Below are 247,730 nucleotides of genomic sequence, written 5' to 3' on the forward strand. Positions count from 1 at the left end.
CGAGAAAATAATGTCAGAATCACCAGGATCCGTTGAAGCGTTCTAGAGTTATAACCTCATAAAGGGACAGTGGTCAGAATTGTAAAAATTGGCCTGGTCATTAACGTGCAAACCACCCTTGCGGGTGAAGGGGTTAAATGCTATGGCAGGAGACACAGGAGGAATACACCGCTGACACAGAGGCATAAAAAAGCTAAAATGCAGTTTTCCAAAATGTATGCGAGCAAGCCAAAATCATTCTGGGAAAATGTCTTGTGGACAGATGACACAAAAATAGAGCCTTTTAATAAAGGACATTATTCTGTTTACTGAAAAATGGAATGAGGCCTACGAGGGAAAGAACACAGTACCTACAGTCAAATATGGTGACGGTTCAAAAAAGTCTTGGGGTTGTTTTGTTGCCTCTGCCACTGGGTGCCCTGACTGAGGGCAAGGCTTCTTGAAATCTAAAGATTACTAATGGATTTTGGGTCACCATGTACTGCCCAGTGTCAGAAAGCTGGATTTGTGTCCTAGGTCATGGGTCTTCCAGCAGGACAATGACCCCAAAGATACTTCAAGAAGCACCAAGAAATGGATGGAAACAAAGTGCTGGAGAGTTCTGAAGTGGCAGCAATGTGTCCGGATCTAAATCCCATTGAACACCTGTAGAGCAATCTTGAAAATGCTGTTGAGAGAAGGCACTCTTCAAATATGAGAGACCTGGAGCAGTTTGCAAAAGAAGAGTGGTCCAAAATTCCAATTGAGTGGTGTAAGAAGCTTGTTGATTGCAGTTATTTATTCCAAAGGGTGTGCAACCAAATACTAAGTTGAGGGTGATAGTCATTTTATCCAGACCTTTTTTTGAGTTTTGTATGAAATTATGTCCAATTTGTTTTTTTTCTTGATTTTTGTGTTGTTCCAATACACAGAAAGGAAATAGAGGTGTATGCCATAACATGTGTAAAGGATACATTAATTCACTTATATTTTCTACTAGCTGAAGAGCCCGGCGTTGCCTGGGCATAGTAAATATCTGTGGTTAGTTGTAGCACCTCACTTCTCTTATTTTCCCATCACGCCTCTCATTTTCCCCCTCACATCTCTCATTTTCTCCCTTACACCTCTCATTTTCCCCCTCACTCCTCTCATTTTCCCCCTCACTCCTCTTATTTTCCCCCTCACTCCTTTCATTCCCCCCTCACTCCTCTCATTCCCCCCTAACACTTGTCATTTCGACCTCACATCTGTCATTTTCCGATCACTCCACTATTTTCCCTCACTCCTCTCATTTTGCACTCACACCTTTTAATTTTCACCTCACACCCCTCATTTTCACCTCACACCTCTCATTTTCCCCTCAGTATATACATATTTGTCATCTCCCTTATATATAGTATACACCTGTATGTCATCTCCTGTATATAGTATATACCTGTACAGTCATGGCCAAAAGTATTCACAACCCTGCAATTCTGTCAGATAATACTCAGTTTCCTCCTGAAAATGATTGCAAACACAAATTCTTTGGTATTATTATCTTCATTTAATTTGTCTTAAATGAAAAAAGAATTGTTCTAAAGCCAAATTGGATATAATTCCACACAAAACATAAAAAAGGGGGTGGACAAAAGTATTGGCACTGTTCGAAAAATCATGTGATGCTTCTCTAATTTGTGTAATTAACAGCACCTGTAACTTACCTCTGGCACCTAACAGGTGTTGGCAATAACTAAATCACACTTGCAGCCAGTTGACATGGATTAACCCCTTACTGACATTGGACGGGATAGTACGTCCGATGTCAGCTCCCTGTTATGACCCCAATGGCGAGGGTCTCAGAGATATCAGCAAGTCTGCGAAGTACAAAAATCCAGCTCATAGGGCAGTGGTAACTGGGTTGACCATATATCTACTCCTAACGCCAACACTAGAAGTAGCCGGGGAACATGCCTACGTTGGTCGCTAGATGTCTCGCGCCAGCCGGAGAGCTAACTACCCCTAGAAGAGGAAAACAAAGACCTCTCTTGCCTCCAGAGAAAAGACCCCAAAAGTAGGATAGAAGCCCCCCACAAATAATAACGGTGAGGTAAGAGGAAATGACAAACACAGAGATGAACTAGGTTTAGCAAAGAGAGGCCCACTTACTAATAGCAGAATGTAGAAAGATAACTTATATGGTCAACAAAAACCCTATCAAAAAATCCACACTGGAGATTCAAGAACCCCCGAACCGTCTAACGGCCCGGGGGGAGAACACCAGCCACCCTAGAGCTTCCAGCAAGGTCAGGATACAGATTATATACAAGCTGGACAAAAATGCAAACAAAAACAAATAGCAAAAAGCAAGAAAGCAGACTTAGCTTAATCAAACAGGAACCAGGATCAGAAGACAAGAGCACTACAGATTAGCTCTGATATCAACGTTGCCAGGCATTGAACTGAAGGTCCAGGGAGCTTATATAGCAACACCCCTGACCTAACGACCCAGGTGAGCATACAAGGGATGAATGACATACCCAGAGTCAAATCACTAGTAGCCACTAGAGGGAGCCAAAAGGTAAATTCACAACAGTACCCCCCCTGTTATGGTTCTCAATGGCAAGAGAACATAGCCCAGCAAACATAAGAACTAGCTCTTGGAAGGATGGAAACTAAACTGACCATGAACTAAACCTGCCGCACAACTAACAGTAGCCGGGTAGCGTAGCCTGCGTTTTATCCCTAGACGCCCAGCGCCGGCCGGAGGACTAACTAATCCTGGCAGAGGAAAATATAGTCCTGGCTCACCTCTAGAGAAATTTCCCCGAAAGGCAGACAGAGGCCCCCACAAATATTGGCAGTGATTTTAGATGAAATGACAAACGTAGTATGAAAATAGGTTTAGCAAAATTGAGGTCCGCTTACTAGATAGCAGGAAGACAGAAAGGGCACTTTCATGGTCAGCTGAAAACCCTATCAAAACACCATCCTGAAATTACTTTAAGACTCTAGTATTAACTCATAACATCAGAGTGGCAATTTCAGATCACAAGAGCTTTCCAGACACAGAAACGAAACTACAGCTGTGAACTGGAACAAAATGCAAAAACAAACAAGGACAAAAGTCCAACTTAGCTGGGAGTTGTCTAGCAGCAGGAACATGCACAGAAAGGCTTCTGATTACAATGTTGACCGGCATGGAAGTGACAGAGGAGCAAGGCTAAATAGCGACTCCCACATCCTGATGGAAACAGGTGAACAGAGAGGATGATGCACACCAGTTCAATTCCACCAGTGGCCACCGGGGGAGCCCAAAATCCAATTTCACAACAGTACCCCCCCCTCAAGGAGGGGGCACCGAACCCTCACCAGAACCACCAGGGCGATCAGGATGAGCCCTATGAAAGGCACGGACCAAATCGGAGGCATGAACATCAGAGGCAGTCACCCAAGAATTATCCTCCTGACCGTATCCCTTCCATTTGACCAGATACTGGAGTTTCCGTCTGGAAACACGGGAGTCCAAGATTTTTTCCACAACGTACTCCAACTCGCCCTCAACCAACACCGGAGCAGGAGGCTCAACGGAAGGCACAACCGGTACCTCATACCTGCGCAATAATGACCGATGAAAAACATTATGAATAGAAAAAGATGCAGGGAGGTCCAAACGGAAGGACACAGGGTTAAGAATCTCCAATATCTTGTACGGGCCGATGAACCGAGGCTTAAACTTGGGAGAAGAAACCCTCATAGGGACAAAACGAGAAGACAACCACACCAAGTCCCCAACACAAAGCCGAGGACCAACCCGACGCCGGCGGTTGGCAAAAAGCTGAGTCTTCTCCTGGGACAACTTCAAATTGTCCACTACCTGCCCCCAAATCTGATGCAACCTCTCCACCACAGCATCCACTCCAGGACAATCCGAAGATTCCACCTGACCAGAAGAAAATCGAGGATGAAACCCCGAATTACAGAAAAAGGGAGACACCAAGGTGGCAGAGCTGGCCCGATTATTGAGGGCAAACTCCGCTAAAGGCAAAAAAGCAACCCAATCATCCTGATCTGCAGACACAAAACACCTCAAATATGTCTCCAAGGTCTGATTCGTCCGCTCGGTCTGGCCATTAGTCTGAGGATGGAAAGCAGACGAGAAAGACAAATCTATGCCCATCCTAGCACAGAATGCTCGCCAAAATCTAGACACGAATTGGGTACCTCTGTCAGAAACGATATTCTCCGGAATACCATGCAAACGGACCACATTTTGAAAAAACAGAGGAACCAACTCGGAAGAAGAAGGCAACTTAGGCAGGGGAACCAAATGGACCATCTTAGAGAAACGATCACACACCACCCAGATGACAGACATCTTCTGAGAAACAGGAAGATCCGAAATAAAATCCATCGAGATGTGCGTCCAGGGCCTCTTCGGAATAGGCAAGGGCAACAACAATCCACTAGCCCGAGAACAACAAGGCTTGGCCCGAGCACAAACGTCACAAGACTGCACAAAGCCTCGCACATCTCGAGACAAGGAAGGCCACCAGAAGGACCTTGCCACCAAATCCCTGATACCAAAGATTCCAGGATGACCTGCCAACGCAGAAGAATGAACCTCAGAAATGACTTTACTGGTCCAATCATCAGGAACAAACAGTCTACCAGGTGGGCAACGATCAGGTCTATCCGCCTGAAACTCCTGCAAGGCCCGCCGCAGGTCTGGAGAAACGGCAGACAATATCACTCCATCCTTAAGGATACCTGTAGGTTCAGAATTACCAGGGGAGTCAGGCTCAAAACTCCTAGAAAGGGCATCCGCCTTAACATTCTTAGAACCCGGCAGGTAGGACACCACAAAATTAAACCGAGAGAAAAACAACGACGAGCGCGCCTGTCTAGGATTCAGGCGTCTGGCGGACTCAAGATAAATTAGATTTTTGTGGTCAGTCAATACCACCACCTGATGTCTAGCCCCCTCAAGCCAATGACGCCACTCCTCAAAAGCCCACTTCATGGCCAAAAGCTCCCGATTCCCAACATCATAATTCCGCTCGGCGGGCGAAAATTTACGCGAGAAAAAAGCACAAGGTCTCATCACGGAGCAATCGGAACTTCTCTGCGACAAAACCGCCCCAGCTCCGATTTCAGAAGCGTCGACCTCAACCTGAAAAGGAAGGGCAACATCAGGCTGACGCAACACAGGGGCGGAAGAAAAGCGGCGCTTAAGCTCCCGAAAGGCCTCCACAGCAGCAGGGGACCAATCAGCAACATCAGCACCCTTCTTAGTCAAATCAGTCAATGGTTTAACAACATCAGAAAAACCAGCAATAAATCGACGATAAAAGTTAGCAAAGCCCAAAAATTTCTGAAGACTCTTAAGAGAAGAGGGTTGCGTCCAATCACAAATAGCCTGAACCTTGACAGGATCCATCTCGATGGAAGAGGGGGAAAAAATATATCCCAAAAAGGAAATCTTTTGAACCCCAAAAACGCACTTAGAACCCTTCACACACAAGGAATTAGACCGCAAAACCTGAAAAACCCTCCTGACCTGCTGGACATGAGAGTCCCAGTCATCCGAAAAAATCAAAATATCATCCAGATACATAATCATAAATTTATCCAAATAATCACGGAAAATGTCATGCATAAAGGACTGAAAGACTGAAGGGGCATTTGAAAGACCAAAAGGCATCACCAAATACTCAAAGTGGCCCTCGGGCGTATTAAATGCGGTTTTCCACTCATCCCCCTGCTTAATTCGCACCAAATTATACGCCCCACGGAGATCAATCTTAGAGAACCACTTGGCCCCCTTTATGCGAGCAAACAAATCAGTCAGCAGTGGCAACGGATATTGATATTTAACCGTGATTTTATTCAAAAGCCGATAATCAATGCACGGCCTCAAAGAGCCATCTTTCTTAGCCACAAAGAAAAAACCGGCTCCTAAGGGAGATGACGAAGGACGAATATGTCCCTTTTCCAAGGACTCCTTTATATATTCTCGCATAGCAGCATGTTCAGGCACAGACAGATTAAATAAACGACCCTTAGGGTATTTACTACCCGGAATCAAATCTATGGCACAATCGCACTCCCGGTGCGGAGGTAATGAACCAAGCTTAGGTTCTTCAAAAACGTCACGATATTCAGTCAAGAATTCAGGAATCTCAGAGGGAATAGATGATGAAATGGAAACCACAGGTACGTCCCCATGCGTCCCCTTACATCCCCAGCTTAACACAGACATAGCTTTCCAGTCAAGGACTGGGTTATGAGATTGCAGCCATGGCAATCCAAGCACCAACACATCATGTAGGTTATACAGCACAAGAAAGCGAATAATCTCCTGGTGATCCGGATTAATCCGCATAGTTACTTGTGTCCAGTATTGTGGTTTATTGCTAGCCAATGGGGTGGAGTCAATCCCCTTCAGGGGTATAGGAGTTTCAAGAGGCTCTAAATCATACCCACAGCGTTTGGCAAAGGACCAATCCATAAGACTCAAAGCGGCGCCAGAGTCGACATAGGCATCCGCGGTAATAGATGATAAGGAACAAATCAGGGTCACAGATAGAATAAACTTAGACTGTAAAGTGCCAATTGAAACAGACTTATCAAGCTTCTTAGTACGCTTAGAGCATGCTGATATAACATGAGTTGAATCACCGCAATAGAAGCACAACCCATTTTTTCGTCTAAAATTCTGCCGTTCACTTCTGGACAGAATTCTATCACATTGCATATTCTCTGGCGTCTTCTCAGTAGACACCGCCAAATGGTGCACAGGTTTGCGCTCCCGCAGACGCCTATCGATCTGGATAGCCATTGTCATGGACTCATTCAGACCCGCAGGCACAGGGAACCCCACCATAACATCCTTAATGGCATCAGAGAGACCCTCTCTGAAATTCGCCGCCAGGGCGCACTCATTCCACTGAGTAAGCACAGCCCATTTACGGAATTTCTGGCAATATATTTCAGCTTCGTCTTGCCCCTGAGATAGGGACATCAAGGCCTTTTCCGCCTGAAGTTCTAACTGAGGTTCCTCATAAAGCAACCCCAAGGCCAGAATAAACGCATCCACATTGAGCAACGCAGGATCCCCTGGAGCCAATGCAAAAGCCCAATCCTGAGGGTCGCCCCGGAGCAAGGAAATCACAATCCTGACCTGCTGAGCAGGATCTCCAGCAGAGCGAGATTTCAGGGACAAAAACAACTTGCAATTATTTTTGAAATTTTGAAAGCAAGATCTATTCCCCGAGAAAAATTCAGGCAAAGGAATTCTAGGTTCAGATATAGGAACATGAACAACAAAATCTTGTAAATTTTGAACTTTCGTGGTGAGATTATTCAAACCTGCAGCTAAACTCTGAATATCCATTTTAAACAGGTGAACACAGAGCCATTCCAGGATTAGAAGGAGAGAGAGAGAGAAAGGCTGCAATATAGGCAGACTTGCAAGAGATTCAATTACAAGCACACTAGAACTGAAAAAAAAAAAAAATCTTCAGCAGACTTCTCTTTTCTCTCCTTTCTCTGTCAATTAATTTAACCCTTTTTGGCCGGTCAAACTGTTATGGTTCTCAATGGCAAGAGAACATAGCCCAGCAAACATAAGAACTAGCTCTTGGAAGGATGGAAACTAAACTGACCATGAACTAAACCTGCCGCACAACTAACAGTAGCCGGGTAGCGTAGCCTGCGTTTTATCCCTAGACGCCCAGCGCCGGTCGGAGGACTAACTAATCCTGGCAGAGGAAAATATAGTCCTGGCTCACCTCTAGAGAAATTTCCCCGAAAGGCAGACAGAGGCCCCCACAAATATTGGCGGTGATTTTAGATGAAATGACAAACGTAGTATGAAAATAGGTTTAGCAAAATTGAGGTCCGCTTACTAGATAGCAGGAAGACAGAAAGGGCACTTTCATGGTCAGCTGAAAACCCTATCAAAACACCATCCTGAAATTACTTTAAGACTCTAGTATTAACTCATAACATCAGAGTGGCAATTTCAGATCACAAGAGCTTTCCAGACACAGAAACGAAACTACAGCTGTGAACTGGAACAAAATGCAAAAACAAACAAGGACAAAAGTCCAACTTAGCTGGGAGTTGTCTAGCAGCAGGAACATGCACAGAAAGGCTTCTGATTACAATGTTGACCGGCATGGAAGTGACAGAGGAGCAAGGCTAAATAGCGACTCCCACATCCTGATGGAAACAGGTGAACAGAGAGGATGATGCACACCAGTTCAATTCCACCAGTGGCCACCGGGGGAGCCCAAAATCCAATTTCACAACACCCCCCCTTAGTGAGGGGTCACCGAACCCTCACCAAGACCACCAGGGCGATCAGGATGAGCGGCGTGAAAGGCACGAACTAAATCGGCCGCATGCACATCAGAGGCGACCACCCAGGAATTATCCTCCTGACCATAGCCCTTCCACTTGAGCAGGTACTGAAGCCTCCGCCTGGAGAGACGAGAATCTAAGATCTTCTCCACCACGTACTCCAACTCGCCCTCAACCAACACCGGAGCAGGAGGCTCAGCAGAAGGAACCACAGGCACAACGTACCGCCGCAACAAGGACCTATGAAATACGTTGTGAATGGCATACGACACCGGAAGATCCAGGCGAAAGGATACAGGATTAATGATTTCCAATATCTTGTAAGGACCAATGAAGCGAGGCTTAAATTTGGGAGAGGAGACCTTCATAGGAACAAATCGATAAGACAGCCATACCAAATCCCCAACGCGAAGTCGGGGACCCACACCGCGGCGGCGGTTGGCAAAACGCTGAGCCTTCTCCTGTGACAACTTCAAGTTGTCCACCACATGACTCCAGATCCGCTGCAACCTATCCACCACAGAATCCACCCCAGGACAGTCAGAAGGCTCCACATGCCCCGAGGAAAAACGAGGATGGAAACCAGAGTTGCAGAAAAATGGCGAAACCAAGGTGGCAGAACTAGCCCGATTATTAAGGGCAAATTCAGCCAACGGCAAGAAGGTCACCCAATCATCCTGATCAGAAGAGACAAAACACCTCAAATTCGCCTCCAGAGTCTGATTAGTTCGTTCCGTCTGTCCGTTAGTCTGTGGATGAAAAGCGGACGAAAACGACAAATCAATGCCCATCCTACCACAAAAGGATCGCCAGAACCTGGAAACAAACTGGGATCCTCTGTCCGACACAATATTCTCAGGAATGCCGTGCAAACGAACCACGTTCTGGAAGAACACAGGAACCAGATCAGAAGAGGAAGGCAGCTTAGGCAAAGGAACCAGATGGACCATCTTGGAGAAACGATCACATATCACCCAGATGACAGACATGCCCTGAGACACCGGAAGATCCGAAATGAAATCCATAGAGATGTGTGTCCAAGGTCTCTTCGGGACAGGCAAGGGCAAGAGCAACCCGCTGGCACGAGAACAGCAAGGCTTAGCTCGAGCACAAGTACCACAGGACTGCACAAATGACCGCACATCCCTTGACAAGGAAGGCCACCAAAAGGACCTGGCCACCAGATCCCTGGTGCCAAAAATTCCCGGGTGCCCTGCCAACACCGAGGAATGAACCTCGGAAATGACTCTGCTGGTCCATTTAGCAGGCACAAACAATCTGTCAGGTGGACAAGAGTCAGGCCTACCAGCCTGAAATCTCTGCAACACACGTCGCAGATCTGGAGAAATAGCTGACAAGATAACTCCTTCCTTAAGAATACCCACAGGTTCAGCGACTCCAGGAGCATCAGGCACAAAGCTCCTAGACAGAGCATCTGCCTTCACATTCTTAGAACCTGGTAAATACGAGACCACAAAGTCAAAACGGGAGAAAAACAATGACCAGCGGGCCTGTCTAGGATTCAGGCGTTTAGCAGACTCGAGGTACATCAGATTTTTGTGATCAGTCAAGACCACCACACGATGCTTAGCACCCTCGAGCCAATGACGCCACTCCTCAAATGCCCACTTCATGGCCAACAACTCCCGATTGCCCACATCATAATTTCGCTCTGCCGGCGAAAACTTCCTAGAGAAAAAGGCACAAGGTCTCATAGTAGAGCAACCAGGGCCTCTCTGCGACAAAACGGCCCCTGCCCCAATCTCCGAAGCATCCACCTCAACTTGAAAGGGAAGTGAGATGTCAGGCTGGCACAAAACAGGCGCCGAAGTAAACCGGCGTTTCAACTCCTGGAAAGCCTCCACGGCAGCAGGAGCCCAGTTAGCCACATCAGAGCCTTTCTTGGTCATATCCGTCAACGGTTTAACAACGCTAGAAAAATTAGCGATAAAACGACGGTAGAAGTTAGCAAAACCCAAGAACTTCTGAAGACTCTTAACTGACGAGGGTTGAGTCCAATCATGAATAGCTCGGACCTTGACTGGGTCCATCTCCACAGCAGAAGGGGAAAAAATGAACCCTAAAAAGGGAACCTTCTGTACACCAAAGAGACACTTTGAGCCTTTAACAAACAAAGAATTTTCACGCAAAATCTTGAAAACCATCCTGACCTGCTCCACATGCGAGTCCCAATCATCAGAAAAAAACAGAATATCATCCAGATAAACGATCAAAAATTTATCCAGATACTTCCGGAAAATGTCATGCATAAAGGACTGAAAAACTGAAGGTGCATTGGAGAGCCCAAATGGCATCACCAAGTACTCAAAATGACCTTCGGGCGTATTGAATGCGGTTTTCCATTCATCTCCTTGCTTAATGCGCACAAGGTTGTACGCACCACGAAGGTCTATCTTGGTGAACCACTTGGCACCTTTAATCCGGGCAAACAAGTCTGACAACAGCGGCAAAGGATACTGAAATTTGACAGTGATCTTATTTAAAAGCCGATAGTCAATACAAGGCCTCAAAGATCCGTCCTTTTTGGCCACAAAAAAGAATCCCGCACCAAGAGGGGAAGAAGAAGGACGGATATGCCCCTTCTCCAGAGACTCCTTGATATATGAACGCATTGCGGTATGTTCAGGTACCGACAGATTAAACAGTCTTCCCTTAGGAAACTTACTGCCTGGAATCAAATCTATTGCACAGTCACATTCCCGATGAGGAGGCAATGCACTTGACCTAGACTCGCTGAAGACATCCTGATATAACCAAATACGCCGGAACTTCCGAAGGCGTAGAAGTAGCAATAGACACGGGCAGGGAATCTCCATGAATTCCATGACAGCCCCAACTTGACACTGACATTGCCTTCCAGTCCAAGACTGGATTATGGGTCTGTAACCATGGCAAACCCAAAACAACCAAATCATGCATCTTATGCAGAACAAGAAAACGTATCACCTCCCGATGTTCAGGAGTCATGCACATGGTAACCTGTGTCCAAAACTGCGGTTTATTTTCTGCCAATGGCGTAGCATCAATACCCCTAAGAGGGATAGGATTTTCTAATGGCTCAAGAACAAAACCGCAGCGCTTGGCAAATGACAGATCCATAAGACTCAGGGCAGCACCTGAATCTACAAACGCCATGACAGGATACGATGACAGTGAGCAAATCAAAGTTACAGATAGAATAAACTTAGGTTGCAAATTACCAATGGCGACAGGACTAACAACCTTAGTAAGACGCTTAGAGCATGCTGAGATAACATGTGTAGAATCACCACAGTAGTAACACAAGCCATTCTGGCGTCTATGAATTTTCCGCTCATTTCTAGTCAGGATTCTATCACATTGCATTAAATCAGGTGCCTGTTCAGATAACACCATGAGGGAATTTGCGGTTTTGCGCTCCCGCAACCGCCGGTCAATTTGAATTGCCAGGGCCATGGAATCATTCAGACCTGTGGGAATGGGAAAACCCACCATCACATTCTTAATGGCTTCAGAAAGGCCATTTCTAAAATTTGCAGCCAATGCACACTCGTTCCACTGGGTCAGCACGGACCATTTCCGAAATTTTTGGCAATACACTTCAGCCTCGTCCTGACCCTGAGACATAGCCAGCAAGGCTTTTTCTGCCTGAATCTCAAGATTGGGTTCCTCATAAAGCAAACCGAGCGCCAGAAAAAACGCATCAATATCAGCCAATGCCGGATCTCCTGGCGCCAGCGAGAAAGCCCAATCCTGGGGGTCGCCCCGTAAAAAAGAAATAACAATTTTCACTTGCTGAGCGGAGTCTCCAGAGGAACAGGGTCTCAGGGACAAAAACAATTTACAATTATTCCTGAAATTTCTAAACTTAAATCGATCTCCGGAAAACAGTTCAGGAATCGGTATCTTAGGTTCTGACATAGGATTTCTGGTAACATAATCTTGTATGCCCTGCACACGAGCAGCAAGCTGGTCCACACTTGTAATCAAGGTCTGGACATTCATGTCTGCAGCAATCACAAGCCACTCAGAGGTAAAGGGGAAAAGAAAAAAAAAATGAGAGAGAGAAAAAAAAACCAAAAAAAAACCTCAGAACTTTCTTTCTTATAATCCCGCTTCTGCAATGCATTTAACATTTAATATCGGCCTGGCAAACTGTTATGACCCCAATGGCAAGGGTCTCAGAGATATCAGCAAGTCTGCGAAGTACAAAAATCCAGCTCATAGGGCAGTGGTAACTGGGTTGACCATATATCTACTCCTAACGCCAACACTAGAAGTAGCCGGGGAACATGCCTACGTTGGTCGCTAGATGTCTCGCGCCAGCCGGAGAGCTAACTACCCCTAGAAGAGGAAAACAAAGACCTCTCTTGCCTCCAGAGAAAAGACCCCAAAAGTAGGATAGAAGCCCCCCACAAATAATAACGGTGAGGTAAGAGGAAATGACAAACACAGAGATGAACTAGGTTTAGCAAAGAGAGGCCCACTTACTAATAGCAGAATGTAGAAAGATAACTTATATGGTCAACAAAAACCCTATCAAAAAATCCACACTGGAGATTCAAGAACCCCCGAACCGTCTAACGGCCCGGGGGGAGAACACCAGCCACCCTAGAGCTTCCAGCAAGGTCAGGATACAGATTATATACAAGCTGGACAAAAATGCAAACAAAAACAAATAGCAAAAAGCAAGAAAGCAGACTTAGCTTAATCAAACAGGAACCAGGATCAGAAGACAAGAGCACTACAGATTAGCTCTGATATCAACGTTGCCAGGCATTGAACTGAAGGTCCAGGGAGCTTATATAGCAACACCCCTGACCTAACGACCCAGGTGAGCATACAAGGGATGAATGACATACCCAGAGTCAAATCACTAGTAGCCACTAGAGGGAGCCAAAAGGTAAATTCACAACAGCTCCCCTGCTTTGATGCAGGGCTCCGCGGTGAGCCCGCATCAAAGCCGGGACATGTCAGCTGTTTTTAACGATTCACCCGCCGCTATTAACTAGTTAAATGCCGCTGTCAAACGCAGACAGCAGCATTTAACTACCGCATCCGGCCGGGCGGCCGGAAATGACATCATCGCCGACCCCCGTCACATGATCGGAGGTCGGCGATGCTTCTCCATTGTAACCATAGAGGTCCTTGAGACCTCTATGGTTACTGATCGCTGGTAGCTGTGAGCGCCACCCTGTGGTCGGCGCTCACAGCACACCTGCATTTCTGCTACATAGCAGCGAACATCAGATCGCTGCTATGTAGCAGAGGCGATCGTGCTGTGCCTGCTTCTAGCCTCCCATGGAGGCTATTGAAGCATGGCAAAAGTTTAAAAAAAAAGTTAAAAAAATGTGAAAAAAATAAAAAAAAATATAAAAGTTTAAATCACCCCCCTTTCGCCCCAATCAAAATAAATCAATAAAAAAAATCAAACCTACACATATTTGGTATCGCCGCATTCAGAATCGCCCGATCTATCAATAAAAAAAAGCATTAACCTGATCGCTAAACAGCGTAACGAGAAAAAAAATCAAAACGCCAGAATTACGTTTTTTTGGTCGCCGTGACATTGCATTAAAATGCAATAACGGGTGATCAAAAGAACGTATCTGCACCGAATTGGAATCATTAAAAACGCCAGCTCGGCACGCAAAAAATAAGCCCTCAACCGACCCCAGATCATGAAAAATGGAGACGTTACGGGTATCGGAAAATGGCGCAATTTTTTTTTTTTTTAGCAAAGTTTGGAATTTTTTTTCACCACTTAGGTAAAAAATAACCTAGTCATGTTAGGTGTCTATGAACTCATAATGACCTGGAGAATCATAATGGCAGGTCAGTTTTAGCATTTAGTGAACCTAGCAAAAAAGGCAAGCAAAAAACAAGTGTGGGATTGCACTTTTTTTGCAATTTCACCACACTTGGAATTTTTTTCCCGTTTTCTAGTACACGACATGGTAAAACCAATGATGTCGTTCAAAAGTACAACTCGGCCCGCAAAAAATAAGCCCTCACATGGCCAAATTGACGGAAAAATAAAAAAGTTATGGCTCTGGGAAGGAGGGGAGTGAAAAACGAACACGGAATAACGAAAAATCCCACGGTCATGAAGGGGTTAAAGTTTACTCAACCTCTGTCCTGTGTCCTTGTGTGTACCACATTGAGCATGGAGAAAAGAAAGAAGACCAAAGAACTGTCTGAGGACTTGAGAAACCAAATTGTGAGGAAGCATGAGCAATCTCAAGGCTACAAGTCCATCTCCAAAGACCTGAATGTTCCTGTGTCATCAAGAAGTTTAAAGCCCATCATGGCACTGTGGCTAACCTCCCAAGATGTGGACGGAAAAGAAAAATTGACAAGAGATTTCAACACAAGATTGTGCGGATATTGGATAAAGAACCTCGACTAACATCCAAACAAGTTCAAGCTGCCCTGCAGTCCGAGGGTACAACAGTGTCAACCCGTACTATCCGTCGGCGTCTGAATGAAAAGGGACTGCATGGTAGGAGACCCAGGAAGACCCCACTTCTTACCCCGAGATATAAAAAAGCCAGGGTGGAGTTTGCCAAAATTTACCTGAAAAAGCCTAAAACGTTTTGGAAGAAGGTTCTCTGGTCAGATGAGACAAAAGTAGAGCTTTTTGGGCAAAGGCATCAACATAGAGTTTACAGGAGAAAAAAAGAGGCATTCAAAGAAAAGAACACGGTCCCTACAGTTAAACATGGCGGAGGTTCCCTGATGTTTTGGGGTGGCTTTGCTGCCTCTGGCACTGGACTGCTTGACTGTGTGCATGGCATTATGAAGTCTGAAGACTACCAACAAATTTTGCAGCATAATGTAGGGCCCAGTGTGAGAAAGCTGGGTCTCGCTCAGAGGTCATGGGTCTTCCAGCAGGACAATGACCCAAAACACACTTCAAAAAGCACTAGAAAATGGTTTGAGAGAAAGCACTGGAGACTTCTAAGGTGGCCAGCAATGAGTCCAGACCTGAATCCCATAGAACACCTGTGGAGATCTAAAAATGGCAGTTTGGAGAAGGCACCCTTCAAATATCAGGGACCTGGAGCAGTTTGCCAAAGAAGAATGGTCTAAAATTCCAGCAGAGCATTGCAAGAAACTCATTGATGGTTACCGGAAGCGGTTGATCGCAGTTATTTTGGCTAAAGGTTGTGCAACCAAGTATTAGGCTGAGGGTGCCAATACTTTTGTCTGGCCCATTTTTGGAGTTTTGTGTGAAATGATCAATGTTTTGCTTTTTGCTTCATTCTCTTTTGTGTTTTTTCATTTAAGACAAATTAAATGATGATAATAATAACAAAGAATTTGTGTTTGCAATCATTTTCAGGAAGAAACTGAGTATTATCTGACAGAATTGCAGGGGTGTGAATACTTTTGGCCATGACTGTATGCCATCTCCCCTGTAAATAGTATATAAATGCTGTATGTCATCTCCTCCTGTATATTGTATATACCTATGTGTCATCTCCTCCTGTATATAGTATATACCTGTATGTCATCTCTTCTGTATATACTATATACCTGTATGTCATCTCCTCCTATATATAGCATATACCTGTATGTCATCTCCTGTATATAGTATAAACCTGTATGTCATCTCCCCTGTATATAGTATATACCTGCTGTATGTCATCTCCTCTATATACCTATGTCATCTCTTTTATATAGTATATACCTGTATGTCATCTCCTCCTGTATATAGTATATACGTGTGTCATCTCCTCCTGTATATAGTATATACCTGTGTGTCATCTGCTCCTGTATATAGTATATACCTGTGTCATCTCCTCCTGTATATAGTATATACGTGTGTCATCTCCCCTGTATATAGTATATACCTGTGTGTCATCTCCTCCTGTATATAGTTTATACCTGTGTCATCTCTCCTGTATATAGTATGTACCTGTATGTCATCTCCTCCTTTATATAGTATGTACCTGTATGTCATCTCCCCTGTATATAGTATATACCAGTGTGTCATCTCCTCCTGTATATAGTATATACCTGTGTGTCATCTCCCCTGTATATTATACGTGTGTGTCATCTCCTCCTGTATATAGTATATACCTGTATGTCATCTCCTCCTGTATATAGTATATACCTGTATGTCATCTCCTCCTGTATATAGTTTATACCTGTGTGTCATCTTCCCTGTATATAGTATATACCAGTGTGTCATCTCCTCCTGTATATGCAGTGCCCAAGAGTCCTAGTCATTGCAGTACTGTCGCTCCACCACTAAGGGGAGTGATGGTACATCTGATGGCACTAAAGGAGTTCACCTGACCAGGTATCACAGTCACACATTACACTTCACACTCCGGCCACCAGGGGGAGCAAAGGGTTCTATGTATTAGGCCACTCCTCACACTTTGGTAAAACTGGGGGTTGGATAGGAAGTTAGGGAGAAGCTGACTGGGTTTTGCCCAGGTAACATCTAGTGAGAGAAGAGCGTTGCTTGGGAAGATCCAGGGGGGTCCCTGTCAGGGGTGGGATCCTGACAGAGGCCTAGCGAAAGGACAGATCGTTACGGAGCCGCGCCTGCACTTCATTGCGGCGGTATCTTAAGAAAGGACACGAAGCGAAGTATATTGTGGAGAAGTGAGAAACGAGATCACAGCACAAAGGCGATAGAACCAGTAGGAGTCGTGCCCCGAGATCGGCAACATCCTACTGAGGCGCGTAGCCGGTGGCCGGAACGCCGAGGAAGTATTGGGCTCTACGCATTACTTCAAACCAACAGCAGGGCAGTGAATTTTAGGTTGGCTGCCTCACCTTAATCACCTAATGAAGACAATGGAGGCAATTGTGGGAGAGGGGCATCTCTAGGGTCCCTATAAAATAACTCCAGGCCTACCCCGTCATACGGGTGTGTCCTATCCATATCATCTGGGGGACGGAGAGAAAGAACAGAAACATACACGACAGTTGTGAGGACTATCCCGTGGTGCTCAGCAGGGAAGTACTACAACACCCAGGCGCTAGTAGGTAGGCGACAGATTTCCACCTGCAAAGAGAATTCTGGATGTGCCTTCAGACCGGCCGGTCTCACCAAGCCCTGTTAGCAGTGCTCTGGATTGCGGATGCCGAAGCCTTCAGTAAAGAGACTGCAACCCTGTGTCCTCGTTATTTACTGCGACCTACACCACCACCTACACCTTGTATTGGGCGCCCCTTAGCAGGACCACGGACCGGGTCGGGCCACCGTGACATCCTCAGAACCGAGAGACCCAGATCCGAGTACCCTGCTGTCCTGCGTTTGGGGGCCGCTCCAACTTGGCATCTCGAACAGGATCTACTTAAGCCTGAAGAAATAGGTCATGTGTGCCTTGGAACTGTGATTGAATTGTGCTTGAACCGTGATTTATTGCAAAGACTGTGTATTGCTATTTGCTGCCAAAAATTCCCACCAAAAGCGCCGCCATTACAGCGCCACGAGGAGCGCAGAAGAAGAGGGGCGTGCCATGGGAGGAGACCATCAAAGCGGCGCCAAAGGTGATGACCGCCCCCTCCGATTATTGCTGCAAGATGACGACCTGCCCCGAAGCAGAGGAGAACCGTCCCCTGATTTGCAACGGCGGGAACTAAGACAAGAAGGAGCCCCACCCTCGGAAGATGGCGGAACCATGTGTGTGTGCAGCTGTCGACTGCGAAACAGCGAGGGTGACCAGCGAGTACCTGAACGACGACGAAGTGATCCCGGACTATCCCCACCGACCGGAGGCGGATCTGAACCCGCCGCAGCTGGAGGATCCGGACCTCTTGGAGCCGCCGGCGGGGGAGCTGAGTCAACCTATCCCGAATACGGAGCCAGCAGATGTGAAGCAATGGAAGTCGGAGCTGTGCCGGAGGGACGCCTTGGAAGAACCGCGGTCCGAGCCCCTGCTGACTCCAGTGTCCTCGTCAGTGGAACAGATCGGCATCAGTGGAACCACATCAGACGCAGGTATGGAAAGCGCCCCTGCTCTCCTGACCGATCCCGCTCCAGCGACCACTCCCCGTCCCGACAGTGACCGATTCCTCTCCGCTGAGCTGGTAGTGGTAACCCCCGACACTATGGAGAAGCTGGTGCCTCCGTTACCGACAACTATGGGAGAACCGCTAGATGTGAGCTCGGAGGGGGTGATCTTCCAATGGGATACCCCGAGGATTGGGCCAGACGGGGCCAGGCAGGAGGGCCTCAGCATTGCTGTGCTCACTTGGGAACAATATAAACAATGCCTAATTCTACACTGGAAAAACCGAAAAGAGACAGAACAAAGTGACCCACCGAAAGCACAAAACTCAAAGACTGAACGTGGTAAGAAGAACTTGGTAAAACAGGGGACTGTACTAGCCTTTCACCCGAAACGGGGTTGGGGCTCTATACAAGAACCGGGACTGCCGACTGAAATCTTCACCAGCTACAATGTGAAGACCCCGTTCCGCAACAGATGTGACAATCCACTACTATGTAAAGGGGACCAGGTGACCTACACTCGCCATCGGAGTGCGCAAGGATGGTGCGCTCAGAACGTCCAATGATGCGAGCCTGCAGTGGCGCCATCTGCTGTCCCGACTACGACTAACTCTGACCTGACAAATTCTACCACTATCACCACTGTGTGCGTAATTGCTGCTACCGAACTTGCAACCAAAGCTGACATTCAAATCAAGGCACTGGGTGACCTGACCGCACCTGATAGACGAACCACTGATACTGACACCGCATCAGCCAAGAACAGGGAATCGGAGCTTCCCCGGTCAGGAAGTGTTCACTACCGGCTGGTGTCTTGCAACTTACTGTAAAGATAAACCTTGGAACAACGAAACTGTAAATAGTTAATTGTGTGTTTTCCTTGCTGCCTTAAACCCGACCGGGGTTGGTCCTTAAAGGGATCCCTTTGTTTACCCGGGATCCCTATTGCTTTATGTTTGTTTTTGCATCAGTGTTCTAAAAGACTGCCGAATCATGGACGGTGAATGATTCACAAACTGTTGCTGTAAATAGTTTGCACCTTCTTAAAAGGTGCCCCCTACTGGTTTTACAAAGAAAAGAGCTTTTTGAAGAGACTGTTCCTGGATACAGGGCAGAAGTTCTTGTTTACCACAGATTTGCAACTTGAGAGTTGCACTACCTCAAAGAGACTTGAGATGTCCCTCTTAAAGGGAATGTTCATTGTTGCAATTAGCCGAGATATAATGTTGCTTTAAGAAAGTTGGATAGTAATAATGTTTTACATAGTAGTATGTAGATAGAAAAATAGTGATAAGGAATTGAAATGTTGATAATGATATGTGAATAAAATTGAAGCTAAAGTGATTATCGGAACTAATAATAGAAAGCCAAGAAAAGATGCAGTAGGCCCGTGGGGGTAGACAAGAGAGTCCTGCATACGAGAAAGAGAGCTCAGGAAAATGTTGATTTGCACTTTTAGTCTTGTAGTATGCCTTTAGTGGGTACCTGCCTTACGCCCTTAAAGGAAAAGTTAAATTATTGTTCGAGAAAAGTTTGCACTTAATAGATAGTAGATAGTATGCCCGGCTGGCTAATGATAGTTATTTATAGTCAGTTATTTAATAAGTGTTATTTAAAATCTTAAGCACAATGTAAATATGTTTTTGTTTGTAACGTTCAAGTGTCCTTACCTCCCATAAAGGGAAGCACTGTTAAATTTACTTGTTTATTGCACTGCAAAATTTTGTATGTCTTTTGCTGACATGTATTGTTGTTCTTCTTTCCCAGTCCGGGAGTACTGGATTTAACCGGGGGGGGGGGGGGTGCAGCACCCCAGAGTCCTGGTTGTTGCAGTACTGTCGCTCCGCCACTAAGGGGAGTGATGGTACATCTGATGGCACTAAAGGAGTTCACCTGACCAGGTATCACAGTCACACATTACACTTCACACTCCGGCCACCAGGGGGAGCAAAGGGTTCTATGTATTAGGCCACTCCTCACACTTTGGTAAAACTGGGGGTTGGATAGGAAGTTAGGGAGAAGCTGACTGGGTTTTGCCCAGGTAACATCTAGTGAGAGAAGAGCGTTGCTTGGGAAGATCCAGGGGGGTCCCTGTCAGGGGTGGGATCCTGACAGAGGCCTAGCGAAAGGACAGATCGTTACGGAGCCGCGCCTGCACTTCATTGCGGTGGCATCTTAAGAAAGGACACGAAGTGAAGTATATTGTGTAGAAGTGAGAAACGAGATCACAGCATAAAGGCGATAGAACCAGTAGGAGTCGTGCACCGAGATCGGCAACATCCTACTGAGGCGCGTAGCCGGTGGCCGGAACGCTGAGGAAGTATTGGGCTCTACGCATTACTTCAAACCAATGGCAGGGCAGTTAATTTTAGGTTGGCTGCCTCACCTTAATCACCTAATGAAGACAACGGAGGCAATTGTGGGAGAGGGGCGTCTCTAGGGTCCCTATAAAATAACTCCAGGCCTACCCCGTCATACGGGTGCGTCCTATCCATATCATCTGGGGGACGGAGAGAAAGAACAGAAACATACACGACAGTTGTGAGGACTATCCCATGGTGCTCAGCAGGGAAGTACTACAACACCCAGGCGCTAGTAGGTAGGCGACAGATTTTCACCTGCAAAGGGAACTCTGGATGTGCCTTCGGACCGTCCGGTCTCAGCCAGCCCTGTTAGCAGTGCTCTGGATTGCGGATGCCGAAGCCTTCAGTAAAGAGGTAAAGAGACTGCAACCCTGTGTCCTCGTTATTTACTGCGACCTACACCACCACCTACACCTTTTATTGGGCGCCCCTTAGCAGGACCACGGACCGGGTCGGGCCACCGTGACATCCTCAGAACCGAGAGACCCGGATCCGAGTACCCCGCTGTCCTGCGTTTGGGGGCCACTCCATATATAGTATATACCAGTGTGTCATCTCCTCCTGTATATAGTATATACCTGTGTGTCATCTCCCCTGTATATAGTATACACTCACCGGCCACTTTATTAGGTACACCATGCTAGTAACGGGTTGGACCCCCTTTTGCCTTCAGAACTGCCTCAATTCTTCGTGGCATAGATTCAACAAGGTGCTGGAAGCATTCCTCAGAGATTTTGGTCCATATTGACATGATGGCATCACACAGTTGCCGCAGATTTGTCGGCTGCACATCCCAAAGATGCTCCATACAAGGCAGGATGGATCCATGCTTTCATGTTGTTTACGCCAAATTCTGACCCTACCATCCGAATGTCGCAGCAGAAATCGAGACTCATCAGACCAAGCAACGTTTTTCCAATCTTCTACTGTCCAATTTCGATGAGCTTGTACAAATTGTAGCCTCAGTTTCCTGTTCTTAGCTGAAAGGAGTGGTACCCGGTGTGGTCTTCTGCTGCTGTAGCCCATCTGCCTCAAAGTTCGACGCACTGTGCGTTCAGAGATGCTCTTAGGCCTACCTTGGTTGTAACGGGTGGCGATTTGAGTCACTGTTGCCTTTCTATCAGCTCGAACCAGTCTGCCCATTCTCCTCTGACCTCTGGCATCAACAAGGCATTTCCGCCCACAGAACTGCCGCTCACTGGATTTTTTTTCTTTTTCGGACCATTCTCTGTAAACCCTAGAGATGGTTGTGCGTGAAAATCCCAGTAGATCAGCAGTTTCTGAAATACTCAGACCAGCCCTTCTGGCACCAACAACCATGCCACGTTCAAAGGCACTCAAATCACCTTTCTTCCCCATACTGATGCTCGGTTTGAACTGCAGGAGATTGTCTTGACCATGTCTACATGCCTAAATGCACTGAGTTGCCGCCATGTGATTGGCTGATTAGAAATTAAGTGTTAACAAGAAGTTGGACAGGTGTACCTAATAAAGTGGCCGGTGAGTGTATATGTGTGTCATCGCCTCCTGTATATAGTATACACCTGTATGTCATCTCCTCCTGTATATAGTTTATACCTGTGTGTCATCTCCCCTGTATATAGTATATATGTGTGTGTCATCTCCTCCTGTATATAGTATATATCTATTTGTCATCTCCTCCTGTGTTATACCTCGTTCACACGTTATTTGCTCAGTATGTCCATGTCTTTTTGTGAACTGAGTGGTCCACAAAAAATCATGGCGACAAGTCTTTTTTTTATTTGAGTCACGGATCAAAATTACCCATACAATTCTATGGGCCTGTGAAAATCACAGACAGCACATGGATGGCATCACTGTGCAGTCCATGGTTAACAATGTAATGGATAGGAGAAGATTTATCATTTATGTATTTTTTCATACCTGAAAAATTACCAATGAAAAAAACAGATGGTAAAAACTGACACATTGATGAAACACTGATGAGAATCAGAAAAATATGATGTGTGAGTTCAGAGGAAGGTATCAGTGACTAGACAACTATTCTCTGGGTCAGTGCGATTACAATTATATTAGATTTTTTTTTTTACTGCTGTCACACACATTAAAGATGCTTTTTTTTTCTTTTCACACACGAAAAAAAGTTTTTCATCACTATATTTTGAGAGCTATAATTTTCCTATTTTTCTGCCAACAGAGTCATGTCAGTGCTTGAATTCCGCAGGTGCAGATTATGTTTTTTGGTACCAGTTTCGGGAACATAACATTTTTTGATCGCATTCTATTACGATTTTTGGAAAGACAGAATGAACTAAAACCAGCAGCTCTTTTTTTCCCCTTCTTTTTGTATCTGTTGTTCACCGTGTGGTAAAATTGATAAGGCAGCTTTATTCTTCATGTCAGTAAAGTTAGAAATACCACATTTATATAATGTTTTTATGTTTTGTTGCTTCTAGACAAATCAGACCCATTTTACTGAAAAAAATACTGTTTTTGCCTCTCTATATTCTGAGCTATATTTTTTTTTTTTACTTTCCCACTGATGGAGCTGTATGGCAGCTTGAGTTTCGAGAGACAAGATGACGTTTTCAGCAGAACCATTTTTCATTTCCATTTTTTTTTTTAGTGCGTTTTATTCCACTTTTTCCCAGCGGTATATCGAAAAGCCATAGATTTTTGTGGCATTCACTGTAGGGGTTAGCTAGTCAGGGTGGATAAAAATCAATGTTTTTTTTAAAAAATCAAAAAAATCGGATTTTTTTGATTTAAATCGGATTTTTTTGATTTAAATCGGATTTTTTTCAATAAACTGCTTTTTGAGGAAAATATTTTACCATCCAAAGGTTCTTCCATCATGAGATAAAGCTGAGTTGTTTAACTCAGTAGAATAAAGGCTGTATATGTGTAACATTCACAATGCCATGCTCTTCCAGAGGTTTCTGTAGGATGCTGACTATCCAACAAGTTTGGGCATGTCAACTGAATGGAAAAAGAAACTAAACCAAAAGTGAAACCAAGCTAGAAGTGTGGAATTAAAGGGGCAGTATGAACAAAATGTGGAGGCTATTAATAGTTTATACAATTAAGACATGCTGCTTTTAAACACCTACCTATTGCCATATAGTAAAACAAAAAAGATTTTTACTTACTTTGGGGTCCCCCCCTCACCCTGGCGTTAGATCGTTGCCCCTAGTTTCGTCCGTGTAACTATGGGCGCACATGCGCACTGCTCTCACTTCTCATTTTAATCGTGATTTATATTAAAAAAAACCTTTTGATTTAAATCAGTGATTTAAATCATGATTAAAATCATGATTTAAATCGATCCGATTTAAATAGAAAAAAATCTTTTGATTTAAATCGTGATTTAAATCATGATTTAAATCGGCGTGATTTAAATCAATCCACCCTGTAGCTAGTGTGACAATTTTATAGATTGGGTCGTTCTGTTTTTTCACAAAAATATGTTTATTTATTGGCGTAATACATTTTGTTCTTCATTTTGTGGTTTGTTTTTTTATAGTTTTTTTTCAATCTTAACTTTTTTTTTTTTATTACCAAGTCCCGCTATGGGACATTAACTTTTATTACTCTGATCACTTGTCTCATGCATTGCAATGCACCAGCACTGCAACGAGCGAGACCTGTGATATTACAAAGGCAGATCACCTGTTACATCCAGCCTATGGCTGAGTGTAACAGGCCACCGTTCCTGGCACATCAGGAAGTCATAGTTTGACCTTCGGGTGCCATGACAACCATCAACTCCCCATGATTTCATCATGGGGTTGGGAGAGGGTGCCCCCTCCCTCTCACAACCTTCCGAATGCCGTGATCGACATCGATCATGGCATGTGGAGGGTTAATCGGCCAGAGGTGGTGCGGCACTTGTCCTGGCAGTTACCGCAGGAGCTCAGCTGTCAGCTGAGCAGAGCTCCGACAGTGATCATGTAAAGACGTTCTGATATTTCAGCACCTCGCACACGATCATGCTGCGATCGGTCAGTCAGTCGCTGTAATGGTCCCCTGCATCTCTGCCAGTCAGTGACTGCTGTCAGCACGGAGCGTCTCCTTGATTTCACACAGTGACAGCTTAAAGTCATGACATGATGCGGGAACAGACATTGCTCACGATATGCTGTGTCAGCCATTCGTCATTAAAGGGTTAATATAGAGGAAAATTAATTTCAGCCTATTGGTTCGGCCCTCCACAACAGTCACGGTCTCTCTTGGGGCCCTTCGGGAAAATTAATTGCCCTCCCATGCCCTACATGTATCTCATGGTTAGAGGTTAAATGAATCAGCATGGAGCCTGAAAATGTCCATCAGATTAGGAGCTTTTGTATTTGGCAAATAATAGTTACATAGTTAATATGCATGATTGGCACAAAGTTAGAAAAGTCAAAAAACATGAGTAAGGTGCTACAGGTTAAAAAAAACAAACAAACAAAACAAAACATAAAATCCTCCATTCACATACCAATCTGCAGGCTGAGCAAATACCCATGTAGGATATGTATTTAAACAAAAAACAGATCAGAAGATAATATGACTGCCTCCAAGAGGTAATTCCAGCAGGGCACACTTAAAGGGGTTGTTTGGTGAAAAAAGTTCTCAACTGTCCACAGAATAGGTGACTTATTGATAAGTGGGTGCCTGACTGACCCCTGGAACCCGCACCAGTGGCAGGACAGGGCACATTTATCCCAGTTAGACCCGGGTCATATGAGCATATAGCACCCAATGCAAGAGCATCGTATACAATATACTAATGACACTCGGCTCAAACTCTGCTGTGAGCGGGAGCAGAGTGTCAGTGCGCTGTGCTTCGATCAGCTCTCATGTGAGAATCGGATCACAGATGTGGAGAAGCAGGAAAGACGAATATCTCCATCTTCTCCATTGCCTCTTTCAGTGTATATCGGACTACACTGTGATGACATCTGAGTGCAGTCTGATGTTTTGCATGCACCCATTGACAAGATACGCTGCCAATCGCAGCATGCAACTCTTTTCTCACGCAGAATCGGCTTTAAAAAATAAAATGACAGATCTTCTCTCCCTCAATGAATAACACTGGCCAGCGTGCAATGCGAGATTTTCTTAGAATGGAGTTGCTAATATGCATGGCCAACTGTTCCCTGTGGTGCACAGTGCTTGGCTTTTTCTGGCAGCCCAATGGAGAATGAATGGGACAGAAGCCATAGGCTACTTTCACACTAGCGTCGTGCACTGCACGTCGCTATCCGTCGAGAACGTATTTTCCGACCGCGCATGCGCGGCCGGAACTCCGCCCCCGCCACCCCGCACCTCACAATGGGGCAGCGGATGCGTTGTAAAACAACATCTGCTGCACCCGTTGTGCGGCACATACAACGCTAGCGTCGGTACGTCAGCGACGGGCCAAGTACGACGCTAGTGTGAAAGTAGCCTAACGGGGATAAAAGTGCCCTGTCTGCAATAATTATTCCATGTTTTGCCAATATGTGAAGGTCCCAGAAGTTAGATACCCACAAATCAGCAAGTTATCAGCTATTCTGTGGATAGGGAAAAACTTGTTTTCACCGGAGAATCCCTTTACATACAGATGACATAGAAAAAATGTACACTTGTTTTGTAATGTGCCACCCACTGGGTGATTAGTCTCAATCAATGCAATTCTGTTGTAATATAAATCATTAATTGTGTCTTCCCATGTTACAGAGTTGTACATTGATAGGATATGCTATTACTTTATCACCGATCTCTAGGACTCCCACCAAACCAGAGAATGTAGGGGCCACAGTACCGATGCAGCACTGTGCCATGTTACAAGAATGCCCCTGCCAAATGCTGTGTAAGGAGCATTGTAGCCCCATTCAAATAAATGAGGACGCACCGCAGTTCCCAGCAGAACCAAGTAACTCAGTGCACAGTGTGCAAGAAAAACCAGTGCTGTGGACACTTCTCTACCAGCATCATCAGGGGTCTCAGAAATTATCATATTTGCACCACATTTACTTAGACATTTTTTTGCTACTCATCTGATAAGGGGGGCATGGATTAGTCAGAAGACGGTGTAGTCATGGTCAAAGAGGCGTGGCTTAAAGTGTGACACAGTGCAGTAAACACTTACAGCAGCAGCACACAATACAGGATGTTACATTTTCCCAAAAGTTTGTTCCCTTAAATCACTCAATACTTAATGCTGGTGAATCCGCCTGGCTGCAGTCTGTACAGACGTTCTCCCAATGCTCTGCCATTTTGGTTTCCAGATTCACTTGAAGTGTTCTCGAACTACAGATCAGAGTAATAATAGTGAATATGGAGGAAGAACCAGGGTTGTGAGGTTTTTACAGGCTGCAGCCAGAACCATCACTGAAGAAGTCAATGCATGAAAGAGGAGATCATTCTTAAAAGGGATTAGAAAAGTTATTTTTTCCCATAAACAGCAGTACACTGATCCGACAGCTAGTACAATTGCGGCTTATGTCATTCACTAGGATGAGGTGCGACACCGGGAACAGTCCCCAGCCAGTCGTGTTATTCTACCAAGTTATGTATTTAAGGGTTTTATTAATGTTAGGAGGGCAGGGGCCTTATGGTTTGGTTTCCGCCACATGTTGGTCACATAAAGGGATATACTTCCTTTGATAAAAAATATATATAACATATCAAAAGTAATTAAAAAATAAAAAAATACAGAAAAATCAAAGACATATTGATATGAACTTACTGAGAATTACTTCTGAATATTTGCCGTTGTTCAGTAGAACACACATCACCTTGAGTAATCGCAGAGGTCTCTAAGGCCTCGTTCACACTATTAGTATTTGGTCAGTATTTTACCTCAGTATTTGTAAGCCAAAACTAGGAGAGGAACAATCTGGAAAAGTAGAATAGAAACCTATCACCACTTCTGTATTTTTCACCCACTCCTGGTTTTGGCTTACAAATACTGAGGTAAAATTCTGACCAAATACTGAATGTATGCATGAGGCCTTACTGTTTGCATATCTGCGTACATCAATTTGACAGGTTTTTATATCACACTTCATGCATGTTTGCTTCAGTGTAAAGTATAGGAGTACAATCGTGAGGTCATGTGTGCAATCTCTATGGATCTTAAAGGGTTATTTCCAATTTGCCAAGTTATCACTTAACTACAGAATGTGCTGAACCCTGTAACCACTGGGCCCCTAGCGATCCCGAGAACAGGACGCTGCCCAATTGGAGTGGTGGCTGTACATGCATGCCAACACTACAATTATGGTCTATGGGCCTAGACAGCCAAATACAGCACCCCTGTTGCAGAGATTAGGCATTTCAGAACTCCGTTCTCAGGATCAGTGGGGTCCCACTGATCAGACCCCCAGCATCACCTATGTTTCAATCATAAGCAGATTCAGACTTCGATTGGTCTTAAAGACACAGTGGTTGGCTGAGCACCATCTCCACCAACCATTGGCTTGGGATGTGTTTACTTCAACTGGATAGAGGGGGGGAAAAAAAAAAAAAAGCTGCAGCCAGACTGATTTCTCAGAAAAACCACAGATTAGGCATGTTCATTATCTATATGCCAAATCATGGTTTCACCTCCTACATCTGCCGTTAGGGCCCAGTTGATCTTCTGGTATCCACCAATGATCTAATATGTGTATGGGCAGATTTATACCAATTTAGCTTCTATGGGGAAACTCAGGTGAGAGCTGTTTTGTCCCTGCTGTGGTGATGTGGATAAACAGATGCCCCCCAATAGCCCACCCAGGACATCGGTCTCTGTCATATAAATACATCAGAACCACATGAACATTATTTCAGCAATTCCGGCAAATACAGCAGAAATAATTTACAATAAGGTGTCAGACAATCACTGACTGCAAGTTATTTGGCAGCTTTAAGGCAAATCCAGATATTAGACAAACATTTACCATAAATTAGTAACAGGATAAAATGACGTTTTCTGATCATTTACAATAAGCACAATCCATACAAGAGGTAAAATGTCGATAGAAAACATGTCCCTCCAGAAGGCTGAGCGCGGCTCTCCCAGTCACACACCGTGATGTTAGGAGGTCTTCCACACTCTGTTCAGAACTTTAACTACTTCTTCATAGATGACAAAGACGATGGCAACATCCAGGCACACTCTGCCCAAACGTGGCACGGTACCCTTGTAGAATCTACAGACGAGAAATATTGGGATTTAGTCCATATTAAAGCAAAAAATACAAATTGTGATAACCACCAAAGACTAGGGATTCATTTAGGCTGGGTTCACACAGCGTTCTGAGGCTCAGTCAGGGCTTATGTCAGAACCTCTGCAAAATGGGATTTGTGCATATGCCCCATCGGGGCCATTGACTAGAATGCCGCAAAAGGCGTCAGCGTGTGTGCACGGCCATCCATCATTTTCAGCTATATACACCTAGTGGGGGGCAGGCAGCAAGACACAGTCTACTACATCTGCAAACTGCATATGAAAGGCCTGAAAATAAATGAAGGAATGAAGATTGCAGAATGGAACTTGGGGCTATTTTATTAACTAAACGGTAAACAATCACATGGGGGAATAAAAATATTTTTTCATGTCAAAGGTGTCCATAAAAGCAAGCGATTATGTCAAATGCGTGCCTTAGATTCGACCTTCAGTGTCTCATCTTTCTGTGGTGTTGTTCTACACATGTAATAAATACCTACAATTACTTTGCAAATTATAACATTGTCTGAGTGCGGTTGTTTTTCTTTAAGTTATATTCCAAGGAACACAAACGCTATGTACTATAATGTGCTGAAAGTAAGTTGTAGGATTTCAATCTCTAGGGGGCAGTATACTACAAAAAAAAAAAAAAAAAGTAGTCGTATGCTTACATGTAATAGGAGGAGATAGTCAAACTTTTTAGACATTAAATGGAGTGTTCCTTTAACAAGTTGACTGACTAAAAAGGAGCCCCCACTTGCCATAATGGTAGGAGAGGCAACACATGGATCCAAAAATATGGTGGAAATTGTTAAGTTGGAAGCTAGGACTGGATAATAGACAAAGATGGAGAACACAGTTGTTTTAATGCAAGTTTTTGGTCATTTCTCATCTTCTAATAAAATAATTCTAGCAATTGTGCTTTGTTATACATCTGGTATAACACTTGTAACAATCATTGTTTAAATGTATTGCACCAGTAAAATTATGTTGGGGTACTGGGTAACTGGGACTAGTTATATTGCTTGTTCTGACTTACTACCACATTATGTTATACACTGGGAAGAAATTCTTATTATTGGTTACTTACGCCAAGGGACCCTCATTGCGAAGTATCTGGCTTGCACAGTCTAACGTGTTCTTATATTTGTGAGCCTCCAGTCCCTGGGAATCAGGACAAAGTGACCACATGACACATTATATAGGAACAGAATAGTCACAAAATAGATTATCAACATCATCAACAAATGGAATACGGCTTCGCTGAGATTAGTGAGTTTAGGTTTCCATAGGGGGTTCCTATTGTATTAAAAATACCTGACCACCGGAAAAAAAAAAAAAAAAAAAAAGAGAAAAGTTGGATTTTTTAGGATCCATTTGAAAAGTTGCCATGGCTAGATGATATAAGCATTCCCAATCGTAACAAACAAAGAGCATTTTAATTTCAAGTGTGCTCATCGTATACCGAAAAGTTCTGCAACCTTCTAATGCTTTGTGCAATAATTCTTCATGCCTTTTTTTGTCCGTTGTCACTGAATGGCAATTGCCATTGTATGATTGCAGCGGATGAGTGATTGGAGTCAAATTTAAGAAGGAGTATACGTTGAAGAATTAGCAACAGAAAACAAAAGACAAAACAGACTTCTGCCCAAATGTAGCAGCAGATCTGCACATGGAATAGTCCGCTCATCACAGGGAGAACAAGGGGCTTTTCTGAGCAGAATTCGTGCATATAAGGAGCTTCCTGTAGAATTCAATTTGTGCTGATTTTTCCTTTGCATATATGAAATACTCCATTCATTTGCACTTGGTACAGAATGTCAGCTGATTTGATGAAGAATGAGGCCGGGTGCCCACAATCCGGAAGTAGCAGCGTTTTGGACGAAGCGAATGTTCCCTGCATCCAAAGTGCTGCTGTCTACTGAACGCAGGTGATTCCGCTTATGTTCACTGAACCGTACGGAATCACCGCACCCAATACATTGTACGGGTGACATTTCTCTTGCGGAGACTTGTGTTTTGGGGGAATGAAAAAGCCAAAGATCGAAATGTTGTCCAACTGTCATTACCGCCTATCCCTTCAAGGATCCTGACGATTTATAAGATCAACACATGCCAGGAGAAGGGACCATGTTAAATAACCAAAGTGCTTGCAAACGGATTAATTGAAGTAGGATTAAATCTGCACTGATAATAAAGTAATTACCTGCATCCTGGTCTTGATAACATCTAGAGGTGTATTACCAAAGACACTGGCAGCCCCAGCAATGGCACCAAAGGTTCCTGTGATAATAGGATTAATTGGCCTTTGGGGATCATCACCTAAAACCAGAAGCAAAGTTATATGTAATAAATAGTCAAAGGATGGACAATCTTATAGAAAGAAAGCAAATACAGGTGCTTATCACTAAATTAGAAAATCAAAGAGGTAATTTATTTCAGTTCATATATTACTGTATATGGTGTCATTACAAACGGAGTGATCCATTTCAAGTGTTTATTTCTGTTAATGTTGACGATTATGGCTTAGGGAGAGTAAAGACTAGTCCGGCTCAGACCCTGGCTAGCTCTTCCCAGCGCTGCTAGAGGTGATTGACAGGTCTCCCAATCGGTATATGCAAAGGACCTGTCATTCATCTGCAGAAACGCTGACAAGAGCCTGCCAGGGGTGGAGACTTAGGGTATGTTTCCACGTGCAGGAAACGCTGCGTGTTTGACGCTGCGCAGAGCCACAGCGTCCAGATGTTACAGCATAGTGGAGGGGATTTTATGAAATCCCGTCTCCACTATGCGTGGTAACACGCACCCGGCGGCCCTGCGATTCCGGACATGCTGTGCATCTTTTAAGATCACAGCATGTCCGTGTACCTTGCGGCGACGCTGCGAGGTATATCACAGGGCCCTATGTGTGGGGTGTGATGATGCCGGATGTGTGAAATGAACACATCTGGCATCATCGTGTCACAGAAGGGGGTGGGGCTTAGAGCGGAGCGGGTTTGCCGCTCTGTCCAAACCGCCGGCCATCCTGAAGGTGGAAACATACCCTAAGAAGTCTGCTCTCCAGCTATGGTCCCCCACTTGATCGTCAAAGTATATTTGTTCCTAAAATGCTAAAGAGTCATGCTGCCTGCGCATTGGGCAGAATGACAGACAGATTCCCTCTAAAATACTAAAAGGAAATCAAACTCATCCTCCTCATTCCCTGCCGGTCCCATTATGGCTCATACCTGACTTCCTAAGGCTTTCTGGTCCCACCCTTGACACGCAGGAATTGGCTGAAAATACATTCTTAGCCAACCACTGGATGATGCTTTTTTTTTTTTTTATAAATAAAGAGTCTGAGGCATTTAAAGAAAAAAAAAATCCCTTTGTAGGTTGTCATACATATTCTATAGCTAGCTCACAGGAAGAAAAGCCTTACCAATACCAGGCAGATTACCACTGCACTAACAGGATGCAGCAGACCCCCATTATAAAGCAGGGGTCAGCACAAATGCAAACAGCCACTCACAAACTTACCAATTCATGGAGGGGGTGGCTGTGTAGTATTAAAGATGCACATAAATGAGGCTTACATAGGACGCCAGTCACACAGATACATGTGATGCACAGCGTCTGGCTTACAGCCCATTAGTGACGCCCATACTATTAGATCAGGCTGACGAGAGACAACTTCTCCCATCACTTATCGGTGACAGCAGACATAGCATGATGGGAGGAGTAGTCTCATCAGCCGACGCCTGCTGGCCTGCAGTAAGCTTTTCACCATGGGTCATGCTGACATCTGACAGCATGACCCCCGCAGCGCTCTGACAGTCGGTCTTGCAAGCGGTACCGTTACTACCAATCAGAATCGCCGCACCAGTATTTCTCGCGCTGTCACACAGATGACAGAGTGGGAAACAACATAGGAAGCTAGTAAAAACAGAAGCAAAAACTCAGCAAATCTGCAGCAAATTCGCAAACATTTTTATACCTGCATTTTTGCTGCGGATTTGGCTGACTCAATTGAAGTCAACGGGTGAAAAACACTGAAAATTTGCACAAAGAATTGACAACAGGATGCAAAGAAAACAAAAAAAAAAAATCCACACACTGAATACACTCAAGTTAAATTACTGATCATGTGCACAGCACTTCAGGATTCTCATTGAGATAGCTGGCATAAGGATTCCCTAGCAATTTTGGCCTATTTCAACACGGGTAACAAAAACACATTGTGTTGCAAAATGTAAGATTTTACATCCATTTTTAGCATGACGATCTGCCATCTGTTCCTCGGCCTTCAACCCTATAAGTCTTTATGCTGCAGAGAAAAGGCAACGCTGCCATCAGATCCATTTTCAGCACTCTCCCGCATCACTAATTGTCACCCAATATTTCCCGTTGGGTTTTCTGTTTTAGGCTGCTTTCACACTAGTGTCGTACGACACACGTCGCAATGTGTCGTTTTGGAAAAAACCCGCATTCTGCAAAATTGCTTGCAGGATGCGTTTTTTCTCCATAGACTTGCATTAGCGACGCATTGCGATGGATTGCCATACGTCGCAACCGTCGTGCGACGGATGCGTCGTGTTACGTCGGACCATCGGCACAAAAAAAGTTACATGTAACGTTTTTTGTGTGCGTCGTGTCCGCCATTTCCGACCGCGCATGCGCGGCCGGAACTCCGCCCCCTCCTCCCCGGACATCACAATGGGGCAGCGGATGCGTTGTAAAACTGCATCCGCTGCCCCCGTTGTGTTTTTTACTCACAGTTTGCGTCGGTACTTCGTCACGTACGACGCTAGTGTGAAAGTAGCCTTAGTCTAAGGGTATGTGCACAAGCAGCGGATAGGCAGCAGTTTTGACGCTGCGGATCTGCTGCTGTTTTCCATGAGTTTACAGTACCATGTAAACCTATGGAAAAACAAAATCCACAGTGCACATGCTGCAGAAAAAAAAACCGCGCGGAAACGCTGCTTTTTTTTTATTCTGCAGCATGTCAATTCTTTGTATGGATTCCACTGCGGTTTACACCTGCTCCATAATACGAATCCGCAGGTGTAAAACCACAGGTGGAATCCGCACAAAAACTGCGGTAAATCCACAGGTAATCCACAGTGCAGTTTACCTGCGGATTTACAAAAACAGGTGCGGAAAAATCCGCAGACATCCCACATATGTGTGCACATACCCTAAATCCTATAAACTATTTTATTTATGGCTGATATCAAGTTATGTGCTTTAATCTGTTTATGCATTTTATCAATACATTGTATATATTCGTGATGTCATCTATATTACACATTTAACTAATATACCACTCACCTAGGTACCAGTTACGTAGGGAGGTCATGACATAGAACCGGATTGCTTGGTTGGAGCCCTGCTTTAAAATAGTGGGGGTTAGTCCTTGATATGTCCCACGCAATCCTGTAAGGCAATAGAGATGGACATTATCTTTTATGATCAACACTCATTATCATAGAAATTCTCAGTGTACTTGTATTACAGATAAATATATGTTGTACAGTTACATTGTCCCTTTTATATTAAGGTATAAGGAATATTTGCACACTCTGTTTTCAGACATTTCCTCTTCTCTTTACGATATTCTAGCGCTTTCTAGTAACTTGCACCCACCTTGCTCTCTAATAATTTCACGAACTCCATGGACGAAGCCCCGAAACCGCGGTGCAGAGGAGGCCTGGTCATGGATGAACTTTACCTGTCATAGAAAGAAATGGTTGAATACTCGTGCTGGCAGTGAGATCATGCAATATTCATCCTAGCGCTCCAAGAAAACAAATATGAAAATCAGCTGAATATTTTTATAAACCGCCAATAAACTGCACAATTTTACCAATCACCCAGGAAGCATATTGTCAATGGCCTCCTCCCACAAAAAAAAAAAAAACACAAAAACCCTTCCCATAAAATTTAGGGTGATTATAGTAACTATGGTTGAATTCCCATCTGGAAGTATAGTAGGAAGAGCACAAACTAATAAAGACGACTCACAGATAAATGGGAAGAGTTACTATAGACCTGGCAAAACCACATACCTTAATAGTTTCCATCGGACATACGATCAGAACCGCCTCTGACACACCAGCCCCTAAACCACACAGAAAGCTGGCCTTTCCATCCAATTTCCCAGTCGAACTCCTTGCGAAGTTACTGAGGAACTCAAATGTGCCGAATCTGAGGGGAAAAAAAACAAAAACGCATCACGGAGAAATAACCAAATTATATCCTGGAGTCTTTTTTGCCAAGTCCCTATTATGGTGTTCAAAGTCTATTGAAACTTTTGAAAAAGGCCCAAGGTGTATGTGTACATTATTCCAGACTTTCACAGATTGAACACCTATCCATTATAGCCTACGGGGCTATTCGCAAGTCCATGGCTTTTTGTAGACTACGTGACCGCAAACAAAAAAAAAAAAAATTATGATGGCAAATCCATTTTTTGATTCGAGTTATGGATCTGTGTTTAAGAGAGTGGTGGCTGTAACCGTGCCCCCTGCAATGACAGCAGCCCGAATGCTGTTCCTGCCATCAGTCACTGCCAGGGGGCTCTATACTCTGGAGGGGTGACTGAATTTGCGCCAGCACCACCCCCATGACCAAAAACTCAAAAGTTGATGGGAAAAATTACCGTATATTCTCAAGTATAAGCCGACCAGAGTATAAGCCGACCCCCCTAATTTACCAACAAAAAAACTGGGAAAACTTATTGACTCGATTATAAGCCTAGGGTGGAAAATGCAGCAGCTACTGGTAAATGTCAAAAATAAAAATAGATACCAATAAAAGTAAAATTAATTGAGACATCAGTAGGTTAAGTGTTTTTGAATATCTATATTGAATCAGGAGCCCCATATAATGCTCCATGCAGTTCATTATGGCCCCATAAGATGCTCCATATAATGCTCCATACAGTTCTTTATAGCCCCATAGATGCCCCATATAATGCTCCATACAGTTCTTTATAGCCCCATAGATGCCCCATATAATGCTCCATGCCGTTCATTATGGCCCCATAGATGCCCCATATAACGCTCTATGCAATTCATTATGGTCCCATAGATGCCCCATATAATGCTCCATGCAGTTCATTATGGCCCCATAAGATGCTCCATATAATGCTCCATACAGTTCTTTATAGCCTCATAGATGCCCCATATAATGCTCCATACAGTTCTTTATAGCCCCATAGATGTCCCATATAATGCTCCATGCAGTTCATTATGGCCCCATAAGATGCTCCATATAATGCTCCATACAGTTCTTTATAGCCCCATAGATGCCCCATATAATGCTCCATACAGTTCTTTATGGCCCCATAGATGCCCCATATAATGCTCTATGCAATTCATTATGGTCCCATAGATGCCCCATATAATGCTCCATGCAGTTCATTATGGCCCCATAAGATGCTCCATATAATGCTCCATACAGTTCTTTATAGCCCCATAGATGCCCCATATAATGCTCCATGCAGTTCATTATGGCCCCATAGATGCTCCATATAATGCTCCATACAGTTCTTTATAGCCCCATAGATGCCCCATATAATGCTCCATACAGTTCTTTATAGCCCCATAGATGCCCCATATAATGCTCCATGCAGTTGTGGCCCCATAGATGCTCCATATAATGCTCCATACAGTTCTTTATAGCCCCATAGATGCCCCATATAATACTCCATACAGTTCTTTATGGCCCCATAGATGCCCCATATAATGCTCTATGCAATTCATTATGGTCCCATAGATGCCCCATATAATGCTCCATGCAGTTCTTTATGGCCCCATATATGCTCCATATAACATTGTGCCACATGTAATGCTGCTGCTGCTGCAATTAAAAAAAACAAAAAAAAAAAAAACGACAGCGTCCTGTCTCTCTGCACTGACTGTTCAAGCAGAGGGCGGCGCGCACACTACTACGTCATCGTGCCCTCTGACCTGAACAGTCACTGTACAGAACGTGGAAGACTGAGCGGCGCCGACGTTGGAACGAGGAAAGCGGCACCGGGGGCAGTTTCAGGACGTTATTAACCTGTAGAATAACCCCATATAATAAGAACAAGATAATTAGAGAATATAAAGAAAAGGCTGAGATTAAACTGGCACTTTTCATCCGTGTTCACCAATGAAATGTTACAGGGATCATTCAACAAGGCAAAAATCTAAATTCACAACCTGATATAACTAGTTTAACACAAAAAGTACCACCATATATACCTCGAGTATAAGCCGAGATATTCAGCACATTTTATTCCACTAACATGTTGGGTTTCTATGAGGAGGTGAGTGCAAATCTAGATATTGGTAATGTAGCTGATTTATCTGGACTTTGCAAAGGCAAATGATACCGTACCACATAACATCCTTATACTGAAGCTACAGAAGAAAGGACTGGGGGAAACCATATGCAGATGGGTAAGGAATTGGCTAAATGACAGGAAACAAGTTGTCATAAATGGTACTTTTTTAAATGGGATATAATCAGCAGTGGGGACCTCAGGGATCTGTGCTAGGACCGATGTTTTTAACTTCTTTATTAATAACCTTGTGGATGGGATTGAGAGTAAAGTGTCAGTCTTTGCTGACGACATCAAACTATGTAGGATATTAAAATGTGACCTTGACATTACAATATTGCAAAACGATCTGGATAAGATGACTGACAGGGCAATCACTTGGCAAATGAGGTTTAATGTGGATAAATGTAGAGTAATGCACCTAGGACGGAGTAATCCTATTGCTGCATATACATTAAATGGGAGTATACTCAGGACTACAGAACAGGAGAAGGACTTGGGTATTCTGATTACAAGCAAGCTAAGCAGCAGTACTCAATGTCAAGCAGCAGCTGCAAAAGCAAACAAGATTTTAGGATGTATAAAAAGATAAAATTCCATGATCCCAAAGTATTATTACCACTTTATAAATCACTGATGAGGCCACATCTAGAATATGGGATCCAGTTTTGGGTTCTACATTTTAAAAAGGATATTCAGAAGTTAGAATCAGTTCAAAGAAGGGCAACTAGATATTATAAGGGATGGAAGGCCTCATGTGATGAGAGGTTGGAAAAGTTCGGCTTGTTTAGTTTAGAAAAAAAAAGATGCTTAGAGGAGATCTCATTTACATGTATAAATAGATGTGTGGCAAGTACAAAACACTGGCACATGACATTCCTTCCAAAGACTGGACTAGGGGGGGGGGGGGCACTCCTCTACTCCTTCCCCTAAGGGTGGAAGAAAGGAGATTCTGATAGCTGAACAGGAAAGGGTTCTTTACAGTTAGAGCAGTCGGACTGTGGAATGTCAACCACAAGAGGTAGTAATGGCAGACACTATAGCAGCTTAAAAAAATAAATAAATAAAAAAAGGGCTGGACAATTTCCTTTGTAGAACATAACATTACTGGTTATAGTTAAATTAGAACCTATAGACAGTAGTTTTATGCAGCTCATTCCCTCCTCTTACCTCACTGCAGACTTCGGAATGGATCCATAAAGCAATGAGCTGAGGCCACGATATAACCCTCTGACTCCATGGTCCTGTACAGTGAGCGTGACGCAGTGACCTGTGGAGAGGGGGAACAGGTGACAGACGCGGTATATGGATTTCAGATCAGGCACTTGATATGGTTTTCTTGCATTTAAAAAGGAGATATTCATCAACCAGAAAATGACTGCTAGCGTCCCTTCGTGCCTCCTCCTCTCCTCAGCAAGGATTCAGACATGCTCACCTCCCCATCTGCACTCCTGTTTTGGGCATCCAACGCAGATCCCAGGTCCCTGTGCATGCCTCGCAGGTCTCTGGGCAATGCGCCTAGTGTGTGTGCAAGCTTCCTGTCTCAAAGAAAAAGCACGCGCACCCTTGAAAAGTCCCCAGCCAGTAGCTGGGAGGAGTCTGATATATAAGGCTCCCTTCCCTATAGGTAGGTAACTGTTCAACATCTAGGACTTTAGTTTAGCTTGTCTTGAAGCTTATAAGTCCGTTGTGAGGTCTTGTCAATTCTTGAAACCCTCAGTGGGCCTGTCTGGCCTAGGCCTGAACTCTAAACCTGTGCCTTGTATCTGATCTAGTTCTCTCTGAATCAGTCCCCATCTCTAAAGATCCAGTGTCAGAATCATTACCTACCGCTAAACCTGTTGTGTTTGAGCAAGTACCATTAACCAGTGTCCTTTGAGTTCCCTCTGTCCCAGAACCTTTCCCTGTTTTAGTCTAGACTGTACCTGTGTAATCTGAACCCTTGAAGCCGCTCCGGCGGTACCCGAGCCCAAAGCCGCACCTGCGGACCTGTATCACTGACTCAGCTCCCGTCCGACTCGCCATTTTGGCTCCGAGCCAGTGTGCCTCCCTTGCGATACCGGACACTGCCCTGGAAATGGCACTTGGTGACCAGCACTGGATCAAGTCTAACTCCACCATCAGAAGCTCTAGTGAAAAACTAGGTGGTCACTTACCCTGGAGGGATGTGGCTAAGTCCAGTCCAAGGCGCGAGCGTAACAGTAGTCCTTCTATAATATATTATATTTAGACCCAATGTGGCCAGCCACTTTATTATCTCCTACTCTGCACAGCTGCTAATTTGCCAAATCCATTTTGTTCATACTTTGCTCTGTTCCTGCAATTTTTACAATGACAAAAGCTTCTCCTAGACATGACAGGATGTCACCAATCATACAGCCGTGAGCCTCCCACACACAAAGATGCCCTTTTGGCCAAAATATCATGTAACTCCATGATCGCAACATTGAAACTCCAAACACCTCTGGATTGGGGACGACTAATTCCAGCTGCCTGATCCCAGTTTCTGTCAGGTTTACCTGTCGTCATTAGAACTCTCCCAAAAAGAAAGATGATCCCGCTGTTACGGAACCCCCCAGCACCCATAATATGCTGTGCAGTTATATGCATGTATAATAGGTTCCATGTGAGATGTATGTCCCTAATGCATTAGCCCACAGGCTGCGCCCCTGGGCAGAGGGGACAAGATATCTTCCTTCTGACCTCCCCCACCTTTGTAATTCCCACAGTAAATATCGGCAGGCTCCGGCTATTGTAATGTATGTCTGGCCTGCCGCTTTTCAATTGGCCTGCCCTCTGTATCTGTTGTGATATATATTCTGTGTCCTGTGAGTAAAGTGTTGTCACACTGGAAATACGTGGAGAAGCAGTGATCTTTTATATGCGCCCATGTAACCAAGCAATTCCAGCCAGCGTCCTTCATTCAGACTCCAGCCAAAGCAGAGTGGACCTCCTGAAACACGGGGTGATACTGAAAGAGGTACTCCAGCACTGTAGACCCCGTTACACCCTCTATTGGAGATAGATACCCTATAAGTCAGTACCCGACCTTTAATAGGTGTTGTAACAGGACATTAGCCAAACCGGAGACCCATCTACAGGCAGATGTTTGGGAGGGGGTAGGGGGGGTGGATTGCCCCTAATCAGTGTGTGGGGGAGGATCCATCACCACCATGTGCCCCAAATACTGAATTGATATCTAAAATGCATAGAAATTTATCCCGGTCTTAAGGATTTTATTTGAAGTGTTTTCTTCATCGGATTTCCTTTCTTAGCAGAACACCTGCCGCACTCCATCAAGAAGACAGGACGGTCACACAATCAGTTCTGCCAGTCAGAGACACACTGACAGCAAAGCTAGAGAGTTTTACTTGTTTGTGCAATGATGCATGGCCTGGCTGCCCTGGCAGATCCATCAGCGAAGCCGCCATACCAGGAGACAGCATCTCGAGTACACAAACCCATCAGCATATGGACTAGGTGACGCACTACTGTTCTACAGAGTTATATAACTAAAGCTTAAATAAAAGACCCCATGTAATGTCCTAATATTGTAATGCAAAATCTTTGTTAAAATTTGGCTCTCAAATATATTAAAGACCTATATGTATGTGTGAATACCCATATTAGCCATTATGTATGAGACCAGTGATATCCGAATTCTAACTTATAAGAAAAATAACATTTATATCACTCACACACACACACACACACACACACACACACACTAAATATGTACAGTCATAGCCAAAAGTGTTGGCACCCTTGAAATTGTTAAAGAAAATGAAATATTTATCCAATACAAATTATAGCAATTGGATATCATAGTCTTTATTGCACCATAAAAAGTTAAACAAATTCAGTCCATGGGAACGGCAGGTTTTCCGAGGGGTGCGGGGAGAAGAAAGTGGACGACGGCCGTTTCGCGCACTAAGCGCTTCAACAGGTTCAGATGCCTGGACCTTTATGGTGCAATAAAGACTACGATATCTATGCAAAAGGGTGAGTGCCGCATTTCTTCAACTTCCATTTAATTCATTCATTGTTTTATGCTGAGCACCTACTACCTGTTATTTTGCAAATCTGCACAAAGGTCTAACTTACTGATCCACCATATAAATAGCGCATATGACCCTGGTGCCGCTCTTTCATCTCTCTATGTTGGATATATGTTTGTGTATTGGAACACCACAACCCCCTCCCCAAAAGGGAAAAAAAAACAAAAAAAAAACAAAACACAGGTCTGGATAAAATTGTTGGCACCCTGAAATTAATATTTGGACATTTGGTTGCACACCCTCTGGAACAAATAACTGCAATCAATCGCTTCCTATAACAAACAACAAGTTTCTTACACCTCTCAACTGGAATCTTGGACCACTCTTCGGTAAAATGCGCTAGATCTCACTCATTTGAAGAGTGCCTTCTCCCAACATCAATTTTAAGATCTCTCCACAGGTGTTCAATGGGATTTAGATCCAGACTCATTGCTGCCACTTAAAAATTCTCCAGTGCTTTGTTTCCATCCATTTCTGGGTGCTTCTTGAAGTATGTTTGGGGTCATAGTCCTGCTGGAAGACCCATGATGCAAACCCAGCCTTTTGTACTGGGCACTATATTGCGATCACAGTCCTTTGGTACTCTTCAGGTTTTATGATGCCTTGCACACAGTCAAGGCACCCAGTGCCAGAGTCAGCAAAACAACCTCAAAACATCTTAGTACCTACAGTCAAATACGGTGGAGGTTCAGTGTTTTTTTTCTTTGTAGGTCTTAGACTTCGGTAAACAGTAGAATGATGTGCTTTACCAAAAAGCTCTACCTTGGTATCATCTGTATATGCTTTCCCAGAAGAATTTTGGCTTACTTGTGTACATTTTGGCAAACTGCAGTCTAGCTTTATATGTCTCTGTCAGCAGTGGGGTCCTCCTGGGTCCCCTGTCATAGCGCTCCATTTAATTAAAATGTTAACGGATAGTTCGCGCTGACACCGATTAATGGGGAGCCTGAAGAACCACTTGAATTTGTCTGCAACTTGATTGGGGCTGTTTATCCACCATCCGGACGATTCTATGTTGAAATTTTCCATCAATTTTTCTCTGCTGTCCATGTCAAGGGAGATAAGCTACAGTGCCATAGATTGTCAACTTCTTGATAACGTTGCGCACCATGGACAAAGGAACATCAAGATCTCTAGGGATGGACTTGTAACCTTGAGATTGTTGATATTTTTCAACAATTGTGGTTCTCAAGTCCTAAGATAGTTCTCTTTTCCTTTCTGTTCTGGATGCATAGTGTGGCACACACACAGACACACAATGCAAAGACTGAGTCAAGGTCTCACATGTTTAGCTGGTTTCAGATGTGATATTCATACTGCCCTCATCTGTTACTTGAAACATGCGAGTTTGCACGAGCATCACAAGCTTGAAACAAAGTGGTTTTTATCCCAAGTCATATTGCAAGGCTCGTTAAAAGGGTCAATAGTGACTTGCAGGACTGCTGCTTAACAGGTGGCGCTATGGAGTTCTAGTCCTCTTCCTCTCTGAAGAGGCAGTTTGCATTATTTTATACACACAAAAAATAAAAAAGTTACACATACAATAATATCAAATAATGAACAATTTGTAAAAAAAAAAAGTCATAAGGTATAGAACTATTGGTCATGCACATAAAGATATGCAAATCATATGGAGAAATAGTGCACAGAAATTCTCTCTATTATCTGTGAGGTGAAAATACATTACCTATTTTTAGGCTCCAAGTGATTTGCTTAAAAACACAACATTCTGTGCATGTACCTACCGTATTTTCCGGCGTATAAGACGACTTTTTAACCCCTGAAAATCTTCTCACAAGTCGGGGGTCGTCTTATACGCCGGGTACGGTCGGTGCAGAGCTCTGAAGTCGCAGTATATGGTGCAGGGAGCGGTCCCCGATGGTTCCCAGGGATCCATATTTGTGTATAAAAAGGACCTTTGTGACGTCGGAGAGCCGGGAGAACTCCGGGGGCTGTCGGAAGGTAAGTATATCCACATTTTTTATTTTTATTCTTTTTTTACAAGAATATGGATCCCAGGGCCTGAAGGAGAGTCTCCTCTCCTCCAGACCCCGAGAATCATCCGGGACCGCTCCCTGCACACGCCGTATAAGACAACACCCGGTGTATAAGATGACCCCCGATAAGTTGGGGGTTGTGTTATACGGCCAGTCGTCTTATATGCCGAAAAATATGGTACTTGCCAATATATAGTCTGTGCCCCACTTACTGGTTTTTGTCTACGTTCTTTAACTTTTAATACGGATTGTTTAAATATTATTGTATAGACTATGTATACATACACACTATTCAGTGTGTATACGCAATTTTAATTTTTCTTTCCCGTGTGTATATAATGCAAATTGCCTGTTCAGAGAGGAAGAGCACTAGAACTCCATAGTGCCACTCGTGTGTTAAACCCAACATGAAAGTGGAGCAGATCGTGAGATACGGGTGGAGTTGTGATAATGACCGTCTATTAGTGAGCTGTATATAACTCAACATTAAGACACATGTAAATCATTTAACCACATGGCATTAATTATCCAACATATCTACAAGTGCACAGAAAGCCCAGTGATTACATTGTAATCGTCTTATTAAATTCTTACCTACACCTCGGAACCGAGGAGGATTGGCCCGCTCATCCAGTTGAAGCTGGGTCTTGACATATTCTGTAGGGAATGTGATGCATATTTCAATTCCTCCCGCGATTCCACCTGACAGATACAAAAATCAGTGACATCCTCAATGACAATGTCATAACTAGATTGTGAAGACAACAAATATATACAATATATACAAATGACATAGCTGGCTGCACGCCGCCATCTCTTCCAACTCCCCCATACACGTGAACACTCGGCTCAGAGGCAGTAAAGCGTTTTTGTTTTTAATGGGGAGAGGAGAAAGCTGCTGCCAAACACGTCTGACAGCGGCTTATGCAGCGCCCCAGAGTCCTGGTCGTTGCAGTACTGTTGCTCTGCCGCTATGGGGGGCTATGGTACGTCTGATGGCACTGAAGGAGTTCATCTGACCAGGTATCACAGACACCAATACATTTCACAGCCTGGCCTCCAGGGGGAGCTAAGGGCACTATGCATTAGGCCACTCCTCAGTCTGGTAAAACTGGGGGTTGGATAGGAAGTTAGTTGAGAAAGCTGACTGGGTTGGAACCAGGCAACACCTTGTGGCAGAGGGTGTTGTAGGGGAAGATTCAGAGGGGTCCCTGTCAGGGGTGGGATCCTGACAGAGGCCTAGCGAAGAGAGAACGTTACGGGACCGCGCCTGCACGATATAGCGGCGGTACCCTAAGAAAGGACAAGAAGCGAGGTATATTGTGCTGAGTGAGAAACGAGATCAACGCAACAAGGAGAATACCAGTAGGAGTCGTGCTGTAAGACGAGGCAACATCCTACTGAGGCGCGTAGCCGGTGGCCGGAACGCCGAGGAAGTATCAGGCTCCAAGCAATACTTCAAACCTACGGCAGGACAGTCAGCTATAGGCGGGCTGTCTCACACCAATCACCTATGAAGACATGGGGGGCACACTAGGAGAAGGGCGACACTAGGGTCCAGGAAGAGCTCCGAGCCTACCCGTCATACGGGTGCGTCCTAGCCATATCATCTGGGGGACGAAGAAGAACATCAGAATCCAGTTGTGAGGGAACACGAGAAACAGACAACAGTTGTGGGGACTATCCCGTGAGCACAGCAGGGGAGGACCGCAACACACAAGCGCTAGAAGGTAGGCACAGATTTCCACCTGAAAAGGGAACTCTGGAGGTGCCATCGGACCGGCCGGACTTGCGCAGCCTGGTTAACCGTAATCCGGACTGAGGATCCTGAAGCCTTCAGTAAAGAGGTAAAGAGACTGCAACCTGGTGTCCTCGTTATTTACTGTGACCAGCACTGCACCGCACTACCACCACCATCCACACCTTTCATTGGGCGCCCCTCAGCAGGGTCACGGACCGGGTCTAGCCACCGTGACAACCCCAGAGCAGAGACCCAAAGGCCCGGTACCGGGTACCCCTCGGCCCTGCGGCAGTGGGGGCGCTGCACTTATATTCCCTGAAAATAAAGTACTGGACTTTGGGCAGTAGACATGTCAAAGTCCTCCTCCCCAATTCCATGACTTATGTCAGGAGAGAGAAGGATTGGCAAGTAGATATATCAATCCGCTCTTCCCTGACATCAGTCATGGAATTGGGGAGGCACCAATATCCGATGGTAAGTAGGTCCTGACCGTATAAAAGGGGTCAACATAGGAATATGGTATTATAATCATGACAAACCTTATAGTTCCTTAAAGCTTTATTAAAGTAATGAGCAGCTTTATCATATTTTATGCAATATCCACCTAATAAGCCATAAATGTTTAATCAGTGGTGTTTTAATTTCTAGGACTCCAACAGATGCTAAAAAAAATTGAGGACTAGCTTGAACCTGCTCTATCAAGTATTTATTTTGTGCTAGATACAAATTTTTAAAAACCGCATGAACAGGCAATGGGAGAGTGAGAGTGAGAGGGAGGGGGAGGGGGAGGGATTTTTTATTATATCTAAAAAGGCAACATGTTCTCTTAAATTTACAAAATTGTTTTATAGCCAGCATTGACTTACGCCAACATTTCCTTTCAGCCTTCATTACTGCAGTTGGTGTTTGTGGTAGAATTTCCTGGAGTAGCTGAATGATAACATCCCATAGAATATATGAATATCATTGCTGATTTGCAAACTCCTTCATGACAACGTAAATGGTATTGGAAAGTGCCCTTGAAAAGTGCTCACTTTAAAGAATAACCGTTATTTAAAGATATTGTATACATCAATAAAATGTGTGAAAATAAGAATCATAACTCAGAGGGTGAAGTATTGAACACATCACCAATTTTCTAAGTAAATATATTTGTAAAGGTGCTACTGGCATGTAATTCTCACCAGATGTCGATACCCCATCCAATCCACACAGACAAAGAAATCCAACTATAGAAGTCCATAAATTAAAGTTATGTGTAAAGAGAAATGATAGAAAAAAAAAAAGGTTATTTAACACGCTTACAGAAATGTATGTAATACTTCGTACAAAAGCCTTTACTGGTGATAACAGCTTCAAGATGCCTCTTGTATAGAGACACTGGTCACATGCATTGCATGCACTTTGGTCCATTCTTCCTCACACTTCAGATCCTGAAGGTTCCGTGGGCTGCTATGAACTGAGCTTTTAGTTACTTCCATAAAATTTTCTATTGTATTTAGGTCAAGTGAGTGGCTGGGCCATTCTAGCAGCTTTATTTTCCTTACTCCGGTGCCAATGGAGAGCTTCCTTAGCTGTGTGTTTGGGATGTCCTCCTTAATTTCATTTTCATCATCCTGATAGGTGACAGCAAATTATCAAGAATGTCTTGGCATATTTGTCCTCCCTTCAATTACATGATGTTTCCAAACTTCACTCTTGGTATGGTGGTTTGGGGTGATATGCAGTGCCTTTTGACCTCCAAATATTGTGTGTATTCTGACATCAAAGAGTTAAACTTTGGTCTCATCTGATCAGACTATATTATCATAAGGAGAAACGTTACCCCTTAGACCCCAGTCCAGAGCCTCTCACCTAGCCAAATTAGTTCTCATGCTTCACACTAATGAGGGCCAACAGGCCAAAACACCGTGTCTGCGAATTGAGATACTGATTTGGCTTTTATCCTAAGTCATACTGCACGACTCGTTAAAGGGTTGATTGTGACTTGTAAGATCGCTACTTCTAACAGGTGGCGCTATAGAGTTAAGTCCGCTTTTCCTCAGAAGAGGCAATTTGCATATATTATCCCAGTAATTCACAGGCTTGTCTAAATGTAGTTAAGCGTGCCATAAAACATGCTAGAACATGCTTTTTGTTCAGCAATAGGGTCTTGGTGGCGAGCGTGCACACAGTCCATGGAGGTAAGCCGGATTACTTACCGGTAATGCTCTTTTAATGAGTCCACGACAGCACCCCACATGAGAGAGAGGGATCCGCCCATAGGAACAGGAAACCTACAGAATAAAAGGAGGCGGTCTCCTCTCCTCCTCAGTTTAGTTTTCAGAGTATAAAGGGAACCACAAAGTTTTAGTATTAACTCATAATCAGCAATTACAAATGTCTTAAACTCTATACAACCATTATTTGTGAGCTTAAAAGAAGGAAATTGTGCAAAATTTGAAAGGGTAGTAAATGGGTGCTGTCGTGGACTCATTAAAAGAGCATTACTGGTAAGTAATCCAGCTTTTTACCCTTCGCCACGACAGCACCCCACATGAGAGATTTTCAGAGAGTCATTATCTGGGTGGGATTACTGTACTAAGAACAGCTCTACCAAAGGTCAGGTCAGAAGATGTAGATAGATCAAGTCTATAATGGTTGTAAAAAGTAGAAGGTGTTGACCAGGTTGCGGCCTTACATATTAAATGGATCGGTACATCGGCTTGTTCCGCCCAGGAGGAAGCCATGGCTCGTGTTGAATGTGCTTTTATACCCACTGGAGGAATCTCGCCTTTTGATGCATAGGCCAAGCAGATATCTTCTCTGATCCACCGAGATATGGCAGCTTTTGTGACCCCATGTCCTTTCTTGTGGCCCTGAAAGGAGACAAACAGAGCCCTACTCTGCCTCCATGTCTGAGACCTTTCTATATAGGTCAGGATGGCTCTTCTGACATCTAAGGTGTGGAACTTATGTTCTGGAGTTACAGGGGAATCAAAAAAGGAAGGGAGAAAAATTTCCTGTGATCTGTGGTAGGTGGATGCCACCTTAGGCAGGTATGAGGGGTCTGGTTTTAGGACTACCCGATCTTGAAATATTAGTAAGAAAGGTGGGTCTACTGATAGGGCCTGGATGTCGCTAACCCTTCTGGCTGAGGTTAGAGCTACCAATAGGGCTACTTTATATGTCAGGACATTTAGAGGTATGGAATCTAGTGGTTCAAATGGGGAGCCGGTTAAGGCCTCCAGTACTAGATTTAAATCCCACAGAGGTAGACGGGGAATATGGACCGGGTTACTACGTTCACAAGACTTAATAAATCTGGAGATCCACCTCTGCTATATTGTATCCATATAGGGCTCCTAATGCGGAGATCTGAACTCTTAGGGTGTTTACCGATAACTTTAATTCTTTCACTTGCGGGTGGAAAAAGGAGCCCTGGAACAGCAGCTCCTTGTTTGATGGAAGAATCCATGGGTCACAGACACATGATCTGGAGACAAGAGAACCATGGTCTCCTTGGCCAAACGGGTGCAATGAGGATTACTCTTGCTCGTTCCCTCCTGATTTTTCTGATCACTAGTGGAATCAGAGACATCGGAGGAAAGGCATATGCCAATTTGAACTTCCAAGGGTGGTGAAGAGAGTCCAACATGTCTGGATGATCCATGAAGTTCAGGGAAGCGAACCTTTTTACTTGTCTGTTGTCTCTTGTGGCAAACAGATCTATTTGTGGTATACCCCATGTTCTTGTTATCATTCTGAATATGGATCTGTTTAAGGTCCATTCCCCTTGGCGTAACATGTTTCGGCTGAGGTAGTCTGCTTTGATGTTTTCTACACCTCTGATGTGTAGGGCTGTTAGGGATGCGATATGAGTCTCTGCTAGCTGGAAGAGGTCTGCTGCTATGGTCATCAGACTTCCTGACCGTGTACCACCTTGACAGTTCACATATGCCACTGTGGTGGAATTGTCCAAGAAAACCCTTACATGTGCTCCTTGAATCTGTGGAAGAAAATGATTTAAGGCATATTCTACCACTCTTAATTCTTTCCAATTGGAAGAACATGTTAATTCTGCCTGATGCCAGATATCTTGGGCCAGATCATTCTCCATATGTGCACCCCACCCCATAGGGCTGGCATCGGTGGTAATCTTAGAAGGGTCTATTATCCATGGTACACCCTTTGAAAGGTGCTCCATATCTAGCCACCAGGATAGAGATTCTATGACATCCCTGGAAAGAGTTAGTTTACTTTCCAGATGTCCTTTTACCTGAACCGATAATACTTCATACTGTAATTGACGGGTATGAAATTGAGCCCACGGTACAGCTGGAATACATGAGGATAATGATCCCAGTAAGGACATAGCTTTCCTTAGTGTCATGTGGGGGTTTTCCATTGCCTCTGACACTTTTGATCGTATAGTCAATCTTTTTGACTGTGGAAGGAAGCATTTCTGACTTACGGAGTCTAGCTGGATTCCTAGAAATATTTGAAGCGTTTCTGGATTCAGCCTCAACTTTTTGAAGTTGATGATCCAACCCATCTCCTGTAGGAACGAGATCGTGTTAGATAATCGAATATTGCATTGAGGTATAGAATTTCCTACTACTAGAAAATCATCTAGGTAGGGTATTATTGAAGTGTCCCGTTGGCGTAGATGAGCCATCACTTCTAATATCACTTTTGTGAAGATGCGGGGAGCCATCGAAAGCCCAAAGGGCATTGCTATGTATTGAAACTGACGAACCTGTCCCGCTAGGATGACTGCTACCCTTAGGCACTGCTGGTGTTCAGCATGTATAGGGAGATGATAGTAGGCATCTTTTAGGTCTATCCCCGCCATGACACATCTAGGGAACAAAAGTTTGATGGTAGAACTAATGGATTCCATTTTAAAAGTATGATTACGCAAAAAAAGAATTTAAATTTTTTGAGATTTATGATGGTTCTGAATGAACCATCTGGTTTATTGATCAAAAATAAAGGGGAATAGAACCCCCTCCCTTCTTGATCCTGGGGAACCTATATCAAGACTCTTTTAGATAGAAGAGATAGGATCTCTGATTCCAGAGCCCTTTGTTGTTCCTGTCCTTTTGGTGATGTTACTACAAAAGAATCCCAAGGGATTCGATCAAACTCCAATTTTAAACCGTATTGAATAATGTCCAGAATCCATTGGCTAGATGTGGTTTCCATTTAGGAAAGAAAAATTATAATCTGCCGCCCACTTCATGGTCAGCGGTACTTGTTATGCTTCGTATTATAGGATCCGCTAAACAGAGCACCTTTTGGTTTTGGATCCTTTGTCTCCCAGCGCTCCCTTTGAGTCTCAAACGGTTTGTTTCTGGTAAAGGGGCGTCTTCTGAAGGCTCTCCTGTAAGATGGAAGAGATTGATTAGGGAAGTCTTTCTTTCTTTCTCTCTTCCGCTTTATTTAGGAGCTCATCCAATGTTTTCCCAAAAAGGAACTCACTCTGGCAAGGGATCGCACAAAGTTTTGCCTTTGCCAGTGCGTCCCCTTTCCAGTTTAACCAGAGTGCTCGCCGGACTGTGTTTACTAGGCCGGCTGATCTGGCTGCTGGGCGTAGCGAATCCACAGAGGCATCTGCCAGGAATGCTATCGCTTCTTTTATTAGAGGGATTTTCGGCAAGATTGACTCTCTCGAAGTTCTACCTCTAATTTGCTCCTCCAGCTGTTCCATCCACACTAGTAGTGACCTTGCGGTGCAGGTACTAGAAATAGCTGGCCTGAATGCCCCCGTGTTAGCTTCCCACGATCTTTTTAGTAAGGCTTCTGCCTTACGGTTTAACGGGTCTGTTAGGACCCCCGAATCTTCAACTGGTAAGACCGATTGTTTAGAAGTTGAAGCAACTGCGGCATCAACCTTTGACCAGGAATTTAGTTCCTCATCGCTGAAGGGATAGCGTCTCTTAGAGGATGATGGTAGGAAACCCCTTGTATTCTGCTTATCCCATTCTTTTTTAATTAGTTCTTTAATAGTGGGTATGACGGGGAAGGATCTACATTTTTTCTGTCCTAACCCCGCAAACATGATGTCTTGAGCTGATTTTTTTCCTTTCTCATCTGGGCACCCCATCGTGCTTCTGACAGATTTTACTAAGTTGTCTATACTGCTGTTAGGTAGACAAAGCCCCCCTTCATTCTCGGATGAACTCGGCTGGGATCCAGATTCGTCTGAGGATCTATGTACATCCTCTGATTCTGAACTTGCTGGAGATCGGGACCTGCTTGGTTGGCGGGTACTGGTGCTACTTGTCTGCGCCAAACCCTGCATTTCTTCCCGGATTATGGCTCTAACATCAGATGGAGTAATTATATTCTCCTGCCGTAAGGTTAGCATAATATATTCTGAGCACAACCTTTTAGCATACGAATCCGGAAGGGGCTGCGTACATAAGGCACATTCCTTGTGCTTGGACTTGTGTGTCCTTTTCTTAGTCTAGAGGAAGCGGATACAGGAGGAACATATATCAGCATATAGGAAGAGGCTTTTTTAAAAACTCACCCAGTGAAGCTGACCGGTACCGGTTCTGGAGGCGGATTTTTCAGCAAGTGATCCTTTAGTTTGGTGGTAGATCTCTTTTCTGGAGGTCGACCACCACTTTCAGTGCTGCTCCTAGCACTTCTCTCTTTGCTGGGAGAACGCTGCTCTGCTGCAGGCAAGTGCGCTTCGTCGGCCGGTGAAGCCATACTCACACACACCGGTCCGATGTCAGAGCCGCTTTTGAATCCGGTGCCGAATCTCCTGCCTCCCCGAACCTAACCCGGAAGTGCTCCGGCGACTTCCAGGTTAGACGCGCCACTCTCTCTCACCATGCTGCGGCTGTGGATATTAAGCCGGCCGCTGCAGGGCGCGCATCCTCATGGAGCCGGGCGGACCAGCGGAGACCGGACCCGGACCATGGATGGCTGGCCAGACGAGGGGGGAGGCTGCAAGCAGGGGCTCCCCCGCCGCTGCTTCTGGAACCGCAGCCCCTGCCGTTCCCTCAGAACCGACGCAGGCGGGTGCATGGCCCAGGAATCCTCTTGGACTGTAGGTACTTCGGATTCCTATAGGAACAGGAAACCTAAACTGAGGAGGAGAGGGGACCGCCTCCTTTTATTCTGTAGGTTTCCTGTTCCTATGGGCGGATCCCTCTCTCTCTCTCTCTCTCATGTGGGGTGCTGTCATGGCAAAGGGTAAAAGAGTGCATTACTTAGAATCAATTGTACCTGCTGATTCCAGGTCTTTTTGTATCTCTCCACAGGTGGTCCTGACTTGGACAACTCTTCTGATAATTCTTTTTACACCTCTAGCTGAAATATAGATACCACCTGACCGTGACCGGGTTATGGTGAAATGGTGTTCTTTTCACTTCCTTATTATGGCCCCAGCATTCCCCACTTGAACCTTCGGTAGTTTAGAAATTCTTCTGTAATCCATGCCATCAGTATGTTTTGCAACAATAAGGTTGTGAAGGTCTTGAGACACCTTACTGGTTTTACACGAGATGTTTCTTTTGTAGAACCTTGGAAATGAGACACCTTTTTATAGGCCATCAGTTGAACCAGCTGATATTTTTATTTTTTATTTATTTATTTTTTTAAGTGCCAGGATTGCTTTCTAACTACCAATAGATTTCAGCTGATGCAATGACTTCATGTTTTCAATACTTTTTCTACGTGCCATTTCTCAATTTCTCAGTATTACAAAACTTAATTTACAGTTTTGATTTCTTTGTGTGGATTGGACGGGTTATTACTGACATCTGGTGGGAATTTCATGTCAATAGCACCTTTAGAAATATATTTAGTTAGAAAATTGGTGACGTGTTCAATATTGATTTCACCCACTGTATAAGAGAAATCTACTTCTTTCTCCTCCGGGACTAATTATTAATTTTTAATTCCTGGGTAAAATCTGTATTCAGTGAAAAGATTGTCACATTACTGAGATAGGGTGCTATGGGTAGAAGCTGCCATCTCCTATGAAGAGGGGGAAAAGGAGGAGCTAAAGGAAGAGCTCCTCCCTTTTACATTAAATCTTACAAACACCAACTACTATCTCCTATCTCAATAAACCGAAAGATAGGGCAATTACTGTATGAGCTCAGCCATACGAAAACCACAGAAAACCCAAAAGAAGAATGGACACCAGAGCTAATAAAATATAAAAAAATATAAATTTTATTGAGATATTCTAAAATAATTAATAGTTACAAGACAATAATAATAACTAGATATTAATGACGCAAAAAGAAAGAGGGACGACGACCTAGTACCACATGTAGGAAACAAGAAGGTTACAGGATTGCAACTTGCTAAATACACCTTATAGATCTCATGTATAGATAGTCACAAAACAGTAAAATGGTATTCATTTCACCCATTGCACTATTGGCACTTTATATACTTTTGTTATATTTATTTGCATCAGTGGATATTGAAGGATCCGGTTGGCTATATTTTATCATCTAAGTATATGCATTTTCTACCATGTACTTATACACCCTTGATTAGTACTGTTTGTTACATTACTGAGATAGGAGATAGAAAACCCAAAAGAAGAATGGACAATCTGTCTTCACTGAATACAGATTTTTACCCAGGAATTGAAAATAAATGATCAGTCCAGGTATAGAAAAAAAAAAAGCAGATTTCTCTGATCTATTACAAAGTTGCTTATTTTCATGTGTACTATTGATTTATAAAATGAAAAGAACAGTTACATTCTAAGCAATATAAAGCTTATACAGGATCAATGTAATCCGTCATTAAAAAGGAAAACATTTAAAAATTATACATATATGCATGGCGCGGTCACCGGAGTGTCGCGAGGAGCGGGAAAGGCCTGTTTTGGATGCAGGGGCTGACGGCCGGTGAGTATATAACGATTTTTTTTTTTTATTATTATTATTATTTTTAACATTAGATCTTTTTACTATTGATGCCGCATAGGCAGCATCAATAGTAAAAAGTTGGTCACACAGGGTTAATAGCAGCGGTAACGGAGTGCATTACACCGCGGCATAACGCGGTCCGTTACCGCTGCCATTAACCCTGTGTGAGCGCTGACTGGAGGGGATTATGGAGCGGGCACTGACTGCGGGGAGGAAAGAACGGCCATTTTGCCTCCGGACTGTGCCCGTCGCTGATAAGTTGTGGCCGTTTTGCCGCGACCAATCAGCGACTTGGATTTCCGTGACAGACAGAGGCCACGACATATATATACACATATATACATATATATTATATATATACACACACACACACACACACACTTTAAAAAAAAAAAAAAATTTAAGTCCTTGGCCACATATACATGAGTGCTTCTGCTTGGCACTGGAGCGTCTGAAAGCCTTTCTGGCAATAAGGAAAGGAGCTTTCTATGAATAGAGGATAATACGTTCAATGACCCGTATCCAATCTCATAATGGCATATATAATGAACTAAATTTAATTTAATTCTTTATTGCATAAAAGGAGCAACTTAAAAGCGCAGTAATCAATTGTTTGTGACCCAGAAGCAAAGCCCAACTGCATGCCAGTCAATATTATCTAAGTGTCCTACCACTAATGAACAAAATCTTGTCCCGGACTAGAAAAATGAAAAGAGCAATCACTTGTCAGATCACAGACGGCAGAGAGAATCTGTAGATACGGCATCCGTTATTTATTTACAGCAAGAAGTAAAATAACCCTTGTCATGGCTGGATGCCAGGGATGGCGAATGAATTATGGATGAATCACGTAGAGTACTTGTTATCCGTGAAATATAACGACAACCGTCTGATGAAAAGCAGAAAAAAAAATCCATTTTAATTCACTTGACGTCAATAAAACTGTTCAGCTGGAAACGTGGAAGAAGTATGACTGATTGGCGTGTAACTTCCATCCTTCATTACCTGGCGTGTTATTAAACTTCAGCTATTGAGATACTTCTGACCAACTTCCCTTTATCCTTTTATTTAAAAGGAATGTCTACAGTTTTGATATCGCTGGACAGGAGATAGTTTGTAAGAGTCCAGTGGGCGTGTCCTCCATGTGAAGTGTCCAGGGCTCTCAGAGCTGCACCCAACTCTCGCCTCTACTGACATTTTGCAGTCCCCTGGTGGATACTAGAGCAGTCTCTCAGGAGCAGAGGGGATTAGTTCTGTGCCTAGTGTAGAGAGCTCAGGACATTAAGGATCTGCCCATCAGACACTTGCAACACACGATGGATTAAAGGGAACCTGTCACCTGAATTTGGCGGGACAGGTTTGCAGTCATATGGGCGGGGTTTTCAGGTGTTTGATTCACCCTTTCCTTGCCCGCTGGCTGCATGCTGGCCGCAATATTGGATTGAAGTTCATGCTGTGTCCTCCGTAGTACACGCCTGCGCAAGGCAATCTTGCCTTGCGCACGCGCATTATGCTTTGCCCAACTGCGGGCAAAGCCGAAAAGCATTAGTGTGCATGCGCTGCAGCACTATGTCCCGGAATACAGCGAAATACTTCCGGGACATAGTGCGCTGGCACATGCGCACTAATGCTTTTCGGCTTTGCCCGCAGTTGGGGAGGACACAGCATGAACTTCAATCCAATATTGTTACCGTAACTATTTCATGTTTAGATATACATTTTGGCCTCTGCTTGTGTCTCCTATAGGCATTTTCTGCTCCTGATTTCAGATATCACATCTTTACTGTTCTGATCTTAAGTAACATTATGACCTGCTACCCATGTATTTTTGCATCTTCACTTTGGACACCAATGTTTTAATAGTAAACTTCATTTGATATATTTTGGAAATACATGGTATGTAATAAAATTTGATTTATATTTTTACTTCTATATATTTGGTGTATTTAGTATATAATAATAGAACTTGGACCCTCAAATATTTATACAATCATATGGAGAAAGTCCAATGGAGGTATATAGTCTGTCCAACTACCATCTTTATTGGGATAATTAAAATATATATATTGTGAAGAAACCAGATTGTATCTTAATTACCCAGACAGCTACGTTTTTGCAGACCAATAAGTACTGGCTCTTCATCTGTATATTGGCTTGTGCATTTGAGTGTTTGTGTCTGGTGGGTCAGGATGCCCACTGATATACTATCTAACATACTGTGTCTGTAATGGTGACTGTACATTGAGTGTGTTGGGCTTTGTTTATTGATGTGTGCTTATATGCTAAGGGTATGTGCACACGTCAGGATTTCTTGCAGAAATTTCCTGAAGAAAACTGGAAATTTTCTGCAAGAAATCCGCTTTTTTTTTGCGTTTTTTTCCCGTTTTTTTGGCTTTTTTTAGCATTTTGCAAGCGTAATTAGCTTGCAGAATGCTAAAGTTTTCCAAGCGATCTGTAGCATCGCTTGAAAAACTGATTGACAGGTTGGTCACACTTGTCAACCATAGTGTTTGACAAGTGTGACCAACTTTTTACTATAGATGCAGCATCAATAGTAAAAGATAGAATGTTTAAAAAAAATAAAAAAATAAAAAAAATGGTTATACTCACCTGCAGACAGCTGATCTCCTCAGCGGCTTCCGTTCCTATAGATGGTGTGTGCAGGACCTTCGATGACGTCGCGGTCACGTGACCGCGACGTCATCTCAGGTCCTTCACACACACACACACCATCTATAGGAACGGAAGCGGCAGCGTGCACCGATGAGAGGCGGGAAGACTCCGGGGGCCATCAAAGTTGAGTATGACTATTTTTAATTTTAATTCTTTTTTTTTTTTTTTTTTTTACCAATTATATGGTGCCCAGTCCGTGGAGGAGAGTCTCCTCTCCTCCACCCTGGGTACCAACCGCACATGATCTGCGTACTTCCTGCATGGTGGGCATAGCCACATACGGAAAGTAAGCAGATCAATGCATTCCTAGGTGTGCGGAATCCCCGCAATTCCGCAAATTTAATGAAGATGTTGCTTTTTTTTCCGCGATGCGATTTTTTCGCGGAAAAAAATGCAACATTTGCACAAGAAATGCGGAATACACTGAAAATAATGGGAGGCATATGTAAGCTTTTTTCACGTTTTTATAGCGAAAAAAATGCGAAAAATACTGAACGTGTGCACATGGCCTAATAGTGCTACTTAATCCCATCATCATTGTTTGCCTTAAGGCCCCGTCTCACATAGCGAGATCGCTAGCGACATCGCTGCTGAGTCACAAGTTTTGTGACGCAACAGCGACCTCAGTAGCGATCTCGCTATGTGTGACACGTACCAGCGATCAGGCCCCTGCTGTGAGATCGCTGGTCGTGTCGGAATGGCCTGGACCTTTTTTTGGTCGTTGAGGTCCCGCTGACATCGCTGAATCGGTGTGTGTGACACCGATCCAGCGATGTCTTCACTGGTAACCAGGGTAAACATCGGGTTACTAAGCGCAGGGCCGCGCTTAGTAACCCGATGTTTACCCTGGTTACCAGCGTAAATGTAAAAAAAAAAAAAAAACGTACATACTCACATTCCGGTGTCCGTCAGGTCCCTTGCCGTCTGCTTCCTGCTCTGACTGTGAGCGCCGGCCGTAAAGTGAGAGCAGAGCGCAGCAGTGACGTTACCGCTGCGCTCTGCTCTCACTGTACGGCGGCACTGTCAGAGCAGGAAGCAGACGGCAAGGGACCTGACGGACATCAGATGGTGAGTATGTACGGTTTGTTTTTTTTTACATTTACGCTGGTAACCAGGGTAAACATCGGGTTACTAAGGCCCTGCGCTTAGTAACCCGATGTTTACCCTCAGGGGTGGATTAAGGGTAGCCAGGGCCCCGGGCTGTTCAGACACTGTGGCCCCCCCCCGGTCATGTGACGGGGGTCATGTGATACCCGAACCAGATTATTCCGGAAAAATGGCCCTACTCTACTGTAACCTATTAAATATTTGTTGAAATCTGCAATACAATTTAGGTATATTTTGACCAATAATATCACATACAAGGAACAAATACCACCGCACCAGGTCAAGACCACATATTACCACCACTTGGTGACCAAATAGCACATTCAAGGGACAAATACCACACCATTTCCAGACCACATATTACCACCACATAGTGACTGAATACTACAATACTGATTAGTAATTAAAAAAAAACCAAAAACACAATACTATCACAAGTGCCAGTATTCACAGGAGATCTGTACTTAGTATGCAGTGTCTGTGTACAGGTAATACAGTGATCACTGGTGACATTGTACACAGGACCTCTGTATATAGTATACAGTGTATAGTGTCAGTGTATAGGTAACACTGACTCACCAGTGACGTCTCTGGGTGAAGTCCTCCATCTTTCATCCAGCACAGACCGCCATCATTTCTTCCAGCCAGGACTAATTTCTGCAGGAAATAACATAGTTATCTAGAGCTCTGCTCGCAGAACACATTACTTAATTTTTCACAACTTCTACATTACACCACATGGAGAAAAAAAGGCGATATAGTGTCACTCTGCACAGTAACAGGACCGCCCCCCCTCCCATTTAAAACAGTATACTCAATAAATAAAATAAATACATCACTGCAGTAATAATATCCCTTAATTAGCCCCTATGGTAATAATTTTCCCCACCCTGGCCCCGTGTGTCTCATTCCTGGCTCCAGCCATATGTTCTCCCATCCTGCCCTCATGAGTATCCATTCTACACCATATGATCTCCCCATCCTGCCCCATCTGTCTCCATCGTATCCATCCTGCCCCATGATCCAATCCTGCCCCGTGTCTCCAATCATGCCGTGTGTCTACATTCTGCCCATGCCTCCAGCAATCTGCCCCCAGTGTCTCCAGCAATCTGCCCCCAGTGTCTCCAGCAATCTGCCCCCAGTGTCTCCAGCAATCTGCCCCCAGTGTCTCCAGCAATCTGCCCCCAGTGTCTCCAGCAATCTGCCCCCAGTGTCTCCAGCAATCTGCCCCCAGTGTCTCCAGCAATCTGCCCCCAGTGTCTCCAGCAATCTGCCCCCAGTGTCCAGCAATCTGCCCCAGTGTCTCCAGCATTACCCCCAGTGTCTCCAGCATTACCCCCAGTGTCTCCAGCATTGCCCCCAGTGTCTCCAGCATTGCCCCCAGTGTCTCCAGCATTGCCCCCAGTGTCCAGCAATCTGCCCCAGTGCCTCCAGCATTGCCCCCAGTGTCTTCAGCATTGCCGTTCGCAAAAAAAAAAAAAAAAAGAGTTCTCCTCACCTTACCAGCGCTCCAGCGGCGAGCAGCTCCCTCCAGCAGCGCACACTCGCCGGCGACTGACAATGACGTCAGACGCCGGCGACGTGTGCGCTGCGGCCGACTTCAGCTGCCAGCCTCCAATTGGCTGGCTGGCGGCTGTTGTTAACTACTGAGGTGCGGGCGAGCGCCCGCACCTCAATAGGAAAGCGCCGCAACGCCGGAAGGGGCCCGGTGAGCAGATGAGAAGAGGCCCGATGCCGGCCCCCCTCTCTCTGCCCACCGGGTCTGGGGGCACATAAATGCCGGCGGCGGCGGGCATTCGCAGTACTCGGGCGGTCAATCTGTGCGGTAGCCCAGGGCCCCCCCCACACCACTGGGCCCTGGGCTACCGCCCATATTGACCCTCTTATAATCCGCCCCTGTTTACCCTGGTTACCCGGGTGCTGCAGGGGGACTTTGGCATCGTTGAAGACAGTTTCAACGATGCCGAAGTCGTTCCCCTGATCGATGGTCGCTGGAGAGAGCTGTCTGTGTGACAGCTCCCCAGCGACCACACAGCGACTTACCAACGATCACGGCCAGGTGGTATCGCTGGTCGTGATCGTTGGTAAATCGCTATGTGAGACGGGGCCTTTATCTTGATGTTGGACTGGGAGACCCTGGGTGATTCTGGGAGTGGCTTACATGCCTTGGGCTTAGAAAGACTCAGATCACATCCTGGAGTCTGAAGTAAAGGTACCTTCACACGAAGCGACGCTGCAGCGATAGCGACAACGATGCCGATCGCTGCAGCGTCGCTGTTTGATCGCTGGGGAGCTGTCACACAGACCGCTTTCCAGCGACCAACGATGCCGAGGTCCCCGGGTAACCAGGGTAAACATCGGGTTGCTAAGCGCAGGGCCGCGCTTAGTAACCCGATGTTTACCCTGGTTACCAGCGTAAAAGTAAAAAAAACAAACAGTACATGCTCACCTGCGCGTCCCCCAGCGTCTGCTTCCTGACACTGACTGAGCTGAGCATGGATATGTTTGGAGAAAGCCAGGGTTGGGACCCGCGCTGGTCGCCTGGTTCCATGGAGATGGTCAGATAAGCCAGGTGGTGACTCTCGTGTCAACTGGCCTTGGACCTTGTATGGACTCTATGGACAGTTCTTGGTCATCTCCCTATGCTTGTCGTTACCCCTTCTCTGTGCGTTCATCCACAGATGGAGTAGCGACCCTGGGAGCTCTGACATCATGTCATACTGGAAATACATGGAGACGCAGTGATCTTTTATATGCGCCCATGTAACCAAACAATTCCAGTCATGGTGGGATTGTTCTGTTTGCCATTGTGTGTTGTGGTTCAATAAAGTATTGCCACACTGTTTTACCTTAACCCTGTGTTGTCTGTGTAGTGTATTGCCCACGGGGAGATAGAGCGGGCGTTCAGTGGTATGAGCCGTGGTCCATGCAGTCTTGCTAAAGACAGCCGGGTCAGCGGACGAGAGCACCCACTGACCCTGTTTCTCCGTAACATATATGTAACACCCCAGGTAACCAGTTGTTACAGTGGCATTGCTTTCCTTTCGGGGAGAGTAATGTCATGCTTGGAAGCGAGGAAGGATCCCTTTAACAGGTAATCCGTACATACAACACTGTTCTGACTCCAGGCCAGAAGGGGGAGCTCTGAAACCGGTTTCAGGGGAGCTTCCCTAGATATATAGACATACATATTCTGGTCTGGGGGAGGAGTTAGTTAGTCTGTCAGTGGAGTGAGAGGAAGCAGACACAGAGTCTGAGAAGAAAGCTGGGGCCGTGCAGCTACGTGAGGTGCTGCAGCTCCTGGGAATGGAAAGAGGAAAGCAGAGCAGTCTGTAGGAGACAAACGGAAGAGAAGCAAAAGGCGAAGTGAAGAGCTAGAGAAGCTGCGACTGCGCTTCCTCCACGCTGAAGCGCATGAAACCGGTGGCTGGAAGACCGAGGTTGTGGGGGTAACTTCATACTCCATGGCTGAAACCAGCGGAGAGCTGAATTTCAAGTCACCTGTCCACCAGTAACACCCGAAGGCACAATAACACATATAGCCTGGGTCATAATTAGAGATCCTGTAAAACGGCTCGCGTTACCTTCCATGCAGGTAGTGTCCTACCTACAGGGGGACAGAGAGAATGTGTGGACCTTGTGTAAGGCCTAAGGCAGCAAGGGACTACAAGACAGCACTAGAAGGAAGGCTTCTGATCCCACCTGGCTAACGGGATTCCTGAGTCCAGGCCGGCCGGGCCACACCAGCATCCGTGATCTGGACCCTGGACTGTGGCTGCCTTGAATCAGTAAAGAGACTGCAACCTTGTGTCCTCTTTCTTTCTACACCATCTACCATCTGTCCCTACTACACCGGGAGCCCTGGGGACCCAGCTTCACCTGTGGGAAGCCGTACCATCCCTTGCTGCCATAACATCACCCCAGTGACGCCTTTAAGCAGCGTCAGTCATCCCTGACCGAATACCGCAGGTGGCGTCACGAACAAACTTTATTCAAATACCCCTTTAAAGTCCTTTCCCTTTTACTTAGATGCCCAGGGCCACGGTCCGGGTCGCTGCCACCGTGACTTCCCCTTTAATGACCACCAGACCCAGTAACCCCTAGGTCCTGGTGGGCGCTCCATATAGATGTGGGTCCGACGCCAGAGAAACCCAGTGGTCATCTCTTACAGCTCCGGTCTGGGTACAGAATAGGAGCTGATCAGCAGTCCTCTGCACATAGTACACAGCTGTGCTGTCCAGCTCCATTCAATGTCTACATCTGGCTGCCAGCAAAGCCAAGACCAGCTGATCGGTGGAGGAGATCAGGTGCCTCAGATCCCCATATTGATATCGATGACCACTTAGTCAAAGGATAGATCATCAACATTAGATGCCCAGACAAAAAGGGCCTTCTCACCCGATTCATGCTGTCCAAGCAGGAAACCGACCCTTGGTGCACAATTGAATTTTTCTGTGAAAAGCGCCGGCATGTCAGAGAAAATACGCTTAAAATATCCGCCCCGGACAGCTCTCCGCAGCCCTACTGCTGATGATTGATAGATCTCTCCCTATGTACACAAGAGGCAGACACCCATCCATCACTGCTGGGAAGATTGTTCATGGATATTTTCTATGAAAAGCCAAACAGTGTTTCAGAGGAAATTAGACGTGAAATCAATCATGCCGTGGTTTGGGCAGCGTGAGGCAGGTGACAGGTTCCCTTTAATTGGTTCACAACAGCTTTCTGCTATATTGACAAAATTATTACTTTCTACCCTTCAGTTGCACCTTTTTTTTTTTCAATTAGCCTCTAAAAAAGTCTGTCCTTGATACTTGGATAAGTGGATCAGGAATAAACAAAACAAAACAAAAAAAAAAAAACAGGCCGGCCACCTGACCTAAGGCATTTGTCACTGCAAGACCTTCCACAAGCTCCAGAAACAAACAGACTTCATAAACCGGGCAGAGAAGTCAGGTGTCAAGTTCCTACTAATCCCCTCCATTTTGGATAAGGACCAACTAGAGAAAGGGTATGTCAGCGGAGAGCAGTGGGCAAGGTCCAAGTCCGAGACACTGGTCTGATCTGTAGGTGGAAAAAAAGGCAAAATGGCTTCTAGGACACTGACAAGATCCCCTTCCTCCAACTCAATATTGGTTGTGGTACTAGAAGCGACAAATATATTGTTTTTACATTTAGCATTTCTTTAAAAGCCCCATACACACTAAAGGGAAGTTGGCTAGACCCACCAATAGCAGTGGGATCCAATGACGTCTAATGTGTACAGGGGCCTACTGCATCCCCCCACCCAAATAATGATGGGGAAAGAAGGCTCCCACCTGCCGAGTTTCATTTGAAGACCCTTTAGTTCAGCTCTCCCATAGGCCTCGTTCACACATCAGCATTTGCATCACTGTTTGTAGAAGAAAATGAGGAGAGGAGCTTACAGGGAGAAGCTAGAGATTGTTCTGTGTTTGGAGGCACTCCTGGTCTTGGCAAACAAATACTGATGTGTGAATGAGGCCATAGAGAACACTGGATAATGAACATCCCTCTGTCTCGTTCCTACTAAAGTAGGAAATGTAAGAGGAAAAAAAAATCGTTTCTTATAAATTAAATCCCACACCAATACAGCACAGCCAATTCTTACTGGTCAAGTAGTCATGACCAACTCCCCGTATATCGGTCACCTGACTGATGACAGCCAATCACTGACCTCACTGGTCACGTACGTGTAAACATCACTGCAGTGGCCAGCGATTGGCTAGAGCAGTCAGGTGACTTTGGGACAGAACGTTATCACTGCAGTACAGATACAGTATATATATATATATATATATATATATATATACACTTTTTTTTTTATTGGGACAAAACTTCATTTAAAAGTTGTAGCGAACCGTTTTGCCTAGAGATGGGCATCCAGGGGCCATACATCCTAGTCCGAATTGCCCATGGCGACTAGCCTCAGAAATAAATGCTGTGGCAGCTCTTGGCAGGGCTGTGCTGCCAGGTGAATGTGTGACAGATCGGGCAGCAGGTAGATGTCGCATTACCACTAGTGAATATAACTACACACACCCAACGCCTTGGCGTTTACCTATGCATCATATTACAACAGCTGCAGAAAAAAAATAGTAATCTTCAGAAACATAGCATCAGTGCCAATTCTACAAGACACCATGTCACCCATCTACTGGCAGACTACTGAAACCCATCACTTTAGCCATTAAAAAAATATACACTAAATTCTAAGGATTTATAGCCCGGGTCACGTGAAAAGGCCATTTTTCTTCTCAAATCTGAGAAGGTTTGTGACATTTAATTTGAGAGCAGCATGATGTAGGGGCAGAGAGCCTAATTCCAAGGATGGGTCATTTGCTGGGCAGCTTACCGTAGTTTCAATACAGTCAAGTGTTTTATCAGCAGGAGATTATCACTGCCCGACTAAAGGTACCGTCACACTAAGCGACGCTGCAGCGATACAGACAACGATGCCGATCGCTGCAGCGTCGCTGTTTGGTCGCTGGAAAGCTGTCACACAGACCGCTCTCCAGCGACCAACGATGCCGAGGTCCCCGGGTAACCAGGGTAAACATCGGGTTGCTAAGCGCAGGGCCGCGCTTAGTAACCCGATGTTTACCCTGGTTACCAGTGCAAAATGTAAAATAACAAACAGTACATACTCACCTTCGCGTCCCTCGCCGTCCGCTTCCTGCACTGACTGAGCGCCGGCCCTAACAGCAGAGCGGTGACGTCACCGCTGTGCTCTGCTTTCACTTACGGCCGACGCTCAGTCAGTGCAGGAAGCGGACGGCGGGGGACGTGTGACAGACATCAGAGGGTGAGTATGTACTGTTTGTTTTTTTACATTTTACACTGGTAACCAGGGTAAACATCGGGTTACTAAGCGCGGCCCTGCGCTTAGTAACCCGATATTTACCCTGGTTACCATTGTAAAACATCGCTGGTATCGTTGCTTTTGCTGTCAAACACAACGATACACGGCGATCTGACGACCAAATAAAGTTCTGAACTTTAATCAACGACCAGCGATATCACAGCAGGATCCTGATCGCTGCTGCGTGTCAAACTAAACGATATCGCTATCCAGGACGCTGCAACGTCACGGATCGCTAGCGATATCATTTAGTGTGATGGTACCTTAAGTTGTGTGTGCAACAATGACCAGCTAATCTGTGAAGGCCTCGTTCACACATCCTGGAGATTCCTGTACTGGAAAAACCAGTACTGGCGAAATTCATGGTCCGTGTGACTGCAGCCGCTGACTACAACTGGGGGCGCATATGTCCGTATTTACGGTCTTTAAAAAAACAGACCGCATATGGAAACTAAAAAAAATGGACATGTGAAGGAGGCTAAAGGGTGTGTAGGATAGGTCATCGAGGTCTGATCGGTGGGGTTACGACACTGCTGACAGCCAGCGCCCCCCACCCATCAACTGCTCTTACTGTTGGCCGGAACTGCTCAGTTACAGAGCTGCACAGCCCCACCAACAGTATAGTGCCCACAGCCAGATACTGCACTGTCGCCGTCCTATCGACAAGTGGGTGGATGTGCAGCACCCGGCCGCAGCCACTATTCCATCGACAGAACTGTGTTGTGCAGCCCCATAACAGTATTTATGGCCGCCATCGCCACCGGGAACAGCCGAAATGCGGAGTGTCGCACCCCCACCGATCAGACATTTATGACCCACCCTAAGTATAGGCCATCAGTGTTAAAGTCCAGACAACCCCTTTAAGTATCCATTTACACTGGCTGACATTCATGAATGTCCATTACACACCTTCGTTGCCCGATTGGCCCCTCTACTCAGCAATAATCCAATGATCACATGTAAGGTGAAATTAAATTTTAAGCTTGCTTAAAAAATTATTGTTCTTGGCAGCACATCACTCCTTGTAACCAGAAGTGCTGCCGAGAACAATGATATTGTATGGGTACAGAGGGATCGGTTACTGACCGGCGATCGGTGGTCACTTCATGTAATGTAGCCCTAGACCCTGAGGGTTTACCGGGAGACATTGTCAGTGCTCGGCCACCGCCATCACTCCCATAGACAATGACTGGAGCAGTGCTCGTGTGTCCAGGTCGCTTTCCGGACCACCGCTAGCAGGACCACCAGTGACCAGACATTTATACGATGGAAACCGCACATAAATGTAGTAACTGGCATTATCAGTAACAATATACCACGGAGGAGGTAGAGCATCATTCACAGACGGGGCAGCGGAGCCCCCGGCCCATGATAGTGATATAAAGGGGGGATCCGTGTGATGAGCCGGGCTCCGAGCCTCCGCACAGGGCACAGATGGCGTCCGCTGCTCCCCCAATACAAAACACTGGAGCCCCAAATATCAATGGACCATTGCACTAATGACCAGTCTTTGTGGCACTGGCACCGGGCACACAGGAACGCAGACTGATTGGCATTAGGGGCACAAGTGAAAGGCCCCATACTTTCCCCTTACATGCTGGTTAGGATGGGATCTGCCAGTAAGCCCCAGTGCCTGGTACATGTGCACACACACAAATTGACCAATAGGTCACACTAACCAAAAAACGTGAAAAAGTGAAAAAAGAAAAAAGTGAACGAAAAATTCTAAAAACACTGCAGACATTGCTGCATAATTACACTAAATAGCATGTACCCCACAGTTACCTCAAAAAAGTTTTTGGAAAAAAAGAAAAAAATTTTTTTGGATAGTGCAGAGTTATGGGGTACAGCGGGGCACAGTTGGAGTGTGCTTAGTTAAATATTCAGAGGTCATGAGTAGTGAAGCCTCTAATAGATGTAACAGTAGGTCACTGTCTTAGTTAGTGGTTGATGACCTGAAAATCATAGACAGACCAATAAGACTAATGTACAGAGTGGATCCCTAGGCAAGATAGCACCCCTCCGAAAAGGTTAGCAGATATATGAGTACACTCAATGGATGTAAGTATTTTGTTGGGTGATATAGATATTACACCCTAAATTGTCCAAAAAATAAAACCCACTCCTGTAGCCATTGTTGCTAGACCTCTGAAGCCATTGTTGCTATATCCGAATTTATCCCCTGATGAGCCCCTAAACTGGGAAGGGGTGAAACGCGTAGGGATGGCGAGATGGGACTGAATATGTCACCTACTCAGATAAGTTTTTTTCTTTATGTTTCTTTGTCAAGACAGACCAAGTACAGTACTTGCTTATAGGATAGCAATGAGGGATTGGCCTCAGACATTTTGGGCTTGTAGATGCACTAATCTAATGTTATTGAGAGACAATTTATGTGACACCAATTTGTTTTGTGTTTTTTCCTTTTTTCTGATTTTGTTGAATATTTTGTTAATTTTTTCTTTGCTATAAGATGCGGAACTCGTATGGCATCTAGAGTGCAGACTAATGTGTCACTGACAGCAATAAAAGTGTATCAGATTATCCATTATAGAGAGGGTAATGAGAGATGGTTCTCAGTTGTTTCTGTACTCTGATGTGCATTAGCCCCTAAACCAAATGAGAAATACTATATGCGATATCCTAAGGGATTGGTCTCAGACATTTTGGGCTTGTAGATGCACTAATCTAACGTTATTGAGAGACACTTTATGTGATACCTATTTGTTTTGTGTTTCTTTCTTTTTTCTGACTTTGTTTAATATTTTGCTAAGTTTTTCTATGGTATAAGATGCGGAACTCGTATGGCATCTAGAGTGCAGACTAATGTGTCACTGACAGCAATAAAAGTGTATCAGACTATCTATTATAGAGAGAGTAATGAGAGATGGTTCTCAGCTGTTTCTGTATTCTGATGTGCATTAGCCCCTAAACCAAATGAGAAATACTATATGCGATATCCTATAAGGGATTGGCCTCAGATATTTTGGGTTTATAGATGCACTAATCCAACGCAACTGAGAGACACTTTGTGTGATACCAATTTGTTTTGTGTTTCTATGGTATAAGATGCGGAACTCGTATGGCATCTAGAGTGCAGACTAATGTGTTACTGACAGCAATAAAAGTGTATCAGACTATCTATTATAGAGAGGGTAATGAGAGATGGTTCTAAGCTGTTTCTGTACTCTGATGTGCATTAGCCCTTAAACTAAATGAGAAATACTATATGCGATATCCTATAAGGGATTGGCCTCAGATATTTTGGGCTTATAGATGCACTAATCTAACGCAATTGAGAGACACTATATGTGATACCAATTTGTGTTGTGTTTCTTTCTTTCTTTTGATTTTGTTTAATGTTTTGCTGATTTTTTCTATGTTATAAGATGCGGAACTCGTATGGCATCTAGAGTGCAGACAAATATGCTACTTATAGCAATATGAGCTTATCAGATCATCTAATATAGAGCGAGTAATGAGGGATGGTTCTCAGTCATCTCTGTATTCTGGTGTGCATTAGCCCTTAAACTAAATGAGAAATACTATATGTGATACCCTATAAGGCAGATAATTTTTTCATTTGGGTCTATTTTTTTTTTTTTTTGTTGAATATTTTGTTTTATTTTTTGGACAATTTAGGGTGTAATATCTATATCACCCAACAAAATACTTACATCCATTGAGTGTACTCATATATCTGCTAACCTTTTCGGAGGGGTGCTATCTTGCCTAGGGATCCACTCTGTACATTAGTCTTATTGGTCTGTCTATGATTTTCAGGTCATCAACCACTAACTAAGACAGTGACCTACTGTTACATCTATTAGAGGCTTCACTACTCATGACCTCTGAATATTTAACTAAGCACACTCCAACTGTGCCCCGCTGTACCCCATAACTCTGCACTATCCAAAAAAATTTTTTTCTTTTTTTCTCAAAAAACTTTTTTGAGGTAACTGTGGGGTACATGCTATTTAGTGTAATTATGCAGCAATGTCTGCAGTGTTTTTAGAATTTTTCGTTCACTTTTTTCTTTTTTCACTTTTTCACGTTTTTTGGTTAGTGTGACCTATTGGTCAATTTGTGTGTGTATGTCTGTGGGTACCTGGGTGTGGGTAGCAAGTAGGACCCTACTAGGGTGAGAAGGGACAGTCGACGGTGAGCGGGGGCGCCATATCGAATTCTAGGGTGCCAACCTCCGCTGGTAGGTAGGTTTAAGACACTTTAGGGCCACCTACAGGGACTGTGTCAGGCATATTTGCTAATTTCTCCCTATTTTTCTAGCTTACCCAACCCAGTTGGCTGATGTTGATTGCATACAATTGAGTTTTATTTATTGGAATTTTAGATAAGTTAATAGTAATAAAATATCGTTTTAAAGGATAGTACGTTTTTTCTGGTTATTCAATTTAATATATCCTTTCAATATTCTAGCTGGTTTTCTATACATGTGCACACCATGACATCACGGGGCTTCACTTTCTGCCAATCCAATTCAGCTTCTTGTCTGGATTCTGAGAAAGCTGCGGACACAGATGCCATCACATGATCCTACATGGGGGATGTGGGCAGAGCGCCTGTCAGGAGCCTGGGAAAGCTGGGGAGGGCAATGGAAGCCGTACAAGCAGATGAAGACGGCTGTGCGTGCACCTGGGCATCCTCACCACAGGGGGTACTCACCAGCCAGGATGGCTTTGCCAGGGTGTGTGATTTTCCCTCGCCCTCCTCCTGGAGCAGCGGCAGCCAGAGACCCGGGGACCACCCGCCTGCTGCCACTCACTGCCGTCCGCGATAGCTCGCAGGGCCCCTCGGTGACGGTGAACGGCTGCAGGATGGAAGACATGGCAGCTGGGAGGCAGCGGCGACGGAATAAAGGTAGCGCGAGCCCACAGGAGAGTAAAGACCCTGCGCGCGGCCACACCCCCTCATTAATATGCCAGACGGGTCTCCGCCTCAGAACTGTGATTCTTCCCAGTGCAGTCACGCCCACTAACAGGCGCTTATTAATATTAAGTAGGACACGCCTATTAGTCGCCACGCCCCCTTAGCTGCTCTCATACACGAGGCTCATTAATAAAACATGAGGTGGAACACGCCGATTGGTTCCTGGGTGAACTCTGTGTGTCGTATACGTAATAGATTGCAGTCTGCGAGTAAAGGGGCGTCCTCTGCTACCTGATTGGCTGGACGAGTACTATGGCGATTTTCTGATTGGCTGCTGTGAGATAAGGCGAGACGAGAAGTTGAAAGGGGCAGTGTGATTGCTCGCGGACCCTCCCGTGCCTGCTCACCTCCTAACCTGGGGATTGTGACTGGTGGTCGTCACCAGAGCTGATTGCTCACAGCGGGGGCCACTTGTGTGCTGTGCAGAGGAATCTGTGACCACCAGGCTATGGCACAGGCTCCGCTGGTCCTCAGCTTCCTTCATGCTTCTCACTTCACCTGATTCAAGCCCTTCGGATGTCCTCCGCTGTCAGATTCTTACAAGTTTTGATCAGCTGCTTCTTAAAGGGACAGCAGGGAATTAAAGGGATCTTTAGCATGCCCCTAAGTGCTGGTGCACACGACCATTTAACTCGGACGCGTGCTATCTGTGGTTTTCATGGATCACACTCCTACCCATGTTATTCTGTGGGGCAGTGTGGAAAAAAAATCGGTCTGCCATTGTCTATGGGTCAGTGGAAATCATCGCACGGCGCTCTGAGGTCACCTGTGCGTGCTCCGGTTTTCATGGACTGACTGAATGGAGAAGGTGGAGAAACTTGTTCTTTTTCTCTCCACATCCGAGACAAACTCATCCCACTCTGATCAGAATAATCGGCCCGTTTCATTTGTCTCAGTCGTGTGACCCCAGCCTTAGGGAATATGGACATTATAGATCCACGCGGGGTCCCCCATTAGGGCAGAGTGTACCAGCCCCTCCAATCTACTGGTCTGGATTCGTCCTTGTACCCATCTGTATGGCCAACATGTCACCCCCATCTCTCCTGTGGCAGTCACAGTGGGCCGGACTTGCCACGGCTTCCACATAGCATCTGTATTTCTATAATTAAAGGGCTTTTCCACTTGTAAAAGAAGTGGACACCAAATGTTACATCAAAAGCTCGAATAACCGCTGCGGCTGGTCACTGCCTGTACCCCCTACATCTGTAGACCCCTGGAGCTCAGTGATTGGCTCCAGCCAGGGGAGCAACAATAGGTGCAGGGGTTGCAATCGCACCGGGCCCTGGAGCCTAGGGGCCCAAAAGGTTCCTTTGTCCCATTCCTGTTGGATCTTTTGCATTGGGGCCCACAAGCTTCAAGTCCCACCAGTGTCTGCAGCGGTGCTGTAACCTGCCGATGTCACACAGAGCCCATCTGCGGGAGCTGGGGAGGGTGAGAACTACCTGTGTGGGTTTATGTTGCAGCTATTGTTTGGGGTTCACTATGGCACTCATATTAGTGGGTATAAGTAACTATGACAACAGAGGAACATCTAGACTCGCTGATTGCAATTAGCTGCATGAATTGTCTCCTCCTAGGCTGAGGCAGCTGTGTCTCTCCCATGTGCTTTAGGCCGGGGTCACACTTGCGAGTGCAATGCGAGAAACTCACATCAATACCCGGGACCGGAGCGTTCAGCTGCATAGAAATACATGTAGCCGCACACTCCGGTCCGAGTGCCGGCGGCCACTACAAATAGAGCGCATGAGGAGCTCAGTAAGGTGGGATCTTCAACCATTTATCATTATCAGACTGACAACAGAAAAGAACATTCATCTTTTTCACATATTTTCTATCATAGCAATCATTGACGTGATCCTCAGTTTTCGGCCGGGGTCACCCTGGTGTATGTTCTCTCCTGTGAAGGAATTAGATCAGTTATATACTCTGTCAGAGTGAGATCCGAGTGTCATCTTGCTGTGATCCGAATCTCTCGCATGTGTCAATCGCTGCACAGGTGTGAAGAAAACTGAAAACTTAATTTCTCCATTGTCTTGAGTCCACAGATGTCAGACTGCACTCGGACGTCATCTGAGTGCAGTCTGACATCTGTGGACTCAAGACAATGGGGAAATTAAGTTTCACACACACCTATAGACTTGTATGGGTGCGTGTCAGCCACATTCCAGAGCCACACGCAGCATGGTGCGATTTTTTTTCTAGTGCCGAATGTGCATGATAAAATAATCACAGATGTGCACTGTCCCATAGTATAACATTGTGCCGAGTGCTATCCAATAAAACATCAGCTAGCATTTGCCCGATGTATGAGTGAACCCCCAGGGTCACAGTGAACATTAACCCCTTCCCGACCTTCGACGCCTTGTAGGCATCATGAAAGTCGGTGCCAATCCGACCCATGACGCCTATGTGGCGTCATGGAATGATCGCGTCCCTGCAGATCGGGTGAAAGGGTTAACTCCAATTTCACCCGATCTGCAGGGACAGGGGGAGTGGTACTTTAGCCCAGGGGGGGTGGCTTTGCCCCCACGTGGCTACGATCGCTCTGATTGGCTGTTGAAAGTGCAACAGCCAATCAGAGCATTTTGCAATATTTCACCTATGAAAATGGTGAAATATTGCAATCCAGCCATGGCCGATGCTGCAATATCATCGGCCATGGCTAGAAATCCAGATCTGCCCCCCCCCCACCGCCACCGATCTCCTCCCCAGTCCTCCGTTCTGTCCCGTACTCCCCTCCGTCCGCCTGTCCACTCCCCCCGTGCTCCGATCCCCCCCCTGTGCTCCGATCCACCCCCCTGTGCTCAGATCCACCCCCCCTCCACCCCCTCATACTTACCGATCCTCGCGGAGTCCGTCCGTCTTCTCCCTGGGTGCCGCCATCTTCCAAAATGGCGGGCGCATGCGTAGTGCGCCCGCTGAATCTGCCGGCCGGCAGATTCGTTCCATGTATATTTTGATCACTGTGATAAAACCTATCACAGTGATCAAAATAAAAAAAATAGTAAATGAACCCCCCCTTTATCACCCCCATAGGTAGGGACAATAATAAAATAAAGAAAATATTTTTTTTTTCCACTAGGGTTAGAACTAGGGTTAGGGTTAGGGGTAGGGGTAGGGTTAGGGGTAGGGTTAGGGTTAGGGTTAGGAGTAGGGTTAGAACTAGGGTTAGCGTTAGAATTAGGCTATGTGCACACGGTGCGGATTTGGCTGCGGATCCGCAGCGGATTGGCCGCTGCGGATTCGTAGCAGTGTTCCATCAGGTTTACAGTAGCATGTAAACCTATGGAAAACCAAATCCGCTGTGCCCATGGTGCGGAAAATACCGCGCGGAAATGCTGCGTTGTATTTTCCGCAGCATGTCAATTCTTTGTGCGGATTTCGCAGCGTTTTACACCTGTTCCTCAATAGGAATCCGCAGGTGAAATCTGCATAAAAAACACTGGAAATCCGCAGTAAATCCGCAGGTAAAACGCAGTGCCTTTTACCTGCGGATTTTTCAAAAATGGTGTGGAAAAATCTCACACGAATCCGCAACGTGGGCACATAGCCTTAGGGTCGGAATTAGAGTTAGGATTGGAATTAAGGCTAGGGTTAGAAATAGGGTTAAGAATAGGCTTGTGGTTAGGGTTATGGTTAGGGGTGTGTTGGGGTTAAAGTTGTGGTTAGGGTTGGGGTTAGGGTTAGGGTTGGGATTAGGGTTAGGGTTGGGGTTAGGGTTGTGGTTAGGGGTGTGTTGGGGTTAGGGTTGTGATTAGGGTTATGGCTAGAGTTGGGATTAGGGTTAGGGGTGTGTTGGGGTTAGTGTTGGAGTTAGAATTGAGGGGTTTCCACTGTTTAGGCACATCAGGGGTCTCCAAACGCAACATGGCGCCACCATTGATTCCAGCCAATCTTGCGTTCAAAAAGTCAAATGGTGCTCCCTCCCTTCCGAGCCCCGACGTGCGCCCAAACAGTGGTTTACCCCCACATATGGGGTACCAGCATACTCAGGACAAACTGGACAACAACTATTAGGGTCCAATTTCTCCTGTTACTCTTGCGAAAATAAAAAATTGCTTGCTAAAACATAATTTTTGAGGAATGAAAAATTATTTTTTTATTTTCACAGCTCTGCGTTGTAAACTTCTATGAAGCACTTGTGGGTTCTAAGTGCTCACTCCACATCTAGATAAGTTCCTTGGGGGGTCTAGTTTCAAAAATGGGGTCAGTTGTGGGGTGTTTCCACTGTTTAGGCACATCAGGGGCTCTGCAAATGGAATGTGACGCCCGCAGACCACTCCATCAAAGCCTGCATTTCAAAACGTCACTACCTCCCTTCCGAGCCCCGACTTGTGCCCAAACAGTGGTTTACCCCCACATATGGGGTATCAGTGTACTCAGGACAAACTGGGCAACAACTATTGGGGTCCAATTTCTCCTGTTACCCTTGTGAAAATAAAAAATTGCTTGCTAAAACATAATTTTTGAGGAAAGAAAAATGATTTTTTATTTTCATGGCTCTGCGTTGTAAACTTCTGTGAAGCACTTGGGGGTTCAAAGTGCTCACCACATATCTAGATAAGTTCCTTGGGGGGTCCAGTTTCCAAAATGGGGTCACTTGTGGGGGGTTTCTACTGTTTATGTACATCAGGGGCTCTGCAAATGCAACGTGACACCCGCAGACCATTCCATCAAAATCTGCATTTCAAAACGTCACTGCTTCCCTTCCGAGCCCCAATGTGTGCCCAAACAGTGATTTAACCCCACATATGGGGTACCAGCGTACTCAGGACAAACTGGACAACAACTATTGAGGTCCAATTTCTCCTGTTACTCTTGCGAAAATAAAAAATTGCTTGCTAAAACATAATTTTTGAGGAATGAAAAATTATTTTTTATTTTCACAGCTCTGCGTTGTAAACTTCTATGAAGCACTTGGGGGTTCTAAGTGCTCACTACACATCTAGATAAGTTCCTTGGGGGGTCTAGTTTCTAAAATGGGGTCACTTGTGGGGGGTTTCTACTGTTTAGGCACATCAGGGGCTCTGCAAACGTAACATGATGCCCGCAGACCATTCCATCAAAGTCTGTATTCCAAAACGTCACTACTTCCCTTCCGAGCCCCGGCATGTGCCCAAACAGTGGTTTTCCCCCACATATGGGGTATCAGCATACTCAGGAGAAACTGGACAACAACTTTTGTGGTCCAATTTCTCCTGTTACCCTTGGGAAAATAAAAAATTGTGGGCTAAAAAATCATTTTTGAGAAAAGAAAAATTATTTTTTATTTTCATGGCTCTGCGGTATAAACTTCTGTGAAGCACTTGGGGGTTCAAAGTGCTCACCACACATCTAGATTAGTTCCATGGGAGGTCTAGTTTCCAAAATGGGGTCACTTGTGGGGGAGCTCCAATGTTTAGGCACACAGGGGCTCTCCAAACGCGACATGGTGTCCGCTAACGATTGGAGCTAATTTTCCATTCAAAAAGTCAAATGGCGCGCCTTCCCTTCTGAGCCTTGCCGTGCACCCAAACAGTGGTTTACCCCCACATATGAGGTATCTGCGTACTCAGGAGAAATTGCCCAACAAATTTTAGGATCCATTTTATCCTGTTGCCCATGTGAAAATGAAAAAATTGAGGCTAAAAGAAATTTTGTGTGGAAAAAAAGTACTTTTTCATTTTTACAGATCAATTTGTGAAGCACCTGAGGGTTTAAAGTGCTCACTATGCTTCTAGATAAGTTCCTTTGGGGGTCTAGTTTCCAAAATGGGCTCACTTGTGGGGGAGCTCCAATGTTTAGGCACACAGGGGCTTTCCAAACGTGACATGGTGTCCGCTAACGATGGAGATAATTTTTCATTCAAAAAGTCAAATGGCGCTCCTTCCCTTCCGAGCCTTACCATGTGCCCAAACAGTGGTTTACCCCAACATGTGAGGTATCGGTGTACTCAGGACAAATTGCCCAACAAATTTTAGTATCCATTTTATCCTGTTGCCCATGTGAAAATGAAAACATTGAGGCTAAAATAATTTTTTTGTGAAAAAAAAGTACTTTTTCATTTTTACGGATCAATTTGTGAAGCACCTGGGGGTTTAAAGTGCTCACTATGCTTCTAGATAAGTTCCTTGGGGGGGTCTAGTTTCCAAAATGGGGTCAGTTGTGGGGGAGCTCCAATGTTTAGGCACACGGGGGCTCTCCAAACGCGACATGGTGTCCGCTAAAGATTGGAGCCAAATTTTCATTTAAAAAGTCAAATGGCGCTCCTTCGCTTCCAAGCCCTGCCGTGCGCCCAAACAGTGGTTTACCCCCACATATGAGGTATCAGCATACTCAGGACAAATTGGACAACAACGTTCATGGTCCAGTTTCTCCTTTTACCCTTGGGAAAATAAAAAAAATGTTGCTAAAAGTTCATTTTTGTGACTAAAAAGTTAATTGTTCATTTTTTCCTTCCATGTTGCTTCTGCTGCTGTGAAACACCTGAAGGGTTAATAAACTTCTTGAATGTGGTTTTGATCACCTTGAGGGGTGCAGTTTTTAGAATGGTGTCACTTTTGGGTATTTTCAGCCATATAGAACCCTCAAACTGACTTCAAATGTGAGGTGGTCCCTAAAAAAAATGGTTTTGTAAATTTTGTTGTAAAAATGAGAAATCACTGGTCAAATTTTAACCCTTATAACTTCCTAGCAAAAAAAATTTTGTTTCCAAAATTGTGCTGATGTAAAGTAGACATGTGGGAAATATTATTTATTAACTATTTTGTGTCACGTAACTCTCTGGTTTAACAGAATAAAAATTAAAAATGTGAAAATTGCGAAATTTTCAAAATTTTCACCAAATTTCTGTTTTTTCACAAATAAACTCAGAAATTATCGACCTAAATTTACCACTATCATGAAGCCCAATATGTCACGAAAAAACAATCTCAGAACCGCTAGGATCCGTTGAAGCGTTCCTGAGTTATTACCTCATAAAGGGACACTGGTCAGAATTGCAAAAAACGGCCAGGTCGTTAAGGTCAAAACAGGCTGGGTCATGAAGGGGTTAAAGGGGTTGTCTCGTACTGTGCATTTCCACAGGCCAGTGACATCGTTCAAGCAGAACCCTTTAACGTGTATGAACCCATCCTAAAACGTGTAGATAGTGGCACAGCTCGGCTTGGTCCTTTTGGACTGGTTGTCCCTGAATCCGTAAGAGAAAACCTCTTCGTCCCTTGTATAAAATCGGAGGCACATGGAGGTAGAGGACAGGCTCGTAGGTTTCTCCAGCCATCGTACACCCATGTGCATGCTGCCTAAATGAGCGCCTTTCCTTTTCTGGCAGCTATGGGGGCACTATATACAGGTCCTTCTCAAAAAATTAGCATATAGTGTTAAATTTCATTATTTACCATAATGTAATGATTACAATTAAACTTTCATATATTATAGATTCATTATCCACCAACTGAAATTTGTCAGGTCTTTTATTGTTTTAATACTGATGATTTTGGCCTACAACTCCTGATAACTCAAAAAACCTGTCTCAATAAATTAGCATATCAAGAAAAGGTTCTCTAAATGACCTATTACCCTAATCTTCTGAATCAACTAATTAACTCTAAACACATGCAAAAGATACCTGAGGCTTTTAAAAACTCCCTGCCTGGTTCATTACTCAAAACCCCCATCATGGGTAAGACTAGCGACCTGACAGATGTCAAGAAGGCCATCATTGACACCCTCAAGCAAGAGGGTAAGGGTACCGTCACACATTGAAATTTCCATCGCTACGACGTTACGATTCGTGACGTTCTAGCGATATCGTTACGATATCGCTGTGTCTGACACGCTACTGCGATCAGACACCCTGCTGAGAATCGTACGTCGTAGCAGATCGTTTGGAACTTTCTTTCGTCGCTTGATCACCCGCTGACATCGCTGGATCGTTGTGTGTGACAGCGATCCAGCGATGTCTTCGCTTGTAACCAGGGTAAACATCGGGTAACTAAGTGCAGGGCCGCGCTTAGTAACCCGATGTTTACCCTGGTTACAAGCGTAAACGTAAAAAAACAAACCGTACATACTCACCCGTCGGTGTCCTTCAGGTCCCTTGCCGTCTGCTTCCTGCTCTGAGTGCCGGCCGGAAAGTGAGAGCAGAGCGCAGCGGTGCTGCGCTCTGCTCTCACTGTACGGCTGCACTCAGAGCAGGAAGCAGACTGCAAGGGACCTGAAGGACACCGACGGGTGAGTATGTACTGTTTGTTTTTTTACGTTTACGCTGGTAACCAGGGTAAACATCGGGTTACTAAGCGCGGCCCTGCGTTTAGTTACCCGATGTTTAACCTGGTTACCCGGTGACTTCGGCATCGCTCCAGCGCCGTGATTGCAACGTGTGACCGCAGTCTACGACGCTGGAGCGATGATTATACGACGCTGCGACGTCACGAATCGTGCCGTCGCAGCGATGAAAATTTCAATGTGTGACGGTACCCTAAGACCCAGAAAGAAATTTCTCAACAAATAGGCTGTTCCCAGAGTGCTGTATCAAGGCACCTCAATGGTAAGTCTGTTGGAAGGAAACAATGTGGCAGAAAACGCTGTACAACGAGAAGAGGTGACCGGACCCTGAGGAAGATTGTGGAGAAGGACCGATTCCAGACCTTGGGGAACCTGAGGAAGCAGTGGACTGAGTCTGGTGTGGAAACATCCAGAGCCACCGTGCACAGGCGTGTGCAGGAAATGGGCTACAGGTGCCGCATTCCCCAGGTAAAGCCACTTTTGAACCATAAACAGCGGCAGAAGCGCCTGACCTGGGCTACAGAGAAGCAGCACTGGACTGTTGCTAAGTGGTCCCAAGTACTTTTTTCTGATCAAAGCAAATTTTGCATGTCATTCGGAAATCAAGGTGCCAGAGTCTGGAGGAAGACTGGGGAGAAGGAAATGCCAAAATGCCTGAAGTCCAGTGTCAAGTACCCACAGTCAGTGGTGTGGGGTGCCATGTCAGCTGCTGGTGTTGGTCCACTGTGTTTCATCAAGGGCAGGGTCAATGCAGCTAGCTATCAGGAGATTTTGGAGCACTTCATGCTTCCTGGCACCTGCTCACAGTGCCAAAACCACTGGTAAATGGTTTACTGACCATGGTATTACTGTGCTCAATTGGCCTGCCAACTCTCCTGACCTGAACCCCATAGAGAATCTGTGGGATATTGTGAAGAGAAAGTTGAGAGACGCAAGACCCAACACTCTGGATGAGCTTAAGGCCGCTATTGAAGCATCCTGGGCCTCCATAACATCTCAGCAGTGTCACAGGCTGATTGCCTCCATGCCACACCGCATTGAAGCAGTCATTTCTGCCAAAGGATTCCCGACCAAGTATTGAGTGCATAACTGAACATTATTATTTGATGGTTTTTTTGTTTGTTATTAAAAAACACTTTTATTTGATTGGACGGGTGAAATATGCTAATTTATTGAGACAGGTTTTTTGGGTTATCAGGAGTTGTATGCCAAAATCATCAGTATTAAAACAATAAAAGACCTGACAAATTTCAGTTGGTGGATAATGAATCTATAATATATGAAAGTTTAATTGTAATCATTACATTATGGTAAATAATGAAATTTAACACTATATGCTAATTTTTTGAGAAGGACCTGTATTTGCCAACTCTCCCAAAAAGTCTGTAAGGCTTTTTAATAAAAAAAAAAAATGGTGGGGGGACACATCCCAGAAAAGAAGAGCCCTGGTGTCCAAACTTATAAAAAGGGGCCAAGAAATGGGGCTCAGAGGGGGCTGTAAAGGGGGCGTGGTTAGGTAAATTGTTGCCACTGCACCCTGGGACCCCCCAGAAGTTATACAGGTTGGACAGTGTGCATTTTTAGAGAGAGACCTTGGATATTCCCCAGTACGATGCACAATTTTTATTTTGTCACCCTATGTTCCTCTATCCGTAGGTGATGGGCATGCAGTGAACCCTTGGGGTCTCCTACAGTGCGGCCATGCCCCCTGGTGTATCTCCCACGGTGTGGTCATCCCCCGGGGGTCTCCCACAGTGCAGCCATACTGTGCTCTGCTCCCGGCTTTACATGACTATCTTCAGATCCTGCCATAACCACAGACAATGTCAGGCTCCGCTCATATAACACGCAAGGCAGACGGGCTCCATTCACTGACAGCAATCAGTGTGCACAGTGCATGATCACTACAGATGGGGAGGCCGCGCCCGTGTCGTCATGGAGACGCGTCCTTCCTGCTTCCATGGTAACCGCCTTGTGTTGCCGGCAGGAGATGAGCTGCTGAGATCGGCGCAGAGAATCCTCACTCCAGATCTCCGCACCAGGTATACTGCCAGCTGTTTTGGGTAGAAAAGGTTTTGCTGCTGCAGAACCTCTTGAGTAAAAGTATCTAGCTAGAAGTATGTAAAAAGAACTAGGAACACTGTGTTTCTCAGGCCTATGCGGGTATATAGGGGCCCAGGGTGAGGTAGGATTGCTGGGAGCGTCGGTTACAATTGGGTCCCTGCTCCTGATGGGCGATACAACACAGGGGCCACATAGCAGGACAATGGAGGCACTAGATACATGACATGGATGAAGGGGGGGGCAGTATGGTGCCAGCAGGGAGAAGATGAAGGGTTAAACCAGCAGAAGGGCAGTTCTGATTGGAGGAGATCTAGTGACTTATGGTGATCTGTTTGGGACAGCGGATGTGGTGAGCGTCCTCCCAACCAAACATTGTCACTTGTTTCTACCGTTATTGTAGATAGCAAGAGGTGACCCCAAATCTGTGCAAGGACTCCTGCAATGGGGGTACAGAGAGGCCTCGGGGTCCGGCTCAGCACAGTGTACCCCTGTACTTCTGTAACCGCTGCTGAACCTGAACGTGTTCTCAATACAGAGAGGGGAGAAGAGCGGCTGCCAGTCATCCAGTGGGGGTATCTGCGGGCAAATCCAACTGCGTAATCCTTCTCTCCCCTGACACTGTGGGAACAGTCGACAGACCCCCATACGCACTAGGCAGTTGCCCGTTGTTGCCAAAATCTGACCTTAATCTGATCCTTCCACAATTTTTAAAAACAATTTAAAGTGTTTTTCCATTTCAATAACATTAATGACCTATCGTTAGAAAAGGCAGTGAATATATCAGTGGGTGTCTGACGCCCTGCTCCCCCACCTATGACGCCGCATCTCCACCTATTACTCCCTGCTCCCCCACCTACGATGCCGCACCTCCACCTATTACTCCCTGCTCCCCCACCTACGACGCCGCACCTCCACCTATTACTCCCTGCTCCCCCACCTACGACGCCGCACCTCCACCTATTACTCCCTGCTCCCCCACCTACGACGCCGCACCTCCACCTATTACTCCCTGCTCCCCCACCTACGACGCCGCACCTCCACCTATTACTCCCTGCTCCCCCACCTACGACGCCGTACCTCCACCTATTACTCCCTGCTCCCCCACCTACGACGCCGTACCTCCACCTATTACTCCCTGCTCCCCCACCTACGACGCCGTACCTCCACCTATTACTCCCTGCTCCTCACCTACGACGCAGCACCTCCACCTATTACTCCATGCTCCCTCACCTATGACGCCCCCCACCTATGATGCCCTGCTCGTCCACCTATGACACCCTGCACCTCCACCTATTACTCCCTGCTCCCCCACCTATGACACCCCCACCTATGACACCTCCAGGGCCGGACTGGCCATCTGGCAATTCTGGCAAATGCCAGAAGGGCCTGTCTGGTTGTGGGCTGCCTTCACTGCTACATTGTTAACAGAATCAGTGTTCTCAAGACACCCACACTGTTAAGATTTGTGACGGAGCACAAAGTCGCTGACTCCGTCACTTACCCCAGCAGGCCACGGGTATCATTAGAAATATTGGTCTTGTAGTAAATCTTCCTTTCCTCCATCCAGGGTAATAATAGTGATATATCCCATCTGGTTCTTGTGGATGGGGACAACATGGGCCTGTCTGATCTCAAATGCCAGGGCTGAATTTCATCCCCAGTCCGTACCTGGAAACCCCGCACTCCCACCTATGACACCCTGCACCTTCACCTATGACACCCTGCTCCCCCACCTATTACTCCCTGCTCCCCCACCTCTGATGCCCTGCACCTCCACCTATTACTCCCTGCTCCCCCACCTATGACTCCCCGCACCCCCACCTATGACTCCCCTCACCCCCACCTATGACACCCTGCACCTTCTCCTATGACACCCTGCACCTCCACCTATGACGCCCTGCTCCCCCACCTATGACGCCCTTCTCGTCCACCTATGATGCCCTGCTCGTCCATCTATGACGCCCTGCTCCCCCACCTATGATGAATTGAATTCCACCCTCTCGATCCTTATGACCCCCCATCGGACACAGTTGAGTGGCTCCCATTTAGATTAGATAGTCGGCCAATCCAGCTGAAATGGGCAAGTTCTAACTTTTCTCTGATGTGTGTGGAGGTCTCATGGATAGGCCATGAATACCAGTCATATAGTAACAATCCCTTTAAGCTGGAGAATGTTGTGCAGATTAGGGTCTATTCACACCATATTTGTGATGTACCGTATACTGAAATACGCTATATATCTTTAAGGCTCCATTAGCAAAATGGAGAATAAGAGGGTGATTTTGGCTTTATGGGGGGCACCTGGGGCCGCAGTTTCTTCTATCTGGTCTTCATACCTGCCCTTGATCATCTTATCTCACTAAACAGAAATAGACAAGCAGCAGTGAATATGGTTTATCTTAGTTTGTTCTGATTTTCTATTTGTGGGCAGAACCTACTTATGTTTTGTGATATTCTCTTCATGTTCTCTATGTCTGTCCTACATTACCTTTATGCTGTTGCTACTATGTACTAAATATTACATTTGTTCCTGGTAATGTATTGGAAATCAAACCTTGTTAATTTGCTGTATCTCTAATATATCTGATCCTTTATATCTCCACAATAAACTTTATTTGGTTTAATAAAAGTTCTCTACCCTGATCTAGGGTCCTAATAGTCAGCCCCTCATTTTAAACCCAAATGAAATAGTATGGAAAGATTAATTTCAAAGTTCATCTATTCCTCCATCAACCAACCTGTTGGCAATGGACACTTTTTTCATCCGTGCCACATGCTTGTGTGATAACGTGCCCACCCTACGCAGTATGTATGTCCATCTCGTCCTTGTCTGCTAGCATTATATGTCATCGGTAGGAGGTGATATCTGCACGCCGTTGTACATGTATTTCAACCAAGCCAAGAGGGATTTGACTATGATTGACAGCCACTCTCCAACACTAATGGGTGGAATCAGAGAAACCTATGATCACGGCCATATAACCCAGCACCACGATCTGGACTGATCACAAACGGGGGCTAAAGCTGAAAGAAAAAAGGGGACAAAAAGAAAAGGAAAATACATTAGAGGCGGTCTTCATCAGCCTTGTTGGCTCCCATTTAGACTAGATAGTCGGCCAATCCAGCAACCACCACCACCAATCCAGTAATCATCAAAGAAGCACTAGAGCGGCGCCTTTGACAACTAAAGCTGGCCATACACATTAGATAGCTGTCGGTGGAACGTTCCTGTGTTCTATATGTTAGAAGAATCGTCTCCCTGGATCCACCCAGCAGATCCTTACATTCCCAGAAGTAAGCTGACAAGGGGCTGTCAGGTGTCCCCATACACATTAGGTGGTCGGCCGATGCCGGCAGCTTCAGACAACTTTTATCTAATGTGTATGGGGCCTGTAGATCATTGTGTAAACGAAAACAACAAAAGAAGAATGTATTTTCCCCATTAATTTTTGTGTATTCTTCCTTATGTAAAGCTCCCAAAATCCTGAGATAGTGCTAGACTAGACATGAAGCTCCAAAGTGTGGAAGATCTGTTCCTCTCCTTACCGCACAGGTAGGATGATAAATGCACTAGGTACTAGATTAGTAAAGTTACCCTCCCGCCGGTGTATACTGTGTGATACCATTGTCTCACCCTCTATTGTGAATGGTCTTTAATCATTAATAAGTCTGTGTGTTGTTAATAGATGAGGACAAGCCTAGCACCGCCATCGCCCCATCACCCACACTCTTTTCTTTACAGTCCCCTATACTTCAGCTGACGATGGCCCGGCTTGTCCAACTTCCACCAAAGTTTCTCCCTAAGGAATGGAACCTTGCCAACCAAACCCAGTATGCTAGTGCGGAGGTTCAGAGGTCGAGATCTGAAAGGCTGGTGGCCGAAAGTCAGAGACTGGTTGATGAGGTTGAAAAAACAACACAGAAAACGCAAAATGATGTCAACAAGAAACTAGGTAGGATTTGTGCAGCAGCTTCTCCTATGGTAAAATCCATCTCCACTGCGCAGTCTGCATTTACATGAAAATGTTGAGTAACTTCGTAAATACATTTTATTACTTAAAAGTGTTGTCCTTGGGATAGAAATGACTTTTCAAAGGGCTCAAACTGATACAAAAATTGAAGACATGGTGACCACAATCACCGATTCTATTCCAATACTTAGTTTTTGGGTTTTACCCTTAGGCCACATTCACACTAGCAGTATTTGGTCAGTATTTTACCTCAGTATATGTAAGCCAAAACCAGGAGTGGGTGAAAAATACAGAAGTAGTGACGGGTTTCTATTATACTTTTGCTCTGATTCTTCCACTCCTGGTTTTGGCCTACAAATACTGAGGTAAAATACTGACCAAATACTGACCATGTGAATGTGGTCTTAGAATTGCATTAGATGCGGAATGTCTGCAGGTAAATAAATGCACATGCGCTGCAGAAACGCACCAAAACAGATGGACATCGCATATGACTGTATAAATAAAGTTTTGTAAAAGCCAAATACCAGGAAGTATCAATAACCGAGCATGACAGCAAAAAGAGAAAGGAAAAAAGCAACATCAAAAACACAATAAATGCTTAAAAAATGTTATGGAAAAAAGCACATGTAACCTACAAAAATGCTACAAATAGTCTGCGACACTAAAAATTCACCAAATACTCTGTGTGAACGTAGCCTTATCACCAGTCTTTACATCCTGGTATCTTCTTTACACAAGGGCATTTGAACTGTTTTTCGGGGTGTCAGAGCTCATTTTGTCACAACGGTGAATAAATGTACGTGCGTGCTTGTGTATACATGTCACGGTTGTGTGAGTGTGTCACAGTGCCTAAATGTGTGTAAAAGGATATAGAGAGAGTCTTTGAGCTGGAGAGAGAGTGCATGTGCAGCGCCCCCACTGCCGCAGGGCTGAGGGGTACCCGGTACCGGGCCTCTGAGTCTCTGTTCTGGGGTTGTCACGGTGGCTAGGCCCGGTCCGTGACCCTGCTGAGGGGCGCCCAAATAATAGGGTGTGGATGATGGTGGTAGTGCGGTGTAGTGCCGGTCACAGTAAATAACGAGGACACCAGGTTGCAGTCTCTTTACCTCTTTACTGAAGGCTTCAGGGTCCTCAGTCCGGAATACGGTTAACCGGGCTGCGCAAGTCCGGCCGGTCCGATGGCACATCCAGAGCTCCCTTTGCAGGTGGAAATCTGTGCCTACCTTCTAGCGCTTGTGTGTTGTGGTCCTCCCCTGCTGTGCTTACGGGATAGTCCCCACAAATGTTGTGTCTGTTTCTCGTGTTCCCTCACAACTAGATTCTGATGTTCTTCTTTGTCCCCCAGATGATATGGCTAGGACGCACCCGTATGACGGGTAGGCTCGGAGCTCTTCCTGGACCCTAGTGTCGCCCTTCTCCTAGTGTGCCCCCCATGTCTTCATAGGTGATTGGTGTGAGACAGCCCGCCTATAGCTGACTGTCCTGCCGTAGGTTTGAAGTATTGCTTGGAGCCTGATACTTCCTCGGCGTTCCGGCCACCGGCTACGCGCCTCAGTAGGATGTTGCCTCGTCTTACAGCACGACTCCCACTGGTATTTTTCCTTGTTGCGTTGATCTCGTTTCTCACTCAGCACAATATACCTCGCTTCTTGTCCTTTCTTAGGGTACCGCCGCGGTCAGGTGCAGGCGCGGTCCCGTAACGTTCCCTCTGTTCGCTAGGCCTCTGTCAGGATCCCACCCCTGACAGGGACCCCTCTGAATCTTCCCCTACAACACCCTCTGCCACAAGGTGTTGCCTGGTTCCAACCCAGTCAGCTTTCTGAACTAACTTCCTGCCTAAGGCTACTTTCACACTAGCGTTAACTGCAAACCGTCTCAAAACGTCTTTTTTGCCGAAAAAACGGATGCGTCAAAAAAGTGAAAAACGGTGACAAACGTATGCCACGCATACAGCATTTCGACGGATCCGTTGCAAATCCGCTAAACGTTTCCGTCGAAAATACTGGATACGTTGCATACGTTGCATACGTTTTTACCATCCGTTGCATCCGTTTTTCCGACGGATCCGTTTTTAAAATGGGAGGCTCCCAAATTTGATTGGCTACTGGAAAATATGGAAAACTATATAGTTACTGTTTTTACAGCCCATCTTTGAGGGTTTTAGTTTTGTGGCAGTGATGGAAGGTGTTCTTGTGAGGATTGCGAGTTTGGTTACCGACGTTATCTTTGAGACGAATCGCCTGGATATCATAGTGCAGGAGAAGGAGGCGGCAGCGGAAAAACGGAGGATGCTTCTGCAGCAACGGAGACGGAGGCGACTCTGGATACATCCGATTAATGAACTACGGATGATGATAAAGGGATCCAAACCTTAACCCTACCCCTAACCTCACCCCTAACCGTTTAATGAACATTTTCTGACAGTCATAGTGCCACGTATTTCAGTGCCACGTATTTAAGTGCCACGTACTATAAATACTATAACTACGTGGTTATACGTGGCACTGAAATATCGTGGCACGTAAATACGTGGCACTTAAATGCGTGGCACTGAAATACATGGCACTGAAATATTGTGGCATTTAGGTGAAATACGTGGCACTTAAAATACGTGGCACTTAAAATACGTGACACTTATATACGTGGCACTTATATACGTGGCACTTATATACGTACATACGTATATAAACGTATTTCAGTGCCACGTATTTCAGGTTAGGGTTAGAGTTAGGGGTGGGGTTAGGGGTAGGGTTAGGGCACATGAAGACATACTTACAAAAGCACACAGCCGTACAAAAATACACACACACACACACACACACACACACACACACACACACACACACACACACACACACACACACACACACAAGCACATAAGCTTGGCTGGGGTCTTATATAGCCAGGTTTATATAGATTTGGGGGTGTCTGGCCAATTGGCAACAAAATCCAGCTTCTGAGCATGCTCAGTGTAAAAAAACGTATTGCAGCGCTGCATTGCGTCGTACGACGTGTCCCGACGCATCCGTCGCTCATAGGCTTCCATTGTAGCCAACGACGAATGCCGCAGGATGCGTCGCGACACGTTTTTTATGCGGAGACAAAAAACGTTACAATCAACGTTTTTTGCCGACGACGTGTCGCCAAATTTCGACGCATACGTCGAAAAACGGACACGACGTATGCCAATCCGTCGCAATACGTCGCCAATACAAGTCTATGGTGAAAAAATACGTTTTGAGACGTAATGCAGTTAACGCTAGTGTGAAAGTAGCCTAACCCCCAGTTTTACCAGATTGTGAGGAGTGGCCTAATACATAGAACCCTTAGCTCCCCCTGGAGGCCAGACTGTGAAGTGTATTGGTGTCTGTGATACCTGGTCAGAAGAACTCCTTCAGTGCCATCAGACGTACCATAGCCCCCCTTAGTGGCGGAGCATCAGTACTGCAACGACCAGGACTCTGGGGCGCTGCACATGTCTCTGTAACCGCGGAAAGCATACTACGACCTTCCCCTTGCAGGATGACAAGGAGTACAATTAGCTGAGGAGAATATGGCATGTCTGGGTGTCACCATGGCACTCCAAGCACAATCGGTGCACATCTGGTGCTACCAAAGGGACAAGCCTCTCTGGATCCCAGATGTTCGACCTGTTACATTTGGTGCAAAAATGGCTGCAGCCCGACACTGTTCTCCATCCAGCACCGGTGGTGGAACGATTTATCCACTCACTACCAAATTCTGTGCAAAGCTGGGTTACCTTAGGAGATTTCCAGAATGCAGATGAGCTTGTGAGCTACGTGGGGAGATACTTGGCCATGGAGAACTCCCTCTGCAATCAAAGGGAGCCTAAGGTCACATTTCTGAGAGATCCAAAAGAATCATAGAATGTTAGAGTTGGAAAGGATCTCAAGGGTCATCATGTCCAACCCCCTGATCAATGCAGGATTCACTAAATCATCTCAGACAGATGCCTGTGCAGCCTCTGTTTGAAGACTTCCATTATAGGAGAACTCACCAACTCTCGTAGCAACCTGTTCCACTTGTTGATCAACCTCACTGTGAAAAAGTTTTTTCTAATATCTAATCTGTATCTTCTTCCTTTCAGTTTAATTCCATTGCTTCTTGTGTTTCCATGTGCAAATGAGAAAGAGGATGATCCCTCTACACTGTGACATCCCTTCAGATATTTGTAGACAGCTATTAAGTCTCCTCTTAGTATTCTTTTTTGAATTTCTAAACATTCACAGATCCTTTAACCATTCATTGTAGGACATAATTTGCAGTCCACTTAGTATCCTTGTAGCTGTTCTCTAAACTTGCTCCAGTTCTTCAATGTCTTTTTATTTAAATGTGGTGCCCAGAACTGGACACAGTATTCCAAATGAGGTCTGACCAAGGAGGAGTAGAGGGGGATAATTACTTCACGTGATCTAGACTCTATGCTTCTCTTAATACATTTTAGAATTGTGTTTGCCATTTTTGCTGCTACATCACACTGTTGACTAATATGCAGTCTGTGATCTATTAGTATACCCAAATCTTTTTCACACGTGCTGTTGCTTAGTTCTATTCCTGTAGAATCTTCCATTTCTCCCTATTAAATACCATTCTGTTAGTTGCTGCCCATTGTTCAAGCTTATCTAGATCCTCCTGAATCCTTTCTCTGTCTTTTTTGGTGTTAAGGTACCTTCACACTAAACAACTTTCCAACAAGAACGACAAAGATCCGTGACGTTGCAGCGTCCTGGATAGCGATCTCGTTGTGTTTGACACGCAGCAGCGATCTGGATCCCGCTGTTATATCGCTGGTCGGAGCTAGAAGTCTGGAACTTTATTTGGTCGCTAGATCGGCGTGTATCGTCATGTTTGACAGCAAAAGCAACGATGTCAGCAATGTTTTTACATGGAGCGTGAACGATAAGTGCGTCGCCGTTACGTCACTGGATCGCTCCTGCATCGTTCTGGAGCTGCTGTGTTTGACGTCTCTACAGCGACCTAACAGCGACGCTCCAGCGATCTAGTTTAGGTCGGATCGTTGTCTATATCGCTGGAGCATCGCTTAGTGTAACGGTACCTTTAGCTGTCCCTCCTAGCTTTGCATAGTCTGCAAATTTGATTAGTTTAGCTTCAGTTCCCTTATCTAGATCATTTATCAAAATGTTAAGCAACACTGGGGCCAGGACAGAGCCTTGTGGTACCCCACTTGAAACATCTTCCAATTGCACGTGCAACCATTTATCACCACTCTTTGAGTACGATCACTGAGCCAGTTATGAATCCACCTAACTATCTAACCATAGCCTTGTCAATCCCATACTTGGTGATTTTTTCAATAAGGATAGTATTGAGATCAGCTATATAGTACACCGACCAGGGAAAGGAAGTCTTTCCCATATATTTTGGCAACCTGCTAAAATCCTTGAAGGATAGGGAGCCGCTAAAAACCCTTTGGTTGTTAGCCCACTTAGAAGCCATCTTTCCAAATATCAAAGTAGCTGGACATTTTTCACCTTTCTAAAGACAACATGAATGGAAATTGCTACCCAAAAATAGAGGCAGGTTCTTGGAGTTACTAGGTCACACTGGTGTCATCAAGCATGAACATCTCACTTGGGTCAATTTAAAGCTCTGTTGAATTCCTGAGGCCCACCTGGTGGCAGTCTCAGTGGAGACAACACAGAACTGGCCGTGCCCCCTCTCAAAGTCAGTTTTGATAAAGTGACCCTCTGCAGGTATGGTGGGTTGGTAGGTGGTTCCCAGCCTTTTGATTTGGGCAGAGGGGCAGGGTATTTAGCACAGCTAGGTAGGCTAGGGTTAAGTCCTAGTTTTGCAGGGTTTGATTAGTGAACCTGACTGGCCCTATATATAAACGGCTAGGTGTTCATCTGAGTCAGTCAGCAAAGGGAAGCTGACCAGATTGGATGTGTCTTAAAGTTGAAAAGAGAGACAGGCCAGAATCCCTCTTTGAGAAGAGTCTGCACAGGGTGTGTAAAGAGAACCACAAATATCAGTGGCTGCTATAGACAATAGCAGTTTTGTTTGACTGAACTGGGGCTAGCTCAGCCATGTATGAGTGCCCAGGGTCTGTTCTGTTTAGTTAACGCCTGGACAAACAAGGCTATGATTTTATGTTTATGAGTTTGCTTTGGTGCTGTGCAATCTATGGAAAGCAATAAAAACTGCGTGTGTTTGGACAAAAACTGTAATGCCTGTATGAACGCTGCCTTATGTCTACCATAGAGAGTGAATCCCTACAATAATATGTGTGTGTGCCATAGCGTGTAAATATGTATATGTGCGTGTACGTATTATAATTTATTTTGTGTGCATATGTCCAGTTAGACATGGCCTAAGCCCCATCTCTGTTTTAGCATGCTACGTCAGGTTTGGTGTGTGTGTTTCTCCACAGAGCAGAGGCTGGATGAGATCGAGTTTTGGAAGAAGGAGTTGGACAACAAGCTTGAAGACACAGTGAACGATATAGAACAGTTGCTGGCATATAAGACCCGTCTGGAAAAAGCCCTGGAGAGCTGCATGGAACCCCTGTCCATAGCACAGCAATGTTTATTAGAAAGGTAATTGTAGGGAACCTATCATTAGAATCATGCTGCCCAAACCATGAACAGCATGAATCAGAGTCTGGCTGTAGGATTACAGTAGGGTGTATTTTACTCTGAAGCGCTGGGGTATTTCAGAGAACACATACAGTAGTTTGAGCAGGAGAGACTTGACTAGTCCATTGACTTCCCCAGGCGGCGTATTTCCCACCCTGCTCCAGTTGATTGACAGGTCTCGGCCTATGTGCACATAAGGAAAGGCCTGTCAATCAATAAAGTGTGACGGGTAGATGCTGGCTGGGGGCAGCACTGGACTAGTCAGGTCTCTCCTTATCCGATTTTGTCCTACAAAAGAGGACGTAATTTAAAAGATAAATTAGTAAAATCGGACGTTGGCCCTACGGTGGTTAGTCTACAGAGGACTTTGGGCCCCCTGAAATCTGGGAATTTTCCTTGTTTAGGATGTGCGTGTTGTGGGAATATGATCAAGGGAGATTTTTTTCATCATCCCCGCACAGGCCAGAGATTTTCAATCAGGGGGAGATACACATGTACCTCACGTTTTGTCGTTTATCTTATTGTTTGTCCTTGTGGACTAACATATGTGGGGGAGACCACCATGGAAATAAAGGCACGCATCAGCAAGCATAAAAGTACCATTAGAACTAAAAAGGTGGATTTACCGATACCTAAACATTTCATTGAGAGTGGACACTCGGTCAGCCAATTGCGGTTTAGGGTGATAGATAGCGTGCCTCCTCTTCGTAGGGGTGGAGACAGAGTTAAATTATTAAAAAAGAAGGAACTGAGATGGATTTCAAGGTTGGGCTCTCGTCAGCCCGGAGGGTTAAATGTTGATTACAATCTTCTGATATGTGTATCTTGATCTATCTTTAGATGGTTCGTGCGGCGCACATTCGTAGGGACATGTTTTTAATTGGTGATTGGGTATGTTTACTGTTGTCCCCTGTTATGACTTATGGGTAGTGAGAATTGGTATATAATAAATTGGTTCATATTGGCTGATATGCCCTCTCTTTCCCCTTTCCTATTAGTTAAAGAGTATTCCCACTAGTGTTTTATAGCCATGGGTATGGCAGTATAACAATTGGAACTGGTTTTATCTATGGGAGACGATCCTAATATGTGGGATTGAGGGATCATTATTCATACATTTATTTGATCTTTTTATATGTAATATCTTGTATATACCATGCCATAAGCCCTTGTCATAGGATATGCGTATTTTGCGCATGAGAGTTATGTTGGTTTTATATATGGGCTCTGGTTTGCCTGGATTTAGGGGAGGATCTACTGGCCGGTGGGCGTGCCCTTCGGCTGTCCGTGGTGGCGCTATGTGATGCGCTGCTGGGGAGCTGGTGAGCATGCGCACTAGGTTTGTGATTCTCTCTCTGATGTCACAGAGGGCCGATCATGTGATCAATATGAGGGGCGTTTTAAAAGATGTAGATATGGAGCCTGGATTGGCTCTTTTACATGGGGTTAGTATCCATGTAGGTGGGCGTGTCCTTCGGCTGTCTGCAGCGGCGCTGCATGTTTTTTCATGTAGTGCGTAGCTGTGGAGCCGACGGACATGCGCAATAGGCTTGAGACCTCGCCTCTGATGCAATGGATGATTAGCCTGGGAGGCGGTTCGTTAGAAGCAGGTATGGAGCCTGGATTGGCTTCATTACAAGTTGTTGGCCATGCATCGATGTCCCTGATTGGATCACTGTTACAGGTACTGATTGGTGGATTTTGTGAGATGTGATACAAGCCCAGGTATAGGTAGCTCGTAGGTATAATGACCCCCCAGAATGTTCTGATAGGCCGAGATGTGACAGATAGCGTTGTTTGTTTACGTTTTAACTCTTTACATGTGCTTGCTACTATGATCGTGTGCAGCATTGTCTACAACGGGGGTTTCTAGGGACATTATGAAGAAGTTTTAAATGTATATGTTTCACTGTTTATATATTATTTATTGTTATTATGATCACCAGATATCTTGTATGTAAATTACATGGGCGGACCCAATAGATGGTGGTTACCCACTTCCTATTTAAGGCCGTCATGTTGATTGTCATGTATGCTTGATAAAGACCCTCTGAGGTTGAAACGTCGCACTTATGGCACAATAAAGTGTTTTCTGTCTTCACCTGGATTGGATGCTGTCCTTCACTTCGAATCTTAGGTCTCTCCTTATAGTCCCGTTCAGCTTTTCAAACTATGTTTTCTCTGAAACACAGCAGCGCTTCAGAGTAAAACATACTTGGCTGGAGCCAAGCTCTGATTCATGCTGCACATGGTTCGGGAAGCAGTCATTTTCTTTAAAGACATGTAATAAGTTATCTGCTGACCTACTGAGGTATAAGCTGCAACCACCAATTCTAAGAAAGAATGAGTTTAATGCTTAAAAGTTTTGGCCGCTACACTTTTTATTGATGGTCTATCCTCAGGATAGACCATCAGTATGTGATCGTCTGGAAGTTCTCAGAACACTGCAGCTCCATCAAAACGTGGATTTGCTGAATCTAGAGGGGGTGGGTATGTAGTACCCACATTGTGACAAGCCAGTTGAAAAAGAACCAATTTCGTCTTGCTTGTCACAGTCGCAGTACCCTCGAGGTCACAGTGCGGCTGCATTAATTTGTGTTACGATCAGGGCTGTGGAGTCGGTAAGCCAAACATCCGACTCCAAAGTTTCCATGACACCAACTCCGACTCCACCTTCGACTCCATGACTCTGACTTCACAGCCCTGAAAGGGCTGTGGAGTCGGTAAGCCAAACCTCTGACTCCGACTCCTCAATTTCCTTGACTCCACACCAAAATGGACTCCAACTCTGACTCCACAGCCCTGGTTACGATGCGTTATAGCAGTGGCACCGAGCATTGGTCATGCGACAGGTTTCGCGTCCATTAGTTGACGAGTAGTCCTAGCCTCAATGTGTGGTGGAGGTCTTCTTTTCTGGAATTTGGTCAGCACTCCAGTTTATGGACCAAGGACAGTGTCATTTTTTAATGTATCAGCTTGTCAGATCAGATGATCACTTTAAAGTGTAAATTTACAAGGCAACATAATCTAACAATCCATTTATTCTGCCCTACAATCATTCTGCTTTGATCGTCCTGCCAATGCATGTGTCTAACATACTGTTCACCATTTTAGAGAGAAAAGAGTTGGCATAGATCTGGTTCATGATGAAGTGGAACGAGAGCTTATCAAGGAAGTCGAAGTGATCCAGGGAGTGGTGGCTCTACTGCAGAGGACATTGGAGCAGATCACTGAGCAGATCAGGTAATTTAGGTCACCTTACACAGAGGTGATTACTTTTTAACTAGCCAAACACTAGAGACTTCGGGCCACTTTGTCAATTACTTATTATTCACTTTTGATCTGTGAAGGTTGTTGTTGTTTTTAATGCAGCCACAAAAGATAAATGGGTTGTTTTGTCACAGACATTTATTTATGATGGATGTGGGTGTTCCCCTGACGCCCCTTTTCTGGCTGGTGCTGCTACTTTGGCAGAAAGGGCAGTCACATATGGGCAACTTTCTACTCACATCCATAGAAATGAATGAAGAAAGCTGCAGATGCCAATCTCTCCAGTCACAGCAGGCTCTGCACCAGACTTAAGGGTGGTCTGCAAAGTCGTGGACCAGAGACAGACGTCCAGTGAAGGGGATGGAAAAAAACACCATTAAAATAGAAAATCACCACTTGACATCTGCTTTGGTCTGTGAGTTGAGCTAGGCAGCTACCTGTGCCCTATGTTTGGTTTCCACTTATCTGTCATTTTTCACCAAAGCCTTTCCAAAGCCCTCCTTACACATTAGATATTGGCCAAACGTGCCGATTCAGTGGCTTTGGCCAACAGTCTAATGTGTATGAGGACCCTGGACTAATGATTGTGAGAAGTTAAGGATTCAGTTTATCGGATATCGGACTGCCCATCCTTTTGTCCTCCTGGAGATAAGCCGCTGTTAGACATCTCTGGTGGTGGCTCGCTCATAGAGAACACAGGAGAGCTCGTCTGAGCTTAGGCCCCAGCTATTTAAAAGGATCATCACTGGACACATTCATTTCAAGACTGAAAAAACATCTGTTTAGTTTTATTCGTTTAATGCACTGACCTCGTGCATAGGACATTATACCAAACTGATTAATTTACTCTCCCAACTGCTCTTCAAGTCCCTTGTGAGAAGCAAAATATAAATGTTTGATGTTTGCTTTCATGTATATGGGAGAGTCGGCCAAGATGGCTCACCTATCAAGCGATTCCAGCCATCTAATGTGTAGGAACGTCTTAAAGGGCTCCATGATAGAGAGTTGTTGGCCAAGCGATGGTTTGGCCAATTGGACCAACAGTTATCTCTCCTTAATACACAGAACACTCACTCTGCCGCCAGACCATGGCGGCAGTTTATCTCGCCGAGAATTAAACTTGGGATTTTATTTTTTAATTTCTCATCTCCGTTGCATAGACATTAGCTTGTAAAGCTTAGATTATAATTTTCACTTAAGACCAAGGAGGTATTAACAGAAATTTGTCTCTGGGGGCAGTTACTTTTTTACCTGCATGACTTTGTCCAATCATAAACAGGAGGTGCCATGCAGAGAAAAATAAAACACCTCTCCCCCAGAGAGTGTCAGACCTGAATTTCAATGTGTGAGACATGTAACTACACACAACCCTGTTTTCCTCACTGAATTTACTGCCTGCACCTACTGTGATTACAAGCCGGAGAGGAGAGTAGAACAGCTGTGTGTCATTATGAATACACTCCGCAGCTCTCCTCTCACAGCACTGTCAGTGTGCTAGGAGGAGGAATAGAGCAGAGCTGACAGTGATGTGAGAGGAGAGCTGCAGAGGTGTTTGTAATGACACAGCTCTGCTCTACTCTACACCAGAGGTGTCAAACTGCATTCCTCGAGGGCCGCCAACAGGTCATGTTTTCAGAATTTCCTTGTATTGCACAGGTGATAATTTAATCACCTGCACAGAATGATTCCAGCACCTTGTGGAATGCTAAGGAAATCCTGAAAACATGACCTGTTGGCGGCCCTCGAGGAATGCAGTTTGACACCTCTGCTCTACACTGTAGATGCCAGCAGTGAGATCAGTGAGGAGATCAGGGTTGTGTGTCATTACATCTCATACAGAGAAACCCAAGTCCAATATTCCTAATATTTTCCCCCCTGCATGATGCTTCCAGCTTATGATCGGTTATAGTCATAGGGGAAAAAAGCACATACCTCTAGAGATGACTCTCTGCTAAGGGCCAATTGGTCTTAGCAAAAAGTTAAAATCTAAGCTTTACCAGCTAGTATCTCGGCAAACAGTGCGTTTTACTCAGCTCTGCAGCCACTATTCCATCAGATGGCTGGTTTCATATGCTCAGACTGGTTAAAGGTCCTCTTTCCGTCCTTCAAGCTGATATCATAAAATGGGTTGCATCAATAAAGGTAACCTTCACACTAAACAACTTTCCAACGAGAACGACAACGATCCGTGACGTTGCAGCGTCCTGGATAAGCGATCTCGTTGTGTTTGACACGCAGCAGCGATCTGGATCCCGCTGTGATATCGCTGGTCGGAGCTAGAAGTCCAGAACTTTATTTGGTCGTCAGATCGGCGTGTATCGTCGTGTTTGACAGCAAAAGCAACGATGCCAGCAATGTTAAACATGGAGCTAACGACCTGTGAGAATGATAAGTGAGTCACCGCTACGTCACAGGATCGCTCCTGCATCGTTCTGGAGCTGCTGTGTTTGACATCTCTACAGCGACCTAAACAGCGACGCTGCAGCGATCGGCTCGTTGTCTATATCGCTGCAGCGTCGCTGAGTGTGACGGTACCTGAACACTTTTTTCCCTTTGCGTATGGCCAGCAGGTGATCTCTGGCTCTGGGGCAGGTTCTTTATAACAATAGTTTATCTTCATGGGACAACCTTTGTTAGGTTGTGAGGAGCTATGATCAAAGCAGAGTATAGATATGGCAAACATAACACAGTGGGCTTAACATGATAACCCATGTAGATAAAATTCAGGACAATTACCCATTGTGACCAGGTAAATCTCTTTTCTGAGATTTGATTGTTTTCTATGCAAAAAGCAGACATAACAATTGTTTTCTGTATGCATGTCTGTAGCTATTACCATTATACAATTTTCTTAACCTTCACTTCTTTATGAATAATAGAACATTGACGACCCATTGAATTTCCAATGTTTCTAGGTTGAGTCGTTCAGCTAAATATTCGCTGGAGAAAGATCTAAAAGACAAGTTTGAAGCCTTGAAATTGGACAATCACTGCAGCACATTAACAAACAACACTCCGGACATCAGATATGTTCCCAGTGCAGTAACAGTTCAGGGAAAGTAAGCTATGTGATTGTACGTTTGGTAACATATAGCCACTTATAGCAGGACAGGACATCTAATGACCTGTTGCTACCTATATGGAAAAATTATTTGGATAAATTTGCTAACGTAAAGCTGCCTGTATGAGCGGTGAATAGTAACGTCTCAAGAGCTCCACCACTAATAAGAGAGGAGACGTTCCATGTGGGGATCTTATATCTGACGTCTGCATGTCCTAATGGGACTTGGCTGATCACCTCTATGCTGCAGCCAATCACAGGCTGCCACAGTCCGTGACTGATGTAACGGTGACTGCACTGCTTCCTGTCTCTGCACAGATCACGGAACGGCCTGCGCTGGATCCTGGTGGGCGCCAGTAGGGGAGTATTACTACATTTGTTGTTTTTTTTTTTTACATATTCAGTCCCCTGGGCAATTTTTTTTTACACTTCAGGCGATTGGGAACAAAGGATCAAACATGTTGAAATTCTAAATGCCGACTTTTTTCCCTATCATAGGCCAAAAATAAGATATAATAGATGGTGGGCCAGTCTATCAGCAGATTTGGCCTGCCATAGTCTATTCCCTAGCCAATTTTTCTTTCGCCGTTTTTTTTTCTTTCCCTTTTTCCAAAAGACATAATTTTTAAAATTTTCTAAGAGAACAGCCATATGAGGGATTATTTATTGCGAGACAAAAATTAATTAAAAAAAATCAAATGCATGGTTTTCTAGGATTTACTTTTGCAGCGTTCATTATGAAGTAAAAAACAACCTGGCAGTATGATCCTCCAGGTCAGTTATGATGATGGCAAATTTACAGTGATAAAAAAAATAAAAATGACAAATTTGCTAAGTGGTGAATTTAAAAAAAATTCTATAAAAAAAAATATTAGCCAGTGTCTGAGATCTGTAACTTTTATTTTCTGTGTCAATGGAGCTGTGATATGGCTTGCTTTTTGATATTTTTTATTCATACCATTTTGGGTCATTTATTTTCTTAAAGGGTTATGGTGACAGAAAAACCTCAATTCTGGTGTTTTGATTTTTTTAAATTTTATCTTCACAGTGTCTACTGGTACAGTTGGATTAATTTTATATTTTGAAAGACCAAATAAACTTTTGGTCTTTCAAAATATAAAATTAAGCATGGTGATGACAAATAGGCTTATTTTTGTGCTTTATTTTTAAACTGAAATAGGAGTGGGATCATTCCGTTTTGTATTTTCTTTTTTCTTTGGGGGGGGATACTTGAACCTGCGATCATTTGATCACTTGTTCTATATACTGCAACTCAAAATGAATGACCGTCTTCCCATAGGCTGGGCGACATCCCATTAACTCCCCACAAGTGTGCCATATAAAAGTCGCTGTCAGTGATTGACAGCATTTAAATTGCTAAACAGCAGCAGTCAAAGCTAGCTCCGGTCGCTGCTGTTAGGCAGATGCTTGTTGTGCAACACAGTTGACAGCTTGGGTACGGTGTAAGCTCAGCACCTGAGCCTGCTGTTCCTGTTAGACTATCAAACATGATTAAAATGCTGGAGGCCACGTTCTGAGTAACTCTTCCCACAGCCAGTCCTCTGCACCGTGTTCCTCCGCTTATTGTAGAGTAGGCAATGAAAATAGTTTTCTGCTAGAATTGGTATTTCTATTGACATGCTGCATTTTGCCGAGCATCACTGAGCAGAGCATCACTGAGCAGAGCATCACTGAGCAGAGCATCACTGAGCAGAGCATCACTGAGCAGAGCATCACTGAGCAGAGCATCACTGAGCAGAGCATCACTGTGCAGAGCATGTGTTATCAGTAGCTCTCAGCTGATTATATGGACCTGAAAAAAGTGACGCCACACTATGTAAGTAGATGTCATAACTCTTGGATCATTGTTTAACATCATGTAAATGTCGAATCTTATTTATTATTATAATGTATACACTGGATGTAATATATATTGGTGTGTCAATCCCTTCAGCCCCTTAACAATGAGCAACGTACATGTACGGCCTCGTCAGGAGCAGACAAATCAAGCGGGCTCAGGAGCTGAGCCTGCACCATACCTGGCAGTTCATGGCCGTCTTAAGCTGTTAAATGCCACTTTCTATCACTGTTCTAATCACCCATCAACCAATCAAACGTGATAACGGGGTGCCGATGTATTGCCATGACCGTCGGGAACCTGCTGAAGATCCCCTTGCTGTCAGGATGGTGCTCCTATGAACATCAGCTTGTAGATAGTGTTCATAGGAGACCATGATATGTGCTATATAGCAATACTTAAATAGAGAATTGCAGGTTCAAATTCCACAAGGGAACTAAAAAAAATACAGTAAAAAATGTTTACACAAATATTGAAATAAAAATTCTAATAATTCCGCTTTTCCCTCCATTAAAAATAAAGATCTTAATAAAAAACATATTTCACATCGCTGCATCCATAAGTCTGTTCTATCAAATTACTAAATTAATTAAACCAACTGCTAAAAACTAAATAAACAAGTACGCATGCGACTATGTGGATGGAAATATACAAGAAAAATTCATGCCAATTGGAAGTAGGGGACCAAAAAAAAGAAAACGCTAAAACATAAAATCGCCATGCCCCAGGGACTCCTATGAGACACCCCCCATAGCAAAGATTATAAAAATTACTTTTAAATAAAAACACATACGATTTAAAAAAAAAAAAATATCCAGAATACTTACAGAGGAAGCTAAAATTTAAAAAAAAAAGTAAAAAACTTAACTTTTTTGACCTGGTAACAGGACATATTTAAATGGGCCTTTCAGCATCAGCTTCTGCAAGGTTAAAATAAGCTCAGATCCAGTTAATTTGTAAGAAAAATCCATCTAGACTACATTCATGACAATATTGTCTTGCTCTTATTGTTAGCTCAGTTACACCTACAGAATGGGAGGATTTCAGCAATGCTAACATTGAAAATGCTGAAAAGCAGAGGAACAATGCTGTAGCACTGCGGGCTCTGATTGACAGCATCTTATCCGAAACAGCCTGCGATATGCGCAAGCAGTGTGATACCGTCAATTTTGCCTTGAGGAGACGTGTAGCGGAGACAAAGGATGCAAAAAACAAACTGGAAGTTCACCTGACTAAGGTAAGAATACAGGACAAAAGTAGTAGTACTGCTTATCATACAGCACATACTGTATGTGCCACCACTTGTATCATGATGGATCTGATGTCAGAGTTACATCCCTTACGAGTTCACCTGGGGAGGTTGATAGCAGCACAGACCAGAAGTGATGATGCAGCAGATAAGGACAATTCATGGATCAGTGAGGACCAGGACAGAAGGGTATGCAAGACTAAGGTGGACAATAGTGATGAGCGAGTGTACTTGTTGCTCGGGTTTTCCCGAGCACGCTCAGTGACCTGAGGCTCCGAGTATTTATGACTGCTTGGAGATTTAGTTTTCATCGCAGCAGCTGAATGATTTACAGCTACTAACCAGGCTGAGTACATGTGGGGGTTGCCTGGTTGCTAGGGAATCCCCACATTTAATCAAGCAGGCTAGTAGCTGTAAATCATTCAGCTGCCTTGATGAAGGAGGGGGAGCTCAGGACCCGGATTCAGGGGAGCTTCCCTGAGCTATACGTATCCTGACCTGGAGGAGTTAGGACGGTCTGATAGAGACACTGAAGGAGAAGAAAGTCTGGATCTGAGAGCAGACAGAGAGGCTGAGCAGCCACGAGGGAGCTGCAGCCTCTGGAAGGAGAGAACCAGAAGGGTTGTATGTGGTGGAGCTACAGAGGGAAGGAGCAAAGGAGAGAAAAAGGGCTCAGAGGGGAACTGCGTTCGGACACACTCAGAGCCAGAGCGCAGCAGCCAGGTACTGGGAGCCCAAGGCTTTTGTGGGACTCTAAGGGCACTGTCACACAGTGCAATTTTGATCGCTACGACGGCACGATTCGTGACGTTCTAGTGATATCGTTACGATCTCGCAGTGTCTGACACGCTACTGCGATCAGGGACCCTGCTGAGAATCGTACGTCGTAGCAGATCGTTTGAAACTTTCTTTCGTCGCTGGATCTCCCGCTGTCATCGCTGGATCGTTGTGTGTGACAGCGATCCAGCGATGCGTTCGCTGGTAACCAGGGTAAACATCGGGTAACTAAGCGCAGGGCCGCGCTTAGTAACCCGATGTTTACCGTGGTTACCAGCGTAAAAGTAAAAAAAAACAAACCGTACATGCTCACCATCTGATGTCCGTCAGGTCCCTTGCCGTCCGCTTCCCGCTCTGACTGTCTGCCGGCCGGAAAGTGAGAGCAGATCACAGCGGTGACGTAACCGCTGCGCTCTGCTCTCACTGTACGGCCGGATCTCAGTCAGAGCAGGAAGCAGACGGCAAGGGACCGGACGGACATCAGATGGTGAGCATGTACGGTTTTTTTTTTTTTACTTTTACGCTGGTAACCACGGTAAACATCGGGTTACTAAGCGCGGCCCTGCGCTTAGTAACCCGATGTTTACCCTGGTTACCCGGGGACTTCGGCATCGCTCCAGCGCCGTGATTGCACCGTGTGACCGCAGTCTACGACGCTGGAGCGATAATCATACGACGCTGCGACGTCACGAATCGTGCCGTCGTAGCGATCAAAATTGCACTGTGTGACAGTACCCTAAGACACAGAGCAAAACCGGAGGGCAAAGAACTGTATGTAATTGGCCCACACCACACCTGAGACGCAGCAGCACCTGAAGAGCCTGGGGCATGATAGAGTCCCTGTAAAACGGCTCAAGCTGCCAGTCATGCAGGTGCCTGTCCCAGGACAGGGGGAAAGAACAAGGATCTTGTTAGAAAGCTTCAGGCAGCAGGGGCCTCATATAACAGCGCAAGGAGGAAAGGCTCACGGACCTCAACTGGGAAGGAGATTCTCCCATTGCCTCCAAGCCGGCCGGACCACAGGACACCTGTACCTGGTACCCTGGATTGTGGACTATTACCACCAGTAAACCAGGTAAAGACTTTACAACTCTGTGTCCTCCACTTATTTGTCAGCATACACCATCCTTGCCACATACCTTGGAAGCCCTGGGGACCCCGCTTCACCTGTGAGAAGCGTTACCATCTTGCTGCAACAACAACACCCCAGAGGATCCCTTTAAGCAGCATCGGTCCCTATTGACTGAGAACCACAGGTGGCGTCACGAACAATAGACTTTATTCACAATTCCCCTTAAAAGACCTTTCCCCTTTAATTGGGTGCCCAGGGCCACAGACCGGGACGCAGCCACCGTGACATCCCCTTTAAGACCGGACCCGGCACCTAGTACCCCACGGCCCAGGCGGGCGACTCAAGTACACTCGCTCATCACTAGTGGACAAGTGTAGTTAGAAGCACTAGATGCTGCTGGAAGGAGATCGCACTCCGGAACAGTAAAGAAGTACATGCAGTCCTGTTCTTGCAATAGAGATATATAGTAGTTAATAGCAGAGATGTATATACAAACTGGAATTTGTATCAGGGATAGGGTAAATCGCAGGGTAGCAGAAGTGTTTATGCAATCGGGACCATAAAGCAGGGCTAGGGTTAACCACAGGATAGCAGTCATGTATTAGCAAACTAGTGACTTGTTTGCCGAAATTCAGTAGACACATAAATATCAGAAATGCATTGGTGAACTGGTAGCTTACTTGCAGAAATGTGGTACACACTTCAAAAACAGAACAGTATGTCAGCTGGTCTTGGTAGCAGAGACTAATGCCCCCCATACAATATAGGTGCCCACCAGCTGCCTCACCTGACTCTCCCATACATGGGTGTGCTCGCTTTGCCAAGCACTCCTAAGTCGTCTATGAGAGCGCTGCTGGAGACATTTCTGGTGCAGCTTATCTCTAGAGAAAAAATGAACGACAATGCAAAATGGGAGATGTCGTCTCCTTATATCCCCCCCCAATAATCATCCAGTGCCCCTGTACACATTAGACTGCCAACCGAACCAGTCGATATTGGTAGGTTTGGCCGACTTTAGTCTAATGCATATGGGGGCCTTAAAGTGTGAACAAGAATGAGAGCAGGCATGAGAAAGTTGGTAATCTAGACCCCCGATTGCAGAATGGTAGGTGTGAACAGCGCCTGCATACGTGGAATGGAGCATGGAAATGAATACCAGTAGTAGAATGGAGGTCAGGAGTGCAGAGGAAATAATTAGATACAAGTGGAAGAAGCTAAACTCCTGACAAGCACGTGGTACCGGAGAACTACGGTATGTTTTCTAAACACTCAGGCCGTGGACAGCCGCCTGAGCCGGCGTTAAAATACCCAAGGATGACATTAATGGTGCTATTCTGGATACCACAGTAACAAAGATTGCTTCCATGTTCTGCAGTGACGGGTGCATTATATCCATTCTTAATCCTTAAAATTCTTAATTCTCTTTAAAAAGGTAATGGATGAGATCAGTTCCCAGGAAAAGAATATAGAAAATCTTAAGAAAGCCATTGCAGATAAAGAAGGACCTATCAAAGTGGCTCAGACACGTCTAGAAACCAGAACGCTGAGACCTAGTGTGGAGCATTGCCGTGACCCTGTACAATACCGACTTATCGGTGAAGTCCGGGAGATTGCTACAAACGTTGAGAGGTGAGTGAAACGTGAGGTTCATCACATCTGTAAGTTTATCCTAAATATCGCATACGTTTATTATGTAATTTATATTAGTTCCATTAGATTTAAAGGGGTTGTACATTTCTAGAAATAGGAGGACAGATTTTTCCCAAACAGCGCCACATCCGTCCACAGGTTGTGTGTAGTATTGCAGTTAAACCCTAGTGGGGTTTGGCTGAAATATCAGACACAGCCTTTGGACAGATGTGGTGCTGCTTTCTGAAGACGGTAGCCATGATGTTTTGATACTTTACATCCCCACTGAGTAGAATGACTATGAATAATGTGTTTGGTACTTAAACATTTTTTTGTTTTTTTACCTATCAAACCTCCATTGGAGGCGCCCGCTTCCTTCCTGTATAGACAATGCTCTTTATGGCTGCTGAAAAGAATGAGTCTATTGAAAGTGTCTTAGATGATTTGATGAACATATAATTAAAAGGGCAGAGTGCAGAAATATTTAATAAAATGGAGATGTGAGGGCTTACGAGGGAGGGCATGTGGTAGTCCGCTCAGCTTGGAGGGATGTGCCTGGCCTGAGGAAGACATCGGTGTGATGTTGAAACGCGTGGGCCCTATTCTTTTGCTTACCGTAATTCTCATGAAAGTATTACCTGCCTATGTCACACTCGGCAGCACTTTTATCACTCCCTATTTTATATTTTATGTAATTTTTATACTATATATTAGAGGATCTCTTTGAAAAAGAGCTTGTAAGTGCTGTTCTCCTAGCCCACAAAACACCACAGCTGCTAGATTGCAGGGGTGACTGGTAACCTTGATAGTAAGCAGCAGTAAACAAAAACATTAAAAAGCCCTCCATTCTTAAAGGGAATCGGTCACCAGCTTTCTGACACCCCATCAGACAGCAGCATGATGTAGAGACCCTGAATCCAGCAATGTGTCACTTACTGGGTTTCTTTCTGTATTTTAATAAAATATAGTTTTTTCTGCTGCAGATCTACCAGTTCTCTAAATGCTGAAGTATGAATAACCCACCCACGCCATTGATTGGCATCTTTGCGTGTACACTGTGCATAGGCAGAAATCTGACAATCAGTGGTAGTGACGGGATTATACAGAGTTCGTGAATATAGTTTTCTTGGCACAGTATGGAAGTAGATTACTATGCCGAAGAAAGGCCTGGCAATGTGACATCCATGAAGGAGCCATACTACTGCGTGGAATCAGTGTTGGATATTGTCAATACAAACAACCTAGTGATAAGGTGGTATCCGACCATGATTGTGTCCTAATCAAGTATTTTTGGCATGCTTGAAAAAAAATGCTCGAGTCGCTGCAGCTACACGTCTCACTAAACTTCATCAGCACGCACAAGAGACAAATGTAGCATGACAAAAACGCAGCAAAAAAACACCAAAAAAGCAAGAAAAAAACCAAGCAAAACCTGTTTTTTTTTTTTTTTTGGGGGGGGGGGGGGGAGTTTTTTTTTTTACTGCCAAATGAGCAGGTTTTGCTGCAGAAAAAAACACAATAAAAATGCCACGTTTGAACATAGCCTTACTCATTCTGGATCTTTTGTTTTGCAGACTTCGAGAGGCTCTGAATCAGGCGGAAGCCGAGCTGAAAGGCCTGATCCGCAAGCAGCTGTCTCTAGAGGAGGAGATCCAAGTGAAGGAAAACACTCTGTACATCGATGAAGTGATCTGTATGCAGATGCGAGAAGCCATCTCTATTAACAACTTCTAGATTCCTGCGGGAAACCGTACACTGAGATGTCACTTCTCTGCCATTCTACTTAGACACGCTGAGTTCTCTATGGAAAATGGCAAAAGTGAAAAAAATAAAAATATAAAAGTGATAAATCCATGTCTGTGTTCCCCACATTACTGCATTCAGACCTGCATTCCTCCATTTCGTTCTGTAGTCGCCCGATCACACAGAAACAACAATGAAGATGGTGTAAACCTTTTACAGGGGTTCTGTTTTTTTTTGTTTTTATTTATAAAAATAGGACCTAAAAATGCATGAATAACATAACCATTCTAACCTCCATCGCTTGGCCACTGCTGCTCCTCAGTCCAACAGCGATGACATCACTTCATTCATAAGACCGCTGCAGTCAATCATTGCCCCCAGCAATGACAAACATGCAAAATGATGGCTCTCCATATTCAGGGGTGAAAAAATTAAGGAAAAAAGTTATATAATTAAAAGGATTTCTGTTAATTTTTTACTTTTTATTGCCCATACAATTCCAAGGGTGAAAACTACCAAACAGGTCACTCACCGGCTCTTGCACCAGTGTCGCTGCTCCGCCGCTGCACCTGGTGATTTACTACCAGCTGCAGTGACGTTAGAGCTACAGCGTAAGTTACCACTGCAGCCAATCAGTGGGCTCAATACCTTGTGCAGTCTACATTTATCACAGTCCATAAATGATAATATCTGTACAGCACTGCAGACTATGAGGGCGCTTTATGAGTAAAACGAAATAAGAGGAAGGGACCAGCTCAGATATTAAAATGAACCAATCAGCCAGCCCCCTTCAAGAAATACGCTCCTGTGTTGTGTACAGCCGAGAAGTGGAGCCGATATTGTCACGAGGCACGTTTACTAGGCAATGTGTGGAAAATTATTTTTTTTATATAATACTGATATAATCAATTACCTTTAATACAAAATGGCATGTACTATTTGAACCTTATTTTTTTCTGCAGCCGATTGGGGTTGCCATTTTTATTTGCTGATGTGCAGGTGTCTGAGCATGACACGTGCACACCACAGATACAGCAGCCTCTGGGCATGGACGCCTGAGGTCGGTGTCCATCGGCATCTCCTAGCTGGGAGAAGGGCACACCTCCAATTCTCAGCTGAGGGAGGAGTTGGGCGCCATTTTATTGTAGTCATAGAATCCTAGATGAGTTGGAAGGGACCTCCAGGGTCATTGTGTCCAACCCCTACTCAATGCAGGATTCACTAAATCATCCCAGACAGATGTCTGTCCAGCCTCTGCTTGAAGACTTCCATTGCAGGAGAACTCGCCACCTCTCGTGACTGCATGTTCCACTCATTGTCACTGTCTTTTTTCTAATATTTAATCTGCATCTTCTCCCTTTCAGTTTCATCCCATTGCTTCTACAGGTCCTTCTCAAAAAATTAGCATATAGTGTTAAATTTCATTATTTACCATAATGTAATGATTACAATTAAACTTTCATATATTATAGATTCATTATCCACCAACTGAAATTTGTCAGGTCTTTTATTGTTTTAATACTGATGATTTTGGCATACAACTCCTGATAACCCCAAAAACCTGTCTCAATAAATTAGCATATTTCACCCGTCCAATCAAATAAAAGTGTTTTTTAATAACAAACAAAAAAACCATCAAATAATAATGTTCAGTTATGCACTCAATACTTGGTCGGGAATCCTTTGGCAGAAATGACTGCTTCAATGCGGCGTGGCATGGAGGCAATCAGCCTGTGACACTGCTGAGATGTTATGGAGGCCCAGGATGCTTCAATAGCGGCCTTAAGCTCATCCAGAGTGTTGGGTCTTGCGTCTCTCAACTTTCTCTTCACAATATCCCACAGATTCTCTATGGGGTTCTGGTCAGGAGAGTTGGCAGGCCAATTGAGCACAGTAATACCATGGTCAGTAAACCATTTACCAGTGGTTTTGGCACTGTGAGCAGGTGCCAGGTCGTGCTGAAAAATGAAATCTTCATCTCCATAAAGCATTTCAGCCGATGGAAGCATGAAGTGCTCCAAAATCTCCTGATAGCTAGCTGCATTGACCCTGCCCTTGATGAAACACACTGACTGTGGGTACTTGACACTGGACTTCAGGCATTTTGGCATTTCCTTCTCCCCAGTCTTCCTCCAGACTCTGGCACCTTGATTTCCGAATGACATGCAAAATTTGCTTTCATCAGAAAAAAGTACTTGGGACCACTTAGCAACAGTCCAGTGCTGCTTCTCTGTAGCCCAGGTCAGGCGCTTCTGCCGCTGTTTATGGTTCAAAAGTGGCTTTACCTGGGGAATGCGGCACCTGTAGCCCATTTCCTGCACACGCCTGTGCACGGTGGCTCTGGATGTTTCCACACCAGACTCAGTCCACTGCTTCCTCAGGTTCCCCAAGGTCTGGAATCGGTCCTTCTCCACAATCTTCCTCAGGGTCCGGTCACCTCTTCTCGTTGTACAGCGTTTTCTGCCACATTGTTTCCTTCCAACAGACTTACCATTGAGGTGCCTTGATACAGCACTCTGGGAACAGCCTATTTGTTGAGAAATTTCTTTCTGGGTCTTACCCTCTTGCTTGAGGGTGTCAATGATGGCCTTCTTGACATCTGTCAGGTCACTAGTCTTACCCATGATGGGGGTTTTGAGTAATGAACCAGGCAGGGAGTTTTTAAAAGCCTCAGGTATCTTTTGCATGTGTTTAGAGTTAATTAGTTGATTCAGAAGATTAGGGTAATAGGTCGTTTAGAGAACCTTTTCTTGATATGCTAATTTATTGAGACAGGTTTTTTGGGTTATCAGGAGTTGTAGGCCAAAATCATCAGTATTAAAACAATAAAAGACCTGACAAATTTCAGTTGGTGGATAATGAATCTATAATATATGAAAGTTTAATTGTAATCATTACATTATGGTAAATAATGAAATTTAACACTATATGCTAATTTTTTGAGAAGGACCTGTAGTCTTTCTTTGTGCAAATGAGATTACGGATGATCCCTCCACACTGTGACAGCCCTTCAGATACTTGTAGACAGCTATTAAGTCTCCTGTTAGCCTTCTTTTTGCAAGATAAACATTCCCAGATCCTTTAACTGTTCCTCATAGGACATAATAATAATAATATTTATTTTTATATAGCGCTAACATATTCTGCAGCGCTTTACAGTTTGCAGACATTATCATCGCTGTCCCCATTGGGGCTCACAATCTAAATTCCCTATCAGTATGTCTTTGGAGTGTGGGAGGAAACCGGAGAACCCGGAGGAAACCCACGCAAACATGGGGAGAATATACAAACTCCTTGCAGATATTGTCCTTGTCGTTGTATCCTGAAAGATGAGAAAAAGAGGATATATTATACCATACCTCCCAACTTTCGAGGAAGGGAAAGAGGGACAAAGTCAGCGGAAAATTTTAGGCCACACCTCTGACCACACCCATTGCACAACTAGTCACGCCCCAACCACACCCATTTAGCACTTCTGATCACAATGTTTCGTAAACAATTATAAACAAAAAAAAAATGGCCACACAGTGCCCCATACTGTATAATGGCCACACATAATGCGCCATACTGTATAATGACCATATTATGCTCCACACTGTATAATGGCCACACATGATGCTCCATACTGTATAATGGCCCCAAATGATGCTGCGTACAGTGTACTGGCCCCACGTGATGCTTTGTACAGTATAATGGCCCCACACGATGCTGGGTACAGTATAATGGCCACACATAATGCTGGGTACAGTATAATGGCCCCTCACGATGCTCCATACAGTATAATGGCCCCACACAATTCTGGGTGCAGTATAATGGCCACACATGGTTACCCCACCCCCATCATTGCCTTCTCCATCACTACACACACACCTTTCACCTCGCAGCAGCCAGCAGCTTCCACTCCCACGGCGCTGAATGGTGTCATCCAGCTGCGCCGCTGACTGCTCACGTCGCTGCAGCTGTGATACGCCACTGATAAAGACCTCCTGTGTCTCCAGTGCCAGTCAGTGTCAGAGCGAGGAGCAATATCTGCTCCAATCCGACACAGCCATCGTCCGCTCCGTACACATGCGACTCCACGCCATACAACTCGTACACACACGGCTCTGCTCCGTACACCTCGTACACACACGGCTCCACTCCATACACACACGGCTCCGCTCCATACACCTTATACACACACGGCTCCGCTCCGTACACCTCGTACACACATGGCTCTGCTCCATACACCTCATACACACACGGCTCTGCTCCATACACCTCATACACACACGGCTCTGCTCCATACACCTCATACACACACGGCTCTGCTCCATACACCTCGCACACGCTGCTCCACTCCCGATACCTTGTACACACATGGCTCTGCTCCGCACACCTCATACAAACGTGGCTCTGCTCTGTACACCTCGTACACACGTGGCTCCGTTCCGTACACGTCTTACACACACGACTCTGCTCCATACACCTTTCAAACGCTGCTCCGCTCCGTACATCTCGTACACACACAGCTCCGCTCCGTATACCTTGCACACACGGCTCCGCTCCATACATCTCGTACACACACGGCACCACTCCGTACACCTCGTACACTCACGGCTCCGCTCCATAAACATGCTGCTCCGCTCAGTATACCTTGCACACACACGGCACCACTCTGTACACACACGGCTCCGCTCCATACACACACGGCTCCGCTCCATACACACACGGCTCCGCTCCATACACACACGGCTCCACTCCATACACACACGGCTCCACTCCATACACACACAGCTCTGCTCCATACACATTGCAGATGCTGCTCCGCTCCGTATACCTTGCACACACACGGCTCCGCTCCGTACACCTCATACACACAAGGCTCCACTCCATACACATTGCACACGCTGCTCCACTCCGTATACCTTGTACACACATGGCTCTGCTCCGCACACCTCGTACACACATGGCTCTGCTCCGCACACCCCGTACACACGTGGCTCCGCTCCGTACACGTCTTACACACACGACTCTGCTCCATACACGTTTCACACGCTGCTCCGCTCCATACACCTCGTACACACACGGCTATGCTACATCCACACTGTAAACACCTCCTGACACCACATACGCTTACCCTCCTTCAGCACCATGACAAGCAGAGTCCTGTACACAGAGGTCCTCCCGATCATGTGACCCCCCTGACTCCTCCCATCCTGTGACTTCATCACAGGTCCTGTGCGCACAGAGCAGCCAATATGCTGCTCTGCGGGTGCAGGGGCTCAGGGAGCTGACCGGGTGATATACACACCTCCCAACCAGTGCAGGACAACTAATGTCCCGCCCGGGATCGCGGGGCTAACGTTCAAAATCAAGACAGTCCCGCTGGATCCGGGATGGGAGGTATGATTATACTCACCCAGGGGCGGTCTGATCCGATGGGCGTCGCGGTCCGGCGCCTCCCATCGTCTTACAATGACGTCCTCTTCTTGTCTTCACGCTGCGGCTCTGGCGCAGGCGTACTTTGTCTGCCCTGTTGAGGGCAGAGCAAAGTACTGCAGTGCGCAGGTGCCAGGCCTCTCTGACCTTTCCCGGCGCCTGCGCACTGCAGTATTTTTCTCCGCCCTCACCAGGGCAGACAAAGTACGCCTGCGCCAGAGCCGCAGCGTGAAGCCCAGAAGAGGACGGGATCGCATGAAGATAGGAGGCCCCGGACCGGACCACAACACCCATCGGACCGCCCCAGGTGAGTATAGTCTAACCTCTTTTTCTCATCTTTTAGGATACATCGGGGGCTTATCTATAGCATTACAGAATGCTGTAGTTAAGCCTCTGATGCTGGTGGGCTTAGCTCATCTTCCATTTTGGGGGATGACAGGTTCCGTTTAAGCACGCTGACCTGAGCCTGCTTCTCCCGCCCACCGGCACCTGTGCCTGCTCAGACAGCACTGACGATACTACTCTGTAGGAAGTGGAACGCTATTTAAAAGTAGCACTTCAAGGCCACGTGATCCCAAACTTGTTCGCCATTGGCAGAGTCCACATTTTCTACGTCAGCCTCTTCTGCCGCCAAATACCATTAGAGGCGGAGTCGGAACTTTTTGTTATCCAATAGACAGCTGCAGGAAATGACGTATCTGTTTATAAGCTCCTCCCACAGGAAAATAAACTGTAACTGTCCTGCATTTCAAAGCAGCGGTGGGTGGGGGGAGTGTGTGTTGCTTGGCTACACGGGATGTGACGGACGGGCTCCTGCATGCGCGTGGTGCACGCTGGGTATTTAAGGCCTGGCGGGGCGCACGGCCGATCATGTGTCCGTCCGGAGGGCGGGTAGGAGGGGTCAGGGACCGGCTGAGGCGGGTGATTCGGGACGGTTTGAATCGCGAGTTGCAGCCGGTGGCCTTGCTCCTGCCCGCTGCCCTGCTCCTCCTGCTGTTCGTGTACTGCTGGCCCGGGCTCAGCGCCCTGCTGCTGCTGTGTGTGCTCGCCGGCTGGGCTTATAGCTGCGCGGGCGGCCGCTGGTGGAGACTTCCTGAGCCGGGACCACGTGCGGCCGCGGGGAGGCAGCGGCTTGTGCAGCACAGGAGAGCGGCGCTGCGGTGGACTCCTGCCTCGTTACTGCTGCTGATGGGCAGCTACCTGGGGAAGCCGGAGCCGCCAGTCCGGGCTGTGGGGCGCGGGGCCCGGGACCTGAGAGAGCGGCTCGCAAGACCCAACCCCGCGGTGCCGACCCCTGCCCGGCGCCTGTCGTTCAGGTGGGTGCTGGTGTCTGTGCTCCAGGGACGTCTCTACCGTGGGCCACTCGTGTGTGTGGCGGCTGCCTGCTGTGCAGCTACTAGAAGCCCCCACTGTGTGTGCCCTCTCCCTCTGGGGGTGGTCAGTAATGGGGGTCCGGAGCTCTGGGGTCATTCCGCTGTGGGGTTGGGGGTCCGGAGCTCTGGGGTCATTCCGCTGTGGGGTTGGGGGGCTTCGGAGCTCTGGGGTCATTCCGCTGTGGGGTTGGGGGTCCGGAGCTCTGGGGTCATTCCGCTGTGGGGTTGGGGGTCCGGAGCTCTGGGGTCATTCCGCTGTGGGGTTGGGGGTCCGGAGCTCTGGGGTCATTCCGCTGTGGGGTTGGGGGTCCGGAGCTCTGGGGTCATTCCGCTGTGGGGTTGGGGGTCCGGAGCTCTGGGGTCATTCCGCTGTGGGGTTGGGGGTCCGGAGCTCTGGGGTCATTCCGCTGTGGGGTTGGGGGTCCGGAGCTCTGGGGTCATTCCGCTGTGGGGTTGGGGGTCCGGAGCTCTGGGGTCATTCCGCTGTGGGGTTGGGGGTCCGGAGCTCTGGGGTCATTCCGCTGTGGGGTTGGGGGTCCGGAGCTCTGGGGTCATTCCGCTGTGGGGTTGGGGGTCCGGAGCTCTGGGGTCATTCCGCTGTGGGGTTGGGGGTCCGGAGCTCTGGGGTCATTCCGCTGTGGGGTTGGGGGTCCGGAGCTCTGGGGTCATTCCGCTGTGGGGTTGGGGGTCCGGAGCTCTGGGGTCATTCCGCTGTGGGGTTGGGGGTCCGGAGCTCTGGGGTCATTCCGCTGTGGGGTTGGGGGTCCGGAGCTCTGGGGTCATTCCGCTGTGGGGTTGGGGGTCCGGAGCTCTGGGGTCATTCCGCTGTGGGGTTGGGGGTCCGGAGCTCTGGGGTCATTCCGCTGTGGGGTTGGGGGTCCGGAGCTCTGGGGTCATTCCGCTGTGGGGTTGGGGGTCCGGAGCTCTGGGGTCATTCTGCTGTGGGGTTGGGGGTCCGGAGCTCTGGGGTCATTCCGCTGTGGGGTTGGGGGTCCGGAGCTCTGGGGTCATTCCGCTGTGGGGTTGGGGGTCCGGAGCTCTGGGGTCATTCCGCTGTGGGGTTGGGGGGCTTCGGAGCTCTGGGGTCATTCCTTCTATGATCAGACTCTATACTGATAGTGGGGTCTCAGGGATTAGATGTGTATCCCTTCTCTTATGGGTAAAGTGTCATCTTCAGGAGGATTTGCCCTACAATCTAGGTAAACACGGCCTTATCTCTGCGTTAGGGAAGGGGTCCGATGTAGGAAGTGACCTAATCTGTGAGCAGCCCCCCGCCTCACTACACATGTGCTGCCTCTGGAGATGCCAGGATGAATGTATCCAGAGGAGTGGGGTCCTTGTCTGCGCTACTTGAAGATCCTTTATCTGTATTTTTTTCCCTAGACCCCTCTTATTACCTTAAAACCGGTATATTTGGCTCCAATCTCCATGTTCAAGACCAGCGCTCCTGTCACCAGGCTGGTGTTGCCACAATCATTACTTTTGTATATGAGCCATCCATGGTAGAATGGAGACGTAGCTGCCTTAAGGTACCTTCACACGAAACGACATCGCTAGCGATCCGTGACGTTGCAGCGTCCTGGCTAGCGATATCGTTTCGTTTGACACGCAGCAGCGATCAGGATCCTGCTGTGATGTCGCTGAATAAAGTCCAGAACTTTATTTGGTCGTCCGATCGCTGGGTATCGTTGTGTTTGAAAGCAAAAGCAACGATACCAGCGATGTTTTACACTGGTAACCAGGGTAAACATCGGGTTACCAAGCGCAGGGCCGCGCTTAGTAACCCGATGTTTACCCTGGTTACCAGCGTAAAAGTAAAAAAAACAAACAGTACATGCTCACCTGCGCGTCCCCCAGCGTCTGCTTCCTGACACTGACTGAGCGCCGGCCCTAAAGTGAAAGCACAGCGGTGACGTCACCGCTGTGCTGTTAGGGCCGGAGCTCAGTCAGTGTCAGGAAGCAGACGCTGGGGGACGCGCAGGTGAGCATGTACTGTTTGTTTTTTTTACTTTTACGCTGGTAACCAGGGTAAACATCGGGTTACTAAGCGCGGCCCTGCGCTTAGCAACCCGATGTTTACCCTGGTTACCCGGGGACCTCGGCATCGTTGGTCGCTGGAGAGCGGTCTGTGTGACAGCTCTCCAGCGATCAAACAGCGACGCTGCAGCGATCGGCATCGATGTCGCTATCGCTGCAGCGTCGCTTCGTGTGAAGGTACCTTTACTTGTAGCGCCACTTGCGGTGCTCTTAGAGCTGCCGACCTGCCGTGTTGGATGCATTCTGATAATGGATTCATGCTGAGCAACACGCTGTTTGTCTCCATGTCAGGCAGGTGTGTTACTTGTAAAGCGCTGACTTTTTAGAGAAAAACCTGTATTAAAAGGGGGCTGTTTAATCGCTTCTGGGCCCCATAGAAAGCAATGTACTGTACACGGCTGATGTGACTTCGGCTTCAGAGTCCGTGGCTGCCGACTTTGTGCAGTTTGTAGTATTTTGTCAGCGCATTTCCGTTCTGATGGAATATTGATTAGATGCAACTGTGGTCACAGGACACAATCCCTGACCCAGCAGTAAGGTAGTTGGGACCGTGCTGCTGCAGGAGGTGACTATTCATTCTTTTTCTATGTAGCCATGACTTGGTTAAGCCGGGGTGGCCAAGTCCGTCTGAGTACCGATGTTCACCCCACAGCCATACAACGTGTCCTCTCCTCTGTAGAGAACGATTAATCTGACATCCACATGTACGCAAATGACAAGAGGTCTCCCACATCGATGAATGATCTGACAGGTTTATATTCTACTGCTGTCCGATCAATTCCTTATGTGTGTGTATATAATATGGATGTATATTAAAGCTTTTTTTTTTTTTTTTTCTTTCTCCATTTCTAGGGAGACTCCTATTGTAATTAACCGGACGTTCATGAGCCCACGCAGGCGTTACCCTACCCACCAGCCCCAGTTTAGTATGCCAGGATCTCTTCCTTCTGTGTATATAGATGGCTTTCCACGAAAACCTCTGCTGTCACCTAAACATTCTCAGATGCGCAGTCCTGGGACAGTGAAAATTGCCCGTCCTGATGCGAATATTGCTCGATCGCCAGTGTAAGTGATCTGCTGTTTTAGGAGTTTTTCAAAGGTTGGGGGTCGCTGAAGGTGTTATATGGAGTAAGGTGGGTTTAGGCCATTGCTACAGCAAGTTTGGACGACTTAGTTGCAGTGAAGCTGCTCTGCCTAAGCCTAGTGACTGACTCTTTTAATCATCTTTTCGTGATCTTGGCCTGAGTGAAGGCTTATTTTTATTTTTTTGCGCACTGAGCTGATGTTTTTTATAACATTTTGGTGTTGATACAAAGATGATCACCTATTTTTGCATTTTATTGCAATGTAAGGGTGGCTGGAAAAAAAACAACGTAATTCTGACGTTTTGAATTTTTTTTTCTTGCTACTGTTTAGTGATCGGGTTAATTCTTTTATATTGATCGGGTGATTCTGACTGCGGAGATTGCAAATATGTTTACTTTTTTTTTATTTTGAAGGGGGGGGTAATTTGAACATTTATACTTAATATTTCTAAACATTTTTTTTAACTTTTTGCATGCTGCAATAGTCTCCATGGGAGACTAGAAGCTGCAGTACTTCGATCGCCTCTGCTACACGGAGGTAATGATCTGATCGCCTGTGTGTAGCTCACTTGCTATGAGCGCCGACCACAGGGCAGCGCTCATAGCAATTCGCCAATAACAACCATAGAGGTCGTCTTCAGATCTCTCGTCATTCCGACCCATCGGCGATCTGTGATCATGATTACGATTATGCAGATACTAAACAATTATAGTTTTGTTAGAAGTGGTTAAAAGCGGAAATTTATAAAATAAAAAAATTGCTTGTCACCATCTTCAGAGACCCATAAGGGTATGTTTCCACGGTCAGGAAACCTTCAGGATTTGCTGCGGATAGGACGCTGCGTACATCTGCAGCGTCCAGTTCGCAGCGTCCAGATGTTACAGCATAGTGGAGGGGATTTTATAAAATCCTGTAATGCGTCTCTGCAAGATAAATAAGCCTATGAATACGATGCGGTGATTCTGCATGTGTTCAATTAACACATCCGTAATCACCACGTGTACAACAGGGGCAGCGCTTTGGGGGAGCTGGGTATCCGCTGCGTCCAAAGCGCAGGGATTCTGGACAGTGGAAACATACCCGAACGCTTTCAGTTTTCGGGACAGTGGGCTGCTTTAATGGCTTATTTCTTTTTGTGCCCTGAGTTGACGTTTTTATGGATACCATTTTGGGGTAGATACAATGTTTTCATCGCCTCTTAATGCATTTTTATTTCAATGTTACAACAGCTAAAAAAACCTTTTTTTTTTGCGCTATTTACTGATTGGATTCATTTTATACTTTGATAGACTGGATTCTTACAAACGCAGTGATAGTAAATGTTTTGTTCAATTTCAATGGGGCAAGAGGGGGTGATTTCAACTTGCTTTTGTTTCTAATCTTTTACTGTATATTCAACACCTGGCAAAAATTATGGAATCACCGGCCTTGGAGGATGTTCATTCAGTTGTTTAATTTTGTAGAAAAAAAGCAGATCACAGACATGGCACAAAACTAAAGTAATTTCAAATGGCAACTTTCTGGCTTTAAGAAACACTAAAAGAATCGAGAACAAAAAATGTAGTTAGTAATGGTTACTTTTTTAACCAAGCATAGGGAAAAATTATGGAATCACTCAATTTTGAGGAAAGTTATGGAAAACAAACACAAAAAAACCCCCACTCCAACACATCACTAGTATTTTGTTGCACCACCTCTGGCTTTTATAACAACTTGCAGTCTCTGAGGCATGGACTTAAAGGGCCACTGTCACCCCCCTCCAGCCGATATAAACTAAAAGAGCCACCTTGTGCAGCAGTAATGCTGCATTCTAACAAGGTGCCTCTTTTAGTTTTAGGTTCAAGCATACCCCAAATAAAACGTTTTTATACTTAGCCACAATTCCTGTCTCTAGCCAGGTAGGCGGGTCCTCACTCCCCAGCTTGGCCAGCTCCTCTGCCGTCACTCACATCTTCCTGCGCTTTCGGCGCTGCCCCCTCAGCGCTGTTATCGTTTCAAATCCGGCGCCTTTGCGGTGTACTGGTGTCCTGCGCAGACGCAGTAAGCTCTGGCTGTCTGATGTAATGGCTGATACCAGAGAACAAAATTCATCCACAGAACAACTGGATGGATCTGCTGCACAGCAAATAGCTGTAGGACCTGCGATGACGTCACTTCCATGTGATTAGGGCAAGAGCTTACTGCGTCTGCGCAGGACACCAGTACACAGCGCAGGCGCCGGATTTGAAACGATAACAGCGCTGAGGGGGCGGCGCCGAAAGCGCAGGAAGATGTGAGTGACGGCAGAGGAGCTGGCCAAACTGGGGAGTGAGGACCCGCCTACCTGGCTAGAGACAGGAATTGTGGCTAAGTATAAAAACGCTTTATTTGGGGTATGCTTGAACCTAAAACTAAAAGAGCCACCTTGTTAGAATGCAGCATTACTGCTGCACAAGGTGGCTCTTTTAGTTTATAACGGCTGGAGGGGGGTGACAGTGGCCCTTTAATGAGTGTCAAACAGTACTCTTCATCAATGTGGCTCAAACTTTCTCTGATTGCTGTTGCCAGATCAGCTTTGCAGGTTGGAGCCTTGTCATGGACCATTTTCTTCAACTTCCACCAAAGATTTTCAATTGGATTGAGATCAGGACTATTTGCAGGCCATGACATTGACCTTATGTGTCTTTTTTCAAGGAATGTTTTCAGTTTTTCCTCTATGGCGGGATGCATTATCATCTTGAAAAATGATTTCATCATCCCCAAACATCCTTTCAATTGATGGGATAAGAAAAGTGTCCAAAATATCAACATAAACTTGTGCATTTATTGAAGGTGTAATGACGGCCATCCCCCCCCCAGTGCCTTTTTACTTGTGCATTTATTGAAGATGTAATGACAGCCATCTCCCCAGTGCCTTTACCTGACATGCAGCCCCATATCATCAATGACTGGAAATTTGCATGTTCTCTTCAGGCAGTCCTCTATATAAATCTCATTGGAATGGCACCAAACAAAAGTTCCAGCATCATCACCTTGCCCAATGCAGATTCGCAATTCATCACTGAATATGACTCTCATCTAGTCATCCACGATTGCTTTTCCTCAGCCCATTGTAACCTTGTTTTTTTTCTGTTTAGGTGTTAATGATGGTTTTTGTTTACCTTTTCTGTATGTAAATCCCATTTCCTTTAGGCGATTTCTTACAGTTCGGTCACAGACGTTGACTCCAGTTTCCACCCATTCATTCCTCATTTGTTTCGTTGTGCATTTCCTGTTTTGGAGACATATTGCTTTATGTTTCGGGTCTTGACGCTTTGATGTCTTCCTTGGTCTACCAGTATGTTTGCCTTTTAACAACCTTCCCATGTTTGTATTTGGTCCAGATTTTAAGGCCCCGTCTCACATAGCGAGATCGCTGCTGAGTCACAAGTTTTGTGACTCAACAGCGACCTCCATAGCGATCTCGCTATGTGTGACACGTACCAGCGATCAGGCCCCTGCTGCGAGATCGCTGGTCGTGTCGGAATGGCCTGGACCTTTTTTTGGTCGTTGAGGTCCCGCTGACATCGCTGAATCGGTGTGTGTGACACCGAACCAGCGATGTCTTCACTGGTAACCAGGGTAAACATCGGGTTACTAAGCGCAGGGCCGCGCTTAGTAACCCGATGTTTACCCTGGTTACCAGCGTAAATGTAAAAAAAACCAAACAGTACATACTCGCCTTCTGATGTCCGTCAGGTCCCTTGCCGTCTGCTTCCTGCTCTCACTGACTGCCGCCGTACAGTGAGAAGTGAGAGCACAGCAGTGACGTCACCGCTGCGCTCTGCTCTCACTGTACGGCGGCTCAGTCAGAGCAGAAAGCAGACGGCAAGGGACCTGGACACCGAAAGGCGAGTATGTACTGTTTGTTTTTTTTGGTAACCAGGGTAAACATCGGGTTACTAAGCGCGGCCCTGCGCTTAGTAACCCGAAGTTTACCCTGGTTACCCGGGTGCTGCAGGGGGACTTCGGCATCGTTGAAGACAGTTTCAACGATGCCGAAGTCGTTCCCCTGATCGTTGGTCGCTGGAGAGAGCTGTCTGTGTGACAGCTCCCCAGCGACCACACAGCGACTTACCAACGATCACGGCCAGGTCGTATCGCTGGTCGTGATCGTTGGTAAATCGCTTAGTGAGACGGGGCCTTTAGACACAGCTGACTGAACAACCAACATCTTTTGCAGCATTGCGTGATGATTTACCCTCTTTTAACCCCTTAGTGACAGAGCCAATTTGGTACTTAATGACCGAGCCAATTTTTACAATTCTGACCAGTGTCACTTTATGAGGTTATAACTCTGGAACGCTTTATCGGATCCCGCTGATTCTGAGATTGTTTTTTCGTGACATGTTGTACTTCAAGTTAGTGGTAACATTTCTTCGATATTACTTGCGATTATTTATGAAAAAAATGGAAATATGGCGAAAATTTTTAAAATTTTGCAATTTTCAAACTTTGTATTTTTATGCCCTTAAATCAGAGAGATATGTCACAAAAAATAGTTAATAAATAACATTTCTCACATGTCTACTTTACATCAGCACAATTTTGGAAACAATTTTTTTTTTTTGTTAGGGAGTTATAAGGGTTAAAAGTTGACCAGCAATTTCTCATTTTTACAACACCATGTTTTTTTTAGGGACCACATCACCTTTGAAGTGATTTTGAGGGGTCTATATGATAGAAAATAACCAAGTGTGACACCATTCTAAAAACTGCACCCCTCAAGCTGCTCAAAACCACATTCAAGAAGTTTATTAACCCTTTACGTACTTCACAGGAACTAAAACAATGTGGAAGAAAAAAATTAACATTTTACTTTTTTTTGCAAACATTTTACTTCAGAACCATTTTTTTTAATTTTCACAAGTGTAAAAACAGAAATTTAACCACAAATTTTGTTGTGCAATTTTTCCTGAGTACGCCGATACCCCATATGTGGAGGTAAACCACTGTTTGGGCGCACCGCAGAGCTTGGAAGTGAAGGAGCACCGTTTGACTGTTTCAATGCAGAATTGGCTGGAATTGAGATCGGACGCCATGTCGCGTTTGGAGAGCCCCTAATGTGCCTAAACAGTGGAAACCCCCCACAAGTGACACCATTTTGGAAACTAGACCCCCCAAGGAACTTATCTAGATGTGTGGTGAGCACTTTGAACCCCCAAGTGCTTCACAGAAGTTTATAACGTAGAGCCGTGAAAATAAAAAATCGCATTTGTTTTCACAAAAATGATTTTTTCGCCCACAAATTCTTATTTTCACAAGGGTAACAGGAGAAATTAGACCACAAAAGTTGTTGTGCAATTTCTCCTGAGTACGTCGATACCCCATATGTGGAGGTAAACCACTGTTTGGGCGCACCGCAGAGCTTGGAAGTGAAGGAGCACCGTTTGACTTTTTCAATGCAGAATTGGCTGGAATTGAGATCGGATGCCATGTCGCGTTTGGAGAGTCCCTGATGTGCCTAAACAGTGGAAACCCCCCACAAGTGATACCATTTTGGAAACTAGACCCCCCAAGGAACTTATCTAGATGTGTGGTGAGCACTTTGAACCCCCAAGTGCTTCACAGAAGTTTATAACGTAGAGCCGTGAAAATAAAAAATCTCATTTTTTCTACAAAAATGATCTTTTTGCCCCCAAATTTTTATTTTCACAAGGGTAACAGGAGAAATTAGACCACAAAAGTTGTTGTGCAATTTCTCCTGAGTACGTCGATACCCCATATATGGGGGTAAACCACTGTTTGGGCGCACCGCAGAGCTTGGAAGAGAAGGAGTGTCGTTTTACTTTTTCAATGTAGAATTGGCTGGAATTGAGATCGGACGCCATGTCACGTTTGGAGAGCCGCTGATGTGCCTAAACAGTAGAGACCCCCCACATATGACACCATTTTGGAAACTAGACCCCTTAAGGAACTTATCTAGATGTGTGGTGAGCACTTTAAACCCCCAGGTGCTTCACAGAAGTTTATAACGTAGAGCCGTGAAAATAGAAAAATCGCATTTTTTCTACAAAAATGATCTTTTTGCCTCCAAATTTTTATTTTACCAAGGGTAACAGGAGAAAATGGACCCCAGAAGCTGTTGTACAATTTGTCTTGAGTACGCCGACACCCCATATGTGGGGGTAAACCACTGTTTGGGCGCATGGCTGAGCTCGGAAGCAAAGGAGCGCCATTTGACTTTTCAATGCAAAATTGACTGGAATTGAGATCGGACGCCATGTCGCGTTTGGAGAGCCCCTGATGTGCCTAAACAGCAGAAACCCCCCAAAAGTGACCCCATTTTGGAAACTAGACCCCCCATGGAACTTATCTAGATGTGTAGTGAGAACTTTGAATGCCCAAGTGCATCACAGAAGTTTATAATGCAGAGTCGTGAAAATAAAAATATATATTTTTTAACAATAAAGATTTTTTAGCCCCCAAGTTTTAATTTTCACAAGGGTAACAAGAGAAATTGGACCCCAAAAGTTGTTGTCCAATTTGTCCTGAGTATGCTGGTACCCCATATGTGGGGGTAAACCACTGTTTGGGCGCATGGCAGAGCTCGGAAGGGAAGGAGTGCCATTTTGGAATGCAGACTTTGATAGAATTGTCTGCGGGCGTTATGTTGCATTTGCAGACCCCTAATGTACCTAAACAGTAGAAACCCCCAACAAGTGACCCCATTTTGGAAAATAGACCCCCCAAGGAACTTATCTAGATATGTGGTGAGAACTTTGAATGCCCAAGTGCTTCACAGAAGTTTATAATGCAGAGTAGTGAAAATAAAAAATATTTTTTTTCCCACAAAAAAGATTTTTAGCCCCCAAGTTTTTATTTTCACAAGGGTAACAGGAGAAATTGGACCCCAAAAGTTGTTGTCCAATTTATCCCGAGTACGCTGATGCCCCATATGTGGGGGTAAACCACTGTTTGGGCGCACGGCAGAGCTCAGAAGGGAGGGAGTACCATTTGACTTTTTTAGCGCAAAATTGGCTGTCGTGTTTGGAGACCCCCTGATGTACCTAAACAGTGGAAACCCCCCAATTCTAACTCCAACCCTAACCCCAACACAGCCCTAACCCTAATCTCAACCCGATCCATAATCCTAATCACAACCCTAACGATAATCACAACCCTAACCCCAAAACAGCCCTAATCTCAACCCTAACCATAACCCTAATCAAAACCCTAAATCCAACACACCCCTAACCCTAATCCTAACCCTAATCCCAACCCTAATCCCAAACGTAACACTAATCCCAACCCTAATCCAAACCCTAACCCTAATCCCAACTCTAACCCTAACTTTAGCCCCAACCCTAACTTTAGCCCCAACCCTAACCATAACTTTAGCCCCCGTCGTCACAAAAAAAGTTCAATGTAACCTTTTTTTTGTACGTCGCGTCCGCCATTTCCGCGGATGCGTGGCCGTAACTCTGCCCCCTCCTCCCCAGGACATAGACTGGGCAGCGGATGCGTTGAAAAACTGCATCCGCTGCCCACGTTGTGCACAATTTTCACAATGTGCGTCGGTACATCGGGCCGACGCATTGCGACCGCCCCGTACCGACGCAAGTGTGAAAGAAGCCTTAGGCTACTTTCAGACATAGCGCATTTTTGAGCGCTATTTTGCGGGCGCTTTTCAAAAATGCGCAATGTCATTTTCGTCTGCCGGCAAAGTGAATGAGAAATTCACTTTGCCGTTCAGACACACCGCAAAAAAACGCGGCGCTTTTGTCTGCAAACACGCCGGCGTAAAAAGAATTGACATGTCAATTCTTTACGCAGCGGCGTGTCTGCGTATCCCCCTAGGGCCCCATATTACCTTCCACACACAGCGCCTTTGTCCTGGGTGTCGGTGTCTTTGTACGGAGGGGTTGACACCCAGGACCGGACGTGACGTCGGACAGGAAGAGGGAAGCCCCCTGCCCCCCAGTGAAGCAGCATGGAGTCCTTCTGTGTGTGTGCGTGCGTGTGCGTGTGTGTGCGTGTGTGTGCGTGTGTGTGCGTGTGTGTGCGTGTGTGTGCGTGTGTGTGCGTGTGTGTGTGTGCGTGTGTGTGTCCCCATGCGACGCTAGTGCCACCATTGTGCTAAGTCGCCGTATGGGACTACTACTCCCATCCGGTATTAGGATGGGAGAGTTGTCCCTGTGTCCGGCGACTTAGCACAATTGTAAAGTTACACAAAACACCTACACACAATACACATACATGACACACAGTACATACAACATATAACACAGAGTATATACTCACCAACAGCACACTTGTAGGCGAAGCCCTCGATCCTCCAGGAAAAAATCCAAAAATAATAAACCAAATTCATACTCCCTGTCCGCAGAATCCATAAAACGAGTGTCCCACGCCGATCGGCTGCTCTCCGGCGATACACTGCCAGGAGCGAAGCTCCTAGCAGTGTATCGCGTACTGTTCCGGAGTTCAATGACTCCGGCGTCTCGGTTAACAGCAGTACAGCTGCGTTGAACTTTCCCACGCAGCACTGCCGTTAAGCGAGAGTGCCGGGGTCAATGACCGCCGGTAAACTCGCTCGCGCATGCGCAGTGACACACCGACAGGAACTATGGCTCCTGTCAGTGTGTTGCTGCAGCCGTGGAGAGCAGACATATCTCTGGATGTGTCTGTTCTCCATGGAAAATCTTGATACGTGGCACTTAAATATGTGGCAATTAAATACGTGACACGTGGCACTTATACGTGATACGTGTCACTTAAATACGTGGCACTTTGATACGTGGCACGTGGCACTTTGATACATGGCACGTGGCACTTTGATACGTGGCACGTGGCACTTTGATACGTGGCACGTGGCACTTTGATACGTGGCACGTGGCACTTTGATACGTGGCACGTGGCACTTTGATACGTGGCACGTGGCACTTTGATACGTGGCACGTGGCACTTAGATACGTGGCACGTGGCACTTTGATACGTGGCACTTTGATACGTGGCACTGAAATATGTGGCACGTGGCACTTTGATACGTGGCACGTGTCACTTAAATACGTGGCACGTGGCACTGAAAGATGTGGCACGTGGCACTTTGATACGTGGCACGTGACACTTTGATACGTGGCACGTGGCACTGAAATATGTGGCACGTGGCACTTTGATACGTGGCACGTGGCACTTTGATACGTGGCACGTGGCACTTTGATACGTGGCACGTGGCACTTTGATACGTGGCACGTGGCACTTTGATACGTGGCACTGAAATATGTGGCACGTGGCACTTTGATACGTGGCACGTGTCACTTAAATACGTGGCACGTGGCACTGAAATATGTGGGACACGTCGCACAAAAAAGTTACATGTAGTTTTTTTTGTGTCGACGGTCCGCCGAAGCACGACGCATCCGTCGCACGACGGATGCGACATGTGGCAATCCGTCGCAATGCGTCGCTAATGCAAGCCAATGGAGAAAAAACGCATCCTGCAAGCACTTTTGCAGGATGCGTTTTTTCTCCAACGACGCATTGCGACGGAAGCCAAAAAACGCTAGTGTGAAAGTAGCCTAACCCTAGCCCTAACCCTAAATTTAGCCCCAACCCTAACCCTAACCCTAATTTTAGCCCCAACTTGTCTTCTCCTGCCGGCCGGCAGATGGCGGGCGCACTGCGCATGCGCCCGCCATGATGAAAAAGCCGGCTGGCAGGAGAAGACAGAAGAGGACCCAGGGACCCCGGGTGAGTATGTTAGGGTCCCCGAATCCCCCTATTTCTCTGTCCTCTGATGTGCGATCACATCAGAGGACAGAGAAATAACTGATCGCTTTTTTTTTTTTTTTTTTTTTTTTTGCGGTCGCTGGTAAACTGTTAATTACCGGCGATCGCAAAGCAGGGGTCGGTGCAAATCGACCCCGATCATGTTCTTTGGGGTCTCGGCTACCCCCGGCAGCCGAGACCCCAAAGAACATCCGGGCGGCGGGCGCACTGCGCGTGCGCCCGCCATTTTTTCCCGGAAAAAAGATGGCGGCGCCCATGGGGAGACACGAGGAGCACCGGGGGAGGTAGGTAAGTATTGGGGGGCTATTGGGGGCCATCGGGGACCACATTTCTCTGTCCTCCGATGTGCGATCACATCGGAGGACAGAGAAATTAAACGGCAAATCGCGTTTTTTTTTTTTTTTTGTTGCGACCGCCGGTAAACGGTTAATTACCGGCGATCGCAACTCGGGGGTCGGTAAAAACCCCCCGAATCATGTTCTCTGGGGTCTCGGCTACCCTCGGCAACCGAGACCCCAGAGAAAATCCGACTCTGGGGGGCGCTATTCACTTTTTCCACAGCGCCGTTAATTAACGGCGCTGTGGTTTAAGTACCCTTAGCGGCCGCCGTTAAAAGGCGTATCGGCGGTCGTTAAGGGGTTTGGCGGTCGTTAAGGGGGGAGTTTGATAATCCTCTCCTTTGTCCTTTGTTGTCCTTTTTTAGATGCAGATCTAATTTGACACAGGTGGTGTTTGTGTATGAAAATCTACAGGGTGATTCCATAATTTTCCCCCTATGCTTGGTTAAAGTAACCATTACTGACTACCACATTTTTTGTTCTTGATTTCTTTTAGTGTTTCTTAAAGCCAGAAAGTTGCCATTTGAAATTACTTTAATTTTGCGCCATGTCTGTGATCTGCTTTTTTTTTTTTTTCCCCCTACAATATTAAACAACTGAATGAACATCCTCCAAGGCCGGTGATTCCATGATTTTTGCCAGGGGCTGTAATAGTCCACTTAGTGGGTTTGAAGCTGTGATTGTGTGATCATTTGTGCTATACTTGATGATGAATCAACTCTGCTATGTATAGATAAAATCATAGTCTCCTATGAACGCCAGCTACGAGCTGTCTTTCACAGGGGCGTAGTCATGCCAAGCACAGATCTTCAGCAGAGTTCTGGTTGTCATGGCGACCCTTCAGTGTCCCTTGATCACGTCATGGACATGCTGATAAGTGCGTGGAATGATGCCCCTTCCTTCTGGTGCGTGTTAAATACAGCAGGATTTGACAGGTTAAAAGCTATGGACAAAGCTCTGCTTCACCCACGGCAGTTAGGCACCAGATGGCTGATTAAATCAACAATCATCTGGTGGGAAAGATGCAGGCTCAGTGTCAGTCTGCATCAAAGGCAGGGACACGTACATATACCGTACTTTGTCATGAAGGGTTTAAACTGTGAGTATTTTCTCAGTCTTTAGTTGCGTTGTGTTGCTTTGAATGTATGCCATCAGGAAACACAAGATCTCTGTACTGCATTCTTAGTGGAGGAATAAATACAAGATATAGGCTTCTATTCGATTCTATTCAGAACTAGTCTCTGCTGTCTGTTGTAACACTTCTTGGGTAGTAAAGATTTTTTTTTTTTTTTTTTCTTCCCTTCAAAGGTTGAACAGTCTGTTATCTACTAGCTTGACCTCCCCATCGGTTACATGTCCACCTCCGGACCCTTGTGCAAAGGAGACTGTGCTCAATGCCATCCGAGAGCGCAGAAAGAGAATAAACAAAGATGAAGAATACAATGGAAGTGGAGAGATGGAGAACAAAAGACGGTAAGAATTCAGAATGCTGACTATGGCAGGAGGCTTAGCCACTTCAACTTTGCATTGACCTTGTAAGCTAGGCAATGTGGGAGACTCCAGTAGAGATGTGCTAATAAAGGACTACAGCGTATTGGTTCTAGTGGTGAAAACTCTTCACTTTCTAAGTGGAGCTGTACTTATTAGCCCGGATCTTAGTTACTGTAGCTCTGCTGCACGTAATCTGTATCTGACAGTAACTTTTCTTCCCCCATTTTCCGCCAGGAGGCAGGTTAGCAGTGAAAATGGGGAGTCTTCAGCTGATTCTCCGGTGGTAAATGGTTCCTTGGCTTGTGTTTCCAAGTAAGTAATGTCCGTTTCATTAGCCCATGTTAGTGTTTATTTTCCCATTGACTGAGTAGCTGTTCAGTCTTACCTGGTTTTACATGGACCATTTTAAAAACTTAAACTGTACAACTCTGAACAAATTTGCCTTGTTGTGGGAGTTATTTCCTGAAGTACATATTGGGGAGGTCCTTGTTCTTTGAAGCATTTACTGCTCCAACTGCTTTATTGGTATTTATTTTTTGGCCCTGAATATACATGGTCATTTTTTTTCTAACTTTTGCCTGTACACACACTTGTTTCTTCAGGTCAGACACCCTTAAAAGGGCACTAAATACACTTGATGAGACAAGCAACAAACGCTCCCGTACCTCCTCAAATAGCTCACTGAGTAGCTGCGCAATGAATGGATTTACAATACCCTCTCATAATGCAATCACCAGCTCTTACAGTTCCAGCAGAGTACTCCTACAGGTATTGTATGGATGATAGAAATATTATATGGCTTTTTTTTTTTTTTTTTTTTTTTTATAGAAGGCCCATACCAGTGACGAATAATGTATTGATATGCAATTGTTTTACATCCTTAAGAAAAGAAAACGAAATTGCCAGAATACATCTGAAATTTCAAGCCCATCCTCATCTCGGAGCCAAACGCCAGACGTGTCATCTAAAAAGGCCAGGTAAGGGCTGTAATCTATGCTGAGGGCTTTAGTTGGAATGTGTTGTCAAAGGGGTGGGTGGGAGAGTATTTAAAATGTATATTAATGGTAAAAAATCATCCCCCTCTGGTCTCCAGGCGCCGCCGCCTCCTTCTCGTGACGGCGCTTCCGCTCTGCAATCAGTTCTCGGGCATGCGCCGTGTGCGCTAACTGGGAACTTGCATCAGGTGATGTAAGGATATCGCACCTGCATGTAGCGGAGGCCTCAGATCCTGACCCGCAGTGTTATGATGTATTCACACTGCGAGGCTGGGAATCTGGCGCTTGCGCAGTGGAGCGCGTCACCGTGCTCCATTGAGGATAGTGCCGGTGTCTCGCGAGACTTGTGAAGTCTTGCGAGACTTCGGCACTTCTATCGAGGAGCATGGTGACTCCGTTACACGCAGGCGCGATATCCTTACATCACCTGATGCAAGTTCCGGGCAAGGGCGCACAGCGCATGCCCAAGAACTGATTGCAGAGCGCAGGTGCCGTTGACTTCACGAGAAAGAGAGGAGGCAGCGCCTGGAGGCCAGAGGGGGATGATGAACGGCTGCGAGGCGGTTGAGTCAGGGGGAGAAAAAATACCTTCCTGACTCAATAGAGGTATGGTGGGAAATTTATAAAACCTTATTTCAGCGTTCCTAGGGATGGGGTGACAGGTTCCCTTTAAGTTGGCCCTGCTTACTGGTCCCTCAGAGAACTGAACGGCAGTGATAAATTGTGGCTGAAGGGATGAGATCATAGTTCAGCAGTCTGTAACGTACTTAAAGGGACACTGTCACCTGAATTTGGAGGGAACAATCTTTAGCCATAGGGGTGGGGTTTTCGGGTGTTTGATGCACCCTTTCCTTACCCGCCAGCTGCATGCAATATTGGATTGAAGTTCATTCTCTGTCCTCCGTAGTACATGCCTGCACAAGGCAATCTTGCCTTGTGCAGGCATGTACTACGGAGGACAGAGAATGAACTTCAATCCAATATTGCAGCCGGCGGGTTAGGAAAGGGTGCATCAAACACCCGAAAACCCCACCCCTATGGCTAAAGATTGTTCCCTCCAAATTCAGGTGACAGTGTCACTTTAAGGTTAGATGCACAAGTCTGTGGACAATTACTAAAAACTCGGCACTCAGACTTAACTTAATCAGATAAAGTGTTTTAATGGTGTCCACGGTAAGTAACAGCAGAAACGTTTCGGTCCTATAGTCGGACCTTCATCAGTCACATTTGATCGTGAACGGAAGCTAGTGGACCCGAAAGATTGGGTTTTCATTAAGGTCATATATACACTGTGTTCCAAATTATTATGCAAATTGGATTTAAGTGTCATAAAGATTTAATTGTTTTGTTTTTCAAATAAACTCGTGGATGGTATTGTGTCTCAGGGCTCAATGGATCACTGAAATCAATCTTAAACACATGTGATAATTGGTTTTCCAGGTAATTCTAATTAAAGGAAAACTACTTAAAAATGATGTTCCACATTATTAAGCAGGTCACAGTTTTCAAGTAACATGGGAAAGAAAAAGGATCTCTCTGCTGCTGAAAAGCATCAAATAGTGCAATGCCTTGGTGAAGGGATAAAAACATTAGAAATTTTCCAAAAACATAAGCGTGATCATAGTACTGTTAAGAGATTTGTGGCTGTATCTGAGCACAAATGTTTGTGCTGATAAAGGCATAATGAGGAAGATTTCTGCCAGGCAAGTTCATCGGATTAAGAGAGCAGCTGCTAAAAAGCCATTACAAAGCAGCAAACAGATATTTGAAGCTGCTGGTGCCTCTGGAGTCCCTCGAACCTCAAGGTGTAGGATCCTTCAAAGGCTTGCTGTGGTGCATAAACCTACTATTCGGCCACCCTTAAACAGTGTTCACAAGCAGAAATGGTTGTATTGGGCCCACACATACATGAAGACTAATTTCCAAACAGTTTGTTTACTGATAAGTGTTGAGCAACCCTCGATGGTCCAGATGGATGGAGTAGTGGATGGTTGGTGGATGGCAACTATGTCCCAACAAGGCTGCAACGTTAGCGAGGAGGTGGAGGAGTCATGTTTTAGGCCAGAATCATGGGAAACAGCTGGTAAGACCCTTTAAGGTTCCTGAAGGTGTGAAAATGACCTCTGCAAAGTTTTATAGAGTTTCTGACTGACCACTTTCTTCTATGGTCTAAAAAGCAGAAATGTGCCTTCAGGAGCAAAATCATCTTCATGCTGACAATGCCCCATCTCATGCTGCAAAGAATACCTCTGAGTCATTGGCTGCTATGGGCATAAAAGGAGATAAACTCATGGTGTGGCCACCATCTTTCCCTGACCTCAACCCTATAGCGAACCTTTAGAGGATCATCAAGCAAAAGATCTATGAGGGTGGGAGGCAGTTCACATCAAAACAGCAGCTCTGGGAGGCTATTCCAACTTCATGCAAAGAAATACAAGCAGAAACTCTCCAAAAACTCACAAGTTCAATGGATGCAAGAATTGTGAAGGTGACATCAAAGAAGGGTCCTATGTTAACATGTAACTTGGCCTGTTGGGATGTTTTGGCGTTAAATAGCTTTTTTGTTCAGTGAATGTGACCTCCTAATGCTGCAAATTCCACAAATGAGCATTTTCAGTTCTTTAAAACATATCAAATGTTTAGAAATTCTACTGTGCATAATAATTTGGAACAGTGCATTTTGAGTTTTTATTCATTTTGGAGATTATACTGTTATCATTGGGAGGTTTCTGCAATAAAATTCGATGTATAATCTAACGGGTGATGACTTTTATTAGACTGACTGTCATTTGCACCGACCATTTAGGAAAATCTGATAAAAATGTTATTTGCATAATAATTTGGAACATACTGTATATAGGTGGACACAGCCAGTGTCTCAGGGGGATGGCGGAATCCGGCGGTATTGCCTTCTGTGGAATAGAGCCTGCGTGTCCTGGTCAGTGGAGGACGCGGTATCCGCGCACGGACGCGATGCAGTCTGCATCACCAATGAGACGGACACACTACCTTTGAACTCTACCTGGAGCAGTTCTTTGGGACTCTCCTCCTATATCCTTATTTTCTCATTCACTCCTCTTACATAAGTGAGGCTTTGAGAAAGACCGTGCCTGGTCGAAACATTAACCTTGTCCGCAATCATCCGCTTTTTTTCTTTATAAATTATTTGGTGGTGCCTGTGCACATGAATAAAAGCAACTAAAATTTTCTACATAAACGCAAAGACTTGAGTGCGGCTGTTTTTCGTGTATATTTGATGCAGGCTCTGGCGGTGAGCCCGCATCAAAGCCGGGACATGTCGATGTTTTGTACAGCTGACATGTGCCCGCAATAGCGGCGAATGGAGCCGCTATTAACTAGTTAAATGCCGCTGTCAAACGCTGACAGCGGCATTTAACTAGCGCTTCCGGCCATCAGGCCCGAAATGAGCGCATCGCTGACCCCCGTCACGTGATCGGGGATCAGCGATGTGTCTGCATGACAACCAGAGGTCTATTGAAGACCTCTATGGTTGTTGATGCCGGATTGCTGTGAGCGCCACCCTGTGTACGGCGCTCATAGCAATGCAGTAATTCAGCTACATAGGAGCGATCTATGCATCGCTCCTATGTAGCAGAGCCGATCGAGTTGTACCGGCTTCTAGCCTCCCATGGAGGCTATTGAAGCATGGCAAGTGTATAAAAAAAAAAAAAACCCTTTCGGCCCATTCAAAATAAAACAGTAAAAAAAAAAAAATCTAACCTACACATCTGGTATCGCAGAGTTCAGAATCGCCCAATCAATATAAAAAAAAAAAAATTAACCTGATCGCTAAACTGTGTAGCAAGGAAAAAAATTAGAAACCCCAGAATTGTTTTTTTGGTCGCCGCAACATTGCATTAAAATGCAATAACGGGCGATGAAAAGAATGTATCTGTACAGCAATGGTATCATTAAAAACTTCAGCTCTGCGCGCAAAAAATAAGCCCTCACCTGACCCCAGATCAAGTGGGGGGGATTGCACTTTTATTTTTGCAATTTCACCGCACTTGGAATATTTTTCCCATTTTCTAGTACACAACATGCTAAAACCAATGATGTCATTCAAAAGTACAACTTGTCCCGCAAAAAATAAGCCCTCACATGGCCATATTGACGGGAAAATAAAAGTTGTGGCTCTGGGAAGGATGGGAGCAAAAAACGAAACGCAAAACCTAAAAAAGCTGGGGTCATGAAGGGATTAAAGAAAACTGCATAGGGTAGTTCATTGTCCTTAAGAGGTCCTATGTCTAAGGGTACCGTCTCACAGTGGCACTTTTGTCGCTACGACGGTACGATCCGTGATGTTCCAGCGATATCCATACGATATCGCTGTGTCTGACACGCAGCAGCGATCAGGGACCCTGCTGAGAATCGTACGTCGTAGCAGATCGTTTGGAACTTTCTTTCGTCGCTGGATCTCCCGCTGTCATCGTTGGATCGGTGTGTGTGACACCGATCCAACGATGCGTTCGCTTGTAACCAGGGTAAACATCGGGTTACTAAGCGCAGGGCCGCGCTTAGTAACCCGATGTTTACCCTGGTTACCGTCGTAAATGTAAAAAAACAAAAACAAACAGTACATACTCACATTCCGGTGTCCGTCAGGTCCCTTGCTGTCTGCTTCCCGCACTGACTGACTCCCGGCCGTAAAGTGAAAGCAGAGCACAGCGGTGACGTCACAGACGGCAAGGGACCTGACGGACACCAGAATGTGAGTATGTACTGTTTGTTTTTGTTTTAAATTTACGACGGTAACCAGGGTAAACATCGGGTTACTAAGCGCGGCCCTGCGCTTAGTAACCCGATGTTTACCCTGGTTACCCGGGGACCTTGGCATCGTTGGTCGCTGGAGAGCGGTTTGTGTGACAGCTCCCCAGCGATCACACAACGACTTACCAACGATCACGGCCAGGTCATATCGCTGGTCGTGATCGTTGGTAAATCGTTTTGTGAGACGATGCCCTTAGATGTGAACACATAACACGCATTTCCTAACTCGTCCACCTCTGTGAAGGTCTATGGGGCTTGGGGTGTGTTTTTTTTTCTTATGGTGCAAGTTAGAATCTTTCTATAAACTTTTACTGATGTCAAAGATCGGAGCTACATGTCTTCTCACTAGCTCAGTTCTGAAATATGTAGTAATTGTAATTCAATGTCACTGTTTCTTATAGGGACGACATGCATGAAACGGGTCTATCTACCCCAGTGAAATCAGGCAGTAGGGATCAGTCGGAGGATTGTAAGTTACTGCTACTGTCGAATTTTGTGAAATGTAATATGAAGTGTATGTTGGTCCTTGCGTTTGTTATGCTAGCCATTGCAAAAGTTTGCTGAACTGTATTTTGGTGGCATCAGACCAGTAGGCTTCATAGCTGACCAGAATGGGGTGCTGCTTTTTTTCCTCATTTACTCCTGAGATGTATAGATGCTGCAGTTGGAGGCTTTTCACTTTCCACTTTGAAGTAAAGCTGCAATCTCGGTCATGCGTACATGCTTATGGCACAGTTATAAGAAATGGTGTCCGCTTTAATAACTGACTTGGTTTTGCCTCCTGTTCTCAAATGTTTGTGTGCTTTCAAAAGCAATGCGAGGGGAAAATGTAGCAGCTGCCCATGGCAACTAATTACATTCTCCTCTTCTCCCTTAGGTAACACCACTTCGTCCTCCAAGTCTTCTGCCTTTAATTCATCTGAGAATGGAAGTGGGGGGCCTCGTAGGAAGAAGGTTTTGTTGGTGTGTTCAGGGCGTGGAGATCTTTACCCACTGGTAAATACACTTGTATCTGTTCTCACCCATTGACCCTTTTCCATCTTTATGAGATGTTCAAAAAGTGTTCTTCTCCCTGTAGCCCCCACCACCTATTGTTGGATACAATATAACATCAAAGGATCTGGATTATGAGAAGAAGGCTTTTTTACAGAGGCTTAACAAGGCACTGGAAGAACCTGCTGGTGAGCATTTAAGTTACTGGATGGCGAATTGGTAAAACCTTGTCCAAATACATACTGATTTTATTTATTTTTTTACAGATCTTATCCCTGTCACCTCTACTCCACCAGTGACCACTATGGTTACTGCATCACCTCTCTTTATTTTATCTAATACCACATCCGCTCTGACATCACAGACCTCTACAGCAGGCAGTAACCCCTTACTACAGAGCCTAGCAAAAATGCAAAGCAAGGAGGGTTCACAAGGTGAGGAAGCTGATAATGTCTGTGTGTGTGACAATATGGGGTCTAATCTCCACTTTATCCAAGCTCCCCTATCCACAGGATGTGGGGTATTGCCGCTCAGTGCCATTCACTTTAATAGAGCTGATATGGGAAAATGTCCATGGGCAGGGATTGAACCATTTTATTGGGGAGAGCAGGGAGCAACACTTGTGGCAACCCTCTCAGACCAAGCTTTTCAACATTGGTGGTTTATCCAGTGTATGGTCATGACGATGTGGAAGAGCCGTGGCCTGAAAGGACTCTCCTCAAATGTTTAATTGGCAAAGTCCCGTTTTCTAACATGGGACAGTCTTTGCATGGAAAGTGATAAAATGAATACTGTTAGAGGAAATAGCGCAAAAATAGGGTCTTATCCGAGATATAGTTGGTTGATACGATTGAATTGTACTCGCCAGATGTAGCTAAATTAAAGCTTTGAGGGAATTCGCTGCAGCAGACCCACAGGTCCAGTAGAAACCGGCCGTTGGATAGAACCGGTTTCCTGATGGAGTCTTAGAACTCTAAAACTCGTTGAATAAAACCACATTTATTAAATACAGTGGTGGTGGTTACACAAGTACAATGTGACATTGCTAACTAAAATGCTGCTTGTAAACCCTGGCAAAAGTGTATAACTGAGACCTGATGTGCTGTCATCTAAAATGCCTTTGTTTTGTCCTTCAGAGCCTGTACAAACTGTTGCTGCAGACTTTCCAAATCAGAAGGTGGTCTCGTTGGGTTTGTCTCCTAAAGATGTCTCCGGTGAGAATGTTTCCCTCAAGCTGGTGTCCCCACCACCTGCAGTGGCGCCCAGCATCTCGGCACCCCAGCCCAACGGTGCAGTCCAGAACAAAGCTGACTCAAATAGTAGTCTTCTCCAACTCCTTACTCAGCCAACATTGACTGACTCGCAGTCTAGCTTTAAGCCACTATTTCCCAGTAATGTGGGTGCTGCCCCCCCCATTGTTTCCTCCAGTGGGCCATCTGTGCCCTCTGTCACTTCGACAAATACTTTTAAACCAATATTTGGAGAGCAAAGTGTCCAGCAGAATCTACCTGCAAGTACATTTAAGCCAATATTTGGGGACTCGTCTCTTCAGCAACCTGCCGTCACATCTGCATCCCCTTTCACATTCCAAGTGAATTCCAATCCTACATCCACTGCGCCTCCATCTTTTCCTGGGTTTGGTGCTACAGTGACCAGTACAACTCCAAGCACGGACAGCGGTACCAAGCCGTCAATTTCTTTACCGGCGTCGAGCAGTGCCACCACTAGCTTTAGTGCAGCCTTTCCGGCGGCTATAACCTCTAGTAGCACAGCTACCTCTGCTCCCACAAATTCATTCTTAGGAAGCAGCACAAGTTTGGATTCCCAAACAAAGACAACATTTGTATTTGGGCAAGCGCCTACCTCACAAGCAACACCTGGCCTGAGTGTGTTTGGGAATACGCAAACGGCTCCAACGGCTCAACCCCCACAGTCATCCATTTTTGGCTCTACAACATCTGCATTTTCAGCTGCGCACAACTCCAATCCTCCACCCTATCCTGCTAGTTCTGGTGCATCCACTTATAACAGCTCAGGGAGTGGGATACAGGCAGATAAACCTGCCCCTAATTCACTCGCTAGCTTTGGAACATCTGGAGCTCCCTCTACATTTGGATCGGGTACTCTGCCCACTTTTGGGGGCAGCTCTCAGACAGCATTTGGTGCAAATTCCCAACCAGCATTTGGATCAAATGTAACTTTTGCATTTGGAACCGGATCTGCTCCTGCAACAACAAACCCAATGACTTTTGGCTCAATGAATAGCACACAAACAAACAGTACCCCCGCAACAGGCCAGTTTGGTGCTTCAAAGTCCTTCTCTTTCGGAGAAAAAACAAACACTTCAGTGTCCTTTGGGTCAACCACAAGCACTGTGCCTGCGCCAGCTATGACTTTTGGAAACTCTTCTGCAGCTCACAATAGCACACATGGGACCCCTGGACTAACAGAAAACAAGCTGTCTTTCGGTGAGTGTAAAATTGTCTTGTATTTGAGAGAAATATGATTTTCATAGTCTTTTTTTTTTTTTTTTTTTTTTCAATTTATTGAAAGCTGCTTATTGATACAATAAGGCATTAAGGGTAGCCCACACTTTGCCATAGTTAATATAGTTCGCTGCTTTAATCTCCTTATTATCAGAGGATCTGCCTTACGAGTTTATTATTTTTTTTTCCCTGTGAACAAGCCCTTTAAAGGGATTTTCATGTGTGTTCTTCAGGAGCGCACTGCTCTTTACACCTGGCTTTCTTGCTGTGGGACAGTGCACTCCCGAATATTGATGGGTAACTGAGCCGATGGCCTGAATTATGCCCACCAAGTGGCTTTGCCTCTACAGCCTCAGGGGTGCCCAATCTGGCTGGATGTAGTGAGCTGCAGGGATGGCTGTAAATTAACTTACAACAACCAATTTTACAAATGTATGATCACAAGGCAATCACTTTATAATAAGTTCCTCCTGATGTGGTGAGTCCACTCTACTTTACCTGGAAACAGCTTAACAAGGCAATTCTAGTACATGACCTTTGCTGGGTAGAGCGTACGTGCCGTCATCATGACATTAACAGAGGAAGGATGACGTGCATGCAAATGGAGTCTGTGTGCATCTTGTGTCCAAGGCTGCCATGTTCAGTATCTGTATTTTCATACATCAGTGAGAGTAGTTTGGGTTTATATTCCCCCCTTGACCTTCTGGCTCATGTGCACTTCAGGTTTCTCTACTGTAATCTTTAAAAGCTGTTATAAAATGGTTTGCTACAAGGCATGGAAAGTTTGTGTTAGGCTATGTGCACACGTTCAGGAAAGTGTGCATAATTTTACTGAGTAAAACTGGACTTTTTATGCAGGAAATACGCATGCGCTTTTTTTGTGTGGATTTTTCACGTGTGTTTTTTTTTTCCCCAGAGCTTCCCAATGCAGTAATGTAGCAGCAAAACTGCAAAATTAATGAACATGCTGTGTTTTTTTTCACAGGGGGGGGGGGGACTCAGCATGTGCACAAAAATTGCATAATGCATTAAAAATGATGGGATGCTTATGTATGTGTTTTTCCACGGAAAAAAAACGCGAAAAATCCTAAATGTGTGCACCTACCTTTAAAACACAGACTGGTTCCCACTTTAAAAATATCTATATTTGCCCTCGAGCAGCATAAATCAGCTGACTGGATCCCCTCTATTGACTGGGCAAGCCAAAATGTCAGACTGGCTTATGGGTTGAATGTCTGTCTTCTAATTATTCCATATGATCTCTTTACCTACAGGGACACCTGCTGCACCATTTGGACAGAATGCCTCCCCTGCACCCATTAATTTTGGGACTCCAACCTCATCGTTTGGCAGCCCTGCCCCCACCTCATTTGGTAAGAATGCATGTTTGATTGGCTATGATTTGGCATGAGCAAGATATGAGAAAAAAACAAATGTTCTATTGACGTAGTCATTTGAGAGCTTTCTTTTTTTGCAAGCCTAGTTGATGTTTTTGCCTGACACCAATGTACTAGAAATTCCAAGTGTAATCCATTATGGGAGGGTGAAGGACATGATGAGGGCCAGCACAAAATAATTCTGCTATTGATTTTGGGTGACTTCTTCATAGTGTATGGAAGAAATGACCTTGTATGATAATCCAGGTCCGTGTAGTTGCCCAAATTTGTATGGAGGTTTTTGTAGAAACTGTGGGAGGGTGACAGAGGGCAGTGGGTCTTTGTTTTTTTTTTTCTTTTTGGGAGGGGGTCCCTGATGTGAGACTTTACCTGCAATTGTCTGATTGCTTGTTCTATATAATGCAATACCACCGTGTAGAGCTAAAATGACTGTCTATTATGAAGACTTCATGGGTTTTACAGGAGTACCACCATGGCATTGTAAAAAAGAGAGAAAATTGCGATGAACCTGCCCAACGCCTGCACTTCACCCCTTAACGACCGCCAGTCCGCCTTTTAACAGCAGCCGTTATGGGGCATTACTCCTTGGTGCCACTTTTTAACGGCTCTGAGAAATAAGTCAATAGGGTCCCCCAGCATCAGAAAGTCTCCAGTGTTTAGGCCTCTGGGATGGCGGAGACCCTGGAGAATATGACCAGGGCTGGTTTTTCCAGTCTTGTCACGTGATCGCCGATATTCACCGAATAACTGCAATCGCGTTAGAAATGTTTTTAAAATCGGACATTTTTTTTTTCTTCTCCTGACATATCATGTCAAGAGAAAAATGATGTCCCCAGGACACCCATGGTGCCGCTGTACCAGTAATGCCATGCACCAGCACTCCTCCGCCTGTTCCTTGAGCAAAGTGTTGGGCGCAGTGCACACTCAGATTGCAGGGATTTTTTTGATTGGTCCCTGAATCACAATGATCAAAAGTCCAATATTTGTAATTCCCCCTACTCAGATTACATTTTTTTTTTTCTTTCTTTGCCTTTAAGCTAGGGTTTGGGGTTGTATGTTAAGTTTTAAGGTTAGGGTTTTTATTTAAAAAAAAAAAAATTACTATTACGGGTTTTTTTTTGTTTTTTGTTTTGTTAGACATTCATATAAAATAAAACAATGGCCCGCAGAGCAGGCGTACAAGCCTGTGTTGCTTCGGGAGTGAAACAGAATCTGCTTCTGAAGCAAAACCGTTTTCAGCCAGTAACGAGTCTTCTGAAGCCTCAGGCAGGGCCGTATTCTGCAGGCCCATCTTCATTGTCGTATCGTGACCGTGCATATTCCCCCTTTTTTTAGCAGCCCTTGGAATAAAATTTTATATCACAAAGTTTATCCTCTTTGAATTTTTCCAATTTTTTTGTTGTTCCAGTAGTCTTACAATTCCTTCATTTTAGTGAGAATTCCCAAGCCCTCCCCAAGAAATGACCTAAAAGGGGTGTTCCCATCTCCAAGATCATATCCCGACACGTAGTAGATGTAGTAATATTAGCAAATACCTCCAATGAGAAATGTAGTAATTTTTCTGATTTGCTATGTTTTTCCTTAAGTTCAGGCTTTGCACCATGGATACCTAAGGTCAGAACAGCTTGTTTAATAATCACTTTTTTCTATTTTCTCATTTGTGTATTAAGGTCAATCAAGTCATGGTTTCTCAATCGGAGTAACCTCTAAATCTTCAGGAACTCGGCAACGACTTATGGCCCGGCGCCAGCATACCCGGAAGAAGTAGAAATGTGGCACTGCATCCTCTCGCTCTTTTAAACTATAAATACTATATTTTCACACTCGGCATGTTTTTTTTTTTTTTTTAAATGAGAAGGCTGGACACTCTGAATTCTTACCCCAGGGGGCAGTCAACGCTTTCTCCCCAGGCGAGGCCTGTAGACTATTGCTAACCTCTCCTGATTCTTCTGATGGAGCTACTATAACATGCACACTGACACTGCCAAACCGTTCAACTGCTCTTGCACACGTTGGACCTTGCCACCTTGCTTTATGCGCGTTCTCATCTGGACAGTGTGGTCATCCTGTGGCTGGAAGCTCCCCCCCCCCCCCCTGTATAAAAGCATTCTGTAGATCTTCTTGTTCATCAGTTTTGGATTTCGTTTAAGATCAGTTTATTTGCAGTGCCTTTTTTTTTTTTCTTGCCAGCTTTTTCTCTACTTGATGATCTAGGTAACTTGTTGTTCTACCTATTGCTGAGTTTCTCGGCAAGGGAAGGCGTGCCAAAAGCCTGGATCCATTGTACCATGACATGCGCAATGTTCATACTGAATATTTAACACCTCTTGCAATCTTGAAACTGACCAAGTGATCTGCGATGGCGAACTTGCTTTCTGGTGAATTGTGCATATTGCCATGTGTATACAAGGGACTCGTGTGTTTTTTTTTTTTTGCTTTTTTAATTTAAAATTTGTCAGGATTTCTCCCGTCATGCCAGGACTTGCAGTAATCTGCCATTGTATAAATCATCATTGCTGTTCTCCATTTATTTGCTCTGACTCCTAAAGATTTAGGACGTTTGGACTGTCTGAGTAACACTCACTTTTCTTTTCACTTGTACAGTTGATTTAGGGGGTTGAAAAAAAACAACAGCTTTGTAATAGAGAAATGTGCTTTTTTTTATGATTCATTTTTAAACTCCCTTTACAGGTACAACCCGTCTACAATGACATATAGGTTGTTGTTGTTTCCGCACCTACTACTGTGATAGCTACAGTTCTCCATAGAACTTTATGAGAACTAGCGGTCATCTTTCCTTGCAGCAGTATGTCTGCCGTCTGCTTTTTAGTTCCTCCATAGAATTTTAAAATCTCAAACTGTTGTATCTGTTATGGGAGAGAGTCTGTCTGCACTTTTATCCATGATTTTATCCATGAGTGAAAGATCAGTCCTGTAGGAGAAATAAGCAAATTTGTCTTCAGATGCATTACTAAGTTGCTTAGGTTCAGGTGTAGGATTGATTTGTAAAAACTAAGACTGTTACTCTGTAAAGCAGTTCTCCACCCTCCGGGGCAGATTGTACGCTCCGGAACAAGCGGGCGCCATCCTTAACTTATGACGTGCTTTTGGAATTGTCAGTCACTTTATTTGTGTTGTGAAAAAAATGTTTTTGTAAGCTACCTCTAAGGGGAAGAGTGAAAGTGAAGCGCATGTTAGAATGAGACTGTGCACAGCAGATATGTAATTATTACTGTACTTTCCACAGCTCACTGTCCATTAATGTTCACCACCGTGTGTGGCGGACGGAGCCTGGATGGCTTGTAGCGATGTCTGGTCTCACAGTGGAGCTCGTGTCTGCACATCTTACTCTACCACTGAGTGCTAGTGCATTAAAAGGGCTCGTTGCTTCTATGGATGGAGGTGGAAAATGCACTGGCTTCTAATCTGAAATGCTATTTACCTGCATTCTTTACTGATGGCCCCTGAATGACAAGGAACATGTATATCGTCCCTGCAGCCACTAATTGCACCCTGCCAGTTTGACAGCCGTCTTGTCAGTGTCGGGGTGTGATTAGTCACGCTCACTGTATAGTTGGCAATGATTGTAATCACTCCCTGCACATCCCTCTGACTGAAAGCAAATGGCTGCAGGGAGGATAGGAGTTAATGTTCATCCTGTAGCTGTGTGCCCAGTAAGGCAGGATTTTAACGCTGTTTACCTGCGGATTAACCCAACATCTGCAAGTAGATAGTATTTCTAAAGCTGGAGTCACACTAAACGACTTACCAACGATCACGACCAGCGATACGACCTGGCCGTGATCATTGGTAAGTCGTTGTGTGGTCGCTGGGGAGCTGTCACACAGACGGCTCTCTCCAGCGACCAACGATCAGGGGAACGACTTCGGCATCGTTGAAACTGTCTTCAACGATGCCGAAGTCCCCCTGCAGCACCCGGGTAACCAGGGTAAACATCGGGTTACTAAGTGCAGGGCCGCGCTTAGTAACCCGATATTTACCCTGGTTACCATTGTAAAAGTAAAAAACAAAAAAACACTACATACTCACATTCTGATGTCTGTCACGTCCCCCGCCGGCGTCCACAGGGTTAAAACTGCTTTCGGCAAGAGCGCTGCTGCCGAGAGCTTCCCTGCACTGACTGTCTCAGCGCCGGCCGTAACAGCGGTGACCGCTGTGCTCTGCTTTACAGCCGGCGCTGACAGTCAGTGCAGGGAAGCTCTCGGCAGCAGCGCGTGCATTAGCGGCGCTCCTGCCGAAAGCAGTTTTAACCCTGTGGACGCCGGGGGACGTGACAGACATCAGAATGTGAGTATGTACTGTTTTTTTTTTTTTTTTTACTTTTACAAAGGTAACCAGGGTAAATATCGGGTTACTAAGTGCGGCCCTGCGCTTAGTAACCCGATGTTTACCCTGGTTACAAGAGAACACATCGCTGGATCGGCGTCACACACGCCGATCCAGCGATGACAGCGGGTGATCAGCGACCAAAAAATGGTCCTGATCATTCCCCAACCATCTCCCAGCAGGGGCCTGATCGTTGGTCGCTGTCACACATAACGAGGTCGTTAGCGGGATCGTTGCAACAATATCGTTATGTGTGACTCAGCCTTAACATGACACGTTCTCTTTTTAAAGGCCTATTGTCTAGTTTGATTTGCCTTTGTTGTCCTATTTCTTTGTGGAGCTATAGAACAAAGAACCAGTCTAAAGAGGCACTATGCAAAGCGGATTATTGGCTGATATCCACCCCATACCTGTTAGTTTGCCTCCCTCTGTTCTCTCACTCAAGCGGTGCTTGATTTTGTTCACTTGGGGCTTCTTCATGAACGTGGAAAGGTCCATTTACGTGAGCTGATACTCATTACTAGGACAGCCCCTTCTTTATCAAAATGTTTGGCCCCCATCATTATAATAAAGCCTATACTCCTCTCCTGTGCCAGCGTTTTCCCATGTGTCGGCAGTAGCTCTCCCCAGGGCCCTTGTGTGGTGTGACTCCGTCAGTCCCCACTTTCGGACAAATCTATCATGAAGAGGAAGTCCGAGCTGCAACTGATCCCTGACTTCCTTATTATGTTAGAGTTGCCGGAAGGCGGTGACTGCGTCACGTGTGACAACACCGCACAAGAGCCCCGGGGAGAGCTACTGCCGACACTGGGAACGGTGCTGGCACAGGAGATGAGTAGATGAATATAGATTTAATTTTATCTGGGCCAAGCGATGGGGCGAGAAGTTGTCCAAGCAGTGGCAATTTCTTCAAGGCCATGTTCACATGTCTCATCAAGATTTGTAAGCCAAAACCAGGAGTGGATGAAAAATGCAGAAGTAATGATGATTTTTATTACGGTACTTTTCCTCTTTTCCACTCCTGGTTTTGGCTTACAAATAAAATCTAAAATACTGAATGTGGCCTAAAAGAAACTTGTCATTTTGGAAAATGCTCATTATATGCAGAGATGATCTGGAGGTAAATGATGTTACAATGCTGCCCTGGCCGCCTTACTGAAAGTGCATCTATCGGGAAAATAACTTTTCCTCCCCAAGAGCTGCCAGCTTTCAGTCAGAGGCCGCAGTCACTGCTCACACAGCACTGACACGTTGAATGACTGCACCGATCAATTAAAAGCTGGGGCGTTCTTGCAGCCACCACACATTACTGTGAGTGGTGACTATTCATACCTACATGACACAATAAAAAACTTTTGAAAGCGAGGGCTTTTCAAATATCTAATCTGTATCTTCTCACTTTGGTGGCCAAATTGCTAGTTTACCTGCAGATTAATCCCATAATAGCTGGTAAATGGCGTTTTCTGATGACTGGGTCCCTGTAACGCTCCTGTATTATTGAATATCTTGGTGAATGCGGCATACGGCACCAATGGCATTTGCCTGTCTAAGCCCTGAGATCTATATATGGGAGGATGCACCCAACAGTGTTATCAGCTCTGCCTAGTGCTTCTTGGTTTTTTTTTGGTTTTTTTTTTCCAGTGGATTTTTCTAGGCCCATTTCTGCCAGAGGAAAACTATAGGTAATGGTGCGGTATACATGAATTCATGGTGTTGGTTTCTCTGCACAGTATGTTGATAGACTTGGTAATTTATGTGCACACCCAACTAGCTATGGAATACAACTTTTAATTGCTTTTGCAGTGTAAAGCCATGCATTCAGTAGTGTAAGTAGGATGTAAACCCAGTGTTATTGTACCCGATGGTCTACATTGCAGCACTGTCATCGAGCTAGAATAGAACCTCCAGACTTTTTATCTTTACAGCCCAAAGTACTACTGTGTGGTTATCAGTACTGAACTCTGCTGTGGACAGTGTGTATGGTGGAATGTACATAGTTTGTAAGCTTGCTGTTTTGTCTGGATTTGGTTTGGGAGGATTTTCAGATTATTTTTTAACTTTTTTTTTTTTTTTTTAAATAAATTCTTACGTCTTAAAACTCTGATTTTAAATAAAAACAAAATTGCTTTAACTTGTCTTGCTGATTTATATTGTACATAAAGTCACAGGGATATAAATAGGATTTTTGCACTTGCTGTAAAATCTTTCATGGCCTTTACTGGGAGATGTAGACCATAGGTGTACTCTGCTGCCACCAAGAGGCTAACACTAAAAACTACAACCAAGAAAAGTCAGTGCCTCCTCAGCAAGCTACACCTGTCTACTGGCAACCAAGCTGTTTGTTTTCTGCTTCTCACCGAATAATCTATTAATACACATGTGCCCAATGAAGCAACAGGATCAAAGGGGAGTATGTTGTGTCCTTCAATGATTACCTCGTTTCTCAGGTGCTTAATTTGGGGTCACAGAAACCATGGGATGTACCAACCAACTTCCTAAGGAGGTAACCTGAACTACTGCTACTTGTAGCCCTTTTCTCCCCAGCCTTGAGGCTGAGGCAAAACTGTAGTAGACATTGTAAAATTTAGAGACCTTATGAACAGAAGAGCAAGTGGCAGCTTTATAAAGTGGAAAGCTTGATGCCAATGAGCCCAAGAAGTGCCCACCTCCTGAATGGAATGAGTCTTCACCCCTTCCAAGGTGGCAGAACAATTCCAGAGGGCAATGGTCACCATATTGACAAGACCTCTGTGAGGTGCTGCATCTGCAGTGTTTAAGTGTCTGTCAGATTCCCTATCGCCTTAGGTAGTGACGCAGTGCTCTGACCACATCCAAGCAATGTAAGGCTAGGTTTTATCTGCATCAACTTACGCATGACGGATAAAAAAAAATGGGGAGGGAGAAAATAATCATCCCTTGGGGGCAATCCTTAATGAACCACTTTGCAAACAAAAGGAACAGAAATATTCAAGTATTCTTTTTCCTAATCCCCAGGTAATTCCCTTATGGGGTGGATGCCTGCTCTGCAAGTGGCTCCATGACAGTCTATGCTTTGCCATCAATTTCCCCGATTCCAGTAGTACTGAGGAAAATTATCACCTATCAGGGCCAGGAGACTTTTTGTTTAATTGGGTATGTCTAATGGCGGTGTGGGATCCATGGGTCTTCTCTGATCCCGGACCTTCTCTCTCATGGTTCAATCCATCATCCCATTGTGAGGAACCTTCACTTGACGGTATGGCATTTGAGCGGCAGTCCCTCACGTCTAAAGGGTGTACCATACGGCACAAAATGGCAGCACTACAGATGTCTGAGATAGTGGGGGGAAAAACGTCTTTATTCACTCATATATGATGTGCTACATGGGTGAATAAAGACCACAGGGTTTTGTTTTTTTCCCCCCACTATCTCATGTCTGGAGTGCTGCCATTTTTTCAAGTGTGTGTGTACACGCGCGCACACACACACACACACACACACACACACACACACACACACACACACACACACACACACACACACACACACTTACTTGCACCCGTTTCCTATATCTGCTCTGGTATGGTGCTGCTTTCTTTTGAGTATATTAAAAAGACTTTTCAAGAATTTGATTTCCACCCTGTTGAGATGTAGAAAGAAAGATATGCTATATAATCGAGGAGGTGGAACTACTCGCGTTCCAGATTCCTCACGATTTTGTAAAGTAGGTCAGCACATTGGGTGTAGACTATATAAAACATAGCTTTTTAATAGTGGATTTGAAAAAAAAAAAATATATAGATTATTATGTTTGATTTAATTATTTGAATATTGAACAAGCAAAAAAAATAAAAATAAAATAAGACTGTCCAATCCATAAAGGTGAATAAATATATGACAAATGTTACAAAAATCAGTGAAAGACCATCAAGCTATGCTGACAGTGGTCAATTAAAGATATGTCTATATGAATATTAGGCACTAAAACATGAAATAGTTAAATTGAATCATCTTACCCAAATGTAAATATCCAAGGGATGGGGTCATTGTACAGACATTACTCTTGCAGAGACCTGTCCATGCTTTTGAGCGGAGCTTAGAGGTTAGCCTATTGAGCCTTATCAGTATTACAATGGCCCTGGTTGCCCAAACGCTCCCGCCCTGACATGGACAGTCCACAACTGACCCTTTGTAGACTATGCCCTACAATCGCTCTGCGTGCCTCCTGACACTTTTCTTCCTTTCAAGGTCATCAGGGGATAATGCCTGCTTCAAATTAAGCAAAGGCTACGATACCAGCATCTCAGTGGTGGGCCAAGCATTCAGCAAAGTGGCACCATCATTTGACAGCATGGTGGCATTTTAGCCACCGCTCCTATCGTCTAAAGGGTTTTTCATATTGGTGAGAGGTTGTTTGTTTGTTTCCCCCCCCCCCCCCCTCACTATGGTCTTAATTCACAAACGTCTGGAGTCCTGCCATTTTATTTTTTTTTTACATATGGACGATACTAGGTCGGTACCCTGGGACTTGCACCTGTTTGCTATACCAGTTTTGTATAGTGCTGCTTTCTCTTGAGGATGTTAAAGGATTTTTAACCCCTTAGTGACGGAGCCAGATTTTTTAAATCTGACCAGTGTCACTTTATGTGGTAATAACTCTGCTACGCTTCAACAAATCCCAGTGATTTTGAGAATGTTTTTTCATGACACATTATACTTTATGATAATGGTAAATTTAGGTCAATATGTTTTGTGTTTATTTATAAAAAATATCAAAATTTGAGAAAAATGTTAAATTAGCAATTTTCTAAATTTGAATGATTATCCCTTTAATCCAGATGGTCATACCACAGCAAATCATTAATAAATAACATTTCCCACATACCGGCTTTACACCAGCATCATTTGTAAAATGTTATTTTATTTTGTTAGCATTTTAGGAGGTTTAATAATGTAGCAGCAATTTTTCATTTTTTCAAGGAAATTTACTAAATTTATTTTTTTTAAGGACTTATCCATGTTTGAAGTGACTTTAGGGGGTCTCATATATTGGGAAACCCCCCAAACCTGATACCATTTTAAAAACAGCACCCCCTGGCATATCGAAAACTGCTGTCAGGTTGTTTATTAACCCTTCAGGTGCTTTACAGGAATTAATGCAAAGTGGTATGACAGAAATGAAAATGTGTATTTTTACCACCTAAATGTCTCTAACTTCCGAACAGATTACTAACGCCATCAGACTCTAAGGCCACTATTTGGTCATGAATTGCCATCGCAAACATCAGGACCACACAATCATGATCTGAGGGCACCAATTGGGATAAAGAGGAAGCCCCCAGACTGTTAACCATTTATAATGATGTAGTCACTATTTACAGCAGCATCTAAGGGGTTAAACAGATTTGAGAGGTGCAAACACTGATCGTGGCTGATGCAGAAAGTTGTCAGCTATAGTGTCCAGCCAACAGCTGCTGGATTGTCACCTGTATGGGGAGGCTATTCTCTTATATCTCAGGTCAGTTAAAAGACGTATTGGCTGTCATTAAGGGGTTAAAAAAAATGTGATTTTCACCCTGTTAAAGTGTAGGAAGAAAGTTACCACTGACATTTATGCCAAAGTTTGGAACAGGTTTCTAAGTTTTTCAAGGATAAACCTCGTTGAGGATAATCCAGTACCATGGTCTTTCTGGTTGTTTTCTTCAACCGTAAAGTAACAAATCGCCCTTGGGTTATAAAGTTCATAAAAATAATAGGCATGGAACGAAACTGATGAGGCTTTTGATTGGATGAAGAATGAGGGGGATGTCTCTTCTGCAGAAACAGGGTACTCTTCGCACCTGTGGTGTCCGAAATTATCTTGTCCCCAAAAAGATTAGGTCTGCAGAAAGGCAGGTTCAAAAGGAACTGCTTAAGGATTCGTGGTCCATGTTCCATTCATTGAGCCAAAGTATACAGCCACCATATTGGTTGAAGTTTGCGTTTAGTAACCAACTGCTTCAAGAGTAACAGATACCCACGTTGGTGATGTGGACTGTGAGGTCTGCCAGCTCCTTTGGAGGCGACTTGGAGATGTCTTGGTGTAGGTTCTATGCTCAAGCCTTGACTCTTGGTTACCCAGGTCACAGCGAAGGATGGACGCAGACAAGAACTTGCAGCTTCAATTGGTGATCTGGCTATGGATTTCACATGTCAGTCAGTGAAGACTTGAAGAGACGTTACGTCAGAGATTGGTAGGATCATGGTCCTTAACAGTCTGAACAGGATCTATTGCAGGACACGAGGACCATGTGGCAACATGTTCTGCAGGAGAGGGAAACAAAGTCCCCATACATTTACGTGTTTGAAAATGTTTGTCTTGTTGAGCCCGCTCTTTGTCCTTCACTGAATTCAGAGTGGTAAGAAAAACATTTGGTGGGACATCCATACCTCCTGAAGGATATCACGTTTTTGGGGGTGATGGGTCTGGTTCTTTCATATTGAGGGTTTGGTTTACAGCTCAAACAAGACTGTCTACCATGTCTCTTAGCTTAAAAGGCTGAGCGGAATCCAGGTCCGAATCAGAATACTGATTATATAGATACCCGAGATGAACGAACCTCCGAAGCAAGAGAGCATAAGGATGAATGATGGCTCGAAGTTGTTGAGGGAGACTGAGACTGGAACGAAGATCTAGCCCACCTGGACCGCTGACAGGCTTTGCCATGTTGTTGCAGAGTAGCTGGTGGGTCTCCCTCACTCTTGCCAGTGGTCATGGTACCCAAAACATAGGCAGAAATGGATAGCAACTCCATGATAGTGACCAAGGTCTGTGATACTTTGGTCAATTTAGCAACTAACAGAGAGTTTTATAGTCCAGACATGGGGGTTCTCCTGGGCTAGAAGCTGGGTTAGCAAGGTGCAGGCGGCGCAAGTCACTACAGGTTGGCCCGACTGGAATTTTTACTTCTGGAATACCCAAAGTACACATCCAGCAAAAGTTGTGTAGACTAGTGTATACATCTTTCCATGGGGCCTGACATGGTTAAAAGTGAAAAATAGAAGAAAGATATAGTCAGGAAGGGATTAATGGATGCCACAGCTGGTGACCTGTGCTTTGGAGCTGAGGAGTGCGGTAAGAGAGGTCCTGGTGACTGGAGCCTTGAAAACCTAGAGAAGCCCGCAGGGGCAGGAGAGGCCCATGAATGCTGCACGCTACAGAAAATAGCGATGCCCGGGAAGGAGGAGGGGAGGGGATACGACAGAGCTGAAGCATTTACAAGCACAACCATCTGATTGGCCAACGAGGAATAAAGCTTGACCTACAGGCTCAACTAGGCCGCAACGGAAGCTCTAGAACAGTGTTTCCCAAACTCAAGACATCATGGCACCAACAGATCAGGATTTTCTTAGTAATGCTCAGGTGAGAGAACTTGTGGCAATTTCTGATGCCTTGATAATAATTCCAATACCTGTGCAAGACTAAGGAAATCCTAAAAACATGATCTGTTGGGGGCCGTGAGGATTGTAGTTTGGGAAACATTGCTCTAGAAGGCAGTGAAGGCCGCGGGAGGGGCCTGGGAAAGTGAAGGAGCCTGAAGGAACCCTCAGAAAGAAGAGATAGAAAAGAGGAAAACAAGGGAAGAACAAGAACGTAGCTGACACAGCCCATTATCCTCTATGGGTAGGAGGAGTGAGCAGCAGGGAAAGTAATAGAGGCAGACAGAAAAACATTGTGCAGAGTTCTATAACAAGTGGGGGACTACTAAAAAGGCCACCATACAGTGTGGTGGCTACTAATGGAGGCCGTCATACAGTCAGACTACGAAGGGTGTCCTTCTTAGAGTGGGGGGTACTAAGGAGGCCCTCCTGCAGTATAGGGGCTAGTAAAATGGCCATTATAGTGTGGCAACTACTGTGAGGCCATCATACAGTTGGAGACTATTGTGGGGGCCACTGTACAGTGTGGGAGCTACTGTGGAGCTATCATGCAGTGTGAGGGCTATTAAGGGACCATTATACAATGTGGGGGCTACTGTGGGGCCATCATACAATGTGGGTGCTATTGTGGGGATCATCATACAGTGTGGGGACTACTGTTGGGGCATCACACAGTCTGGGGACATTATACTGTGTATAGTAAAGTTATGCGAGCATCATACTGTTAACATAACATAACCCAGATTCATGATGTGACCAAAAGTTTAGTCACCTACCATGTCAATCTACTTCCACATATAGATGATCAAAAAAACGGAGAAAAATAGCAGAAGCTTTTTATATGTAAAATGCTTAACAAGTTTATTAATTAGCAAATACAAAACGTTAAAAACACACAAACAACGTGTTGAAAGTGCTTGAATACAAAGACACCAGATATGCCTGGCCCTCATGACATTACAGCATCCATGCTTTATAACAGTCCATACGGTGACAACCAAATGCTCCTCAAGATATATCTTGATATATATATATGTATGTGTATATATATATATATATATATATATATATATATATATATATATATATATATATATATATATATATATATATATATACACACACTCACTGGTCACTTTATTAGGTACACCATGCTAGTAACGGGTTGGACCCCCTTTTGCCTTCAGAACTGCCTCAATTCTTCGTGGCATAGATTCAACAAGGTGCTGGAAGCATTCCTCAGAGATTTTGGTCCATATTGACATGATGGCATCACACAGTTGCCGCAGATTTGTCGGCTGCACATTCCTGATGCGAATCTCCCGTTCCACCACATCCCAAAGATTTCATGTTGTTTACGCCAAATTCTGACCCTACCATCCGAATGTCGCAGCAGAAATCGAGACTCATCAGACCAAGCAACGTTTTTCCAATCTTCTACTGTCCAATTTCGATGAGCTTGTGCAAATTGTAGCCTCAGTTTCCTGTTCTTAGCTGAAAGGAGTGGTACCCGGTGTGGTCTTCTGCTGCTGTAGCCCATCTGCCTCAAAGTTCGACGCACTGTGCGTTCAGAGATGCTCTTAGGCCTACCTTGGTTGTAACGGGTGGCAATTTGAGTCACTGTTGCCTTTCTATCAGCTCGAACCAGTCTGCCCATTCTCCTCTGACCTCTGGCATCAACAAGGCATTTCCGCCCACAGAACTGCCGCTCACTGGATTTTTTTCTTTTTCGGACCATTCTCTGTAAACCCTAGAGATGGTTGTGCGTGAAAATCCCAGTAGATCAGCAGTTTCTGAAATACTCAGACCAGCCCTTCTGGCACCAACAACCATGCCACGTTCAAAGGCACTCAAATCACCTTTCTTCCCCATACTGATGCTCGGTTTGAACTGCAGGAGATTGTCTTGACCATGTCTACATGCCTAAATGCACTGAGTTGCCGCCATGTGATTGGCTGATTAGAAATTAAGTGTTAACAAGAAGTTGGACAGGTGTACCTAATAAAGTGGCCAGTGAGTGTATATCCTGATTAGGGCAATCACATGGCAGTGACGTCATCGCAGGTCCTACAGCTATTTGCTGTGCAGCAGATCCATCCTGGTGTTCTGTGGATGTCTTTTGTTCTCTGGTATCAGCCATTACATCAGACGGCCAGAGCTTACTGCATCTGCGCAGGACACTAGTACACAGAGCAGGCGCCGGATTTGAAACGATAACAGCGCTGAGGGGGCGGCGCCGAAAGCGCAGGAAGATGTGAGTGACGGCAGAGGAGCTGGCCAAGCTGGGGAGTGAGGACCCGCCTACCTGGCTAGAGACAGGAATTGTGGCTAAGTATAAAAACGCTTTATTTGGGGTATACTTGAACCTAAAACTAAAAGAGCCACCTTGTTAGAATGCAGCATTACTGCTGCACAAGGTGGCTCTTTTAGTTTATAACGGCTGGAGGGGGGTGACAGTGGCCCTTTAAGCAAATGAATTCAGGCGATCTCACTCATTTTTCCTTTCTCTAGTCACGTTCCACGACAGCAGGATCGGAGGATGTCTCCCCGCCCTAATAGGGGACAGGAAATCAAAGAGGTTAAATACCCTCCCCTTCCTGCAACCACCAGTGTTTTTCCTGTCCCCTATGGGGCATGAAGAGGTTCTCAGATGGTGCTGCCGTGGCCGGTGATCGGAGCACTATTACCTGAATAGCCGGGCAGTTGAGGTCGGGGGGCTCTGCTCTCCTCCTCGGTGACTGCTCCCATCTCCGCAGTCTCTGCGTGACTTGGGACCCTCCATCCCGCCCTTCCTGCGCCTCCCTCGTGGGGCAAAGCAGGGCGGTGAAGCTCCCCGGCTCTCCTCCTCCCTCCCGCTGGAAGCCGCGCGACGTGCACCGGAAGTGACGCTTCTGAACTTCCGGTTTAAACCTCCATGCTCCCGAGCCCGCGCCGGCCGGCGTTCCAGACCTGCGGCAGCCATGACAGGCAGTTCAATCACAGCACCCCCTACGGACCCTGGGAGGAGGAGCATGAATTAGCTGGCGACCTTGGTGAGTATATATTCCTGGTCGGGGGAAGCCTCCAGGTAAGGCCTCTGTCTGTGTCCCTGCTGACCGGTGACTGACTGACTGACCCTATGGAAGGCGACAAACCCCTGCACTCTGCTTCTGCAGAGCCCAGCGTTCACCTTCCTACTGTAAGTAAAGGATGAGGTCCCTTGCTGTCCAGTTGTATTGTTATTAAAAGACTTAGTCAGCCTCTCTCTCTCTCTTCTAGGGAGACAAGGCCTCTGCCCCTAAAAAAATCCAGCCGCAAGTGTGGTACATGTGCGACCAAGCTTCCCTCGGCTTATAAGAAAAAGCTTTGCCAACCATGCACGGATGAAGTGCTGCGTAGTGAACAGCCCTCCCTCCTGGACAGTATCAGAACCCTCATCAAACAAGAGGTTCAGTCCTCTATGGCGGCCCTGTCCCAGGCCCCGACTCCATAGCCTCCTCCTCCTAAGAAAAGGAAGATGGCTCCTACCATATCTGACTCTGACTCGGGTGAGATTCATACCTCGGGTTCAGAGGACATTTGGGAGAATGAGGGTTCTACTTCCAACCCCAAAACGGACAATAAAAAATATCTCTTCTCTTCCGAGGATATGGAAGAGCTGATCTCCATGGGCACTATGGGGGTGGAAGAGGAGTTAACAAGTCATTCCGTTCAGGATGACATGTTTGGAGGGTTAAAACCTAGGACCCCGAAAGGTTTCCCCATCCACGAGAATATTGAGAACCTTATCCTTCATGAGTGGGGCCTACCTGAGAAAGCTTTGAGTGTCCCATCAGAATTGAAGAATCGTTTCCTTCTTGAGGGGGACTGTTCTTTATGGGAGATGCCTAAAGTAGATGTACAGGTGTCCAGGGTGACCAAAAAAACGGCTCTACCCTTCGAGGATTCCTCACAGCTCAAAGATCCTATGGATCGGAAAACTGAGAGCTTACTGAGGAAATCCTGGGACACATCTACTAATCTGCTGAAGACAAACGTGGCCTCCACATGTGTTGCCAGATCTCTATTTCTCTGGTTACGTACCTTAGAAAATCACCTTTCTCAGGGGACATCTAGGGAGGAAATCTTAAATTCCCTACCATTACTCCAGAAGGCTACGGGGTTCCTGGCAGATGCTTCCGCTGAATCTGTACGGGTAGCTGCTAGGTCCGCAGTTCTCTCCAACTCCGCTAGGAGAGCTCTGTGGCTTAAGTCCTGGGGAGGTGATTTAACTTCTAAATCCAAGTTATGTGGTCTTCCCTTCCAAGGACTTTATATGTTCGGGTCAGCCCTCGATGACATCCTAGACAAAGCTACGGATAAGAAGAAAGCTCTTCCGGAGCAAAAAAGCTCGAGGAAACGCTTTTTTCGCCCCAACCCCCGTGAACAAGTCCCCCAGAGGGATTACAGGGGTAAAGGTAAAACGGGTCGGTGGAGTTACCCCAAAAGAGGTAAAGCTAGGAACATCCTTGTTCCTCAACCCCAGCAGACCCCTGAGAAACAATGACTGCTCTCCGGTCAGAGGCCGACTCTCGGGTTTCTTTCCCCAATGGCAGACCATCACCACAAATCAGTGCGTCCTGCGTACCATTCGGGAAGGATAAAGGTTAGAATTCGAGAGTCCTCCTCCTCACCGTCTAACAATTACATCCCTACAATCTCCACACCTTCGAGAATGCCTCTATGCAGACATTCTCAATCTGCTTCAGATAGGGGCAATCTCCCGGGTACCTCCTCAGGAATAGGATAAGGCCACTATTCTCACCTATTTTTGGTGAAAAAAACCCTCTGGGAAACACCAGGTTATCATAAACCTGAAACCCCTGAATCAAGCAATCAAATACCACAGATTCAAAATGGAATCAATCAAGTCAGCAATCCCGCTGATTGGCCAGGACTGGGTAATGGCTACGTTGGATCTGAGGGACGCTTACTATCATGTGCCGATACATCCCGACTACAGAAAGTTCCTCAGATTTGCGGTGACCCAGAACCATCGAACCAGCCATTATCAGTTCAACGTTCTCCCATTCGGGGTCTCGTCAGCTCCACGGGTTTTTACCAAGATCATGTCAGAAGCTGTCATCTTCATCCGGCATCAAGGGATCTGTATCATCCCATACCTGGACGATTTTCTTATTACCGCTCAATCTGTCCCTCGTTTAAATCAGGATGTGACGAAAGTCCTGGATATCCTGATGTCACTGGGATGGATTCCGAACTTGGAGAAGTCGGACCTTCATCCATCACCAAAAGAAAAAATTTCTAGGAGTTCTTCTGGACTCAAGGGAAAGAATGTCCTTCTTACCCAGGGACCGTCAGGACGATCTCGTACACAGGATCTCCAGGTTCAGGAGCCAGAATTTCCCGACCCTAAGGGACTCAATGTCAATCCTGGGTTCGTTGACGTCCTGCATCCAGGCAGTCTCCTGGGCCCAGGCTCACACAAGAGTCCTTCAAACCCACATCCTGAGACATTCAAAAGAAACCCAGAATGCTCTAAACGGGAGGATTTCCCTTCCCAATCACGTGAAATCCTCCCTTTCATGGTGGCTGAACTCCTAGAACCTTCAAAGAGGAGTCAGCTGGGATCAAATGCCTCTGAAGGTACTCACAACAGATGCGAGCCAGAGACGGTGGGGTGCCATAATCGAGGGTTCCCACTTCCAGGGGTTGTGGCCCCCAAACATCAGATCAAGATCCTCAAATCTGAAAGAACTGAAAGCGGTGGAGGAGGCGCTAAAAGCCGCTTCTGCCCTCATCCAGGGTCACCATGTACGAATTATGTCCGACAACACAACTACGGTGGCCTACCTCCGTCACCAGGGAGGCACGAAATACACCAGCCTAAAATCAACCGCTGCAAGGATTTTTTCCTGGGGAGAAACATCTGTCCATCTCAGCACTACACATAAGGGGGTCAGACAATACCCAGGCAGACTTCCTAAGCCAGAAAGATTTCCATCCTGGAGAATGGTATCTGAACCAAGAGGTGTTTCTATCCCTAGTCCAGAGATGGGGAAATCCCGACGTGGATCTGTTTGCCAACAGCGAGAACATGAAGTCGAGCACTTTCTTCTCCCTCAAACTCTCAGGCGGGGCTCAGGGATTGTACGCATTCTCCCACCCTTGGAAGTTTACCCTGGCATATGCCTTCCCACCAATCCCCATGTTACCAAGGACGTTACAGAAGATCCGGACGGATCAAGTCACAACAATTCTGGTAGCACCAATGTGGCCAGGAAGAAGCTGGTACGGTGCACTAACAGACATGGCTCTGGAAGGCCCGATACCTCTACCTCAGATAGTAGACCTTCTTCATAGCATAATCCTTAAGCTGGACCCTGCCTTTATGCCGAAAGTAGTCTCAGACTTCCACAGAAATCAAGATATTATCTTACCCTCATTCTGTCCAAATCCCTCTAATCCGAAGGAAGAGACCTTTCACACCCTGGATGTCCGCAGGGTGGTCCTCTTCTACCTCCGACAAACGGAGGGTTGGAGGATAGACCAAAACCTTTTCGTCCAGTGGTCAGGACGGAATAAAGGCAAAAAAGCGGCTAAAAGTACAATCGCCAACTGGATCAAGCAGGCCATCTGTCTTGCATACTCAACCCAGGGAATGGCTCCCCTGGCATCACTGAAAGCTCACTCCACCCGTTCAGTCTCAACATCCTGGGCAGAAAGCGGCAACGCATCATCAGAGCAGATATGCACAGCTGCCACCTGGTCGTCAATCCATACATTCACCAGGCATTACAGACTAAATTTCAATAGGGATCTATCGTTTGGCAGACGTGTTCTGCAGGCTGTTGTCCCTCCCTAAAGAAATTAGCTGTTGGTATCACTCCGATCCTGCTGTCGTGGAAGGTGACTAGAGAAAATAGAATTAGTTCTTACGGGTAATTTGGTTTCTAGGAACCTTCCACGACAGCACTAATTTCCCTCCCTATCTGATATTCTTATTGGATGATTCCTGCACTTAAGTGGTAACTATACATGCTACTGTGTCCAGAAAAAACACTGGTGGTTGCAGGAAGGGGAGGGTATTTAACTTCGTTGATTTCCTGTCCCCTCTTAGGGCGAGGAGACATCCTCCGATCCTGTGGTCGTGGAAGGTTCCTAGAAACCGAATTACCGGTAAGAACTAATTCTATTTTCGTGCGATTGAAAGGGTCAACAGACCACCCTGAGGAGCAGAGCCTTGCTAATCAGGGAAGCACATTGGATACTAATGCTTTAAGCTTCACATCCTACAGGCTTAAATATGAGGTCAGATTTGATTATTACCGTATATACTCGAGTATAAGCCGACCCGAGTATAAGCCGAGACCCCTAATTTTGCCACAAAAAAATGTGAAAACTTATTGACTCGAGTATAAGCCTATGGTGGAAAATGCAGCAGCTACCGGTGAATGTCAAAAATAAAAATAGATACCAATAAAAGTAAAATTAATTGAGACATCAGTAGGTTAAGCGTTTTTGAATATCCATATTGAATCAGGAGCCCCATATAATGCTCCATACAGTTCATGATTGGCCCCATAAGATGCTCCATACAAAATACGTCCCATATAATGCTCCATATTAAAATATGCCCCATATAATGCTGCACAAAGGTTAATAATGGCCCCATAAGATGCTTCATAGAAACATTTGCCCCATACAATGCTGCACAAAGGTTGATGGTCCCATAAGATGCTCTACACATTATGGCCCCATGAGATGCTCCATACATTATGGCCCCATGAGATGCTCCATACATTATGGCCCCATGAGATGCTCCACACATTATGGCCCCATGAGATGCTCCACACATTATGGCCCCATGAGATGCTCCATACATTATGGCCCCATGAGATGCTCCATACATTGTGGCCCCATGAGATGCTCCATACGTTGTGGCCCCATGAGATGCTCCATACATTGTGGCCCCATGAGATGCTCCATACATTGTGGCTCCATACGATGCTCCATACATTGTGGCCCCATACGATGCTCCATACATTGTGGCCCCATACGATGCTCCATACATTGTGGCCCCATGAGATGCTCCATACATTGTGGCCCCATACGATGCTCTATACATTGTGGCCCCATGAGATGCTCCATACATTGTGGCCCCATGAGATGCTCCATACATTGTGGCCCCATGAGATGCTCCATACATTGTGGCCCCATGAGATGCTCCATACATTGTGGCCCCATACGATGCTCCATTGTGGCCCCATACGATGCTCCATTCATTGTGGCCCCATAGTTTTTTTGTGGTATCCCTTCATGTAATTTGTGTGCTTTTCCATGTGATTTAGTGTTTACTTTAATACTCACCTGTTTGTTAATTAATAGTGTATATCCTCTTCAGTTTCCCATGTTTTACTCAGGCTCAGATTGAGGACCATGCAGGTCAGATGCGCATTGCCATGCTTGTGGTCACTATTTGTATTTTGTGCTGCTCTTTCACCATTGTTGCTTATTAATCCATAAGATTTGTTACAAAGCACTGTTTTTATTGAAAAAGCGAGTGCCGGCTTTCTGCTTGGATTGGTACTGCCATCTCGTGGAGTTCGTAGCCATGCACCGGACTGGTGAGCTGATTGCACTTTTTCCACTTCAAACTGTATTTGTCACAGATCCAAAAACCATCATACTTATCCCTTTATCTATGATGGTTTTGTTTTTATTTTAGTCAAGGTGTCCAGTATTTGGCGGATACCCTAATGGAAATTAAACGGCCACCATTATAGTTAAAGGGGTATTCCCATCTATAAGATCCTATCTCTATATGTAGTTGGTGTAATAGTAATATTAGCAAATACCTCCAATTAGAAATGTAGTATAGTTTTTCTGATTAGCTAAGTCTCTTTCCTCTTGTGAAGGCATTGCAGGACCTTAGGTATCCATGGTTACTTCATCAATGGGCGTAACCATGGATACCTAAGGTCCTGCAATGCCTGCACAAGAGGAAAGACAGAGGGAATCAGAAACACTATACTGCATTTGTAATTGGATATATTAGCTAATATTATTATTATTCCTACTACATATTGGGTTAGGATCTCGGAGATGGGAATACTCCTTTAAGTCATATTCATTTCCATGACCATCCTTGGGCTGTGTAAAATGGTCCACATACAATGAATGATTCTATATCCTTGAAATTGTGCTCCCAATGAGGCTTCACCTCTAACATACACCACTTTTTTTAACCTTTGCTGGTATTTTTTGGTTAAAAAGGTAACAATTCTAGTGGAAGTGGTTGTCAGTGGTTGTTACCTGACCCATCGGAGTAGGGAGAGTGGTTACAGACCCACTCAGAAGTTTTGCCCACTGAGCTGAAACCCCTAGCTACGTCGCTGATAAAGGTAGGTTCACATGACCATTTCAGAGTGCAGCCACATTCTCTTGGTTATATTGAATAGTTGTGAAAGCTTGTACCTGTTCACACTTGTTTTATATTTTTGTTTGGAGGAGTTGCTCACTTTTTTTTTTTTATAGCATGCGGATGAAACTTCGCCCATCGCTATGTCCAATTGGCACATGATCGTTTTTCACAATTGTGCAGCTGTTGGTCGGCAGCGATTTGGCAGTGCTTTCTTCTGTCTGACACTGACTGAATACAGCCAGCACCCACCATGTATGGTGCAGGTTCAGCTATTAAGGTGTTAATACGAAGCAGACAGAAAACCAACAACAAGACACTGGACTCCTAATGCCCCTTAGAAGTATTTAAGCACAACATTGCATTTAAAGTTTTTTTTTTTTTCTTTTATAAGTCTCAAAATCATACATACATTAGCATATAAAAACATTAGGACTGGTCGATTTTACGTTTCTTCTTCTTCTTGCGATTTTTCTTTGTGCCGCTCACTGAATCCTGACGGATGCATTCAGATTTCCTTTTGGACTGGACCAACTCATTATTCTCATGCTCATCGGAGGCATTTACCTGCACGCCCGCTGGCTTCAGCTCTTTAGAGGTGCAGGAAATTCTGCATATATAAAAAAGATACTAAAAGGGTTATTCCTACAATTGCATTGCTTTCACAAAGTATGAATACTTATTGTTCATATACACGCCAACATAAAAACAAATCATCTTAACTACCTGCCCATCTGTGCATCCAACTTTACATAGCTGAATGAACATTTCTCTTAGTTGGCAGACTGTGTAACACAGCCCTGCGCGCGGCCCCGCGCCACAGCCCTGCGCGCGGCCCCGCGCCACAGCCCTGCGCGCGGCCCCGCGCCACAGCCCTGCGCGCGGCCCCGCGCCACAGCCCTGCGCGCGGCCCCGCGCCACAGCCCTGCGCGCGGCCCCGCGCCACAGCCCTGCGCGCGGCCCCGCACCACAGCCCTGCTGCGACATCATGACACTAATTTGTTTAGAATACACTGAAGGTTACTATGCAATCACCACAACGCTTGCACTGATCCAAGGTTACAAATAGAATATCACTATTAAAAGAGATGAACATTTCTAGAAAATGGCACAACACATTATTTTCTTCTACCTTTTTTCTTCAGGGCTCCTGCGCTGAAATAGCGCTACAAAAAAGCCATTTGTCAGTGTATCTGACAAAGAGGCGCGCAGACAGCACTCTGATCCCGGGAATGTATTCAGTCCACGCATTGGCCATGAGGGGAGAACATTAACCAACCTGTAAAAGACCAGGATGTGATACTGTAAGATTTCAGCAGCATTATATTCTCGGCATATCAGCAGCTGAGCCCATACACACAGAAGATACCTGAAGTCAGGGTGCTGCTCTAGAATGTCCTTTACCACATCCTCGTTTTCTTGCTGGTGCACGGAGCAGGTAGAGTAGACGACGTGCTGCGCAGATGGGAACTGCAGAGCATGGGACAGCGCCCGTCTCTGGAAGGCGGACAGGGCCTGCAGCCTCGCTTCCTTTTCAGACCCTGCCTCATCTGTGAGGACTCTCATCTGATCTGGTATGCCTGAGAAATGTAAGATTCCCTGTTAAGATAAGCACACAGTATTTCTTGGGAGTTTTTGAAGCAGAAACTCGCAAAATCCTCCTCCAAATCTCTAAATTCCCAAAAACTGAGTTTTCACTCAGTTTCAGCTCTGAAAACTCAGCAAAAACACCCAGCGTCCGATTCAGTAAAGCTTTTAAGTTAGCGAAAAAACCTTTGAAAAGTCACATAATTTTGGTGTAACTTGAGGCAGTGCTAACAATTTTACGACTTTTAGTGTTCTCATGCCATTTTCACCCAGTTCTGTCAAATTGGGCAGAGACGGGACGGAAGCATGGCGACCTACAGACATGTAAGGTTATGCACACATGGAGTATTGTGGAGTGGATTCTTCCCAAAATCTTGATAAAAAACCTTTGGAAAACTCTTTCAATTCATTTATATAGAAAGCAAAAAAAAATAATATGAGCAGCTTTTTATTTTCCTGAAGACAAGAGTGCATGTTATTTCTTTGATCCTGTTAAGAAACCTCTCCAATCTAGATTCGCATTGTCCAAGGCTTCGAAAAACACTTCAGGAGATTTTTTTTCTTTCCAAAACCACTTCACAAAACTTTTCAGGAAAAAAAAACCTCCTAAATAGAAAAAAAAGTTTCCTGAAGGGATTTTTTCCTTGGAAAAAAAAAATCTTAATTTTAAAAACTTCTACATCCTCATTAAAATGCAGCCATAAATCTTCAAAGCAAGATTCATGTGATATTTAAAGGGATTATAAAGGACCATTTTATTTACTTACTATGGGCCTAAGGATATTTTCACACTGCGCTTTTCTGCACGTTCAGAAAATGGGGCTTGCATCCGAAACTCCAACAAAATTGGATATGGATTTATGCGCCGACGGGGCCATAGACTATAATGTGAGCTCAGAGGTTCTGCCGTCATGCCTACGTAAGGAGAACACTCAGACGTAGTAGTAGAATGACCGCGGGAGGTCGGATGTCAATCAGCAGAATGGAAAAGGAAGAGAGGCTCTGTTGATGTGAAGCAGTGGAAACGTCAGCAGGAGAGGTCAGTGACCGGTCTGAGCAAGCGCTATGTAAAGCAGGCAGGGAGTTGCCTTTGTTAGCAACAAGCTATCCTTTAGTTTTTAGGGTCATAGTAAAGAAAATAAAATAGTCCTGGACAATCCCTTTAAAAGAATGTTATTAATCAATTGGGAGAAGACTATATATGACGGTATAATGGTTTTGAGAAAAATATCGGCCATTATAGGTCCTAAAAAAAAAAAAAAACTAACATTTTCTGAGCATCTTAAAAAAAAAAAAAAAAAAAATTAAAGAGGTTGTCTGACCTTGAAATACAATGTTTTAAGCTAATCTGTGCTGTATTTTGATATACAACATCCCTATATTTTTTTTAGTTTTGTTTCTGCCTTTCGTTCCTCTTGAATTTCACTTCATTCCCTGCACTCTTTGTTTTACATGCGGCTCTACCAAACGTGATGGCTCCCTGTGCTGTATTATCTAACCTTATGGCCAGAGCTGGCACTGCCCGCCCCCAGTGTCCAGCCCCGCCCTCTGCACACTCATTGGCTGTCAGCAATCTGCCAAGCGCCGACCTCAGTCATCACTCCAGTATTGGAAATAACAGAGCAGTGTCCTCATCTGTGGAAAGCAGCACAATCACTCCACACCACATCCACAGTGGTGACAGAGCTTCACATGTCTCCACATCACATCCACAGTGGTGACACAGCTTCACATGTCCCCACATCACATCCACAGTCATGACAGAGCTTCACATGTCCCCACATCACATCCACAGTCATGACAGAGCTTCACATGTCTCCACATCACATCCACAGTGGTGACAGAGCGTCACATGTCCCCACATCACATCCACAGTGGTGACACAGCTTCACATGTCCCCACATCACATCCACAGTCATGACAGAGCTTCACATGTCTCCACATCACATCCACAGTGGTGACAGAGCTTCACATGTCTCCACATCACATCCACAGTGGTGACAGAGCTTCACGTCTCCACATCACATCCACAGTGGTGACAGAGCTTCACATGTCCCCACATCACATCCACAGTGGTGACAGAGCTTCACATGTCCCCACATCACATCCACAGTGGTGACAGAGCTTCACATGTCCCCACATCACATCCACAGTGGTGACAGAGCTTCACATGTCTCCACATCACATCCACAGTGGTGACAGAGCTTCACATGTCCCCACATCACATCCACAGTGGTGACAGAGCTTCACATGTCCCCACATCACATCCACAGTGGTGACAGAGCTTCACATGTCCCCACATCACATCCACAGTGGTGACAGAGCTTCACATGTCCCCACATCACATCCACAGTCATGACAGAGCTTCACATGTCCCCACATCACATCCACAGTGGTGACACAGCTTCACATGTCCCCACATCACATCCACAGTGGTGACAGAGCTTCACATGTCCCCACATCACATCCACAGTCATGACAGAGCTTCACATGTCCCCACATCACATCCACAGTGGTGACAGAGCTTCACATGTCCCCACATCACATCCACAGTGGTGACAGAGCTTCACATGTCTCCACATCACATCCACAGTGGTGACAGAGCTTCACATGTCTCCACATCACATCCACAGTGGTGACAGAGCTTCACATGTCCCCACATCACATCCACAATGGTGGCAGAGCTTCACATGTCTCCACATCACATCTACAGTGGTGACAGAGCTTCACATGTCTCCACATCACATCTACAGTGGTGATAAAGCGTCACAAGTCCCCACATCACATCCACAATGGTGAGAGAGCTTCACATGTCCCCACATCACATCCACAGTGGTGACAGAGCGTCACATATCCCACCCACCACATCCACAGTGGTGACAGAGCTTCACGTGTCCCCACATCACATCCACAGTGGTGACAGAGCTTCACATGTCTCCACATCACATCCACAGTGGTGACAGAGCTTCACATTTCTCCACATCACATCCACAGTGGTGACAGAGCTTCACATGTCCCCACATCACATCCACAGTCATGACAGAGCTTCACATGTCCCCACATCACATCCACAGTGGTGACAGAGCTTCACATGTCCCCACATCACATCCACAGTCATGACAGAGCTTCACATGTCTCCACATCACATCCACAGTGGTGACAGAGCTTCACATGTCTCCACATCACATCCACAGTGGTGACAGAGCTTCACATGTCCCCGCATCACATCCACAGTGGTGACAGAGCTACACATGTCCCCACATCACATCCACAGTGGTGATTGAACGTCACAAGTCCCCACATCACATCCACAATGGTGATAGAGCTTCACATGTCCCCACATCACATCCACAGTGCGTATAGACCTTCACATGTCCCCTCATCACATCCACAATGGTGGCAGAGCTTCACATGTCTCCACATCACATCCACAGTGGTGACAGAGGTTCACATGTCTCCACATCACATCCACAGTGGTGAGAGAGGTTCACATGTCTCCACATCACATCCACAGTGGTGACAGAGCTTCACATATCCCCACATCACATCAACAGTGGTGATTGAGCGTCACAAGTCCCCACATCACATCCACAATGGTGATAGAGCTTCACATGTCCCCACATCACATCCACAATGGTGGCAGAGCTTCACATATCCCCACATCACATCCACAGTGGTGACAGACCTTCACATGTCCCCACATCACATCCACAATGGTGGCAGAGCTTCACATGTCCCCACATCACATCCACAATGGTGGCAGAGCTTCACATGTCCCCACATCACATCCACAGTGCGTATAGACCTTCACATGTCCCCACATCACATCCACAATGGTGGCAGAGCTTCACATGTCTCCACATCACATCCACAGTGGTGACAGAGCTTCACATGTCTCCACATCACATCCACAGTGGTGGCAGAGCTTCACATGTCTCCACATCACATCCACAGTGGTGGCAGAGCTTCACATATCCCCACATCACATCCACAATGGTGGCAGAGCTTCACATGTCTCCACATCACATCTACAGTGGTGATTGAGCGTCACAAGTCCCCACATCACATCCACAATGGTGATAGAGCTTCACATGTCCCCACATCACATCCACAGTGCGTATAGACCTTCACATGTCCCCACATCACATCCACAATGGTGGCAGAGCTTCACATGTCTCCACATCACATCTACAGTGGTGATAAAGCGTCACAAGTCCCCACATCACATCCACAATGGTGAGAGAGCTTCACATGTCCCCACATCACATCCACAGTGGTGATAGAACGTCACATGTCCCCACATCACATCCACAGTGGGTATAGACCTTCACATGCATGTCTCCACATCACATCCACAGTGGTGACAGAGCTTCACATGTCTCCACATCACATCCACAGTGGTGACAGAGCTTCACATGTCCCCACATCACATCCACAGTGGGTATAGACCTTCACATGCATGTCTCCACATCACATCCACAGTGGTGACAGAGCTTCACATGTCTCCACATCATATCCACAGTGGTGGCAGAGCTTCACATGTCTCCACATCACATCCACAGTGGTGACAGAGCTTCACATGTCCCCACATCACATCCACAGTGGTGACAGAGCTTCACATGTCCCCACATCACATCCACAGTGGTGACAGAGCTTCACATGTCTCCACATCACATCCACAGTGGTGACAGAGCTTCACATGTCCCCACATCACATCCACAGTGGTGACAGAGCTTCACATGTCCCCCACATCACATCCACAGTGGTGACAGAGCTTCACATGTCCCCACATCACATCCACAGTGGTGACAGAGCTTCACATGTCCCCCACATCACATCCACAGTGGTGACAGAGCTTCACATGTCCCCACATCACATCCACAGTGGTGACAGACCTTCACATGTCCCCACATCACATCCACAATGGTGGCAGAGCTTCACATGTCCCCACATCACATCCACAATGGTGGCAGAGCTTCACATGTCCCCACATCACATCCACAGTGGTGATAAAGCGTCACATGTCCTCACATCACATCCACAGTAGTGATAGAGCGTCACATGTCCCCACATCACATCCACAGTGGTGATAGACCTTCACATGTCTCCATATCGGGGTATCAGCATACTCAGGAGAAATTGCACGACAAATTTTGTGGTCCATTTTCTCCTGACACCCTTGTGAAAATGAAAAAGTTTGGTTCCAAAGTAAATTTTTTTGTGAAAAAAGTAAAATGTTCATTTTTTCCTTCCACATTGCTTTAGTTCTCGTGAAGCACCTGTAGGGTTAATAACCTTCTTGAATGTGATTTTGCACACCTTGAGGGGTGCAGTGTTTAGAATGGTGTCATTTGGGGGTATTTTCTGTTATATTGACCCCCCAAACTCACTTCAAATGTGAGGTGGTCCCTAAAAAAAATAAAAAAATAAAAAAATAAAAAAAATGGTCCTGTAAACTTCGTTGGAAAAATTAGAAATCGCTGGTCAACTTTTAACCCTTATAACTTCCTAACAAAAAAAAAAAATTATGTTTCCAAAATTGTGCTGATGTAAAGTAGACATGTGGGAAATGTTGTTTATTTACTATTAACTATTTTGCACCAAAATTAAGTTTGAAAATTGCAAAATTTTCAAAATGTTTACCAAATTTCAATTTTTTTCATAAATAAACGCAAGTTATATCGAAGAAATCTTACCACTAACATGAAGTACAATATGTCATGAAAAAACACTGTCAGAATCAGTGGGATCTGTTGAAGCGTTCCAGAGTTATAACCTCAAAGTCACAGTGGTCAGAATTGTAAAAATTGGCCTGGTCATTAAGGTCAAAATTGGCTCTGTCACTAAGGGGTTAAATAATACTCATCGTTACAAACGGACTCTGATGCCTCATATGTGTAGAAAAGTCACGAATTACCTGATCCGCTACACGATGGATCCACCAAGATGTGACTGACTTTGTGATATTTTGGTTCGCTCGGATTGACCGTCAGGAAGTCCACATTGGCCAGTTCTTGACAGGTGACTCCAGCACGCAGCAGCAGCGTACTCATAGTTGCCAAACGCTTTGTGTCCAGATCAAAGGCAAAAACTTTTCTGGAATAAATAAATGGTTTTAAAGCGCACCAATGGCAGCGAAATAAAGCATTAATCTACTCCCCAATGGTCTGCTGCACCAGACTGTAGGGGTCCAGCCACATATCACTCACAGGATTCGCTTACCCCTTGTTCTGTACTATGGCAGCCAGCTGGCTAGTTTTATTCCCAGGGGCTGCACAAGCATCAATGACACAGGCCCCCACAGGAGGATCCAGAAGCAACGCTGGGAGACAACTGGCCTGGAGAAGCAGAGTTTTGTTAGTAGCGTGCCTGGAGTAGACGACAAGTTCTCCTTATGGATGTAGCAGGGGTATGCTCACCTTATCCTGCAATATAAGATGTCCAGCTGTGTATAAGGAGTCCTTGTGAAAGTCTGTACTGGGTGGAAAAACTAGTAGGTTTGGGACGTGGAGATCCTGGAGGAACAACTTCCCAGACTTCTGTCCAAAATCTATCAGTTCCTGGATACTACAGAGGAAAATATCAATCTATATCATATCCTCATAAGGGTACGTTCACACAGGACTTTTTTGCTGCTTTTTTTTGCTGCTTTTTTTTATGCTAATTTTCAGCTGCTTTTTACAGTACCAGTAAAGCCTATGAGATTTCAGAAATCTCATGCACACACGTTGGTTTTTTGTTTGATCAGTTTTTTCTGCTTTGCTGCTTTTTTTGGACATAGGGCATGTCACTTCTTTCAGCGTTTTTGCAGCGTTTTTTCACCCATTGACTTGAATGGGTGATGAAAAAAACGCTGCAAAAACGCTGAAAAAACGCATGTAGCATTATTTGCTGCGTTTTTTGTGCAGAAAATCATGGCCAGCAGGAAGGGATCTCACAGCCAAGAGCTTAGGGGTGTGGTTAGTGAGGTGTGAAGAGCCATTGTGAGGTGTCCTGATTGTGATCTATTGTGAGGGAGTTCCTGGTAGTAAGGTGTGAAGAGCCATTGTGAGGTGTCCTAGCAGCTGAAAATTGGCATAAAAAAAGCAGCAAAAATCTGCAGCAAAAAAGTCCTGTGTGAACGTACCCAAAAAACGCACCAAAAACGCACCAAAAAAACGCACCTAAATTAGCATAAAAAAAAGCAGCAAAAAAAAGCAGCAAAAAAGTCCTGTGTGAACGTACCCTAAATGTCACTAGCTGTGGTCTAGCCGAGGACAGAATGGCTCCTTATCAGCGCAAGTGGTGGATGAAATGTTAGGGAGAAGCCCTGGTACAGACCCCAGAATGTACCACTGACGATTCACGGTTATTATTAATATACCATGTTGGCTGCTTACCTGCGAGCTTTGCCAAGGTAGGTATAACCTTGACGCTTAAAGTAAGTTATGACATCATCCATGGAGGACTTCAGGGTGTTCACACGAACATATCGTGGCAAAACAGGACCTAAGAGAGAAACCATTATATAGCACATCATAGACATTAAAGGGGTCGTCTGGCATTTTGATAAAAGTCTTCAGTCACTTTATGCGACTGCAGACTTCTGAATCCTTATAGTGCACATCGCAGCTGTCCGGATCCTCCAGTGTTGCCATCAAGAACAGACGGGAACGTGACCGCAAGTATGTGATTTGCATTCCTGAAGTGACGTGCCGAATAGACGTGTGCTCGGCCTCGCTCAATACGAGGGAACTGAACAAAGCCGAGCACGTCTAGTTGGAATGTGACCGGAAGAATGCAAATACTTGCAGTCACATGACCACCCGCGCTGACCTGGAGAATCCTGACCGTGTGCGTTTTGCATTGTGTAAGGAATCACAAGCTGGCAGTCACTCCTTTATCAAAAGCCCAGACAACCTCTTTAATGGCTCCTGCGGGTGGAAGGTTTCTCTACGTACCGTCAGATGAGCCACCCATTGATGTCACCAAGTCCTGGTTGCTGCTGACCTTTTTCTTGACTTTTAGTTTTGCAAGCTCGGCATGTAGTCTTGCTCGTTGTGCTAAGATTGTTGATTTCCATCGGCCTCCGCACTGAAGTCCTTTCCCAAAAAGCAAATCATAAACCAGCACCTGAGATGGAAAGACAAAAGCCATTGACCACACATGATTCCATATACATAAACTGTGACCCCCGAACTCTGCTCTACTAGCACATGTATTCAGCACACAGCAGGGGTCCCCAATAGTCATAGCAGACAGGGTCTATGAAGACCAGCTCCTACTACAGAACACTCAGCATGGTTCATGGTTGGCCTGGCTGGCCATTTATTTCAATGGCCAATAAATAAAATCCCATTTATGCTGCGGCTGCTTGGTGAAAACAGCAGTTAGTGGCTTCAGTGTACAGAGCCCATAGGAAATAGCTGCTCACCAGAACCACCTCAGATTTCCGTCATGCCTGCAATATAGGAAATAGGGTTCAGGTGACACCATGCTGAAAGGCGAGAAGATACAAATTAGATATTAGAAAAAACTTTTTGACAGTGAGGGTGATCAATGAGTGGAACTGGCTGCCACAAGAGGTGGTGAGTTCTCCTTCAATGCAAGTTTTCAAACAGAGGCTGGACAGACATCTGTCTGAGATGGTTTAGTGAATTCTGCATTGAGCAGGGGGTTGGACATGATGACCCAGGAGATAACTTCCAACTCTAACATTCTAGGATTCTAAAGGTACCTTCACACGAAGCGACGCTGCAGCGATAGCGACAACGATGCCGATCGCTGCAGCGTCGCTGTTTGATCGCTGGAGAGCTGTCACACAGACCGCTCTCCAGCGACCAACGATGCCGAGGTCCCCGGGTAACCAGGGTAAACATCGGGTTGCTAAGCGCAGGGCCGCGCTTAGTAACCCGATGTTTACCCTGGTTACCAGCGTAAAAGTAAAAAAAACAAACAGTACATGCTCACCTGCGCGTCCCCCAGCGTCTGCTTCCTGACACTGACTGAGCTCCGGCCCTAACAGCACAGCGGTGACGTCACCGCTGTGCTTTCACTTTCACTTTAGGGCCGGCGCTCAGTCAGTGTCAGGAAGCAGACGCTGGGGGACGCGCAGGTGAGTATGTACTGTTTGTTTTTTTTACTTTTACGCTGGTAACCAGGGTAAACATCGGGTTACTAAGCGCGGCCCTGCGCTTGGTAACCCGATGTTTACCCTGGTTACCAGTGTAAAACATCGCTGGTATCGTTGCTTTTGCTTTCAAACACAACGATACACGGCGATCGGACGACCAAATAAAGTTCTGGACTTTATTCAGCGACCAGCGACATCACAGCAGGATCCTGATCGCTGCTGCGTGTCAAACTAAACGATATCGCTAGCCAGGACGCTGCAACGTCACGGATCGCTAGCGATATCGTTACAAAGTCGTTTCGTGTGAAGGTACCTTAAGTTGTAGTTCAGCTTCTGTTATGGTCGCTCTGTAGCCCAAGACTGAAGTTTTATTTACTTACTGTAGCTAAGGTCATCGGCAATTTCTTTGGTCCACGAAGCAGCTCTGAACTTCTGATGATCTCTTCAATCACGGAGGTATAGCGCAGCGTCTGACAGAGCAGGGCGTACAACTGCCGCACATTCTAGGGGGAATGAGGAAGCATTATTGCCGAACAGGCGAGAACACAAGATGACTGACGGTTGGACTGTACATACAGCTCTGGCAAAAATTAAGAGACCACCACATCAAAACCCTGCCATGGGCAGCCCAATCTCCAGACCTGAACCCCACTGAAAACCTCTGGAATGTAATCAAGATGATGATGGATAGTCACAAGCCATCAAACAAAGAAGAACTGCTTATATTTTTGTGCCAGAAGCAGTGTGAAAGTCTGGTGGAAAGCATGCAAAGACGCATGAAAGCTGTGATTAAAAATCATGGTTATTCCACAAAATATTGATTTCTGAACTCTTCCTGAGTTAAAACATTAGTATTGTTGTTTCTAAATGATTATGAACTTGTTTGCTTTGCATTATTTGAGATCTGAAAGCCCTGTTTGTTTGTTTTCAGAAAAAAAATACAAAATTTATTGCTTGGAAATTCGGAGACCTGTTGTCAGAAGTTTATAGAATAAAAGAACAATTTACATTTTACTCAAAAATATACCTATAAAGAGAAAAATCAGACAAACTGAACATTTTGCAGTGGTCTCTTAATTTTTGCAAGAGCTGTATATCACATGGAGCAATAGATCATAGAATCACGAGTCTTTTGGAAGAATTAAAGAGCACCATTTATTTTTGCTAACCTTTTCATGACTGCCAAAACGCATTAAAATGGCGGTCGTTAAAGGGCCTTATTCCCTCTTAAGTAAATAGCGTCCCCAGCAGGCAAAATTCCCTCGGGTGAGAGCTGTACATAACAGCTGACACCCTGCGACATTGACCCCGGCCGGTTTTGGACCTTATTTGGGTTGATTGACACCTTAAATATCACTGTCAATTATGACATCCATATCCAAATGGTTAAAAGATCCCCTTTGACAGGATCGCCCAACCGCAAACGTAATCACAGGTGCCGATCATTGCCATGGTCAAGGTCATTGGATGACCCCAGAATATGGTGGCCTGCTAGATCCTGCTAAAAGGTGGAGCTAAGGGTATGTTCCCACGGTCATGATCCGGCAGCACTTTGGAAGCAGCACATGTCCACTCCGTCCAAAGCGCTGCCGGCTTTGGAACGCAGGTGATTCTGCATGTGTTCATTGAACCGTGCGGAATCACCGCGTCCTATACATTGGACGGGAAATTTATCTTGAGGAGACTGTGCGTCTCGGCAAGATAAATTGACATGCTGCGGTCTAGAAAGACACGCCGCATGTCCATCTCTGCAGGGAAGCTGAAGGCGTCCGCGCACGCATAATGGAAATGATATTTCTTCAATCCCATCCACTGTGCGATAACATCTGGCTGCTGCGGGTTGGATGCTACAGATGTACGCAGTGTCCAATCCGCATCGTTTCCTGACTGTGGAAACATACCCTTACAGGCAGAGTCAGTGACTCACTGGCAGGTTTCAGGCACTGCAATGTATCAGTTCAGCAATCAAAGTAAAAATATTCATCCCACAGTGGGACTAAGTGAAAAAGTAAACAGAAAAAAAAAATACATAAAATATATAAAAACAAAAGTACGGTAAATAAAAAGCGCACAAAAATCACGAAAAGCAGATGTGCAACTAAAAACGCAGTCTTTTGTGGTAAAGCAAAGATAAACAAAAAAAGTACACATAATTGGTATAGTCGTGTCCACAACAACCCGATCTATAAAACTGTCATGCTATTTATTCCGTACGGTGAAAACTAAAAGAAAAAAAAAAAAAAAGTCACTTTTTCATTATACTGACAAACACACAAAAAAAAATCATATGAATACAATGGTATCAATGAAAACGCCAAACCGTCCCGCAAAAACAAGTGCAAATATGGCTCATTCGACCAAATTTTTTTAAAAGTCCAAGTTCTTAGAATATTGCGATGCAATAACAAATATTGTTTTTAGTCTGTAAAAGTAGCAAAGCATGAAAAAACTATATAAATCTGGAATTGCTGTAATTGTACTGACCCGGTCTTATCACTTTGACTGCATGGTGAACTGCGCAAAATAAAATATATAAAAACAATAAAAATTGCTTGTTTTTGTTCATTCTGTGTATGGAAAATCTGAATAAAAAGCGATAAAAAAATGTTAAATAAATTTGCAGCTCGTTGTGCAAGAAAATAAGACCTCATACAGCTCTGGCAAAAAAAAAAAAAAAAAGATACAGCTCTCAGAATATGGGGATGAAACAACTATTTTTTTTATAAAAAAAAAAAAAAAAAATTTTTACGGTGTGATAGCAGCAAACCATTAAAAAAAATATTCATTTTGGTACTCCTGGAATCACACCGACCAGAAGAATAAAGTCATCATCACTTATACCGCACAGTGAACCGCGGAAAAATAAGAACTATTCTTGTACTGCTGTCTATCTGTCATGTCTCGGGGAATCCAGGAAGTCCGGAGGTTGACGTGATCACAGCCGGGGTCACATGATGCAGACCGAGCGAGCAGTGATAGCGCCACACGCAGGCACATATAGCGGCACTACGTATTTACAAAAATACTTATTTAAAAGGTGTAAATCGATGGGCGCATTATACAGTGTAGTGGGCCACCTCTGAGTACTTGAGGGGTGCGGTGTTTAAGGTTGTATCACTTCCAATATATAGGCCTCTCAAAGTCCATTTAAATCTGAATAGGTCCCTAAAGAAACAGGTTTTGTAAAGGTCTTGAAAAACTTTAAAGGGACTCTGTCACCTGAATTTGGAGGGAACAATTTTCAGCCATAGAGGCGGGGTTTTCGGCTGTTTGATTCACCCTTTCCTTACCCGCTGGCTGCATGCTGGCTGCAATATTGGATTGAAGTTCATTCTCTGTCCTCCATAGTACACGCCTGCGTAAGGCAAGATTGCTACTACGGAGGACAGAGAATGAACTTCAATCCAATATTGCAGCCAGCATGCAGCCAGCGGGTAAGGAAAGGGTGAATCAAACAGCCGAAAACCCCGCCTCTATGGCTGAAGATTGTTTCCTCCAAATTCAGGTGACAGAGTCCCTTTAAACCCTTCTAACATAATAAAATGATGCAGATGTGAAGTGGACATGCGGGAAATGTTGTTAGTTATTTTGTACAGCATGACTAAGGCTGGGGTCACACTTGGCGTAAGACAATACGCCACGTATTATACGTCCGTACTACGTCAGTAATACGGAGAAATGTTCCCAAAATATTGATCCGTAGTCAGGGTGTGTCAGCGTATTTTGCGCATGGCATCCTCCGTATGTAATCCGTATGGCATCCGTACTGCGCGATTTTCGCGCAGGCTTGCAAAACCGACATCTAATGGATTTATGTGCTCAAATGTTCGGGAAAACATATATACAGTATATATATATATATATATATATATATATATATATATATATATATATATATGTCATTGAGACACATATATATATATTCTGTATTTAGATTTCATTCAGCGCGATATCTGTGAACAGCCTCTTGTGTCTCCCCTTTTCCTCATAGATTGTAAGCTTGCGAGCAGCAGGGCCCTCATTCCTCCTGGTATCTGTTTTGAACTGTGATTTCTGTTATGCTGTAATGTCTGTTGTCTGTATAAGTCCCCTCTATAAGTTGTAAAGCGCTGCGGAATATGTTGGCGCTATATAAATAAAATTATTATTATTATTATTATTAATTCAATTGCTGGCTTTTCATTTCTCCTGCACAAACCCGACAGGATATGAGACATGGTTTACATACAGTAAACCATCTCATATCCCCATTTTTTTTGCATATTCCACACTACTAATGTTAGTAGTGTGTATGTGCAAAATTTCAGCGCTGTAGCTGCTAAAATAAAGGGTTAAATGGCGGAAAAAATTGGCGTGGGCTCCCGCGCAATTTTCTCCGCCAGAATGGTAAAGCCAGTGACTGACGGCAGATATTAATAGCCTGGAGAGGGTCCACGGTTATTGGCCCCCCCTGGCTACAAACATCTGCCCCCAGAAGAGGCACATCTGGAAGATGCGCCTATTCTGGCACTTGGCCACTCTCTTCCCACTCCCGTGTAGCGGTGGGCTATGGGGTAATGAAGGGTTAATGCCACCTTGCTATTGGAAGGTGACATTAAGCCAGATTAATAATGGAGAAGCGTCAATTATGACACCTATCCATTATTAATCCAATTGTTTGAAAGGGTTAAAACACACACACACACACACACACACACACACACACACATGATTTAAAAGTATTTTAATGAAATAAACACAGCGGTTGTTTTAATAATTTATTGCTCTCTCAATCCATTTGCAGGCCCTCGCTTGGCAAAATAATAAACGCACAAGATACATACCCTCAGCTGAACCGTCACGTCCCACGAGGTAATCCATCTGGAGGGGTTAAAATATTTTACAGGCACTGTAAAGCACTGTGTGCTTGTGCTTGTAATTCCCCGGCGAATGAATGAAAAGTAGGTCATTGACCTACATTTCCTTCAGTCGCGGTGATGCGCCCCCTGGTGGATGTCCTCATATGACCTGGAGCGTGGGAAAAAGTTCCCAGGCTGCAGTTCATGAGAACATCCAGCAGGGGGCGCATCACCGCGACTCAATGTAAGTATAGATCACTCTGCTTTCCTTTCAGCACCCGGGGGATTACAGGCATGAGCGAGTGGTTTATCGCAGCTCGTGCCTGTAATATTAGTTAACCCCTTCAGATGGATTACCTCGTTGGACGTGATAGGACATCAGAAGGTATGTATCTTGTGCGTTTATTATTTTGCCAAGCGAGGGCCTGCAAATGGATTGAGAGAGCAATAAATTATTAAAACAACCGCTGTGTTTATTTCATTAAAATACTTTTAAATCATGTGTGTGTTTTTTAACCCTTTCAAACAATTGGATTAATAATGGATAGGTGTCATAATTGACGCCTCTCCATTATTAATCTGGCTTAATGTCACCTTCCAATAGCAAGGTGGCATTAACCCTTCATTACCCCATATCCCACCGCTACAGGGAGTGGGAAGAGAGTGGCCAAGTGCCAGAATAGGCGCATCTTCCAGATGTGCCTTTTCTGGGGTGGCTGGGGGCAGATGTTTTTAGCCACGGGGGGGCCAATAACCATGGACCCTCTCCTGGCTATTAATATCTGCCGTCAGTCACTGGCTTTACCATTCTGGCGGAGAAAATTGCGCGGGAGCCCACGCCAATTTTTTCCGCCATTTAACCCTTTATTTTAGCAGCTACAGCACCCAAATTTTGCACATACACACTACTAACATTAGTAGTGTGGAATATGCAAAAAAAATGGGGATATGAGATGGTTTACTGTATGTAAACCATGTCTCATATCCTGTCGGGTTTGTGCAGGAGAAATGAAAAGCCGGCAATTGAATTACCGACTTATCACTAACACCGCTGCGTATTTCTCGCAAGTCACACTGCAGGTCCGTGTGGAATCCGTATTTTTCTCGCCCCCATAGACTTTCATTGGCGATTTTTTTGCGCAATACGCTGACAAACGCAGCATGCTGCGATTTTCTACGCCCGTACAACGCCGTATATTACGGATCCGTAATATACGCCTGATAGGACTAGACCCATTGAGAATCATTGTGCCGTATGTTATGCGAGTTTTACGGACGTAGTTTCTGCGCTCTTACGTCCGTAAAACACGCATGTGTGACCCCGGCCTAACTGTTTAAGGATGTCAAAATTGAAAGTTTGAAAATTGCTAGTTTTTCACCAAAATAAACGCAAAACATATAGACCTAAATGTATCACTAACAAAGTACAATGTGTCACAAAAAAAAAATCTCAATCACTGGGATCCGTTGAAGTGTTCCAGAGTTATTACCACGTGAAGCGAGACTTGTCAGGAAGGTGAAAACAGGCTCGGTCACTAAAGGGTTAAATAATAGGTAGTACCAAACGTGTAGAAGGTGAGTGGGGGTCTAGGTCTCCACCGGAATGCTGAAAAGCTCCATCTACCCACAGGCCATAGCTGGACAATTGTGAAACATCACTTTGCGCCACAGCGGTCGGAGTTTCGGCCACATGTGGCCCCTGTGGCCCTGTCCTAAAGAAACTAATAATAAGGATGAACACAACTAAATAACCATTGGGTGTTATACATGTTCTGCACGCGGTAACACTGGCACAGAGCCAGGCAATACACATATGGACTGTGTCTACACCAAGTGAGAAAGCATCAAAACAACACAAAAAAACAAACAAAACCAGCAACAAAATTACCCGAGCAGTCCCATACAGTGTGAACAGGACACCGAAACCCTAAACAAGGGGACCCTGTAATATATTCCAGGAACCACAGCCATGAAATGTATCCAGGAGGAAAAATAAAAAAGGGTCAAATTATAGAAGGAGCAATATACAGTACCAGCTACTGACGGGATAAGAGCAATAGTGGTGCAGTAACAAAGGGCAAGTCAATTACTGAGCCTTGCAATGGAAAGGAGTCAGACCTGCGCCATGGGAGTAACCCGCATGTGCCGCAGATATCAGGTCACCTTACTTATGTGGGCCCCGGATGGGGAATTTCTTGTTGGTTTTAAAGGGGTTGTCCGACCTTAGGCTACAAATGTGCAGTCACTTTATGTGACTGCAGACTTGTGAATCCTCACATCTCGGGCTCTGCATGCTGTGAGGAATCCCTGGTGCAGGCGGTTATGCGATTTTCATACTTCTGGCCACATTCAGACTTGACGTGTCCGGCCTCGCTCAGTACACTTGCATTGATCGAGTGCGATGTGAGGCTTCACAAGTCTGCAGTCACACAGTGTGACTGCAGACTTGTACCATATGGCCGGACAACTTCTTTAATAGTTTTTAAATGTATGTAGCAGGGATGGCCATATTATTGGTGCAATCTGGCAGTCACACAGGGGCCACTTCTACCTCCAAAGCAGGTGGGATTGTGCATTATGATGAGCTATTGGGTCTCAAGGGCCCATATACTGTGCTTGCACAGGGGCCCTCCCTTGACTGTGTCCAGCAGTGACATATGGTGTATTTGGGGGGCACACAAGAGTTGCCTTTCTTTGTTTAGCTAGATGGGGTCATTCGCGAACAGGTGGGCACAATGAGCCGGACCCTATATGTGAAGGATGAGAGCCACTTGCACTTTATGGATGGCTTCCTATGTGTGAGCACTGAAGTAGGGGTCCGTTTAGGGTCTATAGCAGCGGATCTGCTCATCACTAGCTTGTGTCTCGCTGGCCTTGGCAGTCATGTGCTGTACATTCCTATGGAGGCCAATGATTGGCTGCAGCGGTCACGTGGTACACCATCACTTCCTGGAGCAGCGGTGACCACCACAGTGATGGTGCAGGAAGGGGGCAATCAGAGGTACTGCTCCATCTTCTGATACCCCAGGGCCAATTTTGTATGATCCCGGAAAACCCCTTTAAGAAGCTAAAGCTCGTCCAGCACTGTAAGCAGGGATGACCCTTTGTGGAACCCGTATCACCGCCCTCTCCATGCCACCTATGTACCTCCCCCATTAGAAGAGCCTGTGGGGGTCTCAGACCCCCATGATCCTGTGGTTATCACCTATGCCTTGTTATAAATGGAATACCCCTTTAAGCACACGGCCCTGCTGATGTCCCCGCACTGGCAGCAGTCGTACCATCACGTGTACACCCCCAATACATGGGCCACATCGCACACTCCCGCCTGTACCTTGTAGCCACTGTCATACACGAGGGTCTTCACAGCGCCCTCCTTCCGCTGCAGTTTCTCCAGGATCCCGGCCGCGGTTTGGTACAGAGCCATAACTGCTCCGGTCACCGCCGGCACAACACACACGTGTCTCCTCTTCCTGCTGCCGTACAGTGTGTGCGCTTTACGACTCCAGCAGAGAGCCCTCGCTTTACGGCTCCAGCTGTGCAGAGAACTGCTAGTGTCAGTATCTGAGTAGCAGATAATGTGCCGTACTGCAGTGCCCACCACAACTCACACACATGCCCCCAATGTGCCAGTCTGTGCCCATAAGTGTCTGCTAATAAGTGGTCTCCACAATGCCCTTCACACCCCAGTGCAGGCCAGTAACACTGGGAAGGTTGCCATAGCAATATTAGCTTTGTTTCTGTGACTGGATGTGCACAAAAATCTGCAAAACAGTTCAGTGCAGGTTTCAGAGCTGCAGAGAGGGAAAATGAGAGACCAGGGCCTGTTATTAGCTCCAGAGAGACCTATGGGGGTCCTTGTCACCAGACCACATGGTGGGGTTTAGTGTTAGGTGTAATGATCGCCCTATAGTAAGGGGATGAGATGGCGCTGTGTAGTGTTGGGTGCACAGGGGTCTAGCTGGGTGGGCACGTAGCCTTTTGTCCACCTACCGTCATGTATAAAAGGGGAGGACTGGTGGAAAAACAAGGTTCAGCGTTTCGGAGCAGTGGTAGGTGCTTATAGGTAGAGTTCAGACAGCACTCGCCATCCCAGAAGGCAAGGACCCACCTAAGCCTGTTACTTGTGAGACCGGATTGGGACATTGCAGTCCTGGTAAGGGCGGATTTCAATGGTGGATCATGGCGAGACCCCCACAACTTATGGCAGGGATGGACTAGCACTTGGAGGGATGGGAGCTTATGGTAGTCAAGAAGGTCGGATGAAGATTCAGAGGTCAAATGTGGCGCATGGAAGGCAGCATGGCTGGCCTAGGACAATTCGGGGGAGCAGGCGGACCCTCAAGGTCGTGTCACGTCATGGTTGGGTCATGCTACCCTCTTTGCTATAGCGATAATACTGGTGTTTAATAGGGGCATAAACTTTATTCCTTTGCCATAAATACATGTTGGTTTGATTGTTCAGAGAGCGGTTTGAGGAAACAGTGACGGGGGGTTATAGCACGTGAACGCCTTATAAGTGGCCTGTGAGATATATGGGTTGGTAACACTGAAGACCTCCATGCAAAGACATTGGCTCTTCATCTGATGTGTGAACACGCCCTTCCAGCATTAGTATCCCCTTAATGGTGCACACATCTTTTAGGTTTTTCCAGGAAATAAAAATAAATATATGTTGTAAAGGGCTGTGTCAAGACAACCCTACAAAGTAGACAGCCACCCGTGACCAGTAAGCCTTGGAATGGGAAGGTTTTGAAATGTTAAGGTTGAAAGAACACAAGTCTATCGAGTTCAACCTATCACTCCTCAACACTGAAATTGTTACACCAAAGTCGTGAAATTCTGGAAATGTTAAGATTACCCAAATGTGAGTAAAATGAAACAAAACTCCAAAACATCTCAGTATACTGAGTATCAAAAATGAGCGCCACATGCAGAAATCTCAACAGTACTCGCCTTGGCTGCTATCGATGAGGTTTTTTAATGGCATGAATGTTGTACCTTGCTGAATGCAATTTTGTACACAAATCATCAAGATCCGCTGCTGGCAGCTCCTTTTGCTATTGCCAACCAAATAATTCTCAGATGTGTTTGTTGGGAGACAATTTTGGAGACGCAGCAGTAAGCACGTTTAGACCACTGAGACTGGTCGCAGTAGAACGAGCAACTTGTGGCCTGGGGTTGAAATGTTGAAAAATGTCTCCTCGGACACTTTGGATAAATGCTCTGCAATCTCTGATTGTCGTTGGCAACTATAATTTAGTGAGTAAACCAGCGCCGGCTTTATTAATGAATAGTTTATTTCAAATATAGGTTGATTGTATCATGACATGATCAGAGAATTGTAATACATTGTTATTTTTTCTTGCTCTCTCTCGCTGCTGTAGCTTTAATACTGTAGAATAAGAAAATCATCAGATATTTCATTGCCTAATGATACATATTCACTTCACTTTTTATGAGGGTAATACAGTAGTAGTAATTGCATTTATTTTAGTGTCTCTTGAGTCTTCTCATATGTTTGCACTTTGCAGATACTGTATATAGTATTTGTCGGTGACATTGTTCTGGCCTATCAGTTACAGCAGTGCCTGGTTAGTAAAGAAAATGTCCATCTGAAAAAAATACTGTTATTTAATAATTGTAAAAAACTGAAGTTATTGATTGCTAATAGACTGATGGTCAGCCCTGTTCACCAAATCAGCAACACTGCTTGTGCCTGATGAAACGCAATCTGAGCAGATTTAATCAATAACATTAATTGGTACTTTTTATTTTTTAACAATAAATATTAAACATTGTTTTGGATGCTGGGCAAACTTTTTAAAAATAAATAAAAAAACTAATACCTAGACGATAATTTTATTTAATAAAAAAATACACACAATAGGACTTATAAAAGCATATGCAACACCCAACAGCTTTCAAAAGTAGTGGGTCAATAAAAACCTGGCCCGATAATTAAGAGAAGACGGGTGGGGACATATATGTATATCCCTCTCTATCTGTCCCTAAATGTATCGCTGCCTGTCAGCGGAGGTTGGCACCCTCTTGAACGCAATATGGCGCCCCCGCTCAACGGCAGCTCACCCTGTAAACCCTACGGGTCCCTAAACACTCATGGGAATCCTAAAATCATAATGATGTAGTCCTGAATTACCCACAGTACAGGGCCCAAGAGATAACAACAAACCAAATCGGTGCCAAGTGATATTTTCACCAAAGTGTAAAACAAACCTAATATGGTCTGGCCGTATCCTTTATCTAACCGTCCTGCTCTAATGGCTATTACACCCTCAAGGGTCCCCTACCTGGCGACCCTACCTGCCAGCGGAGATTGGCACCCTCTTGAACGCAAAATGGCGCCCCCGCTCCTCGGCGGCTCTCCCTGAAAGCCCTACTGAATCCCTTGCCGTACTGGGATACTAAAGGGATAGGTGCCTTGGGGGCTACACTAGTGATCCATGCCCCCGGACAGCTCTTAACAGTCAGACCATAAAGAAAAACCCAACGCGTTTCCCCCCCATGATATGGTTCCTCAGGAGGCATATGGGAAAAGATTCTGTGTGTATGAATCACATCAGAGATGTATGCTGCGCCTGGTTGCAGGTGACACCATATCATGGGGGGGGAAACGCGTTGAGGAGAGATATGAACACAGATAAGTGTATCAGTGTTTTTTTAAACTTTACTTTTGTTTTTCACCGTTTGTGGGTTCACAACCCATGTCTAGGTATGTGTTTTTGGTAATATCTGGACGCATTAAGAACATGCTGTGATTACTAATATAATTTAGATCTTATGTATATATATTGGGGAGAATACACGGTAATAAAAATGATCTATATTGTATATATGTATGGGGGATTTCGGTTATCAAACCCCTATGTACTCGTTTGAGGAGCTGTAGTAGGTTACAGCAAGTAGCAGCAGGTGCCCTAGGTGTTTTGTGTTAAGTCCGCTATCTTGGGTTTTTCTTTATGGTATGACTGTTAAGAGCTGTCCGGGGGCATGGATCACTAGTGTAGCCCCCAAGGCACCTATCCCTTTAGTATCCCAGTACGGCAAGGGATTCAGTAGGGCTTTCAGGGAGAGCAGCCGAGGAGCGGGGGCGCCATTTTGCGTTCAAGAGGGTGCCAACCTCCGCTGGCAGGTAGGGTCGCCAGGTAAGGGACCCTTGAGGGTGTAATAGCCATTAGAGCAGGACGGTTAGATAAAGGATACGGCCAGACCATATTAGGTTTGTGTTACACTTTGGTGAAAATATCACTTGGCACCGATTTGGTTTGTTGTTATCTCTTGGGCCCTGTACTGTGGGTAATTCAGGACTACATCATTATGATTTTAGGATTCCCATGAGTGTTTAGGGACCCGTAGGGTTTACAGGGTGAGCCGCCGTTGAGCGGGGGCGCCATATTGCGTTCAAGAGGGTGCCAACCTCCGCTGACAGGCAGCGATACATTTAGGGACAGATAGAGAGAGATATACGTATATGTCCCCACCCGTCTTCTCTTAATTATCGGGCCAGGTTTTTATTGACCCACTACTTTTGAAAGCTGTTGGATGTTGCATATGCTTTTATAAGTCCTATTGTGTGTATTTTTTGATTAAATAAAATTATCGTCTAGGTATTAGTTTTTTGATTTATTTGTGCATTTCATACTAATTCCAACTATCTAGCAGTATATAATTTCAAACTTTTTAAAAGCATTGATCACATATATTGAAGCACATTTACGTTCTTGATCACATGACTTTTGATATCCATAGGACATCAGTTTTTATACATCAATAATTAAAAAATGATACAAGGCCAAATACAGTTTCCTATGTTAATAATTTCAATGGATCTGTTAAAAACGTATGCCATATGGATGGTGTCGGTGTGACATCTGTGGGGTTAGTTTTTGTCTTTGTTTGATCCAAGTAGTACAGGATACAATTTTATTTTTATTTTTTTACACATGGACTATTGGCCCTGCAATAAAAATATCCAGCAGGACTACCATATTCACTTGCATTGGTCAGTGTGCTGCCACACACAGATAACATATGGACCAGAAATACACTCTTCTATGAACTTAATCCCTAACTTGTACCTAAATTGTCCATAACTGTTACTTTTAGGCAGCGCACACCATCAGTCACGTGATACCCAACGTCTTTCATTCTCTTCGCTTATAATGCAAAGTGCTGAACCTCTGTATTCCTTGTCTCGATTTAGTCTTTGAACCAAGATATTGGGGACCACACTATATAAATGTGTGTTATTAATAATATAAAAGTACTTTGAATGCCCACCTATGTATGTTTGATTGTAAACCCCTTCGACAAGATCCAGTTCCCTACAGGTACTGATTTTATATTACCAAAAGAGTAGGCCTAGAGCTAGCTGTGATACCCCTACAAAAACAGCTCTTCTGCTGTTCTAGTCATCTATTAAACCTATTTAGATACATTTGCGTAAAGCTAGTTCACACAAGTCTCCTATATTACCATATCGGAGTATGATGGTGGGAGACATGCTGAGCTCTGGAATATGTTGTTTTCTATGGAGTTGGGTCAATATTCGCTCCCACCTGCCCACATTTTTCTGATTGACAGCTCTCAATTAGCTCGGGTACTAACCGAGTGTCTTTGGCGTGCTCGAAAAATATGTTCAAGTTCTACGCCTACATATCTCACAGCTATTTGACAACCGCCACACATGCAGGGATTGCCTAACAAACTGGTAATCCCCGCATGTGTGGCGGCTGTCAAACAGCCATGAGACATGCAGCCGCGGGGACTCAAACATATTTTTCGAGCTCGGTGAAGACACTTGGTTAGCATGCTCAGATCACGCCTTATCCCAGCATGTTCGCTCATCTCTACTCTCAATCTCTGTGTGGTCGGGGAGAAGCTGGACTCACAGGCTTTCTCTCCGAGTCCTCGCAGCATTTAAACAGCTGTTTGACATTAAAATACTGACTGAAATCCTAGAAATTTCTAAGCCCAAGTTCAGGGTCTCCTGCTCTGTTTTATGCACTTATGGATCCATTTGAACTATTTAATTTATGTTGTCAAAAGTATTAAATCAAGCCCCACAATGATTTTTCAAAGCTTCCCTCAAGCTACATCACACAATGTACTTATCTATATAGAGGGAGTTTTCTTCTGAGCTTATGGGTATGTGCCCACGTTGCGGATTCTGCTGCGGATTTTTCCGCAACGGATTTGGAAAATCCGCAGTGCAAAACCACTGGGGTTTTCACTGTGGATTTTCCTGCGGTTTCTTCTGCGGGTTTTCAACTGCACTTTCCTATTGGTGCTGGTTGAAAACCGCTGCGGAATCCGCAGAAAGAAGTGACATGCTGCGGAAAATAATCCGCGTGGAATTTTCCGCAGCATGTGCACAGCGTTTTTTTTTTCCCCATAGGTTTACATGGTACTGTAAACTTTGGGAAAACTGCTGCGGATCCGCAGCGTCAAATCCGCTGCGGATCCGCAGCAAAATCCGCAGCGTGTGCACATACCCTATAAGCTCTAATATTACTTAAAGTGATTTATGAGCTGAAAATGAGTGCAATTTGGAAGGTGATTTTTTTTAAAACACTTTTTAAAACATTCACGGAGCTTTGATGGCTACTGACGTTGGCAGTATGAGAGGTTGGGGGTTGGTTCCCCGCTCTTGCCAGCACACATCCAGAACTGGGTAAAGCTTTCCTTGGAACTCTGCATGAAATGTATAGAGAGGTATCAGTTCGTCAGGGTTGTCGGCATTATAAAACATAAGCTCCCCTTTCTCATAATTTAGGAAGACCCCAATGCGCTGTGGGCGGGTTTGGATGGGCAGACAGACACTGGGAGATGTGAAGGCTTCATAGTAGCGTCCTTCTTTAAGGCCAATGAGCCATGCTCCTGCCTCTGGTGCACGAATCATCTTGCCTTTTCGGCTCACTGTGCCCTTCACCACGCCGATTCTCCACTTCGGTTTGGTACCAACGATAACTTCCCAGTAATGTTTTCCGGTAGAGAAGCCCCGTGTTGCCAGCACGCAGCTGCTGTTTTCAAAGCCTTCAGGGTTGCTGCCACGACGGCCGGCTGGTGACTTGCACTGTACCACGGTATCTCCCCTGGACAACTGTAAAAGCGGATGGGCCGTGAGAGGGTCCAGTTTCAGAACCTCAGGAGCTAAAGAAATCACAGAAGGTGACATTGTAAAATAGAGGGCACAATAATGAAATAAGAACATTTTCCCAAATCTAAGTCTATGTCTTCTCACTTGAAGGAAGCTCGTCACCAGGAAAGAATTAGGGCATGAAACGTCTTAAAGCAAATATTAATATGTGCAACGTTTTATGCTGATCTATATCTTGGCACATATTTATGGCAGCCAGAGCTCCATTTTCCTGATACAGAGTATCAAAACAGACACTTCATGATAAAAATCTTTGTGCTACCTGCAGCCACCACTAGGTGGATCTTGGTGTATCCTACTGAAACACCGTAAGCTCCAGGGCTCCCTCTAGTGGTGACTGCATGCTTAGAATTGAATCCTTTTATTCTAAAAAACAAACAAAGCTTCATCGGCTATAAAGAGATATTATGAAACTAATCAGATATAAAAACTATGTGATGTTAAACTAGGGAGATTCACTTGAATGTTTATATAGAGCAGATACACTGGAGATTTCCGATCTGGACTTGCTGGCTGACAATATGCAGCGTGTTACAGTAGCAGCATTCTCAGTTTCTGCTTTAGATTTTCTACTGTGGTTTTAATCCTTAGCAATGCATAGGTTGAAATCTGCTGCAAATCTGCATGTAACAGGCCCAGTTCTCCCAGTTGTGAAGTTATTCATGAATATTCAAGACCAATAACTGAAGAACTGGCACGGTAATAAGAAAAAATGCCCCAGAATTATTTACCAGGTTTCACTATAAAAAGCACCCCAGGATTAGACAAGAGAAAGTAGTAAAACATATGCCCCACTAATTAAAACTTTCCCTTAATGTAAGGAAGTGGGAACGATTTTTGTGCTCATTGTCTACATAGTTAAAGGGAATTTCCCCCTATAATGTAAAAGGACCACTTTATCAGAATACTAACCACACGTTCAATCATGTCTCTTTGTCACGTGTTACTGCAGTGTGTGTAAGAACGATGTGTATTATTGGCACTTGTGTACCCGGACTAGTCCCGTAGTGGCATGATTGACAAAAGGCATGAGCAGAGAGGAGAAGAGGGACGTCTCCTCCTCCCTGCACACGCTGCTTTGTTAATGACAAGTGATGAGCAAGCGTGTTCGGATAACGTGTTATCTGAGTATTTTGGGTGTGCTCAAATAATATGTTCGAGTCCCTGTGGCAGCATGCTGGAGTTTGTTAGGTAATCCCCACATGTGTTGCGGCTGTCGAACAGCCAAAACATGCAGCCATGGGGACTCGAATATATTATCCGAGCACGCCCCAAAATACTCGGTTAACAGCCGAGCACCATGCAGCTGCGGAGACTCGAACATATCATCCGAGCATGCCCCAAAATACTTAGATAACAGCCGAGCACCATGCAGCTGCTGGGACCCGAACATATTATCCGAGCACGCCCCAAAATACTCAGATAACAGCCGAGCACCATGCAGCTGCGGAGACTCGAACATATCTGAGTATTTTGGGGCGTGCTCGGATGATATGTTCGAGTCTCCGCAGCTGCATGGTGCTCGGCTGTTATCTGAGTATTTTGGGGCATGCTCAGATGATATGTTCGAGTCTCCGCAGCTGCATGGTGCTCGGCTGTTATCTGAGTATTTTGGGGCATGCTCGGATAATATGTTCGGGTCCCAGCAGCTGCATGGTGCTCGGCTGTTGTCTAAATTTTTTGGGGGCGTGCTCGGATGATATGTTTGAGTCTCCGCAGCTGCATAGTGCTCGGCTGTTATCTGAGTATTTTGGGGCGTGCTCGGATGATATGTTCGAGTCTCCGCAGCTGCATGGTGCTCAGCTGTTATCTGAGTATTTTGGGGCGTGCTCGAATAATATGTTTGAGTCCCCGCAGCTGCATGGTGCTCGGCTGTTCTCTAAGTATTTTGGGGCGTGCTCGGATGATATGTTCGAGTCTCCGCAGCTGCATAGTGCTCGGCTGTTATCTGAGTATTTTGGGGCATGCTCAGATGATATGTTCGAGTCTCCGCAGCTGCATGGTGCTCGGCTGTTATCTGAGTATTTTGGGGCATGCTCGGATAATATGTTCGGGTCCCAGCAGCTGCATGGTGCTCGGCTGTTATCTAAATTTTTTTGGGGCGTGCTCGGATGATATGTTCGAGTCTCCGCAGCTGCATAGTGCTCGGCTGTTATCTGAGTATTTTTGGGGCGTGCTCGGATGATATGTTCGAGTCTCCGCAGCTGCATGGTGCTCAGCTGTTATCTGAGTATTTTGGGGCGTGCTCGGATAATATGTTCGGGTCCCAGCAGCTGCATGGTGCTCAGCTGTTATCTGAGTATTTTTGGGGTGTGCTTGGATAATATGTTCGAGTCTCTGCAGCTGCATGGTGCTCAGCTGTTATCTGAGTATTTTGGGGCGTGCTCGGATGATATGTTCGAGTTTCCGCAGCTGCATGGTGCTCGGCTGTTATCTGAGTATTTTGGGGCGTGCTCGGATAATATGTTCGGGTCCCAGCAGCTGCATGGTGCTCCGCTGTTATCTGAGTATTTTGGGGCGTGCTCGGATGATAACAGCGGAGCACCATGCAGCTGCTGGGACCCGAACATATTATCCGAGCACGCCCCAAAATACTCAGATAACAGCCGAGCACCATGCAGCTGCGGAAACTCGAACATATCATCCGAGCACGCCCCAAAATACTCAGATAACAGCTGAGCACCATGCAGCTGCAGAGACTCGAACATATTATCCAAGCACACCCCAAAAATACTCAGATAACAGCTGAGCACCATGCAGCTGCTGGGACCCGAACATATTATCCGAGCACGCCCCAAAATACTCAGATAACAGCTGAGCACCATGCAGCTGCGGAGACTCGAACATATCATCCGAGCACGCCCCAAAAATACTCAGATAACAGCCGAGCACTATGCAGCTGCGGAGACTCGAACATATCATCCGAGCACGCCCCAAAAAAATTTAGATAACAGCCGAGCACCATGCAGCTGCTGGGACCCGAACATATTATCCGAGCATGCCCCAAAATACTCAGATAACAGCCGAGCACCATGCAGCTGCGGAGACTCGAACATATCATCTGAGCATGCCCCAAAATACTCAGATAACAGCCGAGCACTATGCAGCTGCGGAGACTCGAACATATCATCCGAGCACGCCCCAAAATACTTAGAGAACAGCCGAGCACCATGCAGCTGCGGGGACTCAAACATATTATTCGAGCACGCCCCAAAATACTCAGATAACAGCTGAGCACCATGCAGCTGCGGAGACTCGAACATATCATCCGAGCACGCCCCAAAATACTCAGATAACAGCCGAGCACTATGCAGCTGCGGAGACTCAAACATATCATCCGAGCACGCCCCCAAAAAATTTAGATAACAGCCGAGCACCATGCAGCTGCTGGGACCCGAACATATTATCCGAGCATGCCCCAAAATACTCAGATAACAGCCGAGCACCATGCAGCTGCGGAGACTCGAACATATCATCTGAGCATGCCCCAAAATACTCAGATAACAGCCGAGCACTATGCAGCTGCGGAGACTCGAACATATCATCCGAGCACGCCCCAAAATACTTAGAGAACAGCCGAGCACCATGCAGCTGCGGAGACTCGAACATATTATCCAAGCACACCCCAAAAATACTCAGATAACAGCTGAGCACCATGCAGCTGCAGAGACTCGAACATATTATCCGAGCATGCCCCAAAATACTTAGATAACAGCTGAGCACGATGCAGCTGAGGGGACTCAAACATATTATTCGAGCATGCCCCAAAATACTCAGATAACAGCCGAGCACCATGCAGCTGCGGAGACTCGAACATATCATCCGAGCACGCCCCAAAATACTCAGATAACAGCTGAGCACCATGCAGCTGCTAGGACCCGAACATATTATCCGAGCATGCCCCAAAATACTCAGATAACAGCCGAGCACCAAGCAGCTGCGGAGACTCGAACATATCATCTGAGCACGCCCCAAAATACTCAGATAACAGCCGAGCACTATGCAGCTGCGGAGACTCGAACATATTATCCGAGCACACCGCAAAATACTCAGATAACAGCCGAGCACTATGCAGCTGCGGAGACTCGAACATATCATCCGAGCACGCCCCAAAATACTTAGATAACAGCCGAGCACCATACAGCTGCTGGGACCCGAACATATTATCCGAGCATGCCCCAAAATACTCAGATAACAGCCGAGCACCATGCAGCTGCGGAAACTCGAACATATCATCCGAGCACGCCCCAAAATACTCAGATAACAGCTGAGCACCATGCAGCTGCAGAGACTCGAACATATTATCCAAGCACACCCCAAAAATACTCAGATAACAGCTGAGCACCATGCAGCTGCTGGGACCCGAACATATTATCCGAGCATGCCCCAAAATACCTAGATAACAGCTGAGCACCATGCAGCTGCGGGGACTCAAACATATTATTCGAGCACGCCCCAAAATACTCAGATAACAGCTGAGCACCATGCAGCTGCGGAGACTCGAACATATCATCCGAGCACGCCCCAAAATACTCAGATAACAGCCGAGCACTATGCAGCTGCGGAGACTCGAACATATTATCCGAGCACACCGCAAAATACTCAGATAACAGCCGAGCACTATGCAGCTGCGGAGACTCGAACATATCATCCGAGCACGCCCCAAAATACTTAGATAACAGCCGAGCACCATGCAGCTGCTGGGACCCGAACATATTATCCGAGCATGCCCCAAAATACTCAGATAACAGCCGAGCACCATGCAGCTGCGGAGACTCGAACATATCATCTGAGCACGCCCCAAAATACTCAGATAACAGTTGAGCACCATGCAGCTGCAGAGACTCGAACATATTATCCGAGCACGCCCCAAAATACTCAGATAACAGTTGAGCACCATGCAGCTGCGGGGACTCGAACATATTATCCGAACATGCCCCAAAATACTCAGATAACAGCGGAGCACCATGCAGCTGCGGAGACTCGAACATATTATCCGAGCACGCCCCAAAATACTCAGATAACAGCCGAGCACCATGCAGCTGCAGAGACTCGAACATATTATACGAGCACGCCCCAAAAATACTCAGATAACAGCCGAGCACTATGCAGCTGCAGAGACTCGAACATATTATACGAGCACACCCCAAAATACTCAGATAACAGCCGAGCACCATGCAGCTGCGGGGACTCAAACATATTATTCGAGCACGCCCCAAAAATACTCAGATAACAGCCGAGCACCATGCAGCTGCAGAGACTCGAACATATTATACGAGCACGCCCCAAAAATACTCAGATAACAGCCGAGCACTATGCAGCTGCAGAGACTCGAACATATTATACGAGCACACCCCAAAATACTCAGATAACATCCGAGCACCATGCAGCTGCGGGGACCTGAACATGCCCCAAAATACTTGGAAATTATCCGAGCACGTTCGCTCATCACTATTCAGTGGGTGAGATACCAGGGATGGGTGACGGCGATCCTGGACTAGTCCAGATACACAAGTGGGGGATTAGAGACTGTTTTCATACACACTGCACTAACATGTAGGTGAAATAAAGGCATGATTGCAAATGTTATTAAGAGCCTGATAAAGTGCTCCTAAGACATTATAAGGGTAAATCCCCCTGATAGGTTCCCTTTAAAGGGGTTGTCCACTACTTTTATATTATACTATCCTTAGGATAGGTCATCTATAGCAGAACGGTAGGAGTGCAATATTTCGCACCAGCACTGATCAGCTATTTCTGTTGCAGGTGGCAGCCGGACATGATCAGTTGCAGAGGAACAGCACAGCGTTGCCAGCTGTATCATGGCCGCGGGTCAGTACTGTACAGCCTCCTCTGCTTGAATGAATAGGGGTGGATCTGCAGTGCCCCCCTGTGGCCACTAAGCAGATGACAGAGTTGTGCAGTTTGGTGATTGATCACGTCCTGCTGCAGCTTGCACCAGGAACAGCTCATCGGCGGATGTCGCAGCCTCATTAGTCTGATATTGAAGATCTATTCTAAGGATAGGCCATCAATATATAAGTACTAGACAACCGCTTTAATAGTTAATAGTCAGCTTCTCTTAGAGTTGCTCTGCAGCATGTACATTCATATACACAACTAAAATAAAAAGGAAGCTTTGGAAATATTACCCAATAAAATATTCTAGGATTCTGTGCACACAGCCCCTATGATGACCATAGTTGTAGAATATTACTTATTATATATATGGTATATTATTTTAGTTGCTGCAAAATTTCTCATACCCTTAAAGTCGTTTTCCCATAAAAGACTTACAAAATACAACCAGTGATTCTAATGCAATGTGGCGACACATGCGCCAAGAGCTATCTACATATCCACTCCTGACATAAGTGTGGGATCCCACTGGTCAGATCCCCAGCGATCTGGTACGGTTTTTATAGTAATACAATAAGTGATGTAGCATTCATTTCTTGTATATTATTGGATGAACTTGAAGATCCTCACGGGGCAGAACTCGGCGGTGCAGACGCTTCCAGACTGTTAGTTTTATGTCATCTTGTCGAAATCCAGGCTTAAAGAAGATAGCGCTGTAAGAGGAGTCGCCACAGCGAGGGAGCGGAGGCTGACAGCTGCGAGAAAGAAATGGAACGTTACTTGAAATATTAACCTGGATCATGTGATAATGATATAAATGTAAACCATAAGAAAAATTGAAGCAAAGTCCAAAAAGTAATCAAAATATAAAACTAGGAAATGGTAATAAAAACAAGGACAGTAGTATCCTGACAGAAGATGTTACTATTTAGCATGGGTAAAGTGCTCAAGTGCAGCAGGAAAGAGACCAACAGGTCCGAGGTAAGTAGTAAGGATAAAAGTATCCAAATGGCTATACTAATCTGCGCGCTATGCCATTATATAGGACCGGGTCCCATGCTTAAATCATTGCTTACCCATGGTGTTAGTATGTCAGGATCAGTGCCCACGCCGCCACCGACGCGCGTTTTGCCTCTTTCTCAAGGTGCGGTGGTGTGCAGTGTGCCAAACCGCCGTTAAATACCCTCACCTCCATGTGTTCATCATCATCATGGCGCATGTATCTGGATCTGTGCGCCGGTGATTGCGTCACTTCCGGCGCAGCGCGTCAGTGTCACGGGTCAGGTGAGCGTTGCAATGATGTCACTGACTCGCATACATCAGCACCCGGCGCCTTCCATGATGCTCCGGATATCACAGACCGCAGACATGCGTACCTGAACGCAGGAGTGGTAAACGAAGGGGGAGAATCTACCGGACTAACTAGATTTAAATATTACAATGAGACGATATGCAAATAACCAAATAATAAATATATATGATATAAATGTGTGTATCGCTCACCTGGAGGTCACGGCAGCATAGTTCTGTCAACAGGAACAAAACGAAAAAATGGTTAGGGCGGCTTAACACAGCGGTTTTCTGGCATTAATTAATGCTTTTTTTTGGGGAGGGAGGGTGTTCTGCAACCAGCTCGTGAATTAATAAGAGGATATTAAAATCACTACAACCAGTGCAAATACGGCGACTTTGCTCAGAATTATGACTGTAAACAAGATAAAGATCAGAGGTTGGTCTCGCTATGGTCTCTTCCATCTGATAGTAGCGGCACACTTTGAGGTTTTTCTTTGTTTTTGTTTTTTTTTTAAGATAAAGCTGTAGTTTTGGTCACAAAATGTGTAATATGTCTAGTAATACATTTATAGTACAGTATTAAGCGTCTATTTTATTTATAAAATCAACATCATCAATAGACAAAGTTTTGAGGTATTTCTCCAGATGGTATTATTATAAGTGGCCACATAAGAGCAGTGTGAACGCTGGTGAATTATATTACTGCACATTAAAGCACAGTACGGCCACGATTATACTCTGCTTTTTGGTTTGATTCACACATGTAGTAAAAGGAAGCTTAAAAACTCTGGCAAAGATGCAATGCTAGTACATTTGGTGATGCTGTGAGTGCAGTGGTAATTTTTACTAAAGCGAATCTGTCATATTGACAATTCAGCCTAATCTGCAAGCATCAGGTTATAGAGCCTGAGGAGCAGTGCAGACTTATATACAGTATCAGCGACTGAGTTATCCTTACACAGACTGACACCAGAGGATCCTCCGGTAGGCCCAGGCGCCAGCAGGCACAACAATACTGCTATATCTCCCAAATTGACTGTTTCCGGCCTCGCTAAATACACTTGCATTGAGGCTGGGCCTATCTAGCCACAATGTGGTCGGGAGTATGAATATCACATACTTGCGGTCACGCACCCGCTCACGGCACCGTAGAATCCTCACAGCCTGCAGAGCGCGAGATGTGAGGACTCACAAGTCTGCAGCCACATAGAGTCATGAAGTGATTGCGGACTTGTAGCTTAAGACCGGACAACCCATTTAAACATTTGTTTCCAGGACTGCTTCTATAGGAAACCTGGCGATGCCCCATCTTCCTGTCTTGTATGATTACACCCTTATATTGAACATGGAAATGAAGAGAAATGTCTCACCTGGATAAAGTGCAAGTGGCTGTCGTTTCCCAGGTTCTCCAGTTGCCGCTCTTTGTCTCGCACAATGCGCAGAATCTCATTTCTCTGCTGTAACTGAGTCTCGATGGAGTTGATGCGTTCTGTAGCCTTTGTGGCTACCAGCTTCAGGAAATGAGACTCTTCTTCGGCAATGTATCGCTGGAGATCACGGAATTCCTTGCAGATTAAACGCTGAAACACATCGGATTCATTCTGGAAAGCAAGACAGAGCGCTCATTACTTTGGAGGTTCTGTTTAGGAGCTATCGCCACATATGCTATATCCTGCCTAAGAGGCCCAGAGCTTGTATCTGCAGAATGGGAAGATTTTGTAAAATCTCATTGAGAACGCTGGCACTGTAACCTGGATGTTTTGCCTTTTAATTAAGATAGCAATGCATGACATCCATCCATTAAAAGGGATGTCAAGGATATTATAAAAAAAACTATCCTTATAGTAGACAATGTATTAAAGTAAAAAAAAAAACACATTCAGACATCTGTTTTGCAGGTGAACAAACTGCCTTCTGTTAGAACCAAACATTTCATATTCTGACTCCTAAGTCCACAGCACCTGTTGCCATTTTCTACCCCACAGTTTCTATGTTTTTGTGCACAACTGAGGCACTTGGCCTAGTTTCCATATGGAAGGTATGGATTTTGGCCAAAGTTCATCCATTAAGTCCACTTCTAGCCAGACTTCTTCATATAGCTGTGTTTCTCTGCTTGCTGCCAGTTTTGAGCTGATGGCACTGCTGGACATCTTCCAACTTCTAAGGGTATATGCTCACGATCCGGAGATGCTGCAGGTTTGACACTGTATATTTATGCAGCATCAAACCCGTAGCGGTCAGCAGTGACAGCATAGTGGATGGGAGTTCTAGAAATCCCATGTCCCCTAGAAATCCCAGGCGTGTATGTACGCCTGCGGATCACCCACGGAGACGGACATGCGTCGCGTCTTTCCAGACCGAAGCATGTCCATTTCACCCATAGAATGTATTGAACGCAGTGAATCCGCACGGTTCAGTGAAGACATGCGTTCAATAGACGGCAGCACTTTGCACGCAGCGTATATGCACTGCAGCCAAAGTGCTGCTAGTTCCGGATCATGGGCACCCAGCCTAACAGAAGTAAGCATGATGTGTCCTTTATCTGCTGCACCAAGTTTCCTTGGCCAACCACTGCGTCTATGGTTCGAAATGTTGCAGATTTCTATGTGTCCTCAATGCTTTACCATCAGGGATGCATCTGAATGACTCCAACTTTATTCTGCAGCAGGACAATGACCCCAAACACACAGCTAGTGTCATTAAGAGCTATGTCCAGTGTAAAGAAGAACAAGGAGTCCTGGAAGTGATGATACTGCCCCCAAAGATCCCTGATCTCAGCATCATTGAGTCTGTCTGGTATAAAGAAGAGACAGAAGGATTTGAGCAAGTCTACATCCACAGATTTGTGGTTGGTTCACCAAGATCTTTGGGAGAACCTCCCTACCAAGTTATTTACTTACTGCTGTGTGAAAGTATCTAGAATTGATGCTGTTTGGAAGGCAAAGGGCAGTCACGCCAAATATTGATTTGATTTAAATTTATCTTCCGTTAATTCATTTTGCATTTTAATAATTGATAGGAATAAACTACCGTAATACTTTTTTTTTTTTTTTAAAGCAATCCTATTTTACAACATTTTTTCCACACCTGCCTAAAACTTTTGTGCAGTACTTTATGTGCATATAAGCAGTCAATTTCCAATCAGTGGCTTGTCTGTGCATTGCGTTGTATACTCACACCGCGATACAAGGACGTCTGAAGTCGACCATTTTTGCCTACATTTCTTGTGCTGCTGTTTCGGTAGTTCCTTCAGTGTCTCAGATTACTTTGCCGTACTGTGCCGTACAATCACATGGGACATGCAGGTGCACAAATATGCTGTGGTCAGTAAACAAACATACGTACATTGTGCCTCAGCACAATGGGATTAATCAATACATGAATTCCACTATTGCTTTACACGTAAAAACGTGAGCTACTTAAATAACGTTTTTTAATCAGAGGAACAGGAGGAGCAGTGCCAGATCCCTTCAAAATGACCTCCAGAGGCCACTAACATCCATGTGTCTACTCAAACTGTCAGAAACAGACTCCATGAGTGGGGTATGAGAGCCCGATGTCCACAAGTGGCTGTTGTGCTTACAACCCAACATCATGCAGGGCGATTGGCATTTGCCAGAAATTGCCAAGATTGGCAGATTTGATATTGGTGTCCTGTGATCTTCATGGATGAGAGAACATGTTAACACATGTGACAGACGTGACAGATGTGACAGAGTCGCCATGGAGAACGTTCTGCTGCCTGCAACATCCTCCAGCATGACCAGTTTGGCAGTGGGTCAATAATGGTGAGGCATTTGTTTGGACTGCCATTAGGTACCGGGATGTGATCCTCAGACCCATTGTGAGACTATATGCTGGTGTGGTTGGCCCTGGGTTCCTTCTGATGCATGACAATGCCAGACCTCATATGGCTGAAGTGTGCCAGCAGTTCCTGCATGATGAAGGCACTGATGCTATGGACTGGCCTGCCTGTTCCGGAGACCTGAATCCAATCCATCACATCTGGGACATCATGTCTCATTCCATCCTCCAACGTCATGTTACACCACAGACTGGCCAGGAGTTGACTGATGCTTTAATTCAGGTCTTGGAGGAGATCCCTCAGGAGAACACCAGCCAACTCATCTGGAGTATGTCGTGGCATTGTAAGGAGATCTTGCAGGCTTGTGGAGGTCACACACATTACTGAGAATCATTTCCTTCTCTTGAGGCATTTCCACTGAAGTTGGATCAGCCTGTAATTTGATTGTTCTCAATGCATTTCACTATTATTATTTATTATTATAGCGCCATTTATTCCATGGCGCTTTACATGTGAGGAGGGGTATACATAATAAAACAGGTACAATAATCTTGAACAATACAAGTCGCAACTGGTACAGGAGGAGAGAGGACCCTGCCGGCGAGGGCTCACAATCTACAAGGGATGGGTGAGGATACACTATGTAAAGAATTTAGATTTGCAACTGGAATATTTCATTCAGTAATATCTAGAATGTGGTATTTTAGAGTCATCTTTATTTTTGAGCAGTGTATATAAAGAGAACAATAAGCATTGAATTTACATCTCAGGAGCCTATTTGCATAGATTGTATGTCACCAAGTAGATGTCTAGTTTTAGGTTACTAAAGCTTAATTGTTTTATAAATGAAGCTATCCAATAATTTTGTGATATACTTTGCATATTTCATGTTTTTATTGCAGTCAGTGAATAAGAACACCTAGAGATCAAAACTTAATCCTGTTTTCAGCTGAGAGGTACCATTGCATTTAGTACAGGCAATTAATTCTCTCTGCAAAAAACTGTCTGGTAATTTGCTGCACTACCAATGTTATGCAAGGTGTTTCTTAAAAATTATTAACGTTATCACCTATCTGTGGGATAGGGGATAGCTTGCTGATAACTGGAGACCAGTCATGAATGGATTGGAGGTGTGCATACTTGGTTTTTAGAATCATAGAATGTTAGAGTTGGAACGAACCTCCAGGGTCATTGTGTTCATCCCCCTGGTCAATGCAGGATTCAGTAAACCATCTCAGACAGATGTCTTTCCAGCATCTGTTTGAAGACTTCCATTGAAGGGGAACTCACCAACTCTCGTGGCAGCCTGTTCCACTCATTGATTATTCTCACTGTCAATTTTTTTCCAATATCTAATCTGTATCTTCTCCCTTTGTTTAATTCCATTCTCGTGCTTCAATGTACAGATGAGAATAAGGATGATCCCTCTACACTGTGACATCCCTTCAATATTCATAGACAGCTATTAAGTCTCCTCTTAGACTTTTATTTTTTGCAAGCTAAACATTCCCAGATCCTTCAACCGTTCCATGTAGGACATAGTTTGCATTCCGCTCACCATCCTGGTAACTCTTCTCTGAACTTGCTCCAGTTATTTGATCTCTTTTTTTTTAAATGTGGTGCCCAGAACTGGACACAGTATTCCAGATGAGGTCTGACCAACGAGGAGTAGAGGGGGATAATGACTTCACATGATCTAGACTGTATGCTTCTCTTAATACATCCTAGAACTGTTTGCCTTTTTTGCTGCTGCATCACACTGTTGACTCGTGCAGTCTGTGATCTATTAGTAAACTCAATTCTTTTTCACATGTGATGTTGCTTAGTTTTCTTCCACACATTCTATAGATGTAATTTTCATTTTTATTGCCCAGATGTAGAATCTTGCATTTCTCCCTGTTACATACCATTCCATTAGTCGCTGCCCATTGTTCAAGCTTATCTAGATCATTCTGAATCCTTTATCTGTCTTCTCTAGTGTTAAGGCCCCGTCTCACATAGCGATTTACCAACGATCACGACCAGCGATATGACCTGGCCGTGATCGTTGGTAAGTCGTTGTGTGGTCGCTGGGGAGCTGTCACACAGTCAGCTCTCTCCAGCGACCAACGATCAGGGGAACGACTTCGGCATCGTTGAAACTGTCTTCAACGATGCCGAAGTCCCCCTGCAGCACCCGAGTAACCAGGGTAAACATCGGGTTACTAAGCGCAGGGCCACGCTTAGTAACCCGATGTTTACCCTGGTTACCAAAAAAAACAAACAGTACATACTCACCATCTGATGTCCGTCAGGTCCCTTGCCGTCTGCTTCCTGCTCTGACTGAGTGCCGCCGTACAGTGAGAGCAGAGCGCAGCGGTGACCTCACTGCTGTGCTGTGCTCTCACTGTACGGCGGCACTCAGTCAGAGCAGGAAGCAGACGGCAAGGGACCTGACGGACACCGGAATGTGAGTATGTACTGTTTGTTTTTTTTACATTTACGCTGGTAACCAGGGTAAACATCGGGTTACTAAGCGCGGCCCTGCGCTTAGTAACCCGATGTTTACCCTGGTTACCAGTGAAGACATCGCTGGATCGGTGTCACACACACCGATTCAGCGATGTCAGCGGGACCTCAACGACCAAAAAAAGGTCCAGGCCATTCCGACACGACCAGCGATCTCGCAGCAGGGGCCTGGTCGCTGGTACGTGTCACACATAGCGAGATCACTACTGAGGTCGCTGTTGCGTCACAAAACTTGTGACTCAGCAGCGATCTCGCTAGCGATCTCGCTATGTGTGACGGGGCCTTTAGCTATCCCTCCTAGTTTTGAATCATCTGCAAATTTGATTAGTTTACCTTCCGTTCCCTTATCTAGATCGTTTATAAAAATGTTATTTATTAGTCTAAATTAGATTAGTTTTTCATGACTTGTTTGCTACAAACCCATGCTAGCTCTGGTAAATTACTGTATTCTTATCCAAGTACTTATCATACATCTGTCCCCTTTAATAATATGTTAAAATACCTTTCCTGGTATAGAAGTAAGGCTCACTGGCCTGTAATTTCCTGGCTCCATCTTCTTTCCTGTTTGAAGATAGGGACAATATTTGCCCTTCTCCAATTTTCTGGGACTTTTGCTTTCATTCATAGTCATTGGGACTGTCAGAAATAGCCAAGCGCTGCATTCGGCTTTCTCTGGCAGTCCCATAGACAATGAATGGAGCTGAGCATGCACACCTCCATTCCGTTAAAGACGGAGATTTGCAGAGTCTCAGTGTAGGGATCGTTGGGGGTACCTAGAGGTTGGATACTAGCAATGAAGCTCCACCTTTAAGAGAGCAGAAGTGTGCATGCTCGATCTCAGCTCCATTCATTGTCTATGAGACTGTTGGAAGAAACAGAGTGCATAGCTCAGCTATTTCTGTCAGTCCCATAGGCATTGAGTGGAGCAGAGGTTGGGCTTGCACACCTCTACTTCATTCAAGATGGGGCTCTATAGAGTCTCATTCTTGGGACTGAGGGCTTCCAGTGGCTGAACTCAAGAGCAACAATCGAGTTATCCCCTAACCTTTGGAGTTTTGTCAAATCTTTTTCAATAGCATTACAGGCTGTGAAGGACTCCTCCATAAATGTAACTGCACAAGAGTTTGCCTTTATGGGGTGGTCCGGTCTTCTCACTAAAGTCTGTAGTCACTCTATGTAAGTGTAAACTTCTGAATTCACTGGTACTGCCAGTATGCCATTTGCTTACTTCTGGCCACATTCCAACTATACGTGCTCGGCCTAGCTCACTTCACCCATACTGACAGAAGCCAGACACGTCTAGTCAGAATGTGGCTGATAGTATGCAAATCGCATGCTTGCAATCATGTGGCTAGACGCTCTCAACGGCAAATACTGGTGAATCCTGACAGCGTGAGCCCTGCATACTGTCAGTATTCAGAGGTCTGAATTCACATAGTGACTGCAGACTTGTACAGAAGACTAGACAACCCTTTTAATGACTGATTAGACTTTACTAATATAATGTTGCATTACATCATGTCAGCCAGATGATGTTACTATGTCATATTTTATAGACATTTTATGTTACAGATGTGTATAATACAATCACAGGCTATTATAATAATTATAGAAGTGGTGTTAAACTTGAAAATACAGAGATCTTTCCTATATATTAATATATAGGATGAGAGAGTGTGTCAGAACTATTTAGTTCATAACACGGAAAGCAATTTCAGGAAAAATAAGTCGTTGCAACCTTGAAATGTCAATGGAAATTAAGGAGAGTTGCCAGCCATGTAAAATGTGAAAGTCATCTGGCCTAGATTATTCTCAGTGAGTTATTATTACAAATAAGTTTCTATGTAAATAATCAGCGTAATTTGCAGGTGCGTTACCTCACCCCTAGAGCTTTACCAATGTCCTATCTCTGGCTGGAGACTTACGGTACTTTTGCTTGTTAGCTAGGAAAGGAAACTGTGGGGGAAAGGATGAATGCAGCTCTAGTCACACAGCCTCGGCCAACATTGTGGGAGAATAACAAAGGTATTTGTTTGTGATTTAAAAAAAAATCAATAATTCCATATATGTATATACAGTGCTCAGAATAAATGAGTACACCCCCTTTGAACAGAAGGATTTTAAATCACTCACTGAACATAAGAATAATTTCCAAAAGTTTGACAAGACTAAGCCTTGTAGAACATTTTCTTTAACCCATAACACGAAAGTAAGGTTAATAATATATAACTTTTATTACAAAATCTTCAGTTTTCGGGTTCGCTCACACGAGGGTATAACTGGGACGAGCGCAATCACATAAAAAAGGGATTGCACCCGAGCCAATGTTTTCACTGAGGAAGTGCAGATCTGCATTATTTTTTCTCAGCTGTATTTGGAGTTAGAAAAAAAAATCATAGCATGCTGCAATTTCACTTCAAAATCGGATGGGTGCGAGAAACAAATCGGATGCCATAAGATAAGACGGATGCCATACAATAAGAGTGGCATCCTGTTTTTACGGTTACATCTAAGTTCTGTAACATAGGAATCTGCAAATGGTCCTGAAAATGATTAATCGCTGCCGAGTAAACAAACAGATTGCATGCGGATGACATATGAGAAAAAAATCGTACCACTTCTTCTGGATGAAAATTGGACCAATTTTTTTTTTTAATACGCTCATGTGACCCCAGTCTTCCTCAAATTAGTTGATGCAAAAAGGAATACCCCGCATATCAAGAACTGCTACATCTAGTATATTGTACAACTTCCATGATTTTTAAGAACCGCACCAAGTAGTCTAAATGGAATGAACAAGTGGCAAAATATGGCAATATCTATCTTTTTCCATTCTTCAAGAACGGACCGCTTTTAGAGCCTTAATGCTAGATGGAGAGTGATGCTCAACTTGTCTCTTCAGAATTCCCCTTGTTCGGTTGGGTTCAGATCAGGAGACATACTTGACCACTGAATCACATTCATCCTTCCTGTGTTTTGGATTATTTTCATGCTGGAAAAGTGCACATCTACAAAGGGGACGGAGTGATGGTAACATCTTCTCTTTCAATATACAGCTGCACATCTGTGATTTCATGATACCGTCAATGAAATGTAGCTCCTTGACACCAGCAGCATTCATGCAGCCCCACATAAAGACACTGCCACCACCATGACTCATTGTAGGTACCATACATTTAGAAAAATTAATTTAGAAAAATGGATGGTGCTTACAATGAATCATGGTGGTGGCTGCATTAATGCTGCTGGTGTCAAAGAACTACATTTCATGGATGGTATTGAAATGATGGCTGGGCGGTAGCCGTGGGTGAGTGTCATGTGTCCGACACCCCAGTACATTCTAACAGAAAAGATGAGAGTTCTGGGTGTGTGTGTGTATGCTGGCAGTATTGCTATTGGTCATCATACTGGGAACAGGGAAAGGGATTAGTGGTGCCTCACCGGAAGCCAGATGAACACAGGTTCCAGGAACAAGTGGCTGGATACATCTCATTAGCAATAGCAAAAAAGAGGAGAAAAAAGTTCCAGCACCAGGCGTCTCTTCATAAAAATCTTCAATATTTTATTTTCATGTCAAGAAAAAAAACATCATGCGGGGGAGACGCAGTCCTTAAACGCCTTTAGGCGTTTAGGCCTTTTTGACATGAAAATAAAATATTGAAGATTTTTATGAAGAGACGCCTGGTGCTGGAACTTTCTTCTCCTCTTTTTGGTATTGCTATTGGTTCCTTCACCTTCAGGCCGGTCCCATTGTACTCCTCACCAGGTCTATTAGACTTCAAGACAAAGCCACCAGACATGTTCTTAAAAAAAAGGCACGCTTTACTTGGCAACACACTTAGGGTAAGTTTACACAGGGTGTTTTTGCTGTGTTTTTTTCCTGCAGCAAAACCTGATCATCTTGGCAGGAAAGAAGCTGCGCCAAAAACGCATGTTTAGGTGCCTTTTGGTGCATTTTTTGTGGGGTTTTTGGTGCTTTTTTTTTTTCATGCGCTTTTTTTCTCTTTGTGCATGCCAATAAAGTTGAGTGCACACAGAGAAAAAAAAACAACTTCCTGTAGATAGGATAGATTGATAGACTACAGATTGATATAATAGAATAGATACATTACCTGCGGTATCCTCTTCCCCGGCATTTTTCCACGGTGCAGAGGTTACCTCAGGTCAGGCTGTGAGGCAGCGCAGGCTCGGTGACGTCACTGCTCGTTACTGAGGCTTCGCCAGCTCCGTCTCATTCATTCCCCAGTCGCTTACAGGCAGGAGCGGTCCCATTAGCAGCGCTCCCGGTTGTAAGCTTTTATCTCCCCCAGATACTGCGTGGGACACTCGTTATATCGGACTACGACGGATCAGGGAGTATGCTTTTGCTTTTTTATTTTATTTTTATTACAGAAGATCGAGGGCTTCGCTTTGGAATGGCAGAACAATAAAAAGATGGTCAAAACTGTGTGGTGTTTTATTTCATTAAAATACTTTTTTCTGCATGTGTGTGTTTATTTAACCCTTATTACTATAGGATTAGTAATGGATAGGTGTCTTATTGACGCCTCTCCAATACTAAAGGTACCTTCACACTAAACAACTTTCCAACGAGAACGACAACGATCCGTGACGTTGCAGCGTCCTAGATAGCGATCTCGTTGTGTTTGACACGCAGCAGCGATCTGGATCCCGCTGTGATATCGCTGGTCGGAGCTAGAAGTCCAGAACTTTATTTGGTCGTCAGATCGGTGTGTATCGTCGTGTTTGACAGCAAAAGCAACGATGCCAGCAATGTTTCTTCATGGAGCGAACTGGAGCGAACAACCAGCGAGAACGACAAGTACGTCACTGGATCGCTCCTGCATCGTTCTGCTGTTGCCGGTGTCTGACGTCTCCTAGCGACCTAAACAGCGACGCTGCAGCGATCGGCTCGTTGTCTATATCGCTGCAGCGTCGCTTAATGTGACGGTACCTTTAGCCGGCTTAATGTCACCTTACAATAGAAAGGTGACATTAACTCCTTATTACCCCGCTTGCCACCACTACAGGGCAAGTGGGAAGAGGCAGGAAAAGCGCCAGAATTGGCGCATCTAATAGATGCGCCTTTTCTGGGCAGCTGCGGGCTGCTATTTTTAGGCTGGGGGGCCTATATCAATGGCCCCTAACCAGCCTGAGAATACCAGCCCCCAGCTGTGAACTTTAGCAAGGCTGGTTGTCAAAAATAGGGGAGAACCCATGCCGGTTTTTTTTTAAATTATTTATTTATAGCGCACGAGTGGCAAATGAAAACTCCCATCCGCCGCTTCGGCTCTCACTGTAATTAGTGGCTGTAGATGTCAGATGATGGGAGCAGTAGTCCCATCAGCTGACACCAGTGATCGGAGGTGAGCTTACACCTCCGATCACAGCTGAGAACTCCCCGCTGTCTCCTGACAGCAGGGAGCCGCGGCTCTCTGACCGGCGAGGATTTCCCCGCCGATCAGAAGCGGTGTTTGCCACGCTGTCATGCATATGACCGCGTGTCAAACACTAATGTTGGACCCCCCATTCAAGTGAATGGGGGGTCCGCTGCTGGATGACAGGCTGCATGAACGCATCATGCAGCCTGCCATCTAGAGGTAGCAGAGCCGAGTGTGATGTCACATCCGGCTCTCCTTGACTTTTCTGCAGCAAATACGCTGCAAGAAAAGTCAACCTAGCATATTTGCAGTGTTTTTTCACCATCCATTCAAGTCAATGGGTGAAAAACGCTAAAAGAAGTGACATGCCCTATGTCAAAAAAATGCTGCAAAGCACAAAATACTGACCACACAAAAACCCAATGTGTGTGCATGAGATTTCTGAAATCTCATAGGCTTTGCTGGTACTGTAAAAAGCAGCTGAAAATTAGCATAAAAAACACAGCAAAACGCCCTGTGTGAACTTACCCTTAAGCTCACAGGGCAGGAGGCAGTACACTTTACAACTTCTTCTGTCTCACACTTATGTATGCTCTCATCGGTTTCAGGTAACGGAACTTTACATGTGGACGATAATCAAGCAGCGCAAATGAGGTAAAACTCCATATTCTCGGTGCAGGGTCACATGGGTCAATATGTTATGCTGTGAACCCTGCACCCAAACAGCAGTCTGTGATCCCTTACCTACAAGGGCTGCTCCTAGAGCCGCTTCCCGCTTCTGTGTCCTCAGTTGGGCAGCACTCGTTTCTTCACAAATCCCCCCACGTCTGGCCAACACTGGACTCATTTCTTGCTTTATTTTACTCTCACTAATGGGTTTCACCCACTTGCCTGCCGCACTGGATCTCAGTAGCCTCTAAGTTCCTTCACGATTCCTGCTGCCTTGAGCCTCTCATCTCCACACTAGTGCTGCTCTTCTCCATAACTCTGCTCGCTCACTGCTCTTCTCCGCTTAGGCTATGTGCCCACGATACAGAATGAGCAGTGTATTTTTGCTGCATTCTATTGAAAGCAACTAAATCCACATGTGTTCACTTAACCATGCGGATTTACTGCATCCAATACATTTTTGTTGCTGAGTCTAGCTGTCCTGAAAGACGATCCGCATGTCAGTTTCCGCGAATCATCCGCAGGTGCACAGCTGCATATTGAACAAGGGATTTCTACAAATCCCATCCATTATGCTGCCACAGCTGGCAGCTGCAGTTTTTGATGCTGCATAAATACGCAGCGTCAAAACTGCAGCATGTGCTGCAGGATGCGTTTTTTCAGCATTGACTAACATTAGCGACACATTTGCGACGCATTGCCACACGTCGCAACCGTCGTGCGACGGTTGCGCCGTGTTGTGGCGGACCGTCGGGACCAAAAAACGTTACATGTAACGTTTTTTGCTCCCGACGGTCCGCTTTTTCCAACCGCGCATGCGCGGCCGGAATTCCGCCCCCACCTCCCCGCACTTCCCCACACCTCACAATGGGGCAGCGGATGCGCTGGAAAAATGCATCCGCTGCACCCGTTGTGCGGCGGAGACAACGCTAGCGTCGGGAACCTCGGCCCGATGCACCGCGACGGGCCGAGCCCGACGCTAGTGTGAAAGAAGCCTAAGAGCTCATTTATGAAATGGTACAGTTATAGAAAGACTAAAAGTGTATATTAAGGGGCCTTCTGTTTATACAGTTGTGTGAAAAAGTGTTTGCCCCCTCTTTCCCGTTTTCCTATTCTTTTGCATGTTTGTCAAATTTAAATGTTTCAGATCACCAAATTTAAATAATGGACAAAAATAACACAAAATGCAGGTTTTATATTAAGGTCTTTAATAAGGGAAAAAAATACAAACCTACAGGGCCCTGTATGAAAAAGTGATTGCCCCTCCCCTGAAAACATAAATTAACTGTGGTTTATCACATCTTGGGGAAGCTGAGTTCAAATTCCCTAGGCACACCCAGGCCTAATTACTACCACACCAGTTCTCAATCAAGAAATCATTTAAATAGGACCTGCCTGACAAAGTGAAGTAAACCAAAAGACCCTCAAAAGCTAGACATCATGCTGCGATCCAAACAAATGAGAAACAAAGTAATTGAGATCTATCAGTCTGGAAATGGTTATAAAGCCATTTCTAAAGCTTTGGGTCTCCAGCGAACCATAGTGAGAGCCATTAGCCACAAATGGCAAAAACAAGGAAATGTGGTGAACCTTTCTAGCCGACGAAAAGTACCCCAAGAGTGTAGCAACGACTCATCCAAGAGGTCACAAAAGACCCCACAAAAACATCCAAACAACTGCAGGCCTCACTTGCCTCAGTTATGGTTCAGTGTTCATGACTCCACTATAAGAAAGAGACTGGGAAAACATTGCTTGCATGGCAGAGTTCCAAGACGAAAACTACTTCTGAGCAATAAGAACATAAAGGCTCATCTCAGTTTTGCCAGAAAACATCTTGATAATCCCCAAGACTTTTGTGAGAATACCCTGGGGACTGGTGAGACAAAAGTTGAACTTTTTGGAAGGTGTATGCCCTATTACATCTGGCATAGACGTAACAGCATTTCAGAAAAGGAACATTATAACAACAGTAAAATATGGTAGTGGTAGTGTGATGGTCTAGGGCTGTTGTGCTGCTTCAGGACCTGGAAGAATTGCTGTGGTAAATGGAACCATGAATTATGCTGTCTACCAAAAAATCCTGAAGGCAAATGTATGGCCATCTGTTCTTGACCTCAAGCTGAAGCGCACTTGGGTTATGCAGCAGAACAATGATAAAAATACACCAGCAAGTCCACCTCTGAATGGCTTAAGAAAAACAAAATTAAGACTTTGGAGTGGCCTAGTCAAAGTCCTGACCTTCATCCGATTGAGATGCTGTGGCATGACCTTAAAAAGGTGGTTCATGCTCGGAAACCCTCCAATGTGGCTGAATTACAATTCTTGAAAGATGAGTGGGCCAAAATTCCTCCAGAGCACTGTAAAAGACTCATTGCCAGTTATCGCAAATGCTTGATTGCAATTGTCGCTGCTAAGGGTGCCCAACCAGTTGTTAGGTTTAGGAGGCAATCACTTTTTCACACAGGTCCCTGTAGGTTTGGATTTTTTTCCCTTAATAATAAAGGCTTTCATTTTAAAACTGCATTCTGTGTTTAATTGTGTTATCTTTCTCTAAAATTTAAATTTGTTTAAATATTAAAGGGAGGATGGATGGTACCAACTGTGAAGCATGGTAAGGGAGACAGCATACTTTGGGGGTACTTTTCCGCAAATGGGACATGATGACTGCACCATATTGAAGGGAGGATGGATGGGGTCATGTACCACAAGATTTTGGCCAACAACCTCCTTCCCTCAGTAAGAGCATTGAAGATGGGTCGTGGCTGTGTCTTCCACCATGACAATGACCTGAAAAACACAGCCAGGGCAACTAAGGAGTGGCTCTGTAAGAAGCATTTCAAGGTTCTGGAGCTGCCTAGCCAGTCTCCAGAGCTGAACCCAATAGAAAATCTTTGGAGGGAGTTGAGCTGAAACTCAATGTTGCCCAGCGACAGTCCCAAAACCTGAAAGGAGGAGTGGGCCAAAATCCCTGCGCAGTGTGTGCAAACTTGATCAAGAACTACAAAAAACTTCTGACCTCTGTAATTGCAAACAAAGTTTTCTGTATCAAATATTATGCCTGTTTTTCTATTGCATCAAAAACTTATTTTATGCAATAAAATGCAAATGAATTATGTAAAAATCATACAATGTGATTTTCTGGATTTTTAAAATATTCTGTTGCTTACAGTTGAAGTGCATCTGCGATAAAAAAATTACAGACCTCTCCATTTATTATAGGTTGGAAAACTTGCAAAATCGGCGGTGTGTCAATACTTATTTTCCTCACTGTGTGTGGTACTGGCTGAGGGGACATACATGGGGCTGGCTGTGGGAACATACGAGGGGTTGGCTGTGGGAATGTAACAAGAGGGGTTGAGGGTGACGGTGACATATTATATAGAATACTATGGGGAACATTATACTGGGAGATGTAGGGGACATCATACCATATATGTTGGGGCATCATAATGTATAGGGGATTGTGGGGGACTTTATACTGGAGTCTGTGGAGACATACTGTAAAGGGGGCTATGGTGAACATCATACTGTATAGAGGGACTGTGGTGTCCATATTGTATAGGTGGGCTGTGGTGGACATTATACTGTATGGTGGGTTGTGATGTACATCATAGTGTATAATGGGGGCGGTTGAATATATCATTGGGCTGCTGCGGTGACTATCGGCTCATCGTGTAAGGGCGCAGTGTAAGAAGGAGGTACAGTTTAGAGAGGACAACGTGGTGGGCAGTATGAGAACATGGTGTGAAGAGGGGTTACAGAATGATATGGAGAGGTGGCAGCATGAAATGGGGACACAGTGTGAAGAGAGGTTAGCCTGGTGGGAAACAGTGTGGAGATCTTAAGATTTTAAAGGGAACCTGTCAGAAGGATTGAGCACAGTAAAATACAGTGTCAGTTTGACGCCGTCATACTGATTAAAATGGTACCTTGGTTGATGAAATCCGTCTTGCGGTTGTTTTTTATCTTTACTTTTGCGTTTTTAGTTAATGATATGCTCATACTCTGGGGCGGGTTGTGTGGTGGGGGGTCTGCATGTGGTGCTCTGATTAGGTATTCATAATGCAGACTGCTGACAGGTCACTGATCCCTCAGCCACCTGCCCCCTAGTTTGCATAATGAATACCTGTACATACTGAAGAATAAAAAAACGTTCCACAGGCAGGTGCCGAGAGCTGCTACTGCACAGGCATGGGCAGCGCCATCTTGGAGGAGGACATTTTTTTCTTCTCTACCAAGATGGTGCCGCCAGCGTCTGCACCATAGCAGCTATCAGATCACAGCTATGTACACAGATAGCTGCTACTGCGCAGACATTTTAAAATTGCTTTTTTATTCTTTATACACCTCAGGAAAAGCTCAACTACATGTAGTATCTACACATTAAACATGAGATTATGCTGCAGCGCAGGTGCCACGACTGGCACCTGCCTGCAGAAGTTTTTTTTTTTCTTCAGTATGCACAGGTATTCATTGTGCAAACTAGGGGGCAGGTCGCTGAGGGATCAGTGACCGATCAGCAGTCTGCATTATGAATACCCGAGCAGAGCACCACATAAAGAACTCCCCTCCAGGCCGCCCTGGAGCACGAGCATATCATTAACTAAAAACAGAAAAAGATTAAAAAAAAACCAAAAGACGGATTTCATCAATCAAGGTATCATTTTAATTAGTATAATGGCTCCGACCTGACAGTGTCTGTAGGTTACTGTGCACAATCCTGCTAACAGGTTCCCGTTAAGGGAAAACGGTGGATAGTGGTCGGCCATGGTATTGACTATGGTTCATAAGGGTGTACAGTGTGGCGGTTATATCTAATTATGGCAGACATCGGGGTGGTCATAGCTTATAATGGCAGACTGTGGTGATTATTGATTATTAATGGCGGACAGTGTGGAAGCCATATATCTTAGGAGGTTTATTTAGGGCATAGCATGTACAGAATTTTTTTATGCAGAGGGCATTATAGTGACATTCTTATTTTTAAGAGCACTATGCCAGGATGTGATGAAGACCGGGAAGAGGGAATCTGGAGAGAAGAGCTGTGGATGTGAAAAGTCATCATGGCGTCAGGACAAGATGGAGACGACGTGAAAGAAATGAACAATCCGAGAAGATGTCACCTATAAAGTACCTGGATGTAAATGGTAACTTTTTGATACTGACTACGTTTCTTCAGTGCTGGAGTTCCTATATGGTCCATAGTATGATAACAACAACTCCCATCATCTCCTTACCATTGTTAAGAATAAGGACATATTAGGAGTTGTAGGTTATTCAGATTCAAATGTATATGGGTCTGACTTCATATTACAATTGATTGTACTAAGCTTGGTGTCAGGACTCTGAACAGTTTTTACCTTTTGTGCATTACTGCCCTCTTCCAAGATGGCGTCTTTGGTCTCATGTGCACTGTGTCTTCCTGCTATAAAACTCCACCCCAGCCTTCAGTCTGTGCTAGAGTATTCTGCCTTGCTTCCAGCTCCTGACCTCGGATTACTCCCTGGCTATACACCTGCTCATGTGAACCTGTGTGGTGATCCTGCTACTCTGCTCTGAGTTCCTGCTGCATACACAAGTTTCCAGTAATCCTCCTTCATCTGCGGCTCGTGTTTTCTTCATCTGCATTTGCTGGACATGTAAGCTGCTGCTGCCTTGCATTAACCTGAGACTATTAACCAGGCCTCCCTGGTTGAGCTAAGATATGATTTGAACTGCCTATAAGCATATCTATCTGTATCTGGACTAAGACAAGGATTTATTCGTGTCAAGTATCCTCAAGAATAACTGTGCTTCATAGACTTTCTGCTTGATTACATTTTCCTCTGAAGACTGCTAAGCTGCGTTTATTATTTGCACCAAGTGTTGTGGACTTGAGTTTCTCTGTGCACCTGTTTGAATCACCGTGTGATAATATAGACTTTACCACTTATAAAACTGTGTCCTGTAGTTGTCTTGTTCCACGCAAAGAGTCTCCTGAGTTATCCCCTATAATTATTACACTTGGTTATGTAGTGATGGTGGTTCTGGTGATGTATACATGTACTGATGACGGTACTGGTGTTGTATTTGTTTACCGACGGTGGTTCTTGTTATGTATCCATGAACTGATTGAGGTTTTGGTAACTCACTTATGTACTGATTGTGGTTCTTGTGACCTATTTATTAACTTATTATAGTTCTTGTGCTGTATTTATGTACTATTGATGGCTCTGGTATTCTATTTATGTACTGATGATGATGATTTTCGCTTCATATTCATGTACTTATGATTGTTCTGGTGATGAATACAGCACCAGAACCACCATCACTAAATGAAAACATCACCAGAACAACCATCAGAACAGGAAAAAAAGAATCACCATCAGTACATGAACATGGCCCCAAAACCTCCATCAGCAAAGGAATAGGGCACCAGAACCACCATCAGCTTTGTTGAGTCCTGTATTTGTTGAATGATGGATGTAAAAATCATCATAAGTATCCCTTTATCTATAATGGGATCTGTTTAGTTTTTCATTAGAGTATCCACTAAATTCTGGAAACCTTAATTAAAACCAATTGCCCCCCATTATAGTTAAGTTACATTAGTTTCCGTATCTGTCATATAAAATATAGGATGAAATCACTATTTGTCCCTGGTATTGAGTAAATGATTCCCAAACATTGAATGATTTATTTATATATATATATATATATATATATATATATATATATATATATATATATATATATATATATACTTTGAAAAACACATTCCCTGTTGAGCCTACTTTTGATTATATAAATTTGGTGAAAGACGTAACAATTCTAGTGGAAGTGGTCGTCAGAGCTCGTTACCTGACACATCAGAGGGGGAGGGGTGTATGTTAGGGCTCCTTTTTACTTTAGTCTCTGACCCATTCTTTTGCTTGGGTGTTGAGGGTTCATCGGGGAAGGGGTGGAGGAGCCAACGGATTCATCTTCCTAAGGCACCATAATTATCTTGTCCTGGCCTTGGTGTGCATACACATGTAATAGCTGTTAGTATTGACCTCTGTTTTTACCACTCACTATTAACATGCTCAGCTGAGCCTGCATGTTTATCTCGTTATCGAGTATGGAGTAGGCCATTACGAACACATCTATGAAAACAAAAAATGTATGTAAACTACATCCACAAATATAAGAACTAAATCAGCTCAGGTTGTAGAGGGCATGAGGGATGGATTTGCTGGTTACCCTATAGCAGTGCTCCCCAACTCCGGTCCTCAAGAGCCACCAACAGGTCCTGTTTTCAGGATTTCCTTAGTATTGCACAGGTGATGGCATTATTGCCTTTCCAGGTAATGCAATTATCACCTGGGCAATACTAAGTAAATCCTGAAAACACGACTTGTTGGTGGCTCTTGAGGACCGGAGTTGGGGAACACTGCCCTATATTCTTGGGCCTACAAAGGGGAGGGTCACTCTTGGGTAGGACCACTGCTAATGTACCACTGGCAGACATGGATAAAAGAGGGTCCCTTAAGAACAACATATGGGCCCTTTGCAGTTCAATAGTTGATCATAATGCACAATTCCACCTGCTTTGCAATTAAAAATGGTCTCCATTGCATCTAGGGCCCCTGTGTTGATGCCCAGGTTGCATCAATGGTATGTCCGTCTCTGTAACGTACCAAAACAGTGTTATCTAAAAAACCTATGAAGGACAAGCCACAAGGGCACTTGCCTCAGTGATTCACAGTGACTGAATCCTAATCACCATGTGGAGTGTGATTATGTACATTTTAGAAAGCACACAATGAGCTCATGCTGTACTAGTACAAACATCGAATTGTGGTAAACAAAAAGAAATTGGGAAATGGAAAATTTCAATATAAATAAAAAAATCTATAAACTTATCAGTCATTCAGGTGTCATGTCCTAAGAAGACAAAGTATTAACAGTATCTGCAGTACAATACAATAATTCACATCATGCAGCACCAAAAAAAGGTGCCATGTAGGTGTCAATCGCTTGTAGCATCTTTTAAGGTGGCCATACACATTAAATAAATGTCTGCCTGACGAATCTGGCAACTCTGACCTGGCTCTACCGCAATGCTAGGTGTTGGGAATGAACGTTCAGGCAAGTTGGATTTCAACAGCAGCAACTTTCACCATTTTCCCCCTTTGGGAAATCATGACAAATGTTAACAGGTTTAAGGGGTTTCAAAGGAATAGCTCTTTGTCTAGTTAGTATTCAGCCGCGCGCAGTGTAGGGTATATAGCCACACACAGGTTTGTCATGGTTCCCAATGGCAAGGGAACGTAAGAAACATATAAATAACGAACGAGCTCTCGGGAGATGGAAACTCAAGTTGACCGTGAGCTAAATCTACCACACAACTAATAGTGGCCAGGGAGCATACCTACGACTTCCTAGATGCCACGCGCCAGCCGGAGGACTAACTACACCTGGTAGAGGAAGAAACAGACCTGGCTTACCTCTAGGGAAATACCCCAAAAGATGATAGCAGCCCCCCACATGTAATAACGGTGAATTAAGAGGAAAAAACATACACAGTATGAAAGTAGATTTAGCAAAGAGAGGTCCACTTACTAGATAGCAGAAGGATACAAAAGAGGACTTCACGGTCAACTGAAAACCCTTTCAAAAACCATCCTGAAATTACTTTAAGACTCCTGTGTCAACTCATGACACAGGAGTGGCAATTTCAGCCCGCAAGAGCTTCCAGCTACAGAGAATTACAAAAACTGCAAACTGGACAAAAGATACAAAAACAAAAGGACAAAGTCCACTTAGCTGATCAGCAGACTAGTAGCAGGAACATGCAACCAAAGGCTCTGGTTACAATGATGACCGGCAAGGAAATGACTGGAGAGCAAGGCTAAATAGGAAACTCCCAAACACTGATGGAAGCAGGTGAACAGAAGCAGCAAAGGCAAACAAGTCACCAGTACCACCAGCAACCACCAGGGGAGCCCAAAAAGCGGATACACAACACAGGTTATTCTTATCTCAATAATGGTACACAGCTAAGATTTGCATTCACTTACCGTATTTTTCTGACTATAAGATGCACTTTTTTACCCAAAAATTTTTTGGGGGGGAATTTGGGGGGAAAACAGTCTTTTAGTCGGAATATACTTACAGTTAGTGTGGTGGCAGCAGGTGTCGGACGATTCTTCCGGTGGTCCGACGCTGCAGGGCAATGATCTTGCTCCCATCCCAGCCCGGTGCGGCAGGTTTGGTGGTGCGGGGCTGCTCCGGCGACATTTTATGAAAGTCCGGAGCCCCCACACTTCTATTGCCTCGATGCTGTGACCTCCGGGAAAATGGCCGCCGAAGGCGACGCATGCGCAGATTGAGATCTCAGCTCCGAGATCTTGTCTCCCAAGATCTCGGGACGAGATCTCAATCTGCGCCTGGGGAACCAATCTGACCTCCGGGTAAATGGCCGCCAGAAGTGGCACATGCGCAGATTGAGATCTCGGCTCCGAGATCTCAATCTGCACATGCGCCGCCGCCGGCGGGCATTTTCCCAGAGGCTACAGCATCGAGGCAATAGAAGTGAAGGGCCTCCAGGCTTTCACAAAATGTCGCCGTAGCCCCGCACCACCAAGCACTGCCATACCTGCAGCACCAGACTGGGATTCGGGCAGCACCACCACCGAGCACCTGCGCACCAGTCCAAGTCATATCATCGCCGGACCACCAAACACCCCCTGTGACTCCGCTCACCGCGGGGTGTCTTATGGTCCGATGCATCTAACAGTCTGAAAAATACGGTAATATTCCTTGTGGGTCTGACTCCTGCATCCCCGTCACTGAGGTGTACCGGCCACCCAGCTGTGCTGGGAACTGCAGCTGGCCCCATTCACCTGAACAGATCTGCACTGGTCGTAGTAAGTACTAAGTCCTGTGTATATAAAAAACTGAGAAGAAGCTCATTCATTCTCAGTACCAGCAAGGGTCCCAGAGGTCAGATGACAAGCAATCGTTTACTTGTTTCAGTTGGGTTTTTTGTTCATGTTCCTCATTTCTGCCACAGTGGAGAACAGTGACCAAGAGTGTGTTTTTGTTGTGGAGGACCTGTCCTGTACTACATGGACAGTCAATGGACTTATGGTAAATGTGTAATACCTAACTACTCTTTGGTGATACTGCAGAGAAATGGAACACTTAAGGTACCTTCACACTGAACAACTTAACAACGATAACGATAGCGATCCGTGACGTTGCAGCGTCCTGGATAGCGATATCGTTGTGTTTGACACGCAGCAGCGATCAGGATCCTGCTGTGACATCGTTGGTCGGAGCTAGAAGGCCAGCACCTTATTTCATCGCTGGATCACCCGCTGACATCGCTGGATCGGTGTGTGTGACGCGGATTCAGCGATGTCTTCACTGGTAACCAGGGTAAACATCGGGTTACTAAGCGCAGGGCCACGCTTAGTAACCCGATATTTACCCTGGTTACCATTGTAAATGTAAAAAAAAACCAAACACTACATACTTACATTCCGGTGTCTGTCGGGTCCCCCAGCGTCAGCTTCCCTGCACTGTGTCAGCGCCGGCCGGCCGTAAAGCAGAGCACAGCGGTGACGTCACCGCTCTGCTTTAGGGCCGGCGCTTACACAGTGCAGGGAAGCGGATGCCGGGGGACCCGACAGACACCGGAATGTAAGTATGTAGTGTTTGTTTTTTTTTACATTTACACTGGTAACCAGGGTAAACATCGGGTTACGAAGCGCGGCCCTGCGCTTAGTAACCCGATGTTTACCCTGGTTACCCGGGGACTTCGGCATCGTTGGTCGCTGGAGAGCTATCTGTATGACAGCTCTCCAGCGACCACACAACGACGAAACAGCGACGCTGCAGCGATCGGCATTGTTGTCTGTATCGCTGCAGCGTCGCTTAATGTGACGGTACCTTTACACTTTCCCAAACCGGCGTCCACTTTGTGTTCTGCACATTGTCAGCAGACTATTTGAACAAGAGGGGGCTGTCCAAACCAGACAATTCATTCTTTTATTAGGATGACTTAACTTCTACTAGGTCAAACCAGTCATCACACTCACTAAAATTCGGGTCTTGTTGTTGGTAAGTTTGCTTATATGTTCCTCCAGACCTTGTCTCTCTTTCTGTAGTTCAGTCATCAGTGCAGACACTTCTTCCTGTAAAGTATCACAACAGAATAATGTATAATGTAGAGTAATAAATGTCATGGAACTGGAAAAAAAAAAAAATACCGTCATAACAATGTGAGGAGAGAGTGATTTTCTGGGCAGATGTCATGATGTCGAAGCTAACAAATGCTAATGAACTGTTGTGGTATCCCAAAAGGTCAGTGATCTAAATGTTTAAAATATAGATTCCTGCTTATTAATCAACTCATATAGCTATTAATGGCAGCAACACCATCTCAATAAAGTAGGTACAGGGCCATGTCTACCATTGTGAAAAAATGGAGCATGTATACGCCAATGGCGTGAAAAAAATGGTAATAAAACCTAAATCATAAAATACTTGTATTTTATAAGAATTATTAAAATTAGGTTGAGGTCTAAGGGGTAAGGTTTCTCCTTGTAGAGAGTGACATACCAGCTCTGGCTTGTCAAGGTAAGGAGGCTTATTCGCCGTGCAATGCTCCTCTGGGAAATTTTATATGCAAATTACCTCTTCAGAGAGAAAGAGGACTTGAACTCTATAGCGCCACCTGTTGGTAGTAGCACTACTATCATCAGGTGATGCTATAGAGTTCAAGTCCTCTTTCTCTCTGAAGAGGCAATTTGCATATAAAAATTAGGATTAAACTGTACACAAATTGTAATATTATTAGGCAGACAGACAGGTGAAGACACATTGATTGAGACAATCGCTTGATCGCACATTCCCACCTAACGAATATCTCCTGCATTTTACAGTGCAAGAGGTTGGGCATAAGTTTTGAAGAAATTTCAAGCACATGCAGGATAAAAAAATTCCTGTAGCATAAATTGAGAATAAAGGAAAGTTTTAGATCTGCAGCATGTCAAGCTGGTGCATTGCAATGCATTATACCAGCGATCAGACTAATAAAAGTTAATGCCCCACAGAGGGACTAAGTAAAACATTTTTAAAAAAAGTTGACAAATAATGTAAAAATATTTTTTTAAAATTAACCAATAAATAAATATACCTATGTAAAAAAAAAATACAATTATTTGAAAACAAAAAGTGGAATAAAACACAATTAAAAAGTCAATTGTAAATAAAAAGTTTGTAGCTGAAAATGTAATTTTGTCCCGCAAAAAGCAAGGCACAATAAGGCTCCATCAGTGGAGAAGTAAAAAAGTTATTACTTTCCAAATATAGCAACGTAAAAACAATTATTTTCTGTATAAAATTGTTTTTATTGTTTAAAAACAAAAAAAATGATATAAATGTGGTATTGCTGTAATTGTACTGACCCGAAGAATAAAGCTGCCTTGTCTTATTAAAAATGATGCTGATGTAAAGTAGACATGTGGTAAATGTTATTTATTAACTATTTTGTGTGATATAACTATTTTGTTTAAGGGCATGGAAATTAAAAAGTGGAAATTCCAATATTTTCACAAATAAACACAAAAAATATCGTCCTAAATTTGCCACTAACATGAAATACAATACGTCGCGAAAATCGGAATCTTTGGGATACATTGAAGCGTTCCAGAGTTATTATCACATAAAGTCTGGTCAGAAAGGTGAAAACAGGCTCGGGAGTGAACTTCTTGTCAAGTCTTTTGAAATTTCATGAGATTTCAATATTACCAAAACTTTAGAAAAAAAAAAATCTTAAGTTTTTATAGTGGGGCAGCACCTTTATCACATTGCCATTGCTAGGGATCCTATGACCCCAATAAATTGGACACTGGATTCCCCTGTTTGAATGAAGCAATGGTCCCACATCTGCACAGCTCCATCTATTGTGTGAGTGTCTATGTCAGTCCCATTGACAATGAATGGTGGTTAACATGCAGGACCATCAGTCTATTCAAACAGTCGCCAGACCCCTCTCCGTAGTGATTGTGTGGTTCTCAGCTATGCAACCCTCAGCAATGACTGTGTATGTATATGTCACCAGTTATGACAGGCCAACCCCTTTAAATAGATATTACTACATGTAAGAAGTCATAAAATGTCACACTTACCTTCATTCTGCTATACACACTGGTAAGTGGTTTGATAGGGTGTTGACGGTGGTCTCCAATAGTTCCACAAAGGCCACAGATGACTTCTTGGTCTTGTTCACAGTATAAGCACAGAGGGTTATTATGATGGGGACATGTCTCTGTTACTGCTTGGTCTTCACTCAGTATTTTCAAGGTCTCAATAAGATGCTTCAGTGTAACATTAGGGGGAGAGGAGCTGTAATCCACTTCTTGCCGACACACAGGACACAAGAGTTGGGTGTGCGGGTCCTTCATCAGTCCCCATAGGCAGTCTTTGCAGTAGGAGTGACCACACTGCAACATGACAGGATCCTTAAATATCTCCAGGCAGATTGGACATGTCAACTGATTTTCCAGTACCGGGAGCCTTATATTACAAGCCATTGTTCTTACTAAAGACCTGTTGGAGATCATCACAATCACAATTTTACTTTCTAAAAGTAATTATGAAATGGTACAGTTAAAAGAAATATAGAGCTGTTGAGGAGAGCCATAAGATCAAATACTTAATTAACCTCAAGACATAAGAGGTTGAGAGAAGTGACCCATAACGTGTATTGTTTAACCTTACATAAGTTTTCTCAGATCAAAGTGAGACACTAAAGATGGCTGCCATTTCCTGTATCAGCATGCCATGTGCTGATATCCAAGATGACGCCCACCCTGATGACCTCATGGATCCACCCACAGTGACGCCCACCCTGATGACCTCATGGATCCACCCACAGTGACGCCCACCCTGATGACCTCATGGACCAACCCACCCTGATGACCTCATGGATCCGCCCATGGACTTGCTCATTGCCCAACCCACTAACCAATGGAATACATCCGATCACTCCCATTTTAGAGCTAACCGAGCCCCCTTACAGGAAATATATGTGTTGTGTTCTGACTAATAAAGGCCCTTTTTGGAGCTGAGCCATAGATTGATCATGGAGAGTTTACATCTGACTTTGTGTGTCTGGTGTATTTCTTTAGTGCGCACCTGATCAATATCCATTAGGCCAGGAGTAGGGAACGAGTGAACATTTTATTAATTGTTCAACCCAACAGAGCTAGGTGCAAAATCCCTTGACTAATTCTCGGTTTATATCTGACTCGAAGACTCAGTTTGGGGCCTCCATGCAAAATTCCATCAGACTTGATCCTAGTAATAAGTCACTGGTTATTAAACAATGAACCCTATAGTGTAAGCCAGTGGTGATGCTCAGCAGTCGTTGGTATTGCTCGTACAAGGCTTAATTGGATCTGAAGTGATTAATTCTATTGAAGCTCTTACGGGAACCATGATTAGCAATCTATTTATATATACACATTTTTCAAACAAACATGGAAATAGAATGATTCAATGGATAAATTGATACTGAAGAGGCAGCAGCTCATTGCCTTAATGAAGTTTTCTACTACTATCAGATCAGTGGGGGTCCGATATCTGGGACAATGTATGGAGCAGAACACCACAGCTTCATAGACGGTAAGTAGCTGTTCCTGGTACCACAGATCTTCTCCTATACAAATGAATAGGTGCCGTTCTGCAGTACCCGGGAGCTGCAACTACACAGTCTACAGAGCCGTGGTGTTCCGCTGTATACACTGCTTATATCCAGGGGAGCTGGTGTCGGCTACAAAGTATATACGGTACTTCTGGATGACATAACTGCCTACGTAGTTGGCTGAGCACTTATCCCAGTTGTACTGGTGGGTTTTTTGGTTCTTTGAACATTTTTTTTTTATCTTTTAGCCACAGTTTTTTTTCTTAGCGGATTCCCAGCTCCTTTGCATCGTTCTTTTGACAGTCCTTTTTTTTTAAACTCTGTTCAAAGATGAGCAAAGGGCTAGCAGTTTTTCAAGAAATTTTTTTTTAACAAAACGCTCAAAAAGACACACGCGTCTTACTAGAGTGATTTCAGCCTTTCAAGTGCCACGTTTTGCAGAGTATAGAGCATCTTTTGAAAGTGGGAAATGACAAAAAATGGACTACTTACTTCTTCAACTGCTTGGCATCTTTGGAAACCTAAAGTGGTTAAAATACGTTAAAAAGACTGAACATAAGAACAGTAAGTAGTTTTTAATTAATGCTATTTCAGGCGAGTTTCGGACTGAAATCCATCTGAAAAAGACGTTGTGTACACATACCCTACGTTTTCTGCACTTATTAGCTAGGTTAAAGGGAACCTGTCACCACGTTTTTGGAAGATGGGATAAAAATAGCGTTAAATAGGGGCAGAGGTGGGCGTTACATTAGTGTGTGTGTTATGCGTTTATTACCCACCTAAGTTGCCGAAATAACTTTGCAAAGTCTCCGTTTTCGCCTGTCAATCAGGCTGGTCAGGTCACATGGGCGTGGTGTCTTCACCCAGATTTGGCGTAGTTTTCCGTTGGTGGCGTAGTGGTGTGCGCATGCCCAAAGTCCGGAATCCTCTTCCAGGGGATTTAAAATAGCGCGGTGTTCGTTATTGCATTGGTGATCGGTGGGCGCGGCCATCTTCCTTTGGCCGCGCGTGCGCAGAAGCGGCGCTCTGCTGGCCGCGGCTTCAGGAAAATGGCCGCGGGATGCCGCGCGTGCGCAGATGGATATCGCGGCGGCCATTTTCCTGAAGCCGCGGCCAGCAGAGCGCCGCTTCTGCGCACGCGCGGCCAAAGGAAGATGGCCGCGCCCACCGATCACCAATGCAATAACGAACACCGCGCTATTTTAAATCCCCTGGAAGAGGATTCCGGACTTTGGGCATGCGCACACCACTACGCCACCAACGGAAAACTACGCCAAATCTGGGGGAAGACAACGCCCATGCGACCTGACCAGCCTGATTGACAGGCGAAAACGGAGACTTTGCAAAGTTATTTCGGCAACTTAGGTGGGTAATAAACGCATAACAAACACACTAATGTAACGCCCACCTCTGCCCCTATTTAACGCTATTTTTATCCCATCTTCCAAAAACGTGGTGACAGGTTCCCTTTAAGTGCATTTTTTTCATTGCGGTTTTATTGTGTTTTTCATGCTGTGATGTCAGGTTTTTCATAAAGCTGCTTTATTTTTTATATTTCCTGCTATGTGGCTTTGACAAACCTACAAACCTTTATTGATACAGTCAAATGTGGTTTATATGCATTTTTTACTTTGCATCTAATTAAATTCTAAAGGAAAAATTTTCACATACATATCCACAAGAGAAATTGACGTGTTGCAAATTTCAGACAAGCACCGCAGGTGGGCATGAGATCTCTATAAATCCCATCCACTTTGTTGATACTGTAACATACGTACAGCATTTTTTGGCTCTACAAAAACATGCAGTGTGAAAACTCATTGTGGGAACGCAATCTTAATCTGCGTTTAATTAGCAATGAATCCTGTTATTTAAAGGGAACCTGTCAACAGGATTGTGCACAGTAACCTACACACAGTGTCAGGTTGGCGCCGTTATACTGAGTACAATGGTACCTTGGTTGATGAAATCTGTCTTGTGGTTGTTTAATCTTTATTTTCAGTTTTGAGTTAATGATATGCTCATGCTCCGGGGTGGTCTGTGGGGGTCTTCATGTGGTGCTCTGATTAGGTATTCATAATGCAGGTGGCTGACAGGTCACTGATCTCTCACTGACCTGCCCCTCAGTTTACATAATGATTATATATTTTTTTTTAAATCCCCTTCTGCAGGCAGGCGGCAACGCTGCCCCATGGTCTCATCCATATTGTGCATTTAATTCTTCTTATGGTATCCATAAATTCCTAAAAAAGAAAAATCAGTTTGAAAATGGCGCTGGATGTGCCTGTGCAGTAAGAGCTATCGGCTATCCAATAGCTGCTGCTGAGCAGGCGCCGCCATCTTGCTAGAGAAAAAAATAAATAAATCTTCCAGGATGGCGCTGCCGGCGCCTGTGCAGTGGCAGCTATTGGATCACCAATAACTCTTACTGCACAAGCACATCCAGCGCCATTTTCAAACTGATTTTTCTTTTTTAGGAATTTATGGATACCATCAAAAAGAATAATTAAATGCAAAATGTGGATGTGATCAAGGTGCAGCTCAGGTGCCTGCTGCTGAAGGGGATTTTTTTTCTAAATATACAAGTGCTTTTCACTAAATTAGTATATCAAAAAGTTAATTTATTTCAGTTCTTCAATATAAAAAGTGAAACTCATATATTATATAGAGTCATTACAAACAGAGTGATATATTTCCAGTGTTTTCTTTCTGTTAATGTTGATGATTATGGCTTACAGCCAATGAAAACCCAGAAGTCATTATCTCAGTAAATTAGAATAATTAACAAAGAACACCTGCAAAGGCTTCCAAAGCGTTTAAAAAGGCCCCTTAGGCCTCTTTCACAAGTCCAGATAATTCCGGTACCGGAGAAATCCGTACCGGAGTTATCCGTGTCCGTGTGCTCACGTGGCACATCAGTGTGGCACACGTGCGGCATCCGTGTGCCGCCTGAGGACCACACGGACCGTGCAGGAGAGACAGCGCTACAGTAAGTGCTGTCCCCCCTGTGTGGTGCTGAAGGCGGCATTCATCTCTTCTCCCCACAGGAGAGAAGAGATGAATGATCAAGTTTTTTTTTCTTTTTTGTTAAAAATAAAGTTGCATGTGACCCCCGCCTCCCACCCACAGTGCGCCGCCCGGCCCCTTGCAGAAGAAATACTCACCCGGGCCAGCTCCCACGATGTCTCCTCTCTCCTCTCAGCGCTGGCAGCAGGTCCTGTGTGAGCGGTCACGTGGGACCGCTAATTACAGTGTGGAATATGCGCATATTCCTCACTGTAATGAGCGGTACCACGTGACCGCTCACACAGTAGAGGCTGCCAGCGCTGAGAGGAGAGAGGAGTCATCGCGGGAGCTGGCCGGGTGAGTATTTCTTCTGCAAGGGGCCGGGCGGCGCACTGGGGGTGGGAGGCGGGGGTCACATGCAACTTTATTTTTAACAAAAAAGAAAAAAAAACTTGATTATTCATCTCTTCTCTCCTGCGGGGAGAAGAGATGAATGCCAACTTCAGCACCACAAAGGGGGGACAGCGCTTACTGTAGCGCTGTCTCTCCTGCGGGCGGTACGTGCACACTGAGGAGAGTGCACACTGTTCTCCGTGTGCACGTGTGCAGGACGTATTGCAGTACGTGCTGCCGGAGAAACACGGACATGTCTCCGTGTTTTGCACATGGACACACAGTCCGTGAAAACACGGAGACATGTGCATAGACCCATTCATTTGAATGGGTCTACGTGTGTCAGTGTCTCCGGTACGTGAGAAAACTGTCACTACACGTACCGGAGACACTGACGTGTGAAAGAGGCCTTCGACTGTTTTGGAAGGTTCCACAATCATGGGGAAGACTGCTGACTTGACAGATGTCCAGAAGGCAGTCATTGACACACTCCACAAGGAGGGTAAGCCACAAAGGTCATTGCTAAAGAAGCTGGCTGTTCAGAGTGCTGTATTCAAGCATATTAATGGAAAATTGAGTGGAAGGAAAAAGTGTGGTAGAAAAAGGTGCACAAGCAACCGAGATAACCGCAGCCTTGAAAGGATTGTTAAGAACTGGCCATTCAAAATTTGTGGGAGATTCACAAGGAATAGACTGCTGCTGGAATCACTACTTCAAGAGCCATCACACACAGACGAATCTAGGACTTTGGCTACATGTGCCACATTCCTTGTGTCAAGCCACTCATGACCAATAGACATCGCCAGAAGCGTCTTACCTGGGCCAAGGAGAAAAAGAACTGGACTGCTGCTCAGTGGTCCAAGGTGTTGATTTCAGAGGAAAGTCAATTTTGCATTTCATTTGGAAATCAAGGTCCCAGAGTCTGGAGAAAGAGTGGAGAGGCCACAATCCAAGCTGCTTGAGGTCTAGTGAGAAGTTTCCACAATCAGTGATGGTTTGGGGAGCCATGTCATCTGCTGGTGTAGGTCCATTGTGCTTTATCAAGACCAAAGTCAGCGCAGCCGTCTAACAGGAAATTTTAGAGCACTTCATGCTGCCCTCTGCCGACAAGCTTTTGGAGATGGAAATGTCATTCTCCAGCAGGACTTGGCACCTGTCCACGCTGCCAAAAGTACCAATACCTGGTTTACAAACAACGGCATCACTGTGCTTGATTGGCCAGCAAACTCGCCTGACCTTAACCCCATAGATTTGTCAAGAGGAAGATGAGAGACACCAGACCCAACAATGCAGATGAGCTGAAGGCTGCTATCAAAGCAACCTGGGCTTCCATAACACCTCAGCAGTGCCACAGGCTGGTCGCCTCCATGCCATGCCACATTGATACAGTAACTGATGCAAAAGGGGCCCGACCAAGTATTGAGTGCATTTACTGAACATACTGTACATTTACTGAATATACATTTCAGTAGGACAACATTTCGGATTTTAAAATCATTTTTCAAGCTGGTGTTATAAAGTATTCTAATTTACTGAGATAACTTTTGGGTTTTTATTGGCTGTAAGCCATAATCATCACTCAATCACTCTGTTTGTAATGACTCTATATATCATATGAGTTTCACTTTTTGTATTGAAGAACTGAAATAAATTAACTTGTATATAATATTCATTATGTTAACTAGGGGGGCAGGTCATTGATCCCTCAGTGACCTGCCCCCTACTTAACATAATGAATATTATGTGACCTGTCAGAAGCCATACATATGAATATGTAAGCAGAGCACCACATGAAGACCCCCACCCCTACAGACCGCCCGGAAGCAAGGGAATCTCATTAACTCAAAACTGAAAATAGAGTAAACAACCACAAGATGGATTTCATCAACCAAGGTATCATTTTAATCAGTACAACGGTGTCGGCCTGACACTGTCTGTAGGTTACTCAGCATAATCCTGTTGACAGCTTCCTTTCATAGGAAACCAGTCACGTTAAAAAACCCTACTAACCTACAGATATGGTGTTAATCTGCAGGTTAATAGGCTGACCAGCACCCGCACTTAGAGCCTTATTGCCAGGAGGAAATGTACTTTATTCCTCCCGGCAGGACATAGGGGTGGCACCAGCGCAGGTTTACTCACCTCTCTGTATATAGAGAACCGCAGCTGTAACCAAACAAATTGAGTTTTTTGGTGCTAAAAGTCGCTCAAATTGCGCCAATAGTTTAGTGTACTTAAAAATATAACGGGGAGGACTGGAATGATGTTGTGACAGATTTTGCAACTTTTTAAAAAGTCACAATTTATGACTCAGGTGAAAACATCTGGAATTGCTAAACTATCAGAAAGGGTAGAAAAAACAAAAAACATGCGAGCACATTTAAAATAGATTTCTAAAAGGTGCAAAGAGAATAATGAATTGGGAGGAAAACATAAAAAGGTGCAAAATACACAAAACTAGACAAAAAAACATGTGCAAAAACAATGATGAATTCGGGCCATAGGCTTTAACTAATGGACTGAAACACGTTATCCAAAAAATGCTTGAATGTTCAAAATATATGTCTCCTTAATAGGAACCTGTCACATTGAAAATGCAATCTTATCTGCAGGTAGCATGTTACAGAGCAGGGGGAGCTGATTGTCGAATAGTTTGATGAGAAAAAAGTTCCGTAAACCATGAGTTTTAATTATTAAAATCCTTGCTTGTTCTGGGATTTTTTTGTCCTATAGGCGACTAAGTTTTCTTTGTATACATGTGCATACAGATATAGCTGTCAGTCACAGACAGGACCGCCCACTGGACCAAAAACCCCAGAACAAGGGTTTAACCCCTTAGTGACAGAGCCAATTTGGTACTTAATGACCGAGCCAATTTTTACAATTCTGACCAGTGTCACTTTAAGAGGTTATAACTCTGGAACGCTTTATCGGAACCCGCTGATTCTGAGATTGTTTTTTCGTGACATATTGTACTTCAAGTTAGTGGTAACATTTCTTCGATATTACTTGCGATTATTTATGAAAAAAATGGAAATATGGCGAAAATTTTTAAAATTTAGCAATTTTCAAACTTTGTATTTTTATGCCCTTAAATCAGAGAGATATGTCACAAAAAATAGTTAATAAATAACATTTCCCACATGTCTACTTTACATCAGCACAATTTTGGAAACAATTTTTTTTTTTGTTAGGGAGTTATAAGGGTTAAAAGTTGACCAGCAATTTCTCATTTTTACAACACCATGTTTTTTTTAGGGACCACATCACCTTTGAAGTCATTTTGAGGGGTCTATATGATAGAAAATAACCAAGTGTGACACCATTCTAAAAACTGCACCCCTCAAGCTGCTCAAAACCACATTCAAGAAGTTTATTAACCCTTTACGTACTTCACAGGAACTGAAACAATGTGGAAGAAAAAAATGAACATTTAACTTTTTTTGCAAACATTTTACTTCAGAACCATTTTTTTTAATTTTCACAAGTGTAAAAACAGAAATTTAACCACAAATTTTGTTGTGCAATTTTTCCTGAGTACGCCAATACCCCATATGTGGAGGTAAACCACTGTTTGGGCACACCGCAGAGCTTGGAAGTGAAGGAGCACCGTTTGACTGTTTCAATGCAGAATTGGCTGGAATTGAGATCAGACGCCATGTCGCGTTTGGAGAGCCCCTAATGTGCCTAAACAGTGGAAACCCCCCACAAGTGATACCATTTTGGAAACTAGACCCCTTAAGGAACTTATCTAGATGTGTGGTGAGCACTTTGAACCCCCAAGTGCTTCACAGAAGTTTATAACGTAGAGCCGTGAAAATAAAAAATCGCATTTGTTTTCACAAAAATGATTTTTTCGCCCACAAATTCTTATTTTCACAAGGGTAACAGGAGAAATTAGACCACAAAAGTTGTTGTGCAATTTCTCCTGAGTACGTCGATACCCCATATGTGGAGGTAAACCACTGTTTGGGCGCACCGCAGAGCTTGGAAGTGAAGGAGCACCGTTTGACTTTTTCAATGCAGAATTGGCTGGAATTGAGATCGGATGCCATGTCACGTTTGGAGAGCCCCTGATGTGCCTAAACAGTGGAAACCTCCCACAAGTGATACCATTTTGGAAACTAGACCCCTTAAGGAACTTATCTAGATGTGTGGTGAGCACTTTGAACCCCCAAGTGCTTCACAGAAGTTTATAACGTAGAGCCGTGAAAATAAAAAATCACATTTTTTCTACAAAAATGATCTTTTTGCCCCCAAATTTTTATTTTTACAAGGGTAACAGGAGAAATTAGACCACAAAAGTTGTTGTGCAATTTCTCCTGAGTACGTCAATACCCCATATGTGGGGGTAAACCACTGTTTGGGCGCACCGCAGAGCTTGGAAGGGAAGGAGTGTCGTTTTACTTTTTCAATGTAGAATTGGCTGGAATTGAGATCGGATGCCATGTCACGTTTGGAGAGCCGCTGATGTGCCTAAACAGTGGAGATCCCCCACAAATGACACCATTTTGGAAACTAGACCCCTTAAGGAACTTATCTAGATGTGTGGTGAGCACTTTAAACCCCCAGGTGCTTCACAGACGTTTATAACGTAGAGCCGTGAAAATAAAAAAATCACATTTTTTCTACAAAAATGATCTTTTTGCCTCCAAATTTTTATTTTACCAAGGGAACAGGAGAAAATGGACCCCAGAAGTTGTTGTACAATTTGTCTTGAGTACGCCGACACCCCATATGTGGGGGTAAACCACTGTTTGGGCACATGGCTGAGCTCGGAAGCAAAGGAGCGCCATTTGACTTTTCAATGCAAAATTGACTGGAATTGAGATCGGACGCCATGTCGCGTTTGGAGAGCCCCTGATGTGCCTAAACAGTAGAAACCCCCCAAAAGTGACCCCATTTTGAAAACTAGACCCCCCAAGGAACTTATCTAGATATGTGGTGAGAACTTTGAATGCCCAAGTGCTTCACAGAAGTTTATAATGCAGAGTAGTGAAAATAGAAAATTTTTTTTTTTTTCAGAAAATTTTTTTTTTAGCCAACAAGTTTTTATTTTCACAAGGGTAACAAGAGAAATTGGATGCCAATATTTGTTCTTCAATTTGTCCTGAGTATGCTGGTACCCCATATGTGGGGGTAAACCACTGTTTTGGCACACGGCAGAGCTCGGAAGAGAAGGAGCGCCATTTTGGAATTCAGACTTTGATAGAATTGTCTGTGGGTGTTATGTTGCGTTTGCAGAGCCCCTGATGTACCTAAACAGTAGAAACCCCCCACAAGTGACCAAGATTTTGGAAACTAGACCCCCTAAGGAACTTATCTAGATATGTGGTGAGAACTTTGAATGCTCAAGTGCTTCACAGAAGTTTATAATGCAGAGTAGTGAAAATAAAAAAATATTTTTTTTTCCCACAAAAAAGATTTTTAGCCCCTAAGTTTTTATTTTCACAAGGGTAACAGGAGAAATTGGACCCCAAAAGTTGTTGTCCAATTTATCCCGAGTACGCTGATACCCCATATGTGGGGGTAAACCACTGTTTGGGCGCACGGCAGAGCTCAGAAGGGAGGGAGCACCATTTGACTTTTTTAGCGCAAAATTGGCTGTCGTGTTTGGAGACCCCCTGATGTACCTAAACAGTGGAAACCCCCAAATTATAACTCCAACACACCCCTAACCCTAATCTTAACCCGATCCATAATCCTAATCACCACCCTAACCCCAAAACAGCCCTAATCTCAACCCTAACCATAACCCTAATCAAAACCCTAAATCCAACACACCCCTAATCCTAATCCCAAACGTAACCCTAATCCCAACCCTAATCCCAAACGTAACCCTAATCCCAACCCTAATAATCCAAACCCTAATCCCAACTCTAACCCTAACTTTAGCCCCAACCCTAACCATAACTTTAGCCCCGTCGTCACAAAAAAAGTTCAATGTAACCTTTTTTTTGTACGTCGCGTCCGCCATTTCCGCGCATGCGTGGCCGTAACTCTGCCCCCTCCTCCCCAGGACATAGACTGGGCAGCGGATGCGTTGAAAAACTGCATCCGCTGCCCACGTTGTGCACAATTTTCACAACATGCGTCGGTACGTCGGGCCGACGCATTGCGACCGCCCCGTACCGACGCAAGTGTGAAAGAAGCCTAAGGCTACTTTCACACTAGCGTCGTACTCGGCCCATCGCAGTGTGTCGGGCCGACGTACCGACGCTAGCGTTGTAAGCGCCACACAACGGGTGCAGCGGATGCTGTTTTTTCAACGCATCCGCTGCCCCATTGTGAGGTGCGGGGAGGCGGGGGCGGAGTTCCGGCCGCGCATGCGCGGTCGGAAATGGCGGACACGTCGCACAAAAAAGTTACATGTAGCTTTTTTTGTGCCGACGGTCCGCCAAAGCACGACGCATCCGTCGCACGACGGATGCGACATGTGGCAATCCGTCGAAAATGCAGGCCAATGGAGATAAAACGCATCCTGCAAGCACTTTTGCAGGATGCGTTTTTTCTCCGACGCATTGCGACGGAAGCCAAAAACGCTAGTGTGAAAGTAGCCTAACCCTAACCCTAGCCCCAACCCTAACCCTAGCCCCAACCCTAACCCTAACTCTAACCATAACTCTAACCCTAACCCTAACTCTAACCCTAGCCCTAACTCTAACCCTAACTCTAACCCTAGCCCTAACTCTAACCCTAACCCTAACTCTAACCCTAGCCCTAACTCTAACCCTAACTCTAACCCTAACCCTAATTTTAGCCCCAACTCGTCTCTCCTGCCGGCCGGCAGATGGCAGCAGATGGCGGGCGCACTGCGCATGCGCCCGCCATTTTCTTTCCCGACGAAGAAGCCGGCCGGCAGGAGAAGACAGAAGAGGACCCAGGGACACCGGGTGAGTATGTTAGGGTCCCCGAATCCCCCTATTTCTCTGATGTGCGATCACATCAGAGGACAGAGAAATACAGATCGCTTTTTTTTTTTTTTTTTTTTGCGGTCGCCGGTAAACTGTTAATTACCGGCGATCGCAAAACAGGGGTCGGTGCAAACCGACCCCGATCATGTTCTTTGGGGTCTCGGCTACCCCCGGCAGCCGAGACCCCAAAGATCTTCCGGGTGCCGGGCGGCGGGCGTACTGCGCGTGCGCCCGCCATTTTTTCCCGGAAAAAAGATGGCGGCGCCCATCGGGAGCCACGAGGAGCACCGGGGGAGATAGGTGAGTATTGGGGGGCTATCGGGGGCCATCGGGGACCCTATTTCTCTGTCCTCCGATGTGCGATCACATCGGAGGACAGAGAAATTAAAAGGCAAATCGCATTTTTTTTTTTTGTTGCGACCGCCGGTAAACGGTTAATTACCGGCGATCGCAACTCGGGGGTCGGTAAAACCCCCCCAAATCATGTTCTCTGGGGTCTCGGCTACCCTCGGCAACCGAGACCCCAGAGAAAATCCGACTCTGGGGGGCGCTATTCACTTTTTCCACAGCGCCGTTAATTAACGGCGCTGTGGTTTAAGTACCCTTAGCGGCCGCCGTTAAAAGGCGTATCGGCGGTCGTTAAGGGGTTAAATGATAAAAACACAAGATATACTGAATCTTTTCTCACCAAACTATATAGCAATCAGCTCAGCTCCCCCTGCTCTATGGCATGGTGCCTACAGATTGAACGGCATTTTCACCGTGACAGGTTCACTTTACAGGGGTTGTCCACTTCTAGGACAAACCCTTCTTGATCTGTTTGGCCATGATAAAATAAAAATCTTTTCCTCGCCTCCAGTGGTGGTGCTGTTTCAGCGATGTCAGCACCCGCGGTCCTGGGGCCTCTTGTGCGGTTGTTGTGACATGTGACCCCGGCGGCCAATCAGCACTGGCATCACTGTCCCCGTCTTTTGTCGAATTTCACATGAAGAGGAAGTCTGGGCTACAGCTGATCTCACTTCCTCTTCATGGTCAATTCGACAGGAGGCAGAGACAGTGACGTCAGGGCTGATTGGGCGCTAGGCTCATGTGACACAAGAACCGCACTAGTCGCGGAGAGAGTGCTGACACAGTGGGAATGGCGCCGGCACAAGAGGTGAGTATAAGCTTTTTTTTATTTTATCGGGGGCCAAGCGTGGAGTACGAGAAGGGGTTGTCCAAGTAGTGGACAACTTCTTTAGGTTATGTGCACACGTCAGGATTTCTTGCAGAAATTTCCTGACAAAAAACGGACATTTCTGCCAGAAATCTGCATGCAGTTTTTTTGCGTTTTTTATGCGTTTTTTCCCAATGCATTAAATAGCGGGAAAAACGCGAAAAATCCGCAAAATTAATGAACATGCTGCTTTTTTTACCGCGATGCGTTTTTTTCCCGGAAAAAAACGCATCTTGTGCACAAAAATTGCAGAATGCATTCTAAATGATAGGATGCATATGTATGCGTTTTTAATGCGTTTTTATCGCGAAAAAAAACACTAAAAAACCTGAACATGTGCACATACCCTTAATGTACCAGCAAACTGGAAGGCACTAGTGATAGACTGAACTGAGCAAATGCACAAGATATCCTCATTGAGTTTTTGATTATCCCCAGTGTACACTATATAAGAGGAGTAGATCAACTCTTTAGGAAAAACTGGTCACATTTATGATAAATACAAGAAATGTATATGAAGTACCTCCAGATTTATCCGAAATCAGAAAAACATACCTGCTCTAGGGTCAGCGAGCAGCCAGCGTGGTCCTTGGGAATGTATGTACCTGTGTGTAACGGCTCCACTGCCTCCTTATCAAGCAGTCATGTGAGGTGCTGCTGTTTCATAAGCTAATATTGGAGGGGTGATACTGCTGGAGCGAAAAGATTAACCCTGCCGATATTAACCCTATCATAGGGGACAACTGAAAAGAAACAAACTGATTTGGAAGAAAGAAGTTACGTTTTTCTTATCCTGTGAAACCAAATTAATGGGAAACGTTCTTGAAAATTGGGTTTACCATCTTAATTACTTGGATTTCCTACTAAACAATTATTGAATTTACTCATAACACTGGAAAGAAGTAATAGTAGTACTAGAAGTTGGATGTACTTTTTCCGAATTATAAAAATATCAAAGATCAACGCATAGATCTTGCTTGGGATCTATTTATACCCAGCGCTTTACCTATAAGTGTATGTGCACACAGAGTGTTTTGTTTTGAGACAGTCAAAGACAAGTTCTTGAGGCATTTGTTTGTCCTGAAACGTTTTTTCGTCAGTGTTTTGTTAACGTTTCCTGTTAGGCTTCTTTCACACTTCCGTCGGTCGGGGTGCGTCATGATGCAGTGAAGCGACGGATGAGAGAGAGAGAGAGATTTTTTTCTCTGACTAGAAAATCCTTCCGGGCATGCTCAGAACACAAAAATGTGATACGTCGCTGGATTCCTGTTTTTCACAGTCAGCGACGCATACTGTGCCCATAGGCTTCCATTATAGCCAGCGACGGGCAGCGCAGGATGCGTTGCCGATTTTCCGACGTTCCTCTGAAAGTTTTCTCCGCACGACGGACCGTTTTTTGCTGACGGATCCAATGCACGACGGATGAAACGGATGGTCATCTGTCACAATCCGTCACTAATACAAGTCTATGAGAAAAAACAGGATCTTGCAGAAAAATTTGCAGGATCCTGTTTTCTCAAAACTCTACGGATTATGACGGGAGATGAAAGACTGAAGTGTGAAAGAGGCTTTGCATTTTATAAATGTTTATTTACGGCAATCTTTGGGGTCTTTTTTTGGGAGGGGGTTTAGCACATTTTTTGATATCCATTAAGAAATTAATAAAACGCTAGTGTTTTATAAAGCAAAAACACCTAAAAAAAACTTACAAAAAACGCTCAAACAGACACCAGGCGTATTTGTGGAGTTTTTGCAACCTTGACTTCTATTGTAATGAATGAAGCAGTTTCATTGCACAAAACTCCTGAAGAATCTTCAGGTCACTTCTTTAACACTTAAAGCATTTGAAACCTGGAACTAATTAAAAACTATCAAAATACTCAATATATGAGGTTATGTGCACACGTTGCGGATTTTGTTGTGGATCCGCAGCGTTTTTTTCTGCGCAGAATTGCACTAAATCTGCAAATGAGTGCTCAAGCAATGTTAATAAATGGGAATCCAGAATTGGTATGCACATGCTGGGGAAAATTCTGTCCTGATTTGCATTTGATTTTCCGCAGCAAGTCAATTCTTTTTGCGTATCTGCAGCGCTTCTGCACCCATTGACTTATATTGAGTCCATCAAATCCGCAGCAAAAACGCAGGTGTGAAAAGGTCTTGCGTGCCAAAAACACTGCAGAAAGGAAATGATGTCAGAAGGAGAGTGTGTGGGCGGAGGATATGTGTGTGTCTGTCTGCGGGTGTGTGTCTGTGTGTGTCTGTCTGCAGGTGTCTGTGTACCCGGGCGTCATCTGATGGGACTACTACTCCCATCCGGATATGTCTGCTGTCACATATAACAGTGACAGCATGAGCTGATGACAGGAGAGTAGTCCCATCATCCGACACCTGCGTTCAATTGTAAAAAAAAAATAAAAACATTTACATAATTACATACAATATACATACTCACCAAACACCTAATCCTCGACGCCCCCGCGTCTCCTGCAAGCAATCAAAAATAATAAACCAACATATACTTACCTTTCTGCCATAGTCCATTTAACAACGAGTGTCCCAGAACAATCTCATGTGTAGAACAGTCACATCTGGAGATGTGACCGCTCTACCCGGCGATACACTGACAAGAGGTAATCCCTCCTGCAGTGTATCACTGAGTTGCTGCAAGAGTTCACCGGAGTTCATCAGCTGAACAGCTCCGGTGCTGTCACTTGCGGCACCGCTGCGTGAGAAAATTCTCAGGCAGCGATGCCGTGACTGCACCTGAGCTGATGAACTCCGGTGAACTCTCAGTGATACACTGTGGGAGCGATTACCTCCTGTCAGTGTATCACTGGAGGCCAGGTAGAGTTGTCACATCTCCTGGTGTGACTGTTCTACAGGCGAGATTGTCGTGGGACACTCGGTAAATGGACTACGTCGGACAGGGAGTATTATATGTTGGTTTATTATTTTATTTTTGTTGCAGGAGACGAGGGCGTCGGGGATTAGGCGTTCAGTAAGTATGGTAAATTAAGATTCAATAAAAGAGTCTGTGATTATTTCAAATAAAGGACTTTATTCTGGCTGTGTCTTTATATACCATGTAACTATTGGGTTAGTAATGGATAGGTGTCTTATAGACGCCTCTCCTTTACTAACCTGTGGGCTTGATGTCACCTGACAATACAAAGGTGACATTTACCCCACAAATATGAACCCCACTTGCCACCGCTAAAGGGCAAGTGGAAAGAGCAATGCTAAGTGCCAGAATTGGTGCATCTAAAATACACCATTTCTGGGGCGGCTGAGAGCTGAAGTTTTTAGCCTGGGGGGGTGCCAATATCCATGGCCCCTTCCCAGGCTATTAATATCAGCCCCCAGCTGTCTGCCTAGCCTTTGCTAGTTCGATTTTATAGGGGGACCCCATGTCAATTTTTTTCTGGGGTTCCCCTGTAAACTAGCCAGTAAAGGCTAAGCAAACAGCTGTGAGCTGATATTAATAGCCTGGGAACCTTTATGGTTATTGGTTCCTTCCCAGAATATTAACATCTGCCCTTAGCCGTCGGCTTTCCCGCTTCTGGTTATTAAAATTATGCGGGAGCCCATGCAATTTTTTTTTTAACTTTTTTGAAAAATAAACGGATATTGCATTTCACGCAGATTTCTGACAGTTGCTTTTTTGTTACAGCATATGTAGGTTAATTATGTTAATGCTCCTACATAGACTGGTGTGTGTGTGTCTTTATTTATGTAATATTAATGAAGGTATCTGGGTGAAGAGGTTGAACAAGGAAATGACATCACAATTCTTTTTTTTTAATAATATATCTTTATTTAGCTCTATGGATTTACAAAAACGCATGAAAATCCACATGAAAACCACGTGGATTTTCAACTGCGCTTTCTGCCAAGAGAGGAAGAAACCGTGCAGAATTTTACACAAGCAAATCCGCAACATGCGCACATGGCCTAAGTGAGGCAAGAATTGAATAGGAAGAGTCTTCAAGAATTCTTTTGAGGCGTTTCCTGGAGTTGACCTGCTCCAGAGCTCTCAGTAAATTCAGTGCGATCATACCCTTAGGTCAGGACAACACTAGCGGTTTTAAAATCGATTCGATTTTGTTCATGAAAAGTCAGATGAGTGTCATGCAAATGTAGTGCGCTTTTCATACAATTCGATTTTTAACTACTAGCAGCCAATTTGCATGCAAATGCAGTGCGATTTTTATCCGATTGCAAGGCAATTTTAGCATGAGCTTTTACATAGAGCATAACATACATATAGAAATATATATTACACCCTTTACATAGGTTTAATATATATTGTGTAATATATCTATGTATAGGGTGTAATCTACTATATAATTGTCTAAGGGGAACTTCCGTCTTTCTGTCTGTCCTTCTGTCTGTCTTTCTGTCTGTCACAGATATTGGTCGCGGCCTCTGTCTGTCATGAAAATCCAAGTCGCTGATTGGTCGCGGCGAAACGGACACGACCAATCAGCGACGAGCACAGTCCGGCGGCAAAATGGCCGCTCCTTCCTCCCCGCAGTCAGGGCACGCTCCATAATCCCCTCCAGTCAGCGCTCACACAGGGTTAATAGCAGCAGTAACGGACCGCGTTATGCCGCTGTGTAACGCACTTCGTTACCGCTGCTATTAACCCTGTGTGACCAACTTTTGACTATTGATGCTGCCTATGCAGCATCAATAGTTAAAAGATCTAATGTTAAAAATAATTTAAAAAATAAAAAAATCGTTATATACTCACCGTCCGTCGGCCCCCGGATCAGGAACAGGCCTTCCTTTGCGAGACGCCACGTCATCATCTCGCGAGACCGCACTGCACTCTTGGGACCGGAGCGCGCGAGGAGTGTCGGTAACCGCTTCGCCTGGATCCGGGGCCAACGGAAGGTGAGTATATAACTATTTTTTATTTTAATTCTTTTTTTTTTTTAACAGGGATATGATGCCCACATTGCTATATACTGCGTGGGCTGTGCAATATACTACATGGGCTGTGCAATATAATACGTGGGCTGTGCAATGTACTACGTGGGCTGTGCAATGTACTACGTGGGCTGTGTAATATAATACGTGGGCTGTGCAATATAATACGTGGGCTGGGCAATATACTACGTGGGCTGGGCAATATACTACGTGGGCTGTGCAATGTACTGCATGGGCTGTGCAATATAATACGTGGGCTGTGCAATGTACTACGTGGGCTGTGCAATGTACTACGTGGGCTGTGCAATATAATACGTGGGCTGTGCAATATAATACGTGGGCTGGGCAATATACTACGTGGGCTAGGCAATATACTACGTGGGCTGTGCAATGTACTGCATGGGCTGTGCAATATAATACGTGGGCTGTGCAATATAATACGTGGGCTGTGCAATATAATACGTGGGCTGTGCAATATAATACGTGGGCTGCTATATACTACGTGGGCTGTGCAATATACTACATGGGCTGGGCAATATACTACATGGGCTGTGCTATATACTACGTGGCTGGGCAATATACTACGTGGGCTGTGCAATATACTACGTGGGCTGTGCAATATACTACGTGGGCTGTGCAATATACTACGTGGGCTGTGCAATGTACTACGTGGGCTGTGCAATGTACTACGTGGGCTGTGCAATGTACTACGTGGGCTGTGCAATATACGTGGGCTGTGCAATATACGTGGGCTGTGCAATATACTACGTGGTCTGTGCTATATACTACGTGGGCTGTGCAATATACTACGTGGCCTGTGCTATACACTGCGTGGGCTGTGCTATACACTGTGTTCCAAATTATTATGCACAAAGAGTTTAGGAGTGATAAGGTTAGAATTTTTTTGTTTGTCATTTAAACTCATTGATGGTGATGTGTGTCAGGGCTCTTTATATCACTGAACGCAATTGCAGATACCTGTGCAAATTAGTTTGGCAGGTGTGTCCAAATAAAGGCAAGACTACTTAAGAAGGCTGTTCCACATTATTAAGCAGCCTACATTTTTTGCCAAAATGGGAAAGAAAAAGGATGTGTCGGCTGCTGAGAAGCAACAAATTGTGGAGTATTTAGGTCAAGGCATGACTGCAATCAACATTGCCAAGACACTTCATCGTGATGATCGCACAATCAAGAAGTATGTAGCTGATTCCCAGCACACACGTGTGCGTGCTGATAAGGAAAAATTGAGGACTCTTTCCAACAGGCAATTGCGTAAGGTTAAAAGAACAGCTGCAAAAATGCCTTGTCATAGCAGCAGACAAGTTTTTGAAGCTGCTGGTGCCTCCAACATCCCCAGAACAACAAGATGCAGGGTCCTTCAGAGGTTTGCAGCTGTGCGTAAGCCATCCTGTCGACCACTTCTATCCACAGCACACAAGCAGTGGGTCAAACGATACATGAAGACTGACTTCCAAACTGTTTTGTTCACCGATGAGTGCCGTGCAACGCTCGATGGTCCAGATGGATGGAGTGGAGGATGGCTGGTTGATGGACACCCCATGAAAACACGGCTAAGGCGCCAACAAGGAGGAGGTGGAGTAATGTTTGGGGCTGGAATAATGGGGAGAGAGATTGTCGGCCCCTTTATGATCTCTGAAGGGGTAAAGATGAAATCCATAATCTATGTGGAGTTTCTAAAACAACACTTCCTGCCATGGTTCAAGAGGAAGAACCGTGCTTTCCGCAGCAAGATCATTTTCATGCATGATAATGCACCGTCTCATGCTGCAAAAAACACATCTGCATCTCTGGCTGCTATGGGCATAAAAGAGGACAAACTTATGGTGTGGCCACCATCTTCCCCTGACCTCAACCCCATTGAGAACCTCTGGAGCATCATCAAAAGGAGTGTCTATCATGGTGGGAGGCAGTTCACATCTAAGCAAGGAGGGTATTCTGTCCCCATGCAAAACAATTGAAGCAGAAACCATCCAAAAAACTGACAAATTCAATGGACCAGAGAATTCAGAAGCTTCTTTCGAACAAGGGGTCCTATGTGCAAATGTAACATCACCTAGAATAAAGTTTTCACTTGAAAACTGTTTGATTTCATTTTGTAATAAGCTGATAATGCTTATAACTGCACAATTGACCATTTTTTTGTTCAAAATAAAAAAAAAAAACATTAAACTCTGCTGTGCATAATAATTTGGAACATGCATTTTGAGTGTTTATTTTTTTTTAAAAAGATACTGTTTTCATAGGCAGTTCGTTCCAAAACATTGCAAATATACTAGAATAGTAGATGACTGGAAAATAACAATGACTGCAATTCAGATAGGTAATTTAGAGAAAATATGAGGAAAAATGATAATTACTTACGGGTAATTTGATTTTCCAGATCCATGACAGCACCGGTACATGAGAGATGGTCCCTCCCCCAAGAACAGGAAACCTGCAGAGGAGATAAAAGATGGGGGCGGCACCTCTCTCCTGAGGTTTGTTTACAGAGAATGTAAGGTAACCGCTTTGTCAGTCTTAGGCATATATACATTATATTAAACTCTAAAAACTATTTATCTATTGTTATGTTAAGTGGTTATTGCCCCATCTTATGTATGTATCTGTTTTTTTTTTGTTTTGTTTTTGTGAATCACACAACCATCACCAAGATAGGGCGGGAATTAGAGCGGTGCTGTCATGGATCTGGAAAATCAAATTACCCGTAAGTAATTATCATTTTTTCCCTTCCCCGTGACAGCACCGGTACATGAGAGGAAGAAATAGAAAGAACCTCTAGGGTGGGATAACGACAGATAGCACTTTTCTCCCAAAGGCGAGATCTGATAGCCCCAGATTTAATCTATAATGGCGGAAGAAAGTAGAGGGTGAAGACCATACTGCTGCATTACAGATTTGCTCTATAGACGCATTTGCCCTCTCTGCCCAAGATGTGGAAATAGCCCTAGTAGAGTGGGCCGTAACACCAGGTGGAGGGACCTGCCCCGAAGAGGAATAGGAAAGTGATATAGCCATACGGAGCCACCGTGCAATGGTTGATTTTGTGGCCTTTTTTCCCCTGTTTGCCCCCTGAAAGGAGACAAAAAGGGCTGAAGACTGTCGCCATGGATTTGTCACTTCTATATATTGAAGTAGGCAACGTCTGACGTCCAAGCAATGGAAGGTTTCTTCTCCCTGGGATTTTGGATTGGCACAAAATGAGGGCAAGACTATCTCCTGGTCCCTGTGGAATTTTGAGTTGACCTTTGGTAAGAAGGCCGGATCAGATTTTATAATTACCCTGTCCTCTAGAAATGTAGTGTAAGGAGGGTCTATAGATATAGCCTGGAGCTCACTAATGCGTCTGGCTGAGGTAAGGGCAATCAGGACAACCGTTTTTAAAGTTAGCGCTTTCACCGATATAGAGGATTTTCGGAATCTAGCCACCAGCTTAGAGAGTCCCGTACATGTTGTGACAATACAATTTTTCGATTTAAGTTGTAGGGTATTTTTGTTTGTTCTGACAAAATCTGCCACTGTAGGTCCCTTGAATGCAATTGTGCCCATTGGACCGCCGGAATTGTTGCATTTAGCATACCTAGGAGGGACATGGCTTCCCTCACCGAGACGGATTGGGCCGTCTGTATTTGTCTTACTCGCTGTTTTATGGCCTCGATCTTTCTGTCTGGAAGGACACAGTCTTGTCTGATTGAATTTAACTGAATTCCCAGGAACTCCTGTATCTGGACCGGAATCATTCTTGATTTTTTTAAGTTTATTATCCACCCCAGCCTGGTTAGTAGCTCTCGTACTTTCGTAACTGCTTTTGTGCAATCTTCTTGATTGTCTGCTATAAGGAGGAAATCGTCTAAATAGGGCACTAGTAGAATATTTTCTCTCCTCACGAAGGATGCTACTTCCGAAATTATTTTTGTAAAGATACGAGGAGCCACTGATACCCCGAAGGGGAGACATTGGTATTGTAGATGAGTGTAGACCTGCCCCAGCTGCACTACTAACCTTAGAAATTGTTGATGCTCCATGCTGATTGGTACATGATAGTAGGCATCTGTAAGGTCTATCACTGCCATGTAACATCCCGGATACAGCAGTTTTACCGCCGTTCTCAGAGTCTCCATTTTGAATTTTTCCACTCGGATGAACTTGTTTAACTCTTTTAGGTTGAAAATTGTTCTTAATGACCCATCCGGTTTTGGTGTGAGGAATAGGGTGCTGTAAAAACCCCTCCCTATTTCCTGTGGAGGTACTCTTGCCAGGACTTTTTTGTCTAGAAGAAGATGAACTTCTTTTTCGAGTACTAATTGGTTCTTTTTGGCCACACGAGTAACTTTTATTCAGTGAGGAGGCAGGGAGATAAAGTTTAATCGTAGGCCGTCGGATAACAGGTTGATTATCCATTGAGACGGCTGTAAGCTTACCCACTGATGGATAAAAAACCGTAACCTTCCTCCCACCTGGAACATGGCTGTTGTGAATTCCGTTTTCGGGCTCCCTCCTGTGGTCATGAATGGTACTTTGGTGAGTTCTGTCCTTGGACACCCTCTGGTGGCTTTGAGTGGAACTGCTGATCTTTGAGGTTGCTTTCTCAGCTGCCCTCGTTTATTGCTTCTGCTTGCTTCCCTATTTAACTCTGCCCAGGTCGTTAGTACATGCCAGCGTTCAATGTCTCAGTACTGGTTCAGATCTCTCTTGGATTTCTCAGTTGACCTGTCTACTCCAGCAGAAGCTAAGTCCCTGCTAGTTCATTTGCTGTTTATTGGTTTTTGAATATATTTCTCAGTACATGCAATGTTTCTTGTCCTGCCTGCTATTATGATATTTCCTTGCTAGCTGGAAGCTCTGGGGGTGCAGAGCTGCACCTCCACACCGTGAGTCGGTGTGGAGGTCTTTTTGCACACTCTGCGTGGTTTTTGTAGTTTTTTATACTGACCGCATAGTTCCCTTTCCTATCCTCTGTCTTTCTAGAGAAGATTCGGCCTCCTTTGCTAAAATCTGTTTCATTCCTGTGTTTGTTACTTCCCTCTTGACTCACAGTTAATATTTGTGGGGGGCTGCCTTTACTTTGGGGAATTTCTCTGAGGCAAGGCAGGCTTTTATTTCTATCTTTAGGGGTAGTTAGCTCTTAGGCTGTGAAGAGGCGTCTAGGGAGAGTTAGGTACGCTCCACGGCTATTTCTAGTGTGTGTTATAGGATTAGGGATTGCGGTCAGTAGAGTTACCACTACCTCAGAGCTTGTCCCAGGTTTTCCATTTTAACCATCAGGTCATTTCGGGTGCTCCTAACCACCAGGTCCGTAACAGTACAGCTGGCCATAAAAACAAAGTGTTAATGCATCTCAAAAGAGGGATAAGAGAAGTTCTGAGTCAATTTTTTTTTCTTTGCTGCTTGTTTTGTCTTTCTTTTCCCCTTAACCTCTGGGTGGTTCAGGACTCAGGTGTAGATATGGATATTCAAGGTTTGTCCTCTTGTGTGGATCAACTCGCTGCTAGGGTACAGAGTATTCAAGATTATGTAGTTCAGAATCCGATGTTAGAGCCTAGAATTCCTATTCCTGATTTGTTTTCTGGGAATAGATCTAAATTTCAAAAATAATTGCAGACTGTTTCTTGCTCTGAAACCCCGCTCCTCTGGTGACCCCATGCAGCAAGTAAAGATTATTATTTCTTTGTTGCGTGGCGACCCGCAAGACTGGGCATTCTCCCTTGAGCCAGGAAATCCTGCATTGCTTAATGTAGATGCATTTTTTCTAGCGCTTGGATTGCTTTATGACGAACCAAATTCTGTGGATCAGGCAGAAAAGATCTTGCTGACTCTATGTCAGGGTCAGGATGAAGCAGAAGTATATTGCCAGAAGTTTAGAAAGTGGTCTGTGCTTACACAATGGAATGAGTGTGCCCTGGCAGCAATTTTCAGAAAGGGTCTTTCTGAAGCCCTTAAAGATGTTATGGTGGGGTTCCCCACGCCTGCTGGTCTGAATGAATCAATGTCTTTGGCCATTCAGATAGATCGGCGTTTGCGCGAGCGCAAAGATGTGCACCATTTGGCGGTGTCCTCTGAGCGGAGGCCTGAGCCTATGCAATGTGATAGGACTTTGACCAGAGCTGAACGGCAAGAACACAGACGTCAGAATGGGTTGTGTTTTTACTGTGGTGACTCTTCTCATGCTATCTCTGATTGTCCTAAGTGCACTAAGAGGTTCGCTAGGTCTGTCACCATTAGTACTCTGCAGCCTAAATTTCTCTTATATGTTACTCTGCTTTGCTCATTGTCGTCCTACTCTGTTATGACATTTGTGGATTCGGGTGCTGCTCTGAATTTGATGGACTTGGAGTTTGCCATGCGCTGTGGTTTTTTCTTGGAGCCTTTGCAGATTCCTATTCCCTTAAGGGGGATTGATGCTACGCCATTGGCCAAGAATAAACCTCAGTACTGGACTCAGCTGACCATGTGCATGGCTCCCGCACATCAGGAAAATATTTGCTTTTTGGTGTTGCATAATTTGCATGATGTGGTCGTGTTGGGTTTGCCATGGTTACAGGTTCATAATCCAGTATTGGATTGGAAATCAATGTCTGTGTCTAGTTGGGGTTGTCAAGGGATACATAGTGATGTTCCTTCGATGTCAATTTCTTCTTCCACTCCTTCTGAAGTTCCTGAGTTTTTGTCGGATTACCAGGATGTATTTGATGATCCCAAGTCCAGTGCCCTACCTCCTCATAGGGACTGTGATTGCGCTATTAATTTGATTCCTGGTAGTAAGTTCCCTAAGGGCCGACTGTTTAATTTATCTGTGCCAGAACATGCCGCTATGCGGAGTTATGTAAAGGAGTCCTTGGAGAAAGGACATATTCGCCCGTCTTCGTCACCGTTGGGAGCAGGGTTCTTTTTTGTGGCCAAGAAGGATGGCTCTCTGAGACCCTGTATAGATTACCGCCTTCTCAATAAAATCACGGTCAAATTTCAGTACCCTTTGCCTCTGTTGTCTGATTTGTTTGCTCGGATTAAGGGGGCTAGTTGGTTTACCAAGATTGACCTTCGAGGGGCGTATAATCTTGTGCGTATTAAACAGGGCGATGAATGGAAAACAGCATTTAATATGCCCGAGGGCCATTTTGAGTACCTGGTGATGCCATTCGGGCTTTCTAATGCTCCATCTGTGTTTCAGTCCTTTATACACGACATCTTGTGGAAGTATCTGGATAGGTTCATGATTGTATATTTGGATGATATTTTGGTCTTTTCGGATGATTGGGAGTCCCATGTGAGGCAGGTCAGGATGGTGTTCCAGGTCCTTCGTGCTAATGCGTTGTTTGTGAAGGGGTCTAAATGCCTCTTTGGAGTTCAGAAGGTTTCCTTTTTGGGCTTCATTTTTTCCCCTTCTACTATCGAGATGGACCCTGTTAAAGTTCAGGCCATTTATGATTGGACTCAACCTACATCTGTGAAGAGTCTTCAGAAGTTCCTGGGCTTTGCTAATTTTTACCGTCGCTTCATCGCTAATTTTTCTAGTGTGGTTAAACCTTTGAATGATTTGACGAAGAAAGGCGCTGATGTGGTGAATTGGTCCCCTGCGGCCGTTGAGGCTTTTCAGGAGCTTAAATGTCGTTTTACTTCGGCCCCTGTGTTGCGTCAGCCAGATGTTTTGCTCCCTTTTCAGGTCGAGGTTGATGCTTCTGAGATTGGGGCAGGAGCTGTTTTGTCTCAGAGAAGTTCTGATGGCCCTTTGATGAAGCCGTGTGCTTTCTTTTCTAGAAAGTTTTCGCCTGCTGAGCGTAATTATGATGTCGGCAATCGGGAGTTGTTGGCTATGAAGTGGGCATTCGAGGAGTGGCGACATTGGCTTGAGGGAGCCAAACATCGCGTGGTGGTCCTGACTGATCACAAGAATCTGACTTACCTCGAGTCCGCCAAGTGGTTGAATCCTAGACAGGCTCGATGGTCACTGTTTTTCTCCCGTTTTGATTTTGTGGTCTCATACCTTCCGGGATCTAAGAATGTGAAGGCTGATGCCCTTTCTAGGAGTTTTTTGCCTGATTCTCCGGGAGTCTCTGAGCCGGCTGGTATTCTCAAAGAGGGGGTGATTTTGTCTGCCATCTCCCCTGATTTGCGGCGGGTGCTGCAGGAGTTTCAGGCTGATAGACCTGACCGCTGTCCAGTGGAGAAACTGTTTGTCCCTGATAGATGGACTAGTAGGGTTATTTCTGAGGTTCATTGTTCAGTATTGGCTGGTCATCCTGGGATTTTTGGTACCAGAGATTTGGTTGCTAGGTCCTTTTGGTGGCCTTCCTTGTCACGGGATGTGCGTTCTTTTGTGCAGTCCTGTGGGACTTGTGCTCGGGCCAAACCTTGCTGTTCTCGTGCCAGTGGGTTGCTTTTGCCTTTGCCTGTCCCGAAGAGGCCCTGGACGCATATTTCCATGGATTTTATTTCTGATCTTCCTGTCTCTCAAAGGATGTCTGTCATCTGGGTGGTTTGTGATCGGTTTTCTAAGATGGTCCATTTGGTACCCTTGCCTAAATTGCCTTCCTCCTCTGATTTGGTTCCATTATTTTTTCAGCATGTGGTTCGTTTGCATGGCATTCCGGAGAACATTGTGTCGGACAGAGGTTCCCAGTTTGTTTCTAGGTTTTGGCGGTCCTTTTGTGCTAAGATGGGCATTGATTTGTCTTTTTCTTCAGCGTTCCATCCTCAGACAAATGGCCAAACCGAACGAACTAATCAGACCTTGGAGACCTATCTGAGATGCTTTGTCTCTGCTGATCAGGATGATTGGGTGACCTTCTTGCCATTGGCCGAGTTCGCATTTAATAATCGGGCTAGTTCTGCTACTTTGGTTTCGCCTTTTTTTTGTAATTCTGGTTTTCATCCTCGTTTTTCTTCAGGGCAGGTTGAGCCTTCTGACTGTCCTGGTGTGGATTCTGTAGTGGACAGGTTGCAGCAAATTTGGACTCACGTGGTGGACAATTTGACGTTGTCTCAGGAGAAGGCGCAACGTTTTGCTAACCGCCGTCGCAGTGTTGGTCCCCGATTTCGTGTTGGGGATTTGGTTTGGTTGTCTTCTCGTTATGTTGCTATGAAGGTTTCTTCTAAGTTCAAGCCTCGTTTCATTGGTCCTTATAAGATTTCTGAAATTATCAATCCTGTGTCGTTTCGTTTGGCCCTTCCAGCTTCTTTTGCCATCCATAATGTGTTCCATAGGTCGTTGTTGCGGAGATATGTGGCGCCTATGGTTCCTTCCGTTGATCCTCCTGCTCTGGTGTTGGTTGATGGGGAGTTGGAGTATGTGGTGGAGAAGATTTTGGATTCTCGTATTTCGAGACGGAAGCTTCAGTACCTGGTTAAATGGAAGGGCTATGGTCAGGAGGATAATTCCTGGGTTGTTGCCTCCGATGTCCATGCTGCCGATTTGGTTCGTGCCTTTCATTTGGCTCGTCCTGATCGGCCTGGGGGCTCGGGTGAGGGTTCGGTGACCCCTCCTCAAGGGGGGGTACTGTTGTGAATTCCGTTTTCGGGCTCCCTCCTGTGGTCATGAATGGTACTTTGGTGAGTTCTGTCCTTGGACACCCTCTGGTGGCTTTGAGTGGAACTGCTGATCTTTGAGGTTGCTTTCTCAGCTGCCCTCGTTTATTGCTTCTGCTCGCTTCCCTATTTAACTCTGCCCAGGTCGTTAGTTCATGCCAGCGTTCAATGTCTCAGTACTGGTTCAGATCTCTCTTGGATTTCTCAGTTGACCTGTCTACTCCAGCAGAAGCTAAGTCCCTGCTAGTTCATTTGCTGTTTATTGGTTTTTGAATATATTTCTCAGTACATGCAATGTTTCTTGTCCAGCCTGCTATTATGATATTTCCTTGCTAGCTGGAAGCTCTGGGGGTGCAGAGCTGCACCTCCACACCGTGAGTCGGTGTGGAGGTCTTTTTGCACACTCTGCGTGGTTTTTGTAGTTTTTTATACTGACCGCATAGTTCCCTTTCCTATCCTCTGTCTTTCTAGAGAAGATTCGGCCTCCTTTGCTAAAATCTGTTTCATTCCTGTGTTTGTTACTTCCCTCTTGACTCACAGTTAATATTTGTGGGGGGCTGCCTTTACTTTGGGGAATTTCTCTGAGGCAAGGCAGGCTTCTATTTCTATCTTTAGGGGTAGTTAGCTCTTAGGCTGTGAAGAGGCGTCTAGGGAGAGTTAGGTACGCTCCACGGCTATTTCTAGTGTGTGTTATAGGATTAGGGATTGCGGTCAGTAGAGTTACCACTACCTCAGAGCTTGTCCCAGGTTTTCCATTTTAACCATCAGGTCATTTCGGGTGCTCCTAACCACCAGGTCCATAACACATGGCGTCATTGTTTGGGATCTGGTTTTGGAGGTTTACTGAAAAGGAAACCTCTCTCTCTTCTTTCACCCCAGGTTTTTCCCCGTGTGGCCCTATCCGTTGGACGGCCCCGGCCTGCTCTACCCAATCCTCGAAAGGACCGACGATTGTCATACCAACGTCGTTTAAAGAAGGGAGGTGGAGGGAAGTGTTTCTTCTTATCCGCCGCTTTTTCTAAAATTTCATCTAATGCCCTTCCGAATAAATATTGCCCCTCACAGGGTACAGCACAGAGCTTCACTTTTGATTGAAAATCAGCATTCCAGTTTTTTAACTATAACGCTCTTCTGCCCGAATTAGAGAGGGCACTTGCCCGGGCAGCAAACTGTACAGAATCAATGGCAGCGTCCGCCAGGAATCCCGCTGCATTTTGTAGTGAAGGGATGACTTCTAGAAGTCTGTCTCTTGGACACTTGTTTTTTATTTGGTCGCTTAGTTCATCTAGCCATTTAACCATGGCCCGGGCAGTGCAAGTAGCCGCTACTCCAGGTTTGAACACCCAAGTTGAGGCTTGCCAGGCTGATTTTAGAAAGGCATCTGCCTTTTTATCCAGGGGGTCCTTTAGGGCACCCATATCCTCGAAAGGAAGTGCTATGCCCCTGGAGGTACTTGCGATAGCCGCGTCCAACTTAGGCGCCTTTTCCCACTTTTCGCTAATTTCCTCACCAAAGGGATATTTACGTTTTAGAGCCTGGGGAACTGAAATCCTTTTATTCGTTTTTTTCCATTCTTTTTTGATAAGATTTAATATATTATCGTGAAATGGAAAAACTTTCCGTTTCTTCTCTTCTAAATTGCTGAACATGGAGTCCTGAATCGTTTGTTTTTCTTTTGGTGTCTCAACCCCCAGGGTGGACCTGACCAGTTTTAGCAACTTCCCCACATCTTCTGATAACACATAAGGCCGGCCACACTCTTCATCTGAAGAGTCCAGGTCCGAAACTTCCTCGGGCGGAAGCTCCCCCGGTTCACCCTCGGATTCTATATCAGATGTTTGGGCAGGCGCAGAAGGCGGGTTTACGGAGCTCTGCAACCCATGATGTCTTAATTGCTCCTTTACTGTGCTTTGCACTTCGTTTCTAACAATATCCTTTATACTCTGAAGCAATGATGATGACTCTTCAGTTACAGTCTTTTCTATACAAGAGCGGCATATACGCTTCTCATATGACTTGGGAAGGCTTTTATCACAGAGTGCACACATTTTATGATTTTGCTTAGAGGTAACTTTCTTTCCCTGCATATACATACAGAAAACACAGTGTTACTGACATGTTTTTTGCCTTACAAAGGCACTCACCCACCGGACCCTTAATACCACGACAGGCTGTGGGTTCTCTGCTGGGATCGCTGATTCCACCGGATCTGCCATCTTGCAGGAGGCTGTTACCAGTGTCTGCTTGCCGCCTTGTAGTTTAAATATGGGCGGGCAGGAAGCGGTGTGTGCGTCCCTGAACTTCCTCCCCCCCGGGGAGTGTCAGCACACCGCTCCTTCAGCGTGTAGCGTCACTTCCGGTTACAATCCGGAAGTTCTCCCATTCACTTGGCGCCAGCGTCGTGATGGGCACGCCTTCGCTTTCTCCCCGGCCCAGCCTCCGGCCAGGAGCGGACGCCGGGGAGTCCGCAGTGGGGAAGGACGCACATGCAGCCAGGTATGGAGGCGACGCGCGCACGCCGCCGCCGCTGCTCCCACCACGGACCTCGGTCAGTGACCGGCCTAGCAAGGGAGACCTCTCCCCATGCAGCACCGCAGGTTCCCCGCAAGAACAGGAAACCAAACTGAGGAGAGAGGTGCCGCCCCCATCTTTTATCTCATCTGCAGGTTTCCTGTTCTTGGGGGCGGGACCATCTCTCATGCACCGGTGCTGTCATGGGGAAGGGAAAATATTATTTGCTTAATAATTTGGAACACAGTGTACACTACGTGGGCTGTGTTATACACTACGTGGGCTGTGTTATACACTACGTGGGCTGAGTTATACACTACATGGGCTGTGTTATATACTGCGTGCGTGGGCTGTTATATACTACGTGAGCCGTGTTATATGCTACGTGGGCTGTTATAAACTACGTGGCTGTGTTATATGCTATGTGGGCTGTTATACACTCCTTGGGCTGTGCGATATACTAAGTGGCTGTGCTATATACTCCGTGGGCTGTGTTATATACTATGTGACTATGCTATATACTCCGTGGGCTGTGCTATATACTACGTGGCTGTGCTATATACTACGTGGCTGTGCTATATACTACGTGGCTGTGCTATATACTACGTGGCCTGTTATATACTACATGGCCGGCCGCGAACAATCAGTGACAGGCGCAGTCCGGCTGCGAATTGGCACGGGATTTGAACCACACTTCGCTAATTGGTCGCGGCCGCGTGGGCTGTGTTATACACTACGTGGGCTGTGTTATACACTACGTGGGCTGTGTTATATACTGCGTGCGTGGGCTGTTATATACTACGTGAGCTGTGTTATATGCTACGTGGGCTGTTATAAACTACGTGGCTGTGTTATATGCTATGTGGGCTGTTATACACTCCTTGGGCTGTGCGATATACTAAGTGGCTGTGCTATATACTCCGTGGGCTATGTTATATACTATGTGGCTGTGCTATATACTCCGTGGGCTGCGCTATATACTCCGTGGGCTATG

The 247,730-nt window shown here is 45.0% G+C and overlaps 5 protein-coding genes across 9 annotated transcripts; 2 read left to right on the top strand and 3 right to left on the bottom strand.

The window, feature by feature from the left end:
- Window positions 1-24,966: 24,966 nt before the first annotated feature.
- LOC143815377 (tricarboxylate transport protein, mitochondrial-like) lies at window positions 24,967-69,494 on the bottom strand. Its single transcript, XM_077294508.1, has 9 exons — window positions 69,167-69,494; window positions 43,786-43,893; window positions 38,307-38,406; window positions 34,873-35,011; window positions 34,451-34,535; window positions 34,136-34,240; window positions 31,032-31,147; window positions 29,916-29,989; window positions 24,967-28,808 (listed from the first exon to the last, which is right to left on the bottom strand). The coding sequence occupies exons 1-9, from the start codon at window positions 69,327-69,329 to the stop codon at window positions 28,694-28,696; spliced, it is 1,005 nt and encodes a 334-aa protein (XP_077150623.1). The 5' UTR covers window positions 69,330-69,494; the 3' UTR covers window positions 24,967-28,693.
- Window positions 69,495-79,614: 10,120 nt separating this feature from the next.
- On the top strand, window positions 79,615-105,116 carry TEKT1 (tektin 1). Of its 2 annotated transcripts, XM_077294507.1 has the most exons (9): window positions 79,682-79,737; window positions 83,233-83,312; window positions 83,502-83,712; window positions 90,146-90,311; window positions 93,465-93,593; window positions 96,536-96,679; window positions 99,554-99,776; window positions 103,070-103,266; window positions 104,841-105,116. In XM_077294507.1, the coding sequence occupies exons 3-9, from the start codon at window positions 83,523-83,525 to the stop codon at window positions 104,998-105,000; spliced, it is 1,209 nt and encodes a 402-aa protein (XP_077150622.1). In that variant the 5' UTR covers window positions 79,682-79,737; window positions 83,233-83,312; window positions 83,502-83,522; the 3' UTR covers window positions 105,001-105,116. The 2 variants fall into 2 exon arrangements, with proteins under 2 accessions (XP_077150621.1, XP_077150622.1); XM_077294506.1 differs by lacking the exon at window positions 83,233-83,312 and having other exon boundaries at window positions 79,615-79,737.
- A 6,051-nt stretch (window positions 105,117-111,167) lies between these two features.
- POM121 (POM121 transmembrane nucleoporin) lies at window positions 111,168-141,205 on the top strand. 4 transcript variants are annotated; one of them, XM_077294511.1, is made up of 14 exons: window positions 112,883-113,002; window positions 114,433-114,591; window positions 114,693-114,905; window positions 126,323-126,487; window positions 126,740-126,817; window positions 127,108-127,273; window positions 127,391-127,482; window positions 132,693-132,760; window positions 133,169-133,287; window positions 133,370-133,472; window positions 133,551-133,718; window positions 134,421-135,752; window positions 137,045-137,143; window positions 138,838-141,204. In XM_077294511.1, exons 3-14 carry the CDS (start codon window positions 114,724-114,726, stop codon window positions 138,933-138,935), a joined length of 2,670 nt encoding a protein of 889 aa, XP_077150626.1. In that variant the 5' UTR covers window positions 112,883-113,002; window positions 114,433-114,591; window positions 114,693-114,723; the 3' UTR covers window positions 138,936-141,204. The 4 variants fall into 4 exon arrangements, with proteins under 4 accessions (XP_077150627.1, XP_077150624.1, XP_077150626.1 ...); XM_077294512.1 differs by lacking the exons at window positions 112,883-113,002; window positions 114,433-114,591 and adding an exon at window positions 111,168-111,189; XM_077294509.1 differs by lacking the exons at window positions 112,883-113,002; window positions 114,433-114,591 and adding an exon at window positions 111,203-111,746.
- A 17,464-nt stretch (window positions 141,206-158,669) lies between these two features.
- On the bottom strand, window positions 158,670-177,550 carry NSUN5 (NOP2/Sun RNA methyltransferase 5). The gene is made up of 10 exons (XM_077294513.1): window positions 177,184-177,550; window positions 169,392-169,514; window positions 167,840-168,011; window positions 167,279-167,387; window positions 166,319-166,466; window positions 166,122-166,237; window positions 165,817-165,995; window positions 159,682-159,892; window positions 159,445-159,591; window positions 158,670-158,922 (listed from the first exon to the last, which is right to left on the bottom strand). Exons 1-10 carry the CDS (start codon window positions 177,274-177,276, stop codon window positions 158,742-158,744), a joined length of 1,479 nt encoding a protein of 492 aa, XP_077150628.1. The 5' UTR covers window positions 177,277-177,550; the 3' UTR covers window positions 158,670-158,741.
- A 5,138-nt stretch (window positions 177,551-182,688) lies between these two features.
- TRIM50 (tripartite motif containing 50) lies at window positions 182,689-217,121 on the bottom strand. The gene is made up of 6 exons (XM_077299450.1): window positions 216,705-217,121; window positions 214,611-214,706; window positions 192,552-192,782; window positions 191,392-191,414; window positions 190,519-190,643; window positions 182,689-184,022 (listed from the first exon to the last, which is right to left on the bottom strand). Exons 1-6 carry the CDS (start codon window positions 217,107-217,109, stop codon window positions 183,457-183,459), a joined length of 1,446 nt encoding a protein of 481 aa, XP_077155565.1. The 5' UTR covers window positions 217,110-217,121; the 3' UTR covers window positions 182,689-183,456.
- Window positions 217,122-247,730: the final 30,609 nt, after the last annotated feature.

The sequence above is a fragment of the Ranitomeya variabilis genome, chromosome 3, assembly GCF_051348905.1.
Source record: "Ranitomeya variabilis isolate aRanVar5 chromosome 3, aRanVar5.hap1, whole genome shotgun sequence".
Lineage (NCBI taxonomy): Eukaryota > Metazoa > Chordata > Amphibia > Anura > Dendrobatidae > Ranitomeya > Ranitomeya variabilis.

What these genes read in the sequence shown, in the direction of transcription:
- LOC143815377 (XM_077294508.1), bottom strand. Translation starts at nt 69,329, where the DNA reads ATGTCTTCCATCCTGCAGCCGTTCACCGTCACCGAGGGGCCCTGCGAG. An exon ending in TCCTCGGTTCCGAGGTGTAG is followed by an intron (nt 38,407 to 43,785) that starts GTAAGAATTTAA and finishes CCCTCTCCACAG; the next exon opens with GTCACTGCGTCACGCTCACT. An exon ending in GTCCGATGGAAACTATTAAG is followed by an intron (nt 34,536 to 34,872) that starts GTATGTGGTTTT and finishes TTTCTATGACAG; the next exon opens with GTAAAGTTCATCCATGACCA.
- TEKT1 (XM_077294506.1), top strand. Translation starts at nt 83,523, where the DNA reads ATGGCCCGGCTTGTCCAACTTCCACCAAAGTTTCTCCCTAAGGAATGG. An exon ending in CAGCAATGTTTATTAGAAAG is followed by an intron (nt 90,312 to 93,464) that starts GTAATTGTAGGG and finishes TCACCATTTTAG; the next exon opens with AGAGAAAAGAGTTGGCATAG. An exon ending in GCAGTAACAGTTCAGGGAAA is followed by an intron (nt 96,680 to 99,553) that starts GTAAGCTATGTG and finishes TCTTATTGTTAG; the next exon opens with CTCAGTTACACCTACAGAAT.
- POM121 (XM_077294509.1), top strand. Translation starts at nt 111,301, where the DNA reads ATGTGTCCGTCCGGAGGGCGGGTAGGAGGGGTCAGGGACCGGCTGAGG. An exon ending in GTGGAGATCTTTACCCACTG is followed by an intron (nt 133,288 to 133,369) that starts GTAAATACACTT and finishes TTCTCCCTGTAG; the next exon opens with CCCCCACCACCTATTGTTGG. An exon ending in GGCACTGGAAGAACCTGCTG is followed by an intron (nt 133,473 to 133,550) that starts GTGAGCATTTAA and finishes ATTTTTTTACAG; the next exon opens with ATCTTATCCCTGTCACCTCT.
- NSUN5 (XM_077294513.1), bottom strand. Translation starts at nt 177,276, where the DNA reads ATGGCTCTGTACCAAACCGCGGCCGGGATCCTGGAGAAACTGCAGCGG. An exon ending in TGCCGATGACCTTAGCTACA is followed by an intron (nt 168,012 to 169,391) that starts GTAAGTAAATAA and finishes TTTCCATCTCAG; the next exon opens with GTGCTGGTTTATGATTTGCT. An exon ending in AATGGGTGGCTCATCTGACG is followed by an intron (nt 167,388 to 167,839) that starts GTACGTAGAGAA and finishes TTTCTCTCTTAG; the next exon opens with GTCCTGTTTTGCCACGATAT.
- TRIM50 (XM_077299450.1), bottom strand. Translation starts at nt 217,109, where the DNA reads ATGGCTTGTAATATAAGGCTCCCGGTACTGGAAAATCAGTTGACATGT. An exon ending in ACAACAAGACCCGAATTTTA is followed by an intron (nt 192,783 to 214,610) that starts GTGAGTGTGATG and finishes CTTGCTTTCCAG; the next exon opens with AATGAATCCGATGTGTTTCA. An exon ending in TATGCTGCCGTGACCTCCAG is followed by an intron (nt 190,644 to 191,391) that starts GTGAGCGATACA and finishes TCTTTCTCGCAG; the next exon opens with CTGTCAGCCTCCGCTCCCTC.